Source organism: Dipteris shenzhenensis, chromosome 1 (genome assembly GCF_047967505.1).
Source record: "Dipteris shenzhenensis isolate YYH24624 ecotype China chromosome 1, Dip_SZ_1.0, whole genome shotgun sequence".
Classification (NCBI taxonomy): Eukaryota; Viridiplantae; Streptophyta; class Polypodiopsida; order Gleicheniales; family Dipteridaceae; genus Dipteris; species Dipteris shenzhenensis.
This window is the reverse complement of record NC_141596.1, coordinates 7,214,795-7,454,717: the sequence shown is the minus strand read 5'-3', so window position 1 is coordinate 7,454,717 and position 239,923 is coordinate 7,214,795. Positions and strand designations below refer to the sequence as shown.

The 239,923-nt window shown below is 43.5% G+C and overlaps 2 protein-coding genes and 2 pseudogenes across 5 annotated transcripts; 3 read left to right on the top strand and 1 right to left on the bottom strand.

The window, feature by feature from the left end:
* Window positions 1-74,549: 74,549 nt before the first annotated feature.
* Window positions 74,550-76,077, bottom strand: LOC147905316 (protein ASYMMETRIC LEAVES 2-like). Its single transcript, XM_087379475.1, has 2 exons — window positions 76,023-76,077; window positions 74,550-75,409 (listed from the first exon to the last, which is right to left on the bottom strand). Exon 2 carries the CDS (start codon window positions 75,405-75,407, stop codon window positions 74,880-74,882), a length of 528 nt encoding a protein of 175 aa, XP_087235601.1. The 5' UTR covers window positions 75,408-75,409; window positions 76,023-76,077; the 3' UTR covers window positions 74,550-74,879.
* A 38,045-nt stretch (window positions 76,078-114,122) lies between these two features.
* LOC147905313 (uncharacterized) lies at window positions 114,123-223,724 on the top strand. 4 transcript variants are annotated; one of them, XM_087399691.1, is made up of 8 exons: window positions 114,123-115,090; window positions 115,187-115,305; window positions 116,059-116,120; window positions 116,251-116,299; window positions 160,562-160,648; window positions 206,541-206,663; window positions 207,038-207,123; window positions 223,039-223,721. In XM_087399691.1, exons 1-8 carry the CDS (start codon window positions 114,751-114,753, stop codon window positions 223,145-223,147), a joined length of 975 nt encoding a protein of 324 aa, XP_087255817.1. In that variant the 5' UTR covers window positions 114,123-114,750; the 3' UTR covers window positions 223,148-223,721. The 4 variants fall into 4 exon arrangements, with proteins under 4 accessions (XP_087255817.1, XP_087255730.1, XP_087255656.1 ...); XM_087399604.1 differs by having other exon boundaries at window positions 114,123-114,329; window positions 114,646-115,305; window positions 223,039-223,719; XM_087399530.1 differs by having other exon boundaries at window positions 114,123-115,305; window positions 223,039-223,719.
* LOC147905315 (uncharacterized) lies at window positions 143,465-146,895 on the top strand (annotated as a pseudogene).
* Window positions 192,521-194,101, top strand: LOC147905314 (uncharacterized; annotated as a pseudogene).
* Window positions 223,725-239,923: the final 16,199 nt, after the last annotated feature.

Here is a 239,923-nt window from a genome sequence, read left to right as displayed (position 1 = left end):
GCATACACGTGCATGTTTATGTGTTTTTAATATAAGATACATGGCACCTAGGTTGTTTGAGTAAGAAAATAAAATATGATCATAACCCATTTTATAAAATTTAAACATACTACATTTTACCTAAATAAATGGATTGCTAGAAGGAAAACATTATTTATGTTTAAAACTCTTTCTTTTACTACATATTATTTTTTTGAAATGTAATGTATATATATATATATATTTAAAAGATACATGTAAGAGAGAGAGAGAGAGAGAGAGAGAGAGAGAGAGAGAGAGAGAGAGAGAGAGAGAGAGAGAGAGATTAATTTCACCAACCTGATGTAATGAAGGAGGCAATGGGAGGTAACGGTGTACTGAGCGCTCGAGATCCAACGATGACTACATGGGAGTAGCTACAATGAAAAATTAATAAATTTAGAGTTAAGTTGAGTATGCATATATATTGTGTGATACATAATATCATTATTTGTATGTCTATTACTAAGAGATACATATATACATGGCACCTAGATTGATATAGTAAATAAAATAACGTATGGAAGCAAAAGAAATAAATGTGACCAACCTGCTGTAATGAAGGACGCAATGGGAGATAATGGTTAAGTGAGGCTCAAGATCCACTGATGATGATCGTATGGGAGTACCTACAATGAAAAACCATGTAGATGATGGGTTGGCTAAACACGTAAACACTCAACTCTGTGTAAATTTTATTCATAGACTACTCAGGTAATATTATTTGCATAAAATGTTTAGTAAGAATCCCCATTTGCAATGACATCATTGCCAATTATGTTGCTAATCATTTCTCATTGCAAGATTGATATTGCAAGGAATAATCCTATTCTTCTTTTTGTGTGTGTAGCATTCTAATCAAGTGCCAATTGGCAAGATATCAAGTTTTATAAAGAAAAAGCATATAGTTGGAGCTAGTTGGATTAGGATCTTCTATATACATGTAATGGTAATGATTGGCCATTATAGTAATAATTAAAACATATATACTTATTAATTAAATTATTATTAGAGAATGCTATATTTTTAATATCATTCAACTTGCAATAAACACATCATTGGAAAGTACATTTCAATTGAAAATCCTCACATATTATACTTGAATATTTTTCAAATTGAACTAAATCGAATTAAAGTGATTTTTTCAAAGTGAATCAAATAAAATTAAGTCAAACTAAAGTGAATTAAATCAAATTGATTTTCTCATAGGTAAATATTATCATTATTTGTTTGTCTATTAGTATATATATGTATATACATGGCACCTAGATTGATGCATTAAAAAAATATAGGATAAGCATAAATAGAAATTTAAATATAAACATATTTAGATAATATGTAAATCATTCATGTGGCAGCATTCCAAAATTATTAAAATTTAAAAACAAATTTCTAGAGACATTTAGTTTTTTAGAAACACCTTAAAAAAAAAAAGATACATGTAGAAAGTAGTGAGAGAGCCATAGAGAGAGAGAGAGAGAGAGAGAGAGAGAGAGAGAGAGAGAGAGAGAGAGAGAGAGAGAGAGAGAGAGAGAGAGAGAGAGAGAGATCGATTTTGTGTGTTTATGTGTTTGTTTTTTTGTTTAAGACTTATAATCTAGAAAGAAATAGAAATAAAATTGAAAAACCTAATGTAATGAATTAGGTAATAGGAGATAATGGTTTGTTAAGGTTTGTGATCCATAGATGATGATTATACACGATTTCTTAAATTTATAAGATGCTACCAATACGTTCAATTGAAACTCCTCACGTATGATAATTTCATTATTTTTCAATGAGAAAATAAATAAATTTATTTGCTCATAGCTATAGTTTTATTGATAATTGCAATATGTTTAACCTTTTTGATCAAGTAATGCTATACTTTTAATATCATTAATTTTTTAATACAAAAATCATTTGAAATTACATTTCAACTGAAATTACTCAAGCATGATTCTTAGAAGTATTTTTCAAAGAGAAACAAATCAAATTGATGAAGAGAGAGAGAGAGAGAGAGAGAGAGAGAGAGAGAGAGAGAGAGAGATGCATTTTGTGTTTGTTTGTGTCTATGTATGTTTGTTTTAGAAAACCTTATAACCAAAAAAGAAAAAGAAATAAAAGTGACCAACCTGATGTAATGAATGAGGCAATAAGAGATAATGTTTTGTTTAGGCTCGTGATTCATTGATGATGATTAGATGAGTGTACCTACATTTAAAACCATGCAGATGATGTTGTGTCAAAAAACATAAACACAAATACGAAATCCATTGCAAAAATGAAAGTATCTTTCCATGTCCTTTAGCACATCATTCATAAACCTATTCTTATCTTATTTACAAAAGAGTACTTCAATGTTTAATAAACTCTTATAAATACAGAGAGTCATGTCCCTTGGAAGAAATGTTCTTTTATATTTCCATGTGAGTACCTATCTTGTTTACTAAAAAGGACTTCAATGTTTAATAACAACTTGCAAGTACACTAAGTCACATTGGTTAGAAGAAAAACTAATGATCACCACCGCATTATGGCATTTTTTTCAAATGCATATCAGGTTGTGCTTTACATTACTTTCAACGTTGTTATATGTTTTTAAACATCAAGGATCTATCAAGGATTGCATCAAATTTCATTATCATGAGAAATATTACATGTGCAAAACATGTACTTATTTGTAGTTTCCCTTATACTCTTTTGTCTTTCCATGTGAGTACCAACTTATTGAAATAGAAAAGAAGTTTCCCCGGGAAGAAGATTATATTCCACTATATGATTGTTATTGATACTCTCTTCCTCTCAATTTCAACTTGAGAACTTGAGCACATCGCCTTGCTACTAAAAGTCCAATGGGAGGACTCTTGAAGTTTGAAAATTTCATTATTTTTCAATGATAAATAAATCAAATTTATTTTCATATAGCTATATTTTTATTGTCAATTGCAATTTCTTCAACCTTTTTGATCAAGCAAGGCTACAATTTTTACATCATTAAATTTTGCATACACAAATCATTTGAAATTACATTCCGACTGAATTTTTTCATGCATGATTCTTTGAAGTATTTTTCAAAGAGAAATAAATATAATTAATTTCATAAATATTTTTTAAAAGAATATAGAATCCCCTATGATGCGACTTACATAACATCAAATTCTTGAGCACATGTAATTAGCCATCAAAACTTATTTTTATATAATATAATTTGCCATACACACATCATTTCAAATTACATTACAAATGATATTCCTCATGTATGATACCTTGAAGTATTTTTGAAAGATAAATAAATCAAAATGATCGCATAAACTTTAAAAAAATAAAATAAATATATATTGTCCCTTATGATGCGACTTACATAACATCAAATTCTTGAGCACATGTATCTAGCCATTAAAACTCTAACTCAATTAACATTTTGGTTCATGAAATCCATTGCAAACATTAAAGGCAATTGTTTGGGACTCGTAAAATAGTTGTATGCTATAGAGATTGTTTTGTTTTAGGTATCTCAAAATTTTAACATTATTGCCGAGGATGTTGCTTTAGTCCTTATCATTTCTCATTCCAAGATGGATATGCCAAGGAATAGCCTTATTCCATATACATGTATTGGTATTGATTGTCCATTATGAAAATAATAAAAACATAAATACGTTCAATTGAAGCTATATTTTTATTGACAACTACAACACGTTAAACCTTTTTGATCAAGTAATGATACCAATAAGACATAATGTTTTATTGAGGCTCGTGATCGATCGATGATGATTATATAGAAGTACCTACATTTAAAACCATGCAGATGATGTTATGTCAAAAAATGTAAACACAAGTACAATTTTCCATACAAACACCATTTGAAAGTACATTTCAACTGAAATTCCTCATATGTAGGTATCTTAAAATTTTAATAATCCCCATTTCCAATGACATTTAAAACCATGTGGATGATGTTGTGTTAAAAAACATAAACACAAATACAAGTTGCCATATAGACACCATTTGAAAGTACATTTCAATTGAAATTCCTCACGTATGATAATTTTATTATTTTCAACGGTAAATAAATCAAATTAATATGCTCATAAGTATATTTTTATTGACAATTCCAATTTGGTTAACCTTTTTAATCAAGAAAGGAAATCTTTTTTATATCATTAAAATTTTTATACAAACATAATTTGAAATTACATTTCAGATGAATTTACTCAGGCATTATTCTTTATAGCATTTTTGAAAGAGAAATAAATTAAATTAATGTCTTAAACATGTCTTTAAAAAATATATGGTCCACTATGATGTGACTTACATTACATCAAATTCTTTAGCACGTGTAATTAGCCATCAAACCTACTCTTTATATCATTCAATTAGCCATACTTTCTAATAAATATATGGTCCCTTATGATGCGATTTACATTACATCAAATACTTGAGCACATGTATTTAGGCATCAAAACTATAACTCAATTTGAGTTGAGAAAATCCACTGTTAACATTAAAGTCAGTTTTTGGGTCTCGTGAAATAGTTGTACACTATCGAGATTGTTTTGTTTTAGGTATCTCTATTAACAATGGTATAGCCTTGTTAAAACTTGTGTACATGTGTGTGTGTATGAGAGAGAGAGAGAGAGAGAGAGAGAGAGAGAGAGAGATTGTTTATAAGAAAATGTCAAAACCTTAAAAGAAAAATAAATTAAATTAGCATACCTGATTTTATCTCTTCAACCTTTTTGATGAAGTAAGGCTATAGATTTTATATTATTAAATTCTATATGCACAAATGATTTGAAATTACGTATCAAGTGAAATTACTCATGCATGATTCTTTGAAATATTTTTCAAAGAGAAATAAAATATAATTAATGTAATAAAGAATTTTATTTAAGAATATAGAGTTCCCTATGATGTGACTTACATAACATGAAATTATTGAGCACATATAATTAGCCATTAAACCTTATTTTTATATCATTAAATTTACCATAGACAAATAATTTGAAAGTACATTACAAATGATATTCCTCACGTATGATACTTTGAAGTATTTTTGAAAGATAAATAAATCAAAATGATGGCATAAACTTTTTTTTAAAAAAATATTGTCCCCTATGATGCAACTTACATAGCATCAAATTCTTGAGTACATGTGTCTAGCCATGAAAAGTCTAACTTAATTAACATTTTGGTTGACGAAATCCATTGCAAACAATAAATGCAATTGTTTGGGACTCGAAAAATAGTTGTAAGCTATAGAGACTGTTTGTTTTAGGTTATGAAAAATATTATAGCCTTTTTAATTGTGAGTTTGTGTGTGTGTATGTGTGTGTGTGAGAGAGAGAGAGAGAGAGAGAGAGAGAGAGAGAGAGAGATGTATTAACATCCACGGGAGGCCTCATGGGCCTATGGGACAAAAGTGCGAAAACAAAGTAAACTCATACAAGCCATAGTGGGCTAGAGTGAAGGGCTCGCTAAGGCCCTCGCTAAGTACTAGAAAACACATAAATTGAAATACTAATGTAGTACATCATATCAAGTCAAGCCAGAAAAGCCAAATAGTGTGTAACATGAGTGGGGCATGTCAGGCGCTAAGGGCTAATGCTCCAAGAACATGAGTTGGCTCCATGTATCCATGTCTGGCACTGTGGTGGGGTGCATGTCTCCTCGACCTCTTGATCCAATGGGGTATGTCAAGTTTAATGCCACGTCTCTATCAGTCGCCTCTAAGAAGAGCTGTGATAGGTCTAACCTCAATCATTTGTGCTTTGTTCTCCTGTCGCATGTGAGATCCCCGTGACCCTCATCTAGTAGTGGTGTCGTGTTGACTCCCTCTACTGACCCATCTATCTCTCATGTCAGCTAGCTCCTCCTCCTCTACTCCTGAGTGCCCTGGAGCTGCTGACTCAAATGCATAGAAGTCGATGACCTGCCTCTACATGCTCAGTCCACCTTAGTGTGTCTTGTGACGTGGTGGTCGCATCCTGCTGCTCTCTGACCCGCTATTGTAGTAGTGTCTCTTTGTGTCTTTGCATCTTCATTAGGTAGAGCCCAATATAGATCTGATCCTAGCAGTGGATCAATCGTGAGACTGGGCCAAACTTGTGTCCCTCCTAAAAAAGGCAATGTTAGCGCCCTCGGATCTCATAGTAGGTGGGACATATACAAAGAAAGTGCTCCTCAATCTTGACGTAACCCATCGTGCATGGCATACAAGTCCACTGCTTTCTAGATATGCCTGCAGCTCTCCCTACCTCAATCCTCAGCTGATGGGAGGAGACTCTTATCTGTCCAATGGCAATCCTCAGTGCATGTGAGACTCCTCTATCCTCAAGATACTGGTGTCTGGCCATCCTCTAATACTCTCAAGAAATGGTCATAGTAGAGCTGGGTCTTGGTGGGGAAATCCTGGTCCCCCCCCAAGTCTGAAGTGTGTGAAGCTGGAGGAGGTCTAACCATATGATGCGGTTAATCTCATCTTGCGGAATCAACTCGGGGGGTGCATCCATGCTATACTGAAAAGGAGGGAGCTTGTCCATCTGAACCAAGTAGAGATGCGTGCATACCATGCTGTACCAAACCCACTCTCTGCCAGTCGGCTAGAGGATTCCAATGCCAATCTCGGTAGCCTCTCATGAGGTAGATCCCAGACTCTAGGGAGGAAGGTCATCACTGGTTGAAAGGTGGCATCGATCTGAAGAGGGGTCATAGCAAACTCTGCCTGTACTATTTGATGGGGGACTGAGGGCTTACTACGAATCATCTTGGATCCCATGATTATCTATAGCCGCTCAAATCTCTTCCACTCTACTTCTAAAATATCACACCCCTAGAACGGTGCTGCATACATGGCAGTTGGTCTCACTAGGGTGTCGAAAAGCCAGCACTTCATCAGTGGGTCCTTGAAATGTGCCTGCAAACATTGTCGCTTTAAACGGGCCAGAGCACCATATCCTCGTGTGAGGCATGCTCGGGTTGCATGAATCATCGTGAAAGCTGGCCCAATGAAAACTGTACCCAAGTATGTGTAGGACTGCACAATCTCTACTGGTGGCTGACCTCGGTAAGTGAAGCTATGTCGATGGAGCACTGAGTATGAGGTGCTGAAGATCATAACCTTGGTCTTCCCAAGGTTAATTGTTAGATCTCTCTCTATGCAGAACTCCTCGAGGGCCTCTAGATGTCTCTGTAAACCCTTTGCTAAGGATGATAAGAGGGCTATGTCATCCGCATATAGTAGTATCGGTACCAACAAATCAGCCAGAGGTGACCCCTCACCTTCCAGGCAGTCTATGAAGGATGTGATCTCATGAATGTAGAGGCCAAAGAGAGCCAGTGAGAGGAGGCATCCTTGTTTCACCCCAATCGTGCTCTCCACCTAGCCCGATAGGCCTCCTGGGGTGCGAACTCGTCCCCGGTTCCTCCATTCTTTTGGTATTTTCCCTCCCTACTTTTTTAACTCAACAAGGGTCTTGTCAACATGGGATTTTTAACTTGGCAAAAAACCATGTCCCTCTCTAAAAGAATCCAAGTACCTACACTAGAAGATTGGTCCCATGCACTAGGTCTAAGGATTGCCCTTAAGCCCAAGCCTTGGTGTGGGACTCTTAAGTCAAAAGGGTCAATGTTTGCTTGGGTGTAGCCAATCACGAAACTATTTTCGGGGCCATTTTGGGACTGCAATGCGATGCACTCCTGAGGGAATATTTAAATTTTACACGGACCCATGCTCTCACCAAAAATTTTCTCGACGTCATGCACACTGGCGTAATAATGAAACATAATCTATTTGTTCAGAACACTGCATAGCTCAACACATGGCATCTTTCCACTGCTTCATGCAGCGCAGTCTCTAGCCTACGCTGCCTGATCACTTATCATCGCACAACCTTTTGCTGCAGCTTTACCACCTGTCATTGTGCATGCACCCATGTAGATCATTAAAATTGAAGGTTGGCTTGGAGAGATCACCGCGCTAGTTCTTGGTGTAATAATTAGATGCAATCTATCATTTTGAACATTGCCGTAGTGTAGTCTTTGGCTTGACCACCTAGCATCGTGCACACTGCATCCTTTTGCCGCTTCTTTACCCATAGCCCATGCAAGTCATAGGTTGGCTTGGAGAGACCACCGCACTAGTTTTTGGCATAATAATGAGACACAATCTATCATTTTTGAGCATCGCCACCTCAGCGCAATCTCTGTCTTAACAACCTATCATCGCCCAGAATTCAAGGTTGTCTTGGAGAGACCACCGTGCTAGTTCTTGGAGTTATAGCTCCGTTAACTATTTTTATGTATTACAGGAGGGGGTCTATGATGACCAGCATGCTGGTAAATAGAAGGAGATCTATGAAAGCCACCGTGCTGGTTCTTGGAGTTATATATTTGTGTACCAAGGAAAATGTTTTCCATTGTGCAACCAAGCAAAATGCAATTGACGATATGGCCCTTGAGGGGTCCCCTTCAGTGGTAAGGGCCATATCGACATGACATTTCTATCCAATGGGATCCTAGATATTGTATAATGCATGTCGATATGGCCCTTGTCGAGATTTCCATTTTTCGAGCAAAAAGCCTCGAGCGACGAGTAGACAAAAGCTGGGAGGTGTCAGAATATATAGTCTCAAGTCATTTTTGGGGAGAAAAAAATTCCAAATTATTTCAAGGAATATGTAAGTAAATATGAAATATTGATAAATAGATACAGATATAAATATACTTTTATATAATATACATACATAATGTCCAAGTGGTGACTTATTTTATGACTTTAAAAAATCCTTTCTTTTCCTTTCACCATTGGTTGGATCTTGAAATTTTGAGCAAATATCCTCTTTACAATTCCTCAGGATGACTAAGAAAATATATAATGCCTTTTTAATAGACCCTCTAAGTGTATTTTGTCAGAGAAATATGGTTTGAAGAGCTTGCCCCAACCCTATTCCACCAACAATGGAATACCCTTGGAGAGCCTATAGAGAAGGGGTCATAACTTTTCCTCCTTAGCTCAGATTGAGGAGCTGTAAAAAGGAAAAATGTTCAAAATTTCATGATCTATGCAATGGTAGGCTTAAATTTATATATTTTTTATAGTTTTAAAAGAGATAAATTGAAAACTTCAAGATGTATATGAGAGTTACAACTTCTCCCTAATTCATATTATAGTAGAAAGGAGTTCAATAGGGACCACATTTCCTTTAAAGTACTTAGGTTTGGAGAATTGGGAATATTTTGAAAATCCCTCCCTTTCCTTTGCATATTTGATAATGTATTAGACATTAATTTATGATCAATTATAATGACTTCAAGTATGAGGTTTCAATATCTTTTTCCAACTCATCCAAGAAATATGGTATATATTATTTAATGAGAGCTTCAAATATGGGATTGATAAATATGAGGGAAACTCTTTTAAATTGATTGAATTACGATAATCCTCAAAAGAGAGTATGGTAGGGAGGTATTTATAGGAGTTTCTAAAGTGTTCACTATTTGTTCATATATAGATAATGTTCTCTAAAATGAGGGTTACAATGAAAAATAAGTAAGTATGTGATTCCATAAATGAGAAATTAAGAAAGAATTGTATATTCCTTTGAGAAATATACCAGCATGGTTGGTGCAAAAAATTATCGCTCGGATTTTTTTGCTCGTAGGTTTTTGCTCGAAAAGTGTGCACATTTGGTCCTTGCCCCTAGAGGACACCGCTCAAGGGCCATATCATCAATTGCATTTTCTTAAAGTTTAATTATATTTTCCTAGATGTATCTCCATGCAACAACAGTGGGGTCGTTGGAGTTATTTTAGCACTATTTTGGTCATAAACCAAGGAAATTGTAGTCCTTCTTTCCTGGTATTTCAGTCCTTGTTGTAGTAAATATAAATGAGGGAAAAAGTACAATTTATCGAGTGAAAATTGAGCAAAAGAGATTACAATGTACATCTACATCCTATAACAAGTTATATTAAAAATTTTAACTTATACCGAGCAAAAATTTAATAGAGGATCTTATCCAAAAGATTACAAGTAGCGGCCATAACCATTCAAATACAAATATAAAAGTTAATAACATCGCATACTAAGAGCCTCAAATTGAATAAAAAGAGATTACATAAATAGACACCAAAACATTACATCCATTGAGCTAAAAGATTGTTTTGAGAGCCCAAAAGATTACATCCAACCATTGCTGAGAGCCTTGTCTGAGCAAGACAGAGTTTGTACAACTCAGTTTTCCACTAGTCTAGCTTGTTGCATTATAAATTTTTAGGGAGCCAAAGGAGGATATGATGGAGAGGCCGAAGTTAGGAATAACTGGTTCTTGTTCAGCTTCAGTAATGAACTCCCAATAGCCTTTTCCCTTAAGGAAATTCGTCATTGTAAACTTCCATGTTGGGAAGTTGTTCTTGTCAAGCCTTTCAGTGACTATCTGTGAAAGAGCATTAGATGCCAAAATATTTTGTCACTACAAAAAACACAACTTTTGCCTCACAAGGGAAAATCTGCAAAACTGACGAAAGTGGTATTTGACCACATAGTCACTTCCTAGTGATGATTTTGTATCAACAGGCAATAAGAATGATTCTATCACTCCCAATATCTCTGCGCATAGGCATATGATGCAATTTCTGCGACAACTTTTCTCCGACCTACAGAATAGTGGTCGCACAACAAAAACAGGGCACCTTTCTAAGTGCTCGTGGAAAACTTCCACCACCAAAACGGGCCCCGAAATGGCCTTGAATCAAAAAAATAATATCACTAAGGGCTTTGCCCTTACCTATAGCATATACTGCCCTGTTGTTGCACCGCAAAGGGCATCCCAATCTGAGACAGTGCACTCTTGCACTTTCCAGCTGTGCTGCCTGCAGAGATTTGCTCCCAAACTTGAAAAAGGAAAGCAACACTGATTCTCTTATCAAGACATCACGAACTTTGTTTGCTTCCTTGAGCTCCCCGAGCTCTGATACCATGTGAAGAGAGTGGGAGAGAAGTAATGAGTCTCACTTGCAGCTTTCTCAAATACACAAAGGGGGAATACACACAAAGGTGGAGGCTAAAAATAGTTTTCCTCGTCTTAGTTGTGAAAGCCAAAAGAACTCTCTCTTAGTATAAAAGGAATAGATGAACCCTATATGTGGGTCTCAAACCAAACTTAGCTAACCTAGGTGGCATACTAACTGAGCCACTAACTAGAGTACATAAAGATAGCTATCATCCAGCTATTATTCATGGGCGGTGTACCAATCGCATCTGCAGCTAACAAGTCGGTGACATAAATGCATAACGGTCACCCTGGCATATCATGAGTGGAGCTCGATATCTCAACACACTTTGTATCTCATCTTGTTCTTGAAAATAACAATTTTTTACAAATTCTATGACAGATACAATAGTGTCATTGGGAAAATTGGCAAGGCATGTCCTGAATTGCTTATCCTGCTAGCTGGTCATGAAATTATGAGGCACATATTTTCGGATGGATTGAACCACGTGATCTACAAGCTCCCTTGGCTGGGTGCTCTTATATGACAATAGCCATCTCTTTTTATCAAATCCTTCAACATTGACATTTTCAAATCTCCTCCATTTTAGAGCAACGTGGTTTTCTTCCCTCATTTCATATGGACAGACATTGAATATCTTCTTCTTCAGCTTCAAATTGCAATGCTTACATGTGCCACGAATGCATTCAATCCTGTGCCACTCACAATCTCCCTTTGGACAAACCACTGGTACAAAACCTGCCCTCCCTTGCAACACATGATGAGGATTCAGGTGGCCTATAGACTGCACATTCATTGAGGAGGCATGGACATCGATCCCCATGGAGCAATGCTCCAACACAACCAGATCTCAAGTCATTCATAGCTTGTCAGGCTAGGTCAAAGTCCATGTGGGTTTTGCAACAACAAACATTCCTGTATTTGAGTTTTGTGGATGAACCAGGTCTTACAACGCTCAAAGCTCCTCTGCCCAATTGAAATGTCTAGATTCTAATCCACAAACTTGAGATACAACTTTGTTTGCTGACCCAACATGCAGGAATAACAGAATAATGAGCCCCCTTTTTGCTACTACTAAAAGAATATAAAACACAATCAACATAGCTAACGTCGCTCTCTTTGTAGCTAGTTGATCTAAGCTGTGTACCCCTTTCAGTTTTTGTAGGCCATTTTTCAAGTTAGAGAGCATCGCCTCGTGGGTGTGCATCTCCCGAGGTGTTGGTAGGGTTGTTACTCTATGAACTTTAGGGTGTAAGCTAAAGCTTGTGAAGACTCAAGACTGGTAATCACCTGAATGGCCTAATGTTGCTGCCTCGAATGCTCCCACCAAAATTGTCATACCATAGCTCATGCTCTTCACTCCGATGGCAATGATTGAATGTGTGCATCTACAACCGCTTCTTGCTACTACTCTGCAAGGAGTCTTCTTTCTTCTCCTTGTTTCTCCCTTCGCAGATGTTGTAAAAGTGTCTTCCGTTGTCGATTTGATACCGTGCTAGCGCTTTGCTCGACCACACTCTCTTCCTTGTGCCTTGAACTGGCTTTTTGGATTTCCTGTCTTGTAGCCTCTATCTACTTCTCTTGCAAGCATGGCGAGCTACATGTTGCCATTGACGCCATGGCCACGATCAGAGTCTAGAATAGACCCATAGAAGCTAGCTAATGAGGCAAGGAAATGATAGATGACAACTTACCCAAAAGAAGACAATGGCAAAAACCAAAGTTTGGGCAAGGTCATGTCGAGGTGCATGTAGGCTGTAAGGCAATTGTAGGGAGGGGGTAGGTTGCAGGTACTTAATCTTCCAAGATTTGATGGGCGGGAGCTGTAAAAATTCAAAATTTGTGGGAGTAGCAAAATTTCTCCCAAACAAGTGCAATGTGGCTTAAAATGCTTCAAAACACAAATAGGCCAAAGGGCACGCTATTGGGTTTGATGCTGTGTATTATTAAATGAAATGACCTTTGGCATGCTTATAAACCATATAGCAAGCAAGTGCATGGAAAAAGAAACAATTCAAAATTGTAAATAGTGTTGGATTTGTTAAAATATCTTTGCACATGCACCAATAGTTTGGATTTGAAAATTTCAATTCATTTTGGTTTTCAACAAATCAAAAAAAAGTTATGGAGTGTGCCCTTAAATGGGTATGCATCACTTTAGCACAACATTGGAGGCCCATTAACCCGTGCATAATGATCTCATTTACATGTGTCCTCAGGTTGAGGAGAAGCTCATGTAGTGTACTTTAGAATGATTACTTGGTTGCATGTATATATAGAACAAAATTTTAACGTTTTTGAATAAATTACTATATCCTATAGTCTTCAAGATGCATGCTTCACATGCAACATAGCACTTGTAATGCTTTAACGGTCTTGTTCTGAATCCTTATTCCATAAATTTTTGCTCTCATGTTCAAGTTTGGAATGTACTACAACTTGAAGACAAAGTTTGCCGAATTTCATTGAGCAATGCATAGGTTATGGCTCATGCAAGATACCCATATACAAAAAAGTCCGTGAACCTCACAAAAAATGGCTACACCCAAGCAAACAATGACCCAAAACTGGTAAAACTAAACTAGCACATCCTTATATTATCATGATGGTAGTTTTATGGTTTATAAAATCCCTATTACCATTGCTCAAAGTCGTACTACTGCCAATAAAATATCATTTACTAGCTACTATCTAGAAAATTTGCACCTAAATATTTTTTCGGCAATATCTCTTTTTTAAATGATACTTGTAATGCTACCAATGGTAATAGTTATGTTACCCATGATATTTTGAGGAACTATCAATGGTAAATGGAAGATTACCAACAACAAAAATAGCTGGTCTCTCACTTTTTAACTATTGGTAAGGTTTTGTCATCATTGCATGTGTGATGTCATGAAAGCATTATTCACAAATGCAAATCAAGCAAAATGTTGTGTGGCAAGACAACAGAGATTATATTGAAGCTAGACCTTATATTCCTTTGGCAGATCTTTGTCACTTCTGGTAGGCATTGTCACCTTTAATGTAGGATTTTTCTCGAAGTTGTATCTGTAAGAAAATAATACGTCTATGCTCAACAGATAACAGGATCTCGTATGCAAGAGAGAAAACAAGATAGTATGGAGAATCAAAAATTTGATTACTATAGAACTGATACAATAGATGGCGCTGCCTCCCAACCGTGTGCTCCTATGAAAGATGCTTCGATGGCGTGTTGAAAATAGTAGAAGACGGAGGCTGGATGCTAAGGAATCAGGGTTGCTATAGCCAGTGATGAAAAAGGGCTTCACCGGCTTGCTCTTATATAGCCACCAGTCATAGTCAGTTAGGCTCAATTGGGTGACCGCACAAAACGGTCAGTCCCGAAATAGGCTGCCCAAAACGGTTGACTGGAGGTCGGTCCCAAAATAGGCCACCGACCATACAATAGATCCGGTGTGCAAAATAGAGCTACTGACCTACAGAGCCTGTTCGGTGGCCCAGAGCCATCTGGGATCATCTGAGGCTCCAAACGGGCCCCGAAACCCAAGAGTGGTGGGCTGCCCCAAGAAATGCTTCGTCTACCCTCAGTGTGGTCAGTCAAGGGATGCCTTCTCACACTTGCATGTAGCCTAGTTGGTGGTGTGCCAACTCTATTTGAAGCCGTCCAGCCATCAAACCACACATGACCCCCATCTGGTGTCCAAACCGGATAACTGAGCTACTCAAATGCCTTCTCCTTATATGGGGGGCTTACAAGTAGAGTTAACTGGTTCCCACGTAGTTACACAAGAGTGGAGCATTGATATCTAACACCCCCCCTCAATGTCCACTCGCAAGTGAACTTACTTTTTTGGCCCAATGCCAAGTCGATGAAGATGCCTCTCCAGCAAGTCTCTTCCAAGAGCCTTCGTGAAGATGTCCGCAGCATTCTCTGTAGTCGAATAGTACACCAAGTTGACCTCTCTATCCATGATGAGCTCATGTACAAAGTGATATTGAATCTCAATGTGTTTTTTGCAAGTGTGGAATATCGGGTTCTTTGCAATCGCCATGCAACTCTGATTATCACATGATTACTACGTAGGCTTGTTCTGCACTGCACCCATGTCCCCCAAAATCCTCCTCAACCACACTGCCTCGCAAGAAGCAAAGCATGCAGATTTGTACTTGGCCTCGGTAGAAGAAAGAGCAACTGTGGATTGCTTCTTGCTGACCCATGACACAACTCCAGATCCAAGTGAGAAACAGTACCCTGCCATTGATCTCCTGCTGTCCATGTCTCTTGCCCAATCCGAGTCACAGAATCTGGTCAAGATGTTGCCCTTGATATAGGTGATGCCATAATCAAGCGTTCCTTTGATGTATTTCAACACTTGCATCCCTACCCTCCAATGGTTCTCCCGAGGCTTATTGGAAAACCTGCTTAGTACACCAGTCGCAAAACTGATGTCCAGTCGTGTGTTGCACAAGTAAATCAAGCTACCCACAAGCCATTTGTACTTTGCTTTGTCCACCAGTGGTAATGAATCCTCATTTGAGAGCTTCACGTCAACCTCCATAGGGGTACCAACTTTCTTGCACTCAGCCATGCCAAATGCCTTTAGTATCTCTCCAGCATACTTCAACTGTGAAATGACGATCTGTTTCAGCTCTTGCCAAACTTCAATCCCCAAATAGAAATGCATCAGTCCGAGGTCTGTCATTTCAAACTCTCTTCCTAGCAAAGGCTTCGTCTGCAAGATCTGCTCTTCATGGTTCCCTGTTATGACAAGGTCGTCCACATAAAGGACCACGATCATACACCTGCCTCCTTCTCTGAAGATATATAAATTTGCATCAGATGGGCTCCTCCTGAACCCGTTTTGTAAAAAGTAGGAATCAATTCGTTGGTACCACACTCGTGGGGCCTGTTTTAGCCCGTAAAGTGCCTTCTTTAGTTTGCAGAGTTTACCTTCTCAACCGGGAACTCAAAACCTAGTGGTTGTTCCACGTATACCTCCTCCTTGAGATCTCCATTCAGAAAGGTAGATTTCACATCCATCTAAAACACGGGCCAACTTCCCTGGGCAGCTAAAGCCAAAACACTACGAATTGTGGTTAGTCGAGCTGTGGGAGCAAAAGTATCTTGATAATCAAAACCATGTACTTGTTCAAATCCTTTTGCCATGAGTCGAGCCTTGTACTTATCCAACATCCCATTGGACTTGTACTTGGTCTTGTACACCCACTTGGTTCTCATTACCTCGCGTTTTGGTGGTCGATCCACAAGGTCCCAAGTGTTGTTCTTCATTATGGAGCCATACTCCGACTGCATAGCCTCCATCCACCTATCATCGCCCTGTGCCTCTTCAAGACACTTGGGTTCATCAGCACAGATCACTTTTGTCATCAAAGCATAGTTGGCTAAGTGTTCCTGTGCCCTTCTTTGCTCCTCTAATCTCTTGGACTGGCGGTGTTCGGATGGTTCCTCCTCAATTGCTGGAGGTTCTCTGCCGTCCAAAAGCTGCTTTACCTACTTTGGGAATGGCCATTGCTGTTGTGGTTCTGCAGGCTCTTCTTCATCTTCTTTGTCTTGAATCCTCCCAAGCACCATTGGGGGAGTTTGATCTACTGTTGGTGGCAGTACTGGATGGATATCCTGGTCCTGGTTGTTTGGGAAGGAAGCATCCTCCTCCAATTGATGCGGCTGTTCTTAGAAGACCACATCACGACTTACAATTACCTTCTTGGTAATAGGGTTATAGAGATGGTAACCCTTCGCCTCTTCACTGTAGCCTAAGAAAATACACTTCCGGCTCTTTGGTTTCCATTTGGTCCTGGTAGCATCAGGGACATGCACAAAACAGTCACATCAAAAAACTCTGAAATGTGCAGTTGAAGGTTTCTTTCCAGAAAAGGCTTGCAGTGGAGTCATCCCATTCACAGCCTTCGTGTAGCTACGATTCAGGATGTAAAGTGTAGTGTTACATGCTTCAACCCAGAAAGACTTTGGCAAATCTTTCCCTTTCATCATACTCTGGCCCATTTCACAGATGACACGCATCTTGCATTCTACTACTCCATTTTTCTGTGATGTATGTGGTGGGGGTTTTTGCCTCTTGATTCCATGACTTTTGTAGTAACTTTCGAATTCAGTCGATGTGAACTCTCCATCTCTGTCTGATCTCAACTTCTTCACCTTCCTCCTCGATTCTTTCTCGACCATTACATGCCATTCCTTGAACCTACTGAAAGCCTTTCTTTCATCTTTAGGAAGTATATCCATATCCTTCTACTGTAGTCATCGATAAGCCTCATGAAGTAGTAGGAACCACCCAAAGCTTCCGTCTCGATCTTTTTGCAGAGGTCCGTGTGAACGAGCTCTAGAGGAGCCTTTGCCCTGCTGGCCTCTTTAGGAAAGGGATGCCGATGCTGCCTTCCCATCATGCAACCTTCACATACATCGGGAAAATCTGAAATTTCTAGTAGGTCTGCAATCATTCTAGTTTTATACACCTCCTTCAAAGAACTAAGGTTTAGATGACCAAACCTCTCATGCCACAGCTTAGTGTTCTTCACATCCGCTCGAGCACTAAAAGCTGAGAGTTTGTAAATGTTGTTGCACTGTGTACCTTTACCAATGACCTTCCCTTGATGATCCAGAATTTGTACACCATTCTTATCAAATTGAACTTTGAGGTCCCAATCCATGATTGCAGAAACAGACAACAAGTTCCTCTTGATATCTAGCACATAAAGAACATCGGACAACTGTTTTACAACTCTATCTAACTTGAGAGCAATCGTACCTTTTCCTTTTGCTGGACATTTTGCATCATTGCTGACTGCTACCAAGATGTCATTCCCTACCGACTGTAGAGAGGTATACCAATCCTTTCGACTGGTCATGTGGCACGATGCACCAGTGTCAATGATCCACGAGTGGATAGTTAGAGTCATCCAACTTTTCGCTTTCATCAAACGGTGGGATTCGCAGTCTTGCGGGCTGGGCCATCTCTCACAATCTGCTCACAAACAGAAAACACACCACCAAATCTTCTTGCTAGAGTCTAGGCTCTAATACCATGTAAGAAAATAATACAACGTCTGTGCTCAACAGATAACAGGATTTCATACGCAAGAGAGAAAACAAGATAGTATGGAGATCAAAAATTTAATTACTGTAGAATTGATACAATAGATGGCGCTGCCTCCCAACCGTGTGCTCCTGTGAAAGAAGCTTCGATGGCATGCTAGAAATAGTAGAATACGGAGGCTGGATGCTAAGGAATCAGGGTTGCTGTAGCCAGTGATGAAATGGACTTCATAGGCTTGCTCTTATATAGCCACCAGTCATAGTCGGTTAGGCTCAATTGGGTGACCGACCCAGCCCGACCAAAATGATCGACTGGGGGTTGGTCCCGAATTAGGCCACCGACCATATGATAAAACCGGTGCACAAAATAGAGCTACTAACCTACGGTCTCCATTCGGCCCAGAGCCATCCGGGATCATTTGAGGCTCCAAACGGGCCCCGCAACCCAAGAGTGGGTTGCCTCGAGAAATGCTCCCTCTACCCTCAGTGCAGTCAGTCAAGGGATGCCTTCCCGCACTTGCATGTAGCCTAGTTGGCAGTGTGCCAACTCTATCTGAAGCCGTCTAGCCATGAGGCCACACATGGCCCCCATCTGGTATCGAAACCAGGACCTACCGGATAACCGAGCTATTCAAATGCCTTCTCCTCATATGGGGGGCTTACAAGTAGAGTTAGCTGGTTCCTGCATAGTTACACGAGAGTGGAGCATTGATATCTAATAGTATCCCAAGGAAGTTGCTGGTGATTTTTTCCTTAAGGGTACGAGGCTGCCTACTACCCGAAGAGGGGGGCTTCCCATCAAGCATTCATATAGTAGTATTGCATCAAGCTTTAACTATATGAGATTTGTATGAATTGAGAGACAGAACACATTTTTCTCATCTTCATCCATCTTTTGGCATAGATACTAGAGAGTCTTTGTGCTTATTGGCCTGGTCTAATCAAGACTAGATACTGCATGTACCATCTTGATTTGCAAGTGTTTCCATGGTATGCGTATTCTTCCTTTAAGGCGATCCTCTTGTTAGAGGACTGCAACAAGCTCTTGGTATAATGTAGTGATGCCTTGTAGCAAAAGATCTTGTGCATACCCCTCCACATCGGCATCGGCTTGACTTAGTAGTTGAAGTTCCAACTTGGAAATTATTGCCTTTTGATTTTGCAACTCTATGCACTTTTCTTTATACTTACACAGTGTTGAGGTGTATGCAAGCTTTAGACTATTGAATTGCTGAGCATCTTTTGGCTGCCTTGGCAATTGATCATTAAGCACATAGAGTTGGAGTATCTCTTATTCTTGAGCATCCAATTCTGATTGGGTATTCACAAGTGTCTCCCTTGATGCCATCCATTCCTTCTCTAGCACTTGAATTCGATGTTTACCTTCTTTGAGGTTGTTTTGCAACTCATTGTTTGTGTCTATTATGGCATGGAGCTTATCCTCTTTAAGTAGTAGTCTTGCATTTAAGTGCACCATTTCCTTTTTAAGATCATCACAAGTGACTTGCATTTGGGAGAGGGATAACTCGACCTCTTCCTTTCTACAGAATGACAATGTGGAACTCTGCCAAATAATCCTGCAACTCAATTCAGTATTGCTACCACAATAGAAGGGCTCGAGCATGAAAATCCAAGAGGAGACCAGGCCACACAATGACTTTACAAGTGAGCCAAATAGCATGCCTCTTCAAGAATCACAAGTGGTCAACGTTGACAACTCCATGACTCTAAAGTCACAATCCCCAAATCTCTCTACTGGCACCATACAATAGACTGCTATTCAAGAAATAGATCAAAATCCCACATGGGCACATGCGAGTCAACTATATGTCCAATACAAGCCGTAGGGTGCCAATTCAATATGTAATATGTTACTACCCTTGTCCAAAACCTAGGATATGGGGGGACAAGGTCGATAAATAATATGCATGGATTTCCTTTAAAGACTTCAAATATGCAAGGGAAAAATATGAAAATTTCATGTCCTGTCCCACAAAATATAAGCTACATACCTTGAAAAATTGCAAGATTTTAAGATTTGTATATATTTTTCATAATATGTGAGGCCCTAGGGGGGGTAAAACAAAAAATACACTAAAATATGAAAACCCATCTCCTTTCAAATTAATGTAGCTTTTTCATGTGTTACCCAAATTTCAAAGTGTAAAGACATATTTGAAGCTCTTTTAGAGTAGAACACAACCTTGTTAATTTGAATAATTTATACTCATGGCATATTGTTAAATTCATCTCATACTCAAGATTTTGATAGGTTTTCTTACTAAAGGGAGTTGGCGCCCCAGGATACAAGCAAGGCCATAGCACATTCTAGATCATACAACATCACAGTCAACAATTACAATAATGGTCACAATTGTTTTCTACCATGGCATCAGATGAGCACGAAAGAGAAATGGAAAGGCAGATGCTCCCATCACTCCAAACCTAGTTGCAAAGTGTCGAGACTAAAATTCATAAGACCAAAGAAAGCATATCAGAGCAAATGCAGCAATAGCTCCCTACACAAGATGCTCTAGCGAAAAGTAGAAAGGATGCTCTATAAGAAAAACACCTATAGCTATTTGTTGTGAATTGGACTCCATCCAGTGTTTCTAGCAGCATAGCTCCAATGGGGTTCATTGTTTTGAATCTATAAGGTCCTTGACCTAGAATTTGAGTTTGCCCTTGTGGACTTTGGTATTGTACAACAAAACCAAGTCACCTTCCTTGATGTCTTTGTCTTTAAGGTTTCTTTCAAACCATGCCTTCCTTCTCTATTTTGTTGTTGTCATGGCATGGCAAGCAACTAATCTGGTCTCTGTATGCTTCTCTAATTGGTAGAGTCTTTCTTTTAGGGATGCAGTCTGTCACACAAAGACAATATTATGCATACCATTTGCAAGTGACAACATATACAAATGCATGCCTTCTATGTGGGGGAAGATTAATCCAACAGCACATTGTTGATGCATATAGTAGCATGGAAGAATCTAGGTTAATATGGATACACAGCAATTAGGCATCTTTGCATGCAAAGGTTTATCAAGGATTAACAGACATGGTAAATTCAAATGATGGGGTAGTTAATTTATTGGGCAATGCTGTAGGACATAGGGTTGCATTGCCATCATCTTTTACAGGAGGACTAAGGTATATGTGCCAATTACATCAGGATGCAATCAAAATTGTAAGGAAAAGGAAAAAACATGATTTATTTATCATATTTATTTGCAATCCAAAATGGGTTGAGATATCAAAAAGACTTTTGCCAGGTTAGAGTGCACACGATTGTCCAGATCTGACAACACATGTCTTCTATCAAAAGCACAAGGATATGATGCAATCAATTTTAAAGGATAATTTGTTTGGAAAAGTAGCTGGACCGGATATGTTTGTGTGATAGAATTTACGAAGAGAGGTTTGCCACACTTGCATATACTGTTGATTTTGGAAGGTGCTTATAAACCTATAGAGGTTAGCCACTATGACCACTTGGTATGTGTAGAGATACCTGATGTGACATTATTTCTTGAGTTGCATGCAATTATCAAGCAATGTAATGTTCATGTCCCATGTGATGCGTTCAATGCCTATGCTACTTGCATGATTGACGGCAAATGCAATCGACATTACCCATGCTCCTTCTCTCAATGTACTATTGTGGGTAATGATGGTTATCCTATGTATATGCATAGAGATGATGGTAAAAATATCAAGGTGAGAGAGGGTATTGTAGACAACCGTTGGATTGTGCCTTTCAATCATTTCCTATCAATGAAGTACAAGGCACACATCAATATTGAAGTTTGCTCCACTATCACAACTATTAAATATTTGTAGAAATGTGTATATAAAGGTCATGATAGGCTACAATCAAGATGCAAATGGAAAATCCTATAGAAGAACAAGGTGAATCAAATAATCAAAATAATTGCATCATGGATAAAATTAGCATGTATTTAGATGCATGTCATGTGTCAGCATCAGAAGCATGTTGAGGATTTATGAGTATGAAATGCACAATGAAAAACCAAACGTCCAAAGATTGCAATTTCATCTTCCAATGTTGAATGGTGTAACATTTTGAGATGATGATGACTTGCAAAATGTGGTGGATAGGGAGCAAAATAGAAAAACTACTCTTACAGAATGGTTCCAATGCAATGAATTGCAATACGAAGCAAACAATGTACTTTACGGTGACTTTCTAGGAAAATAGGTTTGGAACAAATCAAACAAGAAATGGACCAAAAGAAAATCAGATAACACTATTGAGTGGATGTACAATGTTTCACCATCCGTTGGAGAGCAATACTTCATGCGTATGTTGCTAACTACTTATACGGGTTGTAAGTCCTGTGATGATTTAAGAACTTTTGATGGACAGCTTCATCCTTCATTCAAGGCAGCATGCTTAGCTAGAGGTCTATTGGAAAGTGATGAAGAGTAGTTTGTGTGTATGCAAGAGGCTTTGTTCGATCAAAATAACATGCAATTAAGACATCTATTTGTCACAATTTTGTCTTTTGTCAGCCTACGTCTCCATGCCTTTTATGGGACAAATTTTCATCGGCACTTTCAAATGATTTTTTCCATGCCTTGAAATGAAGTGTGGAGAATATAATTGATCATTGTTCAATAGCAGAAAAGAAGTCATTATTGTATTTATAACAAATTCTTCAAGAACATGGCAATAGGTTGGTAGATTTTGATGGATTACCTATAATAGACCGAATGTCTTTCTCTAATACAAATGGTTTATTCCAAGAAGAGAGGATGTTTGATTTTGTGCAACAGAAAGAAATTTCTCAAGAGATGGAAAGAACTCTAAATGATTGTCAGCAATTCACCTTCAATTAAATTTTGGCAACAAAAGGATCTGGAAAGACCTTCCTCTATAAATGTTTGCTCTCTCGGCTACATGGAGAGGGATATATTGCTTTAGCATGTGCATCTTTAGGAATTGTAGCATTGTTACTAGCTAATGGATGCACATCACACTTACCTTTCAAGATACCATTGCATCTACATCTTAGTAGCACTTGAAATATAAGTGTTAACAACAACATTGCAAGATATCATGTCTAATGACAAACTTTTTGGTGGAAAGGTGGTGCTATTGGGTGGAGATTTTAGACATGTGTTGCAGGTGGTTCCAAAGATAGGAAGAGAGGAGATTGTCAATGCTATATTATGCCACTCAAAAATTTGGAGAAATACAAAAGTCTTAAAACTCACACAAAATATGCGAGTTCTTCAAATTGGTGAAACCTCAACAGAGCAAGAATTCATATAGTGGATTATAGACATAGGAAATGGAATAAGCACAGATATGCAAGAAGGCAACAATTCATATAGTGGGTTATAGACATGGAAATGGAATAGGTAGAGATATGCAAGAAGGAAATATTTTAATTCCAAACACCATTAGGAAAAGCCAGAGCTCATTTTGGGGCCTTTTAGGTTAGACAAAAAATAGAGATCCTCCAATGAGAGAGAGGCCAACGTTGCATTAGAAATGCTTTTATTTTTTCAAAAAATGAATTTTATCTATCTAAAGACACTTGTCACACTGGCATTTTGAAGTTCTCACTCTTGTTTTCTAGCGTATCATAAATGCCACACCAAATCCCAAAACAAATAAACTGACATTTTGAAGTTCCCGCTTGAGTGTTTTTCACTGTGTCATAAGTGTAATCTTAGAGAGGTCAAAATGACCAAATCAAGCGCCTGACAAGAATGTGCTTAAGAAAGCGATTTGGGCACTTGGCCCCAATCCAAGTGCCAAAATTGCTTTCTTAAGCACAATCCTATCATGCATATGTTTTGGTCATTCTGACCCCTTCGGGAGGCAAAATTTAGTGATTTAAAAGTTGTTTTGGGGGTTTTCTCCTACTCCAGACACAATGGTGATGCTAAAACTACCAAATTTTGCACAAAAATAGTAAAAACCCATTTGGGTCCTTGGACAAAGCATTTATGACACACTAAAGAACACTCGAGTAGGAACTTCAAAATGTCAGCTTATTTGTTTCGCAATTTATATCTCTAATTGAATGCTCGAACGTATACATTTGTGCTTCTCACTCTAGAAAATTTTTATTTTGAGCCAAGAAAATTAGAAAATCACAAATTTCTTACAGGGCCCCAAAATGAGCTTTGGCTTTTCCTAATGAATGCTTCTAGAGACAAATTCCATGGAAGGCTTAATTGAGTGGGTTTATAAAGGACTATCAACAGTTACATATTATGCATCATATTTTAGAGAACGTGCTATTCTAGCACCTCAAAACCTTGAAGTTGGTACAATCAATAGTGCTACAATAAATGCAATGCCAGGAGATGGTAAAGAGTATCTAAATGCAGATTCAGTTAAATTATAGAGGGGTTAGGCTCTATGATTGAAGCATGATACCATGCATTATGTGGCTAGGCAATGGCTCAACAATGGAAGAGATGAGATGTTCACATTATGAAACTTTGCATCAATAGACCTTGAAGGATATTTTTTCCCTTGAACTAGAAGTAAAAGTCCCTGAGAAGTCCCCACGATCATTGCATGCTGAGACAAATATCGAGCAGCTTTTGATTCGCACTAATGGTGCCATACTTTTTTACTTTCTCATCCCTATTATAATACAAGTGTAATAATTCCTAGATATATGCCATAAGGGTAGGAGTTTCCCTTAGGAACTATTCATGTTTAAATAGAGTTCCTAGTCCCCATTTCCCTAGAAAGCTTGTGTGGCATTGGAAAGGACATAACTAGAGAAGGATGGCCACATAAGTTCTAGGGACTCAGTTGCACCAATGGTTGTGTAGCTTGGATGAGGCCTAGGTTGCACTACTACTTCTCATGGTTCCATGTCATCTTGACGAGTAGGCATTGAATCTTCTTTAGAATTGTCCATGTACACCACAAACACTTAGGTTGAGAAAAGGTTTACACCCAGGTTGAGTACAAGTTGATGGTTGTAAGCTTGATGGATCTCGATGATAATGTTGCAATCTCTTGAGTCAGAACTTCTTCAGCCTTCACATTGCGAGTACATTGCTTCATGAGACTGGCATCCATTTTTGAAAAGACTATATCTTGTGTTTGAAACTATCTCAGAGCTTGGGACACTTTCATAAAAAGATTTTGATGGGAATGGACACGGGGTAGCTTAGAATGCTTGAGAGCACTGCACCTTTTAGTTGGCATTGTTGAACACTATGGAGAAATCCTTGTTGATGGAATATAGGTCCAATAATGGTGTCAAGTCTTGGTGGGGCAAGGTCTCTTGTGCTTGCTTTTCAGCCTCAAATTGAGCTTGTTCATCTTCCATCCATTTTTGAATTGCCTAAAAGGGACCTTCTCTGATTCATCATTAAGATATGGGATTCTTTTATATGAGGGTCCAGTCTCGAAGTTGATATACTTAGGTGGAGGATTAATGGGCATTGTGTTTTCTTTTGTAGAGGCCTTCTTGTTTGAATAGGAACAAAATGATGCTTGGCTACCACTTTTTATTCTTGTGTAATGACATTCACAAGTTACAATTTATTTTTCAATCCTAATAATGCATGATGGAACATCAAGCATAACATTATATGGTTGTGGGGGTTTTGGTTTGAGTTTGGGTTTGGGTTTGAGGGGACAATCCACACAAGCATGGACAATGCTACCTTCTTGGCAGATTGGTTACATACAGAATGCTTGACTTGTGTTTGGTATACATTTGGCTAAATTTGATTTTGTAAGAAAACAATACAACCTCTGTGCTCAACAGATAACAAGATCTCATACGCAAGAGAGAAAAGCAGATTGTATGGAGAATCAAAAATTTGATTATTGTAGAACTGATACAATAGATGGCGCTGCCTCCCAGCCGTGCCCTCCTGTGAGAGAAGCTTCGATGGCAATCTAGAAATAGTAGAGAACGGAGGCTGGATGCTAAGGAATCAAGATTGCTATAGCCAGTGATGAAATGGGCTTCACAGGCTTGCTCTTATATAGCTACCAGTCGTAGTCGGTTAGACCCAATTGGGTGACCGACCCAGTTCGCCCAAAATGGCCGACTGGGGGTCAGTAGGCCACCGACCACATGATAGAACCGGTGCGTAAAATAGAGCAACAAACCTATGGTGACCATTTGACCCAGAGCCATCCGGGATCATCTGGGGCTCCAAAGGGGCCCCACAACCCGAGAGTGGGTTGCCCCGAGAAATGCTCCATCTACCCTCAATGCGATCAGTCATGGGATGCCTTCCTGCACTTGCATGTAGCCTAGTTGGTAGTGTGCCAACTCCGTCTAACGATCAGGCCACACATGGCCACCATCTGGTGTCCAAACCAGGACCTACCGGATAACCGAGCTACTCAAATGCCTTCTCCTCATATGGGGGGCTTATAAGTAGAGTTAGCTGGATCCCACGTAGTTACACGAGAGTGGAGCATTGATATCTAACACCCCCCTCAATGTCCACCCACAAGTGAACTTATTTTTTCGGGCCAATGCCAAGTCGGTGAAGATGCCTCTCCAGCAAGTCTTCCAAGAGCCTTCGTGAAGATGTCTGCAGCATTCTCTGTAGTCGAAAAGTACACCAAGTCGACCTCTCCATCCATGATGAGCTCGCGTACAAAGCGATATTGAATCTCAATGTGTTTTGTGTGAGCGTGGAACACAGGGTTCTTTGCAATCGCCATGCAACTCTGATTGTCACATGATAACCGTGTTGGCTTGTGCTGCACTGCACCCATGTCCCCTAAAATTCTCCCCAACCATACTGCCTCGCAAGAAGCAAAGTGTGTTGATTTGTACTCGGCCTTAGCAGAAGAAAGAGCAACTATGGGTTGCTTCTTGCTGACCCATGACACAGCTCCACATCCAAGTGAGAAATAGTAACCTATCATTGATCTCCTGTTGTCCACGTCTCCTAACCAATTCGAGTCACAGAATCTGGTCAAGATGTTGCCCTTGGTATAGGTGATGCCATAATCAAGTGTGCCTTTGATGTATTTCAGCACCCACATCCTTGCTCTCCAATGGTTCTCTCGGGGCTTATTGGAAAACCTGCTTAGTACACCAGTCGCAAAGCTGATGTCTAGCCGCATGTTGCACAAGTAAATCAATCTACCCACAAGCCTTCTGTACTTTGCTTCGTCCACCAGTGGTGATGAATCCTCGTTTGAGAGCTTCACGTCAACCTCCATAGGGGTGCAAACTGTCTTGCTTTCAGCCATGCCAAATTCCTTCAGTATCTCTCCAGCATATTTCAGCTGTGAGATGATCTATCTTGGCTCTTGCCAAACTTCAATCCCTAAACAGAAATGCATCAATCCGAGGTCGGTCATTTCAAACTCTCTTCCTAGCAAATGCTTTGTCTATGAGATCTTCTCTTCATGATTCCCTGTTATGACAAGGTCGTCCACATAAAGGACCACGATCATACACCTGCCTCCTTCTCTGAAGATAAACAAATTTGCATCAGATGAGCTCCTCTTGAACCTGTTTTGTAGAAAGTAGGCATCAATTCATTGGTACCACGCTCGTGGGGCCTAATTCAGCCCGTAAAGTGTCTTTAGTTTACAGACTTTACCTTCTAAACCGAGGATCTCAAAACTTGGTGGTTGTTCCATGTATACCTCCTCCTTAAGATCTCCATTTAGAAAGGCAGATTTTACATCCATCTGAAACACGGGCCAACTTCCCTGGGCAGCTAAAGCCAAAACATTGCGAATTCTGGTTAGTCAAGCTGTGGGAGCAAAAGTATCCTGATAATCAAATCCATGTACCTGTGCAAATCCTTTTGCCATGAGCCGAGCCTTGTACTTATCCAATGTGCCGTCAGACTTGTACTTGGTCTTGTACACCCACTTGGTGCCGATTAACTTGTGTTTTGGTGGTCAATCCACAAGGTCCCAAGTGTTGTTCTTCATTATGGAGCCATACTCTGACTGCATAGCCTCCATCCACCTATCATCAGCCTGTGCCTCTTCAAGACACTTGGGTTCATCAGCACAGATCACCTATGTCATCAAAGCATAGTTGACCAAGTGTTCCTACACCCTTCTTTGCTTCTCTAATCTCTTGGACCGGTGGTGTTCAGATGGTTTCTCCTCAATGGCTAGAGGTTCTCTGCCGTCCAAAAGCTGCTTTACCCACTTCGGGAATGGCCGTTTCTGTTGTGGTTCTGCAGGCTCTTCTTTCTCTTCTTTATCTTGAATCCTCCCAAGCACTGTTAGGGGAGTTCGGTTTACTGTTGGTGGTTGTACTGGATGGATATCCTAGTCCCGCTTGTCTGGGAAGGAAGCATCCTCCTCCAATTGATGCAGCTATTTTGAGAAGACCACATTGCAACTTACTATTACCTTCTTAGTAACAGGGTTATAGAGATGGTAACCCTTTGCCTCTTCACTGTAGCCCAAGAAAATACACTTCCGGCTCTTCGGTTCCCATTTAGTTGTGTTAGCATCAGGGACATGCACAAAAGAGTCACATCCAAAAACTCTGAAATGTGCAGCTGAAGGTTTCTTACTAGAAAAGGCCTGCAGTGGAGTCATCCTGTTCACAGCCTTCAGGTAGCTACTACGATTTAGAATGTAAACTGTCATGTTACATGCTTCAGCCCAGAAAGTCTTTGGCAAATCTTCCCCTTTCATCAAACTCCTGCCCATTTTGCAAATGACACGCATCTTGCATTCTGCTACTCCATTTTGCTATGATGTATATGGCGGGGGTTTCTGCCTCTTGATCCCGTGACTTTTGCAGTAACTTTCGAATTCACTTGATGTGAACTCTCCACCTCTATCTGATCTCAACTTCTTCACCTTCATCCCCGATTCTTTCTCGACCATTACATGCCATTCTTTGAACTTACTAAAAGCCTCATCTTTAGTCTTTAGGAAGTATATCCATATCCTTCTACTGTAGTCGTCAATCAGCATCATGAAGTAGTAGGAACCACCCAAAGCTTTCGTCTCCATCTTTCTGCAAAGGTCCGTGTGAATGAGCTCTAGAGGAGCCTTTGCCTTGCTGGCCTCTTTAGGAAAGGGTCGCCGATGCTGCTTGCCCATAATGCAAGCTTCACATACATCGGGTAGATCTATAATTTCTGGTAGGTCTACAATCATTCCACTTTTATGCATCTCCTTCAAAGAACTAAGGTTTAGATGACCATACCTCTCATGCCATAGCTTAGTGTTCTTCACATCCGCTCGAGCACTGAAAGCTGAGAGTTCGTAGACGTTGTTGCGCCATGTACCTTTACCAACTACCTTCCTTTGAAGATCCAAAATCCGTGCGCCATTCTTATCAAATTGAACTTTGAGGTTCTGATTCGTGATCGCAAAAATGGACAACAAGTTCTTCTTGATATCTGGCACATAAAGAACATCGGACAACTATTTTACAACTCCATCTGACTTGAGAGCAATCGTACCTTTTCCTTTTGCTGGACATTTTGCATCATTGCCGACTGCTACCAAGATGTCATTCCCTACCGGATGTAGAGAGGTATACCAATCCTTCTAACTGGTCATGTGGCGTGATGCACCATTGTCAATGATCGAAGGTTCATCTGCAGGTACATGAACTGCCTCCGTGCAAATCTCCTCAATTGCTATGAACAGCTCTACTGGTACTGCCTGCGTGCTATTGCTGGACTCTTTCTTTACTCCGTTCTTCTCATTTGCATTCTTCTTTCGGCACTCATTCTGCTTATGCTTTGCCTTGTTGCAATAGAAACACTTGATCTTCTTCTTTCTCTTTTTATCATCAGAAGAAGATGGGTTACCAGAGTCCTTACCCTTACCTTTCTTTGATCTAGCGTAGGAAGTCAAATCTTCTCCAGTCCTCATCTTTTGACGCATCTCCTCCTCCAGAAGCATTGCGCTGAAATCCTCAAAGTTGAGGGGTGGATTTCTGTTATGTGTATTCAGCACCATTACAAGACCATCATACTTTGGTGGGAGAATCTGTATGCACCTTCATGCTAGATTCTCGTTGGTGATGGTGATGCCAATCGCAGTCATCTGATCACATAGATTCTTCACCTTGGTGATGAAATTCTCTGCCATTTCAGACTCAGACAGTTTCTTGTTCACGAGTTGAGTCTCTAGATTCTGAATCCGCATCTGATTCGTGGTCTCCTACTGATTTTTCAAGTCCATCCATGCCTCCTCCACTGTGGTGACATGTTGAATTAATGCCATGACAGAATCACTTACACTGTAGACAATAGAACACAGCGCATCTGCATTTCTTCTTGTCCATGCGAGAATCTCATCCGCAATTGGTACTATTTGTTGTGCTGCATTGGCCGGATTCGGTCTCGGAACCGGCTTCATGTCCACCCCAGTAGTAGTATCCGAAAGCTCCTATGCACTTAGGATGGTCTTTATCTTGAACTTCTAGAGTGGATAGTTAGAGCTGTCCAACTTTCTGCTTTTGTCGAATGGTGGGATTTGCAGTCTTGTGGGCTGGGCCATCTCTCACAATCTGCTCGCAAATAGAAACACACTACCAAATCTTCTTGCTAGAGCCCAAGCTCTGATACCATGTAAGAAAACAATGCAACGTCTGTGCTCAACAGATAATAGGATCTTGTACGCAAGAGAGAAAAGCAGATAGTATGGAGAATAAAAAATTTGATTACTGTAGAACTGATACAATAGATGGCGCTACATCCCAGCCGTGTGCTCCTGTGAGAGAAGCTTCGATGGCGATCTAGAAACAGTAGAGGATGGAGGCTGGATGCTAAGGAATTAGGGTTGCTATAGCCAGTGATGAAATGGGCTTCACAGGCTTGCTCTTATATAGCTACCAGTCATAGTCAGTTAGACCCAATGGGGTGATCGACCTAGTCCGCCCAAAACGGCCGATGGGGGGTCCGTCCCAAAATAGGCCACTGACCACACGATAGAACCGGTGCGCAAAATAGAGCAACTGACCTATGGACACCATTCGCAGAGCCATCCGAGATCATCTGGGGCTCCAAACGGGCCCCGCAACTTGAGAGTGGGTTGCCTTGAGAAATGCTCCGTCTACCCTCAATGCGGTCATAGTCATGGGATGCCTTCCCGTACTTGCATGTAGCCTAGTTGACAGTGTGCCAACTCCGTCCAGCCATCAGGCCACACATGGCCCCCATCTAGTGTCCAAACCAGGACCTACCAGATAATCGAGCTACTTAAATGCCTTCTCCTCATATGGGGGGCTTACAAGTAGAGTTAGCTGGTTCCCGTGTAGTTACATGAGAGTGTAGCATTGATATCTAACAGATTTAAATATTTAGGGATCAAGCCTTCTGTTCCTTCTAGATAATACATTAGATACTCTACATCATATTCAAATTGAGGATCCACTTCCTCAGGTCAAAGTTGTCCTATTGGAATGGCGGAAGAGTTTGAATTGACACCTTTAAATATTGCTACGAATTGTGATTTTTGAAAAATTCAAGAGATTGGGTCTCGACTAATATAGGGTTCAACATTGAAGTTGGTTGTCCTTGAGCACAATTTGGTTGCTAGTAAATTCGGATCACAACGAGACAAAACAACTATAGATGCATTTAATAGACGCACAAAATAGCGGGCGCATCTACAGGCGCTACTAGAAGAGTGAAAATACGGGTGCATCTAATAGCGCATCTGCACTGTGAATTAGACGCAGATTTAGATGCAAAACAAAGAATATAGAAAGTGAGATTTTGGTGTAGGCTAATAAATGTACATCACTGCTTTCCAAACATTGCCCATGATTACCAAAGCACATAATTTTAACAAAAATATCAATGCTTTTTGTCAAACCACATATACAAAAATTGAGGTGAGGAGAATGAGACAATATGTAAAATAGTTTTGCCAATATCAATGATGGGCTATGGTTCAATCTCATCCTCAATGAGATCAACCCTTGCCAAACTATCTACTTCAAAATCCAAACCAGTGTTGAGATCTACAAATACATTTAGCCCACTACTACTTGTGCTACTCATGTGCTCATCGAAATCAGCATCACCAATGGTAGGCTCGTCCTCACGGGTAATGGCCTCAATATCTATATCTCCTATCTCATGGTCATCCTCCTCTCTTGTATCACGGTCATCATCACCTCCATGGCCATGATCGTCCTCCATATGCTCCATATTAGTAAATGTAGTATACATCACTTTGGAACATGGCATAATAGGTATGACATGCCACCACCTATTATTATCCACCATTGGTTAATAGACAACCTAATTCAAACACAAATACAATCATGTTATTTTCTTTGCATCGAAGGTATCAAATATTTAAAAGTGAGTATTTTTATATGTGTATACAATACCTGTTCACATTGTTGTGGTAGTACTAGTGTGTCCTTCTTACTTTGCCAAAACTTTGTGGAGTCAATAGTAACAAAGCCACTTACATGGCATTTGATTGTTGCATTATGGCCTCTTTCCACCACGTTCTTAAACCACTTTACATCCAAAACGCACAATAATCATCCATGGCTCCATTGGCTCCCTAAAAGCTAGCAATGATGTCGCAATCTTGTGTGTTTCTCTTATCATCAATCCGTTGTGTTCAAAAATGCTTGCCATCACACCATATAGCATTGAACATAGTACACTACACCAAGACAAAATAAATTAAATAAGTGATCTAAATTGTTGAAAGCTCCTAACTTATGCATAACATTCTATATACCGACCTTACTCATGCATCCCCTAGCATATTCCCATTCTTCCATTGTGATATGCATCCCCTTGTCTCTCTTTGCTCTCTCCATTTTGTCAAGTAGCCAATCCATATGAATATCCTTTGGAAGTGCTCTTAGATGCTGAGGGTATGGCACACGAGATCTATGGTGTGTACGAAAGAGGGCCCTTTCTCCTTGTCTTCTTACCTTTGCATCCTCGTAGATCTTGTATTTCATTAATTTTGGACTCGTGCACTGTCCAAATTCATTTTGTGAGATAATTTTGGATAAAACATTTAAAAAAAAGAGGCTCTTATAAAACAAAACATTGAGTCAAAAAGGAAGATTTTAAAAAATCAAATTAGAAAAAATGACGTGAGATGTTATTAAAACTAGAGTACATTAAAAATAGAGGACATCACATTGTTAAAAGAGACAAAAAGTAAGATTTTAAAAAATCAAATTAGAAAAAATGGTGTGACATGTTATTAAAACTAGAGTACATTTCAAAAAGAGCACATCACATTTGTACAAGAAGTAGATCATATAACTTAAAGCCATATGGTGTCAAAAAACACCTTAATACATTAGCTCCTAGAAGATCTCATCTTGGTCTCTCTTATCTTCTTAATCACCCAAAGTCTAGAAGATCTCATCATTGGTCTCTCTTATCTTCTCAATAACCCAATCTTTCACTGCCTCCATAGCTGTATCCTCAACATAATTACATGCAAAGAAGTAATTTAAGCAGTCACAAATTGTTTCTTTATAATTTCTTTGTGAGGCTCTTATTGTTCTCTCAGCATCCGCATCAAATCGCCCATGACGAGAGCTGCGATAACAAAGGTTACTTAAGAAGTCTAAGAGATCTTGTCGTGCTTTTATCATACGTCTTAAAAGTCTTTCACTCTCTGCTATCTTGAGAGTCTCCTCCCTCTCTGCGTGCCTTTGTGCATCAAATTCCTCTCTCTCCATGTGTGTCAAAGGAGAACCTTATCGAATTCTGGCCTCTCTCTGTGCTCCTTGGTCAGCAATCCATTCTTTGAGACTGTTAATTCCGAACTCCACGTCTTCGACAATGCCAAGGACATCCATGGGTGGGGAGATGATAAAGAAAGGGAGATGGACTACGATGGAAGAAAGAAGAGAGTGTTTGTGGAAGGACTAGGATGGAAGAATACAAGTTAATGAGAAGCACTAGGATGGATGAAAGAAGAGAGTGTTTGTGGAAGAACTAGGATAGAAGAATACAAGTTACTAGGATGGATGAAAGAAGAGAGTGTTTGTGGAAGGACTAGGATAGAAGAATACAAGTTACTGAGAAGGACTAGGATGTAAGAAATAAGAGAGTGTTTGTGGAAGGACTAGGATGGAAGAATACAAGTGCACTAAGGCATGATGTGTTCACTATGATAAGGATAAGGGTTGGAATAAAGTGAGAGAAGCATTGATAATGCTCTACTTTAAGTGAGTGGAGACTGTCCAACTGAATAAAATTTTGCAGAGCATTGGGAATGCTATACTTTAAGTGAGTGGAGCATTGGGAATTGATACTTGCGAGTGAAATATATTACAAGTGAGAGAGAGAGAGAGTGATAGAAAGTGAGGAAAGACGTAAAGTGAAAGATGAATACAAGTTAATTAGAAGGACTAGGATGTAAGAAATAAGAGAGTGTCTTGAAGGGATAGAAAGTGAGGGAAGATGTAAAGTGAAAGACGAATACAAGTTAATCAAAAGGACTAGGATGTAAGAAATAAGAGAGCATTTGTGGAAGGACTAGGATGGAAGAATACAAGTGCACTAAGGCACGATGTGCTCGCTATGATAAGGATAAGGGTTGGAATAAAGTGAGAGAATCATTGGGAATGCTCTACTTTAAGTGAGTGGAGACTGTCCAATTGAATAAAATTTTGCAGAGCATTGGGAATGCTATACTTTAAGTGAGTGGAGCATTGGGAATCGATACTTGCGAGTGAAATATATTACAAATATTACATCATCACATATTCATATCAAAATTCTCATCACACAAGGTTATATTTCCAAATAATCACATTATCACACATTCATATCATAAAATTATGTGCATGAAATAATTATATAAATATCATCAGTAAATGCCACTTAAGTAATAAGTCACAAATTGGTGTATAATCAACAAAAACTACAAACACAACATCATACATGCATCACAACTCTTCTGATGCTTCTAGTGGAGAGTGTGGCAACTCTTCTGATGCTTCCAATGGAGGCTGTGGTGCTTTAGATCAGTCTCTACTTCTTCTGTAGTATGTAGTGCTTTTAGAGTAGACTCAGTATCCTCTTCCTTAAATGCAAGCGGAGGCTGTGGCAACTCTTCTGATGCTTCCAGTGGAGGCTATGGTGTTGTAGGTGTACATTGAGCCTCTACTTCTTCTATAGTGTGCAGTGCTTTCACAGTAGACTCAGTCTCCTCTTCCTTAAATGCAAGCACTGATATTGCTTCAGTTGCACGTTGTATTCTAATGGCAGCAATTAGGTCTCGAATGATTTCAGCCCTAAACAATTGTATATCCTCCTCTGAATATTTGAGCTCCAAAGAGTCTTCCGATGAGATCTATGGATTAAGTGAGAAAATTTCTTTGAAAATCAACATGCAATTGTAGGCAACTCTCCACCCACAACTATGCCCATCTTCCTGCTCTACTACTAAATGCTTTTGGAAGTCTACCGAGTCTTTGTACTGTCCTGTTTCTATGATAGCAGATACCAACTTCTCAATCGACCTGCTCATCATGACATATTAAAAAAACTTAGTGTGTCTATTACATAAGGTACATAATATAGAAGTAACAACAGATTAATAGAATACTTACGTTTGCACTGAGCCATGGAAGCCTGCAATCGAGTTAACAAACCAACAATAGTTGTCTTCAAGGTCCCAAACCACCAGACTCCAATGTTCCCTACACGAATAATTAAGAACCATTATTATTTAACACAATGTTGCCAGTATAAGATAAAAATAAAGGTTGCCATGATACATCTCCTGATATGCCATAAATAGGACTCACATGCCATGTAAATGTAAAGGCTGTAACCATTTACAAACATTGGCTATCGTCTTTTTGCTATCGCTAAGTATAGGAGAAAGGAGGGAATCCAACATATACACACGGTTTTGTACGGCTCTACTTAATCGTGAGATAACTATACTGCACCAACAAATAAATGAATATTAGCTTATTAGATTTAATCAAAATATTGAATTATCAAGCAGAGAAAAAGTTTGTATCAAACCTGAGAATGGCCATCATAATGTTGTTATTGACCTCATTTGAAGCTCTAGAGAGGATTGAAATCTCCTCTGCCCCAAATTCAAGATACTGAGGTCTATGTTGAATCATAACCCTAACATCAAAAGAGCTTCCCAATTCTTCCAATGAAGCCATGTTTGTAGAGTTGAGGTCTTCTATTCCCTTTGACTCTTTGACGGCATTCATTTCATACTCCTCTAAGCCATTATCATCTATTTGCCTTGTGGGAGGGTCCATAATGTTGCCCTTAATGATTGCTCGAATGGTACATGTTATAAATGCATAGAGATGCAAATCCGTATATGTTGACAGTGTTGTGTCATTTTGTATCTCAAAAATTTGACCAAGTACCAAAAAGCAATTGTAGCCCACCCTCCATCCACAATTATAGATGTGGCTATTCTCTTGATATGATACCTGACATGTTATATACTCTATTTGTTGTGCCAAGTCACATTGCCGCATTACTTTGTCGATAGCACCTACTAACTTTCGAGCTGATCTGCACATCAAAACATATCAATAGTGAATATGTGCATTGCATATCAATCTACATGTCAAGAAGTGACAACAAGTGTAGTCTATACTTACTTTAACACAGTGTCATGGACAGATGTCATTGAGTTGGCAAAGAAGCACTTCTTCGCAAAGATGTCTACGACTACCAGACTTCAATGTGAGCTGCATTATCAATAAAGAATAATTACTGTGTTTGAGACAATTCTAGCAATGCAATAGAAAAAACAAGTAGGGTTTGATGCTTACTTCTCATAATATGCTGTAAAAATAACTCGTGCATCATTCATAGGAACGTGCTTCAACCACTTGCAAACATCCTCTATGGTTTCTTCTTTGTTGCTAAGCACTTCTGAAATACGAGGATTGAGCATATATGAAATGCTTTGTATATTTTGCAGAAAATTTGCTATAACATTACTATATTAAAAAAAAAAGTATTAGCTTCTTGGGTTTAATCAAAATAAGCAAAGTATAAAGCCAAGGAAAAGGCTGCATCAAACCTGAGGATGGTTGTAATGACTTTGACATTAACCTCTTTCTTAGGATTCAAGAGGATTGAAATCTCTTCTTCACCAAATTCAAAAAAATGAGGTTGTTGTCGAATTAACAACATAGCGGTGAATGAACTTCCAATCTGCTCCAATATATTCATATTTTCATGACTCATCTTATTGAGAGAGTAGTCTACATCGTATTCTTCTTCACTTGCTATGTCTTCTACATCCTCCTTCTGCTATAAAAATATAAAAAAGTTATGTGATGTACACATCCCAAATAAAGGCTTAAACAAGCAGATAAAGTTTCATACATGCTTTCATTAGAGTGAGTCTCTCCTCCTCTTGGAGCAAAAATTTAAAAATAAGGTTTCATACATGCTTTCATTAGAGTGAGTCTCTCCTCCTCTTAGAGGAAAAATTTAAAAAGTTATGAGACTTACACATCCCAATTAAAGGCTTGAACAAGCATACAAGTATAAAGATAAGGTTTTATACATGCTGCAATGTAGTCATATTTTCAGATTGTTTCCCAATGGTAGCAATTAGACGCTAAATACTCTTAGCCCAAAATGCTAGCAGATCGGCTTCTGTATATGATTCCATTTTGACTGGTAACTCCAAATCAAAAATCTCTCTAAGAAACAACATGCAGTTGTAGGCAACTCTCCACCCACAGCTGTGCCCATCTTTTTGCTCCACTGGCATACGTCTTTTGAATTCTACTTGGTCTTGTTGCTCCGTGGTTGTTCTGATAGCAGATACTAGCTGATATGTAGCACTGTCCATCATGGCATATTAAATATATTAATATGTCATGATCATAAGATACAAAATAAGAAAGTATAAAAAATATTAAGAGAATAATTACCTTGGGGAGTTGGCATGATAGCCTTTCATTGAATTCACAAACCACAAACAGTTGAGTTCAAGGTCCCAAGCGATCAGACTCCAATGTGAGCTACACGACTAGAATAAAAATGATTATTGTTTTACACAAACTTGCCAAAGAAATAGTAAAAATAAGGTTAGAGTTGATACTTACACCTCATGATAAGGCATAAAGATGACTCACACTCCATCTAAATTCAAAGGGCTTAACCAGGTACAAACATCTTCTATAGTCTTTTGAGGAGAGCTAAGAATAGAAGAAAGGAGAGCATTGAGCATGTAGACACGATGCTGCACTACACTAGGAAGCTGAGAAATAACTACACTGCACCAAGAAATAAACAAACGTTAGCTCATAGAATTGATTTGCATTCTACACTAGGAAACTGATATATAACTACACTGTAAATAAATAAACAAATGTTAGCTCATTGAAGTAGTAACAAATAAACAAACGTTACCTGAGAATGGCCAAGATAACATTGTCATTAACCTCTTTTAAAGGATTGGAGAGGATTGAAACCTCCTCTCTATCAAAGCTCAAATATTGAGGTTCTCGTTTCAAAACGATCCTAACTTCAAATGAGCTCTCCATTTTATCCAATGTAGCTAAATTTGCAGAATGGCCTCTGTCATAGCTTGTATTCTATGTTTGTGATCATTCTGCTTTTCCATGGTGTCTTTAAAGCTCTTGTGCTCATGGGATTCTTCAATCAAATTTAGAGGTGGTTGCATTGTTGAAGTAGAAGGGAGTGCCTCCATATTGACTTCATCCATTTCTTCTCCCTCTATTGCCTATAAATAAATATGAGAGATTAGATTCATTATCTTTAAATTTAAATCCTATTTAAAAAATTGTATTTAGTTGAGAAATAGAGAGTTCATACCGCTAAGTATTGTCATAGTGGCCTTTTTTCATAACCTTGCGAGCCATAATTATCAAAGAAGGCATCATCATGTTTGTCTTCATCCACCAACCTCTCTCTGAACGGGTCATGTAAGTCCATCTTTTCATCATCATCAACTGGGACATTATGATCTTCAAGGTAATCATCCATGTCATCAGTGTCCTTGTGGTCTATCTTTTTTTCATAGCCTGTGGTTAGATCTGCTTGAAGCTAAAAATAAGCCATGAAATGCTTTTTTTCAATAATATTTGTGGAGTTGCCTTTTTTGAGGAGATCCTCAAATAAATATCCCATCCTGCACAAGGTGACCTCTCAACCTGCCGATAGCAAATTCTCCATTATGGTAAGCAAGACACTCCCACTTTTTGCAGGACTTCCATAGTTGTTTTTTTGATAATGTATGGACCTGGGAATATCTTGCTCTTCGAGCATCAATCTCAAATTATTTGAATTCCCTCTTATGTTCTTTTGTAAGGAGTGATCAAGGTTGGGACTCCGCATACACAAAAAGAATGATTCAAGAGATTGAATCACTATGCCACATTCTCTCTTGCCTCTCTTTGCTACATAAACACCACTATAGATCTTCAAATCTGATGAATATGCTCGCTCTAGAGTAACCTGCATGGCTTCTTTGTATTTTTTATCAACAAAAATGACAATGTTGCAAATTGCCACTTTGCTAATGGTGGTATATACTATTCTATCAATGAAGTTATGGATATCATCGCTAGAAACTTCATTGATAAAGAATAGTTATGGCTTATCCCATGCTGACTCATTCTTCAAGAAGTCATCTTCTGAGACTCCCCTGAAGTTCACAAGCTTTCCAGACTGTGCCGTAACCTCTACATTGAATTGAAAGCTTTGGTGCATATTTGTCGGCATCCTTATCTCGCTGATTAATCTTTCCACATATGCAACCACCTGTTGTGGGATTTCTTTTCTCATATAAGAGGTTACTATTTCTGACCCATCTTCATCCTTTTTAATCCACCTGTTTGCCCATAGCTTTACCTTGGGTGTTGACAAAGAAGCTATATGCTTCACCACATTATAGTCAATGTTACAATGAGTAAGTGGAATTTGTTTCTCTGACAGCAAATACTTAATGGCACTATGCACTGCATCACACCTCACCTGTACATTGATGCATTCTTCCATGCAGTGATCTTTGTCTTTTTTTCCAAAAAACCATTCTTTCTTTAAAATTTTTTGTGCTGCCACGGATGCATACTTCTCAGGTAAGTACTTTATAGGCGTCCACATCCTTGCCGTCAACTCCTTCTTATCCATTACCTTTGACTTTCCGGAGATAAACAAAGGAGCTTCATAGGTCAACTGTCCACGCTCACAAGCAATGCATGTTTCAAGCATCTCATTGAACACTTCAACAGGACGAAATATGATAGAAGTGTAGTCGGCATATTTGTCCCTCACCACCTTGAGGCTTGTCATACTTTCTTCTCACTCTTGAGTTCCCCTAGGCACAACTGCACTCAAAGAAGTATAGAAGTTCGTGAGTGTGTCAGCGTCTGCTTTTGTGACCTTTCACTTCAAATCAGGATTTGGAGAACCAAATGTTATCCATATAACCCTTGCCTTCTGTAAGACCTCTAATGTTGAGGATATCTTACGCATTCCATGGACATAATGATTAAGTCTTTCGGACTCAATTAAATACTTGATCTCATGCTTGAATATACAGATTGTTGCAGGATAATAAGTCTTTTGACCTCCTTTGCTTCCTTTGCGATCTGATTACAAGCATAAGACCAATGTTGACCATCAATGGGCTGGAATCTGCAATGAAGGAGGAATTCCTTCTTTGCTTCCTTTAGCATATTCTCACCTTGTGCCTCTTCGCCTTGTTCATGTGGAATATTTTTAAGAGTGTCTTTAAAGAATCGACTGAAGGTTTCCTCGAAATGTGTAGGCCCTGTAAATGTTATTTGATCCAGAAAACTATTTTTGATTGGACAAAACATTATTGGGCGCAAGACCACATTGCTTGCCACAAGTTTCTACCATCTCTCAAAGCCTCGTATATTTGCAGTGCATAGGATATATCAAGGCTTCGGCTATTAGTAAAGACAACTGCAGCTTCCACATCTTTGGCATTCACAAACCACATCCTTTGACCCCAGATATATCCCACATCATCATCTGTAACTGCTTCATTAAGACGTAGATTAAGATTTTTGATTGATGTGAGTTCATCCTGATCATCTTCAGCCTCGGGTTCTGAGTCTTCTTCATCTTTCTCTTCTTTTAACCGTTTTTCATCCACATTATCTCTCTCTACAGTGGGACGATGCCTTTTTTTACTGCTTGGAACCGTGGCTCTTGTAGTACTAGCCTTTTGCATTTCATGTCGTGGTTTGCTAGCAAGAGCTTCTAGCATAACTGCAGTGGATCGACCTTGATCTTCTTCAATTTTTTTAAATTCCCGTGCACTCAAGGCTTGTGTTTCATCATCCTTAGTTACATCCACCATTTCTTGCTCTAGAAGTTTGCGCTCATGTTCTACACGTTTGTGACAGTGTGCCTGTTCTTCTTGTCCCTGCATCGAAGTATGAGCTTTTTGATCTCCTTCATGTGAAGATCCTTGAACATGAGGAGCATTTTGTGCATCCTGAAAGTACTCAAACATTATCTTTGCATGCATCCTTTTTGCCCCCACACTAGGAAATTGCTCCCAAGTATATGAAAGAGCCTCCAATGCACTTTGCAGCTCTGAGAGGCATCACAAAGGTCTTTGAGTCTCTCCTTGACACAACAAAATGAAGACCGCCAACTTCAGGATCTAAACTCTTTGTAAAAATATCCATAAAAGTCTCTTTTGGCTCTATCATTATGCCTACTACAAGGCTTGAAGTCATATCTTTTTTGAAGAAAGTAGCATCCCATGGATCTTCAACATCATTGAACTCCCTTTTTGACATAAGTAGAAAGAGTCTCTTTTCCTTTTGATGAAGAAACCAAGCTCTTCTGCCCATGTGATATCGAGTCCACCTACTAAAGCCATTGGGGCTATATTCCTTTCCTTTCAAATTCAAAGTGACATCAGAGACCCATTCTCTGATCTCAAAGTCATTTAGGATAGCCCCCACATTAGTTGATTGCTCCATAATCCTACAAGAAAAGATAATGAAGAATTTAGATACATACAAGTAAAGTACAATATACAACGCTTGATACAATAAATGTGGGAAATAGCCCAAAAGGCTTTACAAGGCTTCATATGGCAATAAATGTGGGAAATAGCCTAGAAGGCTTTACAAGGCTTAAATATTTGTACAAATGTAAAAAAATTAGCCAATAAAGCTTTACAATAATATAAAATGTCATCTAGTGATAAAGCTTCAATCTTCGTGAAGACATGTAATCTGTCCATCCATTGATTTGCCCTCTAGTCATAAAGCTTCAATCTTCATGATGACATGTAATCTGTCCATCCATTGATATCTGTGCACTGATACCCAACTGATGCAATCTACCCACTAAAAATTGTTCCACTGATATCCACTTATGCAGCCCACATGATATCCACTTATGCAGCCCACTGATACTCGTTAAATAGTGAATGGTCGGGATGGTCGGGTTTATTACAAGGCGCTTCATATGACAATAAATGTAAAAAATAGCATAGAAGGCTTTACAAGGTTTTTTATGACAATAAATGAGCTTAAATATTCATACAAATGCAATAAAAATAAGCAATAATCATCAAGCTCCAATATGTCCCATGACATGTAATCTGTCAACTGATATATGTAATCTGTCCACTGATATCTACTCATGTAATCTGCCCACTGATAAACTTCTTGGTAAATGGTAAAAGGTCTTATTTAATAGCATGTTATGAGTGTTAAACCGCATGTGAGCGAAGGGACTGACAACGATTAGGAACTAGTTAGAAAAATTTGAACATGGCTTCGATTGGCAACTTGGAGAATTGTCTCTCCTCTAAGGCAATCTAATCTATGCTAAACTATGCTAAACCAACCGTCGAAGCGAAGAAAAGCAATAAATAATTTCTTTTTCTGTGTTCGTTTTAATGTGCTGGGGTTTAAGAGGCTTAAATATGCAAAAGAAGGGGTTTTGATGTAGAGGCTAAACTTGCATGTGAGAGAAATGAAGAACAAGTATCTAAAGAAAAGTTAACATTTTTCAATTTACAAGATGAATATATATAAAAATATTATCTCACCTTCAAAACAAACCATAAATTCACTCTTTTATAATTTTTTAAAAGTATAATATAAAACATATAAATATATAAAACTCTCCCTTTACTTTCTCTCTCTCTCTCTCGACTCCTAATTCTCACTGTAGCCATAGTCAAGACACCTCATTCTCTCTCTTAATCTCTCTCTCTCTCTCTGATAACTCTTATGTGTTTCCCTCTTTGTCCTCATCCCACTCATTCTCTCTCTTAGTTTATCTCAAGTCTCTCTTTCTCTCCCTCCCATGGGGGCTAAGATTTTTCATTCTCTCTCTTTATCTCTCTCTCTCCCCCTAGGATTCGTAATTATTTCTCTCTCTCTCTCCATCTCTCTCCTCTCTCTCTCTCTCCTCTCTCTCTCTCTCCTCTTCTCTCTCTCTCTCTCTCTCCTTGTCTCTCTCTCTCTCTCTCTTAGCCTCTCTACCTCCCTACCTCTATCCTCTTGGTCGCTAGGATTTGTCATTCTTTCCCTCTCTATGTCTCTCTCTCTCTCTCTCTGAATTCTCTCTCTTAATCTCTCTCAGCCTTCCTCCCTCCCTCCCCCTCCCTCCCTCCCTTGGCGGCCACGGCCGTGAGAAGTCTCTCTCTCTCTCTCTCTCTCTCTCTCTCTCTACCTCTCTCTCTTGGTAGCCACGGCCGCTAGAAGTTTCATTCTCTCTCCCTCTCTCTTTATCTCTCTCTCCCTAAGTCTCCCTCCTCTCTTCTCTCTCATCTCTCTCTCTCTCTCTCTTCTCTCTCTCTCTCTCTCTCTCTCTCTCTCTCTCTCTCTCTCTCTCTCTCTCCCTCTCTCTCTTTCTCTCTCCCTAAGTCTCCCTCCTCTCTTCTCTCTCTCTCTCTCCCTCTCCCTCCCTCTAGCACAGAAGTTTCATTCCCTCTCTCTCCCTCTCTCTCATTCTCTCTCTCTCTCTCTCTCTCTCTCTCCCTTTCTCTCTTTCTCTCTCCCTAAGTCTCCCTCCTCTCTTCTCTCTCTCTCTCTCCCTCTCCCTCCCTCTAGTAGCCACGGCCGCCAGGAGACTCTCTTAATCTCTCTCTCCCTCTCTCAGCTCTCTCTTTCTTTCCCTCCCTACTCTTCTCTCTCATTGCCACCAGGAGACTCTCTTCTCTCTCTCCCTCTCTTAGCTCTCTCTTTCTTTCCCTCCCTACTCTTGTCTCTCATTTAAGGAGCCCCTCTTCTCTCTCTTAATCTCTTGTCTCTCTCCCTCTCTCTCTTTCTCTCCCTCCCTACTCTTCTCTCTCATTTCTCATTCTCTCTCTCCCTTTGGCGGCCATGGCCTCGAAGAGCCCCTCTTCTCTCTCTTAATTTCTCTCTTTCCCTCTCTCCTCTCGCCACGTTTCATTCTCTTAAACTTTTCTCTCTCTCCCTTATCAGATGGGTGTGCCTCTTTGAGAACATTCCAATACCACCTAGGTTGAGGTGTAAGAAAAGTGTTGTGCCCATCGGATATCCTTTGCATGGTCGATCGAGCATTAAATACTATTTTTGCTCTAGTGTCATGCACATCCGTAAAAAAATACGCTGCTAGGTATGTTATCCAATCAAGCACTTATGGGATGGGAGTGCCACTTTGCATGTAAGTCAATTCCACCTAGTTGAAGCTGTGTGCAAAGTATTGTGCCCATCGGATATGCTTTGCATTGTCGATCAAGCATAAAACAACGTTTTTGCCTTAATGTCATGCACAACCATGAAAAAACACGGTCCTAGGTGTGTTAATCAAACAAGTACTTATCGGATGGGGGCTCCACTTTGCACGCAAGTCCGTTTCAACTACATTGAGGTGAGTGCAAAGTATTGTCACCATCGGATATGATTTGCATGGTCGATCACGCATTATACACTTTTTTTCCCCTAGTGATATGCACATCCACAAAAAAACATGCCGTTAGGTGTGTTATCTGACCAAGTACTTATCGGATGGGTGTGCCTCTTTGAGAACATTTCAATACCACCTAGGTTGCAGTGTAGGAAAAGTGTTGTGCCCATCGGATATCCTTTGCATGGTCGATCGAGCATTAAATACTATTTTTGCTCTAGTGTCATGCACATCTGTAAAAAAACACGCTACTAGGTATGTTATCCGCTCAAGCACTTATGGGATGGGTGTGCCACTTTGAATGTAAGTCAATTCCACCTAGTTAAAGGTGTGTGCAAAGTATTGTGCCCATCGGATATGCTTTGCATTGTCGATCAAGCATAAAACACCGTTTTTGCCTTAGTGTCATGCACAACCATGAAAAAACACAGGCTAGGTGTGATATCCGATCAAGTACTTATGCGATGGGAATGCCACTTTGCATGTAAGTCAATTCAACCTAGTTGAAGGTGTGTGCAAGGTATTGTGCCCATCGGATATGCTTTGCATTGTCGATCAAGCATAAAACATTGTTTTTACCTTAGTGTAATGCACAACCATATAAAAACACGGCCGTAGGTGTATTATTCAAACAAGTACTTATCGGATGGGGGCTCCACTTTGCACACCATTCCGTTTCAACTACGTTGAGGTGCGTGCAAAGTATTGTCACCATCGGATATGCTTTGCATGGTCGATTACGCATTATACACCATTTTTTCCCGAGTGATATGCACATCCACAAAAAAACACGCCCTCAGGTGTGTTATCTGACCAAGTACTTAGCGGATGGGTGTGCCTCTTTGAGAACATTCCAATACCACCTAGGTTGAGGCGTACCAAAAGTGTTGTGCCCATCAGATATCCTTTGCATGATCGATCAAGCAATAAATACTATTTTTGCTCGAGTGTCATGCACATCCATAAAAAAACACGTTGCTAGGTATGCTATCCGATCAAGCACTTATGGGATGGGAGTGCCACTCTGCATATAAGACAATTCCACCTAGTTGAAGGTGTGTGCAAAGTATTGTGCCCATCAGATATGCTTTGCATTGTCGATCAAGCATAAAACAACGTTTTTGCCTTAGTGTCATGCACAACCATGAAAAAACACGGTCCTAGGTGTGTTAATCAAAAAGTACTTATCAGATGGGGGCTCCACTTTGCACGCAAGTCCGTTTCAACTACATTGAGGTGTGTGCAAAGTATTGTCACCATCGGATATGATTTGTGTGGTCGATCACGCATTATACACTGTTTTTTCCCAAGTGATATGCACATCCGCAAAAAAACATGCCTAGGTGTGTTATCTGACCAAGTACTTATCGGATGGGTGTGCCTCTTTGAGAACATTTCAATACCACCTAGGTTGTGGTGTAGGAAAAGTGTTGTGCCCATCGGATATCCTTTGCATGGTTGATCGAGCATTAAATACTATTTTTGCTCTAGTGTCATGCACATCCGTAAAAAAACATGCTGCTAGGTATGTTATCCGATCAAGCACTTATGGGATGGGTGTGCCACCTTGAATGTAAGTAAATTCCACTAGTTAAAGGTGTGTGCAAAGCATTCTGCCCATCGGATATGCTTTGCATTGTCGATCAAGCATAAAACACCTTTTTGCTTTGTGTCATGCACAACCATGAAAAAACACGGTCCTAAGTGTGTAAGTACTTATCGGATAGGGGCTCCAATTTGCACGCAAGTTCGTTTTAACTAGGTTGAGATGCGTGCAAAGTATTGTCACCATCGGATATGCTCTGCATGGTTGATTACGCATTATACAACGTTTTTCCCGTAGTGATATGCACATCTGCAAAGAAACATGCCCTTAGGTATGTTATCTGACCAAGTACTTATCGGGTGCGTGTGCATCTTTGAGAACATTTCAATACCACCTAGGTTAAGGTGTAGGAAAAGTATTGTGCCCATCGGATATGCTTTGCATGGTCGATCGAGCATTATATACCATTTTTGCCTTAGTGTCATGCACATCTGTAAAAAAACACGCTGCTAGGTGTGTTATCCGATCAAGTACTTATGCGATGGGAATGCCACTTTGCATGTAAGTCAATTCCACCTAGTTGAAGGTGTGTGCAAGGTATTGTGCTCATCGGATATGCTTTGTATTGTCAATCAAGCATAAAACACTGTTTTTGCCTTAGTGTAATGCACAACCATATAAAAACACGGCCGTAGGTGTATTATTCAAACAAGTACTTATCGGATGGGGGCTCCACTTTGCACACAAGTCTGATTCAACTACGTTGAGGTGCGTGCAAAGTATTTTCACCATCAGATATGCTTTGCATGGTCGATTACGCATTATACACCATTTTTTCTCGAGTGATGCACATCCGCAAAAAAACACGCGCTCAGGTGTGTTATCTGACCAAGTACTTAGCGGATGGGTGTGCCTCCTTGAGAACATTCCAATACCACCTAGGTTGAGGCATACGAAAAGTGTTGTGCCCATCGGATATCCTTTGCATGATCGATTGAGCAATAAATACTATTTTTGCTCTAGTGTCATGCACATCTGTAAAAAAACACGTTGCTAGGTATGTTATCCGATCAAGCACTTATGGGATGGGAGTGCCACTCTGCATGTAAGTCAATTCCACCTAGTTGAAGGTGTGTGCAAAGTATTGTGCCCATCGGATATGCTTTGCATTGTCGATCAAGCATAAAACAACGTTTTTGCCTTAGTGTCATGCACAACCATGAAAAAACACGGTCCTAGGTGTGTTAATCAAACAAGTACTTATCGGATGGGGGCTTCACTTTGCACGCAAGCCCATTTCAACTATTTTGAGGTGCATGCAAAGTATTGTCACCATCGGACATGATTTGTATGGTCGATCACGCATTATACACTGTTTTTTCCCAAGTGATATGCACATCCACAAAAAAACATGCGCTTAGGTGTGTTATCTGACCAAGTAGTTATCGGATGGGTGTGCCTCTTTGAGAAAATTTCAATACCACCTAGGTTGCGGTGTAGGAAAAGTGTTGTGCCCATCGGATATCCTTTGCATGGTCAATCGAGCATTAAATACTATTTTTGCTCTAGTGTCATGCACATCCGTAAAAAAACACGCTGCTAGGTATGTTATCCAATCAAGCACTTATGGGATGGGTGTGCCACTTTGCATGTAAGTCAATTCCACTAGTTAAAGGTGTGTGCAAAGTATTGTGCCCATTGGATATGATTTGCAATGTCGAACAAGCATAAAACAACGTTTTTGCCTTAGTGTCATGCACAACCATGAAAAAACATGGTCCTAAGTGTAATAATCAAACAAGTACTTATCGGATGGGGGCTCCAGTTTGCACACAAGTCTATTTCAACTAGGTTGAGATGCGTGCAAAGTATTGTCACCATTGGATATGCTCTACATGGTCGATTACGCATTATACAACGTTTTTCCCGTAGTGATATGCACATCCGTAAAAAAACACGCCCTTAGGAATGTTATCTGACCAAGTACTTATCGGATGCGTGTGCATCTTTGAGAACATTTCAATACCACCTACGTTAAGGTTTAGGAAAAGTATTGTGCCCATCGGATATGCTTTGCATGGTCGATCGAGCATTAAATACCATTTTTGCCTTAGTGTCATGCACATCCGTAAAAAAACATGCTGCTAGGTGTGTTATCCGATCAAGTACTTATGCGATGGGAATGCCACTTTGCATATAAGTCAATTCCACCTAGTTGAAGGTGTGTGCAAGGTATAGTGCCCATCGGATATGCTTTGCATTGTCGATCAAGCATAAAATACCGTTTTTGCCTTAGTGTCATGCACAACCATATAAAAACACGGCCGTAGGTGTGTTATTCAAACAAGTACTTATCGAATGGGGGCTCCACTTTGCACACAAATCCGTTTCAAATACATTGAGGTGCGTGCAAAGTATTGTCACCATCGGATATGCTTTGCATGGTCGATCACACATTATACACCATTTTTTCCCCAATGATGTGCACATCTGTAAAAAAACATGCCCTTAGGTGTGTTATCTGACCAAGTACTTATCGGATGGTTGTGCCTCTTTGAGAACATTCCAATACCACCTAGGTTGAGGTGTACGAAAAGTTTTGTGCTCATCGGATATCCTTTGCATGATCGATCGAGCAATAAATACTATTTTTGCTTTAGTGTCATGCACATCCGTAAAAAAACACACTGCTAGGTATGTTATCTGATCAAGCACTTATGGGATGGGAGTGCCACTTTGCATGTAAGTCAATTCCACCTAATTGAAGGTGTGTGCACAGTATTGTGCCCATCGGATATGCTTTGCAATGTCGAACAAGCATAAAACAACGTTTTTGCCTTAGTGTCATGCACAACCATGAAAAAACACGGTCCTAGGTGTGTTAATCAAACAAGTACTTATCAGATGGGGGCTCCACTTTGCACCCAAGTCTGTTTCAACTATGTTGAGGTAGGTGCAAAGTCTTGTCACCATCGGATATGATTTGCATGGTCGATCACGCATTATCCATTGTTTTTTCCCTAGTGATATGCACATCCGCAAAAAAACACGCCCTTAGGTGTGTTATCTGACCAAGTACTTATCGGATGGGTGTGCCTCTTTGAGAACATTTCAATACCACCTAGGTTAAGGTGTAGGAAAATTATTGTGCCCATCGGATATGCTTTGCATGGTCAATTGAGCATTAAATACCATTTTTGCCTTAGTGTCATGCACATCCGTAAAAAAACACTCTGCTTAGTGTGTTATCCGATCAAGTACTTATGTGGTGGGAATGCCACTTTGCATGTAAGTCAATTCCACCTAGTTAAAGGTGTGTGCAAGGTATTGTGCCCATCGGATATGCTTTGCATTGTTGATCAAGCATAAAACACCGTTTTTGCCTTAGTGTCATGCACAACCAAATAAAAACACGGCCGTAGGTGTGTTATTCAAACAAGTACTTATCGGATGGGGGATCCACTTTGCACACAAGTCCGTTTCAACTACATTGAGGTGCGTGCAAAGTATTGTCACCATCGGATGTGCTTTGCATGGTCGATGACGCATTATACACCATTTTTTTCCGAGTGATATGCACATCCGCAAAAAAACACGCCCTTAGGTGTGTTAACTGACCAAGTACTTATCGGATGGGTGTGCCTCTTTGAGAAAATTCCAATACCACCTAGGTTGAGGCATACAAAAAGTGTTGTGCCCATCGAATATCCTTTGCATGATCGATCGAGCAATAAATACTATTTTTGCTCTAGTGTCATGCACATCCGTAAAAAAACACACTGCTAGGTATGTTATCCGATTAAGCACTTATGGGATGGGAGTGCCACTTTGCATGTAAGTCAATTCCACCTAGTTGAAGGTGTGTGCAAAGTATTGTGCCCATTGGATATGCTTTGCATTGTTGATCAAGCATAAAACAACGTTTTTGCCTTAGTGTCATGCACAACCATGAAAAAACACGGTCCTAGGTGTGTTAATCAAACAAGTACTTATCGGATGGGGGCTCCACTTTGCATGCAAGTCCGTTTCAACAACATTGAGGTGCATGCAAAGTATTGTCACCATCGGATATGATTTGCATGGTCTATCACGCATTATACACCGTTTTTCCCCTAGTGATATGCACATCCGCAAAAAAACACACCCTTAGGAGTGTTAGTTGACCAAGTACTTATCGGATGGGTGTGCCTCTTTGAGAACATTTCAATACCACCTAGGTTGTAGTGTAGGAAAAGTATTATGCCCATCGGATATCCTTGGCATGGTAAATCGAGCATTAAATACTATTTTTGCTCTAGTGTCATGCACATCCGTAAAAAAAACACGCTACTAGGTATGTTATCCGAAACACACGTTGAAGGTGTGTTATCCGATCAAGTACTTATGCGATGGGAATGCCACTTTGTATGTAAGTTAATTCCACCTAGTTGAAGGAGTGTGCAAGGTATTGTGCCCATCAGATATGCTTTGCATTGTCGATCAAGCAAGCTTAAAACACTGTTTTTGCCTTAGTGTCATGCACAACCATATAAAAAAACGGCCATAGGTGTGTTATTCAAACAAGTACTTATTAGATGGGGGCTCCACTTTTCACGCAAGTTCGTTTCAACTATGCTTAGGTGCGTGCAAAGTATTGTCACCATCGGATATGCTTTGCATTGTCGAACAAGCATTAAACACTATTTTGGCCTTAGTGTCATGCACAACCGTCAAAAAACGCTGTCCTAGATGTGTTATTCGACTAAGTACTTATGGTATGGGCACGCCACTTTGCATGTAAGTCAATAATACCTAGGTTGAGATGTGTGCAAAGTATTGTGATGATCGGATATGTGTTGCATTGTCGATTAAGCATAAAACAGCGTTTTTGCCTTAGTGTCATGGACAACAACCAATAAAAAACATGGTCCTAGGTGTGATATTCTAAAAGTACTTGTTAGATGGGGGAGCCACTTTGCAAGAAAGTCAATTTCAACTAGGTTGATGTGCATGCACAGTTTTGTGTCTATCAGTTATGCTTTGCATGGGGGATCACACATTATACACCGTTTTCCCCCTAGTGTTATGCACATCTGTCAAAGAACACGCTCTTAATAGGTGTATTATCATACCAAGTACTTATTGAATGGGCGTTCCACTTTGCATGGAATACCATACCACTGCTTTTAAGGCACGTGCAAAGTATTGTGCCCATCAGATATGCTTTACATGGTAGATTGAGTATTAAATACTATTTTTGGCCTTGGTGTCATGTACAACCGTCAAAAAACACGATCCTAGGTGTATTTTTCAAACAATTACTTATCAGATGGGGATGCCACTTTACACACAAGTCAATACTGCCTAGGTTGAGGAACGTGCAAAGTCTTGTATCCATTGGATATGCTTTGCATAGTCGATCGCACATTATACACCATTTTGTTCCTAGTGTTATGCACAATCGTCATAAAATACGTTTGGAGGTGTGTTATCCGAACAAGTACTTATGGGATGGGTGCACCACTTTGTATGCAAGTCAATACGACCTAGGTTGAGGCATGTACAAAGTTTTGTGCCCATCGGAGAAATGTAGATGCGATAATATTAGAAAATTCTCGGTATGTGTATATGTGTGTGTGTGTGTGTGGCAAACAATTTTGATACAACAAAGTAAACACCTAGTGCACATATTATGCACTTCATACCTTGAGTAAATAAGCTTGTTGATGAGGATAAATACGCCCTTGAATAAAAGCACAGTTGTTGTATGACCACAATAGGATCGCTTTGACACCTGTGATTTGGCCCACATGTAAGTTTGCAAATAGTATAAAAAATCATATAATAATATATTAATAGTTTGCAAATGTGTATAGCAAGTGAGTAATGGGAAGTGGAAGTGGGAGTGAGAAGGGAGGAGTGGAATGGGAGAGGGAAGTAATAGGGGTATATGATAATAAGTATAAAAAATAGTATAATAATATATTAATAGTTTTCAAATGGCAAGTGAGTAATGGGAAGTGGAAGTGAGAGTGGGGAGGGAAGAATGGAATGGGAGAGGGGAAGGTAATAGGGGAGTAGGATAATAAGGGAGTGAAATGAGTGAGGGGAGTTAATAGGGGATGAAAAAGAGGAGGGTGAGATGGGGAAATATGGGATTTTGGGAAATGAGAGGAGTATGGGACATGGTGGAAATGTGGGATGGGATTGGGGGAGGAAGAAGAAATGGATGGGGGAGGGCTAATGGAAGATTGGGATGAGGGATGGGGGTCCAATGGGAGAGGGGGAGTAATGGGAGCCAATGGCAGAGGGGAGAAATGAAAAGCCAATAGGAGAGGGAAGGAATGGAAAGCCAATAGGAGAGGAGGAGGAAAACCTAATTTTTCTTATATATAGTCTTCCTTCTTCATTCATTCTCCCCTCATTTCATTCATTGAAGCAAGAAAGCAAGGACGAGCAAGAAAGCAAGAAAGAGCAAACTTACAAACTTTTTCCAGGTACTTGCAAATTTTTTTGATTAATTCTTTATCTAGATTTTTTTTTTAAATTTGAAGAGAGAGAAAGAAAGAAAGAGAGAGAGGAACTAGAGAGAGAGAGGTTCCTGGCGGCCGCCAGGACAGGAGGGGAAGGAGGGGATGGAGGGGGGGGAAGGGAGGGAGGGGCGGGGGGCGGGGTCGAGGGAGGGAGGGGGGGGTTCTGGCGGCCACAGCCGCCAGGACCCCAAGGAGGGGAGGGGAGGGGGGGAGGGGGGGCGGGGCTTCTGGCGGCCGCGGTGGTAGCCGCAAGGAGTGGATGGAGGGGGGGAGGGGAGGGAGGGGCAGGGGGATGTCTGGCAGCCGCAGTGGCGGCCGCAAGGAGGGGATGGAGGGGGGGGAGGGGAGGGAAGGGCGGGGGGGATGGAGGGGATGGAGGGGGGGGGTTCTGGCGGCCGTGGCCATTAGGACCCTCCCAAGGGGGGAGGGGAGGAAGGGGGTGGGGGGGGTTTTGGCGGTCGCGGCCACCATAATCCCAAGGAGGGGGGGAGGGGAGGGAGGGGCGAGGGCGAGGTCGAGGGAGGGAGGGAGGGGGGGGTTCTGGCAGCCGCGGCTGCCAGGACCCTCCATGGGGGGGAGGGGAGGGGAGGGAGGGGGTGGCGGGGGAGGGGAGTTCTGGCGGCCACGGCCGCCAGGACCCTCCCAGGGGGGGAGGGGAGGGAGGGGGTGGGGGGGTTCTGGCAACCGCGGCCGCCAAAACCCCAAGGAGGGGGGGAGGGGAGGGGGGGGAGGGGAGCCGAGTAGGGAGGGGGGGGTTCTGGCGGCCGCGACCACCAGGACCCCAAGATGGAGGGGGGGGAGGGGAGGGAGGGGCGGGGGCGGGGTCGAGGGAGGGAGGGAGGGGGGGTTTTGGCGGTCGCGGCCGCCAGGACCCTCCCAAGGGGGGAGGGGAGGGAGGGGGTAGGGGGGGGTTCTGGCGGCCGCGGCCGCCAGGACTCTCCCAGGGGGGGAGGGGAGGGAGGGGGTGGGGGGGTTTTGGCGACCGCGGCCGCCAAAACCCCAAGGAGGGGGGGGAGGGGGGAGGGGATCCGGGTAGGGAGGGGGGGGTTCCGGCGGCCGCGGCTGCCAGGACCCCAAGATGGAGGGGGGGGAGGGGAGGGAGGGGCGGGGGCGGGGTCGAGAGAGGGAGGGAGGGGGGGTTCTGGCGGCCGCGGCCGCCAAGACCCTCCCAGGGAAGGAGGGGATGGAGGGGGGGGGAGGTTCTGGCGGCCGCGGCCGCCAGGACCCTCCCAGGGGAAGGAGGGGATGGAGGGGATGGAGGGGGGGTGGGGGGTTTTGGCAGCCGCGGTTGCCAGGACCCTCCCAGGGGAAGGAGGGGATGGAGGGTGGGGCGGGAGGGACGGAGGGGGGGGTTCTGGTGGCCGTTGCCGCCAGGACCCCAAGAAGGGAGGGAGGGGGGGGGAGGCAGGCGCGGGGGTGGGGGGGTCCTAGCTGGAGGGAGGGGCGGGGTCAAGGGAGGGAGGGGGGGTTCTGGCAGCCACGGCCGCCAAGACCCCAAGGAGGGGAGGGAGGGGGGGGGTCTGTGCATGACACTAAGGTAAAAACAGTGTTTTATGCTTGATCGACAATGCAAAGCATATCCGATGGGCACAATACTTTGCACACACCTTCAACTAGGTGGAATTGACTTACATGAAAAGTGGCACACCCATCCCATAAGTGCTTGATCGGATAACATACCTAGGAGCGTGTTTTTTTACGGATGTGCATGACACTAGAGCAAAAATAGTATTTAATGCTTGATCGACCATGCAAAGGATACCCGATGGGCACAACACTTTTCGTACGCCTCAACCTAGGTGGTATTGAAATGTTCTCAAAGAGGCACACCCATTCGATAAGTACTTGGTCAGATAACACACTAAGGGCGCCTTTTTTTGCGGATGTGCATATCACTAGGGAAAAAATTGTGTATAATGCGTGATCGACCATGCAAAGCATATCCGATGGTGACAATACTTTGCACGCACCTCAACCTAGTTGAAACAGACTTGCGTACAAAGTGGATCCCCCATCCAATAAGTACTTGTTTGAATAACACACCTACAGCCGTGTTTTTATATGGTTGTGCATGACACTAAGGCAAAAACCGTGTTTTATGCTTGATCGACACTGCAAAGCATATCCGATGGGCACAATACTTTGCACACACCTTCAACTAGGTGGAATTGACTTACATGGAAAGTGGCACACCCATCCCATATGTGCTTGATCGGATAACATACCTAGCAGCGTGTTTTTTTTACGGGTGTGCATGACACTAGAGCAAAAATGGTATTTAATGCTCGATCGACCATGCAAAGGATATCCGATGGGCACAATACTTTTCCTGCACTGCAACCTAGGTGGTATTGAAATGTTCTCAAAGAGGCACACCCATCCAATAAGTACTTGGTCAGATAACACACCTAAGGGCATGCTTTTTTGCGGATGTGCATATCACTACGGGAAAAACGTTGTATAATGCGTAATCGACCATGCAGAGCATATCCGATGGTGACAATACTTTGCACGCATCTCAACCTAGTTGAAACGGACATGCGTGGAAACTGGATCCCCCATCCGATAAGTACTTGTTTGATTAACACACTTAGGACCGTGTTTTTTCATGGTGCATGACACTAAGCCAAAAACGGTGTCTTATGCTTGATCAACAATGCAAAGCATATCCGATGGGCACAATACTTTGCAGACACCTTCAACTAGGTGTAATTGACTTACATGCAAAGTGGCACACCCATCCCATAAGTGCTTGATCGGATAACATACCTAGCAGCATGTTTTTTTGCGGATGTGCATATGACTAGGGGAAAAACGGTGTATAATGCGTGATCGGCCATGCAAAGCATATCTGATGGTGACAATGCTTTGCACGCACCTCAATCTAGTTGTAAAGGACTTGCATACAAAGTGGAGCCCCCATCCGATAAGTACTTGTTTGATTAACACCCCTAGGACCGTGTTTTTTCATGGTTGTGCATGACGCTAAGGCAAGAACGGTGTTTTATGCTTGATCGACAATACAAAGCATATCCGATGGGCACAATACTTTGCACACACCTTCAACTAGGTGGAATTGACTTACATGCAAAGTGGCACACCCACCCATAAGTGCTTGATCGAATAACATACCTAGCAGTGTGTTTTTTTACGGATGTGCATGACACTAGAGAAAAACTAGTATTTAATGCTCGATCGACCATGCAATGGATATCCGATGGGCACAACACTTTCACTATGCCTCAACCTAGGTGGTATTGAAATGTTCTCAAAGATGCACACCCATCCGATAAGTACTTGGTATAACACACTTAAGGGCGTGTTTTTTTGCAGATGTGCATATCACTAGGGAAAAAACGGTGTATAATGCATGATCGACCATGCAAAGCATATCCGATGGTGACAATACTTTGCACGCACCTCAACGTAGTTGAAACAGTCTTGCGTGCAAAGTGGAGCCCCCATCCGATAAGTACTTGTTTGAATAACACACCTAGGGCCGTGTTTTTATATGGTTGTGCATGACACTAAGGCAAAAACGGTGTTTTATGCTTGATCCACAATGCAAAGCATATCCGATGGGCACAATACTTTGCACACACCTTCAACTAGGTGGAATTGACTTACATGCAAAGTGGCATTCCCATCGCATAAGTACTTGATCGGATAACACACCTAGCAGCGTGTTTTTTTACGGATGTGCATGACACTAAGGCAAAAATGGTATTTAATGCTCGATCAACCATGCAAAGCATTTCCTATGGGAACAATACTTTTCTTATGCCTTAACCTAGGTGGTATTGAAATGTTCTAAAAGAGGCACACCCATTCGATAAGTACTTGGTCAGATAACATACCTAAGGGCGTGTTTTTTTGCAGATGTGCATATCACCACGGGAAAAACGTTGTATAATGTGTAATCGACCATGCCGAGCATATCCAATGGTGACAATACTTTGCACGCATCTCAACCTATTGAAACGGACTTGCGTGAAAAGTGGAGCCCCCATCCGATAAGTACTTGTTTGATTAACACACCTAGGACCGTGTTTTTTCATGGTTGTGCATGATGCTAAGGCAAGAACGGTGTTTTATGCTTGATTAACAATGCAAAGCATATCCGATGGGCACAATACTTTGCACACACCTTCAACTAGGTGGAATTGACTTACATGCAAAGTGGCACGCCCATCCCATAAGTGCTTAATCGGATAACATACCTAGCAGCGTGTTTTTTTACGGATGTGCATGACACTAGAGCAAAAATAGTATTTAATGCTCGATCGACCATGCAAAGGATAACTTGGCATGTCCATCTGATGAGTACTTGATCGGATAACTTCTCCCACCAATAAATTAAGTACTAATTAAAAATTATAATAAATGAGTAGATTATTAAAAAGAGACTAATATTTATGTAATTGTTGTTACTGCAGCTTGCTTGCAAAGGACTCTCACAAAGGAGATGGCTATAGATTTTGTTCCAGGAATGGATGTGATTTTATGTAGCAAAAGAGAAGTAGTTGCATTTGCTACAATCCATGATAGTGATCCCAATTCAGTTTGCCACTTTCGAAGACTTGGCGAAGATAAGGTGGCAGTTACTGTATCAAAGATTCTTAGCGCATATGTTGAGCTAAAGTATAAATGTGGAGATATGGAAACACTTGGAGATGTTATGCCCTACAATACATCCAACAAATCATTTATAGCATGGGACAAAGATGAGACTTATGCAACAGACATTATCAAGAATACAAAGTGCACCACCTTGGATTTTACTATAGGGGACATTTTACAAATGAGATCATTTGCAAATAAGACTGTAGCAGAAGGTGAAGTATTGGGATTTGAACAAGTGGAGCAATGGTCATTTGCACAGATGAGGATTCTAAAAGTCACTGATGATGGTATGGTTGATAACATAACATCCTTATGTGATCCCTACTATGAGGTAGGCAAGAATATGAGATGGAGCATGCAGTTTTTAAACATGAGAAAGAGGCATGTGGTTTTCAATGATAAAGACAAGGTATACTACAATATCAAAGGACCTAAAAAGCGTGCCCATGTGCCAGGCTCTATCACTTCAAATGTGGATGATTTCAATGTACTCAATTATAGAAGTGACATCTTATCTAGAGTGGATGAGTTCATTGGTTCTGAGAAACAAAATGATTTTAGAAGCGAAGCCTTATCTGGGTTGGATGAATTCTTGCACAGTGAGAAGGGCAAAGGTTTCAATAGCGATGTCTTGTCAAGTGTGGATGAGTTCATACATATTAACAAACCTGGTGTCAATCAAGCTTGTGGATTTGTGAAAGCCATGCAAGATGTCCCAATGAGTGATGTTCTCTCAGGAGTGGAAGAGTTTCAAGGTTCTCAATACTCTCATAAAAGATTGAATTCATTGAATGGTCATAAGAGTATGTTAAAAACGAGGATGAGATCAACAGAGGATTATTCAGTATTTAACTTTGATTGTGATATGGCCAAGGATGCAACGACCAATCATGGATGCTTGGTTACAAACAAATGTGAGGAGAAGAAGTGCATAAATACAGATAACAACGTGCACGAGGAACGAAAACGGTCATACATATGCATCAAGAGAAAGCAAATCCAGGCAGATCCACAAAAGCAACCAAAGAGGAAGAGAGTAATGAAGGAGGAGAACATGTTAAATGCATTGGGATATCTATGTTGCAAGCGAATATGTATGCGCTTCATTGATCTTGCAGACATCAGGGAATGTAGAGGACACGTGTGGCAAAGAAGAGGAAGCAAAAGAAATGAATACCTTCTCACAAGTCTCTCTTGCTTTCTTTAGAATGGCAATAAAAGGCTAAGTTCAAGACAAAAGGTAAAACCTCTCGTAAATGGAAAAAGGATTTGCAATAAGGCATATCGCAATATTATTGGATTATCCCATGGTACATATTGGGATTTAGTCAACAAGGCAAAGGGCGACAACAAATTTAGCATTCACGGTAATAGAGGAAGGTCCAAATCAAGAATCTCAACTATCAGGGTAGCAGCAATTTTGCAAGACTTCATACATGAAATGCTTTACCTCAACCCCATATATCTACCAAACTCCCTAACGGTGATGCGATCACTGAAATGCACCTTCCAATGAGCTTGACAAAGCTCGAAGTATTTGACTCTATTGCAGAAAAGCAAAGGCAAAGAGGGGATGCCGTAGCTTCTTCTCATACTTTGTATACTCTTTGGAAACCGTAGCTTCTTCTCATACTTTGTATACTCTTTGGAAGAAGAACTTTGGATATGTTAAAATCCCAAGGAGGCAAAAAATATCAAAGTGCAATGTCTGTGATGATTTAAAGCGAGCGATTGAGAGTGCAACATGTCCAAATCAAAGGGAATTATACAAAAAAAACCAAAAATCTCATCATGACCTTATTCGACATTCCAGACAAAAATATGCATTTTGGAAGGAGCAAGCTATTTCACATCCCGATGACTACATGTGCCTTATTGTAGATGGCATGGATCAGAATACAACAACATTGCCTCGTTTTGTTGCCACTCCACCTAAATTACAAGGAAAGCACTTTCTAAAGACACATCTATGTGGAGTATTAGTGCATGGAATTAAGTTCTTTGCACATATATGGATTGATTCCTTGCATCTACATGATAGCAATCAAGTTGTAACATCTATTATGAAGGCAATTCACAATGTACATGCAGAAAAAGGTCGCCTACCACCGACTTTGAGAATACAAGCTGATAATTGCTGGCGAGAAAATAAGAATGTACTCATGTTTGCATTCTGCTCCATGCTAGTTGCTCATCGAATCTTCAATGAGGTCGAATCTGGATTTTTGTATGTTGGGCATACACATGAGGATATCGATCAGGTTTTTAGCACAGTCTCAAGGGAGCTTAAATGCAAGGATGTGGAGACAATAGATGACTTGGTGAGAAGATGTGGCAGGCAAGTTGGTGGTCGTAAGGAAAGTACAGTATATGAGAGGCTCGAAAGAATGTATGATTGGAAGAGCTTCATTCTACCTTTCATACAAACGGGTGGTGATGCATTGACAGGTCATACCAATCCACACTACTTTCGTTTTTTTTTTTAAGATGAAAAACTCGTAATGCAATGGCAACAGTATTCTCATGGTACAAAATGGGAACCTGAAGAACCTTACAGTCTCTTAACTTCAATTCCCAGCAAGGAAAGGTATCCAACATGGGCTCCTATACAAGAATTCAATGAGAGGTTTAACTGTGAAATAAAAGGATTAAAAACATTTATTACATACAAAGAGGAAATGCTCCGGAGATATCCTGATTCGAAGCCTACTTGGAGAGAACACACTACCACTATAATTAACAAGACACGAAATTTAATAAAGGACCTTGAGAGAATGCGAGGCTCAAAGGATGTCAAGGAAGAATGCAATATGTTTTAGCCAAATGTTCATAACGATTTGCGCCCAGCTCCAGTCTTTGAAAATGAATTTGTATCATTACTCCCACGTCCATATTGTGGACCAAAGAAGAGAGAGTTTATGCCACAAGTAGATATAGAGGTCGATTGTTTTGTTGTGGTTCGGCCATCGGCGGATGATGAATATGAGAATGTGAAGTTTTGGGTTGCAAAAGTAGTTAATGTGCAAAGAGATGACCAAGGGAGAGCTACAACATTTACAACGGTATAATATGAGCCAAAGGGCAGGAAGGAGAATATGGATAACAACACATTGTATACTAATTGTATAATGAAGGAGTGGGTCCCAAATGATGAAGCGGTCTCTCAAGTTTCGACGGAGACAATCATAGTGTCTTGGCATTCAAGGGAAAAGAAATCAAAGAAGAGCATGGGATATGAGGTAGAATTTTTAAGGATGCTCCATGGAGGAAGTAGAAGGAGACAACGCAAATGAAGAATGTCCATGATTAAAGCTTTGTATTGAAGTCCATTGAAGGATTTTATTTGGGTACTAGGCAAGAAGCCAATCCAAGACAATTATAATCAGATTCATCACCTCCTATGTCAAATGAGAGTCAAAATATGCACTGGATGTCACCCAAGGGTCAAGGCTTGCCAAGACAATAGGGAGTTAATGCAGATGGCACCTGGCAATGGACTATCACATTGAGCAATAAGAAAATGGGGAGTCAATGCACCCAAGGGGCAAGGCTTGGCAAGACAAGTGGGAGTTAATGCAGATGGCACCTGTATTTTGCACTAGATGTCACCCAAGGGTCAAGGCTTGGCAAGACAATAGGGAGTTAATGCAGATGGCACCTGGCAAGGGACTATCACATTGAGCAATAAGACAATGGGGAGTCAATGCACCCAAGGGGCAAGGCTTGGCAAGACAAGTGGGAGTCAAATTATGCAGATGGCACCCGGCAAGGGACTGTCGTGACATTGAGCAATAAGACAATGGGGAGTCAAATTATGCAGATGGCACGAATTGAGGCTCTTTAAGAGCAACAATTTAAATTGTAAACATATGTTCAATCTATATCATTTTGGATATAAAGACTCTAGCTGAGAGCAACGTCTCTCAATGTAATCATATAATAATCGCTATAATTGCTATTATACCTCGTTGGTTCAATACAAAACTTGGGTCTTATGGCATCATGTCTTTTTTCTATTTATTAAAAGTTTTAAAAATTTTGTGCATATTGCGAGTAACAATGTTATTTTTATGAAATATTTAAGTCTCCTTTCATGGATTTATAAATTTATCACGTCAAGGAAAAACGTCAAGGAAAAATATTAAAAATAATTAAATTAACAAATAACTTCGATATAGCTAGAATTTCTAATATAGGATTATTTCAAATTCTTGCATGTTGGTGCAAAAGTATAGATTGAAAAAACAATATTTTTATGTGAATATGATAGTGCCACAAAGTGAACTTTTGATTTGGGAAGAATATTTTCAGAAAGTAAAATTTTGATCTGGGAAGGATATTTTCACAAAGTAAACTTTTCATTTGGGAAGGATTTTTGGGCTTCATCCAAAAACAACAGAAAAAGTCCAAAATTAATGAAATAGGTGTTCAGCCATCTTTTCATCACATCACTATTAAGCATGCAATAAAGGTTGATATTATTAAGCAACTCCGTGTCTATTACTTTGCTGCATCCTTTCCCTTGAGGCACAATAGAGGTCATCCTTAGGTCTTCATCATCTCTCCATAGTCGTGGGAGAGAGCTATCCACATCAACAAGAAACTCAGAAATATATACAAGTGACTCTTGTACCAACAACCAACCCTCGGCCATGCTACCTTCAGGTCTTGCATTTTGTCTCATGAAACCCTTCAAGGTCTTCATGAAGCGCTCGAGGAAGAACACCCATCGTGAATGTACAGTACCGCATATAGCAATCTCATTCACCAAATGCACTATGAGATGTGGTTGGCTTGTGAGAATAGAATGTGGAAATGTCTCCTCCACTAAACAAACCACCTCCACTGACATAACTCCAGCATTCTCAAGCGTGCTTGGATCTATTTCCTTTGAGCTCACATACCTAGAAAGGAAAAAGTATGCCATATGAACACCTTGCATGGAGCATTGATACGCTTCACATTTTGTATCCTATAAAGTACCTCACAAGCTCGCCCATCTTGTAAATACCATCCTTGACATCCTTTGATGCACTACGAGAAATGCTAGTGGGTAGTATGAATTGAACACACAAGGAATGGCCACATGTTGCCTTGCCATATCTCTTGAGGTCGGTAATTTATTCTCCCTTGGAAGCATTTTACATAATAGCCTGCACGTGAAGACCATAAATGAGAAAAAGCATTTGAGTAATTGACCCACTAGCATAATTCACCATTTTTGCAAAATAGACTTTAAAGCTTACTTGAGTAATGCATTAAAACTTGCATTGCTCCATCCATAGATGGTCTACAAGTTTAGTAACTCAAGGTAGGCATGTAGAATAGAGAATGTGCACCCCTCAAACAGTGGAGTTGATGCTAGGGTAAAAAGATCATCCTACTCCATGCTATTTGCATCCCTACCTGAGGATTGATGGACATATAAATCCCGCACCATATCATCAAACACCTCCTCCTCCACGGCCTCATGAAGTGATGGGGAAGAGCTACTATCACCATCACTCCATGCATCCGTAACGGTCCCTCCTGAAGATCCCACCTCATATCGCCAACGCTTTGCCTCCTCACGACGAGCATAGGGCAACATATGCGGGTGTGGCACTGCATCCTGTATCAAATTAAAACGGGATCATAACTCAAACACATAAATAGGTATCTCAATTAATCTTAACTCTTTAACACTTACCATGTTTACGATCGCATCCCATTCTCCATACTTTGAGATGTGATTAAGTGTAATTATGCGTGCATGATACATGTTTCCTCTACATCGATCACACATACATTTGATTTTTTTCTCCAACTATGCACATTTCGCGATGGTGGATATGGAGGGATTCATCCTCACTGGAGCTACTTGTTGAAGATGAAGACATCCTACAGATAAACAACCCAAAAAATTTGTTCTTACATGAGTTGTAAATGTTAAAACTCTATGTAGCATCTAAAAGTGCGTCTAACACCACGTCTGTACTGTGGAATGCATCGATAGGCATGTCTAAAATGTAGTGTAGATGCACTGATAGACGTGCTTTTAGATGCGCTGCTAGACGCACTGATAGATGCATAGATTGTGAGTTGATTTTTGAACCTCTTTTAGCGCGCTTGCTTTCCTTCACATACTTTTAGTGTTGCGCAGCTTGTTTTCCTATTAACAGACACAGCTCCGGGCATCCACACTTATCTCCAAGCACCCACACTCATCTCCAGGCTTACACAATCATCCCCAAGCACACAAGAGAAGAGGGTGAACAAGGAAGAGAAGAAAGAGAAGTAGCTTTAAGGAAGGACAAGAAGCTTCCATAACTCTATCCAAGGTAAGTCTCTTGGCAGTTGATCTTCTTTAGAAGTTGCTCTCTTTGGATTCTCCTTTGTCGTATGCAAGGAAGGGATGTTTTTGGTACTAGTGTTGTTCTTTTTGGGGTTGGGCGCATGTTCTATTCAGTTTCTTTGAAAAAGGCGTCTATCGGAGCGCGTCTATCTTTTGGAAAAATAGATAGCTGTGAGACGTGCTGTTAAACGCATCTATAGACGTGCTATGACAGTGTTTGTTATGTGTTCTTCCCTTTCCCCTTCCCCTTCCCCTTCCTCCCCTTCCTTTTCCTTCTCTTTCCCTTCCCCTTCCCCTTCCCCTTCCTCTTTTAAGAAAAGGATTGCATGAATGATGGAAATAAGTGATTGCATGAATGATGGAAAGGGATTGCATGAATGAAGAAAGGGATTGCATGAATGATGGAAAGGGATTGCATGAATGAAGAAAGGGATTGCATTCGTGAGGAAATAAGGGATTGCATTCTCTTTTTCTCTCCTTTCTCCTCTCTTTTCTTCTCTTTTCTCCTCTCTTTTTCTCTCTTATCTCCTTTCTTTTTTCTCCTCTCTTTTCCTCTCTTTTGGTCTCTTTTCTCATCTCTTTCCTTCTCTCTTTTTCTCTCTTTTTCTCCTCTCTTTTCTCCTCTCTTTCCTTCTCTCTTTTTCTCTCTTTTATCCTCACCTTTTCTCTCTTTTTGCTTCTCTCTTTTATCCTCTCTTTTTGTCTCTCTTTTTCTCTCCTATCTCCTCTCTTTTTCTCTCTTTTTTCTCCTCTCTTTTCCTCTCTTTTCCTCTATTTTCCTCTCTTTTCTCCTCTCTTTCCTTCTCTCTTTTTCTCTCTTTTGTCCCCACTTTTTCTCTTTTCACTTTCTCTCTTTTTCTCTCTTATCTCCTCTCTTTTTCTCTCTTATCTTCTCTCTTTTTCTCTATTTTTTCTCCTTTTTCTTCTCTCTTTTTCTATGTTTTTCTCCTCTCTTTTCCTCTCTTTTCTCCTCTCTTTCCTTCTCTTTTTCTCTCTTATCTTCTTTCTTTTTTCTCCTCTCTTTTCCTCTTTTTTCTCATCTCTTTCCTTCTCTCTTTTTCTCTCTTTTTCTCTCTTTTCCTCCTTTCTTTTCTCCTCTCTTTCTTCTCTCTTTTTCTCTCTTTTATCCTCACCTTTTCTCTCTTTTTCCTTCTCTCTTTTATCCTCTCTTTTCATCTCTTTTTGTCTCTCTTTTTCTCTCTTATCTCCTCTCTTTTTTTCCTCTCTTTTCTCCTCTCTTTCCTTCTCTCTTTTCCTCTCTTTTATCCCCACTTTTTCTCTCTTTAATTTTCTCTCTTTCTCTCTCTTATGTCCTCTCTTTTTTCTCTTATCTCCTCTCTTTTTCTCTATTTTTCTCCTCTCTTTTCTCCTTTTTCTCCTCTCTTTTTCTCTCTTTTTCTCCTCTCTTTTCCTCTCCTTTCTCCTCTCTTTCCTTCACTTTTCTCCTCTCTTTTTCTCTCTTATCTCCTTTCTTTTTTCTCCCCTCTTTTCCTCTCTTTTCATTTCTTTCCTTCTCTCTTTTTCCCCACGTGAAGCTTCAATAGCCTGACATTAAGCAAATATAGACTTTTGTCACTCTAATTCAAAGAATGTAGGAGTCTGTAAATGATTACTCATGGCGGAAGGGTGTCGGTTGGTATTGTTGAGGTGTGGGTAGGTTTGTCTTGTTGTGGATGGGTGTCGGTTGGTATTGTTGAGGTGTGGGTAGGTTGTTTCAGATGTTGAAGATGCAATCATTTTCATCATATGCATTGATTGAACAAATGCAGCACCATAATCTTGATGGTTGAATTTCTTGTGCATTAATTCTAGACTTACTAGATGGGACATTCATTGCCCTTATGGTTCACCATGCAATGTGAAAACCAGATAGTCTCCCACCTTGGATAAGTCAGATGTGGCGGTTGAGACACGCAAAGATTTTGGTCCATGGCTTGAATCATTTCCTCTCTCAACTTCATGGTCATGCATCCGAAGAAGCAATCTTCATTAGATGTTTTTGTGGTTGAATTGATTTTTCCCTTTGTGGATCATGGCTTTTGGAAACTTTCTTTGCCATCATCACTACCTGTATTGGAGTTAGTTATTCCATCTTCAATGTCCATTGCTACTGTATGAGTAGCACTAGAAGACTCATAGCTAGTTATTTTATCCAATTTCTTTATCAATTGGCTTTTTTAGGCCTATAATGGACTAGACTGTCACGTGTATTTCATTGAACTGAGGTCATATTTTGCAATCGAGCACTTCATTTTGCCTAGATATGTGCACACGTCTTCCTTGCAGCCTTGTTTGATATTGCTAAGTTGGAGGGTTGCACACGTCTTTAGTTAGGAACTACCTTTTGAATTAATTAAAGAGTATGGACCATGAATTTCTTTCCTCTACCAAAAGATCAAGGTACCACTTTGAGGTTTCATCCATCAAGGCTATGGGAAACCAAGCCACTTTGGTGCTCTAGCCGAAGATCTTTGCCTCGATGTTGCAATGACCGATGTAAATATTAGTTTGGCAGTTATAGAGGGTTTGATTGTGGTAGTGGTAATATTTCACGCGCTCTATTGCTCTTGTGCTATTGATGCTCCATAATGTGATATTTACATACCAAGAATTCTTGTTTGTATATATATATTGGTTATCCTTATTGTAGTGATGCCCATTATTTTCTATTGAACCACAAACTATCAACACTTTCCTTCACTGCTATCCCAGGCATCGGGCTTCAAACTCCCACTAAAACCTCATGTTATATCCCAAAGCAACACCTGGCAGTAATACCAAAGTAGTAATTTAACATCCATGTGTTTTTCATCTGTGGAATCACCACTTCAAAACTAAGAAAATCGAATAGCTTTGATGTGAATTGAGCTCAACCTCATCCGTTGGCAATCTCATTGGAGGGCATGAGTGTCGACCATGAAAAGAGGATTTCAATTTTGACACTCAATGTAGATTAATGTCAAATTTTTGTTCCTGGATGTCAATGGATACCACCATAGTAAAGCTATGCCTATGCAAACTTCTCATGATGTTGGAGAGTAGCTGACACAGGAGAGACAAGTTTGCATAAGGCTAATAAAATTTTCCTATTTTAACTAACCGTTGTCCAATGCATGAATATGATTAGAGACTTAAGAACTTTACATGTGTATATGTGTATTCGTGAAAAGCAAGGGGCGATAGAGAATGCAATAAGTCGGCAAAATATAATTGAACGAGGAGTAATAGCAAGAGAATATCTCCAGTGGTCGAATCTTCTGAGGAGGTTGATTCAAATCGATGGAGGGTTTTAAGGAGGAAATTCACAAGCTGAACCTTGTGATCTTTTATTTTCTATCAATCAAGAATGGAATTGTGAATAATGATATGATCGTGAGGCTAAAGGATGTTAACAATACTAGTAACTGGATGCTAAGTTGCAACAAGTCGTTAGCAAGATCAACATCTCAAAAAATTAAAGTTGCATTCATCCTAGGGTGGAAAGGAGATCTGATACAACATGAAAACATTGTTGCAATGGAGGTCAAGGAAGTAACGGCGGTGGAGGAGGAGGAGGAGGAGGAGAAGGAGGGGCTGGCATTAAGGTAATATGTTGGTCTCTCACACATTAATGAGACTTAAATGCGATGCTACTCTGTGCTAATATTCTCGATGCAGGAGGAAGGGCCCGTCCCCTCAGATTATAACTTTTTGGGGAAGGGAGTGCACCGCCTTCCCACCCACGCGATGTGTGGCTATAATGATTATATTGCATATTATCATACAAATGTTTTTAAATGCTCGTCCATACAAAATTGCTTGTTTTTCAATCTAAATTCTTACAACATTCCTCTCTTGGAATGCATGTTCTCGATGCAAGGGAGCAAGGAAAGCCATGCTAGATGCAAAATCACAGCATGTCAATACCTTTATTCATATGGTTATAGCCCATGTCACAATATTATATAGACTTCAAGGAGTGCCAATTATGAGCTCTTGTGAGTATCGCCTTCATGTATTTATTGAGCTTTAACTCCCAAAAGGTGAAAATAATATGGATATCACCAAGTCAATAATAAATTACCATTCTTGACATTTGCAGGGAGGATCAGGTCTTAACGGACCATGTGTCTTGTCTCATGTCCATATTTTTACTCATTGAGTTTTTTTTACGGTACAAAGAAACAACCTCCTAATAAACTACATAAGCAATATAATTTGAGATCGATACTTACAAATTAGGCCTCCCATGATTCAACACCCCCTGCTCCAAAATGCACGCTTCCATATTGCTCCATCTAGATCCTTCGTGCCTCCACGTGCTGCAAACTGGGGTCCTCCCTCGCTGACTTCATTGCTTTCTTCCACTCACACTTGTGAGCAGTGTGGGGCGGGCCCCTTGGTGGTTGACCTCCCTCGAGCCTGGCAAGCTTCGCTAGTGCCTGCCTCTTAAGCGAAGATCTTTTATTGCCAAGTATCGTAACAATCTTTGACTTGGCCCATTTATCTGTGAACTAACGATTGGGGGGGTTAGGATACTTAGAGCGAACAGCAGTGAGGGTCTCATCAGCCAACCTCTTTGGTTGGTCTTTGTAGTGGATAAAGCAATCTCTGTAATTATTAGCAATTACAGAGCACATGAAGGCCATGATGTCCTTCCCCCGTGCATCCATCAAGATGCCTCCTATCTGAGTGATGTCATAGAATATCATACCATCACTCAGAGGCATGTCTAAATCATCTGAATCATCATCGTCCCCACCACCACCCCTCCCAAAGCACTGTGCCATGCATCCCCCACCGCTCTCCCTGCTACTACGCCTGCTATTGTGTCGTATCGAGCTAGTACACTAGCCACTCGTACTTGGAGACTACACGGGACTACGTGGACCACTTGTAGCTGGAGAACCGAGTCTCGACTGCACAGGAGTACGTCGACGGCTCTGCGAGACAGAAGGACCTCCTAACGGCATGGTGGAAGGGTGTCGGTTGGTATTGTTGAGGTGTGGGTAGGTTTGTCTTGTTGTGGATGGGTGTCGGTTGGTATTGTTGAGGTGTGGGTAGGTTGTTTCAGATGTTGAAGATGCAATCATTTTCATCATATGCATTGATTGAACAAATGCAACACCATGATCTTGATGGTTGATTTTCTTGTGCATTAATTCTAGACTTACTAGATGGGACATTCATTGCCCTTATGGTTCACCATGCAATGTAAAAACCAGATAGTCTCCCACCTTGGATAAGTCAGATATGGCGGTTGAGACATGCAAAGATTTTGGTCCATGGCTTGAATCATTCCCTCTCTCAACTTCATGGTCATGCATCCCAAGAAGCAATCTTCATTAGATGTTTTTGTGGTTGAATTGATTTTTCCCTTTGTGGATCATGGCTTTTGGAAACTTTCTTTGCCATCATCACTACCTGTATTGGAGTTAGTTATTCCATCTTCAATGTCCATTGCTACTGTATGAGTAGCACTAGAAGACTCATAGCTAGTTATTTTATCCAATTTCTTTATCAATTGGCTTTTTTAGGCCTATAATGGACTAGGCTGTCACGTGTATTTCATTGAACTGAGGTCATATTTTGCAATCGAGCACTTCATTTTGCCTAGATATGTGCACACGTTTTCCTTGCAGCCTTGTTTGATATTGCTAAGTTGGAGGGTTGGATCATCTTTAAGATATATAGTTAGGAACTACCTTTTGAATTAATTAAAGAGTATGGACCATGAATTTCTTTCCTCTACCAAAAGATCAAGGTACCACTTTGAGGTTTCATCCATCAAGGCTATGGGAAACCAAGCCACTTTGGTGCTCTAGCCGAAGATCTTTGCCTCGATGTTGCAATGACCGATGTAAATATTAGTTTGGCAGTTATAGAGGGTTTGATTGTGGTAGTGGTAATATTTCACGCGCTCTATTGCTCCTGTGCTATTGATGCTCCATAATGTGATATTTACATACCAAGAATTCTTGTTTGTATATATATATTGGTTATCCTTATTGTAGTGATGCCCATTATTTTCTATTGAACCACAAACTATCAACACTTTCCTTCACTGCTATCCCAGGCGCTGGGCTTCAAATTCCCACTAAAACCTCATGTAATATCCCAAAGCAACACCTGGCAGTAATACCAAAGTAGTAATTTAACATCCACGTGTTTTTCATCTGTGGAATCACCACTTAAAAACTAATAAAATCGAATAGCTTTGATGTGAATTGAGCTCAACCTCATCCGTTGGCAATCTCATTGGAGGGCATGAGTGTCGACCATGAAAAGAGGATTTCAATTTTGACACTCAATGTAGATTAATGTCAAATTTTTGTTCCTGGACGTCAATGGATACCACCATTGTAAAGCTATGCCTATGCAAACTTCTCATGATGCTGGAGAGTAGCTGAGATAGGAGAGACAAGTTTGTATAAGGCTAATAAAATTTTCTTATTTTAACTAACCGTTGTTCAATGCATGAATATGATTAGAGACTTAAGAACTTTACATGTGTATATGTGTATTCGTGAAAAGCAAGGGGCGATAGAGAATGCGATAAGTCGGCAAAATATAATTGAACGAGGAGTAATAGCAAGAGAATATCTCCAGTGGTCGAATCTTCTGAGGAGGTTGATTCAAATCGATGGAGGGTTTTAAGGAGGAAATTCACAAGCTGAACCTTGTGATCTTTTATTTTCTATCAATCAAGAATGGAATTGTGAATAATGATATGATCGTGAGGCTAAAGGATGTTAACAATACTAGTAACTGGATGCTAAGTTGCAACAAGTCGTTAGCAAGATCAACATCTCAAAAAATTAAAGTTGCATTCATCCTAGGGTGGAAAGGAGATCTGATACAACATGAAAACATTGTTGCAATGGAGGTCAAGGAAGTAACGGCGGTGGAGGAGGAGGAGGAGGAGGAGAAGGAGGGGCTGGCATTAAGGTAATATGTTGGTCTCTCACACATTAATGAGACTTAAATGCGATGCTACTCGGTGCTAATATTCTCGATGCAGGAGGAAGGGCCCATCCCCTCAGATTATAACTTTTTGGGAAGGGAGTGCACCGCCTTCCCACCCACGCGATGTGTGGCTATAATGATTAGATTGTATATTATCATACAAATGTTTTTAAATGCTCGTCCATACAAAATTGCTTGTTTTTCAATCTAAATTCTTACAACATTCCTCTCTTGGAATGCATGTTCTCGATGCAAGGGAGCAAGGAAAGCCATGCTAGATGCAAAATCAGAGGATTTCAATACCTTTATTCATATGGTTATAGCCCATGTCACAATATTATATAGACTTCAAGGAGTGTCAATTATGAGCTCTTGTGAGTATCGCCTTCATGTATTTATTGGGCTTTAACTCCCAAAAGGTGGAAATAATATGGATATCACCAAGTCAATAATAAATCACCATTCTGGACATTTGCAGGGAGGATCAGGTCTTAACAGACCGTGTGTCTTGTCTCATGTCCATATTTTTACTCATTGAGTTTTATTTACGGTAGGTAACCTAGGGAGATGTTTGGGTTTTTTCACACCCCCTTGAGCCACGTGTCATGAATCTAAGCCCTTGATCTAGTTGCATCTGATGCCCTTGATTGCGTTTGATGTAAAATCTAAGCTTTTGACTAAAGCACTAAAAGCATATAGGTGCTTTTCACAATAACAAGACTATATAAATGTTTCAAACTTATTCGACTTGAAGAATTGGTCTACAGCTTGATTTTGCAAGTTTGGGCTTATTGGCATGTGAAGCTTTGGAGAGCTTCGCAATGACCTTATGCTCTACTCCCACAAGCCTAAAAGCTCGACTTACTACAATGATCAAACTCCTATTTTCCCGAGGTTGGAGAGGCATGTAACAGTGGCTGGAGAGTGAGAATGTTATGTGCTCTACTTCAAACTTCCTCTAATGATAGTTGTCTTTTTGTGCTATCCAGAGTCTACTGAATGATCTGAGAATGTTGGAAGCATCCCACCCAAGGACACACGCAGATCTTCTCAAGGTCACATTGGCAAGTTTTTCGGATACTGTCTCTCGGCATTCGACTACGATTATGACTATTGACATTCCTGGGTAATATGCTAGTTTCTTATCCATTCGCGAGACTTACCCTGTGCGCTAATATTCTCGGCGTTTATATTCTCGAAGTTATCTCGACACCCAGGGAAGGGCTCGTTCCCTCGAATTATAACTCTTTGGGAAAGGAAGCGTGCCGCCTCCCTGTCCACACTATGTGTGGTTATAATAAATATATATTATGTATTATAATATAAATATTTTCAATTACTCATCCATTCAAAATTTCTTGTTTTTAATCTAAATTCTTACAACATTCCTCTCATTTAATGCATGTTATCAATGCGAGGGAGCAAGAAAATCCAAGATGGATGCAAGATTGAAGGATGACTACACCTTTATTCATATGGTTGTAGTCCATGTGACAATATTGTAAAAAATTGCACAACGAGGATTAGTTATTGAATCGCCTTATTCATGCATTTGTTGCAGGACTTCAGCTTTCAAAATATGGATATCACAAAATCAATAATAAATCACCACCCCTGACATTTGCAGGGAGGATCAGGTCCTAACGGACCCTATGTTGCGTCTCATGTTCACTATTTTACTCATTCTCTTTTTTCCTTTAACAATTGATAAAATAGAAGGATTCACCTTCAATTTCGAATTAGTAGTTACTTGCTCCACGATGGAAAGACTTCCTACTGTAAATCTAGTTCTTTAAAATTTTGATAAATGCTAGGATACAAGTTCAATTTAGTGATACTATAAGTTAAGTACGAAAAGGCCAACCTAGTTAAGTTGTCTTTTTCTAAATCAAGTTTAACTAGAGTCGTGCGTCCACGTTCGAGGAGAGAAGAAGAGTCTATTGGCTAAGGATGGCGAGAATGATGACAAAAGAGAGGCTGCAGCATACCAAGGAGCCGATGAGCTGAAAGCCTCGCTACGCATTTTAAGTACGTTCTGCTACAATTTGCCATTCCTCTAAGAGCATCTCTGCATGCGATGGAAGCACGCTTTTCTGATTGTTTGCACAATCTGGAGCAGTTGAAAGTTGAAACTTCGCGATTGGATCCGATGATTCCGATCCCAGAACAGATGTACGACACAAATTTCTGGTTGCCTTGACGTGCGACGCAAGAATCAGCTAGAGGCTGAATGGCTATCTATCAATACACAGTCGATGGTGTGTCGAGGCTTTGCTGAGCTTGCGTCGCGTGATTCAGAGGGTTATATACGGATACTATTTATGATATTGGAGGAGGAGTTACAGAGAGGAAGGAGTGAATAACACGACGTGGGAAGATGGAATAGAGAGGCTGCGCTGAACTGTGAGAGAGAGAGAGAAAGAGAACCTGTGGCAGAAGAACCCATGGTTGAGCCACAGGCCGGTGGGTTAGTAAGTAGACAAATATGGCTACGTAAGGGAAGAGGAAGGACAAAACTTGTAGGATATCCTTGTACGTGCGCTGATGCATAAGTTTGAAACTCGTTTGGAGGATCGATGTGTCCATATATCACTCTATTGGACGTGGCGTTGAGAGTATAAAGATAACTATGTATTTATTCATCTAATAAAAGCACACGACTTGCATGAGTCCGTGAGTGGGCCGTTCACATTCGTTCTATCCTAAGTCTCCGGTCAGACCACGGGCTATCACACTACCATTTTAGTATGGACTTTCTTCTGCACGTCAGCCTTATCTTATTGTTTAGTTTCACAATTGTGTTTGTTGGAGTAACCCGGTTACAATGGATTCCACAAAACTCAACTCCGCCCACCTGCAGAATATTAGCTAAGAGCTTCTCCCGACCTAAGGACCGGCCACTTTACAAATAACACTTTATTATGCTGCAAACACCACATTCCAGCTGGTGCGTTGACCTTATTTCATCTCATTCCCTTGTACACATAACACAACCAGAGCACATCAACCCGTATCACGATAGGAAGAATATGTAGTACTTTTGATACAAAAGTCACTACAATTTAGTATATCCAGCTATGGCATAGAAATGATCTGCTGCTCATTACACCAAAAAGCGAACGTCCTTGTTTCACACAGGATGTATTACTCTCTCAAGGCCCGCAAACGCAAGCAGGGTGGTATATATTCTTGACTTACCGTGTATGATACGCCAAAACTCGTATAAATAAGATGTAAACTTACCGTAATTTTTACGCTAAAACGCAAGCATCTATGTGTATTCTTGCCATTTTTAAATTCTAAAACTACTGGAATCCCGTCATACTTTAGCGGAAGGTTACTGAAAGACAACTCAGGAATTATGAATATTATTACAAGAATCATCGGAATTCCACAGTTCAGGTTCATCAGATGCTTCTTTTCGAGCTACCTTCAACAAAATCATGAACTGTTTCAAACATGAAAATGCAACACCAAGAGATTAGCATCTCGAACAAAAAATTGTCGTGGTCTTTAATACGTGCAGGCGAGACCAACTTTGGGCAACGTATCTGAACGAAATGAACCAAAGCTGAGTGTTGTAGGGCGAGGGAAAAGTTCAGAAGCTGAGAGACATCTCAAGCAAAGATGAGAGAAAATTCTACAGGACCAAACATTGCAACACTTGGACGTATAGGGACTCATGCCAGTAAATGGGACTCTCCGTATAAGACAAGGGTTTTGAACTAGTTCAAGGGCAAAACCACTCCGAATCGTCAATGATTTGTATAGCTCACAGCCAGCATGCGAATTCATCCCAAAAAGCTGAGATTTGAGAGGGCAATATTTGACAGCCGTACAAGGCGAAAGACAAAGAGAACAGATCTGATGATAAGCTTATTTAGACCATGGTGAGCAAAACTGAAAATGGCTTCTGCAATGTAGCCGGTGTGCTATTCCTTTGTCTGAAACGGCAATGAGTATATATCGCTGTCTCATGGTGGAGAAAAGCTTTGTCCGCCTCCGGCCGCACTTGTGCCTTCACTAGCTCCCTCTCGGGGCGGCGATGTCTAAGAGCTGCTGTCTTTCGAACTGCGCGTCCTGTCTAGCTGCATAGTCTTGCAACATCTGTTGCATGTGTTGATCTCTGGAAGAACCGCTTGGTTGTCCCATTCCTATGGACAGTAAGGGCGAGGGCAAGGCCTGATGTGCTCCGACTCCTACGCTCGTCGTCATGTATCTGGCGAGCTCCTGTCGAGCAAGTACAAGTTCTTGTTGCAACTGCTGCACCTGTCGCATCAGAACTGATATTGTTCCCACACATCCGTATACAGGATCTTTAACTCTGGCATCTGCCTCATAGGAGAGAGAATTGACGGCATCGTCTCTCTGCTCCACGGGCAAATCATTCAGGATCTTCGTAACGTTGCTTGCTCCGAAAATCTTGTGAACGTTTGCGAACTTTTGAGGATTATCGGGCGGAAAGTATGGCGCAAAAACGCACTCAGGTGTACATTTCCGTCGTAGAAACTTGCAGCCTGCGCACGGCGAGTTGGATGACGACGATGCCATGCCTTTTCAGAAATTTGGAAAACAACACATCAGAAAGATCATACGGTTCAGAATTGTATCAGATAGAAATGACGTACAAATTCTACGATCGGCTTCTACGCGCCTATAGCAATTAGGGTTTCTACGTTTCCGAGCGCAAAGCTTAAGAAAGGCAAAGGCGAGACAAAATCGCTTGCACTCCCTAACATTCTTCAGATCTGTCCGACTTTATCGAAAACGCTCGCCGTTGCGCATTCTGTACAAGGTTTAGCTCACGCAATCCCGATTCCAGAGCCTCGGAACTTTGCGTCGAAGGCAAGCTTTTTTCTTATTCCAGTCATGCCATCAGCAGATTCGGCAAAAATTCATATAGAAAAGGTTGGCTTCTCAGCAAGCTAACAAAAGCCTTGCAACGGGACAAGCCGCGAGATTTGCTGCAGTTTTCCTGAGACTAATAATGAAAGTCGAGTCAGGGAGCGGGGGATGCTGTGCGCGTTCTAGTAAGAAGGGCGAAGGAGGCGATGAGCCGGGGGGGGGGGGGGGGGGGATGAGAAGAGAAAAAGGGATGGAAGCGGGGATGGCGTGGAAGAATGGGAGGAGGCAGGGAACGAAAAGGAGGGAGAGAGAGGGGAATACCAGGAGGAAGATGGAATTGGGATCATTCGAAAGAGTTCGGCCACAAAAGAAGCAGCAACGCAAGACCAAGAGCAAGAGCAAGAGCAAGGGGCCAGATTTCTGGTGATTAAAAACGGCGGGCCCCATAACACATATCATTCAGTCTGTATGTGAAGACTACCTCCCCCCTTCCCCCCCCCCCCCACACACACACTACTACTCGGACTTCAAATTCTAAGCTATCCCCTCATCTAGTTTTAATAGGAAGCTAATTTTCGAATTTTCAACTTTTCTCCAAAATTTTGGAACACCTTTTCTTCTTTCTTCCCCTTCCTTACGAAGGGTTTAGGGAAGGTTAGTTCGCTTCCCCCTGGTAAAATAGATATTTTTTAGATATTTCTTTTTATTTTAAGGTGATTGGTCCAAGCATGCTCCTTGTAAGAGGCTTTAATGCATGCATTTAATGACTTCGTCATCTTTGGCATCTCTCTCTCTCTCTCTCTCTCTCTCCCTCCCCTTTCTCTTCTCCTTTTCTCTCTCCTTCCTCTCTCTCTCTCTCTCTCTCTCTCTCTCTCTCTCTCTCTCTCTCTCGCCACATGTATGAAATTCATGTTGTTGAATTTTGAACCATTTTACGTAGAGCCAGTTGTGGCCAATCAAGTGATATGTAAGTTGGGAGAAGGGCGAGATCCCGTGGATATGGTTGCGATCGCCTGTACATTACTTTGAATATCGTCCTTGTATTTATTCTTTCTGCTTTGGCCGCTTCATATCTCTCAATCCACTTTTGTATCTCTTTGCTATTGAGGAACTTATTGAATTTCTCCATTTGCTCTTCGCTCATCTTTCTTTCAATCCCTTTTCCTTGGGGAACCTCACCAACGATGCAATCATCATCCTTGTTATGCCACTTGCTCTTTGTCTTACAAATCCCTTCAAAGTTTTCATAAACCTCTCGAGAAAAAACATCCATCGACTATGAACGGTACCTACAATGGCCACCTCATCAACTATGTGCACAAGCAAGTGCACTTGAGTTGTCATAATGCTCGAGGGAAAGTGCTTCTCAAGCAAGCATACGGCTTTGATGGATTCCACACTAGCCTTCTCGATGCTGATCGATATGGAGATCTCTTTTTGAGATATCCACCTATTTCACATGCCCATGTAAGATATATTCATAATCAGTCTATAGATTATTCAGATTAAATTGAAGAAAATGCAATCAATGCGATTTGATAGTAAGCATACCTCACAATACCACTGATCTTGAATATAGCATCTCTAACATCTTCTTGTAAAAGCACCCTTTTATTGTAATTGGGAGGATGAACTATCAAAGCAACAAAGAAGTCATGTCAATAGTATAACATAATAATAATTACACTAACACATCACGATTATCGGTACACTAATCCTACAGCTTAGAATACCTGTAAGACCTTGTGCCAATCATGGGACTTGAGTTATTGTTCTTTGAAAATGCTCCTTTCAAGCAATGCATGTACCTTGTGGGTGTTCGAAAAAGAGGCAATGTCTGCCTTGACCGCTGCCTCCTCTCTCGTGGAGAGGATCCATGTTGCTTTCAGGAGGATAACTTTTCCTGAAGCACACACTTGGGGACACAAATGAGACATCCTATTCATAGCACACAAGTCTTCTCGCACTCCTCTCGAGCCTTTGGAACCAACCAAGTGTGCCCAAATAGTAGCCCCCATATTCTTGAAGATATGCATGGCGTCCAAGAGATGATTGATTTGTAACTGACCCCATATGGAAGCTCATGAAAGATCGATAGCCTCTTCATACCATGAGAACGTTCCTCTCCATTCAAACCGATGTTAGCATCTTCTTCGCTTCATCTCTTGATGCGAGCATGGTATTTGGTGCAAGCAACATCTTCTCGAGCAACCTATCACAATTCAAACATACATAGGCTTCGAATAATGATGATTCTCAAACACACGTGATGATTCTCACCTCTCTTTTTCCCTTTTCTTTCTCTTTTCCCCTCTTTCAAAGCAACAAAGAAGTCATGTCACTAATCCTACAGCTTAGAATAACTGTAAGACATTGGGCAAGCTTAGAATCCTACAGCCTGAGATTGAGCAAACATTTATAGGCTCCTGCATTCTTTGAATCAGAGTGACACAAGTTTGTATTTGTTTGCTCAATGGTAGGCTATTGAAGCTTCACGTGGGGAAAAAGAGAGAAGGTAAGAGACAAGAAAAGAGAGGAGAAAAAAGAGAGAAAAAGAGAGAAGAAAAATGAGAAAAGAGAGGAGAAAAAAGACAGAAAAAGAAAGGAGATAAGAGAGAAAAAGAGAGAAAGTGAAAAGAGAAAAAGTGGGGATAAAAGAGAAAAAAAGAGAAGGAAAGAGAGGAGAAAAGAGAGAAAAATAGAGGAAAAGAGAGGAGGAAAAAGAGAGAAAAAGAGAGGAGATAAGAGAGAAAAAGAGAGGAGAAAAGAGACAAAAAGAGAGGATAAAAGAGAGAATAATAAAAGAGAGTCACAATTCAAACATACATAGGCTTCGAATAATGATGATTCTCAAAACATACAATATCCAAATAATGAGTCAAATTAATGCGGGAGCTAACCTCATTAAGGCCGAGACACTTATATCCGACCACCCATACGTTGCTTGCAGATTTAAGATTGAGAGACAAGCCCGTAGTTTAGACATCCTAGGACCCTCGTACAACTGTGTTGATTGCAACTCTCGCATATTGACGTTAGACTGTGACATCACGTGTACATGTGATGTAGTGCCCCTGAAAATAGAATTCATCATATCCAGCATATCCTCGTCATCATCTGGCACATCCAGGAGACTATAGTCTTGCTCAAAGTGTGAAGGTATATGCGCACCCTCGCCACCCTCCTCATCCTGTCTCAAGATTTCATGTAAATATAAGATCTTGTCTCAAGGTTTTGTGTCATAATGGTATCCAATATTAATCACGAACTCAAATAGCATTGACTTACCGATGATCCATCACCACGTGTAATACCAACGGTGAGTACTAGTTCGAGCTCCTCCTCCCCATACATCTGCAAGTGGCGCATGACAATATGACGTTGATGTCATACTTCTCGCTTGCAATGGATGCAATGACAATACAACCTCTCCATAAGCCACTCTGCGCTCCCAGGCATTGGCGCATCATCTGAAGAGCTTCCACTTGTCCCTTCCATCTGCACACTTCCAAAATCACAACATGAGTTGCAAGGAAATCTATTAAGATCCAAAAAATGGCCACCCATGAGCTCCTTTTCTCTCTTCTGACAATAAGTGGCATGAACTGTCGTTATATAGTGACGCTTTGCCCTGAACCATCGCTATATAGCGACGCTTTTCTCTGTTCCATCGCTATATAGCGATGCTTTTTGGATATAAACGTCGCTATATAGTGACGCTGGGGGCTTAAACCCGAAACCCCGTGTGACACCGTCTTTCACATCTCTACTGTGGGAAAAGCAAAAATCTCTCCTCCCACCTTATATTGGACGACCTCGCTTTCCTTCTCTCTATTCCCCACTCCTCACCCCTACCCAGCCCCTCTCCCAACACTTGTGCTCCCTCTCCACCCTTCTCCCTCTTTGGATGTGTGAAAGGAAGTTTTTCAAGAAGGTGAGTCTCTTTAAGCAATGTAGGTTCATTTTTTGTGAGATTTTGTTTTGTGAGTGTTGAAGCATGTTTCTTCTTGTATTGCTAAGGCTATGTGCTAATTTTCATGCTTGATTTTCAGGGATTAAGGACAAAAAACGAGATTTGGTAAAAGAAAGAAGACTCACCTTTTCTTTTTTTGGTATTTCTCAACCTCCTCTTTCTCCTTGTTTGTAGGCTTATCCTTGTCTCCTTAATATAATCCCTTTGAGAAGTTGCTTCTCTAAACTCCTCCTTTCTCTAACTAGTTATCTGAAAAATGGTATGTTTCCTCTCTTTTGTAGGGCCAGTCCACGAAACACCGAGCGGGACTTTTCCAAGTAAGAAAGTGCTTCCTCTTTTTTCCTTTTGTTATTTTCGTTATTTGCATTGGCCTACAGCTAGTGCCTTATGCGCTAGCTGCAGTGATGGGCGTAGGAACCCTATCTTCCCCTCTTCTCTTATTCCCTCTTCTTCCCCTCTTTTTCTCTTTTCCTCTCTCTTTCCCCCCTCTTTCCCTCATATGCTCATGCATAAGCATAAGCATAATATTTCTCTCTTTTTCTCTTATGCATATGTTTTTCCTTCTCTTATGCTTACATGCTCTTTTCCCCTCATCTTTTTCCCTTCTTTCAATCTCTTTTTCCCTCTTCCTTCTCTTAATTTTCACACTCTTTTTTCCTCTCTTTTTCTCCTCTTTTCATAAGCATATGTATTTGCCTATGCTTATGCTTATGCATGAGCATATGCTCATATGCTTATGCATAAGCATAAGCATATGCTCATATGCTTATGCATAAGCATAAGCATATGCTTTCTCTCTTTTTCTCTTATGCATATGCTTTTTCTCTTTTTTCTCTTTAAGCATATATGGTTCTTTTCCCCTCTTTCAATCTCTTTTCCCCTTTTATTTCTCTTTTTTTCCCCTCTCCTTCTCTCTTGCTTCTTCTTCTCTTATGCATATGCTTTCCCTCATATGCTTTTCGCTTCTTACCCGCTCTTGTTTTTTGTTTTTTGTTTTTGTGTTTGTGTCTACTTTGTCCAATCCCCCCAAATTAGACATGGAAACACGCCGCATGTCCGATGAGTATGGAAACCCTCATAGGAGGAGACATCATGATCTCTATTCTCCAGAGAACTTTGATTCCACTCAAGCGACACCTCATGAGCCTGCCCTTATGACTACCCCTTGCTCGACTTCTCTCGGACGTAGCACTGTGACTACCCGTCAGGGAACTTCTTTGCTAGTAGCCCATGGGTTTGTTGGGAGTCCTGAGACGAGTTTGTCGCACAGATGACCGATGCGGAGGTAGCGACATTCTTCTCTCTGCTATCCCAAAGGACCTCAGCAAATCTCTCTCCTACACCGACGGCTGGACCTACTATCTAACCATCTCCTCTAGCCCCTTCGACTGAGGGGTCATCACTTGGCGTGCCGGCCATCGTAAGGGAAGGAAGAGGAGGGGTTGCTTATGTTGTGCTGACTCGGGAGATGTAGATGAGTCAGCATACTCACATTCCTACAGGTCTCCACTTGGTCCCGAGACCCAGTACCAATCAGGTCCCTTGCCCTCTCCTACTTCCACTGCTACTCCTCACCCTGGAAGCGCTCGCACAAACACCACTCGCTCTGACTCTACCACTACCATGAGTCCTCCTTACCTGGTCGACGACCTGTCCTATCAAATCATAACTGCTGGAGAGATAATAGAAGATAAAAAGGACGTAGCAATGATGGCCACCATGAGGCTCACCACTTCAGGAGCGGCATAGCTACTGACTGGTGATACCAAGATGACTAAAAGAAGCAGGCAGTCATCGATGAATTGAAAAGAAAATACCCTAACCCCCCAAATTGGGAGTTCAATGAGAATTACATGCGTGGGTTTGGCCTTGAAGCATCGTAGGTCAACCTTGTGTACTTCCATCGCAAAGGGAAAGGCTAAACCCAGCTAGGCAGACAAATCTGATTGGAAGTTTTTCAAGAAGCAGAACAGGGACCATCCCGAAATGTTCGAGGGTCAGAGGAGGGCTGCGAGGAGACGGCTGGACTCCGTAGGTACTTCGCACTTTGGTGCAAGCGGACGGTTGGCATTCAAGGCAACCGTGGTAAGTCTACTTCTTCTCATTTAATGTATTGTTCTATTTGTTTTATTACATATTGCATGCACTTTATCTAACTCTCGTAAATTGGACCCACAACAAGCTATGATGGGTCGCCTTTCTATAGACGTAGAGACGAGATGGGCATTTCGCGTAGGAACAAAGCCGTGGTTTATTGAACAGGAGGCATTGGGAGCAACGGTCGATTGGGCTGAGGTGGCTGCTCGCATGGTATGAGTTTACTCCTACTTGTAATCTCACTTTTTAAACTGTTTTATTCTTTAAGTTCTAATCTAATTTCCAATTAATATGGTTTCATGCTTAGAATCAAAGCTCGAACGTCCCATCAGCAGAGGTGAGCAGTGATGATAAGGGATTAGGCTTACATGACTTCGACGAGGGCCAGGGATCAGGCACAGCTCACGAGGGCTAGGGATTAGACGCAGCTCACGAGGGCCAAGGATCAGGCTAACAAGATGAGCACGAGGATGATGACGATGATTCGGATGAGCAATAGTAGTAGTAGTAGTAGTTTGCATATACTTCGCCATATATATGCTTTTGTATATCGGCTCGTTTGAGCGATTTTGCATCACCCTTTTCGAAAGGGTAATTTTATAACAAACAATATTGTATATCTTCAACATGTATATGCTTATGTCACTCGGTTCATTTGAGCAATTTTATATCATCTTTTCCACAAGGAAAATTTTGTAATAAAAAACATTCTTTTATAATTACTAAATAAAAAACATTAGTGGGGCAAAACAGGGCTTGCTGTGGCCCTGTTTAGCCCCATTAATGTTTTTTTTAGCTTTTGTTAATCGTCGCTATATAGTGACATTTACCCGTGTTGCTATATAGTGACACTTATATAGCGACCGTTCTTTTCCGACGCTTATCGCGACATAAATAACGACCTTTGTGCCCGTCAAAAAAAAACTTTTTAGTGTAAAAAAGATCAGTATTTTTGTCAGAAAAGGACCTATGCCTTATAGTGAGACGAAGACAATACCTTGAATTCTTATTGAAGGACATAAAGCTAAGAGGGTAGAGACCATAAATTTTTAATATTCTAATCAATTTTTAGGTTGTGCTTGCCATATAAGAAAACCCAACCAAAAGGGTAAAGGATGACAATGAGAAGATCATAATGAATTCCAATCAAAGTTAATGCTCCTCTTGCCACATCTTCATGAAACGCACAAGAATGCTCCCTCGGTAGATCAAGACTGGGGACAAGGGACTCAACTTCTTACCAAACTTATGGGTAATAAACCAATCTTGGAAGAGGCTACCAAGGCTTCATAGACTATTCCAAAAATGGAAACTTGAGCATTTAGTATGCAATATGACTCTAAGTATGACTCTAAGGCAAAATTGCATTGCATAGGGTTATGTAATTGGAAATAATTAAAGGAGGTCTTGCTAAAGACCTTAACATAGTCCAATAACAAGGGATCTGTGCCCCCTCTTTATGAGCAACACATGTTACTCTTCGTTCATGTGAGCTTTAGCTTATCCAAGCTAATCCAATAACATTAAGGATTGGGCCCCCTCTATAAGTTGATGGGCAAGGCAATGGCAATGATGATCGAGTTCAAGCTCCTAGGTCGAATGCAAGAAGAGCACATTGCATTGGCTCATGCATTGGACAATATTCTAAAGAATGTCCTTAACACCCACTCTAGTAATGACTATTCTCTTTCAAAGGGATAGAACTACTCCTAACTATAATCTCAATTAGAGCTTAGAAGGGATAGAACTGTTCTTGATTAGCAAAAAGCATATATGCTTCCATAATATAGGACAATGGTGCCATTTCTAAATATCACTCAGAATGGCTCCTTTGCTATTTGTCAAAATAGCCTTGTGATTGGGTAATTTTATATACCTATTGCCTCAATCAATTTGGCTCCAATTTGGCAAAGGTGCCCTTACCGCTAACCTTACACCACTCTTATTTTCCATTACCACTATGGATTAATTATCCTATGCTCACAACAATTACTTTGTTTTTATGGCTCAAGTGCAAAAAAGGTGGACTTAGGAATAGCTTTTATTGGCCACAATAAATGCTTTGGTTGTTCCTCAATTACAAACCCATTAAGACCTTCAATAGGCCCAAATGCTCTAGCTCATTTGATTGGAAGCCATGTAGGCAAGTGCTACTTTAACTTTGGATTTTGCTACTTTTGGAATAATATAGACCCTTGAAACTTTTCTAGAAATGTTTAGAACTTACAACGTGGATACCACCTTGAATGTTTACCCCATGATCATTACTTTGGTTAATTAGTGGTAACGATAGACGAGAGTTGGTAGTTGGTTTATTTTACAAGGTGTCTATTTCACTATACAATATGCAATTTTGGTAACTTTTTCTTGTTATCTCTTTGGTACTTATATCAAATAACTTATGTTAGAGCCTTCATTTTAAGGACCTAAGATTGCCTCCACAAACGAGACTGGATGCCATAGTCGAGGACATGGCACATTTGTGATACTTAATACATCGTAAATATTTAATGGCACAAATCGTTGAATAGACCATGAGGGCTTAGAGCCTGAGAGTTTTATAAAACTTGCTAGCCTTTAGAAGGCGTAAAATATAAAAAACATTTAGTTTTGGAGAAAAAGACAAGCAACAAGAGAAAATTGACAAAAATAAACTACTTTCTTAACCACGATTGGTTTATGCATTAAAGATTTAAGAGTATGGGGCCATGTTGGTGTGACAATGAGCTCCATTGAAAAAGATGAGAGGCTATGACCAATATAAATGGAAGTCCCCTCCTAATATTCATTTAGTCATTGTAAGCCCCCTTAGATCTCCTCAATCACTCTGAGCAAACCTATAGCAAACTCTCAACAAGCATGATAGATAGATTGCTTATAATTTCCCAATTTAACCTCATTATTCATTGTCTTAGTAATGGAGCAAGCTCCACAAGCAATATAGTGCTTGCACTTCAAAATGCAATTCACATTTGGTGCTAAATAATAATTCCTTAATCCTTAATCTAGCAATGGAGTATTTCATAATCCTTATACCCCAATAATTAATTCTCAATCCATTTTACAACTTACAATGCAACATTTCAAACTCACATTACTTTTCACAAATGATTGAACTTTCCATGCAATACAATTACCACCAATAGAATTTAGCTTTCCATATTCCAAAAATCAAATGCTCCAAAGTGGGAAAATTGTCACATCAATAGAAGAAAAGTCACATGAGAAGACAATTACATGAGAAATGGCATTAATTCCTTTACATCACAAGGTGTATTGTTTTATGGACATTTTCCTTAAAGCATTACATACATTAAAACCTCCCCTTACATCTTGAAATACCTAATTCTATTTCCTTGAAATTCTACATCGTAACTTTCTTTTACTCATATAGAAACCTGATTTGAAAAGAACAAAAGATTTGTGTACGTATCATTACCTAACTAAGAAGAATAGAACCATGTCTTATAACTTCAAGCGGTTGTAGATCGTTCATGAAATCAAGGATGAAAATGCGAACTTCGAAGCTCCCATAGAAATGATGACGACGTATATGTAGCGTATTTCGATTTTTCACGTATTTTGAAAAGAGGTACAAGATCGCCGCGACTTGCCCTGGGTATGTGATAACAGACCAATCACCATATCTGCACACCTTCGAGACGACGCAAAACCAATCACCGTGGCCGCGCAGCTTCTAAAGGACGTAAAAAGGGACATCCAGATTTCAGGCGCTGGAGCCTGGCGTGTGGCTATTGCAGTCTATCTTGACATAAAATGCCTAAAGTCAACTCAGCCTGGAGAACAACATCCGATAATTTATGTTGCCAGCGAGAACCTCACGAGTCAGAAAGAAGGTTTTACGCAAATTAATTCAACGGACAGACATCAAACCGTCCGTTGCAAATTGATTCAACGGACATCAGATTGAATTCTTCCATTATCCATAATATTAGCCCGGAGTTTAACGAATGGGAAGGTCGCTTCGCTGTGGTTGAGTGTTCGGTCCTCCGGACGTGCTTAGATGTAACGTACTACAAGATCAATTGGGTTCATATTTTCTGGCCTTCCGTAGATTGGTCGTGCAGCTTTTCCTTCGTCAAATCACGTGTAGCCTTCATTTCTCAATGAGTTCGACTTCGAGGTGCAGGTGCGTTGGCGTCTCTTGTTCGCGACATTAATTATTGGTGATACGCCTCCAAAATATAAGTAAACAAGAAACACTTCGCCGCTCAGTGCTTCGCTTTCATGATCCCAGGAGCACTGGACTACTGGACGTGCAGGTTATCCCTCAGTTGGTTTTTCACGTGAAACCGTAGTAGGAATTTAACCGTCACTAACTGGCTTCATGGGTGATATCTCTGGCCGGGTGATGTGACGATGGATCTTTAGATCATACTGTAATAAGATTTAGAAGTTGGATCCTATCGTATATATAATAATACTAGCGTATATATAATACTAGAGGTGAGGAGGTGAGTCGCAAAAAGGATACTCCGCTCTCTAACAAAGTAACGAAGATTCGAATAAATTGACAATCTGGGACGACAGCCTGAAAGATCGTGCTGGATTTGTGGAACGAACCGAAAGGGCCGCACTCTCCCGTGACCCGTCCGTGCCGACTGCCCCGTGGGGATCGCTCCGCCACGTGGAGCCTGGTCGACACCGAAACACGTTTGGAGGATGGAGTGGATCTATGCCGCACAGCTGGACACGTCTCACCGTGTCCGCCTTTCACGCCCCTGGCTCGCCTCCCACGTCATCTAAACGCAGTAAAATATGCACATTTTCATGGATTTTCATTAGAGGTCTCATATAAGTGAATTTTTATTCTTTTCTCTATGTCTCTACTAGTTGAGGGAGAGAGAGAGACAGAAAGAGAGAGAGAGAGAGAGAGAGCTCTTAGAGCGATTCCCCACATGATCGCTTATAGCTCCACTAGGGTTGAGCATAAAAACTGTAGGCGCTAGTTTGAGAATGCTAGGAAGTTGCACTCAAGCACTGAGATGTCAGCAACTTGTCATGGTGGTTAATGATGACAAGAGAGCTACATGCTATCAAAACCTTTGGGCACCACAATGCTCGTTAGATTGGCCTTCAACCCGGACCGATATTGACATAGTACTAGAATTTTGGGATAAGATTCAAGATTGAGCATGGGAACAATAAGAAGTCCCTACTATTACCCCACCAACACAACTAGCAACACCAATTAGCATGTGTGAGAGTTGCATTCTTAGTGGGCTACCCTTATCTAGTGTATGCTCAGGCCCTTTTTTTTTTAACATTGTTAATCCATAAATTAGTTTATGGGTGACTTTAGCAGATCAAACTATTGCTGAATTATTATCTAAGAATAGCCAATTTTGCCTTTTATGTTTTTCAAGACTCTCTCTCTCTCTCTCTCTCTCTCTCTCTCTCTCTCTTGTAGAAACACCTCAAGGAAGACATATCAATATTTGAAAGGCATTTAATCTATAAAATTAGAACCAGGTCACATGATCTCGAGGTGGAGAGGGGAAGATGGGCAAGACCCAGGGTACCAAGAGAGGAAAGACTATGTAAAATCTGCCCCACAGGAGAAGTAGAAAATGAGCAGCATGTACTCCTAACATGTCGAGCATATGCGCAAATCAGAGAATGTTATGGGGGCAATAGAAGCAACCTAAAATCCCTACTGGAGTGGCCAGCCAAAGAGCTAGGCAACTACATAAAGGAAATTTTAGAATATCGCAACAAAGTACTTGGTCTAGCACACAGGCTAGCACAACAAGTACTCACTCCATAGCACATTTATGCTTTTATTGATGCTATTTTCTGTCAATGGATGTAAATAATCACTACTTGTTGATAGTGATCACTGTCCCATAGATCCTGAAAAGTCTCACGAGGACATTAATACAATCATATCATATCATCTCTCTCTCTCTCTCTCTCTCTCTCTCTCTCTCTCTCCCGCTCAATTGCAAGAACTAATGATTAATCTCCCTCTCTTTTGTTTTTTCTAGTAATCTGCTTTCAACATTAATTGAGTACTTTTGCAAGCATATTTAATGATTAAACAGACTTATGATTGTTTAAAGCTTGAGGGGCCATTAGGTGCCATGTAAGAACGTGATTTTAAATTTTGCATACCCTTTCACAAGATGGAGGATTTTATAGTCTAAGAGTAATTGTGATATTTGGCCAAGTGTGCAAAACTAGCAACCATGAATGAAGGAATGGTCTGTGAAAAAGATAAAGAAAAAAGATAAGTGGCATACCTTCTAAAATACTTTTGAGCATTTAATTAAATGACCCGTGTGATCTAACACATACTTTTCAAATACCTTCACTCATTGTGGAGCTAGCATCTCAATCAAAATCCATTCTATGAGGACAAATTAAATAAAGCTTGCTTGCATGCAATGTATGGCATCTTCACCTTGTTGTTGCTCTTCAAGAACACTTCTTAGATTTCGAAACCCATGACTATATACTAGGATCAACACATTCCTAGCATGGAGGATCACTTTTTTTGCTCATCCAATTCTTGTTTCAGCAATTTTCATATACTTCCTCAATTTGTGCATTGTGTCTTTTTGCAAGTAGGTGCCTAGTACTATATGAAAACCTTCTTGACTTCAATTTTATTATCCTTATGTCCGTAACTTTGATCTACACCTAACCAAATTGGGTAAATTTTTTCCACTAATTCGATTGAGAGAACATGTCCCTTTTTATATCAGCCATCGAGTCGAATGATTGTTTTGGCTTTTTCCTTTGAGGTTCATAATTTGAAGGCATGGAAAAAAAAGGGCATTACCAAGGTTGCTTGTGTAATTTTGCATTAGAAAATGGAGGAAGAAAATATCAAGAGGATGAGCAATGAGAAATTTAGTGCAATCCTCAATGTTTTAAAAGCACAAATTCTATCAGTACAACCAAGTTTGATTTCCTTGCTTCCTCAAAAATCCTTTGAGAGAACCCCACTTGAGGTGCAGATAGCAACAAATCAGTCAACATTAGAGACACTTAGAGGAGGATATACATGACTCTGAGATTGGGATTGCATATTCATGTAATCACGTGAATTTTCTTATAATTACCTATCGTGATGACCAATTTCATGCAATCACGAGCACAATCACGTCTTTGCGCTATCAAATGGCCGTGACTTGGAAACCGGATATATACCGGTGGTAGTATATTACCGCCGATAGTTTAACACAATACTACTAGTAGTAGTATGCATATAATACCGTTGGTCATATTATTACCACCGCTAGTGGCAGTATTCCCGCCAAGAATCGTGTTGCTATCGGTGGTAATTGACATACTACTGTCGTTAGTACTACTATTAGTGGTGGTATTACACAAATTACCACTAGTAATACTATCGGCCCAAGATATATGCCAACAATCTCGGGCTCCTCCTCTCTCCAAGTCTTAGAGGGGCCTAGTCCAAGAAGTAGTTCCTGGTCCCACTTCTTGAATAGGAGAGGGGGCTAATTGGAGCAATAACCTAGATCCAAGTTAGCTCAGATCTCCACATAAAGGGGTGATTGTTTTGTCAAATTTTTTAATAATTTACTTAGCATTTGTTGCATGCATGCGTTGAAAGAATCGAGGAAGAGTCATTTGTTGCATGCATGCATTGAAAGAATCATTTGTGCATTGAAAGTTATTAGCTTTTAGGAAGTCTTCAAACTTTTACATCAATGCATGATAATTCATTTGCATTTCATGTAATTAAAAAAATAAAGAATGCATAGGGTGTTAGTTATTGTTAGATGCCTGCTTGTTCACTATTGTGTGGCCAATGTAGCTCTTTGTTAGTGTCAAGCGATAAAGCTTTCCACACACACAGTAAGATCTGCTCGCAAGCATTGGAGAAGCATGGCCTCAACTACCAGCACTAATCAAAAAGTAGGGAAAGAGCTAAGTACGGGCAAGCACAAGAGAGTGATGAGAAGCATTCGGGATGCCTTTTTTGTTAGGGTGTGCAACATGGAGGAGAGTGAAATGGAATCAACCATGTCTAGTCTAAAGGGAGTCAACACTATGAAGAGGAGGATTCTTGGTAATGCTAAGAGCAGTTTGCAGTCTAAAGGTTATGGTGACCTTACTAGCCACATCCAATGGGAGACAGATGCCATGCTTTGGTTTGTTGACAACTTTATTGCGAATACAGAGACCCGCTTCAATGAAGCATGCAATGTACAACCTACTCTTGCACAAGATTTTGATGTCTTCAAGTTAACACAATGGGTGGGTGTATGGGCCAAGCACAAGATTAAGGTCCTTGCATCAGATCGCCCTATGATAGTGGCTAAGATCTAGGACAAGAAGGCTGCAGCACCTTCTGGGCGAGCTACGTCCCTGGCCCTAAGTGAAGAGCAACTAGCCTCTACACCCTCTCAACCATTGAGAGGTGATGAGGTTTAAAGAGAACAACACCTGCTACTAACATAGTCAAAGTGTTACACTTGGCATATGTCACAGAGAGGGAGATACTCGGGAGATACAAGTTGGTAAGAAAATCAACTCAGGCACCCATGGCATTGTATTTAAAGTACAGTTGGTAGGAGCTAGAAGGTTGCCATATCACATGGAATATGCTGAAAAGAAGTACAAGGGCAATATTGGCACGTGTACACAAGAAGCAAGGAGAGAACAACTCTTGCTGATTTTACACCCAGTCCTTATACATGTGATCGCAGTAACCCAAGAAGAGCCTCTATAGACCATCACACCATACTTTAATGGCGGTAGCTTGTTGCGGTTCCTTCAAATTCTGCCAATGGACCATGGCAAGTTCACATGCTACTTCCACCATGTTTTAAGTGGAGGAGCGGATCTAATGGCCATAGCAACCGAGAGAGTCCAACCTACATTGGAGAAGGAAGATATTGTCCAAATCAATGTCATTTGTAAGAATCTCCTCCATATCATCCATGCACTTCTGGATGGTTTAGCAAGGTTGCATGCTGGAAGGTGGATGCACACAGACCTACACCTGGGAAATATCTTATTGGATTTTGTTGAAAAGTCTAGATGTTGAGTAGGCATCGTAGACTAGGGGATGGCCATGGACTTCTCGGAGAGTCGAAAGGCATTCAAGCATCTGAAGAAGTAGTCTTTGGAGATAGATGCCGACTTTGCTGAGCGAGTTTGCAGGAAAGAGGTCCGAAGACTCCATGGGTGAGAAAAATGGCTTGCACCTAAGCTACAAGAAGTAGCATTAAGGCATATATACATGCCATGCAGATATGTATGCATTGGGATGGATCATTGTTGAGATGATTCAATTTTTTGAAGATGCTTGGGGATATCTTGAGGATGATTGGAAAATGCCTCCTTCTCATGTCATTAATGCAATTAAGCGTCATGCAAAAGAACAAATGATGCATCGCATTGCCAATTAGAGAAAGCCACCTGGAGAGACCAATGATATCTTAAAAAGAGTAGAATGTGAGGGAGAATTGGCTATGAGGCCTATGGAAGATATTAGCCTCACCCTTAGGCTTGCAACGTAAGCCACATTTTTTGTCTTATAATATTTTTGGGCCTCTATGTGTCTAACTTATTGTAATGAAATTCTTGTTCAAAAATAAAATTTAATTTGTACAATTCGACGTAAATAAAGATTGTAACATGTGCATTTTGTTAAATTAAAGTAATCTTGTTATAACTTATTTTGCATAGCATATGTAACAGTTTGCATCTTGCATGGGATATATAACATCTTCATCTTGCATCAAGCATTTGATTGCATGTGACATTTGCATCTTGCATCCTATGTCACACATTGCTACCTCACAAATGTTGAATTTGGTGCATGTAGACTTTGCGAGGACTTTGCATACTATCTCACACCAAGCATTCATCTGCACTTCGCTCTCTACAACAAGCAATACTTTCTTGTGAGACTGTCACAAGGAGAGGATACTCCTCCTTGGCACCCAAGGAGGAGGAAGGCTCTAGAAGAGCAGGCAAGTGTCCATTGATGCAAGAGGAGGCTCAACATGCTGACTCCCAAGCATCAATGCTTGCATTTCAAGTGGCTACACAAGGTTGCCAATGTAGCGCCTGAGCATGTGCCAGACACTATTCTACGTACATCCATGTACGCTCAACCTGAAGGTATGTATGTTTAATATTTCAATTTTTGCATGCTTCTAATATTAGATGGATCATTTCTTAGGTCTTTTGTCAATAATTATCACATACAAACTAGCAAGCAACACCATGGGTGTTGGTTTTGCAAGCATGCAATGGAAAGAAGTGAACAAGTTTGTCTCGAAACAAGAGCTTTTGGCAAACTAGCCCTTAGAGGCCGATGAAGAGGAAGCCTCAGGCAGCCAAGTGAGGAGACGTAGAAGAACAACAAAGGGAGGTGGAAGCACCCCAACCCAAGCTTTTGACCACAGCATCGGAGATGGAAGATAACGAATTGCCGAGACCAATGGATTTGGCAAAATGCCAAGCAAATATATATCGAGGTATATGGGAAGGTGCCACACCATAATGAAGTGGCAATGTACTTTGCAAAGCTCTTGTACGTGCATTTTATAAACGATAGATCCAAGTGCACTTCTCATCTTATAAGGACAAGCATACCCTCGTACTAAAGTGACGATCACCTAGTCACAATTTTCCAAGGCATTGGAGGGTGCACATAGACCACTAGAGCAACAAGTGGCACAACTCTGTGAAGAGAATGAAGCCCGGTTTGAGCAAGTCCAACACCTAGAAACCAAAAGACCGCAAACTGAGCCAAAGGTACAGAATGAGATTATAGCTCTATGTGCCCATCTAAAGAGCCTAGAGGATCTCAACACATAGCTACAACAAGAAGCCCACAATGCACGTGTAGCACTAATCGGAGATGCGAGCATGGAGGCACGATTAGTTGTTGTTTGTCGGCATCCATCTTCTCAACCATATGCCATGCAACCCCTTCCCTCTGATAGCCTAGAGAATTGTTTGTGCCCAATATGCCAGTGTTTGTTTGATAACTCAACTGGCTATTATGCTCAACCTTGCAGTCACAAATTTCACATTTATTGTCTAGTAGATTACTTTCCGACTAGAACTATTTGTCCACTTTGTAAAGACCAACTATCAATGGCATAGTACATGGTATTGGGCTTAGGAGAGCTGTATCCCAAACCATGACTTTCACCTCTTTACAATGTGTACATTCTCTATGATGGAAATATATGACTTTGTTTCAAGTTATATGTTCTTTCAAGCTTATATGGTTGCAATTATAAATGAATAAAGTAATAAGCTAATTAAAATTTATAGAATAAAGTAGTTTGCAATTCTAAATCAAAATGCACAACTAAATGGAAAGTCATTCAGCATTTGCAATTAAAGTATTTGAACTTACATGTGCATTCCATCCGAATTGGCAAACTAGCAATCCTAAAACAACATGTAGGTTTCTATCTTGCATTAAAATTCTAAAACCTAAATGAAAAAGCATTTTTTATTTGCCATTGAAATATAAATTTAAGGCTAAATAATAATGTATTTTTCATGGATGCTCTCTCTCTCTCTCTCTCTCTCTCTCTCTCTCTCTCTCTCTCTCTCTCTCTCTCTCTCTCTCTCTCTCTCTCGATTAAAACTTATCTCAAAATTCATTCAAAAAGAATGTTACCATTGAGAATAAATATATCACTTTGCATATGCTTCTTTTGCACATCATTGCATAGCCTTTGATTGCATATGATGGCGAGTGGTATGCCAGTTTGCATGCTCTTGAGCAAATGAGCATGGTCAAGAGCACTACAATCAACATTACAACCTAGAGGCCTATGTGATGGCGACACAGAAGAATCATGTCTTCAAAGCCCAAACCCTAAACACAAGACATTTACAATGCACGATGAGACAATACCATAGAGAGAGAGAAAAATTTATCCCGCCCTAAACCTATGACCTACAATCATAAACAAGAACACAATGAGATATTCAAAACCCACTATCATCATCATGGCCATCATTGCCACAATTCACGAGTCACTATATTCATGAGTCATCATGTTTGTCTCATCAATGTCCTCGTCTTCAGACCCATGTGGAAGGTGAATATTATTTCCTTCATCTTCATCCAATTCATCCTCCTCATTGCTATCCTCCTCAGATGTTGTACCATTAGTACCTTCCTCATCCTCTTTTTTGGCATTCTAGTATCTGCAATAATGGGACTGCTTCACGCTAGATAGCATCAAGTGGGATATCATAGGTCCATTTTTAAACTTTCCTCATATCCCACATCTACTAATGTTTCCAGCATTTTATGATTGGCATAGATGTACACTAGCTTCTCATCTCGATTCTCTAGAAGTCTATTTTGTAAGGTACTATGAATGTACTTGTAATGACTCCACTTTCTTTCTAAGCCTAAGTTTGAGCATGTCTAAGAAAGAACCCTAATTGCAATTGGGCATAGAAGCTCACACATGCCACCATTCATCAGCCATCATTTCCAAGCAAATGTAGTTTCTACCAATGCTAGAACATCGCTTGATACCAACGCTAGAACATCGCTTGATGCAAACAACCCATCCTTGCATCGATACGTGGCTAACTCATTACAACACTTTGCAAACTCATTGTTTTTGGGATAATATTGTCGCACAACCTTATGAAAGTCATGCATAACAATTGGGATCTCTTTGGGCTTCATATTCCACCACTTGGGGTCTAAACGGTACCCAATACTATGCAAGGGATTGTGAGCTTGCTCCCATCGAGGCCTAAACAATTGCCGCAATTCCTTGTGTTTTGTAGCATGAAATGGTCTTCTCTCATTCTCTTGGCCTAGGCGAGTAGGGGGATTCCTCACAAAATAAGAGCTTGCTCAATACTCCAAAAAAACATCCATGGTTTTTTTATTATTGGAGCCTTTGAGTCCAAAGCCCTAAGTGTATATAATATAGGTTTCATAACATTAGCAGCATCCTCAAACTGTTTCCATAATGCAGGGTATCCTAATGTTTTTTTTAGGTCATGTAGTTTCTCCTTTGTTGCCCTATCGGTCAAGTCTAACATCCATCATTCAAATGTATCACAATGAAATGCTTCTATAAGAAGACTCATATTCTTCACCAAGGATTGCGAAGTGTAGACATACATAGAAAATCTCGTGGTTGCTAGCAATCGCAACATGGTAGAACCATCACAAGATATAAAGATTGCTTCGAGACGTTGCTTCGATTGTACTAACTTCACGATATCTCGAGCCTCACAAACAATCTCTTTGAACCATGGCACTTGTTTATACCAATATTTCAATGCAAGATTTAAAGTATGTGTACAACACGCAAATACATATAGATTGTTATACTCCCTTTGCAATATTCTACTTGCCTTTTTACAACTCTTTGCATTATCCATGACAACCTGCACAACCTTTCAGGGCCTAGCTCTCTTATAACCTTTGATAATACACCAGCTATATATGTCCCCAACTTCTTTACATATGAGGCACCAACTGATGTGTGGAAGGCCTCCTCACGTGGTGATATAACCATCACATTCAATAAAGCATGGTGTTTTTTGCTTGTCCACCCATCTGAGACAATTGTGCATTCGACATTATGCAGTTGCTCAAAAATGCTGCGATTTATGTGATCTTTCTCTTCTGCATATGCCTTGTCTAATAATGTTGTATGCAATGTGTGGTATGAAGGGGGCTTGACTAGTCCATAGTTAGCAATGCAATTCCATGTAGCTCTCATATCATCGTTATCAACCATACCCAGTGGATATCCTAACCGCAAGCTAGATCTACCAAGTACATACTGTGCATTCTCTAAATCTTGAAGGCCGGATGCTCTCAACTATGGTGGGTTGCCTGAAGTTAGGAGTTTCCATCAAGATGCCTCCTGTCTGAGTGATGTCATAGAATATCATACCATCACCCGGAGGCATGTCTAAATCATCTGAATCATCATCGTCCCCACCACCACCCCTCCCAAAGCACTGTGCCATGCATCCCCCACTGCTCTCCCTGCTACTTCACCTGCTATCGTGTCGTGTCGAGCTAGTACGCTGGCCACTCGTAGTTGGAGACTACACGGGACTACGTGGACCACTTGTAGCTGGAGAACTGAGTCTCGACTTCACAAGAGTACGTCGATGGCTCTGCGAGACAGAAGGACCTCCTGACGGCATGGGGGAAGGGGCATAAGACGGCATGGTAGAAGGGGCATAAGACGGCATGGGGGAAGGGGCATAAGATGGCATGGGAGAAGGGCCTCGGTAGTGTAGCCGACTGGGTTGTGCTGACTCCGCTGGGGTAATCTCAACTGGTGTGGGGTGGTTTGGAGTCTGTAGTGCCGACTCCTAGGGGGTGTTTAGAGTACCCGTCATATACCCGTATAACTCCGCAGGACTAGGAGGGTGCCCTAAAAGGTTATATAAGTCCCTAAAAATAGACTCTCAGTGAACTGGAAAAAAGAAAAAAAGACGATTACTGATGAGCTGAGAAGAAAGAGGAAGGGAAGAAAAGATTACTATCGGAGCGCGTCTATAGATGCGTCTAAGAAGTGCATCTATTTTTGTGTATAACAGTGCATCTATAGATGCAGTTGTATGTGTCTACAAATAGGCTAGACGTGCATCTAGACACACCTGTAGATGCGGTTTTAGACGTGCTCTGAGACGTGCCTATAGACGTGCTTCAACAAACGGACTTTTCTAAAAAGTAGAAAAGGACATGCGCCTAACACAAAAACGTAACACTGATACCAAAATCATGTGTTTCTTGGATACGAGAAAGGACAAATCCAAAGAGAGAAAATTTCCAAAAAAGATCAACTGTAAAAAGACTTACCTTGGATAGAGGTATGGAAGCTTCTTCTCCTTTTTCAAAGTTGCTTCTCTTCCTTGTTCACCCTCTTCTCCTTTAAGCTTGGAAGTAAGTGTGGGTGCCTTCCTTTTAAGTGTAAGCTTGGAAGTAAGTGTGGGTGCCTTCCTCTTAAGCATCGAAACTGTGGATTTGCTAATAGCAAAGCAAGCAAGCCGCGCGAAGTATAAGTAATGTGAAGAAAAGCAAAGCGAGCGCGCGTAAAGCATATTTAAAAATCGCGTCTATAGGCGCATCTAATAGCGCATCTATAAATGCATCTAAATACACACAGCAGACATGGTTTTAGACGCGCTAGTAGATGCACACCATAGAACAGACAGATGCAGTTTTAGATGCGCTTGTAGATGCACACCACAAAACAAACAGACGCGGTTTTAGACGCACCACAGAGTTTAAAATTAAATATTTGAAGAAAAGCAAATTTTTTTGGGTTGTTTGTTTGTAGGATGTCTTCATCTTCAACAAGTAGCTCCAGTGAGGATGAATCCCTCCGTATCCACCATTGCAAAATGTGGTTGGAGCAAAAAATCAAATGTATGTGTGATCGATGTCGAGGAAACATGTATCGTGCATGCAGGATTACACTCAATCACATCTCAAAGTATGGAGGATGGGATGCGACCATAAACATGGTAAGTGTTAAAGAGTTAAGGTTGATTGAGATACCTATGGGTGTTCATATGTTTGAGTTATGATCTCGTTTTGATTTGATACAGTTTGCAGTGCCACACCCGCATATGTTGCCCTATGCTCGCCATGAGGAAGCGAAGCATCGGCGATATGAGGTGGGATCTTCAGGAGGGACCATTACAGATGCATGGAGTGATGGTGATAGTAGCCCTCCACCATTACCTCATGAAGCCATGGAGGAGGAGGTGTTTGATGATATGGTGCGGGATTTATATGTCCATCAAGGGAGGGATGATAGCATGGAGCAGGATGACCTTTTTACTATAGCATCGACTCCATTGTTTGAGGGGTACACATTCTCTGTTCTACGTGCCTCCCTTGAGTTACTAAACAGACAAACCATCTATGGATGGAGCAATGCAAGTTTGAATGCATTACTCAAGTAAGCTTTAAAGTCTATTTTGCAAACATGGTGAATTATGCTAGTGGGTCAATTACTCGAATGCTTTTCCTCATTTATGGTCTTCACGTGCAGGCTATTGTGTAAAATGCTTCCAAGATAGAATAAATTACCGACCTCAAGAGATATGGCAAGGCAACATGTGACCTCTCTTGGAGGATTATATTACAAGCATATCCATGCATATATCAATGATTGCATTTTGTTTTGTGGCCTACATAAGGATGTGGGAGTGCCCTACTTGTGGAGAGGCAAGATATAGAGTAGATCTCAAAACTTTGGACGTGCCTCGTAAGGTTCTGTGACATTTTCCCATAATCCCTCGCATCCAACATATGTTCAAGTGCAAATCCATTGCAGAGCTCATGTCATGGCATTCCTCCCATTGGTCAACCGATGGCAAGTGGAGAACTCCCGCAGACGCTCCTACGTGGAAGCATATTGAAGACACATGGCCAAGCTTCAAGGAAGAACCTAGGAGCTTGAGACTTGGATTGGGTATGGACGGTGTGAACCCATTTGGTCTCAAAAGCACCTCTTGCAGTGTATGGCCGGTGATATTGGTGAATTATAATCTTCCACCCTCTATGGCTATTAAGAAAGGACATGTTATGCTGTCCCTTCTAATTCCAGGGAAACATAAAGTCAAAAATCTTGATGTTTATTTGGAGCCTTTGATTGATGAGCTAGAGATACTTTGGAGAGGTATCGAGGTGCATGATGTGAGCAGGCCTCCCTCATCACGAGACTTCAACTACAAAGCAGTCTTGATGTGGATAATGCATGACTTCCCAGGCTATGGCAAGTATTCAGGTAAGCATTGCACTTCTAATTATGAATAGGGAAAGGATGTGGTACACACACCTTCAACTCTTAATTGCATCTATTGTTCAGGTCTCACTACATCGGGTTACCATGCATGTCCTATTTGTGGTCCTTCACTAGTTGCCTCATAGGCAGATGCATTGAATAAGGTCATCTATGAGAATCACCATCGATTTCTCCGACCTGATCATCCTAGATATGTGCCCCCTGCAATGAAGTCCTCCCACAATCACTCACCGTGGGAGATTGGATGAGAATTTGGGATGGTTCCACGACTCCTCCACCACTTGGCATGAGCCGGTAAGGGTTTCTAACTATTGTGTGCTATATTGGCTGGAAATAAAGATTGCCCGCTAACACTTTATTTTGTTTAGATACTCCATCTTTTATCGTTTACCATATTGGTCCCACCTCAATATCAATCACCTGCTTGATCCCATGCATATCTTCAAGAATCTGGCATCTACCATTTGGGAGCATTTGAATGGGACACGAGGTTTCGTAGGCATAAGGGAGGATCTACGTACCATAGGGAGGATGCATGAAGCTTGGCCACAAGAGAGACCAAATGGGTGTGTTTTTTTACCTCGTGCACCGTGGAGGTTATCAAAGCTAGAGATGGCGGCAGTGAAGCGCGCTATAACAATTCGTACTCCCACTGGATGCATGAGGTGTTTGAAGGGAGCCTTTACAAAGAGCAAGAAAAGAGACTTAGAGCAATTATATGGCTTGAAATCTCATGATTGGCACAAGATGCTCCAAGTAAGTATTTATGTGCATAATATCTTTTTCCTTTCAAATTTGTGAGTGAATAATTATAAGCAACTAATCAACCACCTCCTTGTGGGTTCAGTTCATACTACCTACTAGCATTTCATGTAGTGCATCGAAGGACATGAAAGATTGTATTTACAAGATGGGCGAGCTTGTGAGGTACTTTACATGATACAAAATATGATGCGTATCAATGCTCCATGCAAGGTGTTCATATTGCTAATATGGTGTACTTTTTCATTTCTAGGTATGTGAGCTCAAAGGAAATAGATCCCACCATGCTTGAGAATGCTCGAGTTATGCCAGTGGAGGTGGTTTGTTTAGTGGAGGAGACATTTCCACGTTCTATTCTCACAAGCCAACTACATCTTTTAGTGCATTTGGTGGATGAGATTGCTATATGTGGTACTATACATGCACGATGGTTGTTCTTCCTCGAGTGCTTCATGAAGACCTTGAAGGGCTTCGTGAGACAAAATGCAAGACCCAAAGGTAGCATGGCCGAGGGTTGGTTGGTACAAGAGTCACTTGTATATATTTTTGAGTTTCTTGTTGATGTGGATAGCTCTCTCCCACGACTATGGAGAGATGATGAAGACCTAAGGATGACCTCTATTGTGCCTCAAGGGAAAGGATGCAACAAAGTAATAGACACGGAGTTGCATAATAGTATCAACCTCTATTGCGTGCTTAATAGTGATGTGATGAAAAGATGGGTGACAAGATACGAGCATGCAAAGGCAAGAAGACAAGAAGAAAGGGCCCTCTTTCATACACACCACAGATTCATGTGCCATACCCTTAGTATCTAAGAGCACTTCCAAAGGATATTCATGTGGATTGGCTACTTGATGAAATGGAGAAAGCAGAGAAAGATGAGGGGATGCATATCACAATGGAAGAATGGGAGTATGCTAGGGGATGCATGAGCAAGGTTGGTATCTAGAATGTTATGCATAAGTTAGGAGCTTTCAATAATTTAGATTGCTTATTTAATTGATTTTTTCGTGGTGTAGTGCACTATGTCCAATGCTATATGGTGTGAGGGCAAGCACTTTTGAACACAACGGATTGATGATAAGAGAAACACACAAGATTGTGGCATCATTGCTAGCTTTGAGGGAGCCAATGGAGCCATGTGGCATAATCCAAGATATTATTAAGCTTGACTTTCGATGCTTCTTTATGTATGTTTTGGATGTAAAGTGGTTTAAGGACATGGTGGAAAGAGGCCCTAATGCAACAATCAAATGCCATGCAAGTGGCTTTGTAACTATTGACTCCACAAAGTTTTGGCAAAGTAGGAAGGACACACTAGTACTACTGCAACAATGTGAACAGGTACTGTGCACACATATAAAAATACTCGCTTTTAAATATTTGATGCAAGGAAAATAACATGATTGTATTTGTGTTTGAGTTAGGTTGTCTATCAACCAATGGTGGATAATAATAGATGGTGGCATGTCATATCTAGTATGCCATGTTCCAAAGTGATGTATAGTACATTTACTAATATGGAGCATATGGAGGATGATGATGGCCATGGACGTGATGATGACCATGATACGAGAGAGGAGGATGATCATGAGATAGGAGATACAGATATTGAGGCCATTACCCGTGAGGATGAGCCTACCATTGGTGATGCTGATTTCGATGAGCACATGAGTAGCACAAGTAGTAGTGGGTTGAATGTATTTGTAGATCTAAACACTTGTTTGGATTTTGAAGTAGATAGTTTGGCAAGGGTTGATCTCATTAATGATGAGATTGAACCGTAGCCCATCATTGATATTGGCAAAACTATTTTACATATTGTCTCATTCTCCTCACCTCAATTCTTGTATATGTGGGCTTGCACAAAAGCATTGATGTTTTTGTTAAAGTTATGTGCTTTGGTAATCATGGGCAATGTCTGGAAAGCAATGATTACATACACCAAAATCTCACTTTCTGTATTCTCTATTTTGCATCTAAATACGCATCTAAATACGCGTCTAATTTCTAGTATAAACACACTAATAGACGCACTGATAAATGCAATGTTATATGGGCCCGTATTATCTCAGTGTAAATGTGCAAATAGACACGTTAATACACGCGCAAATAGACGAGCCGTTAGACATGCTATTAGATGCACCCGTAATTTCTCTATTCAAGCAATGCCTATAGATGCATCCACTATAGTTGCTTTGTGTTACGACACGTGCCCTATTTTTGCTCAAATCATTGCCATCTCGTTGCCCCCTTCTCTCCATGCCTTAGCTTAAGACTCCTTCTTAACAATCACATTCATTGGCACTCATGATCGTGGTCCACAAGTTCCCCAAACCGCAAGGAGTTGGAGTATAAACCACCCTCAAGAACACACAACAAACACTCACATCCACTAGCCCTCACATTGATGGTCTACAATTTCCCCAAAATGCAAGGAATCTGAGTAGTGAACCACACCCACAAGTATAATGAATGTTGACTCACCCTCCCCCACTCATCCTTACAACTATTCAGATCTAAATTGTGGTTCACTTTCTTTCCCAACTTACCAAAGGGTTTATCAGGATATGAACCACAATTGGATCGAATGACAAGCCTCTATTGCCCTTTTCACCAATATATAGTGTTGGGCTATGCAAGAAACTATGAATCTGCAACCCATAATATCGGTGGTTATATGAAAAACACCACCCGTAATATAGTATTATCATCGGTTATAATACCATTGGTAATATAAACCATCGGTATTAGTTATATTACTGCTGGTAATTTACACATTATCGTTGGTTATATGAATACTACCGATGATAGTTTAATCTGATTTCTTGGAGATTTTTCTCAGTAAACAATGTGATCACGTTGTTTTCATGCTACTTTAAAGTGTAATTAATGAATGCTAATAACCCATTAGCACAAATGTGAAAATGTGAATGTAATCCTTGCTCTGAGACCATATTCATGATTTAGGGTACATTTATCAATTTTTGTGTTTTTTAATTTTGATTGTATGTGGCAAAAAACTAATCGCCTATTGTTGATATGTATGGCACACACAATGCTAGACTATATTGGCTAGCTCATTTGGGTAGGTGGAGTCTCAATGCACAGTGAAAGTGAGACCCATATCACATAGCTATATTGCACCGTCAGCGCATGTGTGTGTGTGTGTGTGTGTGTGTGTGTGTGTGTGTGTGTGTGTGTGTGTGTGTGGTCACACATGTCTAAGGCACACCTTAGTCATTTTCATTTGAAGTACACTTAGAGAGAAATAGAGAATAATGTGCTCAAGGGGCTCTATTCCACCATATTTGCCTATCTGTCTAGTTCTTAACATGGAATCAGAGCCCAGGACAAGGATACTACTTAAGATATTTGGGATGCAATTGCCAAGTTAAATGAGAGGAGTACTAAGGCTTGTAAGCTATAGCTAAAACAAAAGCTACATGATGTAGAGTGGAAGTCATCTGACGTTCAAGACTCTGTCTTGAAGATCAAGAACATTACCAACCAGCTTGGTAGCATAGGGGTCGTAGTTGATGATGATGACTTCGTTGCAGCATGTTTGCATGGTGGAGTTTTCCTAGCCATGCAACATGTCTTTGGTGCTATGTACAAGTCTGATGAGGAGTGGTATGTGAATTCAAGTGTATCTAACCAAATGACTCCTCATGATGGGTGGTTTGAGAGCATGACGCGAATGACTCAAGAATTTTTTGTATACACTAGAGATGATACCAAGCATGAAATTATGCATATTGGGAATGTGCCTTTAATGTGCCCATATCGAGTGTAACAGTGGCACTAAGCAAACACTCAGTGGTGTGATGTATGTGCCTAGTTGGCCAAATGATAGAGAGAGGGCTTAAGTTTTTATTTAATAAGCATGGATGTATGGGGTTGGATACACATAACAACATGTGTGTAGGTGCCAAAAGCAAGAAGGTTGGCCGTATCTTTAAGTTGGATGCCATTATGCCTAGGGAGAGGCAGGAGAACTTGGCCATGCTTAGTGCTGAAATTTTCGACATAGAGATGTGGCACAAGAGGATTGGTCACTGAATTTTCAGTGCCTACAAGGACTCCCAAAACACGTGTTGTCTCAAGTGTCCCAACGTTCAAGTTCATAGCACTGTCATGTGTCTATCGTGCTTACTAGTTTGCCAAGCAAGCACGAAAGCCATTTTTAGAGGATGGAAAGAGAGCTCGTAGAGCATTGGAGCTTGTATATATTGATGTGTGGATGGCATCTTAGCCTAGCATGAATCAGCTAAAGTATTATGTATCCTTTTAAGACAATTACACAAGGAAAACTTGGGTTTACTTCATGTGAGATAAGTCTGAAGTCTTTGAGAAGTTTAAACTCTTTCATACCATGGCAAAAAAAGAGTCTGGGCAACGATTAGTGACCATCCATTTAGATGGAGGGGGAGAATACATGTCCAAAGAGTTCACCAATTATTTGGATTTTGATGGAATTTAGAGGCAGGTCTAATGTTCATATACACCACAGCAAAATGTTGTAGCAAAGAGGAAAAATCACAGCCTTATGACAACATTTGATTCTAGCAATCCATGGTCTAGGAGAGACCACATGCAGGTGGCTCTAGGATGGTCAAAAATGCACACGGTATGGCTGAAATTATAGAAGCATATCAGCCCACTTCATTTGTTGATGACGTTCCCAATCAATCAGTGACTTCAGGTACTACAGACTTCAAGCAGCAAATGGTCATACAAAGAGGTGCATCAAAGAGTAATCTACCTCATAAATCTACTCGTGTTAGATACTTGGTGTGCAGTGACTCACCTATAATGGATTTGCAGCAGTACACCATGCTTATATGACAAATGTGCTGCAAGAAGAAAAGCTAGAGAGATTTAAGGAAGCACTAAAGAACCCACAGTGGACACAAGCCATGGATGAGGATGTTGGGATATGTGTGATCAAGGGCTTGCTAGGTGCATGTGTGCATCCACTAGCAATCACATGTTTAAGTGTGCGTAGGTAGTGTAGCACACTTAGTGCTATGATGTGTCAGGACCATGACACAGGTGGTGATGTAGTACAAAGGCCCCCACATGGGGAGGTGCCTATGATATAGGGCTAATTGCCATTGATGTAGGGGAGGTGGCACTGATTTAGGACACCCTCTCTCCATTTCTATAAAAGAGGGACTTCCCTCTCAAATTAATAGAACACCCATTTCAATATCTTATGGGTTCTCACTCCTCTTGCCACAATGCACCTACATTCCAACATGTGGTATTAGAGCTATGATCCTCCTTGAGCTTTTAGACTCCTAGGCTGCCTCATCACCTTCTTCTCCACCCTCCACCTTCTTCTTCATTTCTGCCCCCTTTTCTATCAGTTTTTACTTAGCTCTGTTCTCCACCAATTATGCAACCATTCCAAGAGCCCTCTGAGCTGAAGTATCCTCCACTTAGGGTGCACCTCTTGCTCAAAGCATTTCTTGACATTTTGCTTTTGTCGCTTGTGCCAACACGTTCTTTGCTCGCCAACCTATCATGTAATTCCATCCATCGCCTCAACCATACTTCAATCCCTCTTAGCCATGGGTGGGCGACACTACAAGCTATCTTATGTCCAAGCTTAATTCCTAATAGCTATTGCAATGAGGAGAAATCACACAAAGACCAGTCGAAGAAGGCGTTGTTCTTATGAGCAACTCTACGCATTTTTTGGGCAGTCCTCCTAAGTGAACATTCTCTAGTATAAGATCGTTAATTGTGCATGTCCCCTTTAGTTATGCTTCATAGAGCTTGAATCAAGCCCTCCAAATTACTATGTTTTTCTTCTATAATTTTGGGCATTTTTGGTTGTGGAATGCTTGATGCAAGCTTAGGGATGACTCATTGACAGCATATTATCAGTTAATGCTGGATTTTTTGTTCAAACACTATCTTATACAATGTTATTCCATTTTATGAGTATATTCTTTGATTTGAAGATGATACACATTCACTATTGATGAGCATTTGAGTTGTAACCATGACTAGCTCTTGTGGCTCTTCCAATGAGAACTATGTGAAGAAATCCAAGTCTTCAAGAAGAGAGTTGAGTATCTTTGATTAGATATAGCTTTACATTGCTTGCATACTTGTCTACATGTACTATGGAATCTCTACATGAGAACAAGGATTGTCTTCATCAAGTGAGAAATACAAAGCTTGATTTGTACAAGCCAAGAGAGTGATTCAGTAGCAGATTAGAACTCCCAATCTTGGAGTACCAAAGTACTATTGTATTTCCTTTATGTTAAGAGTTTGGGGTATCTAACTATCTCTCCAACCAATTATACTCGTGGAGAAGGAGACTTCTTTGTAAGGGACTAGAAATTGCCACATTATTGGTAAGACCTTCCTAATATGCCTTCATCATGTTGTTCCTCTAACATTGATTATGTATCTTAGAGGAAAGCATTCCAAAAGAAGCCTAGAAGGAGAGTAAAGCCCTGTAATGGTGAGTATTTCATCAAGGTGAAAACCAAGAAAAAGATATGTGCCTTTTGTGGAGTACCGAATCATACTATGGAGTATTGTCACATAAAAAGGTTTTCTAGAGACTACAATTGCTCTCCAAGAAACAAGCCCAAGAAGAGGAGAGGAATGACTCCCACTACAACTCCAAAGAGAATGAAGTATATCATGTGAAGAAGAGCTACATCAACAACAAAGCAAATCTTGCTAAAGAGAGCATTCCATCAACAAATGAAGAATCAAATTTTGTGGTAGATTGGGCTTCCTAGAGTCCAACATATTGAGCTTTAGTCACCACTTGGTCATGTAGGCAATTTTTGAGGTTCTCTGCCTGGAATAGTACTCCAAAAAGAATGTCTTGGTTATGTTTTCTTATCCTTATAGTCTTTTTGTAAATCACCTCTAGTCATCATATGATGTAGGCCATGTGATATGTGTTTTCCTCCACGGTACCTCTTGTAAACATGAGAAACTAGGTTCACATAAAGGCCTAAGATTAATCCTTGTACATGCAAGGGAGATAACCATTTGGGGGGTCTATCCCATTTTTGTAAACCTTGACCCTTGGGCACCCTTGCTAGCATGAGATTCTAGCCATAGATTGCTGTTCTGCAATCCTCCATCTGAAATCTCTTCAGAATTTCTCTGCAATATTTCTCCTGTGAAATGAAGATCCTGTCTTTGGCCTGCTTTACTTCAATCCCAAGGAAGTAATGTAATAACCCAAGGTCAGTCATCTCAAACTCAGACATGAGTAGCTCCTTAACCTGTGAAATCTTCTTGACATGATCACCTGTCAAGATAAGATCATCAACATAGAGGATGAGTACCAGTCGCAATCCCTTCTCAATGAACAAGTAAAGGTTTGCCTCAGAAGGACTCCAACTGAGAGCCCTATCTTTTGAAAGAATATATCAATCCTTTGGTACCAAGCTCTGGGGCCTGTTTCAGCCCGTATAATGCCGTCTTCAACCTGCAGACCTTTAATGGGGACCCTGGATCTTGAAATCCCGGTGGCTACTCAACGTATACCTTCTCCTCCAGGGTTCCATCAAGGAATGCAGACTTCACATCCATTTGAAAAATAGGCCACTGGAATTGGGCAGCAAGGGCAATCATTGTCCGGATAGTCACCATGCAGGCAGTGGGAGCAAAAGTTTCATCAAAATCCATGCCTTCAATTTGAGCAATACCTTTCACCACTAACCTTGCTTTATACTTATCCAAGCTGCCATCTGATTTGTATTTAAGTTTGTATACCCACTTAGTGCCGATGACTTTCCATCGCAGGGGCCTAGCCACTAAGTCCCATGTATTGTTCTTCAGGATAGCATCCATCTCTGCCTTCATGACAGCCTACCATTCTGGATTGTCCTTCGCCTCCTCGAAGGTCCTTGGCTCATCAAGCTGAGCCACCAAAGCAAAATTCACGGATGGGGCCTTCTGAAGACGTTGAGATCGACGCAATTCGGAACTACTACTCTCAGGTAATGCGGTGACCAGAGACTCTTCCAATGTCTGTAGGTACCATTGGGGCAATATTTTTTGCTTCTTTGTGGGAGGAGGAACGTGAACTTCTTCTGGAACATCCTGCTCTTCCTGAGTATCTTGTGGAACATCAGCTTTTGATTTTGCCACCTCTTGGATGGTCAACCTGGGACGGGGTGGGTTTGGGGGTTGAACAATCTCCTCCTCCTCAATCTGAGGCTCCTCCTGGGGTTTAGGTTCTTTTTCCGAGAAGACAACATCCTGACTGATAAGGATTTGCTTCTTTACTTGGTCGAAGAGGCGGTAGGTCTTGGATTCTTCACTATACCTAACAAAGATACATTTTCTGCTCCGGGAATCAAGCTTGGTCATGTCTTCCTTGTGCACATGCACCCATGCGTTAGAACCAAAAATGCGAAGATGAGTGATAGAGGGCTTCTTACCATAAAATGCCTCATATGGAGTCTTGTCCTTGACGGCCTTCGTCTTGGTCCGGTTGAGAATGTGTACGGCTGTATTGATAGCTTCACTCCAATAGGCTTTAGAAAGATTCCTCCCTCAGAGCATAGCAAGCCCTATCTCTATGGTGGTTCTATGCTTCCTCTCGGCTACCCCGTTTTGCTGAGAAGTATGTGCCGTGGTGAGTTGTCGCTTGATCCCATGCTTGCGACAAAATGTGTTGAACTCACTTGAGGTGAATTCTCCCCCCCTATCTATGCGGAATGTCTTGACATCCTCCCCTGTCTCCTTTTCAACTCTGGCCTTCCAGTCTTTGAATTTCTCGAAAGCCTGAGACTTTTTAGCCAAACAATATACCCAGGTCATTCTACTGAAATCATCAACAAAGAGAAGTGAGTACCTGGGTCCTGCCCACAATGCTATAGACATTGGACCACAAATGTCGGTGTGAACCAACTCAAGTGGTTTGCTAGCTTGAAATGAGGCCTCTTGTGGGAACTTATCCCTGTACTACTTGCCTTCTAGACAAGCCCTACAGACTTCATCCTTGCCTGTAATTGGTGGAAGTCCATCCACCAACTTCGACTTTGACATTTCAGCCAAGATTCCATAGCTGACATGACCGAAGCGCTCATGCCAAAGTTTGGACTTTCTGTTGTCTTCATGAACCAACATTGCACTGAGACGGTACAGTCCATTCTCTTCAACACCTTGAGCCACCAGCTGCCCATTGCCTTTGGAAGTTACAGTGACCTTGCCATCTTGAAAGAGAACTACCATGTTGTTTTTGTCCATCTGACTTACATACAGTAAATTCTTGCAAAGGTTGGGTACATAAAGTACTCCATAGATATCCTTCTCCTCACCCGCCATTGTAATGAAAGGAATGCTACCGATGCCCTTCATAGGACATCTTCGGCTATCCCGACAGAAACTTTGGAATCCGGGTGTGTACTTTCCATGATTTTGAACCAAGTCCTTCTATTGGACATGTGCATATGCTGAACAATGTTCACTGAGTAAAAATAATTGTCCAATCATCACATTAAAAGCACTTCATTTTCTTCTTGCGTTCAGCGTCCTTTGATTTCTTGGAATCCTTTGGCTTGCCTTTTCCAGGCTTGTCTTTGGCAACTAATGACTTCTCATCGGTTTGCGTAAAGAGTTTCTCTCAAGCCTCCTCCTGAAGCAGGAGTGGACCAAGCTCCTCAAAGGTGATCGGCTTAGTCCGTTGACCCGCACTGCTGACCGTAGTCACAAAACTTTTGAAACTCTGTGGCAATTTGTGGAGTGTGAGCAACGCCAATTGACTCGTGTTCACCTTCTGACCAATCGCCTCAAGCTGGTCCCGCACAACTTTCACCTTTGTCAGATGATCATGCACACTATCACCCTCATTCATATCAAGATTAGAAAGCTGATGCTGAAGTGTAATGATATGAGCTGTATTATCGGTTTCATACAGCTCCTTTAGTATGGCCCACGCCTCTGAAGACGTCTTTGCCAATTGGATATGAGGAATCACAGCTACTATCGTGCCTATAAGCATTGCTAAGGCTTGAGCATCCCTCTCCTCCCATGCACAGAGTTCATCTGCATCTGCTTCAACTAAAACTTCACCTCTTTTGTCCACAATGTCCTCCGGCTTCTCTTCGGTCCCATTCACAATCTTCCACAACCTCCGTGCCAACAGATGGCTTCGAATCTTGACTTTCCAGATTGGATAGTTCATTCCATCGAGCTTTCCAGCTTCACTGAAATTGGGGATGAATGAAGAAGGAAGATGATTGGAGAAGGAGGAAGGATGAGCAATGGATGTAGAGGGAACGCTGATCCATCTCGGTGAATAGCAAAATTGAATAACTGAAACAGAAATAAATGTATTGACCTTCTGTGCTAGCTTGAGCTGAAAACAGAGTCGCCTTACTGCCAAGGGACTCCTTCCTTCAAAGAGTGCTTTGATGAGGAAGAGTTGAGAGCCTATGGCTCTGATACCATGTTGAAAAATAGGAGGGAATGAATCACTCAAACCTCCAGCCAAGGTCTCTCCCGCTCTTCTTGACACTCAACTCAGATAACCGATCACAGATGCAATAAACACTCACTCAGAGATAATTTAAATAGAGAGAGAGAATATATTCATCCACCGGATGGTGGGCAGAAAACTGGCTCTAGGGGAGCAATACAAAACTCTGCCAAGTGCTGAGGAGAACTGATGGAACTCTCTCTATTAGACTGGACCAGCTCTGAGTGCACAGCACAGCCTATGAAGGAGGCTTTCTATCTTGCACTGGATGCTGGATTGAAGGAAGGAGTGGGCCTTTTATAGGCACTGCCCAGGCCCTCTAGATTGGCCGACTAGTAGGGTCAGCTGACTGGTGGCTGACCAAACTGTTCTGGAAATCCGACCAGGGTCGGCCCTGGTCAGTGGCCCTGGTTGGGCCGACTGGCCCTGCCACAGGCCCCTATAAAAGGGTGCCCTATGCAGCCAGTCCATGGGACCAGGGAGGCACAGGGCCCCCCCTATTTCTCTGCTGTTTGCAGACAGCAACCAGCCCGTGTACTGGTTGCCTATGATGTTTGCCTGGGTCTCTCTTTCCCAGCCCTCCTACCTCTCAGTGCCCCTTGTCCCCTCAAAATGGGGGCTCACAGGTGGGCACAGTGAGTCTCTAACAAGAATCCCATTCCACACAAAGTCCTACAAAGCCAATAAATTCATACATTTGAACTTAAATCCTACCTTTTGGACTCGAGCAAAAAGTGATGAAAAAACTCTAAATCGCTTGTCTCTAGTGGTTCCATGCATCCTATTGCCTATCTGCATACATGCTACACAACTAGAGTGCGCTGTACACAAGTCTAACACACAAGACCATCCAAAAAACAAGAAAGTGACTGGGAAACTAAGGAAGGGTTCTTTGAAAGGATGCTGAGAGTCTAATGGAGCATGGGAACCTATGGGTATTTGAGGTTCCAAGTTGGAACCTACTCCAAAGTTGATCTAACCTTCAAGGTGTAGATTTATAGAGGGGATGATAAAATTGAGGTTGATAGTGGACCTGGTAGAGGTTGAGGAGAGGGGACGGCCTACATGGTTGGTAGTGAGGAGGTTGGTTGTTGCTATGCATAAGTTCTCTCTTTTTTTTGAGCTTCTTGAGTGTGGAATAAATTTGGTGTTAGATTCATTGATGGATTTGGCTTCTTCTACCCACTCGTTGTGCTCTTATGGGCATCGGGGAACCTTTCGCTTCCTTCTTTGAAGAGGTAGGGGATTTTTGCTATTATTGTTGGGGAGGAACTAAAGCTTGGACTTATTTCTTGAATTGTGAGATCTAGGTCGAGTTTGGAGGTAGCTTGGTTGATCTTTTTTAATGAAGATGATGAGATGAAAGGAGCTAGATTAGTTGCATTGAAGAAGACTGGTTGTATGAATTGGGAAAGTGCCTAGAGAGGGGAATAACTTGCAAAGGTGAAATAGACAAGCAATTGAGTTATGGCATGGCTAAGGGTTGCTTCAAGAAGAAGATTTTTATCACGAATATATAGCAAGCACCCTTATATTCAACTCCTTCGAGATGGAGAAGCAACTAAAGAGGTTTGTTTTAGAGATTTGTGCAGGTTCATGGTAAGGCTCACTAATGGTGAAGGAATGTAGGATTAAAGCAAGAGCTTAGCAAGGTATAGAGGTAGCTTGCAAATATGTGAGGAGAAAGCTTGAGAAGTGAGCTTTGAGTGATGCCATGATAGATTTGTGAGCAAAACTCACAAATGTTTCCAAGGAGTACCTTTAGGGGAGAGTCCCTTTAGGAGGGAGAACTCCTCAACCTATCTTAGACATGTGAGCATTAAGAGGTTATTCTCGAGAGAGCTAAATCTTGCACATATTTTGTGTGGGTTTTATTGAATGTGTTCTAAGGATGGATTTTTGAGGGATATGTGTTTCTAGGTTGCGTAATACTAAAATGCAAAGGTAATAGTGGATACTTTTGCAGTGCATGAGTTTGAATTGCACAACAAAACCTTTGTATATTTTTAGGTGAGTGAGTGACTAAGTACTACTGTTAGTTTCTATCCTACTTCTACAAGCTTAGCCATAGAAAGGAAAAATTGGGGTCACAAGGTAGGCTAAATGGATAGCGAGCTGTGCCATGAGCTATTCCCAACTTGGTAAGAAACATGTTGGTCATCTTCCTCGATTGCTTAGTTGGTGTAACAAATAGATACCCCCACATTGAATTTGAGCATATTAATTACTTTGGTTGGGGGGGCAATGTTTGATTAACCTAAGTTGCAGGGCGCAATGTTTGATTAAGGTGTCAGTCTAGAAGCATCGATGGGCCCTCGATTCTAGAAGTTTCTAGCCGCCCTTAATGGGTATATGAGGGAAAAGGGGGGAGGAGCGAGGGAGAGAGGGGGAGGTAGAGGGAGAGGGGAGGGTGTTAGATATGCTCAATTCCCCACCCTCCTGGTATCCACCAGTGGTCCAAGGTGCTCAAGTTGTAAGGCCCCCATATGAGGAGAAGCCATGTGTGAGCCCGGGACACTGGATGGATCCTGACTCGCATGTTAGATGAGGTCTATCAATGAGATCGTTGATGGTAGAAAGGTGATCTATGTGAGTCTAGCCTATGGGCTAGGTAGGGCAGGTAAGCTAATAGCACAATGAAGCACATTTTCTTGAGTGTGTGGGAGCCCCTTACTCTCGTTGGGGTCTAAGGGGGCCAGTGGGGGCGAGAGCTCCCGAGGCGAGGGTATAGGGAATATTCCTTGAATATTCCAGGGACGACTAGTCGGTTCTAGGTTGACTGGTCGGTTCCACTGACTACGTTGATCCGACTAACGCCCTCATAGATATAAAGAGGTGACCTTCCCAATCCATTGTATTAGTTCAGATCAGATCCAGATCTTCCAGCTAGTAGCTCTTCGCCTAGTATCCGTCTAGATTGCCATCTAAGCTCCACTGTGGGAGCGCACGGGTGGACGGAGCCATCATCTGTACTACATCAGTATTGAAGGAAAATTTCGTTGGTCTCCAGTTTGCTGTGTACTCTCTATTCTTTGTTCAGTTTCTATTTCATTGCACTGTGTAATTTAACAGAGGGCTCATCAAAGAGGGGGAGGGAGAGGGGAAAGGAGAAGAAGGAAGGGGAGGGAGAGGAGAGGGAGGACAGTGGAGAGGGGGAGCGAGGACAGTGAGGGGGTATGTGGGGGGGAGAGGGAGAACTATGAGGCTAAGAGCTATAAGGGAGCGAGTGGGGAGAGTCAAATTAGTGGGGCGGTGATTCACATTAATTAATTAATGGGAGAGGAGGTGATTCAAGAATCAAAGGCAATTAAAGCTCAGTTCTAGATCGTCTTCTCATGACCTAAGGAATGAAAGCGTATAGTATAAATGCAATGTGTAGGTGTGTAAAGATAATGCATTTCTTGCATTCACATATCTTAGAGGCTAATAGTCCATGATGAGGTAGCTTGGAAGATTAAAGCTCGAGGTTCAAGTCTGGCATCACACGTTGGGCAGGCTCAAGGAAGGACTCCCTTGATAATTGGTTGCTTGTCCTTTAGTCCAAATCAATCCCTCATGTAATTCGTGTCGTTGATGGGAAGGGTAATAGAAACACTGAGTTTATACTTTGCAAATGATCATGGACTGTTCTCTTCTAATTGTATTTGTGTTGTGTTGCAAATTTGATCTAAGAATGTTTCACATTGACACATATGTTATGTTCGAAGCATCTATTGTGTACCAGGTGCATCATTGCTCAGATAGGGTGAGTTGTGTTTATTTCATGTGTAATGGCATTGCAAGTCTAGTGCTAGGAGGTCGAATCAAGCCAAGGGTTTTTACAAACTACCTTGTTGTGGGAATGCCCGTGGTTTATGGATGGGCAAGATAGTCCGCCCATGTCTAGCGCATGACCCAAATGCATTCAATGCACCATGGTTAGGCATGGGTGCCCGTAGTTTGTAACAAGCAATGGAAAGACAAAAAGACAATGGGAAGTATCATATTCTGTACTCTAAAGCCCTTGGATCATAGAAAATCCAACGGTTCCTACATGCACATGTGGCTTAAGGAGACACCATTTGGACTGGGCTGGTTACATGAAATGGGCATTGTATGTGTGGTGCTAGGGGATCCAATCAAATCCCTTTGCATCTGAGAGTGTTTACAAACGCGGGCGGTGATTCAAGGACAAGCAAGACTGTTCGCCCAAGTTGAGTTGATAACGGAGATGCATTCAATGAACGATGGGTGAGCATAATGTGTAAAGACCTTGTATAGTGAATGATGGGGTCACCGAGGATATACGGTGCCTAGTATTAAGAAGCTATTTGTTGCTAAACAAATTCAAAAATTCAAAGCCACGGGATGCAATTCAAATGGGTGATTGCGCCAATGGGATCTCTTTTGCATCGTATCATCTTCCGCCTCTTTCCGACAATCCATTGCAGAGATCCGGCCCCCGATTCCTTCCGTCGATGTTGCGAACCAATCGAACCGTTCGAGCCTGCTTCTTATTTCGCAGATTTGCTCCAACTTCGAACCTCGTAAAGGTACTCCATGGATGCAGGCAGCGTCAGCGTTTCTTCACGTAGCCTCTCCTTAACGAAGTTAGCATCCTCGCTCCAGATTTAAGGAGAACTCCGAACTGGCTAAGCAATCTGTACAGAAGCAGGAGCAAGGCAATTGCTTTTAGGAGTATCCTTTGGAAGCTGTCGGTCGGTTAGGAAGGTCTCCTAGGTCCCCTTTTTCATCGTCTGTAGAGGTCGATCCTTGGGAGAGCAGGGGATCTGTCTGGCTACATGATCTCTACAGAAGACGCAACAGATGCCAATTGCTTTCACGGGCATTTTTCTCGACGTTATGCAGGGGTAAATTCGAGGATTTTCTTAAGGCCGTCAACATCTGGCCACAGCGTTGGCTACAGAGGAACAGCCTTTCTGCCTTTTTGAGTTGGCTATTAACGCTCCTTCCATGCAGCATCACCAGCCAGCCCTGCAGCTGCCTGCTCATGTACCTCAGCTACCACCTGCGGAAGCGTTTTCTCAGCAGCAGCACCATCATATTCAGCAACACCATCAACAGGGGGTTTTGCACAATGCCGAAATCCATCCCGTCTCTAGAAGTAATTCCAACCCACTTCCCCAGAGTATGGTCGGCTCTGGCTCTGCATCTGCACAGGTAGTTGCAAATTTCGGGTCTCAGCAGCAATCTCAAATTCCCAGGGCTGTACCACTCCAGCCCCAACAGCTGCATCAAAGGCCGAATTCTCATCATCTCGCATCACCGAGAATTACCATGCAGCAGCAACAGGGTAGGAATCAAACGCTTGGGTATGTGCCTTCCGGATCCGGGCATACTGCTTCTCTTCCTCTTGTCTCAGTCTCAACAGAAGCTTCCACCCACCCAGGTCGTGGCGCGCAAATTACCGCAGATGCCCCCGCTGAAGGCCAATCCACTCATCAGCCTCCCTCATCTTTACAAGTGGGAGCGAAAGCAATCCAATCCCGTGTCGTGCAAGTGCAGCAGGTTTATTTCTCAGTTCTAATATCTATAACCGGTTTGATCGCAGGACTCTTTTTTCCGCCAATGATAAAGTATGGACGAACCTTAGTTGGTGGGCACAGTTTCGTTCTCCCCCCCCCCCCCAAGAGGACAGTTTCGTTCTTCCTGAACCTAGAATCACTAGAAAGAACTGTATGTATTTTTGCTCATCTATCTACTGTCAGCTTCAAAGGTATTAAGGCACAATTCTCTGAAAAGCTCAAGGCAAGTCCTCTTATCTTTTCATATTGCCCTCCCAGCATAGGGAAGATTAGAAGTTATGTCCTCTTTTTGTTCCATATACGAAACGTACTCAACGTTTGATGGCCGTAGACATTGGTCGCTCGCAACTTGAACAATGTTAGACTGCCCGTCTAGCTTCAATGTGTTTGTCCAAGCAGTTGATCAGAGAGCCCAAAGATTGAATCTGGATAACCGTCCATCAGTCTAGTAACCACAAATCTTCTTCAGCAACCAGTTTCTATTTCAATGTTTGCTGCTTCCCAACAGAGCTGGCCTTTTAACCCCACATTCCACAAATTTGCCTTGTCATCTCGCTCCTTTTTCAATTTCCTTCCATCATGCCCAGATCTGACACGGCAGGCACTTCTTTATTTCAAGCAACTCCTTTTTCACAAACGTCATTATTATTTGGCAGATAACCTGGCCATTCTCTTTATTGCTTTTGCCTATACAAATTGACTGGAGTTTTCATTTCTACAAATTTTTTTGCTGCAGGATTTTCTGTCAAGGGCCTCTTCAATTGCGGGAGCGAATTGTTCGACTGAGGCTGTTGTAAGGTATCTTAGTTCTTTAGTTAAGATTGTTCTTAGCTACACGTGCTGCAGTAAAAGTTTGGACAAGCTAAGTGTGCTTCAGTACTTGGATTTCCACGCGGCCTACTCACATTAAGGGTTTGGGACTTTGTAGGGACAAGGCTGTGGAGAGTGTTTCTGTTGTCAACATCAATGACAGAAAAGTGAGTGCCTGTTTGTTTTTACTGTTTTGTTTTCGGGCTCCTGAGTTACCTGTTGAGAAATTATGTGGTTGAAACAATGATTCCTGTCTGTTTTGTGGCCGAAAGGTCAATCTATCTTTGTTGTCTCATTTGGATTGAAGAGAATCGACAAATTTGAGCTAGTGCCATCATTCAGGAATTTGGGCCATCAATTAGGAGTTTTGTCTACCTACAAAACTCACTCTTACTGTGTTTCTCTTATTCCAACTCTCAAGATTTTCTTGTCCTTAACACCTTTGGTCTGTGGGCTGGTGAAAGCCTTATTCACCCATCCATAAAATGATTGAGACACAAACGATGAGGCTAGAACAGCCATTTGTGAAATACTGCTTGACGATTGGATTTGTTGACCAGTTTTGTGCAAGTATGTAAGCAAACCAGGGAAGACATCAACGAGATCCTCAGCGGCCTTTGGCTTATAGACAGATGAGGGAGAGTGAGAAGTAGTATTCGAATTATCAAAATATAGCACAAGAGAGGGGTACCCTGTTAAGCCTTATTGACCCCAATATGTGCCTCTAGGAGATGAGATGGGACAGGTATAGAGGAGGAGCATAGAGAGAGAGAAAGAAATAAAAGAAAGAATGATATATTAACGGCTTCAGAAGCCCTCACGGGACTATAAGACAGAGTACACACCAAAAAGAGTCACTACTGCATCTCTGAGACTCAGAGGTTCGAGGAGTGGAATGGCAACTCAGCTCGAGATTATTTAGGACACGTGTAAGTCATAGTACTGTATCAAAAATGGCCTTCATTACATCGGATTAAGATTGAGGGTCTTTAGGTTTAGATACGAGATCTCTAGTTAGTGCAATCCCATCTCGGTAGACTGCCCACTTTCCTGCTTTCCTGGCTTCTTTCACCTTTACGAGTTCAGTGGCTCTTTGCTTGAGCTGTGTCGGAGTGAGTTCCTCAGATATCCATATCTTCGTCCTCTTGAGCTTGTGTGTTTCTCGGAGAATCTTGGTCCTGGCTGCCTTGTCATTGAGAGTGATTCGTATTTGTGTTCCCCTCGGTTCAATATTCCAGATAGCATCTGGATCCCATTCCACTTGTGGTATCTTTTTTAGGCAATGGATCTTATCTTCTATGAACTCCTTTGTATCAAGGCAACCTTTTGGTACCCCCCCCCCCCCACATGCAAGATCTGCTTGTTGTCTTCTCTGGTTTGCTGCTCTTTCACTTCCCTGTATAGATCAACTTTGTTCACTTTTGATGTTGGGGGAGATGCATTTCCCCATTGTAGCACCTCCTTGATGACCTCTTGCTTTCCATTCCCCTCCATATCGTGGACCTTCCTTTCCAAAGCTGCAAGCTGAAGTCTGAGTTCGCAGACTTAAAGTTCTAGGTGATAGATACGCTCTTGTGGATCAGGGGGCGGGCTTCATCGTGTGATAGGTTTTCGCATATGAGATGGGAGTTGGGGTAAAACCTGCAACAAATGAATACAGGGGCTTCAAGGGCTTCACGGGGGTGGCGGGGTTGAAAGCCTTGGGCTTGGGCACCTTGGGAGTCTCCATGTTGGCCTGTGCAGATCACAAAGACCCCTCTCCTGCAAGTTAACCCCCGAGATGGGCTGGGGGGTTTCAGCCCACTCGCAGTCCCTCCACTCACCTGGGAGCCTGCTACTAGTTCTGACAGGAGAGGCCTGAGTGAAAAGAAGGGGCTGAGAGAGCTCTGGCAAGACAATGATGACCTGAGTGGTGGCTCTGCTTTGTTTAGACGACCTGGCAGAATGTGGGGGGACCTGAGCGGCAGCTCTGTTCTCTTTGAGACGAGAGAGCGTGTTGCGGTGAACTCCTTGGTGGACCTGCTTGATGAAAACGGGCTAAATGAGGGGAAAAATGGGCTGAACGGGAGGCTAAAAGCTGAGCAAGGGGGATGAAAACTTGCTGGGAGCGAGGCTGAGCGACGGAGTGAGGAGACGGAGTGAGGAGCTACGCCGGGGGGGGGGAGAGAGAGAGAGAGAGAAAGAAAGAAAGAAAGAAAGTGTATTATTGTCCACTAGAGGCCAAAAAGGGCCCATGGGACATCAAGAACTCTGCATACAAGATAGCATACGAGAGAGAGAGAGAGAGAGAGAGAGAGAGAGAGAGAAAGAAAGAAAGAAGAAAGAAAGAAATTTTATTAAAGGTCCACGGAAGGCCATACATGGCCTATGGGACACAAAATCATCCGAAAGGAAAATACATCATCAACGATGCGCCAACTAGGTGGCCTCATCGTAATACCGCTAAGATGGCAAAAATGGCTACAAAAATCCTAGATACAAAATGAAATGAAATAGAGTACCAAAATTGCCTAGATACAAAATGTAAAATATGAAATATGAGGAACATCGTCTTCCCTAAGGGGTCTGTGATCCAAAGAAATGATGGAAGTCATGGCCATCGACCATGCCTCCTGCCATGAGTGTGAAGATCTGGGCAAGTGTCAAATGGGCTGCTGGCGGTGCCAAGTCTCCATGGAGCAATCTCCTCCGAAAATCTGCCATCATCCTCCGTCGTCTAGAAATAAAGCGACGGGTACGGCCTCTGTGTAAGATCATCCTGCGGTGCTGCCGGATCATGTCATATGTACATCCTCGGGGTGGAACCATCGGTGCTCTCTGGCAAGATGGGCTATCTCTGTGCTCATGGTCCTGCGCCTCGTCCTGCTCCTCATGAATAACCAGGTCTCTGGCAGGGATGCGACGGTGCTCTCTGAGGAATCTCTCTCTGTATCTGGTGATCTCCCTGATGAACAACGCTAAGCAATACTGATCCTCATACTCCATAATCCGAGAGAGAGGTCCAAATCCGTGCCTAAATAAACAGTGAAATCTGCCACGGATCTCATAATATAAAGGGCATCTGCAAACAAAGTGCTCCTCAGTCTCCACCTCCCCCATAGTGCAACAAGGGCATATCCTAGTCTCTCGCCTGGGTCTATGTCCGGTAGCTGTACGACGCATCCTGCCGGCCTCAACGTCTAATCTGTGGGAAGATACCCTGAGCTGGCCCAAGGCAATCCTGAGTGAGTGCGACATATGAACGCCGATATATCCTGGGGATATGATGAAGCCATCCTCTGAAATCCTGAGAAAATGGTCACGATATGTGGCCATCTTCGTAGGAAGCTCCGTGGGATGAACCCAAGTGCGAAACGTGTGTAGCTGCAACAAATCTGCCCTGATAACCTGGCTGAGCTCATGTCGAGTGAGAGGGAGGCGAGGGGCATCTATGCTGTATCGAAATGGTGGCAGCCTATCCATATCCAAGCCCAGCGAGGTGAGCCATGTGGAGAGTGTGTGGTACCAACAAAAAGTATGACCTCTCTCCGCTAACATCTGCGAGGATGTCAGTGCTAGCCACGGTAATCGTGCTCTGCCTGCTGCTGAGTCTCCGAGCGCCCTGATCCTATGCAAGTACGTAACTGACTGAAATGCTGCATCTAGCGCTAGGGGTGTAGCTCCGAACTCTGCGAACGTAATCTGATGCGGTACCGTGGGCTTCGCTCTGATCAATCTGGAGAACATGATGATCTGTAACCTCTCTACTCGTCTCCAATCTGCAACCCTGAGATCTCCTGTCCAAAAGGGGCTAGCATACATGACTGCAGGTCTCACCAGCGTATCAAAAAGTAAGGACTTCGTGTCGGGATGCTGAAAATGTGACTGTGCACACTGCCTCTCGAGAAGAGCCAAGGCGGCATACCCTCTACTGATCCTATCTCGTGCTGCATGCGTCATGGTGAAGACTGGACCTCTAAATGTGGCACCCAAATATGTATACTCCCTAACTAGCTCCACCTCCTGCCCATCAAATGTGAAAGAGAACTCGCCTCTCCTATAAACCTGGTATGACGTGTTGAAGACCATGACTTTGGTCTTCCCAAGGTTTACAGACAACCCTCTGTCCTGACAAAAGCTGTGGAGTGCATGGAGATGTGCCTGTAAACCCTGCTGGGAGTAAGAAATAAGAACCACGTCATCTGCATAGAGGAGAATCGGTATCGTGGATCCTGCCAGTAAAGAACCTGTACCACCCATCGTCTGTATGTACATCTCTAACTCATCGATATAGAGACCAAAGAGTGTCGGAGACAAAGGACACCCCTGCTTCACCCCTATCGTACTCTGCGTACTTCCGCCGACAGCCCCGCCCGTGTCCTGACTCTACCTGTGACTCTCTCATACAAGGCCATGATCGCCCATTGAATCTCCCCATTGAATCCCAAGTCACGAAGTCGCTGGAAGAGTCTGAAACGCGGCACAGTGTCAAATGCCTTTCTGAAGTCCACGAAGCAACAATAGAGCCGTTGCTTACGTGACTTCGCCTCCTCAATCAAAGCCCTGAGTGTGAAGATATGATCTAGAGTCGAGTGCTCTGCACGAAATCCTGCCTGCCCTCTAGCTCTCATGCCTGTCGCCTCGGCATGGTCATTTATATGTCCTTCTAGAATGGTCGCATAAATCTTGGCCATGACATGGCCAATCATAATGGTCCTGTAGTTCGACGCCTCCAAAGGATCCCCCGACTTGTGTATGGGTACTATGGTATTTTCTAGCCAACTAGGTGGAAGACCTGTACAAATGGACTCGTTAAAAAGACGGGAGAGGACTGTAGCTAAGGCATCAATCCCATGGATTACATACTCCGCTTGCAATCCATCATGGTCCTTAGCTCTCCCAGTCTTCAAACGATGAGCTGCTGCTCGGACACTATTGGATGAGAATAAGGCAGAGGAGGTGGGTCTAGGCACATGGGATAAGTCGATCTGTGGCTGGTCTGGAATATCATATAAAGTGGAAGTATAGGCAAGCCAAACCTGCGGGTCTGTAAGAGGAGTTTGAGATTTCAAGCGAAGGAATTTCTTCCAGAATTCCTTGGAATCACAGCTGAAAAGTAAACTTCTCAGCTCCTCCTCATTCCGGGCTAGAAATTGGCACTTTTTGCGTCGCACCAAACGCTTGTAACTCTTCTTGGTCTCAATGAGGAGGGGAGACTTCTCCTGTGTCTCAAGGCGAAGCTTCCTGCGGAGTTCTTTACACTCCTCATCATACCATCCATTACAAGGCACAAGACCGACTGGTGGAGGACTGGATGTGTGGCAAGTGACGGGGAAGGACTTGTGGGCTGCTGAGATGATGGAGGTATGTACAAGGTCCCACCGATCCTGTGTGGAGGGTAGGGCATCGAGAAGGTGCGGACGGAGAAGACCACTCAGGTGCTGGCTATAAATATCATCAAACTGGTGGTCAAAATGAACCTCATAGTATGGCTGACGCTCATGATGTCTAGAAGGGAGGGCATGAGGAATCTGGGTAAGAATAAAGTGCAGACGTGCATGATCGGCTGAAGGCATAAAAGGGTCGACTGTGAGGTTATGTACAAAAGGGATTAAAGTCGGGGGACCCAAGACGTAATCAATGACGCTCGTACCACCACCCGCGAAGGGAAAACATGTGGCTGTGGATGAATGCGGCCACTGTCGAAGTCCATTATAAATGACCATGCCGTGCGATGAGAGAAGCTCCAATAGGCGATGTCCCTGATCTGTCACCTCTACCCCTCTATCTGAAGATAAGCGTGGAAAACTCTCATCTGGGGCAGCTGGGACTAAGACTGGATCCTCAGCAAAGTCCAAAATCTCTGCCTGTCTGTCTGATGTCCTCGCGTTGAAGTCTCCTAAAAGGATGACCTCTCCGCGGCGTGAGTACTCCAATACATCGGCTGACAAATCCTCAAAAGGTGACTGTCTTGGTCCATCTGAGGCATAACGAGACTGTCTCGGGGGAAAGTAGCATACTGCAATAAACAAGTCTCTCAGGGGGGGTCTCTTGATCCGTACCCAAAGATATCTGGCCCGATGGTCTCTGCTCATGACTGTGAGTATCGATCTGAGATGCTCTCTATAAAGAACTGCCACACCGCCAGATCCTCTGACTCCTCCTGATCGTCTAGTCTGCTGTCGAAAGACAGACTCCCAGGCATACCCTGTCACCTGCGGCAAGCCTCTCTCTGGGCTCTCATGGGTCTCTGTAAAGAAGACGATGTCCTGATCAAAAAAGGCCTCTCGTAAGTTGCCAGGCTGAGCTGTGAGGGAACCATTACAGTTCCAAACTGCGAAACTCAAGCTATCTGGCAGACTACGTGTCCCATAGGCCTCGTGTCGTCAACTGTGGGCTCCAGCCGGTCTAGATCGCATAGCTCCTATCAAAAGTCTGCCCTCTCTGATCACGGCCCACTTGCCCTCACGACGGGCAACATCCCTCTGTGCAATGAGACGTCTATGCTCCTCCCACTGAAGAGCTGTAAGGTCCTCATCCATGTGAATCTGTGGATGGTCCCTCAATCTGGATCTCCTTCGTAATACTGCGAGACGGGCCTCAGCATCTCTGAATCTGATGATAAGTGGCTGGTGCCGTGCTGGATCCCGGCCCACTCGATATGCAGCTACTATGCCATGATCCTGAACTCCGAGTGTCCCAGATATGAAATCTGTCGCCTGATCCATGGCTGATCTCGTATCTGATCGCTCAACTCCGCGGATGCGGATGTTGAGGACCTTCTGAGCTCGCCGTTGACTCTCGGCAATAGTCTCAGAGACTGTGGTCTGCTGGGCCTGTGGGGCTCTATGCACAACGTCCACCCACTCTGAGGTCTTCTGTACCTCTGTCTGCAGTGTGGCCAACCTCTCCTCAACTGCTGCACTAGCTGGAGGAGCTACATGCAGCTGCTGGAGGCGATCATCGCATGCCACAACATGCTCCTGAATACGTGTCTCCAGCTGCATTATGCGCTCAGCATGTGTCCGTAACTAGATATCCCGATCAATATCTCTGGTATGAAGCTGGCGAATATGGGAGTCCTGATCAGATCTATGACTCTCAACTGTCGATAACTGATCAGTCAGTGTGTGTATCTGTGCTGTGAGAGACTGAATCGCAGCGCCCTGAAGTCTGCAAGTCTCCATGCACTGCATAACTAAATCTCTCAATCGCAGATTATCTGCCAGGACTGCTTCCGCTGGTGAAGGGGAGAGGGGGTACAAGGATGAGGGGGTAAGAGGGTAAGAAGGTGAGTAAAGGAGGGGTGCAGAAAATGGAGGTCCTGAAGAGAGAGATCCGGTAGAAGGAAGTAGGGAGTCAGGGACCGAAGAAGAGCCTACACTAGGGGAGGAAGGGGCTGAAAGGGAGGGTCGGTGGGGAGAGGTGGGAAGAAGCTGGGTAGGGACTAGGGGAGGGGAAGAAGAGGAGGGAGGAGGCTGGGTAGGGAATAGGGAAGGGGGGGAAGAGGAAGGAAGAGGATGGGTAGGGACTAGGGGAGGGGAGGAAGAGGAAGGAAGAGGATGGGTAGGGACTAGGAGAGGGGAGGAATAAGCAAGGGAAAGGGCTAGGGAGGAATGAACGGGAGCAAGAGGAGGAGGTGAGACTGAAGGAGGGAGAGGAGGAGGATTGAGTAGAGGAGGTGGGTAGGAAAGGGTTGGGATTGAGGCAAGGGAGGTGACCGGAAGTGATGGGGGAGATGGAAGTAAAGGAGATGGGATCGGAGCCACAGGAGGATTGAGTAAAGTAGATGGGTAGGAAAGGGTTGGGGTGGAGGCAAGGGAGGTCGTTGGAGGTGGTGGGGAAGGAGATGTTAAGGGTAAAGAAGAACTTACCTCTTCGGCTCTTGTACTGCTGCCTATGCTTTTATCTTTCTCTACTTTTGCTCCTTGGAGGGCCATGGTGGAGCTCCTTGTTTGTGGCATCTCCTTACTCCTGGAAGTGCTGAATTCTCTGCTCAAAACTGCCTCTAAGGGCCATGGTGGAGCTGCTGAATTCTCTGCTCTCAAAACTGCCTCCTTTTGCCCTCAAAACTGCTCTGTTTTCTGCGCTGTTTTTCCTGCGCTTTAAGGACACTTGCTGTAAGTCTATTCACACGGGGGGGGAGAGAAGTTTAAGACTTTCCTTAAACTTCCCTTCCAACAGAGGCTTGCGCAGGGAGCTGTTGGCTTGCGAGGGAGCTGTTGCGGGGCTGAGCACGAGGGAGAAGCTGAGGCACGAGGAGCCTGTTGCGAGACAGCAGGCGGAGGGGGAGGGGGAAGGGGCGTCTCGCAAGCGGAGGGGGAGGGGGAAGGGGCTGAGTGGGTGAGGGATAGAAGAGAGGCGGAGGGGGAAGGGGCTGAGCGGGTGAGGGAGCTGTTGCGAGGGGAGAGAAGAGAGGCTGAGCGGGTGAGGGAGCTGTTGCGAGCGAGAGAGGCTGGAGCGAGAGAGGCTGAGCGGGTGAGGGAGCTGTTGCGAGCGGGTGAGGGAGCTGTTGCGAGCGGGAGAGGCTGAGGGGGAGCTGAGCGGGTGAGGGAGCTGAGCGGGTGAGAGAGAGAGAGAGAGAGTCTATTAATGTCCATGGGAGACCAATGGGTCTATGGGACAGGGGCGCATGGGAGCTCCCAAGGAGTACAAGAAGCAACTCCGATTATTTAGAGTATTTACATAATAGTCTAAAATTCACATAATCAGCCATACATCAGTTTAAGACTGAGAGTCCTTTGGTTTGGATTTAAACTCTTTGATAGTTGCTATTCTTTCACAGTATACCGCTCATTTTCCATCCTTCCTAGCAGCCTTAACCTTGGCTAATTCCATTGCCTTGTTCTTCAATTGAGCTCGTGTGAGTTTCTCAGGTTGTAAGATTGTCGAAGAACCTTGAGGGCTGCCTCCTCCCTCCCCTCCCCCCTACCTGCTGCTCCTCCCCGCCTCCCCTCCCTCTCTCCCCTCCCCTACCCCCCGCGCTGCTGCAGCCCCTACCCGCGCTGCTGCCAGTCCCTCCCCCGTGCGCTGCTGGAGCCCCTCCCCCCCGCGCTGTTGCCTGTGCAGCCCCCCCCCCCCGCGCTGCTGCCTGCCTACGTGCCCCCCCCTTCCCCCCATGCTGCTGCCTGCACAGCCCCCCCCCCCCCCCCTCCTCACGCTGTTTCTTTGCTCCCCTCCCCTCCTCTCCCCTCCTCTCCTCCTCCTGCCCCCTTCCCTTCCCCTCTCCCTCTTGCTGCCCTCCCTTTCTCCTTTCTGACTCCTCCCCCTCATTCATTCTCCCTCCTTGCTCAATCTTGTCTCCCTCCCTCCTTTCACCCTCTCCCTTCATCAGGTGTACCCCCTATTTTTTGGGGGTCTCGTGGGCTTCAGGAAGGTGGACGGAGTTTCTTTGTGTTTGAGTCGGCCTTTCCCACCTTGATTGACGTATGGGTACCCATTCAGTCCATCCCTTACCGCACACACAGGCCGCGAGAACCGTCACTTTCTCAAAAGACGAGCTGCAGGAGTTGCAAAAGGATTTGGAGCATGAGTGTTTCACGACTCTCTTCACACGCATCTATGGCTCCCACCCCTCCAAATCACAGGCTATGGATGCATGCGGCACTTCCTCAGGAGCTCGCTTCCCACCTTAAGGATGTACGTTTGTTGGGACAAGGTTTCTTTCAGGTGTGCCCAGATTCCGTGGACATCACTAGAGACTTGCTACAGACTAGGTTTCTCTTTCTAGGCTACAGGATGATTTTTTTATTTCCGTTTCAATTGGGCTTTGACCCAGTTGAAGAGGACAAGCACGGAGTTTCCATCTTCATCAGGTTCCCTGGTCTACCTTCAGTTTATCACCGGCTTCTTTCAATTATTGGCGAGATTTGGTGTGGTAGCAAAGATCCCCCCTCTTCGTGGCGAGCCTTCGTCGGTTGCTGAGGCGGTCAGGATGGATGGGGTACCCAGGGTTAGGGTCTTTGTCGAGGACCCTAACATTTCAGATGACCACATCATGCTACAGTGACCCGATGGGTCATTCTTTCGCTAGAGATTTGAGTTTGCAAGTCTTTAGGACAAGTGTAGGATTGACAGATCCTCCAGGCTGTTCGCCAGAGATTGCCCAAAGAAGAAGAAGAGGCCAAAAAAGCAACCAGCTCGTACTAGGTTACGACGACAGAGACCAGGAGCAGGACCTAGCGCTCCACGCACCGCCTCAGACATGGGCTCCCTCTCCTCCTAGGGCTGCCTGAGTCCCTCCTACACACCGCACTACCTGTGGCCCCCAGTGGGTTCCGGTTGCGGTTAGGCCCTCTACTTCAGATCATACTTCTGTTGCTCCAAAGACTACCCCTCAGGAGCCTCGGGAGGCTACCGTTTTGGAGCCTTTTGTTCAAGAGCCTTCTCCCGCTCCACCACAGGATTAGGCTGTGCCTCCTTCAGCAGCCCAGGTTGTTGGCATCTCGTGATCAGGACACAGCACAAGTGCCTCCTTCTGTTGATAGAGGGAAAGGGGTCTTACATTCTTTCCCTGCTTTGGTAGGAATCCTTCGGACCCCTTCCCCAGGACTGGCTCAATGGAATTCCTTTTCTGCTCTTGAGGACCTCTCTGACCTCCCAGATGATGATTTTGTACCCTCTACTTTCGGAGAGCTAGTTATCGGCTTCCCCCTTGAGAGATCCTTCTCTCTCTCACTAGTGGACTTTCCTCCCCTTGGACCTCGTGTGTATGGCAGGAGGTCAGCTCCAGTAGAGGGTTCTTTTTCCGCCACCAGGTCGGGTAAGGTATTCCAACCCACTTCCTCCCGTCGATGAGGATAGCCAGTTGGAATATACAGGGGTTGGGCAGCATTCCTCATTGCCGTCGCAGACAGTTGATAAGGAATCAGCTTCATCCAGGTGTGTCCAGTGGTTCCTTAGACATTCTTTTTCTACAGGAACACAAACTAGATGCCATAGATTGCTCCAAGTCAGGTAAGCTGCTTTCAGGCCGGACGTTTTGGCTTCCTGCCTTGGGAACCAGAGGAGGTACTTGCATATTAGTTTCAGACTCTATCCTCCCTTTGGTCATTGGACATGGTACCATCACCCCCTCCAGGGCCCAGTGGATTTTGCTTATGGTTGAAGGACGTAAGGTTGGTTTCCTCAACATCTATGCTCTGAACAACAGAGGGGACCGTGTTCTTTTTTGGAGAGAGTTGCTCTCATGGGCTGACATTGCAGATTCTTGGATTATTGGAGGTGACTTCAACATGGTTGAGGCACCATCCGATAAAAAAGGGGGGAGAGAAGGTGGGATTCACTCCCTTGAGAGAGCAGCTTGGGATGCCTTCTTGTTTAGATTCAGTGGTAGAGATGTTTGGTCTAATGATGCATTTCATATTCAGTCTCAGTCACTCTTGTTATTGTGGTTGAACCGTAGGGTGCAGATGCCTATCCATGCTCGGATTGATAGATTCTATGTGGATGACTAGGCTCTTGATAGAGGGGGGACAATTTGCATTGCACCTGGTGTCCTCCGACCATTTTTCGGTAGTTTTGTCCATCTCAAAGCCCCATTTGAGAGGACGTTCTTCCAGTATCAGGATCCCGGATGCCTTACACACAGATGATACTCTCACAGAGGCAGTCTTGGAGATCTGGGTTTCTCACATGCAGGGGGGGGTGGCAGCACCTTCACATGTGGCCACATCACTTGTCAGTATCAGCGACTTTTATCATTCTGCCGCTAGTACTAGGCGAAGTGAGGTACTCAAGCGGGAGTTCGGTATCTGCCGGTAGTTGACAGCCCTGCAGAGGGAGGAGCAAAAACGACCCCCAGATGCTTGGATCCAAGAGCGCCTTGCTACAGCAAGGGCTCACTTACAGACATTTCTTGATGAGAGAGCAGAGTATGCCTTCCATGCATAGGAGTCTTTTGGATACATATGGGAGGGAGAGTCAATAAACACTTTTTCTCTACACTTGGTCCCAGACATAGTAGAGAGAGTGTCAGGCAGCTCATTTACTCTAACGGGGTGTTGCAGTCTCATTCGGATACCGTCATGCACTTAGCGACATATTTTTATGCCTCCCTTCTTTCTGCAGACCCTAACACACAGGCCAGAGATGTGGTTTGGTAGCGTTTACTTGTGTTGGTCACACCAGAGATGATATGCTCACTTGATGCACGATTTACCAACACAGAATTCAGGACTGCTCTCTCCGCCCTTCATAAGGGCAAGTGCCCTGGTTCAGATGGTCTTACTCCATCTTTTTTTAAAGCCTTTTGGGATATGATAGGTGGTCATATTACTTCAGCCCTGTAGGGCATTTGGGACTCGGGTGAGATGCCCGACTCACTCACCGAGGGACTTATACGCCTTATCCCGAAAGGTGGCAACATGAATTTTATATACCATTGGAGACCCATCACTCTTTTGGGCACTCTATACAAAATTCTTGCCAAGGCGATCAGCATCAGATTGCAGCCCCTTCTTCCAGCAGACCTCATCCATGATACTCAGACAGGCTTTGTGCATGGCAGGAGCATATTTGATAACATCTTTTCCTTTGGGAAGCCTTAGACTGGGCTATAGAGGTTGGCAATTCTACTCTTGGACTTTAAGAAAGCCTATGACAGAGTAGATTGGGGTTTTCTTGAGGGCAATCTTCTACGATTCGGATTTTCAGATGCTTGGATTAGAGGGGTGGCCTCCCTTAACAGATCAGCCCACAGCCATGTTTTGATTGGAGGGGTAAGGGGTGACAGGTTTCAGATTTCCAGATCAGTCTGTCAGGGATGCCCTTTAGCCCCCTTCCTTTTTCTTTTTGTGGCTGAAGCTATGAGTATCTTTCTTAGATCTCAGGTTAGTTTATATGGGCTGAGATTGCCCTCGAGACAGGAGCAGGAGCTTCTGGATTGTGAGTTGGCGAATGACACTACCATTTTTATTGAGGCCTCCTCGCAGTCACTAGATGCTTTCCGGACAGCCTTGGATATCTTTTGCTCAGTTGTAGGAGCACACATTAACTGGCATAAATCCTTTGGCTTTTGGATTAGCGATGAGGACACTCCAGGCTTGGGAGTTGACATTGGCTTCTCTTGGATTCAGAGGGGTGTCCTGTCAGATATTTGGGATGCCAGGTAGGGTTGGGCATCTCTCCAGCATAGCAGTTTACCCTAGTACTGGAGAGTATAAGGAAAAAGCTTCTCTTCTGGAGCTTAGCCAAACTTGACCTTGCATCTAGAGTTGTGGTAGTGAACCAGGTTCTCTTGGCCACCGCCTGGTTTGTGTGTTCATGCTGGTGCTGGTCTAGAGAGTGCATCACTCACCTCATTAGACCAATCAGAAATTTTTTATGGAGTGTACTCGAGCCTAGAGGGTCGGGGACTAGGAACTATCCTAGGCCTAGTCAAGAATGGGGAGTGCAATGTTAAGGCCTAAAGGGCAGTAAGGTACTAAGGTCCTTTATGAACATGTGGCACTCAGTTGGGCTCCAAGTGGCAAGCATTGGGCTCAGGGGAGATTCTAGAGAGAGGCTCCACAAAAGGAAGAAAGAGAGGGAACTCAAGGGGAGTTCACAGACGGATGCAAGAGGGAGTACTCTGGAATCGAGGCTGGGTGGAGAATCAAAGAGAGCCCTTTTTTGAGGTCAGGTCACATTGGTATCAGAGCCTAAAGGTTCGAATTCGTGTTCAATGACGAATGGAAGGATGAAGACAGAAGCACAAGCTTGAGCGCTGCCCGAAATCACCAGTAGAGGCTGTAGAGTGATCAATTGCGCCGTCATAGTCGATTGCCTTCGACTAGAGTGCCATCTCGAGCGCCTTTGACTCGATTTGCGGGCTGCTACAAATTGACGAAGGCGACTATGAAGATGGAGGCGGCTATTGAAGTTGGTGACTTTTTTTTTCCCCCCAAAAAAAGAGACTTCTATTAAGTAAGAAAGAACCCGCTAGAGCAAGCTTTGTGCGGAAATACATCATGCTAAGCATGTAATAAAAAACACCTCAGAGGAATGAGGTAGAAAGAAACCAAGGCTGAGGCTGAAAATGCCATCTCAACCTTGTAGAAGTCTTAGCAAAGAAGGGAGAGTCTCTCCAATCTTTGAGAAAAGTAACTCTCCTGGAGGAGGTTGCTCGAGATGATCCCTGCATGGTCGCCCAAATGGCCATCAGAGTGTGTATCGTATCTATCCAAGTACTGGCCAAGATCTGAGAAGGGTGAACCTGAGAACCCTCCAAAGCCTTAGTGCATCTGGCTCTCCAAATGTGCCATGCTGCAATGCTAGCTAGGATCTCCCATGGAGAGTCGACCGAGGAGTGAGCAGCCCTGAAAAGAGTGGCCGGAACATCCTCTAGAGAGCATGACTCCACAAGGTGTCGTCGGATGTGAAGAGCCCAAGAGGAATCAAGTCTCTCAAAAAATGCCTGGGGCCTTGAAAGAGTAAGCCAAGCCACTGATCCCGAGGTCATATAGAAAGGTAGGCGAAGAAAATGCTGAAAAGTCTTGCAATCCCCTTCCATATGATTCTCGCCTGTTTGCAATCCCAAAGGCAGTGCTGTATTTTCTCCAAAGCAGAAAGGCAGCGAGGGCAAGAAGGGTCAGCTCCGAACATGGATCTCCAATGGTTTACTGCTATCCCACCATGAATAGAAAGCCAAAAGAAGAGAGTGATTTTTCTATTCCGGTGGGATTTGCAGAGTCTCTGCCAAAAAAATTTCTGCAAGTCAGCAGGAATCTGAAAGTTCTCCCAATGATGAGCTTTGGTGGGCCTCCAACCCCTACAGCTGAGCTGGATTTCCTGGCATTACTGACCGTGTAACGAAAGAAGGGGATGCCCTTCTCTCGGTGCCCTTCATCTATCCATTCCCATTCCCCAGGGTCCCACTGCAAAAACTTAATTGGGACACCTCCATAGAGCCACAGCCTCCATGAGCCAAGGGCGAGGAGAAGCGGGTCAGGATCCAAGTACCACTGTGAAAGAGAGCCATGCTCCATGAAGCCCACTATCCTGACTGGCTGAAACGGTACCTCCAACAAGATATCGTCTGTGGATCTGGACAGCCTGCCCCCCGAAGAAACATAAAAAACTAAGGCATCCTCATGTGTGTCAAGAAAAGCAATCACTTGTAAAGGAACTCCCAATGCCCCCATCCAGGTGGAGCAAGTAATAGGCATGTCATCTGTGTCCACCCAATCCAAGGGCAAGGCTGCATCAATCTGTTGGACTCTCCTTGCACTCCCTTTGAGATTAAGAGCCCTCTGGGCCTATCGGTCTGCAGGAAGCTTCCTGAAGGCTTTCCATGCTCCCACTGTAGATGCAGGGCTCCTCTCCCATCTTGGCCACTGCATGTAAGGAGAAGCTCCAAGTGGTCTTCCAAGCTCATCCAAAATCCTGTCATTCTACATGATAGGCTGCCTTTCAATCTCTTCACGGGTGGATGGGGGAATCCTGCGAAGAGTACTCCTGAAGTTGGCCCATGCTTTCAGGATAGCAACCATAAGAGGGGAAGACGGAGACCTGAGGTGGGCTGTGGTGAAAACCCATCTAGTACTGTGTGTCCAATCCTCTCCTGAAGTGGGTGTGCGAGATTGTATGCATCTGATAAAAAAATCCTTCCAAGGCTCTTGCCCTGGCATAAGCCCTCTCACAACGAACTCGCAGAGTAAAGCTTTGCACTGTAGATCTGGGTCGATGATATTCAAACCCCCTTCTCTTGTAGGAAGAATCAAGGTCTCCCAAGCCACCCTGGCTGTAACATCAGTTGTGCCATCTAGACCACTCCATAAAAAGTTTCGTACATGCCTCTTAAGCTGAGTGATACAATCCCTAGAGTGGCACCAACAAGAGCATACAAACCATGCTGTGGCTAGAAAAACGTGGTTAACCACCACCACCCTGGAGGCCAAGTCAAGTTTGGCTGAGCTCCAGAAAAGGAGCTTTCTTCTGATGCTTTCCAACACCGGAGCAAACTGTTGTGAAGGAGAGATGCCCACCCCAACTTGGCAGCCCAAATATCTGATGGAGACGCCCCTCTGTACCCAAGTGAAGCCAATATCATTACCCCAATCCGGGGTGTCATCCTCGCAAATCCAAAAACCATTGGATTTATGCCAATTAATGTGTGCAACTGCAGCCGTGCAAAACAAATCCAAGGCTGTCTGGAAGGAAGTGAGTGTCCTGGGGGAGGCATCCAAAAAAACAGCCGTGTCATCTGCCAACTCACTATCCAAGAGCTCTTCTTCCCGGCGGATAGCAAGCCTCAGCCCATAAATATCAGCTTGAGATCTAATCTTGAGATCTAGTGGTTTCTTTTCAACTTTGAGCCACTGCAAAAACAATTTCTCTACAATACGGGGAAATCAAGATTAGTTTTGTTGTAATAATACTAACCTTCATAGCATGGAAGGTTTCCCATCACTTTTGGGCTTGAGTACTCACTAGTAATCAACTCTGGTTGAGACTTTCTTATTGAAGGTTCCCTTGGTTTGGTTGATTGAAAAACCAAAGGTGGTGTCATTGGCAAGTCTACTGCAAGTGCCTTCCCTTTTAATTCTTTGGCTAGTTTTATTGCCACTTGTTTTTGTTCACTAATCCATGTCCTTGGTTGGGAGAGGCTCTTTTTGTAGCCTTTTGCTAGACATTGGCATCTAATGTAGATACTCATAGCTTCTGCCACAAACAGAAAAAGAAATAGGGCAAGAGGACATCCCTGGCGGACGGATCTGGAAATCTGAAACCTGTCTCCTCTTACCCCCCCAATGAGCAACTGGCTATGGGCTGATCTGTAGAGAGAGGATACTTCTCTAATCCATGCATCTAAAAAACCAAAGCGAGATAGAGTACCCTCTAAAAAATCCCAGTCTACTCTGTCATAAGCTTTCTCAAAGTCCTAGAGTAGAATGGCCAATCTTTGGCGGCTCTGCATGGCCCATTCTGAGGCCTCCTAAAATGAGAAAATATTATAAAAAATACTTCTGCCATGCACAAACCCTGTCTGCGTGTCATGAATCAAATCTGGAAGAAAAACCTGTAGGCGCAGATCAATGGCTTTCGCCAGAATCTTGTAAAAAGTGCCCAATAGAGTGATGGGTCTCCATTGAGACACAAGATTCCTATTACCCCCCTTTGGGATGAGATGAATGAGACCATCTGTAAGTGAGTCCGGCATCTCACCAGAGTCCCACATGCCCTGCAGGGTTGATGTAATGTGATCACCAATTTGCTCCCAAAAAGTAATAAAAAAGGAGGGGGTAAGTCCATCTGAACCTGGGCACTTGCCCTTGTGAAGGGCAAGTAATGCAGTCTTGAATTCTGCATTGGTGAAAGGTGCATCCAGAGAAACATACATCTCATCCTTCACCAATACAAGGATACACTGCCAAATAACCTCTCTGGCATCATCAATGGCCTGTGTGCCTGGATCTGCAGTAAGAAGGGATGCAAAAAAATCTGAAGCTACACGCATGACAGCATCAGGATCTGACTGTAACACCCCGTCTGAGTCAACAAGCTGCGAAACACTATCTCTACTATGTCTGGGTCCATGAGTAGAGAAAAGGTGTTTGTTGACCCTCCCACCCATCTGAATCCAAACGGATTCCCGTGCATGAAAGGCATTTTCTGCTCTCTGATCCAACAATGTCTGCAAATGAGCCCTTGCTGCAGCAAGGCGCTCTTGAATCCAAGCATCTGTGGGCCTCTTCTGCTCTTCCCTCTGAAGGGACGCTAACTGCTGGCGTATACCAATCTCACATCTGAGAATCTCACGTCTCCTAGAATCAGCGCCTGTATGATAATAGCCACTAATTCCGGATAAGGCTGCAGCTATCTGAGATGGGTGGACAGCTCCATCCTATTTGTGAAACCCAAATCTGTAAAATATCCTCCGTGAGGCTCTCCTCTGCATAAAAAGCATCCGGAATCGTGACACTGGCAGAGCGTCCTCTCCGATGAGGCTCAAGAATCTGCAACACCACTGGAAAATGATCTGAGGCGGAAACCCTAGTAGAAATGCATACAGATCCTCCTCTGTCAAGTGTCCAATCGTCTACATAAAATCTGTCAATTCGTGCATGAATGGGCATGTGTATTCTCCTGTTCGACCAAGAGTACAGGAGTGACTGTGGCATAATATGAAAGACATCATCCAACCAAGTGTCCCTGCCACTGAATTGAAAGAGGAAGGCATCCCAGGCTGCCCTCTCCAAAGAATGAATTCCACCCTGTCTGCCTTTCTTTTTGTCTAAAGGCAACTCAACCATGTTGAAGTCGCCACCAATGATCCAAGAATTTGCAATGGGGGCCCAAGAGAGTAACTCCTTCCAAAAGGAGATTCGCTGCCCTCTGTTGTTGGGAGCATAAAGATTGAGAAGACCAATCTTACGCCCTCCAATCAAAATAATGATCCATGGAGCTCTAGAAGGGGAGATAATACCATGACCAGCAACCAAGGGGAGAATAGAAAGAGAGACCGAAATGCAAGTACCTCCCCTTGTGCCCATAGCAGGCGACCAGAAGGTATGTCCTGAAAGCAGTTTGCCATACTTAGAGCAATCACTGGCATCCAGCTTGTGTTCTTGGATAAAAAGGATATCAATAGCACCTCTAGTTACACCTGGATGAAGCTGGTTCTGGATCAGCTGCCTACGGCGACGGTGTGGAACTCTGCCTAGGCCCTGTATGTTCCAGCTGACTATCCTCATCGACAGTAGGATGCTGGATGGAAAGGCTTACCCGACCTAGTGGAGGAGACCAGCTTCCCTTGGGCCAAAACACTCCTACTGAAGGCAGGAAACTCAATAGGTGAAAGGATCCCCACACCTGCTGAAAGGGAGGCCCTGTTAGAAGGAATCCCAATGACCGGGACCCCTACGGTGGAGGGCACAAACTCCTCATCATCCATGAAAGTTGCCGAATTTGCCAATGCCGAAAAAGAATTCCTGATAAGCAAGTCTGGCCGAGGAGTGCGAAGAAGACCTGCACTCGTGGAAGATGGAGCAGAAGGACCTGCAGGCCTCTATTAGCAGAACTGGAGCTGGGGGTTGAGGAGGCCTGTGGTTGGGGTGAAGAGGAATCAGGAGCCCTCATCTGCGTCTGCACTTTCTCGGTTGTCCTGACTATGGCAGGAACAATCTGCGGGGAAGAAGTACCTGTAGTCCCCTCGTGGTCAGAAACCAAGGGGTCAGAAACCAAAGTGACGGGGTTGGTGGATCTAAAGGCCCCTCCTGATGTGGAACTGTAGTGTCGGGGGCTGTAGCAACATCCACCTCTGGAGGCTGGAAGGCGTGTGTCTAAACAGGATCAAAAGTCTCCTCCTGAGGTAAGGGAGCCGCTTTGATAGCTCTCCATCGTGGTACTGGGTGTGCTGCGGGCATTGGGCGCCTTGCTGTCCCTGGTGGTCTTGGGGTGCGCAAAGCAGGGCGCCCTGTTGCTCTTGGTGGTCCTGGAGTGCATGGCACACGGTGCTGGGGAGGTGCAGTCGTGGTAGTACGTGAAGGAGCCACACCAGAAGACCTCTTGGGTCTTTTTATCTTCCTTGGGCAGTCTCTAGCAAAGTGCCCAAGGGTCTTGCAAATCCTGCATTGGTCGTGTCTACCTGAAATCTCGACTCTCTGTCGAAAGAGAGAGCCGTCTGGACATTGAAGCATAATGTGGTCATCTGAGATGTTAGGGTCAGAGACAATGACCCTAACACGAGGCACCTCGTCTGCACTGACTGCCTTTGCCGAGGAAGGGAGGGGATCTCAGTGACCACTCCGAATGTGGCTCCGATAGTGGCAAGCAGTCGATGGTAGACTTGAGGAAGACTATGAAATCTAATGAACAGTGATTTGACTTGCCTGTCCTCCTCGATCGGATCGAAGCCCAAGGTGTAGGGTAAAAGAAAGATCCTCCTCGAACCCAAAGCCAAGGGATTAGCTTTGAGAACAAGGGATGTGGACTCGTGGGAGTCGAAAACCACTTGGAAGAATCCACATCCCAAAAGTCAAATATCCCTGAGGTGTGGGGCGAGGTCTCCTGGTAATGCTGCCAGCATCCAGTCTCTAGCGTGTGATCTGGAAGGGTGTGACCCAAAGATGCGGGCGAAAAGTGATGTGGAGCCCTCTAATTCCACATCTTTCTTGAGCTGCTGCAACTCGTCTTCTGAAAAAATGACGGTTCTGGCGGCCAGTGGAAGTGGACGGAGATTGGTTGAATGGGGATCCATTTGCCAATCGATGTGAAAAGGCCGATTCCAACACTGAAAAAGCTCCGTCCGTGAAACTACTGCCCAGGACGCCCTGAACGCGGGTGCAGAAAGAAGGAGAAAGAGAGGGTAGGAGAGAGGGGAAGGGAAGGAGAGGATAGACTGAAGGGGGAGACGGAGGTAGGCTGAGGGGGAGGCGTGGGGAGCTGAGTTAGGAAGGAAGGGGGCGGGGAGGAAGGGAGGAGGGTTTTTTTTTTAAATAAAAAAAACTCTTTTTTTTTTGGGGGGGGGGATAGGAGGGAGGGAAAGGGAGGGCGGGGGAGAGGAAGGAGGGGGAGGGGGAGAGGAAAGGAGGGCGGGTTAGGAGGGAGGGAAAGGGAGGGCGGGGGTGAGGAAAGGATGGGGGAGGGGGAGAGCAGCGGGGGGGGAGAGGGAGGGCGAGGGAGGGGGGCGGGGGAGGAGAAAGGGGCGGGGGGGCTGGCGGGGGAGAGGAAGGGCGGAGGAGAAGGGGGCAGCAGGGAGGGGGGCAGCGGGGGGGGAGAGGGATGACGGGGGAGGGGGCGGGGGGCAGGGGGGGGCTGACGGGTGGGGGAGAGGTAGGGCGGGGAGGGAGAGGTAGGGGCAGCAGAGAGGGAGAGGTAGGGCGCAGCGGGGGGGGAGAGGGAGGGCGGGGAGGAGGAAGGGGAGAGGGAGGGTGAGGGAGGAGGGAGAGGGGGCTGGCGAGAGGGGAGGGAGAGGAGGAGCAGCGAAGGGGGGAGAGGGGAGGCAGCGAGGGAGAGGGGGCTGGCTGAGAGAGGGAGAGGGGGGGGCAGTAGCTCACGGGGAGGAGCAGCAGCTAAGTTGGTGACTTTGAGAGACAGCGCACGGCACAAATCCGGTTGTCAATCCTTTAATCTATAGCCTTGAGCGATGGCGCAGACGCCGCAGAGTTTTGGAACCAGAAGGATTTTGGAAGAATCAGAACGTTACCTTGGCTGAGGCTTGACAGATAGGGAGTTATCGACTGTCACGGACAGTTTTCGCAGTTCGCATGATTTTGGAAGCTGCATTGAAGTGTATCTTTGGGTTTGGTGCTTTATTAGAGCCACTGTACATGCGCAGCAGCTTGATTGAGGGAGAGTGAGAAGTAGTATTCGAATTATCAAAAAAAAGCACAAGAGAGGGGTACCTTGTTAAGCCTTATTGACCCTAATATGTGCCTTTAGGAGATGAGATGGGACAGGTATAGAGGAGGAGCATAGAGAGAGAGAGAGAGAAATAAAAAAAAGAATGATATATTAACAGCTTCAGAAGCCCTCACGGGACTATGAGACAGAGTACACACCAAAAAGAGTCACTACTGCATCTCTGAGACTTAGAGATTCGAGGAGTGGACATGGCAACTCAGCTTGAGATTATTTAGGACGCGTGTAAGTCCTAGTACTGTATCAAAAATGGCCTTAATTACATCGGATTAAGACCGAGGGTCTTTAGGTTTAGATACGAGATCTCTAGTTAGTGCAATCCCATCTTGGTAGACTGCCCACTTTCCTGCTTTCCTGGCTTTTGTGTCGGAGTGAGTTCCTCAGATATCCATATCTTCGTCCTCTTGAGCTTGTGTGTTTCTTGGAGAATCTTGGTCTTGGCTGCCTTGTCACTGAGAGTGATTCGTATTTGTGTTCCCCTCGGCTCAATATTCCAGATAGCATCTGGATCCCATTCCACTTGTGGTATCTTCTCTTTTAGGCAATGGATCTTATCTTCTATGAACTCCTTTGTATCAAGGCAACCTTCTGGTACCCCCCCCCCCCCCATGCAAGATCTGCTTGTTGTCTTCTCTGGTTTGCTGCTCTTTCACTTCCCTGTATAGATCAACTTTGTTCACTTTTGATGTTGGGGGAGATGCATTTCCCCATTGTAGCACCTCCTTGATGACCTCTTGCTTTCCATTCCCCTCCATATCATGGCCCAAGCTGAAGTTTGAGTTTGCAGACTTCAAGTTCAAGGTGATAGATACGCTCTTGTGGATCGGGGGGCTTCATCGTGTGATAGGTTTTCGCATATGAGATGGGAGTTGGGGTAAAACCTGCAACAAATGAATACATGGGCTTCAAGGGCTTCACGGGGGTGGCGGGGTTGCAAGCCTTGGCTTGGGCACCTTGGGAGTCTCCATGTTGGCCTATGCACATTCGAAAGACCCCTCTCCTGCAAGTTAATCCCCGCTGAGATGGGCTGGGGGGTTTCAGCCCGCTCGCAGTCCCTCCACTCGCGTGGGAGCCTGCTACCAGTTCGGACAGGAGAGGCCTGAGTGAAAAGAAGGGGCTGAGAGAGCTCTGGTGAGACGATGATGACCTGAGCGGTGGCCTTGCTTTGTTTAGAGGACCTGGCAGAACATGGGGGGACCTGAACGGGAGGCTAAAAGCTGAGCAAGGGGAATGAAAACGTGCTGGGAGCGAGGCTGAGTGACGGAGTGAGGAGCTAAGAGAGAGAGAGAGAGAGAGAGAGAGTCCACGGGAGACCAATGGGTGTATGGGACAGGGCGCATGGGAGCTCCCAAGGAGTACAAGAAGCAACTCCGATTATTTAGAGTATCTACATAATAGTCTAAAATTCACATAATTAGCCATACATCAGTTTAAGACTGAGAGTCCTTTGGTTTGGATTTAAACTCTTTGATAATTGCTATTCCTTCACAGTATATTGCCCATTTTCCATCCTTCCTAGCAGCCATAACCTTGGCTAATTCCATTGCCTTGTTCTTCAATTGAGCTCGTGTGAGTTCCTGAGCTTGTAAGATTGTCGAAGAAGCTTGAGTCGTAAGTCTCGTGATTTATGCATAATGATAGCATGTCCTCTAGAGTGCCGTATATTAGTTGCTCCATCATCATCGTCATCATCATCATTATCTTCATCAACCTTCCATTCAATATTGGACATGGCTTCCTTGATATGTGTTAAAGTGTCAGCAAAAGAGTCTTCATCTTTGTACCATCCTTCAGGGAGTCCCCCTCTTTTTATAATCTTCAATGCATTCTCACTTCTAGCTTTATGTTCTTTGATTTCTTCTTGGATTTCAGTGTTACTTGCCTTTGTGTCGACCTCTACAATATCTTCCTTCTTGTAGCGTCTCTTTGTGTGTGTGTGTGTGTGTGTGTGTGTGTGTGTAAGAGAGAGAGAGAGAGAGAGAGAGATTAGGTATCTACACTTCATTATGAACAGATCTTTGACTGTAGAATCAAGCTGTGGTGCAGGTCACATCTATGTAATGCTTCTTGAATAATTTCTTGTTTCCTGTTGCTGTCCAGAACTGCAACTTGAAGTGTGAGCTCTCGAACTTCTTGCCGGAGATAGCAGATCTGTTCCCGTGGTTAGTCGTGCTCACACTTCCTAGGTTTCATGGGAGCAGCTGCAACTGTGGAGTAGAGAAGCCTACTGGTTGGAGAGGCTGAGCAAGGGGAAGGGGATTTCGAATTGGAACCTGGCTGTCCCATGCCGGCCATTTCTGAGATACCCCCCTGGCTGAACTAACCCCTAAGCTTGGGCTGGGGGTTCAGCCCAACTTAGGGTTGAGAAAAGAGGGGCTGAGGGCTGCAACCTTTGATGGGCTAAACGGCAGCTGAGGCAGATCTAGGCGAGGAGTAAACCTAGGTGGTGGCCAGTTTGGCTGAGGCAATGACTAGTTGAGGGATGCAAGGGCTGTGGGGGCTGAAGCTGTGAGAGCGGTGGGAGGTGAGAGGACTACGAGAGGTGTGGGAGAGAAGGTTGAGAGAGAGAGAGAGAGAGAGAGAGAGAGAGAGAGAGAGAGAGTCTATTAATGTCCACGGGAGACCAAGAGGTCTATGGGACAACATGGAAACCATCTAGTACATCAGCTTAGGGAGGGCACAAGGCAGCTCCCTTGAGTGCAGAGGCAGCTCCATTTCTATTAAGTACCTACGTGATAACCTAGATAAAACACACACACTTATATATAGCTAGCCATACATCATTTTAGACTGAGAGTCTTTTGGTTTTGATTTGAACTCTTTGATAAGTGCTACTCCTTCCTGGTATACTGCCCATTTTAAGACTCAGAGAAGGTTGCGAGGGAGAGTCGTAGGGGTTACATCAGCATGAGTCCAATGGGACTAAGGCTACTTGTATAGTCTTGTTCACATACCACTGTTGTAGCCCTCTTTTTAAAAGACCCCTAGCATTTCTACAGCTAATCCCTCCTACTCTAGCTTCATTTCCCATCTATCATGGCCATCCCTTCCCATGAAATGTTGCCCACAAAATGGCAACTTTGGCTGTCCTGGACAGGTATCTATTATCAAGTGGTGATGCTGTCCATCAATTTGCCAAGATGGAGGTGCTTGTGCCTGATGCTCTGTGGTTGCCAGGGTATGTTCTCATAGGCATTTATTTATGATACCATACCATGTGCAGAACTTGTTTTGAAGTGTTTGACCTCTGAGGCCCATGATGAGCTCCGAGATTAAAGGTGACCCTCCTGATTAATAGGTGGTGGCTCAGAGAAAACATGCACACTTGGAGCCCACATGAAACATATCATGGATCCTTGAAGGTGGTGGTAGCTCCAACCGAGAAGCTACTCCCCAACCTTGCGGATAATGTTGGGGCCATAATAGCTTGGAGTTGGTGTTTAGCTTCAACAAGGCACATCCCTTGTGGATGAGGAAATGCATGAAATCCCCTCCTTTAAATTCTAGATAACCCCTATGTTCATCTGCATACTCTTACGCTTGGCCTGGGCAGGACCAGCAAATGGAGCAAGGTTTGGGTACTGTTTCAGCAGCTCTTTTCAGTTATCTTTTACAGTTTGCACAGCTCACTTCTCAGCTCTATATTTCAGTCACTCTTAGCTCTCTTTAGAATCTATTACTCCTAGCTTTCACTCTCTTACTCACGTAGTAACCTTGCATTCCGGTGGACAGCACAAGCCTCTTTCTTGCCTTGCAAAAGTGCCCTACATTGTCAGTGTGGACAGCATCAAGGTCTCGGTATTGGTCGGCGTTGCCTCTCAGGTCTTTGGGTTTGCAATACGTGTGCACAATGTACTCTTTAGAAGCGCATTTGTAACATGCAGAGACTTGCTGCGCAGAAAATGGATGAAGATAAAAGGCTAACTCAAGCATGAGAGACACATGAGATTTACCTAACTATAGTACACTGTTGTATTTATACATGGTTGCCAAATCGGCATATAAAACTGTGCTGAGACCACTCCCCTAACTAAGACATACGGGAGATGAAACTATGTTGTGGAAATAGGATACCCAAACCTCGCACCTATGCTGGCTGGAAGCGATGTTGGAGGTTGGGAGCTGAGTCTTGAACTGGGGAAGATGAGTGAGTGAGAAGGAGGGCTGAAGGCCCCTATATAGGGCTGGGAACCACCCAACCTTGGGCCAGCGGAGTCCTGAACTGTGTCACCATGCTCCCTAGTGTAGGGGTGCATGTGACATTCCCTCCTGCTTCAATTCTGGATGATGATAGCTGCTGAGAGACTGAGCAAATCTGCGAAGAAAATGTGATCGTGCGGACCACCAACTGCTGCTCGAAACTTGGTTGTCCTCCCGAAGAACTGAGGAATAACAGTTTGGCACTGGGACTGATCTGGTACTGCTCCAAAAGGCCGAGGAACGAATGTTGTGTTATAATAACACGGCGGCTCAATAAAAACTCTTGAGAACCGGTACTGTTGTGAAGACTGGAAGCCAAACTGTTGAGGCCGGTCATCCCACCACGCTACTACTGCGAACTCTTGATCCTTGGTTGGTATGGCACTTTGATAGGCTCTTGGACATAGGAACTGCTTGCTGTCCTCGTGACTTGTCGATGACTGATTGGGCTGCTGATGTGGAGGCGCTGCACTCCGGAAGTCTAATGGCATGAAATTGGCTATCAACTTTTGGCATGCATTGTCCCCACTGTGGAAGATACACCGACATAGAAATGCTAGTGCTACTCCAGGAATTGCTAGGGTGATGAGAAAGCTATTGAAGCTAGGCAACCAAAACTGAAAACTTGGGAACTCTTGCATACTCACATGCACTTCTGGAAAGTGTGGTACCGCTGTCTGCATGACTGCAGTGAGGGAAAGCTGGAATGAACCTGCCTCCTCTGCTGGCGTGATAATTGGTGAGGGTAAAAACTTTGCCACCCTCTTGGAATTTGGAGCTATGGATGGAAATGTCTCCCGAAGAACTTGCGTGATGTCGGGAGCTGTGGAAACTGTAGGTGTCTCTTTGAGAAACTCCGAGAGAGATGGAACTGTGGTTGTCTTTTCAAGGAGCTGAGCGGCGTTCGGCACTGTAGAACATTTCTCCAAGGAGGAGACTCTGTATTGGATGCTCTGCGAAGGAACGGAGGAGCTACTTGGCACCCCTCTAATGACTCTAAGTGAATGGGATGCTACCTGAAAGAATTGTGAGATGTCTAGGACTGTTGAGAACACCTTGTCTACCATGAATGATTGGTATGCCTCTCGAAAGAAAAGAGAGATGGCTGGCATAGCTTCTTCGTGATTGGATACTGGGACTAAGCATGCCCCCCTGAGGTACTGAGGAAGTACCAAGGTTGTTGAGCACCTCTGATGAATCGATTGAACTGGTGTCATCACCAAGGGAACTGTTGGTGTAGACACTAGTCACTGCTGTTGCTGGTGGCTCGCTATCAGATGGAGAGGACACTGTATGACTAACCTCTCGGAGTGCAGGACACAACAATGGGAAGGCCTCGTCAACCTCTTTGTTGACTGGTACTGTAACTACTGCTTCCCTAATGTACGGAGGAAGGGGAGCTGCGGAGGAAATTGCATGACTATCCTCACCAACTGCTGAGGAATCATCAACCTCCGTACTGGTGATAGCTATACCTGCGACTCCAATTATGAGGGTACTCCCTCCTGCGAGGCCTGACACTGGTCTGGCAAACTCCTGATACGTCCTCTCCTGTTGAGCATCACGGCCAGTGGGACTGGAAACTAAGCCCCCTAGTCTTGAACACTCCTAATGAGAAGGTGAAATGTGAGTCATTCCGACTAAAACGGATGTGGCCAATTGAGTTGCAAGGGCGGAAGCCCCATAGGAACTGACCGAAAGAGGCCTAATGGGTGGAAGACCCCTCACATCTATCTGTTGCATCTGGGGTGTCCCCTTGGGTGGAGACCCCAAGATAACCAACTGTGGGGGATAGACAAATCCTTCGGGCAATGGACCCAAGAGGCTCGTCTATGGCAAATGTTGATGGGTATGAGATATCTCCAAGGGTGAAAGACCCATCCCTCAACATGTGTACACTACAGAGTACTCGACAAGATTACACTAAGAAACAAGTTCTCTATGTCCCACATTGAGTATATCTTGGAAAGACTCAATGGTGTAATTTTTTTCTCAAAAATCGATCTCAAGAGTCGATCTCAAGAGTGGCTACCACCAAGTTCGGATTTTTGAAGCTGACATCCCAAAGACGGCTTTTCGGACAGAGCGAGCTCATTACGAGTTCATCGTTATGCCATTTGGTTTGAAGAATGCACCACCGACGTTCAACAAGATGATGTCTCGGGTATTTACAGATTATATTGGGAAGTGCATGTTCATCTTTCTCGATGATATCCTTATCTTTTCAACTATAGCAAAGCAACATATTAAGGATGCGCGGTGTGCCCTATAGTTATTGCGCGGGAACCAGTTATACCTAAAAAAAGGGAGTTTGGGTTGTTGGAAATTAAGTATCTGGGATACATCATCATTGCTCAAGGGATTCCGATTAGATCGAGAGAAGATTCAAGCTATCACCAGTTGGATTGTCTCCACAACGGCTCAAGAGATACCATCCTTTGTGGGTTTGTGTCAAGCCTACAGCTCGCATATGGATGATTTCTTGACATACACAGTCCCTCTTACAGATTTACTCAAGGGGGTAAAGACACGCAGACACAAAATTCAGGTTACAGGCAAAGCTTTGTAGGCCTTCCATGACTTGCAACGGCTGGCCACAACACCACCAGTTATGAAGATCGTCTCTTGGGACGGATCGATTTCTGGTAATCACAAACGCTAGCAATGTTGCCATTAGGGCAGTTTCACAACAAGAGGATAGGCACGTGGCATATCATAGCAGAAAGCTTAACGTTGCCGAAAAGAACTATTCAGTTTATGATAGAGAGCTACTTGGTGTCATCCAGGCATTAAAACATTGGAAGCCTTTTCTCTACGGATGGATTTTCACGATCAAGACAGATCACCAAGCCCTTAAGTGGCTTTAGATAATGCCTAGTTCACAATGGAGTGATGGCAATAACGGTGGAGTCAGATATTCCAGCAGTTTGGGGGAATGATCGAGTACGTCTTCGGCCGAAAAAAAAAACCCGTTGCCGATGCTCTCATTCAGAAAGGCTCAATCTAGACCATTGAGTAGGCCACTGTGCTTAAAATCCAAGGAAAGGATCTTGATAGTATGAAGGCACAGTACGCGGATTCAAAAGAGTTTGGCACATAGTTCCAGTTAGCCACGACTCTTGCTCCAGGCCATCACTCAATAGAGGACGGTTGGCTTTTCTATAAGAAGAAAAGATTATATATACTAAACGACAAATGGTAGTTACTTCTTCATGATGCCCATGACGCCCTCACCGGTGGTCAAAGGGGTATCAATGGTACTTTGGAGAAGTAAGAGCGCTATTTCTTTTTTTTTTTTCAAGAAAAGTACTTCATTAAGTATGAATAAAAACTGCAGAGCAAGCTCAAGTGCGGGAGTACATCATGTCATGCATGAGAAAAAACAGCTTGGAATGAGCAAACAAAAATCTCGGGTGGCAGCTGAAAATGCCACCTCATCCCTGAAGAAGAGTCAGAGAAGAAAGGACAATCCTTCCAGACTCTGAGAAAAGCAACCGTCCTAGCAGTAGCAGTCTTGGAGGTTCTTTGTATGTTCGCTCAAATGGCCATCAAAGTGTGTATAGTATCTGCCCACCTGGCCATAGTCTGAGAAGGGTGAACTTGGGAGTCCTCCAAAGCCTTTGTACATCTGGCTCTCCAAATATGCCATGCTGTCATACTAGCCAGAATCTCCCAAGATGTGTCTACAGAAGCGTGGGAAGCTCTGAATGGAGGAAACGGAACATCCCGGAGGGAGCATGACTCCACAAGATGTCGTCGAACAAAGAAAGATGTGTCCGTGTCATGTCCCTCAAAGAAAGCCTGTGGACCAGTGAGTGACAACCAACAACTGATCCCCAAGTCATGAAGAAGGGTGCTCTATGAAAATTGCAAAGTATCCTAGCAACACCCTTCCAAACCGTCCTCGCCTGAGTGCACTCTCAAAGGCAGCGCTGCATTGACTCAACTGTTGAGTGGCATCGAGGACATGTAGGGTTAACCCCGAACCTGGATCTCCACAGGTTCACTGCAATCCCTCCATGAATAGTAAGCTAGATGAATAACATGATTTTCCTATTCCTGAGGGATTTCCAAAGCCTCCTCTAAAAGTTTTTCTGCATCTTTGCAGAAATCTGAAAAGAATCCCAATGAGGAGCTCTAGAGGGCCTCCAGCCCCTACAAGTGAGCTGGAATCTCCTGGCATTTTTGACTGTGTAACGAAAGAAGGGGATGCTCTTCTCTTGGTGCCCTGCAACTATCCACTTTCATTCCCCAGTTAGAGCGCTATTTTTATTGGCCAAAGATGCGGAATGATGTATACGGCTATGTTCAGAATTGTCAGATATGCCAAAAGGCCAAGGCTTCCCACAAGAAAGTGGTTGGCTTACTTACGCCATTGCCAATACCCAACGGTTCTTTCCAGAACATAGGTATGGACTTAGTGGGACCACTTCCAGCATCCTTAGGTACGCGTAACACTCAATATCTTGCTATTGTTTGTCGCTTTAGTAAATATTGTATGCTTATTCCTTGCAAACAGATGGCCAGCGTTGAAGATGTAGCTCGTTTCTTCATAAAGTATTGGTATCCCATTGGAGGGTTGCTTCCGCTTGTGAAGGCCATTTTGAACGATACCTCTTCCTCAAGCATTGGTCACACACCTTGTCAAGCGGCGTTTGGATAGCGGTTTACATCACTCGTCACCCGGATGGTGTCTCCATCTCTCGAAGCCAACAAAACCACCGAATAAATGGCAGAGATTACGGAGTCGATGAAAACCCGCATCGCCAAATCCAGACGAGATGTCTAGTATAAAGAGAGTCAATGGGTATACTTACGAATTATCAAGGAGAGATTGAAGCAGGTGGACAAGCGATGCCCTAAGCTGTCTTTCAGGAGCTTTGGATCATTCCCTATCATTTAAAAGATCAATGATGTGTCAATGAAATTATGCCTTCCGGACAGTTGGACTATGTACAATGTGTTCCATGTAGCTTGGTTGAAGCCGTACTTTGGACCTCCTCTTACCGAGATTTTCGACGAGCAGCAATCTGAAGTTCTTGATGAAGCCGAAGTTTTGCAGCGAGAGCAGATCCTTCTTCATAAATTCAAGCATGGGTCAGGACGCAGGATCCAAGAGTTTTACACTAAGTTTTGTGATGGAGGTACCCATGAAGCAATGTGGTTGGGCGAAGATTTTTTTCAGGAGTTCCCACAAATTTTGGCGAACTACTTGGAAGCAATGAACCTACCGCCAAGTTAAGGAGGGAATGTCACATGCACCCCTGCACTTGGGTGCAATGTGACACACTGGCTACATCAACAAGTGTGTAATAGGTCCCAAATATTTTCGACCCCTTTGTGAGCCTTTTCCCAAGGACAATCATGCACAAGCTACGTAAGTCAGTCTCTTAGCCTCGTTCACTGGTATCCATTGGGGAACAATAGGTTAGTGTTTCCATCTTAGGATTAGTGATAGGTCTAGGTCCAACCTAGGATAGGAGCCCTGCTAGGGTCCCTCAAGGCTGGAACATGTGAAGGGGAATGGGCTGCCTTGCCCCCACCCAATGGGGCCTTTTATGGGGCAAATGAGCCCAACCAGCAGCCTAAAACAGCCAACAAGTCGGCCAGTTTTGGGGCTGGTTGGCTCATTTCCAGCCCTACAAATAGGCCCTTGCTGCCCTCTCTTCCTCACTTAGTAACCTCCAGCCTTCAGCACTCCTTCAGCCAGTCCTCAGCCCCTCAGAGCAGCCTCTGTGCCTTCTATTTTGGACCTGATCAGCCTCGGTCCCTTGGCCATCAGTTCAGCCATCCGTGGGAGAAGTACATGCAGCCCGTCAGCAAGCTGTTGGACCAGCAAACAGAGCAAGGTTTGGGTACTGTTTCAGCAGCTCTTTTCAGTTATCTTTTACAGTTTGCACAACTCACTTCGCAGCTCTATATTAGATTCTATTACTCCTAGCTTTCACTCTCTCACTCATGGAGTAACCTTGCATTCCGGTGGACAGCACAAGCTTCTTTCTTGCCTTGTGCTCTACATTGTCAATGTGGACAGCATCAAGGTCTCGGTATTGGTCGGCGTTGCCTCTCAGGTCTTTGGGTCTGCGATACATGTGCACAATGTACTCTTCAAAAGCGCATTTCCGTGCTCGCTCGAAGAGTGTTATTTGTATTTCTCAGTTCTCCAAGTATAAAGCAAATTCTCCCCTTATTGGGGGGCCCTCAGTGGGTACAAGGATCCAATCAGTTGTAGACTCCATTCTCTCTCACCCTTATCTCCTTTCTCTCTTTATGGTACATAACGCTAATTCCTCGCTAAAGGTTTAAAGAAGGTCTTACTGTGATTACATGATCAAATTACCGTTGCATGTTACATGTTATCAGTGAGCAGCCCAATGGCGATGCTACAGAGCTTTGTAGGGCATGGGGCAAAGCGAGAGATCAGATGACATTAATCTTCTTTGACCCAGGGACTCATGCAAATTTTATCTCTCAAGAATTGACATACAAACTTGGAATCTGTGTTGTCTTGGGTTTAGCACGCTGGTTACCCTTATCATTGGAAAGCTTCGCTTGCACATATAGAGCTTTGTAGACAACGAGGAATTTAATATAATGCCTCTTGAGGGCTGTGATGTTTTGCTGGGTATGCCTTGGTGTCACAAAGATCATGCTTTGGTGGATACTTACAATCGGAAAATTTCCCTCGAGCATAGAGGAAAGAAACATGTATTGGATGTCAAACTTAAGGGAGAGTCGGTCCCTGTTGTATCTGCTTCAGCTATATCCTCAGTAATGAAACATCATGTTTCTGCGTATTTATTTTTTACAAGGGATACTAAGTTTGACGATCCACAATTTGTAATCTCTAAGCTAGATAAAGAGTGGACATATTTTCCTAATAAGTTTGGAGAGTGTGTTTCTGACTCATTGCCAGGTGAACGTTCACTTGAGAGGACTAGAGCATCATGCAATTGATATAGTGCTAGGTAGTAGTCGACCAAAGAGGGGACCTTATAGGTGAGGGCAGCTCAGTTTGAAGAAATCATGAGCTAGGCGAAGGATCTTTTAGAGAAGGGGCTGATTCAGTTCTTCCCCTTACTATTCAACAATTTTGTTAGTGCAAAAGAATGATGGTTCTTGGAGAATGTGTATTGATTCTCGTGCACTGAACAAGATAACCATAAAAGACAGATTTCCTATTCCAAGAATAGATGATATCTTGTATAGATTGGAGGGGTCAGCCATCTTCAGTGGCATAGATCTTAAGAGTGGGTATCACTAGATATGCATTCATCCAGAGGATGTGTCTAAGGCATCCTTCAGGACCAGCTTTGGTTGTATGAGTTCTTGGTTATGCCATTTGGGCTTACGAATGCTCCTGCCACTTCTAATCGGATGATGGATAGAATCTTCTGTGAGCATAGGTCTTGTCAACCAACTATTCTCTATACTAGCCTCTACTGCAGATCACGGGAGTAGCACCATGATTCTCCTCCCAGCCTATTCTGCTAAGGCACAAAGCAAGGCAGAGATCTACGTTGAAATTCACATAAATCCATTCCTTCTCTTCTCTCACTAGCCTTAGCAAACCCCAAATCCCTAGATAGATCTAGATGCCACATGTCATCCATATAGGGCCTTCCTAATGCAACATTTCACCCCTCTCTTGGGATGCATTCAATTCCTTGCCCCTAGGCACAATCTTAGCACTAGGCCCTTGGTCTCAGATCTATCTAGTCTGGTGCTATCAGCCCTCACCTAGGACCTTGACATTAAATCCCTCCCGATCATTTACATAAAGCGCAAACACATATATTACAAAGATAGATCCTATAAGGGAAATGTCGACTGATTCTTCCGAGGTCATGCTACCTCGGCTAGAGCGTAACATTCCTTCCCTCTTCAGACATCAGCGTCCTCGATGATAAAGTTTGGGAACACTCTCCGCAACTGATATACGGATTCCCAGGTAGCTTCGGATAGAGGCTGACCATGCCATGCAACCAACACCGTGGGTATCTTCCGATTTCGTATTTGCATTGTTCCTCGGTCCAGGATTCTTGTTGGTTTGCGCCTTGCAATATCCTCTATCTCCTGAAACAAAACCACACCTTCGATTAGTGAGTCACTAGTATGTAAAAATTTCTTTAAACGTGAAACATGAAAAACCGGGTGCACCTTACACCCCTGTGGCAATTCTAATTTATAGGCTACACTGCCTATTCTCTTTAGAATTGACCACGGCCCACAGTATCGAGGTGATAACTTAGCACACTCTCCTGAAGTCAACGACTTCGAGTGCGAAGGAATTCTGAGAAAAACTTTTTCTCCTTCTTCAAATACTCTTATAGACCGATTTTCATCCGCATACACCTTGGCTCTATCCATAGCCTGGCGGATATTAGCTCTCGCAAGTGCTAGCATCTCCCGCATCTGAACTACAAAGTTCGCGGCACTAGGCACTTTCTGAGGTACTCCAACTATAGTCGGATTGGCCGGTCTATAACCATAGTTCAGCTCAAACGGACTGAACCCAGTAGATGAATGTTTCCTATCATTGTAGGCAAACTCCAACAATGGTAACCACTTGTCCCATGTATGTTGCCTTAATGACACATATGCCCTCAGCATATCCTCTAAAGTCTGGTTGACTCTCTCCGTCTGACCATCCGTCTCAGGATGATCCCCACTACTCATTCCCAACTCAGTCCTTAGTGTCTCAAATACCGCTGTCCAAAAGTGACCGGTAAACCTGACATCTCTGTCTGACACTATGGATCTAGGCAATCCATGCAGACGAAATATATGTCTAATAAATAAATCTGCTACTTGCGGGGCACTAACAGACTCTCTAGTCGGAATGAAGTGAGCCATCTTGGTTAGACGATCAACCACCACAAGGATAGAATTATATCCTCCTTGTGTTGCAGGTAGCCCTACAATAAAATCCATGGAAATGCTCTCCCACTTACTTAGTGGTATTTCCAAGGGCTGTAAAAGTCCGGGTGGTTTCACCCGTTCGGCCTTACTTACCTGACACGAGAAACACCGTGTCACATATTCATGAATATGCTTTTTCATCTTTGGCCAAAAGAAATCTCGCCTCACGAGATCATATGTCTTCTCGACCCCTGGATGTCTCGCACACGGGCTATCATGGCATTGTCGAATGACTCTCTGCCTGAGATCATTCTGACCAGGTACTACAACCTTGCCATTTCTAACTAGCATACCATCCCTTATGGCATATCTTGCATAAGTTTGGCCTTTTCTGGATGCCAGGTCATCCCTTTCATTTTCCCCGGGTTTTAACACTTGAGCCTTAGGCCATAAGCTCTGGACAAACTCGTCCACCTTCTGAGTTTCTCTGATCTCGGTCATTAGAGCACTCTCTAATATCGTGAAACTCAGGTTGTGCATAATGCGAGACAACGCATCAGCTACCTTATTGTCTTTTCCTCTTCGGTACCGAATCGTTATATTAAACTCCTGCATGAGCTCTGCCCACCTAGCTTGGCGGCCCCTCAAGTCAGGCTGTTTACAGAAATGTTTCAGAGTATCATGATCCACATCCACATAAAACTCTGAACCATACAGATAATGCCTCCATGTTTTCAAAGCATGGATAACAGCATACAACTCCAATTCATGAGTTGGCCAATTCCTTTGAGAGGGAGAAAGCTTCTTGCTTTCGAAGGCTACTGGCCTTCCCTCTTGAAGGAGGACTGCTCCTACCGCAATGCCACTTGCATCGGTTTCTAGGAACAACGGTTTCTGGGGATCAACTATTTTTAACACCGGTCCTGAGACCACAGCTTGTTTTATGGTGTTAAAACTTTCCTGTTGATTCTGTCCCCAAATAAAAGGTACTTTATCTGAGGTCAGATCAGTCAATGGCGATACTATTCCGGAATATCCTTTGATATGCCTTCTATAAAACTGGACAAATCCCAAGAATGATCGCAAACGCGGTCAGACTCTGAGGGATTGGCCAAGTTAGTATCGCAGCCACTTTCTTCGGATCCATTTCTACCCCCTGTGGAGTAATTATGAACCCTAAATACTCAAGCCTAACCATACACAGTATAGTTTTCTTTTTATTCACGTAAAGACTGGCTTTCCTCAAAGTACTGAACACTATCCTTAAGTGCTCACAATGCTCAGTAACACTTTTACTGAATATCAAGATATCGTCAATAAAATGTACTACGAACTTTCCGATATACGGACGTAGTAAATCGTTCATAAGCATGACGAAGGTCGCTGGAGCATTGGTAAGTCCGAAGGGCATCACCAAAAACTCATAATGACCAAACCTGCTCCTGAAAGCGGTTTTATGCACATCCTCGGCTCTAATCCGGATCTGATGGTAGCCGCACTTAAGATCTATCTTGCTGAAAATCACGGCTCCATGTAGTGCATCTAGCAAATCATCAATCCGAGCCATCGGATACCTGTGCTTAACAGTGATATTATTCAATGCTCTGTAATCTATACAGAGGCGAAACGTATCATCCTTTTTCTTCTTTAATATCACTGGTGAAGCAAAAGGTGAGAAACTTGGTTGAATCTGCCCCAACTTGAGGTATTCTTCCAGTTGCCTACGCACCTCCGCTTCTTCAGTAAAACTCATTCTATAGGGAGGTCTATTTACAGGTTCTGCCCCCGGGATCAGCTCAATCTTATGCTGAACTTTCCGCTCTGGAGGTAACCCATAAGGTAGTTCATCCCTAAAACATTCAGAGAACTCCTCTGTTATAAGATTAGCCAGCTTGGCCATCTCATCACTTTGCGTAACATCAGTGCTAGCCGAAGACTCATCCACCGACTCTACCGATGCTGTGCAAAGGTATAAAAACTCTACTTGAGCCTTTCTGATTTCCATCACGGAAACCAACGGTCCCTGAGGTATATCTTTTTCACCTCGCAAGACATAAAGCACATCATTCATCTTGAATTGATATACGTGCTTTTTCCAATCAATGGCTGGATTCTTCCTAGAATGCCACGCCATTCCCAGGGCTATATCCGCATGAGCAAGCTTGGTTATTTCAAAATCAAGCTTCTCAGCATAGTCCTGAATCCGAAGCTCTAACTGGGTAACCCTTTGGTCCCATACTTCAGTTGAACTTCCATCGGCCATCCTGATTGTATACGCATAGTCAGATGGACTTGTCTTTAATTTCAGCCTCTTCACGAGCTTGGAGTTAATCACATTGTGAGTTGACGCTGAGTCAAACAACACAATGACATCATGACTGGCCACTTGCCCTTTCATTTTGATTAACTCCGTATCATTGAAGGCTGTATACCCCGTTGCTGCGGGCTTAGATAGGATGTTATCAGGTGCACTCGTCACTAACTTAGTAACAGACACACAGAACAAACAAGGTACTAACCTCTGAGAAGATCCCGCTTGCATCTCTTCCGCTCTGGGACTTCCCTGCATCTCCACGTCGCACTCTGAGATCACCATCTCAGCCATCCGACGATCTTTATTACGTATACAATCTCTCCACTGATGAGGTTGAAGGCAACCAAAGCATAATCCTTCTCTCCTCGCTTTTTCCCTTTGTTCTGGGTTCAAGGGAGACTTAGACCAAGCCCGGGCTGCCATTGGATTTACTTTCCTCTTCACTCCAATGGTGGTACTTGGTTTAGGAGTTTCAGCCGGTCTCGCCTGCTTGGCTTGACCACTCGGCTGCGAACCACTCCCTCTACTAGCCCACTTCTTCTTAAACCCAGATTTCTTCGGATACCCATACTGGGTTCCGACCTGTGCAAACCCACTTGGCTTGCTGCCCTTGGCATCCTCGTAGTTCAGGGCTATAGCTATTGCATCATCTAGCGTGTTCGTGTACTTAGCCCGAACTTCCATTTTTATTCGATCATTCAATCCAAATATGAAATCTTTCACTTGGATTGATTGAGGCAGGGGTTCGTCAACCTTCATTACACTCTCTCGAAACTTATCAGTGTATTCTGCCACTGATAAATTTCTCTGACGAAGGTTCCTATATTGATCCCAAGCTCGGGATGCCTCGTCAGGAGGTAAGAAGTGTTTCCTGAACTCTCTTTTAAACCCCTCCCAGGTAGTGGATGCTATGCCATCTTTTTGTTGTTTAATCCACCACCGATCCGCAGCCTCACTAAACATATGGGTGGCCTCGCGGATCTTTTTGATGTCATTTCTGATCTCACAAATGGCGAACGCCTCGTCCCATTTGTGTAACCAGGTCTCAATGACATCGGAGCTACGGTCGTTCATCCGACCAGAATACTTTTCCGGTCTGTAATTCGCAATATTCGGCACTTTAGCCTTACTAGGCTCGACCATATGGACACTAGACTCCAATTCCATTGGAGCCTTTCCCTTCTCTTCTCGAGAAGGTCTGGCAGACATACTCTGTAACGCTCTCCTAAGTTCAGATTGTCCTGCGTTGGCTTGTAATTGCTGCGCTAACAACTGTTGCAAGGCATCCTCCAGCAATGCAATTCTGCCAGATAAAGTGTGAGCTACTGGGCGCGATCCCTGTTGGGTCGGCCGGACTCCTGATTCACCAGGGTCCCTCCTGGAAGCCCCTTCTTCTGGTTCCATTCAGGTCAATGGGTGGTTTTCTTTAAAAAAAAAAAAAGACACAGCTAGAAAACTGTATTTACAAACTGATGCAATTCAGTGTACTGACACTCTGACACAATTCCCTATACTAGGGAATACCTGCAATCCCAGATTCACACTAACTAGGCATTTGATACATGCATATATCCCAAATCCTGCTTTCCCTATACTAGGGAAATTCCTGCAAGTCAACTCAGACTAAAATACACAGGCATAGTCTCAAGCATAATCTGTCCCTGCTACCATCCAAGCTTCATGCAGGCTGATCACTCACGAGATCCTGTCTATGGAGTAGAGCATCAACTGACTAAATCGAGAAGGAAAAAAAAACACGAAACTGATGGAGGTCAAAGAGAGCTCCCTGGTCATCAACGGTTTCGTCACAGCCGTCTTGGTTCCATGCAAATCCAGCCAATAGTCTCCCGCACTCCTGCGACCAGTCTGCAGTCACAGCTTATGTACAGGCTGCTTGGCGTTGGAGATCTTGAGCGTATGTGCACCAGGGAAGCAGGTCACAGCTCATTACGGGTCACCAGATTGTCCTGCGTCGCCTCTGCGCTCCTAACCTGTCGTCCGCTCCAGAACTCGACGATCACGCTTTGCGTTATAGGCCTCCACCAGCGGGTGGAGGCCAACATTCATGTATGGCACTCCCGAAACACCACACGTGGCCCAGCAAGGGCCTTGTGACTAACCAGTAGGAAGAGTCACTTGGAACCGTCTGCCCTCTCCAACCGAGCTCACATGTCAAGAAAGCTAGGCGCCAAGGCGCAGCCCCTCTCCAACCAAGACACAATTGACGAGCGGAAGAGTCCGTGATGAAATATGCCTCCAAGCCACCAACCTGTGCATCGACAGTTCTGGCCAAGCCCCCGGACGACGTGCATACCAGGTCCTCCACGAGCTCACGCGACCTTCAGATGGATCCTTGCCCACGCGACGGGCCAAGGCTGATCCTTGGGCCAAGCACATAGCTCCCGCGATGCCAAACATCCAGCTTGTGAGCTCTTGCATGCGCCATTAGCCCGTTACTGCTCGTCGGCCAGCCAGCCTTCAAGTTCGTCAACGTGCGTGATGATACCAACTGTCACCTTATTTCTAAGGTCACGTCACGTCGTTACAGGGATCCAAGTCCCCTCGCAGGCCCTTCACAAACAACGTCTCCCGTCCCTTGCTCACTCAACCGAGCTCTGATACCAATTGTCAACCAACTATTCTCTATACTAGCCTCTACTGCAGATCACGGGAGTAGCACCATGATTCTCCTCCCAGCCTATTCTGCTAAGGCACAAAGCAAGGCAGAGATCTATGTTGAAATTCACATAAATCCATTCCTTCTCTTCTCTCACTAGCCTTAGCAAACCCCAAATCCCTAGATAGATCTAGATGCCACATGCCATCCATATAGGGCCTTCCTAATGCAACATTTCACCCCTCTCTTGGGATGCATTCAATTCCTTGCCCCTAGGCACAATCTTAGCACTAGGCCCTTGGTCTCAGATCTATCTAGTCTGGTGCTATCAGCCCTCACCTAGGACCTTGACATTAAATCCCTCCCGATCATTTACATAAAGCGCAAACACATATATTACAAAGATAGATCCTATAAGGGAAATGTCGACTGATTCTTCCGAGGTCATGCTACCTCGGCTAGAGCGTAATAGGTCTTTTGTGGACACTTTCTTCGATGATATGGTAGTGTACCCAAAAGATGAGGTAGAGATAGGAAGCATCTGGTAATAGTATTTGCAGAACTCAGCAAGAATAGGCTGATTGTAAATGCAAGTATAGTGAATTCTTTATGCCTGAGATTCACTTTTAGGGACACATTGTCTCTAAAGTTGGAGTGCGCATGGATCCTGCTAAGATTGAAGCAATTCACAATTGGCGAGTAGAGCTGAAAAATTTGCATGAAGTACGAAGCTTTTTGGGCTTATGCTCGTACTATAGGCGGTTCATACACCCTTTCGCTGAAATTGCTTCACCTCTCTATGCTATGCAGAAGAAGGAAGCATCCTTCATATGGGCTGAGAATCAGATTGCAGCATTTGAGATGCTAAAGAAAAGCTTACCACAGATCTAGTGTTGATCTTACCAAGTCTGCGGAAAGCTTTTCATGTTCAAGCTGGTGCATGTGGGAAGAATGGCCTTGGAGTGGTAATTATGCAGGAAGGACGGGTAGTGGCCTATGAGAGTAGGATTTTGCAGGATGATGAGGGACATTTGGGCATTAATGAAAAGGCATTGTTGGCTGTAATTCATGCCCTTGCTACATGGAAGCACTATTTACTTGGGGCTGATTTCATAGTGCAGACAGATCATCAGTCTTTGAGATATTTCCTCACTCATTCAAAATTATCTGAGAAGCATATGCATTGGTCCAATTTCTTATCTATATTTCACTTCCAGATAGTACATGTTGAAGATAAAAAGAACGTAGTGGGCGATGCATTGTCAAGGAAGCCTCAGGTTTCCGGAGTAACCCTTGCTTACCACACAGTGCGTTAGATGCAATGAAGGACCAGTATGCTCAGGATGAGGATTTTTCTAGGATTTATGATCAGATGTCTAATAATCAACGGCATGACCATTATGGTATCAGAGATGGATTTATTATGATGCATGGACGCCTTTGTGTCACAAAGTAAAGATTATGATAGAAAGTCATGCTCCACCGTATGCAAGGCATAGAGGCATTGATGCCATGGTGAAAGCAGTGGAGCACTTTTTCTATTAGCCAGCTTTGAGAGGGGATGCGGATGCCTTTGTCTGAACATGCATCATTTGCCAGAAGGTCAAGTTTTACCAACAAAAGACACTTGGATTGTTGCAACCATTGCCAATCCTAGATAGACCGTGAGGGAGCATTGCCATGGATTTCATATTTGATCTTCCTAGGACATCTACAGGGAATGATGGCCGTTGGACTATTATATACCGATTCAGCAAGCAGGCACACTTTATTCCATTGAGGAAGAAAATTACAGCGGATCACGTGCCAAGGTTGTTCATGTAGAACATTTTCAAATATCATGGGATGCCTCAGTCTATCGTGAGTGACAGAGATCCGCGTATGACGAGTCTATTTTGGAGAGGGCTCTTTAAGAATATGGACACTACATTGAGATTTTCATCTTCCTTTCATCCTTAGTCAGATGGGCAACCCGAAGAGGCTAATTCCACTGCTCTTGATTTGCTGAAATGTTATGTGTATGAGCATAAGACACAATGGAAGTAGTATTTGCCCTTAGTGTAATTTTCCTACAACCATACTGTGCATACTTCCATTGGGAGAAGCTCCTTTTGCAATAGTGGAAGGGGGTAGGAAAGTTTCGCCTATCTTGCATACTAATGATAAGGTTTTTGAGGTTGATAAGTATGTTGAAAGCATGGATGTGGCATATAAAGGTGAAATAGGCTCTCCAGAAGACTCAGGCCAAAAAAAAAGAAGGCAGCTGATCGTCACCGTCGTGAATTGATCTTTAACAAAGGTGACTGGGTTCTTTTGTGTTTCGAAAAGGCAAGGTTGAAAAAGAAGAGGGGCAAAGACCGGTTGTTCCCCAAGCTCAGCATGAGATATTATGGGCGTTTTTAAGTTTCAGAGAAGTTAAGCGATATAGGTACAAGTTGAAGCTACCGAATCATTGGAGGATTCACAATGCTTTTCATGTGAGTCTCTTTAAGCCTTTCAAGGGCGATGTGCTAGAGGATATGCCTCAAGGGCGATGTGCTAGAGGATATGCCTGTTGAGATGCAACTAGAGGTTGAGAAGCTTGATGAGATCCTAGTTCCACATAAGAAAAGGAAGATCAGAGGTAGAATTTACCACCCCGCTACTTCGTATCTTCATTGCATGCAAAGTGGTTGGAAGAGGATGATCTGGCATATAAACCTCAGTTATTATAGCGCTATCTAGAATCTTTTCAGCTTGAGCCGACTTCACTTGTGGCTCCGTCAGGCTCAACAAAGCGTAGGTCTGTAGCATTGTCTAATGCTCAAGAGAGGGGTAGTACCTTTGTTCCTTTTCCACAGACAAGCTCAGATATCTAGAGATCTCTTGGTGACATTGTATGTTTGTTGATAGTATATCTGCCTTGAGACTTCTATGATAAGTGTACTAATCACTATGAGTTGGTTTTTGCAGTTTATATAGATTGCTATCCTAGGTTTTGAACAATCATATATGCTGTCTCAAATGGTAATACATGCTTTCATGTTGGTATATTCACATGTATTTCAGTTACTATATATTTTTGTAACATCTTGATGCAATTGAGGTTGCGTGTCATGTTTCAAGAGAGGGGTATGTCATGAGGGCATGAGTTTTGTACTTGCATGTAGGCACGACCAAGAAAAACTAGCTGGCAAAGCCGCGAGGTATGGATGTGCAAGTTTTCCCCCTAGGGAATTGTGGTTTGATACTGTCAACATACTGCCACCTGAGTTAGTGGGATAAATGAGACGTTCAAGTCCAATAAGTCCAAAGAGGGGGCAAAGTACCCTTAGGATTGAGGTTGGCCATTGGTTTGGCCCCCTTAGAAGGGACAAGGGGCAAATGAGCTTTAAAGTTGGTCATTGCTTTGATCACTTGGGACTTGGGGGCATTTTTAAAAACGTGGGCTTTCATGTGGCATGTCCATGCAAAAATGCAATTAGCAAGGTGGTCTGTGGAAGGTCCCAGGAAGGGAAAAAGTCACGGAAGGTGTTTTCACAGAGCGGGGAAAAATGGGCTGAAAGGTTGGTCAACAAGGCGGTGCATTGAATGCTATGAAATAGTCCGTACAACTGTATGGTAGACACAGGACAGTACTGAAGCATTTCGTACAGCCGTACGGTAGACGTTGAAATCTGCACGATTGTGAAGCTGCTCGTACAGCTGTACGATAGGCGATGGACAGATCTGTACAGCCGTACGTAGAGGGTCTTGAAGCAGACAGTTTGGAGTTCGTACAGTTCTGGTGTAGGCCGTACAGCCATACGTGGGAGCTTTGAAGCACTCCGTACAGGTTGTACGGACTTGTGAATAGTTAATGTTGATCAGCCGTACAACTCGTGGGCTGTTTGCAGAGGCCGTGGGCTAGGTGCACGTGCATTTGAGCTAAGGATGCTTGGGCAGCTAACTGTGTGGCAGTGTGTATAGAAAGCTTTCCAGGTGATGTGCATTGGCTGTGGATGAGCTTGGGCTCCGGGCTGGTAAAGAATTTACTCATGCTTTTTAGTTATTGCTATTGGGTAGTGAGCTGTGTTTTTGGACATAATTGCTTGGCAGGGTGATACACAGTGAATGCTTGCAGAGCAAGTTCCTGCTTCCAAGGATTGGGCAGGTTAACTATGCTTTAACCCATTGCTTGGGTATTCCAGTGAGTCAGTGGTCACTTGTGGTAGTTTGGGGAGTTGTGTGACCCCGTATGGGCTGCTAGCAAGAGCCCAAGTTTTATGGAGGTGTTTGCACTGAATTGGATGCCTATTGCCATTGGGATTTGAGAGCAGGGCGCTAATGGTTGGGATACTGGTGCCTACTGAGAGTGGGAAGAGCACTGAATGCAAGTGAGTTTGAGTTCATTGTGTAATCTACTTGCTGGACTCTCCAATTAATAAAGAGAGACCTGAAGGGGCGCCAAGGCTTTGGGCCCAGTCTGTGTTTGCTATTGAGTAGGAGCGCTCTAGCTCCCCCAATCTGTGTTTGGGTTACTTGCTGAATATTCTTGTGTGACGTCTTTAGCTGGTTAGTTGTCTTTATTGCCGTCTTGTTGGTCTTGAGACCAGTTTGAAATGGTGCTGAAAGTGAAAGCTTGGATGGTAAGGTCCCGATACTTGTAGCGTTTCACCTCAGCATTGAATCCTTCCGTGCATGCAAAAGATCCCTTGATTACTTAGCAACCCGGATGACATTGCAAGGCTGTTTATTGTACTAACCTTGTAACAACCAAGTGTCTTTAAAGTGGCTATGCTGTAGAGTCTCAATTTACAAGACCTGCTCATGTATGTTAAGAAGTGAATCAAGGAACTTTAGGCACTTTATAGGAAGTGTCTCTTGTGCAATGGAGTGAGTGCTAAGGCAAGCGGGATACAGGCAAACCTAAAGCTACAGGCGAGTGTATGTTTTGATGCTTGGATCTAGACATTCATTTTGTTAAAGCTGGTAAAATTCAGCATTTAATTTTTAGACGTTTGGCTGCCTTGAAGATACATTCATATTCATTCCTTGCTCTTTCTTCATTTCAACATCAAAACACTTTGGCTTCTAGTTTTGAACTATTGGAATTGTGTGCTGCTGCTCAACCTTTTTTTCTCCTTTTTTGGTTAGGTGAGTGTTGCAGCTGATTCTGATTCGACCTCTCTCTATGTTTTGTGTCGAAGATGGATAAGGAATGACGTCCCAAGGAAAGATCAGGTGTGTTGAGGTGTATATGTGTTTTTGTTCAAGCAAAATTGTGGGAGAAGTGTGGTGCAATGGTTGGCTGCAAAACAGTATTAAGAGAATTTTGAAGGTTAAGCCTGTGTTTCTCGTTTGGGTTTCTGCTGTATTGCCCTTGGAAACAAGGAAATTTCTATGATGGAGTTTATGGTTTTGTATCTTGAGGGTGACTATCATGAGGTTAAGACTGCAGCGGTTATCTTGCCTTTATACATACATGCACGAATGTATTCATGTATGTATGTATATATTCACACACTCATGCACACGCACACGCACAAGCACACACATATACATCTATATTCATGCACACACAGATGATGTACATTTATGTATGTCAAAAAGCAAGTCATTGAGAGGATAGCAGAGCGTCGGTAGGCTGTGCCATCCTCATAAAGCCAGTATACCACTTTTGCATTTTGGGTCCAAAGCTGAACCGCCGCATAACATCTGCAATAAAATCCCATCTAATAGTGTCAAATGATTTTTCAATATCCACTTGCATGATCGAAACATCTTGTTGCATGTATTTGGCATATTCAATGCCAATGTAAGCATTTGCAATGTTATCCATTATCTGTCTGTGGGGACACAAACCATACTGAGCAAGGTGTAACCCCGTATACAGGTAATGTGATATGTGCAATACCAACATTTTAGAAATCAGCTTATATATCACAGGCGTGACTGTGATTGGCCTCTAGTTTGACAAATATTTGTATGATGGCTTTTTGGGAATCAAACACAGCAATCCCTTTTTCCACGGCATAGTGCTAGGGAGCCACGCATCATTAATCGTGTACAATAGAACAGTGCTCAATTGATTCTAGAATTCAACAAAAACCTCAACAGTGAGACCATCCCAGACTGGGGATTTGGAGCATCCCAACCTAGACAATGCTCCTCGGCAACTCCAAAACACGAGCCTCATCTAATGAGATATTTTGTTTAACATGGCTAAGAAATACCTCCTTGGCATCAATCTCTATAGGTAAAGGAGGAGGGGCTGCAAACAAACTAGCATAATAGTGCTGGACATCCCATCTAGCTCTTGCTTATTCATTGTCCACGAGCCATTCAGACACAGCACCCGATGCAAGGAATGCATCTATTGGGAGGTATGCAAGCTTAAAAAAAAAGCCTTAGAAGAACAGCTTGTCCTTTTCGATGAGAACGTAGCTGCCATTTTGTTAACATGGTTTGATCGTTCTCAGCCAAACAATGGAGGGCAGCTTGAAAGATAGATTGCTCATCCTGAGACAGTTGACGTTGCTGCGCAGCAGTTGTTAATTGCTGATTTTGATCCTTTGAATTAGCCACCTTTTGACGTAGATCACCCTAGGTACCATTTGCCATGACTTTTGATCAAATCCTGCATACCCAAGAAGAGTTGACATTTGCTGGTGCATGCAAAACACGTCTGCGAATGAGATCATTGACCATAACTGTAAAGTCATGATGCTTTAGATATGAATTGTTAACCAATAAGAGCCTTCTACAAGGCAATGACAGCACATCATGTACCGGAGGACCAAAATGCAAAGTGATATATATCAGAAAGTGATCTGATAGATGCAAAGTATAATCCAAACCCATCTCACAAGTTATATCATCAAATTGCCATGTACCATCGATCTAACCGATCCCAATACTGAGTGAATGCATTAAGATGAAATGTATACCATAAGCGACAAGCATGCAAAGTATGAGACGTTTGTGTCCAGACATCTTGTTCTCTCCATAACATGTGAGATCGATGAGTACTGCTATCCTTAGTGGAAGGGGAATTGTTAAAATCCCACATATGAAAGCATTTCCTCTCTAGGGATAGTTGGTCAAATGATTTCACGCCTTAGCTTGAACTGCAGATGTATGGGAGACATAAATTAAAGCATCTGACAAACAGCTAATGACAAAGTGGGTCATTATATTCCAACAACGGTTGTAAATCATGATGTATCAGCATAGCAACTGCTGAATATGAAATCCCCCAAAGAAACCTTCATGGCCTGCAAAAAAGTGCCGATTGTATTATTGCAAAATTTAATATGTGGCTTTTGATTAACTATGTAATCCCAAGCCAATATTCACTTATTTATATTACAGAGGCCCCGAGCATTATACGAAAAGCATTTGAGTGGGCTGCAACTTCAAGTCTCAACCTGCATGGTTGCACCGGGATGTGGTGAGCCAGCATACCCATCATAAGCATTCCCTTGTTCATCATTGGAAATACGTGTGGAAGAGGCAAGATTGTTCGGTGAAATGGCTGCCATATGTGAAAGATATAGAGGATTCGCACGAATCATTGTAGACCAGAGCCTGCCAACCCCAGAAACTGTTAGCTACAGCAGCCTTCTTAGAAGTGGATTCAGTCTCCGTCTAGTTTTTACTAGCCATAGGTCTCGGCTTAAGCAATTTCTAGGTTGTTGCCAATCAGAATAAGCGTCTTTTGGAGGAGGCTTTGGAAATCCCTCAAGAGGAATAGAAAGATCACTCTCTTCTTTTGGCTTTCTATTCATGGACGAATTGCAGTGAACTTGTGTTGGAGATCCAGGTTCTGGGTTGACCCTACTTGTCCTCGATGCCATGTAGCAGTTGAGTCAGTTCAGCACTGCCTTTGCAAGTGTAGACATGCGAGGACAATCTGGAAGGGTGTTGCCAGGATATTTAGCATATTTCATAGAGCACCCTTGTTCATGACTTGGGGATCAGTGGCATGGTTCTCTCTTACTGGCCATAAGGTTTTTTTCGAGGGACATGACTCAGACTCAGCCTTCATTATACGATGACACTCTGTGGAGTCATGTTCTCTCCAAGATGTTCCCTTCACTCCTTTCAGAGTTGCTCATGTCTCGGTAGACACATCATGGGAGATTCTGGCTAGCATTGCAGCTTGGCATATTTGTAGGGCCAGGTGTATGGAGGCGATGGAGGGTTCCCAGGTTCACCCTTCCCAGTCTAGGGCCAGTATATGGACTGATACTATACACACACTGATGGCCATCTGTGTGAGCATGCAGGGATCCTCCAGAGTAGCTACAGCCCGGAGAGAGACTTTTTTCAGAGTTTGGAGGGGATCTCCTTTCTTCTCTGAGTCTCCTTTAGGGTTGAGGTGGCATTTTCAGACTCCACCTTGGTTTTTGGTTAGCTCATTTTGAGCTGGTTTTTTTCTCATGCATGGCATGATGTACTTTCGCATTAGAGCTTGCTCTTGCGGTTTTCATTAATACTTAATGAAGTAATCTTTTTGGAAAATAAATAAAGAACAAGCGTCTTCCTTCCTAGTTGCCATTTTATCCCTGTCTTGGAGGTTGTAGAAGGCATTTTAGCCTTGCTCTTGTCATTAGCCTTGGGTGAGGTTGCTGTCCCCAAACCACGAGTTTGTTGCATGATACATGGCCGTGGCAAAGAAGTATCATTAGGGGTTGCAGTTGTGGGGGGATGCTTCTACAGAAGCTGAGGGCACTCTGATTGCATGTGCCCAAACTTTCCACACTCAAAGCAAGCTCCTGTAAAATTGCACCATTTCAATTTAAAAAAGACCTGCTGAGAAGGCATACCCGGCATATCTACTTATAAAGCCACATGTGGAGGACAACACACAAAAATGACTGGAATTGCTAGAAGAGCATGCGGGACAAGCCACTTTCCTCAAAGCCTCTGCTAAGTACGGCAAAGTTGGCTTGCAATATAGTGGTAAATCTACCATTTCCACAAAGATAGGCATTGTGCCGTATAACACTCTAGTAATCCTTAGTAGGCATCCACGCATATACGTGCACCAATCGATTTCTCCAAAAACTTTTGCTTGTATTGAGCATGTATGATAACTCATAAAATCCCTTGGTAGCCTTATAAGAACCTGCAACATCCCACCCTTCAAGACATATTTCAACCATTGTCCCACATTTGCTGCATCAGGCATCCTTCCGAGAGAAAAAAACAACTGCTTTTTTGGGCCAAGCTCATGATTGGAACATATAAAACTTGACCGGAACAGAAACGGCATCCATGCTTGATTAATCTCAGAAAAACCTTTCCGCAAAGTGTCTGCAAAAGGCTGCAGCTCAGGATTGAGGCATTGTTCCGGACCTTTTGCAACCAACTCTTGATGACACTTGAGGTTGGCCCTTTTGTATTGAACTGGATCCATTTCAGCCAGGAAAATAACCCAACACACAGCGAAAATCAGAAAGCAGAGAGAGCTTGAAAGACCGGGGTATATAGACAGCAAAGAGAGCTTGCAAAACCAGGGTTGAGGGTCAACAAAGAGAGGTTGGAAAACCAGGATTTTGGGGAGAGCAAAGGAGTTTGAAAGACAAGGTTTATGGACAGCAAAAGAGCAGCAGCTAAGAGAGAGTATAAACAGTTGGTACAAGGAGAGGAATTACATGTGTTAACAGCAAGGAAAAACAGAGCCTATGAGCAAGCGAACTAGTAGAGACTGAAAGCATCAAAACCGTACACACACCAGCGATGAAAAACCCAGAAATGCCCAGACACACACACCACACTCACATGCCCCTTGGGCAAAAACAGAATGCAAAGGGCAGCAGAAAGAGAGCAGCAGAAAGGAGGGTGTCGCGGCTGAAGACAAAGGGCAAGAAGACCTGCACGCAGGGAAAGGAAGCCTAGGCAAGCTCTGTACAGCAGGCGTGAGCAAGGATAGAAGTACAGGAGAGCAGCGTGACTCAGATAGAGCCCTGACGAGGGGATGTAGAGGCTAGAGAACGCCTAGAGAGGGATGGAAAGACGACCAGGGAAGCAGCGATCCTTTTCTCTCCTATCCCTCTCTCCACACACTACCACACACTTTTTTTTGGGGTGAAATCTGTGTATATTTATATTACAAGAAGCAGTCCCCAAAGAGGGGACATGCAATTACAAGATCAAAAAATTCCATTGTAAGACAAGTAAACAGAATAATCTATTTGACCAAAACACAGACAATCTTAGAAAGACACTATCGCACACTTTTTTTTTTCTTGTCAAGAATCTTTCATTAAGAAGAATGTACATTCATAGCCCTCCCAAAGTGAGACAACTACTACTCATAAACTAGAAGAAGATGGAAAAAGCCAAGAAAAATATACATTCAAAGCTGCGCCAAAGAGGAGCAACTTCTACTCTGAACTAAAAATAGTGAAAGAAAGATTTTGATTGGGCCAGAGGAAGATCTCCTTGTGCACGTGCATCTTGAAGGGATCGGTGTAGGGAGTATCAGAAAAAACCATAAAGATCCATAAAGGAAAACACACACACACTTTTTTTTTAAAGTGAAATCCAGTGCTGTGTATTTATAATGTCATAACTTTACAAGAGGGAAAGTCTCCAAGATGGAGAGTATTCCACAGATCAGAAGCATAAAAAGAAAAGCTCAATGCAAGATGCATGTATATCACCCTCATGGCAGGCATCATATAAAGATTGCCGCAATGAGGCTCTAAAGGATTCATATGACTTTTGAAACTGACGGCCCAAATATGCCAAATTATGTTCTTCCCAAATTGTCCAAAGAGCCCAATATCTCACCCATGAGAAAAAGAGTGAGTATTGAGATAATGACATCCTAAATTTGCCAAATAACCAAAAGAGTTTCCCAAATATGTGACTCGGGAAACGGAGGCGAAGATGATCTGAAATTTTCCGACAATGCCAAAGTAGATGAAGGACAGTCTCTGAAGGAGCGTGACACCGTAGGCAAGTGGGTGAAGCAATGTGACGTTTAGCAAGTGTGATTCCCACTGACAGTGTGCCAGTCAAGCATCTCCAAAGAAAAAGTCTTTGTTTCAAAGGCATTTTACACCTCCATATTAGTCGGAGATTCTTCCGCCACCATGAAAGAGGCCGCCTGATATGCCACAGAGTATTAGCATATTGATGAATCCAAGGGGCAGGCTGAAGAAGCTTGTAGACTTTGATGGAGGTCAAAACGGACAGAGGAATAGGACGAGAGCATGTAGCAGTGGGGTACAATTTCCAATCCATAAGCCTGTCTGTGTCAGCCACAGGGAGAATAGGAAGGAAAGGATGCAAGAGATCAGCAATTTTCTTCCATATCAACCTGTGGTGCATTCCCAATGCATAAGTGGCAGAGGCCTGAGGAAAAGATAAAATATGGCCATGATCATCTACCACGTCATTGATGTATCTGATTCCCAATTTCATGAGATTATATGCCCTTACCGGTTCCTGTAAAGCAAGTGGAGTGTCAAAGATGGCACTCCAATGAATACTTTCTTTCCGCATTGAGTTTGTCCCCGAATGATTATCAGGAGTCCATTTGACTTTAGAAAGCACTTGTTTCCAGTCCAGTATCAGAGCAGTAGAGAAAGGGCATCTAGGAATCTTCCCTACAAATCTCCCAATGACAACCTCCCAATGATCAGTAGTCCAATGGCCATAAGCATTTGTCCGACACACATGGATGCTATCATACAAGTCCATGGCTGTTTTTGACGGAAAAAGGCATTGAGCATAGTCGCCTTCCTTGCAAGTACATGATATCTGATATTTAGAACATTAAGTCCTCCATGCATCTTAGGGGAGCACACCATTTCCATCTTCAGCAGTCTCAATGCTTTCACAGCAGTTTTTGTCTTCCATAACAGCTCCATCGCTTGAGACATAAAAGCTGAGATATCTCTAGAGGACCAATGTATTAAAGGCAAGAAGAACTGAACATAAGACATTACAATAGACTGGACTATTCTGAGCCTAACATGAAGTGGCCAAGTAGAAATTTTCCAATAGTCCAATTTATATTGAAGTCTTTGGAAGATCCATTTAAGCTGTTGCTTCCTGGTGATATGCCATCCTATAGGATATCCCAAATGCCTGACAACCTCTTTGGAATGCACTATCTGACCAGGCCAGAGAATAGAATGCCAGTCACATTGTTTCAGTGGAAGCAATTTGGATTTGTCAAAATTGATATGCAATCCCGCTGCTTATCCATACAATGATAATGTGGCCATAAGCATGCGGACTTCCCGAGGAGAGTTCTGTGGCATAAAAAAGGAATCATCAGCATATGCCTGTGCCAAAAAGGATGCAGCCCCAGGGATTTTAAGACCAGTCATCTGTCCTGTGCTTGTAAGGTGATCAAGATACATCAGGAGGGGATGAGTCGCAATGGCATAGAAAAGAGCACTAAGGGGGCAGCCCTGTCTGACTGATCTACCCAATGTCCATGACCGAGATAGATGGCTTCCGAGAATGCACTGGGAAGTAGAGCCAGAATAAAGCCAATAAATTGCATTTGCAATCTTGGGACCAAATCCCAACTTTGTCATGGTTTGAGAGATAAAATCCCATTGTACAGTATCAAATGCCTTAGAGATATCTACCTGCAATATGAGCACATCTTGATTCGAGTACTTAGCATATTCAATTGCAGTCAATGCATTGGAGATATTGTCATGAATTTGTCTTCGCGGCACAAATCCATACTGATGAGGATGAAGGCCCGCATTCAGAGTCCCTTGAAGCCTATATACAATCATTTTGGCAATGAGTTTGTAAACTACAGGCATCAAAGTAATAGGCCTCCAATCTGACATATGATCACAAAGATTTTTTTTGGCACAAGTTTGATGATGCCATGCTTCCAGAGGTGCGGCAATTGATTTTGTTGCCAGGCAACATTGATCATTTGTAAGAGAACATCTTTCAAATCATCCCAAAAAGAAATATAAAATTCCACCGTAAGACCGTCCCAGCCAGGGGACTTGTATTTGCCAAGATGGGACAATGCATTCTCAAGTTCCGTGTCAGTAAAAGGTCTGTCAAATAATAGAGCATCATCCATTTTCACTATCCCAGTAACATATTGAAGAATTTCAGTCCTTGCATCAGTCATTTGATTTGATGGGGATCCAGGGGTAGAGAACAGTGTCTGGAAGTAATTCTGGCATTCATCTTGGAGATCAGAGAAGGAGTGCATCCAAGATCCATCTAGTTTCCTGACCCTTAGACATGAGTTTTTCTTTCGAGTGGCATGCAGGCCCTTGAAGAAGGCTTTTGATGAGCAGCCCTTATCCATGAGGGGTTTCATTCTTGCTCTAATCTGCCATTTGTGCAATTTCCGCTGATCATTGTCAGTCAGTTTAATCCGGGCTTGTGAGAGGGAATCATTTTCTGATTCAGAAAGAGGCCTTAAATGTGAAAATTCAGTCAGCTGTTGTGCTGTCCTTTTTGCCCATTTGACCTCATTCCTCCATGTAGCCATGTGCCATTTTCCATAGTCCCTAATGACATTCTGTATACGAGAGACAAAGCTGTCCCAAGCATAATTCATGTCCTCCTGAGCATGCAAAAGCAAGGGATGAATTGCAACTCTGATCATTTGCTGGAAATATTGATGTCGAAAATAAGCCTGATTAACATGCAGTAATCTGCTGGAGAGAGTCGGCAAATCATCCAGTGGCATACCAAATTGCAGATTTAACCATAATGGGGCATGATCTGACAATCCCAATGAGAAATCTATGAGGAGATGAAGGCTGAAATCTGCATATTGTTGTGGAAAGAACAGATACCATCTGTCAAGCCTTGCCCAGTATGTGGTAAATGCATTATGATGGAAAGTATATCCGGGCACTGACCCTTGTAGAAGAAGCCATAAATCTTCAGCCTGCACAAAGAGAAGCATGCTATCCCATTTCTGTCTTTCCGATGAAAGCATATGAGATCGTGAAGTGGTATTATCTCTCAGCAGAGGAGAATTGTTAAAATCTCCACAGATAAATGCATTAGATCTCCATGGATATTTGCTTAAAGATTCCCATAGAGAGGCCCTCATGGCAGAAGTCTGGGAGGCATAGACTGAAGCAAGATTCTTTGCTCCATTTCGAGTTGCTGGCTTGACTTGCAAATTCTCATTCTTTTCCCTTGTCTGAGGTGGCAAGGCATTAGGAGGGGGTTGATGCAGAACTATTGGGCATTCAGAGGCTAGATGCCCAAACTTATGGCAAGCAAAGCAAGCGCCTGCAAATACACCCCATTTCAAGTCAAAAAACTTTTTCCCCAATTGCACACCCTCAACTTCCACTGCAATAGAAGGAGGGGTAGGTATGTCAGTGTCCCAGAGGATGCAGAATCTGTTACGATTTCCCATGGGGCGTGGAGGGCAAATGACCTGTCCCAATGAAGCGGCCAGACCAGACAATTCTTCATGCATATAGTACGGGAAGTTAACAACCTCCACCCATACAGGACAATGATGGCGTATAAGACTTTGGTAATCCTTGTTTGGGGACCAAGGCATGGCATGTACCATCTGCTTCCCATAAAAGAGGGGAGAAAGCTCAAGGAGCTTCTGCTTGCACAAAGCATCAGATAAATGCACCTCATAAAAGCCTCTGGAGGCAAAATATACACCCTCTATAAAGCATCCTCCAAGAATAGACTTGATCCATTGCGCAACATCACTGGCAGCTGGAATTCTTCCTGGAAAGAAAATAATTACCGCGGTTTGAGATAGCTTCCTAAGAGGATTCACAAGGGAGGGCAATTTCAATTTGTATGTGACCTCTGGAACTGGTTTGCCCCATTCTTGTTGTGATTGCTGAAAGTCATCCTTGAGTGTATCAAACACATATTGAGCTTCCAGAGTGAGCTCATCATCCTGAGATGCAGGCAGAGAAGGACGTCGCTTGGCATTTGCAGGTCTATCTTTTCGAGCATATGTACAGGCATCAGAACCTGAAGCCATGGTTGAGGTATGGCAAAGCAAGCAAGAAATGGAGAAAAGACAAAGCACCGGGAGAAGGTGCAGAACAGTACGGCAGAGGCTGTACGGAAGGCCTGTGCAGGTAGGCTGTACGAAAACTGTACGGAGAGCACTGTACGGAAAACTGCACGGAGAGCACTGTACGAAAAGAAACTGTACGGAAAAGTTGTACGGGATTCTGTACGGAGGATCGTGCAACAGTGATTTTGTACGGACAAGAAGTGCTGACGAAGATGTACAAGATTATACGGAAAGAGGCGGGGTGGTACGGAAAAGCTGAATACCCTGACGATGTCACGTCGTACGGAAAGGCTGATGGGGAAAGTAGAAACGTAACGGGGGGACGACGAAGCTTACAGTCCTGCACAACAGGAGCGTCCGTACGGCGATCGTACGGACGTACGGACGGAGGGGGAGAAGACCTAAGGGGGTCGGGTGCCTGCACTCACCGTCGCTCACTCACCGTCGCTCGCTCCAGAGTACACACACACACACACACACACACACACACACACACTCATACCAGAACACACACACACACACACACACACACACACACACACACACTCTTTTTTTGTGGAATCACACACACACATATATTAGAAAAAGTAGTCCCCAGGTAGAGGATATGCAGCTTCAACATCAAAATATCTCATAATATGACAAGAAAGCAGGATAGTCAAGTCCTTGAGTGCAGACAGTCGAAGAACGATTGCTGCAAAGATGTGCGGAAGAGGTGATACTTGCCAAGGGACATATCACCAAAGGCCCTGTGGTTTTAGGCCTTCCATAAAGTCCATAGTGCCCGATAGTAAACCCATGTAAAGGAAAGACAAGAGTGAAGCCATGCATTGCGGGAAGTTTACAACTTCAACCCAGACCGGACATTGGTGTCGGATCAAAGCCTAAAAATACCGTGTGGGTGACCATGGCAAAACGTGCACCATTTGCTGCCCAAAAAGGAGGGGCGAATGTTCCAAAAGCATTTCCTGTGAATCTCATCTACCATAATGACCTCAAAAACACTTCTGGCTGCATAGTGTACCTTCCGAACAAACAAGCCAGCCAGTGTGCGGGTCAACCAGTTGCCTACCTCTGCAGTAGGTGGCATCCGACTTGGGAAAAATAAAATAAATGCATTTTTGGCATATTCTCTAACTGGATCCACTTCAACCATGAGAACAACCGATGGAACAGAGTCTTTCCACTCTTTCCTTGTGTCTGCAAATCCTTCATGCATGACATCGTAAACTAGTTGTGCCTCAACAGAATCATGCACTGGGTCATGCTGACCCTCAGTCTGCTTTTGCTTTTTTCATTGAACTGATCGATCCTTTTGAAAAGTATTTTCATAGGAATATTCAGCCATGTCTTTGGAAGAAGATGGAACCCAAAAAGGAGGTACCTGAGAAGTGATAGTAGAGAAAAAAACAGTCCCAAAAAACCAGCCCACAGAAAAGAGGAAACTAGTGTATTTGTGAGGAGAAGAAGGAGAAAGAGAGATGTAGGGATCGAGAGAAAAGAAAAAACAAGTTCTGTAGAGGAAGAGGAGAAAAAAACCAATAAAAATTCCCAGATGAACTAAATTTCAGAAAAAGAGTGAGGATTTTGGCGATGGAAAAAGTACACAGGACCCGGAAACCCAAGAGGAGAGGAAAGGGAAGCAGAGAGCCTTCAAAACCAGCGTATAGAGCAGTCTGTGAGCCAAACCCTGCATAAAATCAACCCAAAGAGCAGGTAGTCAACTGACAGCAGCAACGTGAAGAAGGTGAGACAGGCCATACACTTGTACGAAAACCGTACAGAACTGTGGTGGGCTGTACAGCAGGTATTTGAAGCTTCAAATCGCCTTTTTTGAGCTCTGATGTAGCGCAATAGGTAGCTGAAGCAAAAGGGCTGGTTAGGGGAGGCTCTGGAGCTGATGGGAAGGCTAGAGCAAGGGCTGCAAGTCCTTTCTCCTCTCTCTCTCCACACACACTACACACACACACACACACTCTCTCTCTCTCTCTCTCTCTCTCTCTCTCTCTTTGGTGAAACCAAGAAAATTATATTATGAAACATTCATTTACATCAGGGTAGTGCTCGAGAAAAGAGCCAATGCCCTATCCATCAGAAGCAGTAAAAGTAAGGCATCATATAAAGACTGCCGCAATGAGGCTCGGAAGAACGCATAAGGGTGCTGAAGGGGAGAATTCAGATATGCATGATTTCGCTGCAGCCAGAGGGTCCATAAGGCCCAGTATCTGATCCATTGGAAGAAAAGAGAATGCTGTAACAAAGAAGTTGATAGTTTGCCATACATCCAGAAAAACCTGAAGAACATGTGTGCAGGAAATCTGAGAGATAAGAAATAGGAGATCTTGTCTAGAAGATCTCTGGAATATGAACAAAACCACAATAAATGCGGAATACTCTCAGGAGTATGGTGATATCTTGGACAAAGAGGTGAGGCAATCCTTCTTTGAGCCAATTTCACTCCCACTGGAAGAATATCAACAATGCATCTCCATAGAAAGAGTCTCTGCTTCAATGGCATTTTCAACTTCCATATCAATTGCAATTTTCCTTTCCACCAGGCTAACGACTTATTCAGATGCCATAGAGAATTAGCATGATGAGCAATCCAAGGAGGAGGTAATATCAATCGGTAAGCCTGTATAGAAGTCAATAAATGCAAAGGCCGAGAGGATATTCTTGGACTTGAAGACTGAAGGTGCCAATCTTGAAGCCTGTCTCTTACATTCAATGTTGGAATCGGAACCAAAGGGAGTAAGAGATCAGCAGTAGCTTTCCAAATAGGTTTGTGATGCATCCCAAGATTGTATTGTCGACATGCTACCGGAAAAGAGAGAATATGTCCTTGCGTATCTACCACGTCATCAATGAACCGGATGCCCAATTTCATAAGATTGTAAGCTCTGATTGGTTGTTGTACAGCAATGAATGCTTTCCATTTTGAGTGAGGAAGCTATAGAAGCAGGATGGGGAGACCATTTGATGCGAGAGAGAACTTGCTTCCAATCCTGAATCAAGGAAGTAGAAAATGGACAACCAGGGATTTTACCTTGAAATTTGCCAAGTACTACTTCCGATGGATCAACTAGCCAATGTCCACAAGCATTTGTGCGCATCTGACCACACAAAATTGCCAACATGATAGACCAAGGCTGCTCTTGTTGAAAAAATGTCTTGAGCATAGTGATCTTTCTTGCCAACACATGAAATTTGATGTTTATTATATTCAAACCACCATGCATTCTTGGTGAGCAAAGCAAGTCCATTTTGAGCAACCTTAAAGCTTTTTTATGAAGCTTAGTTTTCCAAAAAATCTCCATGGCTTGAGACATAAAATAAGTGAGATCTCGAGATGACCAATGTAATAGAGGAAGGTAGAATTGGACATAAACTAGAACAATGGACTGGACAATTCGAAGCCGTACATGCAGGGGCCAAGTGGAGATCTTCCAATATTCTAATTTATCCTGAATTTTGTTTAACACCCATGATATTTGTTGCTTATTTCTGATTTTCCAGCCAATGGGATAGCCCAAATGTCTTACTCTGTCTTGGCAAAGGTTTTTATTATGCTCACTGCTCTTCGACTGATGTGGTGGAGTGACTTGTCAGTCATGCAGGTATTCATGGGGCTGGTTTCTTTGCTTATGTGATGCCCTGGGATCCGCTTTTTTTTTTTTTTCCATGAAAAAGACTTCTATTAAGTAAGAACAAAAACCCGCGAGAGCAAGCTCAAAGCGGAATACATCATGAAATCATGAGGATAATAAAAAACCCCCTCAGAGTGAGGTGGAAAGAAACCAAGGCTGAGGCTGAAAGTGCCATCTCAACCCTGTAGTAGATTCAGAGAAGAAAGGAGAATCCTTCCATTCCCTGAAGAAAGAAGCCCTCCTAGCTGAGGCTGCACGGGAGTCCCCCTGCATGCCCGTCCATACGGCCATCAGAGTGTGTACGATGTCTGTCCAGATACTAGCCAATGTGTGCGAGGGATGAACCTGAGTACCCTCCATAGCCTCTGTGCATCTGGATCTCCAGATATGCCAGGCTGCTATGCTCGCTATAATCTCCCAAGAAGTATCCACAGAGGCATGTACAGCTGTAAAAGGACGGTGTGTAACCACATCCAACGAGCAGAGCTCAACCCGATGATGTCGAACTGAAATGGCCTGGGAGGAGTCAAGTCCCTCATAGAAAACCTGAGGTCCTGTAAGAGAAAGCCAAGCCACCGAGCCCCAAGTCATAAAGAGTGGGGAATGGGCAAAGTGACTGAAGATCCTGGCTATCCCCATCCAAATCAATCTCGCCTGTCTGCAATCCCATAAGCAATGCTGAATAGACTCCGAAGCAGAAAGGCAACGAGGGCAAGTAGGGTCGGCTCCGAATCTGGACCTCCAAAGGTTCACTGCAATCCCTCCATGAATAGAAAGCCAAAAGAAGATAGTGATCTTTCTATTCCTGTGGGATTTCCAGAGCCTCCTCCAGAAGTACCTCTGCTGATCCGCAGTAATACCAAAAGTCTCCCAATGAGGAACTCTGGAGGGTCTCCAACCTCTACTACTGAGCTGAAATCTCCTGGCATTACTGACCGTGTAACGAAAGAAGGGGATGGTCTTCTCTCGATGCCCCACGTCAATCCACTCCCACTCTCCGGGGTCCCACTGTAAATACCTAATGGGAACTCCTCCATAGAGCCAAAGTCTCCAAGACCCGGTGGAGAGTAACTGGGGGTCAGGGTCTAAGAACCACTCTGAATCTGATCCCTGCATCAAAAGGCCTACGACCCTGATAGGCTGAAAAGCAGACTCAAGCAATATATCATCTGTAGATCTGAGCAATCTGCCACCATCCTGGACACTGAAAACCAAAGCATCCTCCTGTGCACCTCGGAAGGCTAAGACCTGAAGTGGAACCCCGCCTCTCGAGAAAGTACCTGCCCAAGTGGAGGTAGTGAGAGGCATGTCATCTGTGTCTATCCAAGCCTCTGGAAGGGCTGACTCAATCTGCAAGATCCTCCCTGCACTCCCTCTGAGATGTCCTATCAACCCTGACTTGGTTTCCTCTGGAAGCCTACGGAAGGCTTTCCAAGATCCCAAAGAAGAAGCAGGTCCCCTCTCCCACCTGGCCCACTGCATGTAGAGTGAGGCACCCAGTGGTCTGCCACGATCATCTAAAATACTGTCGTTCCACATGATGGGCTGCCTATCAATCTCTTCCCGGGAGGAAGGAGGAATCCTCCGAAGAGAGCTTCTGAAACTAGCCCAAGCTTTCAGAATGGCAACCATGAGAGGGGATGAAGGTGATCTGAGGTGTGCTGAGGTGAAAATCCATCTAACACTGCTCATCCAGTCTCCTCCTGAGGAAGGTGTGCACCTCTGTATGCTGCTGATAAGAAAGTCCTTCCACGGTTCCTGTCCTGGCATAAGTCCTCGCACCACTATCTTGCAAAGTAAGGCTCTGCACTGTAAATCTGGATCAATAATATTGAGACCCCCATCCTGTGTAGGGAGGATGAGGGTCTCCCAAGCCACCCTGGCTAAGGCATCTGCTGTGCCATCAGGTCCACTCCAGAGAAAGTTCCTGATCGGTCTTCTGAGCTGAATGATGCAGTCCCTAGAACGGCACCAACATGAACAAATAAACCAGGCCGTGGCCAAAAGGACCTGGTTGACCACCACAACTCTAGAGGCAAGATCCAGCTTGGCTGAGCTCCAAAAGAGAAGCTTCCTTCTGATGCTCTCCAACACGGGAGCAAACTGCTGCGTGGTAGAAATACCCAAGCCGACCTGGCAGCCCAAATACCTGATAGGCACACCCCTCTGAACCCAAGTGAACCCTATGTCAAGTCCCCAAACTGGAGTGTCCTCATCACTGATCCAAAAGCCATTGGATTTATGCCAATTTATCTGCGCCCCTGCCGCCAAGCAAAATAAATCCAATGCTGTCCTGAAAGAAGTCAATGTCTGTGGAGAGGCATCCAAATAAATCGCTGTGTCATCAGCCAACTCACTGTCAAGCAGCTCCTCTTCTCTTCTGATAGGAAGTCTCAGCCCAAAGATGTCAGCTTGAGATCTAACATAGATGCTCATAGCTTCGGCCACGAATAAAAAAAGGAAAGGAGCAAGGGGGCATCCCTGACGGACTGATCTCGAAATCTGAAATCTCTCACCCCTTACCCCACCAATAAGTACCTGGCTATGGGCTGACCTGTACAAAGAGGAAACACCTCTGATCCAAACATCAGTGAATCCAAAGCGTAGTAGGGTGCCCTCCAAAAAACTCCAATCTACTCTGTCATAAGCTTTTTCAAAATCCAACAGTAGAATGGCAAGATTCTGGCCACTCTGCACGGCCCACTCTGAAGCTTCCCAGAAAGAAAAAATGTTATCAAAAATACTTCTGCCATGCACGAATCCCGTCTGAGTGTCGTGGATAAGATCAGGGAGAAGTGGCTGCAATCGGAGGCTGATCGCCTTGGCCAGAATCTTGTAACAAGTCCCCAGAAGTGTGATAGGCCTCCACTGGGACAATAAATTTCTGCTACCTCCTTTTGGGATAAGGTGGATGAGGCCCTCTGTAAGCGATTCAGGCATCTCGCCAGAGTCCCAAATGGCCTGCATGGCTGAAGTAATATAGTCTCCAATCATATCCCAAAATGCAATGAAAAAAGACGGAGTGAGGCCATCTAAACCTGGGCACTTGCCCTTGTGAAGGGCTGAAAGTGCAGTCCTGAACTCTGTGTTGGTGAAAGGTGCGTCAAGTAGAACATGCAAATCCGGATTCACCAACACTGGGATACTCTGCCAAATAGCCTGTCTAGCATCCTCTATATCGTGTGTCTCAGGATCAGCAGTAAGGAGGGTGGCATAGAAATCTGAAGCTATGCGTAAGACGTCATCTGGCTCTGTCTGTAAAACCCCATGTGAGTCAATAAGCTGAGATACACTCTCTCTACTATGTCTAGGGCCAAGAGTAGAGAAGAAGTGTTTATTGACTCTACCACCCATCTGAATCCAGAAGGACTCCCGTGCATAAAAGGCATACTCTGCTCTCTGATCAAGCAATAACTGCAAGTGAGCCCTCGCTGCAGCAAGGCGCTCCTGAATCCAAGCATCTGAAGGCCGTTTCTGCTCTTCCCTCTGCAAAGCTGCTAACTGCTGGCGAACACCAATCTCACGTCTGAGAATATCTCGTCTCCTGGTAGAAGCAACTGAGCAGTAAAAGTCACTAATACCAGAGAGGGCAGCGGCTAAATGTGAAGGATGTGGCTGCCCTCCCTGGACATGAGCAAACCATACCCGTAGGGCTGCCTCTGTAAGGTCCTCCTCTGTGTAAAAGGCATCTGGGATCCTGATGCTGGCTGATCGGCCTCTCAAGTGAGGCTCTGAGATAGCCAAAACAACAGGGAAATGGTCTGAGGTGGAAACCCCTGCAGCAATGCATACCGATCCCCCTCTGTCAAGTGCCCAGTCATCTACATAAAATCTGTCAATGCGTGCATGAATAGGCATCTGTTGCCTCCTGTTCGACCAAGAGAACAGGAGGGACTGTGGCTGAATAAGAAAGGCATCATCACACCAAGTATCTCTGCCACAGAAATGGAAAAGGAAGGCATCCCAAGCTGCTCTCTCCAAAGAGTGAAGTCCGCCTTCTCTACCCCCTTTTTTGTCTGAAGGTAACTCGACCATGTTAAAGTCACCTCCAATCACCCAAGAATCCACAATGGGGGCCCAGGAGAGCAAAGTCTTCCACATAAGGACACGTTCCCCTCTAATGTTGGAGGCATATAGGTTGAGGAAGCCAACCTTACGCCCTCCAATCAAGAGAATAATCCACTGAGCTCTAGAGGGGATAATGACTCCGTGCCCAACAACTAAGGGGAGAACCGACTGCGAAACTGAAATAGAAGTGCCTCCCCTAGTGCCCAATGCAGGCGACCAAAAAGTATGTCCTGAGAGCAACTTGCCTGACTTGGCACAATCTCTATAATCCAGCTTGTGCTCTTGAATAAATAATATATCAATGGGACCACCAGTAACACCTGGATGAAGCTGATCCCGGATCAGCTGTCTGCGGCGGCGATGTGGGACGCCACCTAGGCCCTGTATGTTCCAACTGATAATCCTCATCGACGGGAGGATGTAGAGTGGAACACCTTACCCGACCTAGTGGCGGAAACAAACCCCTCAACAGGGGAAGACCTCCTGGATGGAGGGAAGGAACCCAGTGGAGGAAAGTCAATAGGGGAAAGAATCCTGGCACCTGAAGAAGAAGCCCTGTCAATAGGAAATCCAACCACTGGCTCCCCAAAAGTAGCGGGAACAAACTCCTCCTCTGGGAAATCTGAACTCTCTGCCAAGGCTGAAAATGAGTTCCTGTGGAGCAATCCAGACACCGGAGTACGAAGGATCCCTTGTGAGGGAAGAGGATCAACAGTGTAAGCTATCCCCTTCCCCCTGTCTAAGGGAGGGAGTGAGGAAGGCTCTCTACCCGGTGTCTGCCCAGCCGCGGAAATCTCTCCGTCCTCAAGAGGAACATCTGGCAGTGCTGGATCTAAGGAAGAAGCTGCAACTGGGGAGGAGGTCGAAGCTTCAGCGTCTCGAACTGTGCAAGGTGAGACAGGAAGGACAGCTCGAGGTGAAGCAGAATCTACTAAGGTACCCTCGTGAACTGAAGGAGGGACCTGCACACGTACTGGAACCCACTGTAAAGCGTCACGTGTGCCTGAGGGAGGTGGGGGTCGAGGAGCAGGACCTGTACCACCCCCCTGGTGAGGCCGAGGAATAGGTACTGAACCTGTACCACCACCTGACTGAGCAGGACCGCCACGTGAAGAATGAGGAGCAGGAGCTGGACCTGTACCACCCCTCTGTCGAGGTCGAGGGGCAAGTGCCGGGTCTAATCTCCCCCCCTGTCCCCCCTGTCGATGTCCTGAGGCGGTAGCTGTACCAGAGGTCTTCTTAGGCCTTTTCTTCTTTCTGGGACAATCCCTGGCAAAGTGTCCCGAGGTCCTGCAAATCCTGCACTGGTCCTGCCTGCCTGAAATCTCCACTCTCTGGCGAAAAAAGGAACCATCCGGGCGCTGTATCATGACGTGGTCCATCTCGAGGTTAGGATCCTTGCAAAGGACCCTAACTCTAGGAACCCCATCAGCCTTGGTTGCCTCTGCTGCAGTCAATGGCAACCCAGGGAGGGGTGGGATCTCAGCAACTACGCCAAAATGCTCCCCAATAACAGAAAGAAGTCGATAGTAGACCTGGGGAAGCCCGGGGAACCTGATGAAGAGCGAAAAGAATTTCTTATCTGCCTCAACTGGGTCGAAACCAAGGTGAAAGGCTTCAAAGAAGATCTTCCTGTGTCCCAGGTGTAAAAGCTCGGCCTTGAGCACAGTGCTCGCAGCCTCTGGAGTGTCAAAAACAACCTGGAAGAAACCTCGTCCCAGAAGGCGAACATCTACCAATCGAGGAGCGAGGTCTGGGGGGAGAGCCGCAAGCATCCAGTCTCTGGCTTGGGATCTGGAAGGGTGAGACCCGAAGATGCGTGCTAACAAAGTGGTAGAGCACTCAATCTCTACATCCTTCCTGAGCTGCTGCAACTCGTCTTTAGAGAATGTGATAGTTTTCGCGGCCGGTGGAGATGGAGTAGGATTGGCTGACGGGGAATCCATCGCCAATCAAGGTGAGGAGGCCGACTCGAACAGGAAAAAAGGCTCCTTCCGTTCCAAAAAAAAACTGCAAGGGGCAAGGGAGGGGAAAGGAGGCTAGGAGGAAGCAGGGGGGAAGGGGAGGGAAGGAGGAGAGGGGCTAAGGCTGAGAGGGGAGAGGGGCAAGGAGGGAGGGGAAGGGAGAGGAGAAGAAAGGGAGGAGTGAGAGGAGGAGAGGGGGCGGGAGAGCAAGCAGGGAGGGGGCGGGACAGCAGGGGAGGGGGCGAGACAGCAGGGAGAGGGAGCGGAGCAGCAGGGGAGGGGGCGGGACAGCAGGAGAGGGGGCGGGACAGCAGGGAGAGGGAGCGGAGCAGCAGGGGAGGGGGCGGGACAGCAGGAGAGGGGGCGGGACAGCAGGGAGAGGGAGCGGAGCAGCAGGGGGGAAGGGGCGGAGGCAGGGGGAGAGGGGGAGCAGCAGGGAGAGGGGGCGGAGCAAGGGGGGAGGGTACGGAGCAGCAGGGAGAGGGGGCGGGACAGCAGGGGGCAGAGGGGAGCAGCAGGGGGGAGGGGCGAAGGCAGGGAGAGGGAGCGGAGCAGCAGGGGGGAGGGGACGGAGGCAGGGAGAGGGGAGGGGGAGCAGCAGGGGAACGGGGAGGAGCAGCAGCTCATGTGGATGTGGGATCCGCTTTTTGATTCGTCTGCCTCTCTTCTGACTCATTGTCCGGTTTGGATTACCATCAAAGTGTTGCCTCTGCCTCTTCTTCAGCATCTTCCTACTCTTGCAGCTTTTTTGGGGAGGCCTCTACATATTCCGAGAGAGGAGTTTTTGCAGGCTACTCGGGATGTTCGCCTTTGTATTTTATGGGATATGATGCAGCCCGTGCCCTCTACTTTGGATCTTGATTTGGGATTTGCTCTTCCGATGCGCATTAGGTTGCATTTTGCCTCTTTTCCTATAGCATGTTATCGGTGCCGGCAGGTTGGTCATTTTGCACGTGCTTGCCCTTCGCCTTCCATGACCACTCCTCTTGTTCCTTCTTCAACTGTAAAGTGTACTCTTCCTTCTCCTCCGGTTTCCGCTAAGGCTTTACTAGATAAGCCTTCTTTTACTGCTCCGAAGCATTACTAGAGGAAGGTAGAAAAATCACAGGTTAATCTTCCTCTTGCTAAAGAAGTTCAGGATCCGGCTCTTGTTGAGCATCATCAGCCTCCTTCTCCTCTAGATATGGATGTGTCCCTTGCAAAGGGGATCATACAGGATGCTGCACATGCTCTTTCTCAGGTTGTGATCCTCGAATTGAAGCTGAAATGCTGAGTCCTGCTTTATCAGATGCATCTCTTTCGTCGGAGGATACAGATGTTAATCTAGCTCCTTTGCCTCTGATGCTTGTGCCAGAGTCTCCTTCTGTTTGGGATACAGAAGTGCCCTTTTTAGTGGAATCTTTTCATCCCATGTTACAATAGGTTTTTGACCCTGTGTGAGGCACAGAGATTCAGCAGAATGTGGACATCGGTGGCAAATAGCAGAGACAATATGTCTATGCGCGAGTAACTGCCCAGATGAAAAAACGCCAAGTAGGACTCGCCAGAGGAAAACTTGTTGCTGAAGAGGGACTTTATAATGCCAAAGGAGACGCAGCCGCTTTCTCCACCACTTTGATGGGTGATCTATATGCCAAACAGAATTGGCTTTGTCAGAAACCCAAGACGGAGGTAACAACATTTTATACAGAGAAGGCACTGTGATATGTGAGCTTCAAAGGACGGGCTGAAGAGAAGGAAGAATGGAGAGTCCAATCCTCAAGCCTATCCTGAAGTTCCAAACGAGGTACTGGCAAGAAAGGTTGAAGCATCTCTGAAATTTTGTGCCATAAAGGATGATAATGAGCTCCCAAATCATACTTGCTAGCAGCTGCAGAAAAAGATAAAAGAGTGCCATCGTCCTGAAGTACATCCGCCATAGAAGCAATACCTTTGAGAGAGATAAAATGAGAACACTTGGGTTCTTGTATAGCCAAAGGGGGGTGGAATACTTTGGACCAATAAATATTCTTAGCCCTCAAGGAATTTCCCAACAAAGAATCTTTGCCATTTCATTCCAAGTGGGATAAAATATGCTTCCAATCAAGAAGCAAACGAGAGACAAAAGGGCAGCCTCGGATCTTGCCTTGAATAGAGCCAAGTAGAAAATCCCACTATGTAGGCTGCCAATGCCCAAAAGCAGAAGTATTAATATGCAATAGAAGAGAGCGGATCATGAAAGCCCAAGGCTGATCCCCTTGCATAAACTGCAACATCATTTTCCCCTTGTGAGCAAGTATATGCACTTGAATATTGAGTATGTTCAAACCCCCGTGCGTCTTTAGAAAACAGACACGATGCATAGAGAGTAATCTGAGACTTTTTTTGCTATTGTTTGAACGCCAAAAAATCTCCATAAGGAAGCCAGATTTGCCTTACTAAACATAATGAGGGGCAGATAGAATTGTATGTATGCTATCAAAATGGATTGCGTTATTCGCAAATGAACATGTAATGGCCAAGTTGCAAGCTTCCAATATTCAAGTTTTTTCCTCAGGTTTGTGAGCACCCAATTAGTTTGTTGAGAACGAGTGAGCCCCCAACCTAGAAAGAAGCCAAGATGTCGAATCAATTGAGAAGGTGGAACAATTTCCCCAGGCCATAAAAGACTATGCCAATCTTTAGCATGCAACGGCAAGAGCTTGGATTTCTGAAAATTCACATGAAAACTAGTAGCCAAGCCATATGTAGAAAGAGCCTGCATAAACAAGGAGAAATTGCTCTGAGTATTTTTCGGGGTAGAGAAAGAATCATCAGCATATGCTTGAGCGATCATGCTGCGTCCGCTAGGAATTTCCAATCCATACAACATGCCGGTGTCCAAAAGGTGGTCCATATATTGAAGCATTGGATGAGTGACTATGGCAAATAGTAAAGCACTAAGGGGACAGCCTTGTCGAACAGAACAACCAAGAGTCCATGTTGTAGAAATATTCCTTGAAAGTATGTAGGCAGCTTTACTATCTTGATATAGCCAATTGATAACTTGCTGCATTTTTTTGCCAAATCCCAAGGCAAATGATGCATTAATGGAAACATGTAAATGTCAATAAAATGCTTGCATCTGGAAAAAGATTATGCTCACAGCATTGTTTGTGAAATAAAGTCCCACTGAATAGTGTCAAAAGCTTTGGCAATATCAACTTGCAATAGCAAAACATCCTGCTCATATTCTATTCCAACATAGACATTAGCAATGTTGTCTATGATATGCCTACGAGGAACAAAACCATATTGTGCAGGATGCAATCCATCATGCAAATAGCCATTTATCCGATCAACAATCATTTTGGTAGTAATTTTGTAAATAACTGGCTTCAAAAGAGGCCAATATTCTAAGAAAAACTCAACTGTAAGACCATCCCATCCTGGAGATTTCCATCTACCACAAGATTTGATTGCATCTGACAATTCCCTTTCAATAAAAGGTTCCTTGAGTAGTGGAGATAATAGGAGAGACATGTTGTAAAAGCAGATTTCTTGCAGACAAAACCTGTTGTGAAGGAGGATCTGCATAACCAAACTGCTGAGAGAAATGATGTACACAAATAGAAGCAAGCTGTGACCGTGATGTAGTCCATGAACCATTAGGCATAAGCACCTTGCAAATGTTTGTGCTTAATCTCTTCTGATGCAAGCTTTTAAAAAATTGTTTGGAAGAACAACCTTTATCTATGAAAGCTCTTTGTCTTGCTCTGGTCTCCCATTTGGCAAGGTTCCTGTGATCATTGATTTGGAGACAATGTTTAGCTTGGCATAGTGTTGTTTGCTCATGCAAGAACAAAGGATGAAATTGACTGAGTTCAGTGAGGTCTTGGCAAGTCAATTTAGCTTGAGCAACAGTTTCCCTCAAAGTCTTCATGTAAGACTTGCCATAACCTCTAATTACAACTTGCATTTTGGAAACAAAAGAACCCCATGCATTATCAATATCAAAGTGGCTCTGAGAAAACAGAGATTGATAGGCATTAGTAACCATTGCCTTGAAAGTAACATGCTGCAAATAGCTATTGTTCACAATGAGATGTTGCCTTTGAGGCAGTCTATCATATGGCATATCATGAAAAGATAGCCTCAACCATAACGGTGCGTGATCTGAATGCAAAGGCATAGTCAACCCACATTTTGCATGTGAAATTATCATTTTGTTGCGGGGCTACGCTATACCAACGATCCAGACGTGCCTGGTAAGAAGAAAGGGCATTATGTTGAAAAGTGTATCCAGGTGACAAAGGTTGCAATTCCTTTCAAAGATCAACCAAATCAAGATGAATCAGTAATTGAGACCATGCATGCCTTTTAGAGGTTAACATGTGAGTATTTCTTGATGTATTGTTACTCTGTTGCGGAGCATTATTCAAATCCCCACATATAAAGGCATGATATCTCCATGGATATCGGTGCATGGCATCCCAAATTGCACTTCTAGCCCAAGAAGATTGAGGTGCATATACAGAAGCAAATTCAAACACCTCGCCTTGAATGATGCATTGAAGAATAATCCATCTGCCTTGATTGTCATTTAAAGCAATAACTAGCTGAAGCTCATGCTTAATCAGAATGACTACACCTGAGAAAGAGAGTGCTCCCCAGCATAAAAGATATCATAGCCGCAATAATGACGTGTCTTTCTTGCATAGACATGCTGATTGTGTTCTTGTAATGCCACTATATCAGGCTGAAATCGCTTGATATACAGCCACATAGATTTCCATTTCCTACTGTCGCACATCCCCTGAACATTTAAGGTAAGGCATTTGATATGAGCAAGCATATTTACAGATATTTATAGGAAAAAAAAGTTATGTACAGCAGCAACCTTTAGGATGTCAGCCGTGCATTTCTACCTCAGGGTCAGGGCCTCTTCCCTGAGAATAAACATCCACCTGAGGATTGGACAGCAATGCAGCAACCTCTTCTTCAGGGAAGAGGGTTCTGCTAGCTGTCACTGCAGCCCACGTGATTCCAATGCCTGAGTTGACCTTTGGAGAATTTCCACTAGAAGATGCACCATTCCAAGTGTGAGGGGGTGGAGGTCTTCTAACAGAAATAACTTTTCTTGGACTTTGCCATCCATCAATTTTGGTCCTTTTGCTGAAAGTTGAATAGCAGGAAGTGAAGGGGAAGAAGCATTCCCCTTTGAAACAAGTGGGGCTTTGCCATTATCCGGATTCACAAAAAGCTGTCTATTACCTTTATTTTTATTCCCAATAGAGGTAGGAGCATCCTTATTGGGCATCTGAGCAAGCAAAGTAGCAGGAGGCATTTTATGTTGACTCATTGGACACTGCGAAGCTTTGCCGAAATTTTTTACATTCAAAACAAGCCCTTGCAAACAATCCCTATTTCAATTTATAAAATGCACTTCCCATGTCAACATTGTTCACCGTGTGACTGAATAAGGCTCCGGTGTGGGATTATCAGTATCCCAGAGAATGAAAATCGATTAGAGTTGCCGTTAGGCCGCAGTGGGTAAACCACTTTGCCTAAAGTTGCTGCAATTTTAGGCAAGAGTGAAGCCATGCATTGCAGGAAGTCTACAGCTTCAACCCAGACCGGACATCGATGTCAAATCAGAGCCTGATAATCCCTTGTGGGGGACCATGGCAAAACGTGCACCATTTGCTGCCCAAAAAAGAGTGGCGAATGTTCCAAAAGCATTTTCCTGTGAATCTCATCTACCATAATGACCTCAAAAAAGCCTTTGGCTGCATAGTGTACCTTACGAACAAATGAGTCAGCTAGTGTTCGGGTCAACCATTTGCCTACCTCTACAGCAGGTGGCATCCGACTTGGGAAAAATAAAATGACTGCATTTTTGGCATATTCTCTAATTGGATCCACAATTTCATCCACTTCAACCATGAGACCAACGGATGGAACAGAGTCTTTCCACTCTTTCCTTGTGTTTGCAAATCCTTCGTGCATGACATCATACACCAGTTGTGCTTCAACAGAATCATGCACGGGGTCATGTTGACACTCAGCCTGCTTTTGCTTTTTGCATTGAGCCGATCGATCCTTTTGAAAAGTTTTTTCATAGGAGTATTCAGCCATGTCTTCTGAAAGAGATGGAACCCAAAAAGGGGGTACCTGTAAAGTAATAAAAGAGAAAAAACAGTCGCGAAAAAACAGCCCTCAAAGAAAAAGGAAATAGTGTATTTGCAAGGAGAAGGAGAGGGAAGAAATATTTAAGGATTTAGAGAGAAGAAAGACAAGTTCACAAAAGAGGCGAAAACCTATCCCAAAATCAACCCAGATCACAACAGAGAAAGGGCAAAGCAGCAAGGATATGAAAGACACGAAAATCAGCAACAAAAACAGCAAAAGGAGTGAAGGGAGACCCAAAACGATATGCAGCAGCAGGTGTGAAGTCAAAACTGACGATGAATGCTCTTCCCAAGGCCCGCAGGTACAGCAGAGACTAGCAGCAACAGTCCGTACAAATGTACAGTTCCGTATAGGTTGTACGGAGGATGTACAGACAGGCAAGGAGGTCGAAAAGGGGTTCCGTACAAAAGGGGTTCCGTACAGGTTGTACGGAGGATGTATGGACAGGTAAGGAAGCTGAAAAGGGGCCGTGAGAAGGTACAGCTTGTACACACACACGCACACACATTTTTGGATGCAAATTTATTTTACAAGAGACAGCTCCCAAAGAGGAAACTTGCAATTACAGCATCAAAAGATCTCGATATATGACAAGTAAAAGTGGAATCTATCTAGGGAACACATAGACAATTAAGAGATGTGAGCTGCTTCAACAACAACAGTGACTGGAGATCTTGTACATTGGAGAGAGCTCTTGTTCTAAGACTCTAAGGATTGTATTGCTACTTTGCAAGCTTCAATACAACTTGTTAATATTGCACTTTGTCCTACTTTGAGCTCACACGAAGCAGCGATATGTGAAATTCGTGGTTGATTGGTTCTCTTGATTAAGAGTGAGTTAGGATGCCATCTTTTGGGTGAATAATCCCTTTGTTATGAGAATTGGAACTGCTATGTTTGAGATCATTTGATAGTTATCTCGTGAGATAGAATCAAAGCGGGTTAGAGAGAGAGAGAGAGAGAGAGAGAGAGAGAGAGAGTTGGTCTCCCGAACCCGAAGTGTTTCCTTAAATCCTTTGCCAAAGCTAAGCTCTGGAGGAAGTTTGAGCACAAATGGTGGTGGACCTTGAAAGATATGAGCGTTCAAACCCCTACAGCCATAAATCTCAGAGTGCCTATAACTTTTGACCAGATAAGAATTTTGTGAAACCCTTGATAGGGTGACCATGCTCACAAAGTTTTGTAGCAATTGGATACAAGGTGTGTGACAACTTACACTTGCAAACTGTCTGGGCTGTCAACAACTAGTGCTGATAACTCCAAATGTGGAAGGAGTTTGGATACATGCTTTGGTATGTGGAAGCATCTCATATAGAGATATAATCCTACAAAGTTTTGCTGCTTTTGAAGCCTTTATAGCAGAGTTATGCATGTTTTTCTATTTCAGGCTGTTTGCAGTGAACAGAAGAGTTTAGAGGGGTATGTTGGCAAATGAATTTGCCTTGATGTAAGTGATCCTTAGGTGAGTTTTAGCATACTTTGAATGCAATATCAGTGCTTAGAAGAGTGCTTAGTGGATGCATAAAAGCTGGCCCATTATGCTGGAAGTCCTGGATATAAATATTGGTATTAGAGCAAAGTTTTTTGCGCGTTTGAAAGTAAAAGTTTGTGAAAAGCAAGTTTGTAATTGAAGAAAGTGAGATAGGTTAGCATGGTGTGCCAAAGGAGGAAACACAACAGCAGCAGAGTTGAGGAGCAAATGAGCAAATCGAAGAAAGCGAGATAGGTTAGCTGATGCTTCTAGATTGAAATGATGTTCACGGGTTCCTCCTTATCAAGTAAAGATTGATGGCTGAGGAAGTTGAGATGGCCTCTTCTAGTGACAGAGGGGATAAGGGAAACGGCACCTCAATTGTTGAGGTGACGGGCTCGTGACATGTCGAGAAGGGGCTGTCATAGATTTGTGGCACAGGTGGCGGCTGTGTCGAAAGATTTAGGAAATCATTGCCAGGATGTGGATATGCAGGGCTGGGATGAGACAGACATTCTTGGCCAATTTCTCTCCTACCCTAGCTTTACCCTGCACTTAGAAGAAAAGGGTATGTTACATGACTCCCAAATAGTTTGATGTAGTTAGACGCTTTCTTGTTGAGCTCGGTGGATCTGTAGAATCGAGTCGAAGACGTGTAGAGTCGAGCCAAAAGCTTGATAATGGCAGAACTAGAAGCCCATAGGTCGAACTCCCTCCCAAAAGGGAGCTCAGAAGCCGAAAGAAAATGTTGTGCAGTGGGCCCTAGCCAATGAAACAGGAGCCAAGCCCATGCACGAAGTGCAAAGTAAATTCTCCTACGTCGTAGGAAGGTGGCTCAAGGAGCTTCTTCAAAGCACCAACTGTCTTGAAACTATCCTCATGGGAGCCGCTCAGCCGTAGTGCCAAAAAGTTCTTCAATAAAGCTACATCCCAAGCGCATGCGGATGCTTAGGAAGAACGTCGACCGTACGAGACAAGCCAAGGGGCTCTTCGACTGGATGGGGGATACCTTTTAGGGAAGATTCCTAGTGTGAAAGTACATTCGGGGTTACCCAACGAGACGCTAAGAGCAAACACAATTGTCGGCTATGTGCATGGCCTTCGACCTCGAGCAATTTTTTTTCAAAGGTTGGGTTAGAAACATGTGGACAAAGTGTCACCAAGTTGTAAATACTCCAAGTCAAAGTTTTAGTTGACCATTTATTTGATCATAATTATAGAGTTCTCCATTTATTTAATTATGGTCAAAGAGTTATTTTCTATTGGTCAAAGTTACTTAACTTTGTTTTTTTCTTTTCAAAGAAAGGAATCTTTTATTAATGCTTGAAAAACTTCATACAAAACAGCAGCCCTGAAGGTGCTGAGTATCGAGAAAAACCAGGAAAAGGCTGAAAGAAAAAAACGGGCATGTTTCAGAGAAACCCAGCTCATTGCCTAGGGAATCTCTAATATTGGGGCTAATAGCCAAGTGGGGGGACTATACAACCAGCGAATCCCTTGTGGAGTGACGATATAGAAGACTCTTGCAGGCCAAGCCTTGCAAAAACGAGCTCGCTGCTCAATAGTCGCTCTAGAGCCTGGAGTCCCATGCTTCTAGGTGGAGAGTAGAGTATAGATGATATCCTGCCAGATGGCGACCATGGTAGTCGAGGGTGGAACTTAGTGCTCACCCATCACAAGACTGCAACGAGCCACCCAGATGTTCCAGGTAGTGATGCTGGCTACCACCTCCCAAACGTTGTCCTCCGAAGGAGAGAGGGGAGCTAGGCTATCCGGAGGGACTGCCTCATGGAGCGCTATCCTCTGTATGCTTGACCTTGTATCTGGTAGGCTGGGGAGACCTCATCAATCTGGAACGTGTGTCCTCTCTCCGTCAACCAGGCCACCATCCCCTAGGTGTAGTCCCTGTGGAGGCTCTGCATGCGTTTCATGATCCGGAGGGCTCCCATCCAGATCCTCACTGCTCTGCGACAGCTCCACGAGTAGTGCGGAATCGTCTCCAGGAAACCACGAGAGCAATAGTGGCACTGCCCCTCCACTCGCATCTGCTCCAACCACGGTCCGATGGGTAAGCCGGGCGGCCAGCCAGAAGAAGTAGGATATCTTCCTCGGCCGCAAACTGGACCATAGCCGTGTCCAAAACCTAGAACGGACATCCTGGGGCACTCTGTGGGTCACCCAATGTCGCTCCCTCGAGGGGTCCATCTCGAAGAGTCCATCTGAAGCCTCTTGCCAATCTGTGTGGTATATGAAAGGAAGGGCATCTCATCCATTTGCTCGGCAAGGCCACCCCTGGAGGGTCAGAACCACTCTATTGGATTCCACTGGACCTCCCTCAAGGGTCTATCCTCCCACAGCCAGAGATGCCATTTGGGGGCATCCTGCTTTGAAATACTGAGAGGGTCGATGTGCCAATCCTTCCCCAAATGTCCCACCACTTTGATCATCTGTAGGTGAATCCCATCAAGACTCCCATCCATCTCCGGGTCCCTCTCTGTGAGCGGATGGAGTATGCCTCCCGATTTGACATGGTAGAAGCCGGGGTGCGTGTCATCATCATCCTCAAAGGGACACCAGTCCGAGAAAACTTCCCCAACTAAGTGTTGTCCCTCCACCTGTGAAGTCCCTCCCATCAGGACGACTCAGGGATGGCTAGGTCAATCTCTCTCATCCGCTGCCTTGCCCCTCGTAGATGCGCTACGGCGCCAAGTCTCGCCTCTGCCTCCATGGGTAATCTGCTCCATTTGTCGCTTTTGCATGACTTGCATCATGCACAGGATGGCGAAGCAAACTCTATCTTCTGTGACAGCCAGAGTTGCATCGCCATAGCCAACAATCCTGTCTTTCATGCCCCCATGAAACACATTGAAAATCATTATCATTATGTACGGGATTGTATTTCAAATGGCTTTATTGATCTCATCTATTGTCCATTTGAGGACAATGTGGTGGATATCTTCACCAAAGTGGCCCAGGGTTGCCTACGTTTCGTTCCGTACTGTTCCGTACGGTCGCTTGTTTTTTAGGTTTTCGATCGATTAGGGTTTTCGTTTTTTGACCATTTTTTGATTGTTTTCTGCCCGTTTTTGACTGTTTGGGCCAGCCTGTCCTCCAACCCTGCATATATACCCCTCTTACCCCTCCCCCTCTCCCCCAAGCACTCTTGCCTCTCCATCTCCCTAGCCATCAAGCAGCCCGCTGCCCACCTCCTCTCCCTCTCCCTCTCCCTCTCCCTCTCTCCTCTCCATCTCCATCTCCATCTCCATCTCCATCTCCATCTCCATCTCCATCTCCCTCTTTCTCTGCCTCTCCCCCTCCCTCTCCATCAAGCTCTGCCTCCCTCTCCATCAAGCTCCCCTTTCTCCATCACTTCTCCATCTTCATTAATCTCCATCTCCATCAAGCTCCCTCTTCTTCAAGCTCTCTCTCTCTCTCTCTCCATCAAGCTCTCTCTCCATCTCCTTGGGCCTCTCCATCAAGCTCTCTCTCCATCTCGATCCCCCTCTCCCTCTCCATCAAGCTCCCCCTCCATCTCCATCTCCCCCTCCATCAAGCTTCTCTCCATCCCCCTTGGGCCTTTGCATCTCCCTTGGGCATCTCCACCAATCTCCCTCTCCATCTCTCTCTCTCTCCCTCTCCGTCAAGCTCCTCTCCATCTCCCTTGGGCCTCATCATCAAGCTCCCTCTCCATCTCTCTCTCTCTCCCTCTCCATCAAGCTCCTCTCCATCTCCCTTGGGCCCCTCCCTCTCCCTCTCCCTCTCCCTCTCCCTCTCCCTCTTCCTCCCTCTCCCTCTTCCTCCCTTCATATGCCTCACTCACTACGGATCTCCATCGGACAATTTCGGGTATCATCACACCGCCTCCGCATAGAGAGCGGCAGAGCAGAGGGGATTCCTAGGGAGCATCGCTTATGCATACTGTGCGACTGTCAGGAGGTTGAGTTGGAGGAGCACTTTAAGTGTACTATGAGATCCGAGGTCGCTGCCATTGCCTCTTCAGAGACGGCTCCGAGCTCCTTTCGAGATTCCTCGCCTACCTAGATCAGAGATGCCTCGCGGCCTTCATTCACGAGGGAATCCGACATAGAGAGTACTTACTCAGGCGACGGGGCTTGGTCACATCATCAGACACCTCTCAGAGCAGGATCACAGAGTTCTTCCCATCAAGTGACATTGATCGTCCAGTCTCTAGCCGTCGACGTGACAGAGACTCCGACCCGACAATCGCAGCACGACACACGAGACATCGAGGGGACACACAGATCACTCTGGGGGGCCTCTCGTCATTGTTTAGACCCGGGATACGTCCCACGGGAGTCACGGTGGCTCTGATCTTGCACCGAGCCTCGTCTAGGAGACCGAGACGCACGGCACCCCTTGACGGGCACCAACGTCCCATCGCCAGCTATGCACCAGCCAGGGGGACATGACATACGGAGGATTCCGCTCCGCTCCAGTCCGTTTCTTTTCATTGTTACATCCAGATGTATTTGATTATGTATGATTAGACTTAGGATTCAGCACGGGTGATGATGCTCGTTTCAGTAGCTCCACCCTTACTGTGATTTGTATCAGGTTTTCTTTCAGTCTCATAGACCCATCGGTCTTCCGAAGACTCTAATAAAATTTCTTTCTTTGTTTCTTTCTTTCTCCATCAAGCTCCTCTCCATTTCCATCTCTCTCTCTCTTCATCTCCATCCCTTTCTCCAAGCATCAAGATTCAAGTCTCTTCGTCGTTCTCCCTTCTCATCTCTCTCTCTCTCTCTCTCTCTCTCTCTCCCGCTGCCCGCAATGGCACCAACTATTCATGAGGCCTTTTCCTTGCATTGTGCTTACTTTGAGAGAGTGAAAGAGAAGTCCAATGTTTGTAAGTGGAGTTGCAAGTATTGTCCCAAGGCCCAAACTAGTAGTGTGACCGGCCTTCTTATCCATTTGTGCAAGTTGGGTGGGCAATGCGGACCATGCACGGGGATTCCCAGTGACATTTTTCAAGATTGTTGTCAAAAGTACTTACCCTTGAAGCGAAGGAAGAAGACCTCTATGGCACGAGACGAGATGGTGTGCCCGGATAATTCCTCATCCGAAGCGGAGGATGGGGCCTCTCAATCCGTCTCCGTTGCCTCCACTGGGGCTACTATGTCCTTCGGTACGGCATCAAAGAGAATGAAGACAAGTGATGCACCAAGGAGGAGGCAAGCCACTCTTGCCCAAGCCATGGGTGGCCTCTCCGGTCCAGTGTCATTCTTGAAGGAGTGGCAAAGACAAGCTGAATTGAGGTTGCACGTACCGTCATTGAGTGCAATCTCTCTTTCCATGTGCTTCGATGTGACCGGTGGCGAAGAATGGTGAAAGCCATAGCCTCATTTGGTCCATGTGAAGGGTGGGATGCTACAACGACATGCGCACCAAGAAGCTAGATGAAGAGAGGGAGAGAATCAACACATCTCTTGAGCCCGTGCGTGTCGGGTGGGCTAAGTATGGATGCTCCATTCTCTCCGACGGATGGTGTGATAGAAAGAAGAGGGGCATCATCAACATTCTTGTCTCTTGCTCTCTTGGCACATACTTCTTGCAAGCTGTGGATGCGGGAGAGAAGGGAAGGAAAACCACCGCCTCCTTTATCTATCGTCACATTCGGGATGCTATACTTGAGGTAAGTTGAGACTCGAGAGTCATGTAGCAGCTAGCTTCTTATATTTTTTGATCTCCATAAGCAAATCTACTTCTTCTTCTTGAATCTTACAAGCTGAAACTTGTCATGTAGGTCGGTCCCCCAAATGTGGTGCAAGTCGTAATGGACAATGCCTCCAATTGTAGGTCCATGGGTCGCATGCTTGAAGGGGAGTTTCCCTCAACAGTGTGGACTCCATGTGCTAGTCATTGCCTTGATCTTCTCATGAAGGACACTGGTAAATTGCCTTGGGTAAAGACCATTGTGAGTGACGCTTGCTCCATTGTGAGCTTCATCAACTCCAAAAACAAGCTTCTTGCCATCTTTCGTATCTACTCCGACTTGGAGCTCAAGCAGCCATCAAAGACACGATTTGCTGCTATGTGGCTACTTCTTGAGCGGCTCTATGATGTTCAAAACAAGCTCCAAAAGACGATCGTGTCCGATGAATATAAAGAATGGCTTGAAGGAGAGTCCAATGCAACTCAATAAGATGCCAAAGACATTCAACGGCTTTGCTTGAGAGAGTCTTTTTGGCAAGGGGTGAAGGCCATTGTCATTGCCATTACACCCTTGTAAAAGGTATTACGCATGTCGGACATGGAGGGGGCTTTAGGGCTTCTCCATCACGTCATGAAAGAAGCCATTGCAGAGATTAGATCTCCACCGTTCTAGATATGGATATTAGTCCTTCATGGTAACTTATAAACCTACAATCCTAATATCGAATCTTGTTTCTTTGATTTTGAATGTTAATTAATAATCTCGAGTCTAGACTCTAACTTATTGTTATGCTTTAGATATTAGTGATATCTTGGATACCACACCAAAGCGGGATGATATATATATATATATATATATTTTCATGAAAGAGACTTCTATTAAGTAAGAGAAAAAACCCGCGAGAGCAAGCTTAAAGCGGAATACATCATGAAATCATGAGGATAAATAAAATCCCCTCAGAGTGAGGTGGAAAACAACCAAGGCTGAGGTTGAAAGTTCCACCTCAACCTTGTAGCAGTCTCAGAGAAGAAAGGAGAATCCTTTCATTCCCTAAAGAAAGAAGCCCTCCTAGCTGAGGCTGCACAGGAGTCTCCTTGCGTACTCGTCCATACAGCCATCAAAGTATGTACGGTTTCTGTCCAGATACTAGCTAATGTATGCGAGGGATGAACCTGAGTACCCTCCAAAGCCTCTGTGCATCTGGCTCTCCAGATATGCCAGGATGCTATGCTCGCTAGAATCTCCCAAGAAGTATCCATAGAGGCACGTACAGCTGTGAAAGGAAGGTGTGGTACCACATCCAATGAACAGGACTCAATCTGATGACGTCGAACCGAAATGGCCCGAGAGGAGTCAATCTCTCATAGAATACCTGAGGCCCTGTAAGAGAAAGCCAAGCCACTGAGCCCCATGTCATAAAGAATGGGGAGTGGGCAAAGTGACTGAAAATCCTGGCTACCCCTATCCAAATCATCCTGGCTTGTCTGCAATCCCATAAGCAATGCTGAATGTCTCTGAAGCAGAGAGGCAACGAGGGCAAGTAGGGTCGGCTCCGAACTTGGATCTCCAAAGGTTCACTGCAATCCCACCATGGATAGAGAGCCAAAAGAAGATAGTGATCTTTCTATTCCTGTGGGATTTCCAGAGTCTCCTCTAGAAGCATCTCTGCAGATCCGCAATGATATCAAATGTCCCCCAATGAGGAACTCTGGAAGGTCTCCAACCTCTACTACTAATCTGAAATCTCTTGGCATTACTGACCGTGTAACAAAAGAAGGGGATGCTCTTCTCTTGATGCCCTGCGTCAATCCACTCCCACTCTCCGGGGTCCCACTGCAAATACCTGATGGGAACTTCCCCATAGAGCCAAAGCCTCCAAGACCCGGTGGAGAGTAGCCGGGGCTCTGGGTCTAGGAACCACTCCAAATCTGATCCCTGCACCAAAAGACCTACAACCCTGATAGGCTGAAAAGCAGACTCAAGCAAGAGGCCCTCTGTGGACCTGAGCAATCTGCCACCATCTTGCATACTAAAAACTAAAGCATCCTCCTGTGCATCTCGAAAGGCCAAAACGTGAAGCGGAACACCGCCTCTCATAAAAGTACCTGCCCAAGTGGAGCTAGTGAGTGGCATATCATCTGTGTCTATCCGAACCTCTGGAAGGGCTGCCTCAATCTGCAAGATCCTCCTTGCACTCCCTCTGAGATGTCATGTCAACCAAATCACGAGTGAGGCACCCAATGGTCTGCCATGATCATCTAAATTACTGTCATTCCACATGATGGGTTGCCTATCAATCTCTTCACGAGAGGAAGGAGGAATCCTCTGAAGAGTGCTCTTGAAACTGGCCCAAGCTTTCAGAATGGCAACCATGAGAGGGGACGAAGGTGATCTGAGGTGTGCTGTGGTGAAGATCCACCTAATGCTGCTCATCCAATCTCCTCCTGAAGAAGGTGTGCACCTTTGTATGTTGCTAATAAGAAAGTCCTTCCACGGTTCTTGCCCAAGTCCCCGCACCACCATCTTGCATAGTAAAGCCCTGCACTGTAAATCTGGATCAATAATATTGAGACCCCCTTCATGTGTAGGGAGGATGAGGGTCTCCCAAGCCACCTTGGCTAAGGCATCTGCTGTGCCATCAAGCCCACTCCAAAGAAAGTTTCTGATCGGTCTCCTGAGCTGAATGATGCAGTCCCTAGAACGGCACCAGCATGAACAAACAAACCAGGCCGTGGCCAAGAGGACCTGGTTGACCACCACAACTCTAGAGGCAAGATCCAGCTTGGCTGAGCTCCAGAAAAGGAGCTTCCTCCTGATGCTCTCCAACACGGGAGCAAACTGCTGCATGGAAGAAATATCCATGCCGGCCTGGCAGCCCAAATACCTGACAAGCACACCCCTCTGAACCCAAGTGAATCCTATGTCAAGCCCCCAAACTGGAGTGTCCTCATCACTGATCCAAAAGCCATTGGATTTATGCCAATTTATGTGCGCCCCTGCCGCCAAGCAAAATAAATCCAATGCTTTCCTGAAAGAAGCGAGCGTCTGTGGAGTGGCATCCAAGTAAACTGCTGTGTCATCTGCCAACTCACTTTCAAGTAGCTCCTCTTCCCTTCTGATGGGAAGTTTCAGCCCAAAGATGTCAGCTTGAGGTCTAACATAGATACTCATAGCTTCGGCCATGAACAAAAAAAGGAAAGGAGCAAGGGGACATCCTTGACGGACTGATCTCGAAATCTGAAATCTCTCACCCCTTACCCCACCAATAAGTACCTGGCTGTGGGCTGATCTGTACAAAGAGGAAACACCTCTGATCCAAGCATCAGTAAAGCCAAAATGTAGAAGGGTGTCCTCCAAAAAACCCCAATCTACTCTGTCATAAGCTTTCTCAAAATCTAAAAGTAGAATGGCTAGATTCTGGCCACTCTGCATGGCCTACTCTGAAGCTTCCCAGAAAGAGAAAATGTTATAAAAAATGCTTCTGCCATGCACAAATCCCGTCTGAGTATCATGAATAAGATCAGGGAGAAGGGGTTGCAATCGGAGGCTGATTGCCTTGGCCAGAATCTTGTAACAAGTCCCCAGAAGTGTGATAGGCCTCCACTGGGACACTAAATTTCTGCAACCTCCTTTCGGGATAAGGTGGATGAGACCCTCTGTAAGCGACGCAGGCATCTCACTAGAGTCCCAAATGGCATGCAGGGCTGAAGTAATGTAGTCTCCAATCATATCCCCCCTTTGTGTTGGTGAAAGGTGCATCGAGCAAAACATGCATTTCCGGACTCACCAACAAAGGGATGCTCTGCCAAATAGCCTGCCTAGCAACCTCTCTATCCTGTGTCTCAGGATCAGCAGTAAGAAGGGTGGAATAAAAATCTGAAGCTATGCGTAAGACATCATCAGGCTGTGTGTGTAAAACCCCATGTGAGTCAATAAGCTGGGATACACTCTTTCTACTATGTCTAGGGCCAAGAGTAGAGAAAAAAGTGTTTATTGACTCTACCACCCATCTGAATCCAGAAGGACTCCCGTGCATGAAAGGCATACTCTGCTCTTTGATCAAGCAATATCTACTGATGAGCCCTTGCTGCAGCAAGGCGCTCCTGAATCCAAGCATCCGAAGGCCGTTTCTGCTCTTCCCTCTGCAAAGTTGCCCATTGCTGGCGAACACCAATCTCACATCTGAGAATATCTCGTCTTTTGATACAAGCAAGTGAGAGGTAGAAGTCGCTAATACCAGAAAGGGCAGCAGCTACATGTGATGGATATGGCTGCCCACCTTGCACATGAGAAACCCATATCTGCAGGGCTGCCTTTGTGAGGTCCTCCTCTGTGTACAAGGCATCTGGAATCCTGATGCTGGCAGACCGGCCTCTGAAGTGAGGCTCTGAGATAGCCAGCACAACAGGAAAGTGGTGTGAAGTGAAAACCCCAGCAGCAATGCATACCGATCCACCTCTGTCTAGTGCCCAATCATCTACATAGAATCTGTCAATGCGTGCATGAATAGGCATCTGTTGCCTCCTGTTCGACCAAGAGAACAGGAGGGACTGTGGCTGAATAAGAAAGGCATCGTCCAACCAAGTATCTCTGCCACAGAAGTGAAAAAGGAAGGCATCCCAAGTTGCTCTCTCCAAAGAGTGAAGTCCTCCTTCTCTGCCCCCTTTTTTGTCTGACGGTAACTGAACCCATGAATCCGCAATGGGGGCCCAGGAGAGCAAATCCTTCTACATAAGGACATGTTCCCCTCTAGTGTTGGAGGCATACAGGTTAAGGAAACCAACCTTACGCCCTCCAACCAAAAGAATAATCCATTGAGCTACACCTGGATGAAGTTGATCCCGGACCAACTGTCTACGGCGGCGATGTGGGATGCCACCTAGGCCCTGTATGTTCCAACTAATAATCCTCATCGACGGGAGGATGTAGAGTGGAACACCTTACCCGACCTAGTGGCGGAAACAAACCTCTCAAACCTCTCAATAGGGGAAGACCTCTTGCTCCGAGGACTGAGGAATGGAACCAAGTGGCGGAAAATCATCAACAGGGGAAAGAACCCTGCCACTTGAAGAGGAAGCCCTGTCAACAGGAAACCCAGTCACTGGCTCACCAAAAGTAGCGGGCACAAACTTCTCCTCTGGGAAATCTGAATCATCTGCCAGGGCTGAAAATGAGTTCCTGTGAAGCAAGCCAGACACCGAAGTGCGAAGGATCCCGTCTAAGGGAAGAGGATCAATAGTGTAAACCATTCCCTTCCCCCTATCCAAGGGAAGAAGTGAGGACTGCTCTCGATCCTGTGTCTGCCTAGCAGCAGAGACCTCTACTGCCTCAAGGAGTGTCTGGCACCACTGGTTCTAGGGAAGAAGCTATAACCGAGGAGGAGGTCGAAGCTTCAGTGTCTTGGACTGTGTGAGGTGAGACTGGAGAGACAGCTCGAGGTGAAGCAGAGTCCACTAGTATACCCTCGTGAACTGAAGGAGGGATCTGCACACGAGCCGGAATCCACTGGAATGCGTCGCGTGCCCCTGAGGTAGGTGGAGGTCGAGGAGTAGGTGATGGACCTGTACCACCCCCCTGTCGAGGCCGAGGAGCAGGTGCTGGACTTGTACCCACCACCATCCTGAGGAGGACCGCCATGCGGAGGTCGAGGAGCAGGTGTTGGACCTGTACCACCCCTTTGTTGAGGCCGAGGAGCAAGTGCTGGACTTGTACCACCCCCCTGTCGAGGCCATGGGGCGGTAGCTGTACCAAAGGGCTTCTTGGGCCTTTTCTTCTTCGTGGGGCAATCCTTGGCAAAGTGTCCAATGGTCCTACATATCCTGCATTGGTCCTGTTTGCCTGAAATCTCTACTCTCTGGCGAAAAAAGGAACCATCCGGGCGTTGGATCATAACATGGTCCACCTTGAGGTTAGGATCCTTACAAAGGACCCTAACTCTAGGTACCCCATCAGCCTTGGTTGCCTCTGCTGTAGTCAATGGCAACCCAGGGAGGGGTGGGATCTCAGCAACCGCGCCAAAATGCTCCCCAATAACAGAAAGAAGTCGATGGTAAACTTGGGGAAGCTCGGGAAATCTGATGAAGAGCGAAAAGATTTCCTTATCTGCCTCCACTGGGTCAAAACTAATATCAAAGGCGTCAAAGAAGATCTTCCTGTGTCCCAGGTGTAAAAACTCAGCTTTGAGCACAGTGCTCGCAGCCTCTGGAGTGTCAAAAACAACCTGGAAAAAACCTCGTCCCAGAAGACGAACATCTACCAATCGTGGAGTGAGGTCTGGGGGGAGAGCCGCAAGCATCCAGTCTCTGGCTTGGGATTTGGAGGGGTGAGATCCAAAGATGCGTGCTAGCAACATGGTAGAGCATTCAATCTCTACATCCTTCTTGAGCTGCTGCAACTCGTTTGTAGAAAAAGTAATAGTTTTCACGGCTGGTGGAGGTGGAGTAGGATTGGTTGACGGAATATCCATCGCCAATCGAGGTGAGAAGGATGACTCTGACAAATTTGGGGGCTCCTTCCACTCCAAAAAATGCTGTGGGAGGAGGAGAAAGGAAAAAGGCGGGGGTAGGCGGGTAGAGAACATGGATAGGAGGTGAGGAGGGAGCGGGGGTAGGGGGCGAGGAGGGGAGGGGCAGAGGGGAGAGGTTGAGAGGCTGAAGGGGAGGGGGTAGGTTGAGAGGGAGGGAGTGCATAGCTAGGGAGAGGAGAGGGAGAGGAAGGAGGGGCAGGGAGGGGGCGGGCGGTGAGGCAAGGAGAGGGCGGGCTGAGAGGAGAGGGAGAGAAGGGAGAGGAGAGGGAGGGAGGGGGCGGCGGCGCAGGTTGAGAGGGAGAGGAGAGGGAGAGGAAGGAGAGGCAGGGAGGGGGCGGTCTGAGACGAAGGGAGGGGGCGGCGTAGGCTGAGAGGGAGAGGAGAGGGAGAGGAAGGAGAGGCAGGGAGGGGGCGGGCTGAGAGGCAGGGAGGGGGCGGGCTGAGAGGAAGGGAGGGGGCGGCGCAAGCTGAGAGGGAGAGGAGGAGAAAGAAAGAAAGAAAGTGTATTATTGTCCACTAGAGGCCAAAATGGGCCCATGGGACATCAAGAACTCTGCATACAAGAACTCTGAGAGGGAGAGGAGGGAGAGGAGAGGGAGGGAGGGGGCGGCGGCGCAGGCTGAGAGGAAGGGAAGGGGGCGGGCTGAGAGGGAGAGGAGGAGAAGGGAGGGAGGGGCTGAGGGAGGGGGAGGGGGAAGGACTGAGGGCAAGGGAGAGAGGGAGGGAGGGGCTGAGGGAGAGGGGGCAGCAAGGGAGCGGGGAGGAGCAGCAGCTTAGGTCGAAGCAATCAGTTTTGGTTTGTAAACTCATATTTGCTTTCCATACTAGGAAGTTGTAACTTCAATCCATACGTCAAATTTTCAGGTAAATGTGGATGTGTGCAAGCTATCGGTAGATAAGCTTAAAAGAGTTACTAGAGAGCGCGATCTAGAGCAAGACCAGATTTTCAGGGACCTCTACTTGGAGCTGGAGGAGATAGATCGACGAGTGTCATGCACTCGCATTGGGAGAAGGATAACCACTCCAGTTGGTGGCACTCGTGGTAGCAGAGCATCCATAGCTCGTATCAGGACATCCGTGCCATCAACTCCCTGAACCTATGTGAGGCGCGGCTCCGGGAGCATATCAACCACATCCATTGCTGAGGACACTCCTGTGGCTAGAGAGCCGGAGTATGATGAGGAGGGCAATGTTCTTAGTGAGGGTGACTATGGTGAGGGGTCTCATGGATCTTCATCATCCTCTAGTGAGAGTGATCATAGTCTTGGATTTGATAGTGATGGGAGTACTTAGAGGCTAGGACCTAGGGCCTAGGCCTAGGCTCTTGCTTGTAGTAGTAAAGCTTTTTGTAAAACTTTTTCCATCTATATTAGACCTTGGTCCCCCTTTTTATACTCACTACTTTATGTCACGAATCATGATATATCTTCGGTCCTTTCAAGTTTTGCAAATTGCACCTATGCAACATGTAGATTCTAGAATGTTTGTGTTTCAACTTTCAAGAATCAAGTCATGGACATGTTTGTGTTTCAACTTACTCTAAAACTCTAAAATATCTCTCTTATTTTTTGTATCGAACTTACCATTGGACGTACACCTACCGCATGGAGGGGCCATTAGTATGCATGGTCCACCATGGTCTCAAGCGGCAATTTGATAAATCTTGTTGCCAAACCACATAATGGCTCCTCTTGTGTGAAGCTCAGCTGGAAATTCACCTCCGTCCCATGGGCGTACCAAAGGTCCAGTCCTTGTGCTCCCATCCACTCATCCATCATGCATTCTATATGGTTTTCCATAATAGCTCTGGTCTTGCGTCAAGCCTCGTCCAGGAGACCGAGACGCACAACACTCCTTGACGGATGCGAGCTTCCCATCATCGGCTATGCACCAGCCAGGGCGACATGACATACAGATGATTCCGCTCCGCTCCAGTCTTTTTTTCTTTTCATTGTCACACCCAGATGTATTTGACTATGTATGATCAGACTTAGGATTCAGCACGGGTGATGATGCTCGTTTTAGTAGCTCCACCCTTACTGTGATTTGTATTAGGTTTTCTTTCAGTCTCATAGACCCATCGGTCTTTCGAAGACTCTAATAAAATTTCTTTCTTTCTTTCTTTTTGGGGTTCACTTCTCCAACCCTGTGGAGGCAAACTGGAAGCTCCAAACAGGGTGTGTCTGAGAGCCCACTGCACTGATCAAATCCCCCTGCCGTGGCTGCAGGATCATAAGCGTTACCTCCAGCAGTAGAGGATAGGAGTTCGGGATCTCCAAGTAGTTCCAAGGTCCCAGCCTCCAGAAGTCCCGCGGTAACGGATGCCCAGGCTGGAGGTGGGAGGCGGCTGACCTAGAGGACGATCCCCGTCCCTCTGCCTCCCTCCTTGGATGGGCTTGATGCTGCGGTGAGGGAGCAGAAGGGAACGTCTTATCCTTGCTTGCTGGCAGGGGTGTCGAAGCCTGGGAGGAGAGGGAGGCTGAGGAAACTATTGCGGAGGTGGAGAGGAGGGCTACGGGGGCAGGAGGCGACGAGGGGACGGAGGGAACGGGGCGGGTGATTAGAGTGATCATAGAGGAGGGGGGACGGGTGGGGGAGGAGGGAGCCCGGGGGGGGGGGGGTGGAAGGGAAAGGGGGGAGGGATCTAGAGGGGGAGGGGGAGGGGAAGGGGGGTTTCCATTTTTCGAGCAAAAACCCTCGAGCGACGAGCGGACAAAAGGTGGGAGGGGTCAAAATATATAGGCTCAAGTCAATTTTGGGGAGCAAAAAATTCCAAATTATTTCAAGGAATATGTAAGTAAATATGAAACATTGATAAATAGATATACATATAAATATACCTTTATATAATATACATATATAATGTCCAAGTGGTGACTTATTTTATGACTTTCAAAAATCCTTTCTTTTCCTTTCACCATTGCTTGGATCATGAAATTTTGAGCAAATATCCTCTTTACGGTTCCTCGGGATGACCTAAGAAAAATAAATAGTACCTTTTTAATAGACCCTCTAAGTGCATTTTTCCAGAGGAATATGGTTTGAAGAGCTTGCCCCAACCCTATTCTGCCGGCGAAATACCCTTGGAGAGCCTACGCAGAAGGAGTCATAACTTCTGCTCCTTAGCTCAGATTGAGGAGCTGTAAAAAGAAAAAATGTTCAAAATTAATTATCTATGCAATGGTAAGCTTATAATTATACTTTTTATAGTTATAAAAAAATTTAAAATTTCAAGATGTATATGAACCAAGGTCAAGGCCCCTTTAAATTATAATCAAATCTCTCCAACCGAAATCAAAATAACTTGGTTGACCGAAGTCAACTCTCCTTGGCCAAAGCCAAATCTCGTTGATCGAAGTCAACACTCTCTGACCGTAGTCAACTTTGTGGTTCTTTGGTTAACCGCAATTAACCCTCTTGGTGTGAGCCAAGTGTCACTAACCAAGGTTAGGCTTACTTAACCAAGGTTAAGTGACACAAAAGGACACACTAAGTTTCCCTTGGGAGCTCGGAGCTGCTCGGTGAGCTCGCCCCCTGCCCACGGCGGCCTGCTACCCCGCTACCTGCTGCTCGCTGCCCTTGGCTGCCCCGCTACCCTCTGCTCCTCCTCGCCTCCCTTCCACCTCACCCTCCCCTCCGCTCCGCCCTGCCTCCTCCTCCTCCTCGCTCTCCCGCCGCCCTTGCTGCTCCTCCGTCCCCGCTCCTCCCCTCCCGCCTCCCCGCTTCTACCCCGCCTACTTTGCATCTCCCGCTGTTTCTTGCCTCTCCCGCTCGAGCACCTCCCCCCACCATTCCGCCTCCCCCCTCCGTCCTTCTCCGCTTCCCCCCTCCCTCTTCCGCCTCTTCGTCCCCTCGCAGGCGCTACCCCTTCCACTCCCCCACTTCATCCTCCTCTTCTCCTCTCCCTCCTCTCTCCTTCCCGTTCTCCCTTCTACCTCCCCTCCCACCTTCTCCACCTCTCTCCTCCGCCTCTTCGCCTCGCCTCTGCCTCCCTCCTCGGACGCTCTTCTTCCTTTTCCTTTTCTCTCCTCTTCCTCCCTGCAACAGGAGCATTTGTGCTTGTTCAGGTCAGAGAAAATCTTGGTGGTGACCCTTGGTCTGGCCAAAGGGGCTCTATGGCAGTACCCTCGACTCCCACAGCCGTTAAGTTCTTCTTTCCCCAGCAAACAAGCAACAGATACAGCAGGCAGTTCAGTCCCTCCAAGACAAGGCACTCGTGGGCAAAATTGTGGGGCTCACGCCTACATGGAGACAGGTGCGAGAGTGAATACAGGTGAGCTTGGCATTAGAGGGCGACCACATTCAGAGGTCACCATCTATGGAAGAAGCGTTTTCCTCATCCAGCTGAGCTCCCCCGACACTGCCTCGACACTCATGGAGCAGAGCCCCATCCTCCTTGGCTCGCACCTAGTTCATCTCTTTCCCTAGTATCATGGGTTTACAGTGGAGGACATGGACACGACACATCATCTTTTCCATTTTCCGGTTACGCTCCGCTTCCCAAGGCTCCCCAAGGAGTATCGAGCCATTCTCCCCTCCATTGGTCGAGCATTTGACACTGTGCTCGAGTCCTCGCCAGAGTCGGCCACCTCAGTTGTAGCAGATGATGGAGTCCCCAGAATCAGACTGGTGGTTGAAAGCCCAGAGTCCCTCCAAGGGAGGCACACTTCACTAGCATGTGGAGATTTCTGGGCTGCCAGGCCAGTGTCTTCGGTGCAGACAGATGGGTCACATCGCCAGAGATTGCCCCCGAGCCGCGAGCGCCTCCTCCCCCGCAGAGTAGGCAGAGCCAACAGACCAAAGTCCCACAGCCCCTCAGACAAGAGCAGCAAGAGTCTCAGACCCCCTGGGTGACCCCTTCAGAAGGGAACTGGACCCAAGTTAAAAACAAAAAGAAACCAAGCAAGCAGGCTCGCAAGTGCCACAGGCAGAGGGCCAAACGTAGAGAGAGAGAGAGAGAGACAAGTTGGTCTGAAAGGCACCTGAGAAGGAGCAGCAGCAGCAACAGGAGCCCTTGAGTGGGGATTCACCCCTCTCAACAGAAAGGGCCACTGCCCAACCAGATGTTCCTCACGTAGCAGAGGTTCAAAGTCCGCATCCACCCTCGCACCATCACCGAACCCCAGGAGTTCTTGATGTGGCATTAGCGGACGATAGTCACCGAACCTGAGGAGGAGCGGATCAAGAGCCTAGGCGAGCCTGAGCAACAGAAGAAGCCTAGGATTGCCCCCTTCCCCTCGGATGTGCACAGTTTCCGAGCAAAAACCTACGAGCAGAAAAGTCCAAGCGATAGTTTTTGACACCAACCATGCTTGTATATTTCTCAAAGAAATATACAATTCTTTCTTAATTTCTCATTTATGGAACCATATACTTACTTATTTTTCATTATAACCATCATTTTAGAGAACATCATCTATATATGATCCTTTAATTACAATCAAAGAGGGTTCACCTTTGCATGTGGTTGCTTGGTGGGGACGCCCACAGGGACTAGGATTAGTCTAAAGTTCATTTACACATGCAAAGTGTTAACCAATTAATGGGTGCTATGGCTATGCACATTTAATTAATTGTTGCAGGTACCAAGAGGGGTTGAAAACCCAAGTGCTATGGAACTTAGCAAGCAACCAAGAGGTGTTCGCGTGACCAAGTGCTACGAAGGCTCCAAAATTTTCCTTGTGAGGCATGTAACTAAGAATTAGGCTAGAATTTAGACTCTTGGCACGTGCCAAGAGTGAAGAGCCTTTTGCCTCCTTGTAATCTGAATTTTCATACACTTTTAACAGCAACCTGTGGGCTGAATTTTGTATTCAGATTTTCTCAATCAATAAAGAACTTCGGGGGGGTCCAGCCTGGCTGTTGTCCTAGGCCCTAATGTGTCTAAGAGAGAGATGAGAGAGGGAGAGATTGAGTTGCATGTACAAATCGATTGTCAAGTGGTGTTGAGCAGTGGTGTTGAGCGCTGAATGTTTTGCAAATTTATAAACTAAGCCTCCCCTTAGTGTACGAAAGGTACCACGTGTCCTAACTGTCCAACGATGAGGACACATGACCATAGGTTAACTTGACCTCCATAACACTAGCCCAATTATGTCCAAAAGAAATGGAATGTAGTATTGGGGAGTCAAGGGAAGGGGCATTTGTTTTTATCCAAGTGAGAGGGAGTGCTTTGAAATGCTTTTTATAGTAAGAGGTTGGGAAGGTGTTGAGGAAGGGTTAAGAGAAAAGAGGGGGGAGGGAGTGTGAGGGGTTGATGTATTGGAATAGCCATTGTTCTTGGAAAACCACATTACCAATTTGCATTGCGAAAAAGGAATACATCTTAAATTGAAGTACTTATTGTGATTTTTCATGTTCATATACGTTTGCAACTCCTTGCTTGCAATGGTTTTGAAAAAACCACAAACTACCAATTTTACTCTATTTTGCATTATGTATGAGAATTGAAGTGCTTATTGTGATTATTCATGTTCATATAAGTTTGCAACTCATTGCTTGCAATGTACCTTGCTATATTTAGTATGCATTGCTTTTAGAAAGAATGGAAATAAGCTTGTACAAATATTGAGTTGATAATGCAATTGACCCACTTTTTTCCTTATTTGCAGCCAGGGCTGCAAAACTTTGCAAAACTCTTGCCGAAACCTCTACCTCCAGTAAAAGTGGAGATTGATGAGTCGACAAGTCAAGACAATGAAAGCAAAGGCTTTGGTACTCAGTCGGCTTTTGAGGTTTATCTATCCTTCTCTCATACCTCTAGAGAAGAATAGGTAGGATATTTGAAAACTAATTTTATTAAAGCTCACTTATGATGATAATATATTGTCAATTTCAGCCCCACTTTTCTTGTTTATGGTCCTCCCCTCTTCTCTCTTGGGCCCTTGTTGCTGATAGCTCTTTCTTTGGTCAGGAAAAGCTGTTTAGAGTTAAATGTGTATTGCATCTAGACCAGTTACAGAAGGGGCTTAAGAAGTGAAGGATTCATGAAGAGATATTGGCCAAAGATGGACAACTAGCAAAATTTGATGCGTTTAATGATTCATTTTGTGCCTATGATTTTGCTATCAAATGCTTTGATATCTTATTTTTGTTTTTGATTTCACAGGATTTTATTAAAGGACAGAATGGAAATTTAAGTGAACAAGATCTACTGGATACACATATAAAGCATTTTAAGAATGTTCGCAAGAGGTAAGCTAGACTCGAAGTTTGTGTAATTGTTATAGCTGTTATCATTGGCGAGTAAGACATCTCTAGTTTAACACGTTTTTTAAAAACAAAGTACTGTAGAAGAACTAGCTAATAAAAAAGAAATAGCTACAGTAAATGTTCCTCCATAAAGCTTGCAAATATATTTTGAGACATGAATGGCGTATGCACTGGAGTTTGGAACTACCCTCTAGGTAGCCTTAGCAATTGTTCTCATTTTGTAAAGCAGAAATTCAAGAAATTTTTGAACTATGAAAACACTTTGGCTTCTAAGTGGATGCTTTATTCCCTGCACACTTGGTCTTTATTCTTCTGCACACTTTGATCCTATTTTTGGTTCTCTTGCATGCAATCATTCTGCAACTCGCCTGACTTGCTTTAAAGTTTTTGCCTTCTCATGCCACCTTCCTGTGTCTTTTGAGTCACCATGCCTTGCTCTTTTCCTCTGTTGCTTCTGCTCTACTCCATTGCAGACAGATCTGCAGATTTGGTCTGAAATTTGGGGCTTTAAGAGAATTCAGTCTTGTATCTGCTAAAATCTCTTTCTCAGATATGGCCCGGCAAAATCAGAATGATTTTCAGTTCGGTGGTCTTTCACAGGAAGACAAGTTGGATGGTACCAACTACTCCCTCTGGAGTTTTATGGTTCACAATATTCTGATTTCTTGCAATTTATGGGATTATGTGAATGGGAATGAGATCCGACCAGCAGGTATGGCACCTAATACCCCTCCTCAGCAAGGAGGTGGAAGAGGTCATGCACAGGGTGCAGTTGCAGAACAAGCTGTTGGTGCAGCTATAGCCACTACTCCGGAGTAGAAGAGATGGGATTCACGGGATGCCTTAGCTTTGTTTTGCATCTCTCTTTCAGTGAAAAGATTTATCATTCCGCATATCCCGTCGTGTAAGACCTCGAAGGCAACGTGGGATATCTTAGAAAGCATGTATGCAGCCCGGAATGATGCAAGGGTATCTTTCTTGAAAAGAGAGTTAAGTAATACACATATGGAAGAGGGTGACTCCATGTCAGTTCAACTCACAAAGCTACAGGATCTTAGAGAGCAATTATTGAACATAGATGAGATTATTCCTGATTCAGAGATGATTACTACCACTCTGAATTCTCTTCCTGAGTCTTATCTCAGCTTTCATACCTCGTTGAACTTATCAATGAGGGGGGGTGCAAGTCCTCTCACTTTTCATGAGTTGATAGGACTTCTGCTTCAGGAAGAGCAGACTTGGAAAAACTTGGCTTCACGTGCAGGTGAACAAGCTATGCTCTCAAAGTTCAAGTAAAAAACAAAGGGACAGGCAAAGACATCAGTAAATCAGCCTTCCAGTGGGTCAGGACAGCCTTCACAAAAGGCTAAAAATGATGCGAGTAAGCCCAAGAAGAAGGGTTTTTGTCATTACTGCAGAAAGCCAGGTCATCACAATTGCAGAATGCAAGAAAAGGCTTGCAAAAGAGAAGGAAAACAGCTCCGGTATGGTTGTTTCAGATTCAGCTCCTCATGCATCTAACAGTGGGGACGCTGCAGCCAACTTTGTTGGACAGGATTATGCCTTTTTATCTTGCATTTCAGATTCTAGGCTGGCTGCTCCAGATGCTCGGGATAGTACAGCCACTTGTAATGATGATACATATGCATTTTTGACTTGCAGTTATGACTCTTCTACGGATGCATCTGCTTTCAGTGTCAATGAAACACTGAACACTTGGTATTTTGACAGCGGTGCATCCAAGCATATCACTTCTAGGAAGTGCCTTTTTACTTCGTTGCATCCACCTCCTGTTGGTAAGAAAGTCACTTGTGCCAATAACTCGTCATATTCAGTACGTGGCACAAGAGAAGTTGAGCTTACTACCATTGATGGCTCAGTTTTCAGACTTTCAGATGTCTTATATGTGCCTGGTATCACCAAGAATCTTCTTTCAGTGTCCACTCTTAACAGAGCTGGATTTCAGGTCATCTTTGAGGATGACAAATGTGCTGTCCGAGACAGGGAAAATGATTATGCCTTAAGATTATCTGGTACTCTGCTGTGTGGGCTTTTTCAGCTTGATCTTTTTGAGAAAAGAGCAGCCCATGCTCTTGCAGTTTCTACCCCTACTGTTGCCATGCAAAATGCAGAATTATGGCATGCACGATATGGCCACATGCATTACAACTGCTTGATGACACTTCAGAAGCACTCTATGGTAGATGCATTGCCACCTCTTGAGATACCTCCTCCCCATGCCTATGAAGGGTGCATTTTAGGCAAGATGCATAGATTGCCCTTAGAAAAGGATGGTTCAGTTAAAGCTTTCCGCAAATTACAGCTTATACACAGTGATGTCTGTGGTCCCATGAGGACTCCATCATTGGGTGGTTCAATTTCACTTGGGTCTTTGGGCTGAAGCGCAAATTAGAAGTGTTCATGGTGTTTAAACACTTTTCAGCCATGGTTGAAAATGAAACCGGGCTCAAGATACAGACATTGCGCACATATAGAGGTGGGGAATACTTGTCTGCAGATTTTGATGCTTTTCTGAAAGGCAAGGGTATTGTGCATCAGCTCACAGTGAGGCTGACCCCTCAGCAAAATGGCAAAGCTAAGAGGAAAAATAGAACTCTTATGGAGATGGACAGATGCATTCTGAAAAGCAAACACATGCCTCACAAATTCTGGCTTGAAGGTCTCATGTGTGTCAAACATTTTAAATCGGGCTCCCACTAAGGCTTTGAAAACAAAAACTCCTTATGAGGTCTGGAATGGAAGAAAGCCTTCAGTGGATCATTTCCGAGTCTTTGGATGCCTTGCATATGCTCATGTGCTAGTTGAATTTAGGCACAAGTTGTTAGATAAGGCAATTAAGTGCATATTTGTTGGGTACAGTGCAGAAAGCAAGGGGTACCGTCTCTACAATCCTGCTACATGCAAGATCATTGTCAGTAGAGATGTGATATTTGCAGAAAATTCAGCTCACACTCGGGCTGAATTTCATATGCCTTCTTCTTCAGAGGATGTTTTTAAGGGGTTGCTACCCATTGCCTTGGGTTCCGTTGCTGATATTTCTGATGCAAATCAGAATTTACAGCCACCTCCCGATGCTTCAGTTCAGCCACAGGATGTCTTGCGACCTCCATAGGCAGTGGAACAGGTGGTGCAGCAAGAAATTGCAGACATACATGCAGCAAAAACAGTCCCAAACTGGCTGTTACAGACTCTCAGGGAGAGTAAGATTGATGCTCGATTACCTGGCAGGACTCGTAGTGCAGCAAGGCACATGGAAGGTGCTAATTCAGTGGAATCAGCATATGCAGGTACTCTTCTGGATGAGGAGGAGCCTGCAACAATAGAAGAAGCAAAGCACAATGTGCATTGGATGAATGCCATGCACGATGAGTTGCAGTCCATTAAAAAAAATCAGACTTGGGATGTTGTAGACTTGCCACCAGGTAAACATGCCATTGGCACACGATGGGCTATGCTCAGAAAAAGGGCATAGATTATGAAGAGACTTTTGCTCCTACTTCAGCCACTACATTTTTCTTTCCAGCCACATGAACAATCTGAAAATGAAAAATGGAAAGGAAGTTTGCCCATCTCATGTGCTTCTCTCACAACTTTCTCTGAGTGAGAAAGTATCGCAGCGATTGATGATCAGTTTGCACATAAAAATCAGTACCTAAAAGATAGTGCTTCCACACAGTAAGAGCATGTATTACAGCTACCAATTCTTGCTCATACACATTCATGTTGTGTTCAGCATCTCAGAGGAGCCTGCTTTCATATGCAACCACTTTGCCTTCTTGCATAAGTACTCCACCAACACTGTTGCCGCTTGCATCGTAGTGAAGAACAAAAGGCTTTCGCAAGTTTGACAAAATGATAACAGGATCAGAGCATAGCTTTTCTCTCAGCTCATTGAATGCTGCAATTTCTTTCTTCCCCCAACGGAAAGGCACTGCCTTCTTCTGCAAGGCATGTAAAGGTGAAGCTATCTCAGTAAAATAGCGTATGAAGCGCTTGTAGTATGAACACAAGCCAAGAAAACTACGGACTTCATGTAGGTTCTTCAATGGAGGCCTATTCTTGATTGCCTCTATCTTGGCAGGGTCCATCTGTGAGTATTGGGGAGAGAGAGAGCAAGAGAGAGTGAGCTGAGAGCTGAAAGCTTGAAAGCTTAGTTGCAATAGAACAGTGTGAGAGTACAACTGAAGGAGTGAGAGATAAGGTTTTCTCCTAGTGACAAAACCTTAGTAGTCACTAACCATTGTTAGTGAACTAACTGCAGTTAGGGGGAAAAACCTCTTAAAGAGGGAAAAGTACCCCTAACTAGCTTATTAAATTACATTGGTCACTGCTGAATTATATCTATAATTCTAACACCCCCCTGCAGTGCCAATGTCATGTACAAGGCTGATCAATCACCAAACGGATATAAGTTCAGGGCACTGCGAAATGCCTCAAACTTTTCACGTGGTAGTGCTTTGGTGAAAATATCTGCAACGTTGTCATGTGTGGACACAAAGACCATACTGATCTCTCCTGCATGCAACTTCTCTCTTATGTAGTGATAGTGAACCTCAATGTGCTTCGTGCGAGCATGAAACACTGGATTCTTTGCCACTGCAATGGCACTCTGACTATCAGTGAGAATTGGAGAAGGACCCTCCAATGACAGAGGAAGATCAGCAAATAGACGTCGCAGCCAGACACATTCAATTGTTGTTGTGACAGCTGCCTTGTACTCAGCTTCACATGATGAGGTAGCCACTGTAGATTGTTTCTTGCTCAGCTAGGAAATGCAAGATTTACCCAAAAAGAAACAATTGCCACTAGTGGACTGCCTAGCGTCATAATCACCAGCCCAATCTGAATCACTGTAGGCATGCATCTGCAAGTCACCCCCCTTGGGAAATAACAAGCCAAAAGACTTCGTGCCTTGCAAATAACGGATGCGCTTAATTGCTTGCCAATGCATAGTTTTTGGGCTGTGCATATACTTGCTTACCTGAGATACTCCAAACTGAATATCAGGTCTAGTGTTGCAGAGATATATGAAGCATCCAACAACCTGACTGTAAGATGTGGCATCAACTGATTCTCCTGCATCATGCATTGTGAGTTTCAGCCCTGGCTCCATGGGAGTGGCTATGGGCTTACAATCATGCATGTTAAATCTGTCTAAGCATCTCTGCACATACTTGGACTGAGACATAATAGTGCCACGTCTCTCTTGAGAGAACTGGATCCCCAAATAAAAGTGAAGCAGCCCCAAATCTGACATGTCAAAGGTGGTCTGCAAATCAGCTTTGAAATCTGTAATATTATCTTCATTGGACCTTGTGAGCAGTAAGTCATCGACATAAAGAAGGATGACTAAAATTTCCCCCCCATCCATCTTGATGTAGAGGGTGCTCTTAGTAGGACTATTGTGCAGCCCCTTGCTGGTCAAAAAGGCATGAATCTTGGCATACCATGCACGAGGGGCTTGTTTCAGCCCATACAAAGCTTTGTTTAGCTTGCATACCTGAAGTGCATTTGCTGTAATTTCAAAGCCGGGAGGTTGTTTGACATAAACCTCTTCCAGCAAGTCTCCATTTAAGAAGGCTGTTTTTATGTCCAACTGATGAACATTCCACTCAAAATGTGCAGCCATTGCAATAACAGATCGGATGGTGGTCATCCGGGATGTAGGAGCAAATGTCTCCTCATAATCTATGCCCTCTTTCTGAGCATAGCCTTTAGCAACCAGGCTTGCCTTGTATGTGTCAATGGAGCCATCTGGCTTCTGTTTCACCTTGAAAACCCATCGTGTACCAATGGCATGTTTACCTGGTGGCAAGTCGACGACATCCCAAGTCTGATTTTTCTTAATGGACTGCAACTCATTGTGCATGGCATTCATCCAATGCACATTGTCCTTTGGTTCTTCGAATGTTGCAGTCTCGTCCTCATCTAGAAGAGTTACCTGCATATGTTGATTCCACTGAATTAGCACCTTCCATGTGCCTTTTGCACTGCGAGTCCTGCCAGGTAATGGAGCATCAATCTTAGTCTCTCTGAGAGTCTGTAACAGCCAGTTTGGGACTGTTTTTGCTGCATGTATGTCTGCAATTTCTTACTGAACCACCTGTTCCACTGCCTGTGGAGGTGGCAAGACATCTTGTGGCTGAACTGGAGCATCGGGAGGTGGCTGTAAATTCTGATTTGCATCAGAAATATCAGCGGGGGAACCCAAAGCAATGGGTAGTAACCCCTCAAAAACATCCTCTGAAGAAGAAGGAATATGAAATTCAGCCTGAGTGTGGGCTGAATTTTCTGCAAATATCATATCTCTACTGACAATGATCTTGCGTGTAGCAGGATTGTAGAGACGGTACCCAATAAATATGCACTTAATTTTTTATCTGACAACTTGTGTCTAAATTCAACTGGCACATGAGCATATGCAAGGCATCCAAAGACTCGGAAATGATCCACTGAAGGCTTTCTCCCATTCTAGACCTCATAGGGAGTTTTTGTTTTCAAAGCCTTAGTGGGAGCCCGATTTAAAATGTAGTTGGCACACATTAGACCTTCAAGCCAGAATTTGTGAGGCATGTGTTTGCTTTTGAGCATACATATGTCCATCTCCATAAGAGTTCTATTTTTCCTCTTAGCTTTGCTATTTTGCTGAGGGGTCAGCCTCACTGTGAGCTGATGCACAATACCCTTGCCTTTCAGAAAAGCATCAAAATCTGTAGACAAGTATTCCCCACCTCTATCTGTGCGCAATGTCTGTATCTTGAATCCGGTTTCATTTTCAACCATGGCTGAAAAGTGTTTAAACAGCATAAACACTTCTTATTTGCGCTTCAGCCCAAAGACCCAAGTGAAATTGGAGTAATTATCAATAAAAGTAACTAAGTAGAGATGACCACCCAATGATGGAGTCCTCATGGGACCACAGACATCACTGTGTATAAGCTGTAATTTGCATACAGCTTTAACTGAACCATCCTTTTTGAAGGGAATCTATGCATCTTGCCTAAAATGCACCCTTCACAGGCATGTGGAGGAGGTATCTCAAGAGGTGGCAATGCATCAACCATAGAGTGCTTCTGAAGTGTCATCAAGCTGTTGTAATGCATGTGGCCATATCGGGCATGCCATAATTCTGCATTCTGCATGGCAGCAATAGGAGTAGAAACTGCAAGAGCATGGGTTGCTCTTTTCTCAAAAAGATCAAGCTGAAAAAGCCCACACAGCAGAGTACTAGATAATCTCAAGGCATAATCATTTTCCCTGTCTCGGACAGCACATTTGTCATCCTCAAAGATGACCTGAAATCCAGCCCTGTTAAGAGTGGACACTGAAAGAAGATTCTTGGTGATACCAGGCACATATAAGACATCTGAAAGTCTGAAAACTGAGGCATCAATGGCAGTAAGCTCAACTTCTCCTGTGCCACGTATTGAATATGACGAGTTATTGGCACAAGTGACTTTCTTACCAACGGGAGGTGGATGCAAGGAAGTAAAGAGACACTTCCTAGAAGTGATATGCTTGGATGCACCGCTGTCAAAATACCAAGTATTCAGTGTTTCATTGACACTGAAAGCAGATGCATCCGTAGAAGAGTCATAAATGCAAGTCAAAAATGCATATGTATCATCATTACAAGTGGTTGTACTATCCTGAGCATCTGCAGCAGCCAGCCTAGAATCTGAAATGCAGGATAAAAAGGCATAATCTTGTCCAACAAAGTTGGCTGCAGCATCCCCACTGTCAGATGCATGAGGAGCTGAATCTGAAACAGCCATACCGGAGCTGTTTTTCTTCTCTTTTGCAAGCCTTTTCCTACATTCTGCAATGTGATGACTTGGCTTTTTGCAGTAATGACAAAAACCCTTCTTCTTGGGCTTACTTGCATCATTTTTAGCCTTTTGTGAAGGCTGTCCTGACGCACTGGAAGGCTGATTTACTGATGTCTTTGCCTATCCCTTTGTTTTTGACTTGAACTTTGAGAGCATAGCTTGTTCACCTGCACATGAAGCCAAGTTTTTCCAGGTTTGCTCTTCTTGAAGAAGAAGTCCTATCAACTCATGAAAAGTGAGAGGATTTGCACCCCCCCTCAATGATAAGTTCAGCGAGGTATGAAAGTTGAGATAAGACTCAAAAAGGGAATTTAGAGTGGTAGTAATCATCTCTGAATCAGGAATAATCTCATCTATGTTCAATAATTGCTCTTTGAGATCGTGTAGCTTTGTGAGGTGGAGTGACATGGAGTCACCCTCTTCCATATGTGTATTACTTAACTCTCCTTTCAAGAAAGATACCCTTGCATCATTCCGGGCTGCATACATGCTTTCTAAAATATCCCACGCTGCCTTCGAGGTCTTACACGACCGGATATGCGGAATGATAAATCTTTTCACTGAAAGAGAGATGCATGACAAAGCTAAGGCATCGCGTGAATTCCATCTCTTCTACTCTGAGTAGTGGCTATAGCTGCATCAACAACTAGTTCTGTAACTGCACCCTGTGCACGACCTCTTCCACCTCCTTGCTGAGGAGGGGTATTAGGTGCCATACCTGCTGGTCGGATCTTACCCCCATTCACATAATCCCATAAATTGCGAGAAATCAGAATATTGCGTACCATAAAACTCGAGAGGGAGTAGTTGGTACCATCCAACTTGTCTTCCTATGAAAGACCACCGAACTGGAAATCATTCTGATTTTGCTGGGCCATATCCGAGAAAGAGATTTTAGCAGATACAAGACGGAATTTCCTTACTTGGAATGAAATGCACAACTGCCAAAAAACATAGCCAAGCACTGGCTGTAAATGCAACTCAGATTTCTGCACTTGCACTGTCAGAAATCTGTCCAAGCATCAAAAACTCTCCAGAATCTGCGAACAGTGCTGTAAAACACTTCAAGAAAGACAGTATGAATTGAAATCTCCAAAATTGCTCTCCCAACACAAAAGCTCCAAAATAGGCCCGAAATTGCAACCAGAAAGGGGCAAATTGATCAAAAGTCCCAAATGTTGCAAGAATTTCACTCTGTTTGCAAAAGCCTGAAATTTCACTGCGAAATTGCAGTGTAATTACAAAATCCCCAAAATATTTCAAGAAATTGTATTGCAAAATTGAAAGCCTCAAATTTCGAGCTTGAAATTGAGTCAGATTTCACCCAAATAGCTATTCTCCTGCAAAAGCCCCAATTTCTTGGCCAATCTTTGCAATATGCTTGCAATGTGTGTCAAAAAATGGACAAAAGCCCCAAATCTAACAAATTGCCCAATTCACAGATTGTGCTCAAATCTGTCCAAAGATTGCTCTGCCAAACAAGCAAAGTGTACCTACCAAATGACCAATCTTGAAGAGTGCCTGTACGGATGGGCTGCAAGCAAATAGTACTGATGTACGGAATCTGTATGGACAACTCAGCGCAAGTATCCGAGGTGTACGAACTGAGCTTGGTGAGGCTGTACGGCAAAGTACGGATGTACGGTGCAGAGATGTATGACGACCTGTACGGAAACATGTAGGACGATGTACGGAAGCAGGAATGGACAATGTACAGAACCATGTACGGTTGGTACGCGTATGTACGTACGGCGACCTTATGGCATGTACGACTGGTACGGCGTTGATGCAAGTAAGGTTGGTACGGCGCTGCAGTACAGACATCGACTGTTGTACGGCGTGCAATAGAGAAGATGTACGGCGAACGTACGGAGCGTCAAGGAAGGAAGCGTAGGTACGGACGATCACGATTAGTTTGGACAGCATAGGTACTGCAGATCAGTACGGACAGCGAGCGATTGGAGCAGGGAGATGTTGGGCTGGAGCTAGAGGCAGAGAGCAAGAGCTTAAGGGAGCAGGGAGCACGGAGCTCTTGAACTTGCTCTGATACCAAATGTGAGTATTGGGGAGAGAGAGAGAGCAAGAGAGAGTGAGCTGAGAGCTGAAAGCTTGAAAGCTTAGTTGCAATAAAAGAGTGTGAGAGTACAACTGAAAGAGTGAGAGATAAGGTTTTGTCCTAGTGACAAAACCTTAGTAGTCACTAACCATTGTTAGTGAAATAACTGCAGTTAGGGGGAAAAACCTCTTAAAGAGGGAAAAGTGCCCCTAACTAGCTTATTAAATTACATTGGTCACTGCTGAATTATATCTATAATTCTAACACCATCCTTACTCCATCCCGTGAGATGATGTGTTCCAAGAAATGGATCTCTGGCATGAAGAACTCACTCTTTTTAGTAACTAGTGTTTCTTGAGCTCTGCAAATACAACTGCCAAGTGTTACCTATGCTCCTCTTCATCTTTCGAGTGCACAATAATGTCATCAAAGAATGTACCCATAAACTTTGTGTGCTCTTTGAAAATGCTATCCATCTTGCGATTGAAGGTAGCAGGAGCATTAGTTAGACCAAATGGCATGACAAGAAACTCATAGAGCCCAAAAGTAGTCTTGAAGGCAGTCTTGTGTACATCTTTGGGCCTGATTCGTATCTGATGGTAACCACTCTTCAAGTCAATGCGACTGAAGATGGCTGATCCCTCTAATCGATCCAAGATGTCATCAATGCGTGGAATAGGAAATCGATTCTTGATAGAGATCTTATTCAAAGCCCTGTAGTGAATACACATTCTCCGAGATCCATCCTTCTTCTGCACAAGTAGGACGGGAGAACAATATGGAGAAAAGCTTGGCTGAATCAGCCCCTTCTGTAGCAATTCATTCACCTGACACATGATCTCCTCTTGCTGTGCCGCACTCACCTTGTATGGTGGTTGATTTGGTGGAGAGCTGCTAGGAATGACGTCAATGGTATGATCTTCTGGCCTCTTAGGAGGTAACTCCTCTGGGAGTTCATTTGAGAAACAATCTTGAAACTGAAATAAAAACTCAGTTTGCTGTTTTTCCAGCTTGGAGAAATTAGATTCATCCTCTACTGGTTTCTTTTCTTTTACAAATATCCAATACGCTGAAAGATGCTTTTTCATCATGGAAGAAATCGCCGAAGCGGATACAATTGGGATTGATTCCCCTTTCATGTTTACATCTATGACTTGGGTTTTACCCCTATAAGTCAAGGTAAGCTTCTTATCATGTGTATCAATGATAGCATGAACATGGTACATTCAAGACATCCCCAGGAAAACATCACACTCAGGTAAAGGCATCACATAATAATCCTCATAATCCACATAGCCTTGAACGTGAATCCGTAGCTTCCCTATGATAGGAGTGACAGGGGTACTGAGCTCCGGATTAGCCATGTTGGCCTCACAAAGAGGGCCAATCTCCTCTGGTCGAAGACCCAATTGAGATGCAAGTTCATGAGTGATAAAATTTGCTTTGGCCTGTGAGTCAAAGAAGTACAAACAATGTTGATCCCGTAGCTTGCCCCATACTCTGCACATCTTTGTCTTCTTCTCATCATGCTCACCCCCAATGATATCAGGAATGTGGCCAGCACTTGGCTTGGGTTTCTTTGCCTCTGGGGTCCTCTTTGGTGCCTTGATTAGACTCAGCCCGAGTTGCTGCAAGTTCTTTTCTCTTCTTGTTAGCACAATCTGCTGCCCTATGACCAATCTCTTTGTAGAGTAAACACTTCCCTTCAGCAAACAATTTATTCCTCTCTTCAGAGGTAAGAGAAGAGGGCTGCTGTTTTCTTCTTTGACTTGCCACAAACTTTGATTTGAAAGGTACTTTTCCAGCTTGCTGTGTTTTCTTTGGCTCCTCCTTGAAGTTGCTTTTGAAGCTTGAGACTCTACCTTGCATGAGTGAGTAAGCTGTGTTTGCATTCTCTATCAACTGTGACATGCTGGAAATGTGTGTCTTTGTATAGTAGTCCCTTAGCTCTTTAGGAAGACCACAACAATACTTTTCAACCTGCTCTGAAAAGGGACTTTCTAGTAGGAGCTCATAGGCAGAAGTGCATCCCAAAACTTCTTGTTGTAGTCTTCTAGATTCTTGCATTCCCTAGCATTCAAGTTATGCCACTGAGTCATGACATCCACTTCAAGTGTAGTGGTGAGCCATGTGGCTGAGAATACCTTCTTGAAATCAACCCATGTAGCAAGTGTCTGCCTTTGAAGAAGAAGACTAGACCACCATTGCATCACATTACGTTTGAGGAATGTGGCTGCCTTCTGATTTTCGTGGACTCTTCGAAGTAACCTCCAACAAAAGCCAAGTCAAATAGCTGCAAAAAGGTTGAGTGTGAGACACCATGGGACTGCCTCCCTGCGTTCCAAGTTGTATCCCCACATTAACATACAAAGAATTTGGGGCTGGCTGTGAGGTCATGGCCTGAAATTGCTGCAAAAAGGTTGAGTGTGAGACACCATGGGACTGCCTCCCTGCATTCCAAGTTGTATCCCCACATTAACATACAAAGAATTTGGGGCTGGCTGTGAGGTCATGGCCTGAAATATAGATCCTCCTTCAATGTGAGTTGGCTGAACCACATACTGTGGTTGGGCTTGCTGCCCTTGCTGCACATTCTGAGCATTGCTACCATGCTCATTCCCATTTGGTCCTTGCCTCTATGGCATTGCAAGTGGTTGTACTACTGGTGTCTGTGGCTGTCCCTCATGCATTTGTGGATCCTGGATGGGTTGTGCCTCTGCCCTCCGCATTAAAGCTGGATTATGTACAATCTCAACAAAGCTCTGAGTTAAAACTTGCAACACAGAAGCCATCTGAGTTTGCATCACTACCATAGCATTTGGCTGTACACTTGGGTCTGCACCCAATGCAACTGTACCAACAGGGTTATGCACTTGTGGAGCTGGCTGCCCCAATGCATCAACCTGAGTATTCTGCCCTTCATGGGCTGCATCTTGCTCTCTTATTCCAGGGTGTGCTCCCCTTATCTGTTGCTCTGGCTCAGACTTTGAGTTTGCATCATAATCAAGCCTTATATGCTCCATATCCAAGACAATGGGTGGCTGTACCAAGAAAACAATCATCAAATGCTTTCTCTATCCAAGCTGCCCAAGGACTCCTCTCAATGATTTAATGAGTGTCCCGGTGACAGAACCACTATAATTGGCCTTTGGCTGACAAAGGGCAGTATAACTGACACTAGTATCTCACAACTCTGAAATACAGGCAACATCTACCATTGCCATTGCCCAAAAACAATAATTAGAGCATATAACTTCACAGCATAGCATCACTGAATCATTCAAAACAAGGGAGGCTAGAATGCCCCTACTCAAAAGCATGCGTAGTGACACCTGTTGGCCCCAACACTTGGCACCCCTTGCGGTATTTATTTGATTGCTGGTTAGCTCAAATACAAGGGACTCCCTTCAAGAGCTCACCCGCAGGTGCAACCCAATACAATGCCAACCCGTGGTTGTGCCCGTGACCAACTCCCAGTGCTATTCTCTTGGTTCCCCTCAGTAGCCATGCACAACACACGTAGAACAACCTGACAACCTGCCAAGTAATGCATCCACATAAATCAAAGCCATTATTGAGCCCAAGGCTTGCCTCTGCACCCTCAGGAAGAGAGTATCACAACCAGTGCCCCAATCCTCTCCTGGGCCAACAGGCAGGGCATCCAACCTCGCAGAAACTCAGCAAGAATGACAGTAGCACAGAGAAGAAGGAGAAGACAAGAATTTGGCCAACAAACGGAGCCTGTTTCAGCTCGAAACAGCCCCAGAAGATGGTTGAACAGCAGACAGCAGACTTTGGTAAGGAGGGAGCTGCTCTTGACTGACTTCCAGCACCAACAAAGGTCAAAAGAAAGAGTGTCCAGCAAGCTGTAGCAAATCCACCATGATTGCATCCACCAGAATGGAGTTTTCAACCCACAAACACCTCAGATCTTAGTGCACCTTGCACCAGACAGGAGCTAGGAGTGAGGTGCCCAAGATTATGGCCTCAGATGTAGGAAAGGAGGACTTTTGTCATGAAGAAAGTCAAGAAAACCTTCAGAAAAGGCCCATCATGAAGGCGTCTAGGTCCAAGGAGCATGCCAGCAGTCGGAAACACCAAGGGGAGGAGAATTGTCGTGAAGAAAGCTTCAAAATCCACTTCAGCCAGCAAGAGGAGAGCTGCAAAAATCTGCCATCTTCAAAATGAGTGACCTCTGGTAGGGGAGAAGGCCCAGAACAGCAAGGAAGGCAAGGGAGAGGCTCCAAGGCCTTCTAGGTGCTTCTAGAGGTGAAACACGGGTGCCACAAGGCAAGCAGAGAGGCCACACAAGCTCCACACACAGACACATGGCATATGGGGCGTGGGGTTTTAATGCCCCTAGGGGGGTCAGTTGGCAAACCATGAACCAATGACCCTAGTTTATAGGATCTCTAGTTGGTCAATTTTTAAAGGATGACCCCAGTGAACCAAACCAATGACCTTAGAAACTGGAACCACTCTAATAGCACTAGGAGTTGCACTTGTTGCACATGAAATCATAGGTACCCTTTGGATATTAACTAGTGCCCCCAGCCTGGCACCCCTAGGCCAAATTCAGTGACAGTTAGTTTAGACACTTCACCATTACCATCACGTCCCCGTGACAAATCTCCAAGGAGACTTGGTCTTACTAAAGTTTGAAAAAGCACGACTAAGAAAGATGGAAGGAAAAGAGGAAGTATACCCAAAGTTATCTCCTAGGTATTATGGACCATTCAGAGTTAGTGAGGCCATAAATGAAGTCGCTTTTCGACTAGAGCAGCCCGAGCCTTGAAAGATTCACAATGCTTTTCATGTGAGTCTTCTATAGAACCCAGAGAACCAGTTCAAGAAGAGCTACTTGAAATGGAAGAGATGAGGGGATCCTCCAACCATAATAAATTGTATATCATACAGAGAAGAAAGAACCCAGAGGCAAGGTTATTTGTAGATACCTTGTCAAGTTTAAGAATTAATCGACACTTGATGCCAAGTCGGTAGATGAGGAATTCTTCTTAGAGTATCCTCAAGTTCTACAGTTCCATCAAGAAGCTTTTCAGTTGAGGACAATTGTTTAGAAGCCGAGGGGATGCCACCATTTGGGACTTCTCCTAAGAAAATAAAGAGTAATCTTTATTGGAATTGCCTTCGGTCAAAGAATGGTGAAGTTTCCAGAGTTTGGAGAGGATCTCCTTTCTTCTCTGAGTCTTCTTTAGGGTTGAGGTTGACAAAATATGAAGAGGGGAGAGGAGATGAGTGGAGATGAGGAGAGAGGGCACAGCTAGAGAGCACACCACAAATGACTAACTGCACACTACAAAGTCTTTTAGGGTTTCCTAATAGAGCTTGGGATCTAATGTTCCTCAAAGAACAAATAATCACCGGGTTGCTTGATCTTTCATAACCATAACTAAAGCAAGTGATGTCAGAAGGGTGAGGTCAAAGCTGCACCCTATTATTACAGCGCTGTGCTCTGCTCCAACGTAGAGGTACAAAAAGATTTATGGTTCCCAGATTGGGTAGTTAGTCTCAAACTATGCTGCCCAATTCAGGACCTGGGATGATTCCCAGTCCCCAGCCACCATCCGAAAGAAAAAGGGCGGGGAAGAGGGGGGTGGGTCAACCAAATGTGTGCAGCAAGTAGTTTTTCTCCTCAATATAAATTTACCTGATTTTGTGATCGTATTCATCAAATCATTCTGGCTTCAATGCTTGGAAAGACTTTCAAAAAGAATATACAAAATGTAATTAAAATTTGGAGGACGTGAATGTTTACTTGTCTTGTGATTCCATTTGGGGTTTTGTGCTCTTTACATGTAAATGTATGGCTTATTTCCTTTCACTCATAGCCAAACTCATTATTCAGTCTCTTTTTAACAAAGATATCCTTGAGTTTGAATGTTGTCAGTGCACATCTAGTATGATGTTATCATACTACCTGTTTTTGGTGTCAGCCTTTTTAACTGAATGATAACATGTGTTTTTTTTCAGGTCAAAAGAGCAACAAAAACAGAGGATAGAGAGATACAAACTACGCTTGTCTCTACTGCTGCAACCTAGTCCGCATCAACATAAAGTTGATGGCTCGTTTAATTTTTAGGTGGTCTGCAACAGTCTGCATCAAATATGTGAAATTTGTCTTAACCTTGTACGAGTTCAAACTGATGACCGAAAGGATGTAGATAAAAGTTTAAGATAAAGCTGACTCCATGAATGGTGTCTGCGAATTGGACGTAGACTACAAGAGGTTGTTCGGGAGAGAGGTGCAAGGTAAGGCTGAGATCTTGGATGGAATATTATCCACTACAATGGAAGGTTATGAGAGTTGTGCTTTACATGGGTTTAGGAGTTCACTTGTCTTAGTGCTAAGGAAGGCAAGAGATCTTATCTTTAGGGATTTGTTGGGGAATAATTAGCGCGATCTCAAACCTGTCACTTCTCATGACCTTGAGTTTTCTGGCAGTTTCTCCCTCAACCATTGTCTGTGAACTCTTTACAAAGTTACTGAACAGCTTCTGTACATCTCGGATATGCATGTCCTCATGTAATGCAGTGAGGAGTCCAGAAAATGAGCTGTTTCAGCATTGATAACATAATTGATACTCCGTTTATCCCTTGCTCAGGTGGCAGATTAGACGAGAGCCCAAACACAGGCCTATTCAACTAATTCTTGAATGTTTTTCCAAAGCCTTCCTTGCTTTCATGCTTTTCTTGGACCTTCGTTTCCACTAATTGTCCATAAATACTCAGGTCACGTGACTACAATAAGTTCGTATCACAAATTGAGGGCCTTTAGACTCTGATTCTTTCTTGTCCTCAGTTGAATGAACCATAATTACATGGGTCTCATGTTGCTGCAGGAATAATGCTAAAAAATCAAAGTAGAACTTGGCGGGAGAATCCCAACAACAGGGAAGGCTAGATGCCTGACCTGGCTCGTCTCAGATAGCCAAAGGAACTGAGTCATTAAATATATATTGGGAACTAGTTCCTTTTGTAGTTGTAATGGAAGCATGTGAAGCTCCGAGGACTTCTGTGTTTGTCTGCTTTAGTAGGAAAACATATCAAGCTTTTGATTAATACTTCTAATGAATGCATGTGTTTTTGTGTCCTGCTGCTTCTATGCAGCAGTATTGAGGTTTGGCATAGTGTATATAGAAATGCATGCATTCATCTTTTAAGGTATAGATAGAGCCTGATCTTTAAGTTGCTCACAGCTAGTTTCTGAATGCTACAGATTTAAAGTCATTTAAAGAATTCCAATCCCTTTGGACATTTGTTTGTTTTATGTGCATGATATTCTTAAAGGCACTAGGATTGAAATCAATTTGTTGATTAGTTCATTGATAATAACACATAATAGTGTTTATGTATGGTCTAATATTAGCTCATTGCTAGGATGCCGACAAAATTATAAAGAGTAGTTTACAATATATAGGACGCAAATTCATTTGGATTTATAACTTTTATCAATTTAAAGATTAAACTTAAGAACATATACAACAAGTTTGATATCAAAATATTAAAATATTCATGATGGAGTTTAATATACAAAATTTGATGTATTACAAGTATGGGAGTGAAAGGAACCAAGGAAATAAACTAATGGTATGTACATAAAAGGTTGCATCTTCAACCAAGTCCATTTTGCCAAATAATTCTATCTCTAGCTCTATTCCCAACTCACCTATATCATCAGGATCTATCCTACCTAAGACTCGATCCTCTTCAAGCCCTTCAATATATCATGATCCTTAATAATATACCAATTGGGTGATTCATGAGACATTCATTCTTCCCCAATGTCATGTTCTCCACCTTCTCGCCCCATATCATGATCTTCATATTCTTCCCTAGATCTATTAGCATCAACTAATTGCATTGCATCTCAATATCAACATCTCTATCTTCGAAAGTCGGTTTACTTTGAGGAGCCACTTGGACCACAAACCACCATCTTGGATTTGAACAATCTAGATGAAAGACCACCTTTGTTGAAAAAAAATGACATTAAGTATTTTAACTTACACTTAAATATGTATGAACGTATATACTTCTATTGTTTTAAAAGAAGGGCATTAGCTTAATTCAATTGTGTCTACTTGTTCATAGCGTTCAAGAAGAACAAAAATATCACTTTCACTGGTCCAAAGTTTGGTGGAATCTATGACGTGACATGTCTTTGGGGAGAACAATGGATATTGTTGAGTCCTATTATGTGCTCTAAATATCATCCTTATATTTACTCTTTCTGTTTTGACCTTTTCATATTTTTTAATCCACACTATCCTTGTGTCTTTGTCACCAACCAAATGTGCTCAAATAGAAGCCCCCACATTCTTAAAGTTATGCAACAGAACTAAGAGATGATTGATCTACAATTGATCCCAATAAGAAAGCTTATGAAATATTAATGCCAATGCTTTAAGATGCAATAAGATTTTAATTAAGAGGCTAGGAGAAGAGCATGTGAAACAACTTTTCAAGACAATAAGGTCAATAAAACCAATAGCATGGATCTATTGCTTGACAACATTGCTTGTGTGAATGACGAAACAAAAAATAAGTTATATTCTCGTAATTTTCAACTTGTGTTTAACATGATCTTTATTTTAATAACCATTGGATGCCAAATGCACATCATGTATATCCAAGACGCTAAATGTGAGAGTGAATGCTACTGGCAAAACTGCAACTTTGACAAGCATGGCTACATGCATATCTTTTTTTACATTTTAAAAACCTATTTCTTTTATTATGTGTCCAATAATATGTTTAGTTGTCTAGATCAAAAATAATATACGCACAATGTTTACCACAACAAAAGGCCTCTAAAGTTTTGAATGCTCTCCTATCCTATAGACATTTAAAAAATATTGGGATAGACCATGGCGTCCTATGTCTAGATGTACTTGGTTCAATAACTTTATAGTATCTAAATTTATGATGCTCAAGTTGTCCCTGACAATGTGGAATAGATTGCAACTTGTATATTCATGAAGAACATTTGAAATGTTCAATTATTTGTATCTTAGTTTATCACCTTTGTGTTATTATAATTAACCATATCAGCAAGTATGCTCAATAGTTATACCTAATTGATTCAAGCTTTCAGGAGGTCCTACTAGTGAAGGTATAACTCAACTATATGATAATATAGCTCCTATTTTCAACATAATTTAGTAGAAAACCAACAATTGGAAAATAAATAATATTTCAATAATATGGTGGTATAGATAAGAAAAATTGATATTTTTATAAGTCTAAGTAGATTCTTTTTATGTCTGTGGGACATGAATAAATAAGACTTGCAAGGGCCATGATTGCTAACTTCAAGAAGGCCCATGATCAATTGCTTAAGTGTGGGAAGAATGCTAAGAAGACTTTAGTTGCTACTCATGATTCCACTACTAGTGTCATTGAACATTCTTCTACCATGGTTAAGATAAGGATCAATGTTTGCTTGGGTGTAGCCGTTTTTTGTGAGGTTCATGGTATTTTTTTAAACTATTAATTTCACTCTGATTACACTATAGAAACTTTGCTCCCCTTTTCGATGGCAGGCTAAGAGCATGAATTAAGAAAGGGGACCCCTTAATGCAAAATATATAAAGAATCGTGGGACTCCAAGAGGGGTTTCACGTGACCCAACCAATTAAGATAAATACATTTTCTTTAGTTTAATTAAGAGTGGCTATAGCCACGACTAAAATAACTCCAAGAACCAGTGCGATGGTTGCACCAAGTGAACATTAGCACGGTGGTTGCAAATCTAGATCAGGAAAACAAAGCTACACGTAGATGACAAGTGGCGAGCTATGGGTAGATGACAAGATAGATTGTGGATAGTTTGATGCACAAAGATGCATCATAGAGACTGCATAGAGGGAAGAATTTCTCATGTAGTGACATGTGTCAAGCTCTGCAGGTGTTCTGAGCAACAAGTTTTGATAGATATCATCTCATTATTATGCCAGTAAGGTAATCATTACAACGGGAAAAACTTTGGTAAGAGCACAAGTCCGCCCGAAATTCAAACTATTACTCACCAATGTTTTATGTTGCGTTTCACAATTGGCTACACCTGATCACACATCGACCCATAATATTACTTTCTCACATGCTGGTGGTGCCAACTCTCAAGCACCTCCCATTGGTGGTCCCCTTACTACCCATTTTAGTGTAACTGATGTTGATGTACCTCAAAGTGATGTCATTCTTCCGCATGCTACTTATCCTCCTAGTGTCCAACTTCCTGCTACTCCTACTAGTGTACAATTTGCTATTACTCGTACTAGTGGGCAGGTTGCTATTATTCCTGTTGAGGGTCCGGATGTACCCAAGAATGCTGCAGTCCATCTCTGTGCTAGTGCTCCTTCATGTGTACGGGTTGCTGTGTTTTTTGTTGTTGGCCTTGTGGCACTTCCTCCCTGTTTATCCTCTTAATATATTATGTCAAAGAAGAGAATGCCTCTCTTGATTTTAGATTCTAATGGTGGTTAAAGTCAAGGAAGAATATCTTTAGTGATTTTTGGCCAATGAAAGCCCTTGTTCTAGAACTTTGTATGAGGTCCTGCTCCTCTTTTTAAGTATGATGAGCTTTTGATGATGTACAAATGACATAATTTTCCCAAGGTATCTGGGCATCCCATAGCTATCCACCATTGTATTAATTTCATGGTTGGTAATCACATTGACAATGAAGTTACAGCTCAATTTTAAACGTAAACGTCAACCTGACCTTCAATATACATGATTCACTCGGATGAAATGATGCACTAAGTACCAGAAAATACATGTGCCCATCGACCGTGTAGAGTCCCTATTGGCTGTCCTCACCCTAGGGCTCGGGGTCAGTAGCTTTAGCTTGACTCTATCTTGGTTAGGATATAGTAACTACTCTACTATTGTAGCTACAGGATACCCTTCTCTACCATCTCAACCCCATGCATGATATACGTCTCTAGAGCTTTTTGTTTTTTCGCCATGCTTTGGACCCCTTGAAGTGCAACAAAAAATGTCATGTTGTTTCATCTCATCATCTTCTACAAGGCCACCAAGTTTACATAGTAATTGAATCACGCTTTAAAATTTTCTACTCTACTCTCATGATTGTTTAGGCATCTATTAAGTCTAATTATAGTGGTAATTGTAGTTAGTTGGAACTTTAGGTGTGGTATCCCATGTTACCAAAGGTAACTTCTCTTTCCTTTTGCAGGGCCCATTGATAGGCTTAGGATAGATTGACGCCGGGTCACATTGTCATACATGCCCATGTGGCCACGCTCGACTCTACGTCCTTTCTTCGGTGATGGAAAGCTGGGTGATTGCTAGAAGGGACCTGTGTACTTTAATGCTCCTTCCGTCATTGTCTACATTACTGTCCGCTGGTGGATCCACTATCCACCTATGCCTGATGTCTTTTTAATTCCTTCGTTTCAAGTTCACTCCATGTCTTCAAATCTTTTATACATGTTGGAAACTGAATAGTCCTGATACGTTTTGTCCAAAACGATCATTTTTGGGCTGCTTGTTCTCCACTGTAGTCTTCGAGAGGGAATGGTTGACTCTGTGATGAGCAGTATTAAATCTCCCAAGTCCGAACAGTATTGTAGGATGCTTGTAGGGGCGATTCTTTCTAGACTAGAATTTCGCTAGTTCTTTGTCCCATAGACTTGAAGGAAACCTCTCTCGGATCTCCCATCCTTTAAAATTCCCTAGCTACACACAGACACTTCTTTCAGCTCTACATAAAGTGAAAAGTAGTGTGTGCTGGCCATCCCACCTGCAAGTGCTTATGGCAAACAAAGTGAGGGCTGAATGTGGCGGCTGTTGTAACGCGAGAGTGGTGACCTATGAAAGGCTTGATGGGGTTCCATGGACAAGACGAAATGTCTGGGTTGAGGATGAAACTCTGGTGTCTGACTGCTGCAGTTGGGTTCAATCTACAAGGAACTTTGGTGCGATCACAACAATTTGAATGGAGTCAATGGACCTTTCTACTTGTGAGTGGACCTTACACACGAGCGTTTGCTGTAGCTACCGCTGCTAGACGCAGTTGTGGCAAGATTTCGATAGCCATGGTAAAATAAGGTGAATTACATCCAATAGGCTTGTCGTATTTAATTTATGTTTGTATATAGAAGGGAGTGGTCAGACTAGTATATGAAGTTTGTTCCATATGTTGTGTTGTTATGGTCCGTGTTTTTCCATAGGTGGTCAATTGTGGAACCATGAATAGTTGTTGGTTCTTGTATTAATTGTATGAAATTATTTGTTGTCATGAATTTTTGAAGTTGTGATGAAATTAATGAGTTGTCATAATGAATATTGAAGTCTCCTAAGATTGTAGTTGGAAAATGTTGTTTTAATTTCAAGATCATATTTTCCAAGATATTAATGAGTATTGTTGTGGTGAGGAAGGGTGTTTATAAACATCAATGATTGCAAAACTTGAACCTTCAAATGTTTTGAATTTTTTTAATAAACACTCGCACCTTGTTTTTGTAATATATTCGTGCATTTGCAATCGTACATTACTTTTATAACATGTTGTAATTCCAACTCCATAGTTGTTTTGCAAAGTTGTGAAATTTTCTAGGGAGAGTGATTCATTATTTTGGCAATGAAGTTCTTGGAGGCATAAGATTGTGGCACTCATTAGGCTTTTGTCAGCAACAACAATGTCTTCATAATGCAAAGATAATGCTCTAGTATTCAAAGATTGCACTATCATTTGTGTGGGTTTATTTAAAGAGTGGTTGATTTGTTGTGGAATCCATTTTCGAAGAAATCTCAAGCGTTCTATCTCTTTTACAACGTTTTTATCTATTTTGATGTGCTTAGGCTCAAGTGGATTGATGAGAAATAGATTTTTTGGATTGCGAACACGTGAAAGTGTTGTGTATGTAAGACCATGTGCCTTGATGAAGGAAGGATAAAATGCAAGATAGTCCATTGATAGTCCTTGTGAACGATGAATTGTCCTTGCTGCGCTTGGTTGTAGTGGAAATTGCCGTCTAGTAATAGTATTCAAATGATTTTTTCCAATTTGAAATTCTCTTGTAATTTGGAATATTGGTGTCCATTGTGGAGGAATGTTCTCGGTGTGGAGGTTTTTATTGTTGAACCGTGTTTTTCTCCCAATGTTAATATTATTAAATTGTATCCAAATGATGTGTGGATCTTGGTCGATGCAAGATTGTTTGAATATTCCATTTGCACCATTTACCAAACCATCACCAATGTCCAAATTTCTAGAATAAATTTCTATAATCATTCATGGCTTTAGGTTCAATATTTAGTGCAATCCAGAAGTGTTCTTTGGAGATGTAGGAATGTTTATTGTTTTGCTACATGTTTTGTGTCTTTTGTCAATTGCTTTGAAGATATGTAGACTCTCCTTAAGCAATGAGAAGATTTCTTCATTGTGTGCATCTTTTGAAGCATTTGTATCGAATAAGTAGGGAATATTTTGTTTTTGTAGAGGTTGATGAAAGTACCTATTGTTGAGATATGAGATGTCTTCAAGAGAGTGTTCCCCAATTCTAATAATGCGATTCAGTATGTCTATGTACGCATTGTCTTTTTGCCTCATTGGCTTCGTTAATTCATAGAGGACATTTTCAGTCCAAAATGATGGCATTGATCTTGTGTTTAATGATTGATCCATGAATATCCATGAGTCTTTTGTTGGAGTTGCTTGGCACAAATCTCCACAAAGAATAACATCAATTCCTCCAAAAGTTGTAGGTGGTTGTGTTTTATCTCGCAGAGGTGCATCATGTTCTCGCATTTCTTGTCAAAAATAGATGATGTCGCTTTTGCGAATGACGTCTTTTTTTAAGCATGATGTCGTGGAGAAGCAAATGTTGTTCATTTTTTAGTAATCTTAAATTGTAGTAATATTCGTGGTTGGGTAACATGGCATATTTTGGCAAAGACTTATCTAAATATTGATTTGCTTTTACAGTTTTGGGCATTTTTTTTCCAATGTCATATGTGTTGATGTTTTTGAATGTGTCTGTTGATGTTGAAGATAATGTTGTTGATGTATTGCTTGAGTTTGTGGGAAACTTTGGAATGAGCTTGATAAACTTCTCTTCATTTTGGTTGATGATGTGTTTGTTGTTTTGAAACATGTCATGCCATGTTTCATTACTTTCATTAAGCGCAAGTTCAATATTGTGATATGGGAAAAATAGGATACATTTCTCTCTATAGTGATTTTCAGGATCATTGTGAAGGCTGTAGTTGTTGAAGCAGATGATTTTATGTTTTTTTCTTTTTTTTGTATTTGAATTGGTAATTGTGTATTAACTTGTATATGTTGCTAGACATATGTTGTGAAGGTTGCTTGTACGTTTTAAATATTTTTTCATAATGTCATCGAAGAAGATGCTTGTATTTTCAGGATGCATTTTCTCTAATTGTTCTCAGTGTTTTAGTAGGTAAGTGTGCTTGTCTGGTGGATTTGTGTTGATATATTGAAATTGTCTAGTGGATGATGATAATGGTAAAGAAAGTGCTAAGTAAACTGCTTGTTGAGAACTAATATGTTGAGTATTTAGGATTGCGTTTCCCACTCTACGAATACGTTCGTTTGCCGAAGAGTTGGAAGCAATGCTTTGCGTGAGTGCTAGTTTAACTACTTTTGTTGTCTCTTTGTCTATTTTGGTTATATATGATGTGCAATATGCTGCTGCTTCATGTGGATTTAGGATGAATTGAATATCAGTATTTTCTCCCCATAACTTGGACATTGATGGGTTGAAGTTATTTGTGTAAATGTCTTTTGGTTCTCTTTTTAACAGTAATGTTGGTTGGGAAATAGATGATTGAATTAAGTGAATGTATTCTGATTCTATCATATTTTTTGCTTCTAGAAAAGATGAGTAATCAAGTGTTAATGTTGTTTGTTCGATTAGAAGATTCTTAAAAATTTTCATATTTTTTTTGAGTGTTTTTAAATTAATATCCTTTTGCAAAGGCTCCAAGATTTATGTCTTTTTCATAGGCAAATGTGGAAATCCAAATCTACATTTAGTTTTCTTCTTGAAGCAAGTTTTTTAATATTCATGCGTTTGTATTTCTTGTTCCTCATGGGGGAATTTTGCTACTTTGTAAGTGCCATATTTGCAAAGTAACTTTCCCTCAAACACAAATCTATGAGGAGTGCAATCTAAAAGCTGAGTTATACTAAGTTGCACTAAAGATGCACTAATGCATCAGAGTTGTGTAGGATAGGGAGAGGAGGGAGGAAATGATAGGAAGGTGCAGGAGAATGGAGAGGAGAGGGAGTTCACTGATGTAATAGTGTTGAGTCGAAAGGGAAGAAGGAGAGGAAAGGATAGCAAGGTGCAGGGTAAGCGATAAAAAGAGTGTAGTGGCGAGGGAAAGCGATATTCCTGTAGAAGGCGAGGTGACTCGTGTACCTAGTACCAAGGAAAACAAACGCAAACACGAACAATGCGGCAGAGAAAACCTCACACGGATTGAACCAGCAGGAAAAAAACATAAGAAACACCAAAAATTTCATCTTCGGTCTGATTATAGAGAGTAGGCAATGTCAAGAGAGTAGGAGAGAAGTAAGGAGTCTCACTTGCAGCTTTCTCACATACACAATAGGGGAATACACACAAAGGTGGAGGCTGAAAACAGTTTTCCTCTTCTTAGTTGTGAAAGTCAAAAGAACTCTCTCGTAGTATAAAAGGAATAGGTGACCCCTATATGTGGGTCTCAAACCAAACTCAGCTAACCTAGGTGGCATACTAACTGAGCGACTAACTAGAGTACATAAAGATAGCTTTCATCTAGCTATTATTCATGGGTGGTGTACCAACTGCATCTGCACCTAACAAGTCGGTGACATAAATGCACAACGGTCACCTTGGCATATCATGAGTAGAGCTCGATATCTCAACACTTCCCCTCGAGCTCAATCCCAATTCCTACACACCAAGCAGGTCTTTGAACTTGCACAGCTTCTTTGCACCCAATGCCTTCGTGAGTATGTCAGCTACCTGAACCTCTGTGCTGACATAAACTAGATCAATAAAACCTACTAGAACCTTCTTCAGCACATAGTGATAATGCACCTCAATGTGCTTTGTTCTAGCATGATAGACTGGGTTATTTGCCAAGTGTATACTACTCATGTTGTCACAATAAATGACAGCTGGCCAATCTATAGACTGATGCATATCATAAAGTAGCTTATGCAACCAAGCTGCCTCACATGCAGCCATTGCTGCACCCCTGTACTGAGCCTCTGTGCTCAACAAGACAACTATAGGCTGTTTCTTATTGCTCCAAGTGACTGTAGCACTCCCAAAAGAGAATACATATCCACTAGTAGATCGTCTATCAGAAATACTACCAGCCCAATCAGCATCAGTGTATCCATGCAATTGTATCTGAATCCCAGTCTCATAAAATAGTCCATACTGCAATGTGGACTTCACATACCTCAGTATGCATCTAGCTGCATCCAAATGCAATTTCCTTGGAGCCTGCATAAACTGACTTACCAACCCAACAGCATAGCTCAAATCTGGCTTGGTAATAGTCATATAAATCAAACTTCCTACTATGCGTCTGTACATAATAGGGTCTTCCAAAAGCTCACCTGTGTCTGTACTCAGCTTCACATTCTACTCCAAAGGAACTGAAATAGGCTTACAGCTTGTCATCCCATATTTGCACAGCATGTCCAATCCATACTGCCTCTGCAAGAGCCATATCCCACTTGTGGATCTAATCACCTCAATGCCCAAGAAGTAACCAGCTCTCCCAAATCCATCATCTCAAACTTCTACTTCAATAGCATTTTCACATGAAGGATATCTTCATCACTATCACCTGTGATGATCAAATCATCAACATCAATGACAAACAGCATAATGTCTTTCTCTATTTTTCTCACAAAGTGAGAAATCTGCCTTGGAAATCTGAAAGCCAATAGTGATAAGATATTGTCCTATCTTGTCAGACCATGGTCTGGGTAACAAAATATGAAGAGGGGGTTCAACATAACCTGCTGGTTGTTGGATGTAGACTTCCTTGTCTAGATAACCATTGAGAAATGCATTCTTGACATCAAGTTGATACACATTCCATTTGCTGAGTGTCGCTAGTGATATTAAGAACCGTATGGAATCCATCTTTGCTACTGGAGCATAAGTCTCATCATAGTCTTGACCATATTGTTGTGCAAATCCTTTTGCAACTAATCTGGCTTTATGTCTTTGAATACTGCCATCTGGATTGTATTTCACTTTGTATACCCATTTGTTGGCTATGGCCTTCTTTCCTGGTGGAAGGTCACATAATTCCCAAGTATTATTCTTATACAAAGCATCCATTTCTTCATTCATAGCAGTTTGCCATTCTGGCTTGTCTACAACATCTTCGAATTACACTGGCTCTTCTATAGCCATGATGGTAGTCATAAGAGCATAGTTGGTCGTTTCCACCTAAATTGCTTTGCCTTTTTGAGCATATGTCAATCTGGCTGGTGGTCTGCTTTCCCTAGTAGACCGTTTGAGCTGTTGTGGCTCTTCTTGGGGTGTTGCTGGCAATTCTTGCTCTTCATCAACCTGTTCTATAGATGACTATGAAGTTGATGCTTCTATCTCCTGTGTAGGTGAGGTTTTCCATTCTGATTCCTCATCAAAGATTACATCTCTGGAGATAATGACTTTGCGGTTGATGGGATCATACAATTTGTATGCTTTGCTTTCTTCATTGTAGCCAACCATGATGCATTTGCATGACTTCGCATCCAATTTCCTATGATGATCATCATGTATGTGGGCATATGCTATGCAACCAAATATGCGGAGATGCCCAATGCATGGCTTGTGTCCAGTGAATGCTTCATAGGGAGTCATACCCTGTATAGGTTCGGTAGGAAGCCGATTAAGCAAGTAGTTAGCTGTAGCTATTACGTCTACCAAATATTGATTCAGAAGATGCTTTTCACTAAGCATTGCTCTAGCACTGTCTGCTAAAGTCCCATTCTTTCTTTCAGCTATTGCATTCTGCTAAGGAGTATCTACACATGTGAATTGTCTTCATATGCCGTGATTTTTGCAAAAGTTCATGAATGCTGAAGACATGTATTCACCTCCTCTGTCTGATCTCATGATGATCTTTCTGCCTGTTTGGTTTTCTACCATGGCTTTGAATTCTTGAAATCTGAAAAACACTTCAGATTTCTCTTTCAGAAAGTAGACCCAACAATATCTGCTGTAGTCATCAATGAAGGTCAAGTAATAAATTGAACCATTGATGTTGCGGGTCTGGGCATAACCCCATACATCTGTATGAATCAAATCAAGAATACCTCGTGCATGAGAGGTACTTCTAACAAAGTTGGTTCGCTTTTGTTTGCCGAAGTAGCGTGCTTCGTAAACTTTTCCAAGAAACTGTAGCTTCGGAATCCCAATTGCCATGTTCTGATTCCTTAGATCTAACAAGTACTTGAAATTGACATGACCATATTTCTTGTGCCATTTTGCAGATAGTGGCATCTGTTGCATTTGAGCTAACATGGCATGCTTATCTGGTACTGTAGCTATCATTCTGTATAAGCGTCCTTCCTTGACACCTTTCGCTACTAGCTGACATCTTTTGGATTTGACTCTGATAGTGCATTCATCACTATCGAAGATGACTTTGTAGTTGTGTTCTGTCATTTGACCTACTGACAAAAGGTTCTTGCTGAGCTTTGAAACATAGAGCACATCTTTGACTAATACTAGTGAAATTATTCATAGAGCACATCTTTGTACTAGTGAAATTATTCATAGGGATAACACCTGTCCCTTGAACTGGATTTGGTGTATTGTCTACTGTGCAGATGACATTTTTCTATCCTTCTAATGGTTTCATCTCTGTGAACCATTCCTGATGATATGTCATATGAGATGATGCACCGCTGTCGATGTACCAAGGATCCTGTTCCACTTGGTCGACTTGATAGCTGAAATCCTCTTTGGGATTGAAATCAATGTTTAGGTGCATTGTATCAGTCTGATGCAATTCCTCGCTTGCAAGAAACATATTTCCATGTTCATTTGCAAAATGACTATGACTAGAATGTCCACCACGATGATTTCCTCTTCCTCGGGAATTCCCTCGATTACTACTAGATTGACCACCTTGGTCGTACTACTTCTTGCAGCAATCTCTTTCATAGTGTCCAAACTTGTGACAGTAGTTGCACTGAATTTTTGACACATTGGTGGATGCATTCCCTCGTCCTTGGAATCTTCCTCGATTGGAATGATTTCCTCTTTGCTGATTTTGATGTTGCTGAGGATGATGCTGATGTTGATTCTGACTTTGATTTTGTTGATGATGACTACTTTTTTGATATGATCTACCTCTGCTTTTGCCTTTGCCTCTGCTTCTGTCTGAAGCTGTGAATGCTTGATCATTAGAATGACCTTTACATGCTTGAATGGCCTGAGTCTTGAGTTCTTCACCAAGTAGGACTGACTGAAGTTCTTCCAGTGTCGGAATTCGCCATTGGATGGCAATGCTCTGGACTAGATTCTCGTATCCCTCTCCTAGTCCATTCAGAATGACTTGAACCATTTCTGATGGGGTTCATAGTCTCTCCTACTGCTGCAAGTTGATTGTTGTAGTCTTAAATGCAGAGTACATAAGCATGACCGGTTTCACTACTGTTGCAGAAACTCTGGTTAATTTGGTTTCTCAGGGTGAGAATCCTGGATGTGTTCTTAGACTCGTAGAGAGCTGTGAACATATCCCATGCTTCTTTTGATGTCTTGACTATGTTGAGTTGTCCTAGCATGACATCTTGCACATTTTGCTTGATCAGGTGATAGGCATACTTGTCTTTCTTATCCCATTCTACTTGAGCTCGAGCAATGGAAAAATCTACTACTGGTGCGGAAACTATTTGTGTAAATGTAGATCCTGATGTAGATCCCGTTGCTGGTGCTATGACAACAAATGGAGTAGAGCTACTGGTGGCTGGATCGGCCAATGGTCTAGGTGTAGACCCATTGACATACTCCCATTTGTCCTGAAGTACAAGAATGGTCTCCATTTGGTATTTCCATGTACCGTAATTGGAGTTGTCTAACTTAGTAGATGCCTCCAGATTGAGGTTGCTAGTCAACATCGTGCAAGAAATGTACTCAAAAAGTTGTCCTGAAAATCTCTGTATGAATCAATTGCAAATACACTAAAGATGCCAAGTGAAATCTCTGTACCATCGGTGAAGATAGAACTGCAGTATATAAAATCTGATTTGTATTACAAGGCTTGTGGCAATGATGCTAGGAATAGCCAAGAGGCTTTACAAGGCTAAAAATGATGTGCATGATGCCGTGAGATAGCCGAATAGGCTTTACAATGATGGCATGTGTCCCACTGAATCAATCTGCAATGCCTCTGAACTCTGAAGTCTGCTCATTGAACTGATGAATGTAAGGTTTCAAGTAATGTAATGATGTGAAACCGTATGTGAGCGTATGGACTGAGTAGGTACGAGTCAGGAATTTCGGGCATGGCTTAGATTGGCAACTTTGGGAATTCAAAGCGTCCCCTCTATGGCGATCTAGTCTACTCTGATCTAGATCTAAACCAACCGTCGATCGATGAAAGAATAGCAAATAATTCCTTTTCTTTTGTTCTTTTTAAGTGCTAGGTCAGATGCATCGATGTAGAGGCAAATGTGCATGAAGGAAGTGGTTTTGTCGGCGAGGCTTAAATGTGAGTGTAACTTACACCGAAATGTGCATATGATATGATGAGCGCATAGAGCACAAAAAAATGAGCGACTTTCCTTTTTGGAGCGTCCTCAAATTCTTCATGGATCAAGAGATACGACTTGATCTAGGTGGAGGGGCAAAAGGAGTGCAAGTGGTGCTTAATGATGATGTTTCACTGTGAGTCACATGCAGTGATGATGTGGCACTATGCTTAGCAAGAGGTGTGCCTATGAAGCTCTATGCTGAGGTGGCAGGAGTGTGCACATACAGTGTGTGCACAGTGTGCCTGGCAAGGGATTGTGCCTGCAGAGGGTTAGTGCTGACTGGACTGCTGAGGTGGCACTACTAATGTGGTAGAGGTGACATGGCAATGATGATGTGGCTTGATAATGTGTCAACTAAGCTGGGCTATTGATGTGGTTGCTTACGTGGCATTGATGGCGTGGCAGCTGAGCTTGGGTTGTTGACATGGCAGTTGAAGGTAAGATGATGGCATGGCAGTCGTCTGCCACATGTCCTTTGGCTGACCACACAATGTGTGGTGAGGTTGAGGATAAGGGATATCCTCCCCCCTGCCATGTGGTCCTAGGAGGGCGTGGATAGCCGAAATCTTTTGAGATGCTTCGAAATCTTTGAAGATTCCATCGATGGAGTCGTATTCGCCTCGGTCATGCTACGCTCTAGATTTTCACGCGAGTGGAGGTCCCAAGTAGTCTTGCTGCAGTGATTTGAGGAAGCCTTCCACATTCGCCCATCCAAGGAAGAAACCTTTCCTTGTCCATTCGCGAAGGCATTTAGTGCACTATTCGCTTGCCCATTCGAGGTGCCATTCTGTACTGAGCAAACCTCTTGTGCAGAGAGAAATGTCTTCATACCTTCTTGCCAAACTATATGCTCTCGCCCGGAATGTTGGTAGCCAGAGCCTTCACGGAGCCTGGTTGAAGTTTAAGTGCTGCTATAGCAAGAAACTATCTCGTTGCACAACCGGTTGATGGAGGAGGCACTGGGTGGCCCTTGGTTGTTGGCAAACCTCGGTTGGTGTTGGCTAAGCACTTGGAGGACTATAGAGCTACAGATCCTTAGAAGGTTGCTAGATGGCTTTGCAAGAGCGGCTGGAGAGGACTGTGGACATCCGTCAGCAGCGTGCATGCACTATGGTAGAGTCTTGTGAGGTCGTTGCCTGTGAACAGAAGTCCGTTGGGAGTCATGGCTTGTTTTGGAAGCTGTTTGCAAGGTGTTGATGGAAGCTACAGCCCGTTGATAGAGTCGGTCGACTGAGCGAGTTCTTGGAGGGCGCTGGTCATTGTAGTGTTGTACTGGAGTAGAGTCCGCCTTGCAAGCTTAGGCTATAGAAGCCTAGAATTGGTGGATGTAGATGGAGCAGTCAACCACTCGGGTCGAGGCTCAAAACTGAGTCGATGCTAGTCGAGCACTCTATAGATGCCTTTGAAAAAACCTAAGAGCTGGGCTGAGCACTTCGCAGTCAAGGCCTTAGAGTAGTTGGAGAGGTCGCTTGCTCTCTCTCTCTCTCTCTCTCTCATAGAATCGACTCTCAGAATTGAAATCTCATGCAACAGAGAAATGAGACTCTCTTTCTCAATGAATCTCTCAAAGCGGAATGAATGAAAGCTTCTCAAAAGAATCCTCACAATATACAGACGGAAATTCTCACATAGACAGAATTTCTCTCAAGTGGATGGAAATCTCTTTCATTAACAAAATGAAAGGATGCTCACTCAATCACTCTCAAACTCTCTCACGCTCTCACGAATCACAATGCCTCAGCAGAAGGCAAGGAAGCTCTAATACCATGACAAAATATGAAGAGGGGAGAGGAGAAGAGTGGAGATGAGGAGAGACGGCACAGCTAGAGAGCACACCACAAATGACTAACTGTACAATAGATTTACTTGAAAAAATAGAATATATACAAACCCTTTTAGGGTTAGGGTTAGGGGATCTAACCCTTTCCTTTATAGCACTCTATAAGGTTAGTGCTATGCACATATGATCACGTGATGGTGCTATGCACACATGATCACATGATGTTGAGCGTGAACTCTCAACTGGGTGCTTGCTTCAAGCCATACAAGGCTTTCTTCAACCTGCAAACAAACTCATGATGAACA

What these genes read in the sequence shown, in the direction of transcription:
- LOC147905316 (XM_087379475.1), bottom strand. Translation starts at nt 75,407, where the DNA reads ATGGCATCGTCGTCATCCAACTCGCCGTGCGCAGGCTGCAAGTTTCTA.
- LOC147905313 (XM_087399604.1), top strand. Translation starts at nt 114,751, where the DNA reads ATGCAGCATCACCAGCCAGCCCTGCAGCTGCCTGCTCATGTACCTCAG. An exon ending in GTACTCAGTCGGCTTTTGAG is followed by an intron (nt 206,664 to 207,037) that starts GTTTATCTATCC and finishes TTGATTTCACAG; the next exon opens with GATTTTATTAAAGGACAGAA. An exon ending in TTTAAGAATGTTCGCAAGAG is followed by an intron (nt 207,124 to 223,038) that starts GTAAGCTAGACT and finishes GTTTTTTTTCAG; the next exon opens with GTCAAAAGAGCAACAAAAAC.